The sequence below is a fragment of the Molossus molossus genome, unplaced genomic scaffold (assembly GCF_014108415.1).
Source record: "Molossus molossus isolate mMolMol1 unplaced genomic scaffold, mMolMol1.p scaffold_m16_p_28, whole genome shotgun sequence".
NCBI lineage: Eukaryota > Metazoa > Chordata > Mammalia > Chiroptera > Molossidae > Molossus > Molossus molossus.
This window is the reverse complement of record NW_023425364.1, coordinates 575,223-855,328: the sequence shown is the minus strand read 5'-3', so window position 1 is coordinate 855,328 and position 280,106 is coordinate 575,223. Positions and strand designations below refer to the sequence as shown.

Sequence of the window (280,106 nt, the reverse complement as noted above, 5' to 3'; positions counted from 1 at the left end):
CCATCCACCCATCCATCCTCCCACCCATCCGTATGTCCTCTATCACCACCCATTTGTCCATCCTCTACCCACCCCTCTTCTATCCACCCCCCCACCCCTCTTCTACGCCCCCACCCCTCTTCTACCCACCCCTCTTCTATCCACCCCCCACCCCTCTTCTACCCACCCCCCACCCCTCTTCTACCCACCCATCCATCCATCCATCCGTCCATCCATCCATCATAAAGCACCTGTTTGCCAGGCTCGTGTGAGCAGAACAAACTCATCACCTTTATTTATTGCACTTGTAAGTTCACAGTCATAAAACTATCCTTCTGCTAAGCTCAAAACCTCCTTCCTGGAGCCCTTTCCTCCAACTGCCTTCAGCTTAGAGAGCAGAGGCTGCTTTTCCTTCCCAGGTACCTCCTGGCACCTGGTCCCCTCCAGGCTGCGGGGTCACCACGCACATCATCAGCACCCGCCTCCCCCCCCCCGCCCCGAGCAGGGAAAGGCCTGTGAATGAGTCACAGGACACCAGGCGCAGAAGCCTGCTCAGTGCCCTGTCACACAGAGGCATGTGTCAGGGCACCCCTGGCTGTGGTCATGCCGCCCCACCCCCAGCCCTTCTGCTGCCAGGGCGCGGGGTCACCCTGCAGCTACAGGCTGACGGTGGGACTGGCTCAGTGTCACACACACCCGGTGTTGGAGCAGGTCACCCCGCCCCGCCCCCCCATGCCTGCACCTGACTTCCCAGTAACCTGCAGCCAAGCAGCCCCAGCAGCTGGGCCACAGAGCAGGCAGTTTTGGCACCCAGCCCAACATCTCCCCACCTCTCCTGTCTGCACACGGAGCGGGGCACAGAGAGGCCGCGGGCCCTGGATCCTTGGCTTCCCCGCATAGAGAACCACGCCGGAGAGAGAATGAGAGCGGTACACGCGCCTCCCTGCTCTCGAGGGCTGGGGTGACCTCCCCCACCCCCCACACCTAGTCCTCCTGCCTGGGCAGACTCCCAGCCCAGACCGAGGGCAATGGGCCATCTGCCACGGGCTCTCTGGGGCACGCGGCCACTAGTGAAAGGGCTGCGGGCTCCGGGCAGAGCAGGGCTGGGCTCCAGATGGAGTGGCTGCCATGTGCCCGTGCGGAGCTGCTCGGGGCAGCTGTGCCCATGCTGCTGAGCATGGGCAGTGCCAAGCTTGGCCACGGGACTGTGGACAGTGGAAAGGACAGAGCCACGGTGACGCCAGGGATGCAGAATGGGGGTTCCCGGGGCCACAGTGAGGCCCAAGCTGAGATGTGACGGAAGAAAGTCGCCGGTGGGGGAGGGGTGGGCAGGCAGGGCATTCCAGCGGGGAGGCCTGCAGAGGAGCCCGGCCTGTGGTGAGAAGCTGTGGTGAGAAGCCCGGTGTGTTCTGCTGGGGAGGAGGAGCAGAGTGGGGAGACCGGGCACTGCCCAGAATGGAGCCGATTTGGGGCCCCGGGGGCCTCGGCATCCTGCTCATACGGCCTGCCCAGCTCCCCACCAGGGTTCGAGGCCCATCCAGGCCCTGTCCAGGCTGCAGGCCAAGTCCCAGCCCAGCCGAGCAGCAGGGCCAGATGAAGGGGCCTCGCTCCCACGGCTACACCCAAAGTGGCCCACCTGGGGTGGCTTCACGGGAAAAGCATCTGGCTAGAAGCAGACGGAGATTCCTGACAAAGGGCAGATCTAGGGCCCGTGATGGGGCCTCGGTCCCCCTGCCGCCCCTTCCATCCCTCACCGCGGGGGGAGAGGGTCCTGGGAGCACCTTGGTGTCCGGCTCCCCGCAGAGCGCTCCTGGGGCTCACTGGGGCCTCTCGGAAGAGAAGGGAGGCCAGGCGCACACGCGGCCATGGCCCGTGGCAGGTGCAGGGATGGCGTGGATGGCCAGCCAGGCGACCTGTGCCATTCCAGTCCCCCTCCGCCGGAGGGCACATTCCACTCCACTCGGGAGTCAGCGAGGGAACCAGCAGCTCTGAAGGCATGCGTCCGCGAGAGTGAAGTCAGAACCAGAGGCAATTTCCCTCAGAAACAGTCCACATGCGGTGGGAGAGGGGGGCAGGCCCATTTGTGGGTCAGGGTTCTATTTTTAAAACTTAAATTGAGCTTTTGGTCAGCAGTGTGACTTCAGGCTGTGCGCGGTCCCCTGAAATCCGGGAACCAGGCTGCACCGCCCGGGAGTCCTGGCACACGCGGGCGCCCGGCCCGGCCTCCGTGGCCCCGGCCCGCAGACCCCCGCAGACCCCCGCAGACCTCCGCAGACCCCGCGACCAAGGCCCTTCCTCAAGGCGAACGCCCAGCAGCCCCAGCTGCAGAGGTAAAACGGAGCCGCCCAGCCACCCCTTCGGCACAGCCCTTCCCCGCGCGCACAGCTAAGCCCCGCCCCTGCCCCGCCCCCACTCGGGCGAGCCCAAGCCCGCCCAGCCCCCGCCTTAGGGGTCACCCCGTACACACGTACTGGGGTCCCCAGTCAGCTAACCCAGTTGACTGAGGAGATGGCGGGAGGGGGGGGGGCTTTCACAGGAGGGACTGGAGGTCAGAGAGGGAAGTAAGACCCCCCAACACTTCCATGCTGGGGGGGTGGCGACCAGGGAGCCGCAGGGGCCTGGGAGCCACAGGGACTGCGTCCCCCACCCCTGCCAAGCCTGTGGGGGCCCACCCCACTCTCTGGCCGCGCACTCACCCCTTCACGACGACATCCTGTGGGCAGGTCCCGCCAGGCAGGGGGCAAAGCAGTGGCTGGTCCACAGCCTCGGGAAGAGAGCCCCCAGCTGATGTGGCACCCAGCTGCGGGTACCCAGAGGGCGCGGGAAGTCTGCTCCCCACCCCAGGAACATGCCCACCGCCCGTAGGGCACAGGGGTGGGAGCTGCCTGCCCTCACCCCTCCCCCGCACTCCCCATTCCCCAAGGCCCCGCGGGTCTGACACTGCCCCCACACAGCTCCACCAGGCAACCAGCGGGCACAGGGCTCTGGTGCCCCAGCACTCTGCACCTGCCCCGGGGCTGCTGTCTGGGCACTGAGGGTACAGTGCAGTCCTGCCAAACCCAGGCCCTGCTGGGCTGTCCACCCAGTGCCAGCCCAACAGACTCACAGTGGACAGTGGCTCCAGGCCCCCGGGCTGCAACCAGGCCAGCTGTGCCTAGGACACGCCCCCTATCCTTCACTGGTCTGGGGTAGCGGCCTCCAGGGGACCAGCCAGCTGGCTGCCCGGCCCTGCCCCTCTGTACCCGCCGCAACCTCTATGCCCCAGCCTCATGCCCGGCGGGCCGGATGCCCTGCAGTCTGGACAGGTGTGTCCCCACCTTTACGAGCGAGCGCGGGGCCCACGGAAAGAACAGACATGTTGGATTGTCCTAACAGACGAGTCCACAGGACAGAAAACAGTCTGTTCCAAGGGCTGGGGGAAGGGGCGGGGTGGGGACAGGGTCACCACTTAACGGGTTTGGGGTTATGTGTGAGGTGGAAAGTTCTGGAAGCAGACAAAAGTGGCCGCACACTGTGGGTGCACTGAATGGCACTGAACTGCGAACACACTAGGACCCCAGCGGGGCCCTGCAGCGTCCTGGAGGAGGGGCGAGAAGCTGGGGCAGGAGCCCGTGTCCACAGGACGCACTCGGAGTCCCCAAGGTGTCAGCCGTGAACGCAGCCCAGGCTCAGGCAGGCAGCACAGAGCGGGACCCGGGGCCACCTGCTGATCTGAAGCGGAGAGAGAGCTAGTCCTGCCTGTGAGCGTCCGGGGCAGTGCGGGCCAGGCAGGGGGACCGTGAGCGTCCGGGGCAGTGCGGGCCAGGCAGGGGGACCGCGAGCGTCCGGGGCAGTGCGGGCCAGGCAGGGGGACCGCGAGCGTCCGGGGCAGTGCGGGCCAGGCAGGGGGACCGTGAGCGTCCGGGGGCAGTGCGGGCCAGGCAGGGGGACGGGGGCAGTGCGAGCCAGGCAGGGGGACCGTGAGCGTCCGGGGGCAGTGCGGGCCAGGCAGGGGGACCGTGAGCGTCCGGGGCAGTGCGGGCCAGGCGGGGGGCCCGTGAGCGTCCGGGGCAGTGCGGGCCAGGCAGGGGGACCGTGAGCGTCCGGGGCAGTGCGGGCCAGGCAGGGGGGCCGTGAGCGTCCGGGGCAGTGCGGGCCAGGCAGGGGGACCGTGAGCGTCCGGGGCAGTGCGGGCCAGGCAGGGGGACCGTGAGCGTCCGGGGCAGTGCGGGCCAGGCAGGGGGACCGTGAGCGTCCGGGGCAGTGCGGGCCAGGCAGGGGGACCGTGAGCGTCCGGGGCAGTGCGGGCCAGGCAGGGGGACCGTGAGCGTCCGGGGGCAGTGCGGGCCAGGCAGGGGGACGGGGGCAGTGCGGGCCAGGCAGGGGGACCGTGAGCGTCCGGGGCAGTGCGGGCCAGGCAGGGGGACCGTGAGCGTCCGGGGGCAGTGCGGGCCAGGCAGGGGGACCGTGAGCGTCCGGGGCAGTGCGGGCCAGGCAGGGGGACCGTGAGCGTCCGGGGGCAGTGCGGGCCAGGCAGCGGGAGAGGCGCCCTCAGCACTGGCCCACCGTAGTGACATGGGCCCTGCTCCTGTCAGAAGGAAGGGGGCCGCACACTGGAGCCCGTCTGCTCAGGCACCTTGAGGCTCGACGCCTGCCCTCCAGACCAGGAAGTCGGGGCCACGCCCAGCGCCCACCTCACCAGCCCTGTCAGGACAGGCTTCTCCCGCTGGTCAGCTGCAGGGGGCAGGGTGGATGCAGCCTGTCCAGGGCAGGGCCCTCCCTTCCTTCAGGAGAGAGCTGTAGGCTGGCACCGTGGGCACAGACGGCAGGGCGGGGGGAGGCGGGGTGAGCAGTGAGTAGGTGTTGACACACTGAGCACTCCCATTCTGAGAGACCGTGATGGGGCCTCCCAGGTTCCCGGCCATCCCGTGATCTCTCTAAAGGTCGGTAGTCAGTTGGGCTCCGTGCGGGCCCAGGCCTCTCTGCCTGTATCCTTCATGGGCACTGCTCCCCGCTGGGCAGAGCCAGCGGTCACCTCCGGGGATGGTGTGGCTCACGGGACACACACCACCTTGACCCTCCTGGAGCCTGCTGTCAGCCACACAAGGACTTTAAGGCTGATGCGGCAGGAGGGGAGTGGGGCAGAGGCCCTGCCATGGGGGTGCAGGGAGGTGACCAGGATGAGCCGGGCCAGGTGAGGAGTCTGGTGTCCTCACTGCAGGGGAAGCTGGGGCCAGGCAGGGTCGGCTGCTTTGACCCCCAACAGCACAGCTACAGGCCATGCAGAGAAAGGACCTGGATGGAGGGAGAGGGGGAGGGTCCCGGTGTAGGCCGGACTGAGCAGGGAGAGTCAGGACACGAACAAAAATGCCTCCTAGGCCCGGTGTGGCTCAGTGGTCGAGTGTTGACCATGCACCAAGAGGTCACCAGTTCAATTCTTGGTCAGGGCACATGCCCAGGTTGTGGGCCTGATCCCCAGGGGGGGGCATGCAGGAGGCGGCCAGTCAGTGTTCTCTCTCATCGATGTTTCTATCTCTCTCTCTCCCTCTCCCTTCCTCTCTCTCTAAAATCAATGAAGGAAAACCAAAACCAAAAAAAGGCACTGAGCCAGAGAAGCCCCTGGGAAGGGCCAACACGATGGGTCAGGACAGCGGGGTCAGCTGGGTTTCCTCCGGCTCCCGCATGGGCTCCAACACCACCCCAAAGGGCTGCAGTGACTCTGGGTGCTGCAGGCAGGAGGCTGCCCAGGCCCGTGCTCGTGGTGGTGACTCAGGGAGCAGACGGGAAGCTCTGCACAGCCCCAGGCCAGACTGCTCACGGGCTGGGAGCCCGTTCCCAGCGGTGCGTGGTCCTGTGGTGGTCCCCGTGCCCAGGAGGCCTCCCCAGCTCAGTGCCCTTCCCTAGCCTCACCACTCCTGTCCGTCTCCCCCAGCCCTGGGAGGGGTGCCTGGGTTCAGAGGGTGGCCCTGAGGCTCCCAGCCGGGGGGTCAGCCCGAGGGTCCCCTCCCCATGGCGGGGGTGGGCAGAGGGCCCCATCCTCCCCCTCTAGATGTCCTCCCCTGTGAGCTGTAAAACCGGAACACACCTCTTCTCTCTGCACAGTGGGACCCTGCTCTTCCTGAACACTACAGCCGTGAGACGCTCCCTGGGGCAGAGAGCCAAGGCCCGGCCCCTGTGCAGGGAGTCAAACCTCTGGGGTACATCTCCATGTCATTCACCCAGAGCAGGCCCCACAGGCCCTGCCGAGACCCCTGAGATACGCACCCCTCGCCAGAAGACAGGCAGCCTGATGGCCACGGGGCACAGGCCTGTCTACACACTGCGCCACTCAGGCCTTGTCCTCCGTGCAGGAGTCCCAGGCAGGCGGCGCTGTCCCCTCCCAAGGACCCTTTTACAGGAGTCTAATGGCCCAGAAGGGGGGGTGATGCTGTGGCACCAGGCCTCAGAGAGCTGCGTCCCCAGTGCATCCCGAAACCACACTCCCATGTCCTGATGGACCCAACCCCCCAGCAGCAGCCACGCCACACTCAGAGGTCCTGATGCCCGCAGGGCAGCCAGCTGGGCGGGGGGCAGTCTTACCAGTGGGAGCGCAAGACATTCAGCAGCAGGATGACCCCACCCAGCGCATAGCAGCCCAGGTAGGGGGAGCCCAAGGCTCGGCTCAGCTTCCGGGTTTTGTGTTCCCATCTTGCAACCTGAACAGGGAGAGAAAAAAGCATTGTGAGAGGCGTGCTGGGGGAGACCGAGGTGAGGGTGGGGTGGTCACAGGCCTCTCTGCCCCAAGGCCCCGAGGCTCCGATTCCAAGGGAGACAACGGGGCAGCTCCTCAGGGGTGTCCACACATCCTGAGTCGTCTGGGTGGACCACAAGTCCTGCTGGAGGCGACCTCTGCCCAAACACCTCGAAACCTCAGGACGCAGAGAGAGACTCCCTAAGCAGCCATTCCTGCAGGCCTAGGCCCATCACATGGCTCCATCACATGGCTCCATCACACAGCTTTATCACATGACTCCATCACACGACTCTGTCACACACAGCTCTGTTATACACAGCTCCATCACACATGGCTCCATCACACATGGCTCCATCACACACGGCTCCGTCGCACAGCTCCATCACACAGCTTCATTACACACAGCTTTATCACATGGCTTTGTCACATACGGCTCCATCACACAGCTTCATCACACACAGCTTCATCACACACGGCTCCATCACACACGGCTCCGTCGCACAGCTCCATCACACACGGCTCCGTCGCACAGCTCCATCACACAGCTTCATTACACACAGCTTTATCACATGGCTTTGTCATACACGGCTCCATCACACACAGCTTCATCACACACAGCTCTGTCGCACATGGCTGTTGCACACGGCTCTATCACACACGGCTCCATCACACGCCTGTCCTCAGATTTTCTGTAAGTAACAGGCCGGGCTGGGGTGAAATGTATAAAAAGCAGAAGTGAGCCAGGTGCCTCCTGGGCCTCCCCTCAACTGGCTTGTGCTTGGCCCTGTGGCCCATCCTCCCAGAAGGTGAACAGGCCCTGTGCTTGGCCCCAGGCAGGTGGCCCTGCTGGCCCTGCGGGTAGTTGGCATCAGAAAGAGGGAGGGTGAGGGCTCGAGAGGCCCAGTGGCATACACATGGCCCTGTGGGGCCCAGGGTCACAGACCTCATACTCTGGCCTTTTTAAAAAAAAATTGAAATAAAATTTCAAAGTGGTTTAGCTGTACAACCATCACTGTGGTCTAATTCCAGAACATTCCCACCAGCCTACACAGAAACCCCATGACCATCACTATCACTCTCCACCCCCCGCCAGCCCCTGACCTACTTTCTGCCTGTTCTGGAAGTTTCATAAAACAGAACCACACAATATGTAACTTTTGACTCTGGTTTCTTTTACTTATTTGGGTCAACATGTTTTCACATCTCTTGGAAGTAGAATTGTTGGGTCATATGGTAAGTCTGTGCTTATTTATGTTTAACTATTTATGATAAAATCTCAAGGAAGCAGGTGTAGAGAAAAGTACCTCAACATAACAAAGACCATATATGACAAACCCACAGCTAATATCACACTCAATGGTGAAAAGCTGAACGCTTTTCCTGTGAGACCAGGAACAAGATAGGGATGCCCACTCTCTTCACTTTTATTCAAAATAACATTGGAAGTCCTAGCCAAAGCAATTAGGCAAGAAAAAGAAATAAAGGGCCTCCAAATCAGAAAGGAAGAAGTAGAACTCTCACTATTTGTAGATGACAAGATATTATATATAGAAAACCCTCAAGACTCCACCAAAAAAAAAAAAAGTTAGAATTAATAAAAAATCAGTAAACTTGCAGGATATAATATCAATATACAAAAACCTGGTGCACTTCCATACGCTAATAGTGAACTATCAGAAAGAGAAATGAAGAAAACAATCCCATTTACAATTGTATCACAACATAAAATACCTAGGAATAAATTTAACCTCGATGAAAGACCCTTGCATGGAAACTGTAAGACCCTGTTGAAAGAAATTGAGGAAGACACAAATATTCCATGCTCATGTATTAGAAGAATATTGTTAAAATGTCCATACTACACCAAGCAATCTATAGATTCAATGCAATTCTGATAAAAATTCCAACGGCATTTTCTTTTTTTTTTATCCTCACCCGAGGACATTTTTCCATTTTTTGTTCAGATAGAGTAGGAGGGAGAAAGAAACATCAATGTGAAAGGGACACATCGAGTGGCTGCCACCCGCACAACCAACCAGGGCCGGGGACAAACTGCAACCGAGGTACGTGCCCTTAGCGGGAACCGAACCCGGGTCTCTCTGGACCGAAGGCCGACCCTCTAACCGCTGAGCCAAACTGGCCAGGGCTCCAACGGCATTTTCACAGAAACAGAACAAACAGTCCTACAATTCATATGGAACCATGAAACCATCACACTCCCTGGCTTCAAACTAAATTACAGAGCTATAATAATCCAAACAGTTTGGTAGTGGTATAAAATCAGACACAGATAATGGACCAGAAGAGAGCCCAGAAATAAGCCCACACATATATGGGTCAATTAATTTATGATACAGGAACCAAGAATATACAATCTTCAATTAATGGTACTGGGAAAATTGGTCAGCCACATGCAAAAGAATAAAACTGGGCCCCTTTCTTACACCACACACAAAAAGCAAGTCAAACGGATCAAAGATGAGAACCTGAGACCTGAAACCATAAAACTCCTAGAAGAAAACATAGGCAGTAGACTCCTTGACATCCACCTTGGTGATGAGTTTTTTGGATTTGACACCAAAAGCAAAGGCAACCAAAAATAAACAAGTGGCACCCCATCAAACTAAAAAGCTCCTGCACAGCAAAGGAAACATCAACAGACCCAAGGGCAGGAGCAGACAGGCGAGGGAGCTCTGGGGAAGAGCGGGTCAGCCTCAGTCTAAGAGCCCAAGATGCTAACAGTAAGAATGACAGCAGCCATTGATTCAGCACCTAACAGTTCAAAGTCCTTTCACTTGAGCTCAACGAACCCTCAAACAGGTCTGGGGGAGAATGGTATTAGCTTTGTCTACATGGGAGGACGAGCCCTCGGGCTCCTACCCCAGCAGGGCTCCTTCTCTGCAGGCTCTGCCCGGAGGCCCCTCTTCTTCCCTTGTCCTTGGCCCACCTTATTCCTACTGTCATTTTAAGTTACAGCTTCAAAGTCCATTGATTTTCCCTGCCAGTTGGTGGGGTAATGCTTTTCAAAGGGACAGTGAAGCCTGCCAGGAATTACATGAGGTGTCATGACCTTACACCTGAGAGGCCTGAGACCCTCCTGCAGCCCGGCGTCCAAGGAGCGCAAGATGGGGACTCTGACGCCCGGCTGACAGACCCAGCCAGACCTGCCCACTGTCCTCCTTGCGTGGGGAAGCCAAGGCTGCTGTCTGGAGCAGTCTGTCCAGCTGTGACAGGAGCTGAAGTGGGAGAAGGCAGTGCTCTGTGCTTCTGCTGATGGCTCTGCCTCTCCGAGACCAGCCACCTGCTCACAGAGGGGGCAGTGCGGCCCATCCGCACGGTGGAATTCCATCAGCAGTACAAAGGCACAGTCGTCATCAACATTATGCTGAGCCAAAGGATGCAGATGCAGTCTGTCTAAGTCCATTTACATGAAGTTCCAAAGAGGCAGGAGCCCCACACTGACAGCAATCAGAGAGCAGTGGCTGGGGCAAGGGCTGCAGGCTGGTGGGAGGCTGACTGGGGAGGGCCATGAGAGAATCTTGCAGAAGGAAACGTTCTTTGTCTTGATCAGGGTGGTGGTCGCAATATAGGAGAGGGCATGAGAACCACACAGATCAACTACAGTCAAATAAAGTGAAGCTGCTCCGGCCACTTGAGACAACACTCATTTTCTGTCATTATTTTTTCAAACAGGTTTTCCATTTCTTGCTCTCTCTTTTCCTTCTGGCACCCTCATGATGTGGATGTGGGTACGCATGAAGTTGTCCCAGAGGCTCTTTCCACTATGCTCATTTTTTTTTATTCTTTTTTCTTTTTGCTGTTCTGATTGGGTGTTTTTTGCTTCCTTGTATTCCAAATCGATGGTTTGCTTCTCAGCTTCACCTACTCTACTGTTGATTCCCTGTAAATTATTCTTTTTTTTTTTTTTATCCTCACCCAGGGACATTTTTGCATTTATCTTCAGATAGAATGAGAGGGAGAGAGGAAGAGAGAGAGAAACATCAAGTGGCTGTCACCCACACGACCCCAACCGGGGGCCGGGGACAAACTGCAACTGAGGTATGTGCCCTTAGTGGGAACTGAACCCGGGGCTCTCTGGTCCGAAGGCTGATGCTCTAACCACTGAGCAAAACCAGACAGAGCCCTGTAAATTATTCTTTATTTCAGTTGGTGCCTCCTTCATTTCTGACTGGCCCTTTTTAATGCTCTTGAGGCCCTCACTAAATTCATTGAGCATCCTTATAACCAATGTTTTGAACTCTGCATCTGTTAGATTGCTTATCTCCATTTCATTTAGTTCTTTTCCTGGAGTTTTATTCTGTTTCATTTGGGACATGTTTCTTTGTCTCCTCATTTTGGCTGCTTCCCTGTTTGTTTCTATGTATTAGATAGGGTTGCTATGTCTCGTAGGCTTCGTAGGGTGGCCTATTGTTGTAGATGTCCTGCAGGGTCCAGTGGCACAGCCTCCCTGGTCACCCAACAGGCCCTCAAGGTGCACCCTCGTATGGACTGTACACCCTTCTGTTGTAATTGAGTCTTGATTGCTATTGGCTCATCAATGGGAGGGATTTACTCAGGCTGATCAGCTGCAAGGACTGGCTGTGCCCACTGACCACTGGCCTCTGACTACCTTGGAGGATCAGCTGTCCTGAGCCCAGCACACAGAGCAAAACTTACTTCAGCAGGGCTCTGGCACCCACTGAGTCCATTCTTTGAGTGTGTCACTTGTGGAGGTGGTTGGGTGGTGGTTCTTTGACATGGTCTAAAGCTGTCTACTGGGGGTGTGTTGGCTCTGGGGCAAAGTCAGCCACTGCCTGTGTTCTACCGGGGCCACCCGGCATAAGCTACAAAGTGATCCGCAGGTGGCTGCTTCTTGTGCTGGGCTTGGAGGTGCCCAGGCAAAGCCAAGTTGTGAACCAAGTCCTGCTGCTTCTAGTGCCAGGCCTGGGACCACTTAGTGAGAGGTATGGGGCTGGCTGAGGCCAGATGCTGCTTGTTTGAGAGAATTTAGGAAAATTCGAAGCACGCGCCCAGACAGGCCAATCTTATGGTAAAGCCACTGGAAACAGCTTGGGTGGGGCAGGGCCTCAGGGAATCACCAGGGTGAGGCAAACAGTGTGAGCCAGGTTGCTGGAGTCCCAGATATGGTGCCCGTCTGCCTGCCCTGTGGGGGAAGGGCTCACCAAAGGGACAACGGCCTCTGCCAGCACGTCTTTCCTTTCCGGGAGAAAGCTGCCTCTCCAGCCCTCGCTCCAGTGCCAAACAGCTCAGTTCTTCCCCATATGTCTCTGGTGCCTTTCAAGCTGCATCCCTTCCACGCTGGAGCCTGGAGGGAGTGAGTCTGAGTAAGTCCATGCAAGGGCCCTTTAAGAGGAGCTGCCTGGGGCTTCAGCAGCCTCAGCCTCAGTTCCTGCTGATTTTACAGCCAGAAGTGATGGGGATTCTCTTCCTGGCCCTGGAACCCTGAGCGGGGCGCCTGGTGTGAGACGGGGACCCCTCACTCCTCAGGGAGGACCTTCAGAGCTGAGGTATTTTTTTTTATACTCAACCAAGGATATTTTTTCCATTGATTTTTTGATACAATGAAGGGAGAGAGGGAGGCAGAGAGAGAGAAACATCAACGTGAGAGAGACACATGAACTGGTTGCCTCCCACATGACCCTTACCGGGGCCAGAGATCAAACCCACAACCCAGGTACGTGCCCTTGACCAGGAATCAAACCACAACCATTGGGTCCGAGGACCAATGCTCTAACTGCAAGCAACACAGCCAGGGCTCCCTCCTGATTTTTTTTTGTTTAATCCTCACTTGAGGGCATTTTTCCATTTTTTGTTCAGATAGAGTAGGAGGGAGAGAGAGAAAGAGAGACAAACATCGACGTGAAAGGGACACATTGACTGGTTGCCACCCACACACACAACCCAACTAGGGCCGGAGACAAACTGCAACTGAGGTACATGCCCTTAATGGGAACCGAATCCAGGTCTCTCTGGACCACAGGCTGACGCTCTAACCGCTGAGCCACACCAGCCAGGGCTCCCTCCTGATTTTTATCCGCCACACGTGGGTGTGGGACCAGCCTGTCCGCCTCCGCCCCTCCTTCCAGTCTCCCTGTGGCTCCTTCTTCAATCTTGCAGTTGTAGGGCTTCCGTTCAGCGGGGAGTCAAGCGGTTCTGAAGGATGTTGGTTCTGTAGCTTAGCTGTCATTTTGATGTGGTTGTGGGCGGAGGCGATACCGTGTTTACCTGCCGGCCACTGACCAGAAGTCCTCATACCAGCAATTTTCCATGGAAACAACCAACAGATAGAAGCTCAGCCTCTAGAGACGGTGGGGGTCTCTCTTCCTGCTCTGTGAGGAGTCGGCCACTGCCTGCGGGCGGCTTTTCCTGCTCAGCACACACGCCTCCCCTGGAGCCTCGTATCTGGCTCACGGCAAGAACCTCGTGGCTGCCTGAGTCCCCCTTGGGGACGCTCCCCTCCGGCATCAGTGACACAGCACAGACATTCGTCAAGACTCATCAAACTGAGAACCTACAATGTGTGCCTTCTACTGCACGCTGAGTTTTACGGCTGGAGGGACAGAGGGGACAGCTGCCAGTGGTTGTGCCCTGACGGACTCCGTGCTCTGGACCACAGGTGCCCCACCGGTGCCCTGAAGAGGGTCTTTCTTGTTCCAATGAGGTCTACCAGATGTGTCCAAGGAGCACGCCTGTGAACGGCCGTACCCAGCCCCAGAACACTCTGGGCACAGCCTCTCCGGGCGCGGCACAGCCCGAGGGTAGCCTGTTCTGCAGCCACGCAAAACTCGGAGCAGCCAAGCAAGCCCGGGCCCTAAGCAGCTTTCCTCCAAGGCTCTTAGGGGCCACTCAGCCTCCCAGCAGGGCCCCCGCCCCACCCCCGGAAAGGGTGGGTGATAAATGCACTTTCAGAGCAATATAACAAAGATGGGGGCTGGCCCAGGCTGCGGGGAGGGGAGGGCAGGGCCCCTGTGAAGGGCCCGGGCTTCGGGGAGGAGAGGGCAGGGCCCCTGTGAAGGGCCCGGGCTGCGGGGAGGGGAGGGCAGGGCCCTGTGAAGGCCCGGGCTGCGGGGAGGAGGGCAGGGCCCCTGTGAAGGGCCCGGGCTGCGGGGAGGGGAGGGCAGGGCCCCTGTGAAGGGCCCGGGCTGCGGGGAGGAGGGCAGGGCCCCTGTGAAGGGCCCGGGCTGCGGGGAGGAGGGCAGGGCCCCTGTGAAGGGCCCGGGCTGCGGGGAGGAGGGCAGGGCCCCTGTGAAGGGCCCGGGCTGCGGGGAGGAGGGCAGGGCCCCTGTGAAGGGCCCGGGCTGCGGGGAGGGGAGGGCAGGGCCCCTGTGAAGGGCCCGGGCTGCGGGGAGGGGAGGGCAGGGCCCCTGTGAAGGGCCCGGGCTGCGGGGAGGGGAGGGCAGGGCCCCTGTGAAGGGCCCGGGCCTGCGGGGAGGGGAGGGCAGGGCCCCTGTGAAGGGCCCGGGCTGCGGGGAGGGGAGGGCAGGGCCCCTGTGAAGGGCCCGGGCTGCGGGGAGGGGAGGGCAGGGCCCCTGTGAAGGACCCGGGCTGCGGGGAAGAGAGGGCAGGGCCCCTGTGAAGGGCCCGGGCTGCGGGGAGGGGAGGGCAGGGCCCCTGTGAAGGGCCCGGGCTGCAGGTGCAGGCTCACCGGGCTCACCGGGTGCTTCGAGGCCGGCGCTCAGTCCCTCAGATTCGGTGAAGAGAGGTTTACTGACAGAGAATATGGGGTAACGGATGCTCAAGTCCATCTTATGAGAGCCTGGAAACCAGGGGTCTCTATTTTCGAGGGAGGGGGAGGGCGGGGCACGGGGTGGGCACTGTCTGGGACAGGCAGGCCAGCAGAGGGGTCCGAGGAGGGGCTCAGACTCTCTCAGTCCCTTTGCCCCTGGGGGACCAGCGGGTCTGCGTCCAGTTCTGGAGCCGTGACTCTGGGCACACTGCCCCAGCTCCTCCCGGACAAGGGTGCTCGCCGCCCGCAGACACCCGCGGAGTTCCTAGTCCCTCAGCTCATTAGCCCAGGTCCTGGCGGGAGCTGTGAGCCCGAAGGCCGCCTGGGAGGGGGGCATTTCACCGTTACTCCCCCTTTTCTGCGGACCCCTCCATCTGGGGGGATAGAGGGCAGCTGGGTTCAGGTTCAACCAAGGGGTTTCCCTCCCCTGGGACAAAGCCACCTGCACTGGGGGGCCTCCCTGGGCCAGGACGCTGGACTCCACCCACTTGTGTGGGGTCTCCCTGTGAGCCAAGGCTCCAGTCAGAAGTAGGCTAAGTCAGCCAGTGTGTACCTCACAGTAACTTCGTTCCCCTCGCATTTGTTTGGGGTACCCTGCTGGAGAGAGCCATCCTTGTAGGGCTTGTGCCTGGTTTGCGAACCGATGTCTCTGCATTTCCTCATTTTGCCGTTTGAATGTGAAACGTGTCCCCTGCCGTGTCCCTTGCTGAGTGTGTCTGAAGTGTGTGTCTCAGTGTGGCCCTGAGGTCTCCTCTCCCCTTGCTGGCGGAGGTGAGCTGCAGTGTGTGTCTGGGCTTCCTCTCACTCCCCCACCGCCCTACAGGTACCAGACCCGGCCTTGTGCTCAGGCTACCTGAAGCCATTTGTTTTTTCACCCTGAGCTCCCCAACTTTCCTGGTCCTCATCCTTCCACAAGGGTTTCAGAGGAGTTCCTGCATGGGAATTTGCCAGCTGAGCCAAGCCCCTCTGGGTTTTAAATTGCATTTTGAAATGAAAGGTCTGAGATCTCGGTCTGTGTTCCTAGTTCTGGACAGGGTGTGATCCGACCGAAAGGTCTGAGATCTGGTCAATGTTTAGTTCTGGACAGGGTGTGTTCCCACCGAAAGGTGTGAGATCTGGTCTATGTTTAGTTCTGGACAGGGTGTGATCCCACCGAAAGGTCTGAGATCTGGTCTATGTTTAGTTCTGGACAGGGTGTGATCCCACCGAAAGGTCTGAGATCTGGTCTATGTTTAGTTCTGGACAGGGTGTGATCCCACCGAAAGGTCTGAGATCTGGTCTATGTTTAGTTCTGGACAGGGTGTGATCCCACCGAAAGGTCTGAGATCTGGTCTATGTTTAGTTCTGGACAGGGTGTGATCCCACCGAAAGGTCTGAGATCTGGTCTATGTTTAGTTCTGGACAGGGTGTGATCCCACCGAAAGGTCTGAGATCTGGTCTATGTTTAGTTCTGGACAGGGTGTGATCCCACCGAAAGGTGTGAGATCTGGTCTATGTTTAGTTCTGGACAGGGTGTGATCCCACCGAAAGGTGTGAGATCTGATCTATGTTTAGTTCTGGACAGGGTGTGATCCCACCGAAAGGTGTGAGATCTGGTCAATGTTTAGTTCTGGACAGGATGTGATCCCACCGAAAGGTGTGAGATCTGGTCTATGTTTAGTTCTGGACAGGGTGTGATCCCACCATAAGGTCTGAGATCTGGTCTATGTTTAGTTCTGGACAGAGTGTGATCCCACCGAAAGGTCTGAGATCTGGTCTATGTCCTAGTTCTGGACAGGGTGTGATCCCACCGAAAGGTCTGAGATCTGGTCTATGTTTAGTTCTGGATAGGGTGTGATCCCACCGCAAGGTCTGAGATCTGGTCTATGTCCTAGTTCTGGACAGGGTGTGATCCCACCGCAAGGTCTGAGATCTGGGTATGTTTAGTTCTGGACAGGGTGTGATCCCACCGCAAGGTCTGAGATCTGGTCTATGTTTAGTTCTGGACAGGGTGTGTTCCCACCGAAAGGTGTGAGATCTGGTCTATGTTTAGTTCTGGACAGGGTGTGATCCCACCGAAAGGTGTGAGATCTGGTCTATGTTTAGTTCTGGACAGGGTGTGATCCCACCGCAAGGTGTGAGATCTGGTCTATGTTTAGTTCTGGACAGGGTGTGATCCCACCGAAAGGTGTGAGATCTGGTCTATGTTTAGTTCTGGACAGGGTGTGATCCCACCGAAAGGTGTGAGATCTGGTCAATGTTTAGTTCTGGACAGGGTGTGATCCCACCGAAAGGTGTGAGATCTGGTCTATGTTTAGTTCTGGACAGGGTGTGATCCCACCATAAGGTCTGAGATCTGGTCTATGTCCTAGTTCTGGACAGAGTGTGATCCCACCGAAAGGTCTGAGATCTGGTCTATGTCCTAGTTCTGGACAGGGTGTGATCCCACCGCAAGGTCTGAGATCTGGTCTATGTTTAGTTCTGGACAGGGTGTGATCCCACCGCAAGGTCTGAGATCTGGTCTATGTTTAGTTCTGGACAGGGTGTGATCCCACCGGAAGGTCTGAGATCTGGTCTATGTTTAGTTCTGGACAGGGTGTGATCCCACCGAAAGGTCTGAGATCTGGTCTATGTCCTAGTTCTGGACAGGGTGTGATCCCACCGAAAGGTCTGAGATCTGGTCTATGTTTAGTTCTGGACAGGGTGTGATCCCACCGAAAGGTCTGAGATCTGGTCTATGTCCTAGTTCTGGACAGGGTGTGATCCCACCGCAAGGTCTGAGATCTGGTCTATGTTTAGTTCTGGACAGGGTGTGATCCCACCGCAAGGTCTGAGATCTGGTCTATGTTTAGTTCTGGACAGGGTGTGATCCCACCGAAAGGTCTGAGATCTGGTCTATGTTTAGTTCTGGACAGGGTGTGATCCCACCGAAAGGTCTGAGATCTGGTCTATGTTTAGTTCTGGACAGGGTGTGATCCCACCGAAAGGTCTGAGATCTGGTCTATGTTTAGTTCTGGACAGGGTGTGTTCCCACCGAAAGGTCTGAGATCTGGTCTATGTCCTAGTTCTGGACAGGGTGTGTTCCCACCGAAAGGTCTGAGATCTGGTCTATGTTTAGTTCTGGACAGGGTGTGATCCCACCAAAAGGTCTGAGATCTGGTCTATGTCCTAGTTCTGGACAGGGTGTGATCCCACCCCCAATGGTGTTGCTGGTTGGCAGCACTGAGCTGGCTTAAGACAGACAACGGCTTACGTGAGAATTCTCAAACATGTGACTAGTCCGAAACCTTTTGAATTTGCTACTTGGCTCCTTGGGTCTTGCAGGTGCTGATAAGGACAGACATTCGGTTAATTAACAAGAGAACTGAAAAAGGCAGAGAGAAAGCGAGAGATTTCCCAACAAGGTGGACGTTTTCATAAGTTTATGAGGACTGCAACATTTGAACAGGTTTCAAAGGATTTGATAGCGGATCAGAAATTTAGCAAAATTGGAAGTCGGTCTTTCTAACCTGATGGTTACAAAACAGGTCTCAGCACCCCCCAGGCCTTCCTACCAGGCGGGTCTGGGGAGTGGGCCAGGCCCACAGCGTGAGGCCGAGACGAAACCACGGCGCTGGAAACCGGAGCGGGGAAATGCCCCTCTCTCCTCGCCGTCCTCCTCCAGCTCCCTTCGTCCTGTCGAGGGCCAGTGGAAAACGTGGGGTCTTTCCTGCAATGCTTAGCGATTTGGCGTAGGTTTTGACCTGTTTGTGATGTGTGCGGTGTTTTCCAGACGATGTTACTAGGTTGTAATATTTATTGGCTTAAGACAGTGGTTCTCAACCTTCGTGATACTGCGACCCTCTAATACAGCTCCTCATGTTGTGGGGACCCCCAACCAGAAAATTATTTTCGTTGCTACTTCATAACTGTAATCTTGCTACTGTTATGTCTTAGGCGACCCCTGTGAAAGGGTCATTCGACCCCCAAAGGGGTCGCGACCTACAGGTTGAGAACTGCTGGCTTAAAAGACTCACGTGCTTACATAAATTAAGAAATATAATAGAAGCTAACCCAAATACTTTTCGGAATCGTACAACCTAGGAAAATATTGATACTAAAGCTGGATTTAAGTTTGGTTAAATAGAGGTGTCTTTTAGAGTTATTAACATTAAATACATTTTTCCCTGGGTTCACGGAAATCAGTCCTTATCTCTGTTACAAACTTGTCAATAAAACAGCCTGGGTAATAATCCACTTTGAAATCTCACAGAGTTATTAAGAACTGGTAAACAGATATAAAATAAAATGTTGCTGATAAAACTTTTCGGTACTAATTCTGTTATATGATTATATGTGCTTAAGAGTTTTCCAAAATCTGGTAACTCAAAGCTTCCAAGTTTTACTATGTTAAATGGAGTGGTTAAAAAAATTACTGAATATGTGATATCCAAAATAACATGAAATGCTGAAACATTAGTAGAGTCATCTAAGTTCACCTACTTTTGGCTTCTTAGTACAGGAAAACTAAAAGATAAATTGAGATCTGCTGATGAATACGCCTTGTATTTTACTAAAAGTGTCTCTTGAAAGCGGGAGTGTATTTGCCAATGAAGGAGCCTGTGTTTCTAAAGGTCGTGACACCTATTCAGAAAATTGGCAATCCAAAAAGTTCTAATTGCTTACTTTTTAGTTGCCAATAGTAATTAAGGTTTCTAAGAGTTAAGAATCCTAATTAAGAAGGAAAGAAACTGCCCTGGCCGGTTTTGCTCAATGGTTAGAGCATCAGCCCGCAGACCAGAGTGGCGAGTTTAATTCCGACCAAGGGCACATACCTCGGTTGCGGTTCCTCCCCGGCCCTGGTTGGGTCGTGCGGGAGGCAACCAGTCGATGTGTCCCTCTCACCTCGATGTTTCTCTCTCTCTCTCCCTCCCTCTCTCACACTATCTAAAGATAAATGGAAAGATATCCTCAGGTCAGGGAAAAAAAAAAAAAAGATGGAAAGAAATTATGTTTTTTGTGGCAGGAGACAGGAGGTATGGAGAAGCATTTCTGAGGAAATCAGAAGACGGGTTTGTTCTGAAGCTGCTGATTTCTGAATAAGGAGGGAACCACGAGGGACTAGCGAGCTGCAGGACGTGTGTGAAAGGAACTGAGAGGAAGTCTTAGGTACAGTTAACCTAAATAACATAAGTAAGCAAATTTAAATATCAAAAGTGAGCTGAGGCAGAATCAGAGTTTGGTTCTTTTTTACTCTGTTAAAAAGTTGTTTCCGCCCTGGCCAGTTTGGCTCAGCAGTTAGAGCGTCAGCCCGCAGACCAGAGAGTCCCGGGTTCGGTTCCCGCTAAGGGCATGCACCTCGGTTGCAGTTTGTCCCCGGCCCCAGTTGGGGTTGTGCGGGTGGCAGCCACTTGATGTGTCTCTCTCACGTTGATGTTTCTCTCTCTTTCTCCCTCCCGCTCTATCTGAAGATAAATGCAAAAATGTCCTTAGGTGAGGATAAAAAAAAAAGTTGTTTCCATCATGTACTCGGCTCCAGATACGATGTTATTTACGTCTCTGCCCAGGAAGACACGGGAGTCGGCGTGTCAGGACCAGGCCCTCGGCACCTGGGAAGCCAGCTCTCGTCCCGAGAACACAAGTGTCACCAACATGTACACATGGTCGACACCTTTCGCTACCGCTTCGGGTAGGTGAATAATTTAATATGATTTCATAATGATGTATGATTTTTTGGAGCAAGTATGTTTGACAACCTTCCCAGGGTTCAACTTTTTTAAAAGACAATTTCGTAAGCGGGAGATGGCTTTGGGCTGTCCCCAGGGCCCCCGGAACGCCGCAGGGCCCGTTCTCTTCTCCTTACACAGGAGAAATGTGAAACTGATCAGACCTACCTGATACACCTCAGTTAGCGACGGAAATAATTACGCTGTGTGTGCACCCTCTCATTCACGGAGTTCTAGACGTACACAGAAATCTCCGCGTCCCATACTCTGCATTCCTGTTCTCGCCAAGGTGTTCCATCTCCAGAGAAGACCCCTGGAGAGGGCCCTGGCTGACCTGAAGACCGGTCTCGGAGACTTTCCCGGGACTGCTTTACACGGCACAAGGATTTGAGGGATAACTGATGCCCAGCTGTGAACTTCACAGAAACCGTCACAACAGCTCGAGCTTGGGCTGTTCACAGCTGTGTGAATCCCTGATGACATCATCGGGGACGCTGGGACCAGGGACCCCGGGAGTCTGAGCCTGTCACCCAGCCTTGACAGGCAGCCGTACCGGCCCGGACGGGTCATTACTTGGGGTGCAGGTACCCTGGCTGCTGCTGCTTCTACCATCACCGTGGTCTCTGCTTGTGAACTGAACACCCAAAATGCCCCCAGGGCTCCGCGACTGTCGGGGAGAGGCAGACATGTGAGACTGTAAGAACCAGGTAAGAGGGCCACAATGGGGAGACGAACCCCCCCTTGGCTGAACCAGAACGCAGCTGCCCTCTTCCCCCCAGATGGAGGGGTCTGCAGAAAAGGGGGAGTAACGGTGAAATGCCCCCCTCCCAGGCGGCCTTCGGGCTCACAGCTCCCGCCAGGACCTGGGCTAATGAGCTGAGGGACTAGGAACTCCGCGGGTGTCTGCGGGCGGCGAGCACCCTTGTCCGGGAGGAGCTGGGGCAGTGTGCCCAGAGTCACGGCTCCAGAACTGGACGCAGACCCGCTGGTCCCCCAGGGGCAAAGGGACTGAGAGAGTCTGAGCCCCTCCTCGGACCCCTCTGCTGGCCTGCCTGTCCCAGACAGTGCCCACCCCGTGCCCCACCCTCCCCTTCCCCTTCCCTGGAAAACAGGCTCTCATGAGATGGACTTGAGCATCCGCTTCCGCAGGCTCTCCATCAGTAAGCCTCTCCTCACGGGATCCACGGGGCTGAGCGCCGGCCTCACCTGGGCAGCTGGGCTCGGGAGCGCGTACCTGCAGCGCTGTCTGCCGGGGCTGGGGCTCCAAGGCCAATTTCCTCCCCCCACTGTCCCGCAGGCGAAGGATCCCTGCCCCCGGCTCCCTGGAGACTTCCATTTCCAGTCTCCAGGGAGGGGAACTTGCCTGACCCTCGCCTACCCAGGCCCAAGTCCCTTCCTGTTAGGTTGCAGATAAATGCGACTCCCCCAGGGGAGTATGAATTTCAGATCAACAACAAACGCCATCTCAATGAAAGCTGAACCTGAGAGCCCATGGCCGCCTGCAGCCCGCCCGGCCCGCCCAGGCGGCTCTTCCTCCAGCCGCCTCTGCCTCTGCCTGTGTCTGAGACAGGGAAACTGGAATGGAAGGGATGGTGCCATGGGGGCGCGGCTGCCACCAATCAGCTGCGTGTCTGCTGCCTCACCGAGTCCCTCAACATACAGCTGAGGAGTACCCCTCGCTGGCCTCCCGTGGTGGGCAGCCCGCCCCCGCCGGCCGGGGCAGAGGAGACCGGCACTCCGCAGTCCTTGGCTCCGCAGCCTGCGCTGGGTGCTTCACTTCAGACCCACTCAACACGCGGGGAGGCCTCGGAAGCCTCTGGCCGCCGCCCTGGGCCGGCCCGGCCCTGGAGGAGGCAGCTCCAGTGCCCCAGAGGTGGGTGCCTGCAGCCCGCGCCGGGCACACACTCCGCCCTGGCACTCTCCAGGGCTCTGCTCCTGGCACCCTTGGGACAGCATCCTGGGTTCAGACAGAGGTCACAACTGGTAGCCCGTGTGTGTGTCAAACTCACAGCATTTTAAAAATGAAATGCACAGCACAGCCCACCCGAGGGGCGGGTGTCCCTGGGGGGGGGTCAGAGCTGGCTGTGGGGGTACACAGCAGTACCCGCAACGGAGCGGCTGTAAGGGTACACGGCAGTGCCCAGGACGGAGCGGCTGTGGGGGTACACGGCAGTGCCCGCGACGGAGCGGCTGTGGGAGTACACGACAGTGCCCGCGACGGAGCGGCTGTGCGTCCCCCTCTGTCCGTGCGTCCCCATCTGTGCATCCCCCTCTGTGCGTCCCCGTCTGTGCGTACCCCCCTCTGCTTATGCCCGTCTGTGCATCCCCCTCTGCCTGTGTGCCTCCCCTTCTGCTTTGCGTCCCCCTCTGCCTGTACAGCCCCCTCTCCCCCCACCCCGTACGTCCCCCTCTGTCGGTACATAGGTTGCATCCAGCATGGGGCGCTATGAGGAGGAGCCCAGCCGTCTTCTCTGCGTGAACACGCGAACAGTGATACACAGCAGCTCAGCGGCCTCCCATGAACCACGCCTGGTAACTCTCTGACCTCTGCTCTGGCCACCACCCTGCAGGCAGTTCCATTTAAACATGAGGCCCTGGCCGGTTGCTCAGAGGTTAGAGTGGCGGCCCGAAGCCCAATGAGCCGCAGGTTCGATTCAGGTCAAGGGCATGTACCCCGGTTGTGGTCAGGTCGTGCAGGAGGCAGCCAGTCAATGTCTCTCGCCCCCCCTCCATCTGAAGATAAATGGGAAAATATCCTTGGGTGAGGATAAAAAAAAAAAAAGTGAGCAAGGGCTCAGGGGGCCAGGAGAGGGGAGCTCCGACAACAGGGAGGGGCCCGAAGGCCTGGGAAGGCACCGTGTGAGCAGAGCAGGGCTGCCCAGACCCGGGCTGGGGCCAGAGAGCAAGGGAGAGAGCGCGGGCCAGCTGCGCCTGCCCGGCCGACACCCAGCTCTGCCCTGCGCCCCCAGGCCCTTCCTGAGGCCAGCCCCAGCCTGGCCAGTGCGCTCGTCCTCAGAGCCCGCATGGCGCGCCTCCAAGCACGCAGGGCGGCAGCCAGGGCAGTGGGCAGCCCTCTCAGTGCTGCCCAGGACTCCCCGTCGGTGTGGCGGCTCGACACCCTCCCCCAACTTGTTGGGTAGATAATCAGTGTCGAGGTACACCCAACACTTCTCCTTGCAGTGAGCTCGCATCTGGACTCGACTGCCTGGGAGAGGGTCCCCAAAGAGAAGCCAGGGCCCCGAAGCCTCTTGTAACCGAGCACGCGACCAGGGAGGTCCCAGCACAGGCCCTGTGGCCTCGGCACGCCCGAGCCAAGGGAATGGAAATGCCGAGAGCGCGCCGAAGTCCGCCCCGAGCGCTGCCGCCTCAGAGGGGAAGAAGCTCCCACCTGAGACCAAAGGAGACAATGAAACCCAAGCGATGCAGCGTTTGGGGTGGAATCGGTGAAATAGAAAACAGAACAACAGTGGGAATAAAGTCAACAGCTGGTTCTCAGGACCACAGGCCGACGCTCTAACCGCTGAGCCAAACCGGCCAGGGCAACAGCTGGTTCTGAGAAGACGAATGAAGTCTCTAAAAATACTGACCAAGAAAAAATACACCAATCCCCAGTGTGAGGAATAAGAGCTGTCACACAAAGGCAGTGGGGGAGCACCGCACACCCCAACAGCAACAGATCTGACTCTTAGCCGGTCAGCACCACTGGTCAGTTCCACCCACCACTTCAGGAAGAAATAGTGCCAATTACATACAAATTCTTCCAAAAAACTGAAAAGGAGGGAACACTTCCCACTCACTGACATACCAAAATCAAAGGCCCAGAATGGCCGCCATCAACAAATCATCAAACAACAAGTGTTGGGGAGGGTGTGGAGGAAAGGAGACTCTAGTACACTGCTGGTGGGAATGCAGACTGGTGCAGCCACTGTGGAAAACAATATGGTGCTACCTCAAAAAATTAAAAATTGAACTGCCATTTGACCCAGTGATCCCACTTCTAGAAATACACCCTAAGAAGCCTGAAACACCAATCTGAAAGAATATATGTTCATAGCAGCACTATTTACAATAGCTAAGATCTGGAAACAGCCCAAGTGCCCATCAATAGACGAATGGATAAAAAAGCTGTGGTACATATACACAATGGAGTACTATGCAGCTGTAAGAAAGAAAGATCTCTTATCCTTTGAGACAACCTGGAAGGACCTGGAGAGTGTTATGCTAAGCAAAACAAACCAAGCAGAAAAAGACAAGTATCACATGATCTCACTTATTTGTGGAATATAATGAACAAAAGAAGCTGATGAACAAAACAGACCCAGAGACATGGAAGTGGGGTAGAGACTGACAAACCTCAGAGGAGGGGGGTGTTGGGGGTAGGAGATAAACGACAGAACTTAAACATGCATGTATGTGTAACCATGGACATAGACAACAATGCTGGGGATGGGGCGGGGGGCGGGGATGGGGAGAAGAATGTCATTGGGGGACAAAGGAGAAACATCTGTAACAAAAGTTTTGAAAAATAAAAAAAGGCACTACAAGAAAACTAGAGACAAATATCCCTTCTGAACATAGAAGTCAAATTCTAGACAAAATGTCAGCAAACTGGACAATGAACTGCAATAGCATGGTGGAAGGAGAGCACAGCACGTCATGACCAAGTGCACCTCACCCCAGAGCGCGAAGGCCACTGATGTAATTCCCACAAAAACAAAACCGAGTAAGAAAAACATACGGCCACCTTAACAGACACCAGAGAGTACCTGACAAAATCCTATACACATTCTTGAAAAACACTCCACCCCAGGAGCACAAGGGAGCCCATCCTAACAGAGCATCTGTGAGAACCACCGCTCCCGGCTCCCGGACGCACCTCCTGGATCACACCCCCTGGGGACGCACCCCCTGGGATGCATCCCCTGGATTGCACGCCCTGGGGACACACCCCCTGGGAACGCACCCCCTGGATTGCACCCCCTGGGGACGCAACCCCTGGGAATGCACCCCCCAGGATCACACTCCCTGGGAATGTTCCTCCGGGATCACATGCCCTGGGGACACACCCCTGGGATCACACCCCCTGGGACTGCACACCCTAGGGATACACCCCTGGGGTCACACCCCCTGGGACTGCACAGCCTGGGGACACACCCCCGGGATCACACCCCCTGGGACTGCACACCCTAGGGACACACCCCCTGGGACTGCACACCCTAGGGATACACCCCTGGGATCACACCCCCTGGGACTGCACAGCCTGGGGACACACCCCCGGGATCACACCCCCTGGGACTACACACCCTAGGGATACACCCCCGGGATCACACCCCCTGGGACTGCACAGCCTGGGGACACACCCCCGGGATCACACCCCCTGGGACTGCACACCCTAGGGATACACCCCCGGGGTCACACCCCCTGGGACTGCACAGCCTGGGGACACACCCCCGGGATCACACCCCCTGGGACTGCACACCCTGGGACTCACACCCCTGGGATGCACACCCTGGGATCACCCCCTGGGATCACCCCTAGGGATGCAACCCCTGTGACCACACCCTGGGACGCACACCCTAGGGACACACCCCCTGGGACTGCACACCCTAGGGATACACCCCTGGGATCACACCCCCTGGGACTGCACACCCTAGGGACACACCCCCTGGGACTGCACACCCTAGGGACACACCCCCGGGATCACACCCCCTGGAGCAGCACTGCACCCCTAGGGAGCACCCCTAGGACACACCCCCTGGGACCTGCACACCCTAGGACACACACCCTGGATCTCACACCCCCTGGGACTGCACACCCTGGGACACACCCCCGGGATCACACCCCCTGGACTGCACACCCTAGGGATACACCCCCGGGGTCACACCCCCTGGGACTGCACAGCCTGGGGACACACCCCCTGGGACTGCACACCTAGGGATACACCCCGGGATCACACCCCCTGGGACTGTACACCCTAGGGACACACCCCGGGATCACACCCCCTGGGACTGCACACCCTAGGGATACACCCCCTGGGACTGCACACCCTAGGGATACACCCCCGGGGTCACACCCCCTGGGACTGCACACCCTAGGGATACACCCCCTGGGACTGCACACCCTAGGGACACACCCCGGGATCACACCCCCTGGGATCATGCAGCAGCTGCCCCCTCCCCACTCACTACCCAGCCGGGGGTCCCGGGCCCAGTAGGTGAGGATGGAGGTGGGCAGGTCACAGCGGGGAAGTGAATGGCTTTCATCACAGACACATGATCTCCTCGGTGGGAATCTGAAGGCGCCCACAGCGTGCAAGGCCGGGCACTACAAACAGAGCATCGCTGAGAAACTGAGCCCTAAAGAGACGAACAGGACAAGTGTCCAGTCCCCAGCGAGCAGCAGCTCGGTCTAAGGGTTTTTGACTTGACAGTGGCGCGGATCCATGGAAACTACTGAGGCTTGAATTTTGGTCTGTTTCCGGGCTGGTGACGGGCCCGTGATGCTGGGCGGCAGCCGTGGCCTCATTGGACACACCACACTCTGAGTGCAGCATCAGAGCCACTTAGGGCTGACAGCAGTCTCAACTTACGACGCGTCCGCTGAGACGCAGCCCAGCCGTATGTCCAGGAGCATCTGTGTCACCAAGAGGTCAGTTCTCCCCTGGCCAGTCTACAGATGTAATCCAGTCAAAATTAAAATCCCAGCAGGCTCTTTGTTGCAAGCTGACAGCCTGTTACTAAAATTCACACGGAAACGCCAGAGTTAGACTAAAAGGAGCTGAGAACAGACCTGGCTGCCGTGTTACAGAGCAGCCATGTGAAGGCAGCTGGAACGGAACAGCGAGTCCAGAAACACACCGGCGCACGCAAGGGCAGTTGATGTTTGATGAGCGGCAGGGCCGTCAGTGGAGAAAAGACGGATTTTCAATACATGTCCCTGGATGTCACATGCCACGAGAGTGTACTTCCATCCATAATTCAGACCAGACACAAAAAGGAGCTCAAATGGATTGCAAATTCAACCATGAAACCTACAGCTGTAAAACTGTGAGAGGAAAATGTACTAGAAAATCTTCATGACCTTGAGTCACACAATGACTTCCTAGAGATAGCACAAAAGGCATGAGTCATAAAAAAACATCGGGTTGGCCCTGGCCGGTTTGGCTCAGCCGTTAGAGCGTCGGCCTCGGTCCAGAGAGACCCGGGTTTGGTTCCCGCTAAGGGCATGTACTCGGGTTTGTCCCCGGCCCGGGTTGGGTGGTGGGAGTGGCAGCCACTCGATGTGTCCCTTTCACGTCGATGTTTCTCTCTCTCTCTCTCTCTCTCTCCCTCCCACTCTGTCTGAACAAAAAAATGGAAAAATGTCCTCAGGTGAGGATAAAAAAACAAAAAAAGAAAAAAAAAAATCGGGTTGGCTCCTGGTCCAGGCATCAGGCCCTCCCCGGGGTCCGAGGGACAAGGGTCCCGAGGGACCTGGGAATCTGGAGTGCCAGGGGCCCTGCAGTCTCTCCCCCGGGACGGTGGCCTCAGGACACAACCTCCCGACCGGAGGGATAAGGACAAGCTCAGGTCACACAGTGGCCGCTGACGTGTGTGTTCAGTCAGTACCCACGAGGGGTGCCCAGGGGGCCTGCTGCAGAGACCACGTGCCGGGGCAGCGAGGGCACCGTGCTCACCCAGCACGGGGGACAAAGGCTGTGCACCGGCCCCTCCCCACAGCCCTCACCCATCAGTCCGTCAGCCATCAGCACCTTCTTAACCTCTCCTCACCCACAAGGATCCCTGACAAGGGCCAGGCAGCGGTCACCTTCGGGGAGCTCCCATCATCAGCATCTGGCCACGGCCCAGTTGGCCAGTGTCGTCCTGCTCAGGGGCTGTGAGGCTGAATGAGGGGAACAAACCCAGACTCACCCTCCCCCGGCACCCTCGACCCTCACCCCTGCCCCCACCCCTGCCCTCACCTCCCCCACCCACCTGGGGTTACCTGGAGACAACCAGTGTCTCTGGCCCCAAAGCCCACCAAGCAGCTTTTGGACCTTGCCCCCCGAGGAGGTTGGCCTGGGGATGCCTGTCACCCTCAATCAAGGACTTGTATCCATCAGCACCTCTGCTCAGGGCTGGGGGCGTGGGGGAGAGCAGGCGGCTTAGGCAGGACCACCGTGGCACAGAGACCCCCAACCAGGGCCTCACTCTGGCTGGCCCGGCCAGGGAGACAGGGCTTCCTCAGGCGGGCTCAGCCCTTCTCCCCAGCTGCTCTCACCCGGTGCTGACGGCCTGGCTGAGCCCACACCCCACACCCGAGGGAACCCGCCCTCAGCTAGTCAGGAGCGGGCGGTCCGGCTGCAGAGACCTCCTGGTGGCCCTCAGGTCAGGGAGCAGACCAGAGCGACTGGGGCTGCTTCTCCCGTACCCACCCGTGATTCCCACCAGAGTCTCCAGTCCCCGTTCACAAGATGCCCCGTCCCGGAGGCCGGCCCCGAGTTGCCTGGGATGAAGGAAGAAACAACAGCAAAGCCAGCACCCAATTCGAAACGCCAAGGACCTGAGGACATGTCTCCAAAGAGTGACGGCCGGCGAGGAATGAGAAGGTGCTCATCTTCAGTCATCAGGGAAATACAAATCGAACCCATAACAAGCTACCACCTCACACCCACCAGGATGGTCACTGTCAGAAACCAGGAAAGGGCTGGTGAGGACGCGGAGTGATGGGAGCCCTGGACACTGACGGAGGGAGGATACTCGGTGCAGCCTCAGTGGGCCACAGTAGGACGTTCCACAGAAAATCAAAAACACAACTACCATATCATCCAACAATCCCATTGCTGGGTGTGTATCCAACAGGATTAAAAACTGGGTCTCAACGTGATGTCTGTACGCCCACAGCGGCATTATTCATAGTGGCTAAACCGTGGACAACACCCAGTGTCCCCTAGTGAAAGCCGAGAAGCATCGTGTGGTGCACACACACAGCGGAGTGTCACTCAGCCTTAGAAAAGGAAATTCTGACGCACGCCCCAGTGTGGGTGAGCCCGGACGACACGGTGCCGAGTGGAATTAGCCAGGCGCAGAGGACAAACAGTGTGATCCCACTTACAGGAGGCACCCAGAGTATCAAATTCACAGGCAGAGGTAGCTGGTGTTGGCGAGGGCAGAGGGCAGAGGGCAGAGGGCACAAGACGAAAGCCCCAGAGATGGCAGCACTCGGGGTGGGTGTTCTTACCACCCCTGAACCGCACATTTAAAGAATTAAAACAGTGTTTTAACAAAGTGAAGCCCTGGCCAATTTGGCTCAGTGGCTAGAGCATTGGCCCTCAGACCAAAGGGTCGTGGGTTTGATTCCAGTCAAGAACATGTACCTGGGTTGCAGGTTGATCCCCAGCCCAAGTTGGGGACATGCGGGAGGCAACCAGTTGATGCGTCTCTCTCACGTCAATGTTTCTCTCTTTCTCCCTCCCTCCCACTATATCTTAAAAAAAAAAAAAAAAAAAAAAATCAATGGAAAAGTACCCTTGGGTGAGGATTAACCAAACAATGAAGAAAGCCCGTGGAGGCCGGCTCCAGGCAGAACCTCACGGCCCGACCACGGCCCTGCTCCCACAAGAACCCCATCTGCCAACACCAGACCCCGTCCCACAGGACTCCAGGCCCCACTCCCCACAGGGAGACCGTGGGCTCATCAGAGGACACAGCCCACCGGACATGCCTGCCCCACCCCCCTCCGACCCCCTCTGGGAGCCCCAAGCCCAGCAGCCCAGGGCCGCCTCCCTGCGCTGGCCCCGAACAGAAGCGCTGTACGCACAGCGGGCTGCCAGTGAACCGTGCTCTGCCCCTGGCACCTCTCCTGGCCCTGGTACCTGTCTCCTGGGTTAAGAAGGAAAGATAAGATGGGGCAGGAGAAGGGAAGGCAAGCCCGGACCCTCCTGGCCCAGGGCCAGAGGTGCTGCCCCACAGGGAGGCCAGCACACCCTCGGCAGGCACCAGGGAGGACAGCCCAGGCCCACGTCTGGGCGCTGCCAGACCCTGCAGGAGGCCCTCACCCCGCTAAGTCTCAAGGGCGTTTGGGATGCGGTGGAGCCTGGTGCAGGGAACCTCCTCGGGGGTGTTCCTGGTGTCCAGACGGCTGCCTTGGGAGGTCCAGGCAGAGGCCAGGGAGCTCCCAGCTGCAGATGCTCTCCAGAGGGGAAGCGGGGCTGCAAGGACCCAAAGTGTGACCCACCCTGTCTGCCCTGGTCTCCCTGCCCCTACAGCAGAGATCTGAGGGCCTGGGTGCCTGAGGGCACAGGGAGGGTGCTGAGGGAGGCACTGGTCCCCACCTTGATGGGGGCACAGCCACCCAGTTCATGCTGAGAAAGCCCTGGGACACCTGTCCCTCAGCACACCTGCGGCTGCTCCAGGAGGAGATGCCACTTCCGGAGAGTGGGGTCTGGGGAGCCCCAGGTGGTGAGCAGAACATACACCTATTTTTAAGTTTTGTATTTGTCAATTACAGCTGACACTCAATACTATTTTGTGTCACTTTCACATGTGCAGCTTACTGGTTGGACAACCATATACTTTACAAAGTGTCCCCCGATATTGCCCGTTCCCACCTGGATCATACAGCTACTGGGACGTCACTCACTGTACTCCCTGCGCTGTGCACTCCAGGGACTGTCCTGGAGCTGCCCACGTGCACCTCTCACCCCCGCCGCAGCAGGCCGCTCTGAGTCTGCTCCTTCTGTTCTGTTCTGTAGAGCCCACACCTAAGTGAGGTCACACGGTCGTTGTCATTCTCCACCCTAGTTCACTTGGCCAATGGTAGGATGTCAGTTTTCAGCGACTGGCTCATATTCCACTGTGCATTCGTACCACGAGGACGTGGAGAAAGGGAGACCTTTGTGCACTTTGTGGGACCACACACGGGTGCAGCCACTGTGGAAAACAACGGGGAGTTCCTCGAAAAATTAAAAATAGAACTGCCTATGATCCAGTGATCCCACTTCTGGGAATTGATCCAAAGAAACCCAAAACACCAATTCGAAAGACGGGCTCCCGCAGGTCCCTGGCGATGGCCCTGCTGCAGACGCAGCCGGTGCCGCCCACAGCTGCGGGCAGGGAGAGGCGGTGAGAGGGGCTCTGCGCCGCACCCCACCGTGCTCCGGCGTCCATCCACGCACCGCTGTCCCTGCGCTTTGCTTCCATCCTCACCGAGGACATTTCTCCACTGACTTTTTTCAGGTAGGAGGAGAGAAACATCGACGTGAAAGAGACACATAGCCTGGTTGCCTCCCCCACAACACCGACAGGGTCGGGGATCGAACCCACAACCGAAGCACGCGCCCCTGACGAGGAATCAAACCCACGACTCCTCGGTCCGTGGGTCCCACTGCTGAGCCAACCAGCCAGGGCCCACCTGTCCAAGCCACTGGGCAAACAGCGAGCGGCTCTCCCGCCGGGACGAAATCTAGCCCGAAATCGGGTCTGCCTCCTTCGGTCAATATTGACATGGACACTGGGAAGTACTGGGGCTGGCAGGTGGCTACATGAGAGGGGTTTCCATGGGCAACTGCACGGAGAGGCGGGGCCGGGCGTGACCGGGACATCAAGGTCAACATCAGCATCATACCGCCAGCCAGCCCTCTCCCTTTCTTTTTTCTGCTGTTTTAATCCTCGCTGATATTTTTAGATAGAGTGGAAGTGAGGAAGGGAAAGAGAAACACTAATGGGAGAGGCACGGCGACTGGTTGCCTCCCACACAACCCGGAAAGGGGCTGCGGCTGAACCCGAAACCGAGGTACATGCCCTCGACCGTGAATCAAACCCAGACTCTAGTCCGCAGGCTCTATCCACTTAACCAAAAAAAAAAGGTTTATTTTAGAAGGGGAGACTTAAAAGGTCTTGATCAGACTTATAGAGGTAAAAACAAAATTCACATAAAATAGAAACATACCCTTTTCAGGGCAGACGTTCGAACGGGTTGTCGCCGCCGGGGGAGGGGGGGCGTGGCGTGCCATTGGCCCGAAAGTGACACAGTGGCCGAAACATACCCTTTTAATGCAGAGGTCTGTGACTTCTGACAAACACAGGTGGTCTGGTAGCCGCCGCCACTTCCCTGAGGAACACCACCGCCCTTGGAGCCAAGCCTGCGCACCCCAGCACCCCGACCTGTGCCCTGCGCCCTCGGTGAGCTTGCCCTGGCACGTCCCACAGGGGGAACCGTCCCACAGGGGGAATCCCGCCGTCTGCGGCCCGTCCCTCCACAGGGACCTGTCACCCTGTCCAGGCTGCTGTGTGCACGGGCGGTTTGGTTCGCTCTCCTGCAGGGGGGGGGGTGGACCCTGGTCACCCTCCCAGCAGAGGCCGGCTCTCCTCACGACAGTTTGTAAAGAAGGCCACTGCAGACACAGCCTGTAGCCTCTGCCCTGCCTCCCAACCCTGCGCTGTCCTGCAGGGGGGTGGGTGGCCCCTGGTCACCCTCCCAGCAGAGGCCGGCTCTCCTCACGACAGTTTGTAAAGAAGGCCACTGCAGACACAGCTTATAGCCTCTGCATGCCGAGCCTCTGCCCTGTCTCCCAACCCTGCGCTGTCCTGCAGATGGGGTGGGTGGCCCCTGGTCACCCTCCCAGCAGAGGCCGGCTCTCCTCACGACAGTTTGTAAAGAAGGCCACTGCAGACACAGCTTATAGCCTCTGCATGCCGAGCCTCTGCCCTGTCTCCCAACCCTGCGCTGTAGGGGCTGACATTTCTGTGGGGCCCTCGGACACTGGCCTGTTGCCCCCTGATGCTGCCCTGGTGACACTTTCTGCCAGAGCCCCCCGCCCCCTGTCACTGCTGTGTGAGCCCCCAGAATGGTAGGCAGGAGAGGCTGACCCGGCGGACAGGGCCCCCATGGCCAACACCTGCCACCACCCAGCATTTCCCACACTCCAGAGCCCAGGACGGGTGCAGGACAGCACCTGAACAGTTGGCCACCAGCAGGAGGAGGAGCGGAGTGCTGGGGCCTGAGGGGCAGACACACCCCTTTCCGGGAAAGAGAATCTGAGCTGAGACTCCAAAGCAACACAAAGGGGCCAGTGCAGGGCCCAGGCAGCGGCAGCGGGCAAAGAGGGTGCCCGTGGGAGGCCTGCAGCGGGGGGCAGGGGCCTGGGAGGCTCACAGGGGTGGGGAAGCTGGGCCTGAACCCTCGGCCCAAGCCCTCCTTCTGCCCCAGCTCCACGCCCACCTGGGCCCAGGCTGTACACCATCGGGAAGCACACCCGGCACAGTGTGTGGCTGTCTGCCTGCAGCGGGGTGCCCCTGAGACGGCAGGTGCAGCGGGGTGCCCCTGGGCCGGCGTGCAGGGGGGTGCCCCTGGGCCGGCGGGTGCAGCGGGGTGCCCCTGGGCCGGCGGGTGCAGTGGGGTGCCCCTGGCCGGCGGGTTCAGCGGGGTGCCCCGGGCCGGCAGGTGCAGCAGGGTGCCCCTGGGCTGGCATGCAGCAGTGTGCCCCTGGGCCGGCGGGTGCAGGGGGGTGTCCCTGGGCCGGCGGGTACAGCGGGGTGCCCCTGGGCCGGCGTGCAGCGGGATGTGCGGCTTCCCTCCCAGGGACTGGCCCCAGCTCCAGTGGGCAGCAGGGGTGGCATCTGCCAGAGGCCCGTCAGCAGACTTGAAAGCAGACGCCAGCCCATGTGTCTGAAGGGACCTGGCAGTAAGGTTCCCGGGCGCCGCCCAGCCCAAGCGCACAGGAGCAGGTGGGGCTGTGCCCAGGCTTCCGGCTCAGTCTTCAGCGGCAGGAGGTCCCTCATGGACCCCTGCCCAGAGGAGAACTGCCTGCCAGCCCCGGAAAATGGCCGCTTGGCACCGGCACTCAGCACCCCAGTGCTGGCCCATCCGAGGGGTCTTGGGGCCAGTGAACCCCTGGTGCCTGGGCCAGAAGGGCAGAGCCAATCACGTTACTCGTTAAGACACGCGCTGTGCTGAGTTGCTGAGCCCCCTCACGGCGCACCCCGGAAGGGAGAACCATCTCTGGACAGTGCGACAGCCGGCAGGATCTTGGCTGGGACAGGGATCTGCCAGGTGACCCCAGGTGAGCACACTCACCTCACCTCAGCCCCGATGACCTCAGCCTCCCCACAATGGCACCTCCAGCTACCCACTCAGGGTGCCTGCGGGAGGGCAGCCTGTCTCCCAGGTGACCGCTGGCCTCTGGGGAGCAGGCTGAAGCGGGGCACAGCGGAGCTTAGCGGACTGTGCTTCCGGGACGGACAGAGCCCGGCCTGACCCTCTGAGCCACGACCCAGTTCCAGCCTCTGTATCGTCTCCTGGGTTTCTGAGGCTCTTTCGCATCCACCACCTGTCCAGTCCTCTGTCCAGACCCGTGAGCTGGCAGGGATGGCAGAAGCCAAGGCTGAGCCAGGGCCAGGCCTGTGGGCTCTCCTCGCTGCCCTGGGAGCCATGGATGGGGTGCAGGGCCCAAGCACCAGGGCCACTCTGTACGATGACAGGCCGTGGTCCACCCTCAGAGATGCTGCCCTGTCCTGTGCACCGGATGCCAGGAGCTTTGGGGGCACAGCTCTGCTCTCCTCCTGCTGTGTGTCCCTCAGACCAGCAGCAGGCGCATCCCTGGAGCCTGGCGGAAAGGCGGACCCTCTGGCCCCGCCCAGACCCGACAGGTCAGAGTTATGTTTTAACCAGTGTAGGGTTGGGGGTTCAGTGTGTGAACAAGATGTAACCTGAGGTCTGCATGCTCGTGGCCTAGCCAGCCAAAGACCAAAGTATGTATGAGAACAGATGAGGTCTGCATGATGGGCTGGAACACGCCCTGAATGTGCAGTACACATGTGAAAGGACGAGGTCTGCATGCTGGGTGGGAACACGCCCTGAATGTGCAGTACACGTGTGAACAGACGAGGTCTGCATGCTGGGCGGGAACACGTCCTGAATGTGCAGTACACGTGTGAACAGACGAGGTCTGCATGCTGGGCGGGAACACGTCCTGAATGTGCAGTACACGTGTGAACAGACGAGGTCTGCATGCTGGGCGGGAACCCGCCCTGAATGTGCAGTACACGTGTGAACAGACGAGGTCTGCATGCTGGGCGGGAACACGTCCTGAATGTGCAGTACACGTGTGAACAGACGAGGTCTGCATGCTGGGCGGGAACCCGCCCTGAATGTGCAGTACACGTGTGAACAGACGAGGTCTGCGTGCTGGGCTGGAACCCGCCCTGAATGTGCAGTACACGTGTGAACAGACGAGGTCTGCATGCTGGGCTGGACCCGCCCTGATTGGCAGTACACGTGTGAACAAGACGGTCTGCATGCTGGGCGGGAACCGCCCTGAATGTGCAGTACACGGGTGAACAGACGAGGTCTGCATGCTGGGCTGGAACCCGCCCTGAATGTGCAGTACACGTGTGAACAGACGAGGTCTGCATGCTGGGCTGGAACCCGCCCTGAATGTGCAGTACACGTGTGAAAGGACGAGGTCTGCGTGCTGGGCTGGAACCCGCCCTGAATGTGCAGTACACGTGTGAACAGACGAGGTCTGCATGCTGGGTGGGAACACGCCCTGAATGTGCAGTACACGTGTGAACAGACGAGGTCTGCGTGCTGGGCTGGAACCCGCCCTGAATGTGCAGTACACGTGTGAACAGACGAGGTCTGCGTGCTGGGCTGGAACCCGCCCTGAATGTGCAGTACACGTGTGAACAGACGAGGTCTGCATGCTGGGCGGGAACCCGCCCTGAATGTGCAGTACACGTGTGAACAGACGAGGTCTGCGTGCTGGGCTGGAACCCGCCCTGAATGTGCAGTACACGTGTGAACAGACGAGGTCTGCATGCTGGGCTGGAACCCGCCCTGAATGTGCAGTACACGTGTGAACAGACGAGGTCTGCATGCTGGGCTGGAACCCGCCCTGAAAGCGCCAATGGGCTTACGGCCCAAGTGTGATGTATTTGTTATGCATCTCCGTTGAAAACATCCAGAGACAGCTGGAACAGGAAGAACGCTGAGCGCTGAGCTTGGCTGTAAGGTCAGCAGAGATACATCTCAAGGACTTAATTAACTACAACACCATGTAACCTAGGGAACCACTTTGCAGATAAATTGGGCTGCATCCAGAGATCTGGAGCATTGCTCCCTTGCCATGCTCGCCTCACTCTAAGCCGCGTCTGCCTGCAGTGCACTGTGTTGTGACGACCCCCAGCAAGCCGAGAGCTGGCAAACCAGATCCCCGGGATTCCTGAGAAAGGCCCTGCTCACACCCCCTCAGTCCCTGACTCAGTCCTGGAGGAAACCCACCTGAGGGTCACCAGTGTGGCTCTTGTTCTGTGTGCCCCATCATTACTCCACGAGCCACTCCCCCTCTGATCTCCTGGGGCATATGTGGGGGATAGAAGCATTGTTTCCACGGTGCAGACGAGCTCCAGGGCGAGCCGTGTGGGTCAGGACCAGGGTGCCTGGGCTCCACCAGGCCACCCCCAGGCACTCCGCCTCTGGGCATGGCCGCCCTGTGAAGCAGCAGTGAGGGCAGCGCCCCCTGGGGTCCTCGGGGCCCGCTGGGAGCTCAGCTGCAGCGCCCCCTGGGGTCCTCCGAGCCCCGCTCGCTGGGAGCTCAGCTGCAGCGCCCCCTGGGGTCCCCGGGGCGGCTCGGAGCTCAGCTGCAGCGCCCCCTGGGGTCCTCGGGGCCCGCTGGGAGCTCAGCTGCAGCGCCCCCTGGGGTCCTCGGGGCCCGCTGGGAGCTCAGCTGCAGCGCCCCCTGGGTCCTCGGGGCCCGCTGGGAGCTCAGCTGCAGCGCCCCCTGGGGTCCTCGGGGCTCGCTCGGAGCTCAGCTGCAGCGCCCCCTGGGGTCCTCGGGGCCCCGCTCGGAGCTCAGCTGCAGCGCCCCCTGGGGTCCTCGGTGCCCCGCTCGGAGCTCAGCTGCAGCGCCCCCTGGGGTCCTCGGGGCCCGCTGGGAGCTCAGCTGCAGCGCCCCCTGGGGTCCTCGGGGCCCCGCTCGCTCGGAGCTCAGCTGCAGCGCCCCCTGGGGTCCTCGGGGCCCCGCTCGGAGCTCAGCTGCAGCGCCCCCTGGGGTCCTCGGGGCCCGCGGCTCTTGGGGTAGTTGGTGAAACCCGGCCATACCTTTTCCCAAAAAGCTTGACCGTGCACATAATTTGCCTAAAAGCGACCCTAGTGACTGTCAGTTACTTATAACATGAAGCTTTGCCGCCCTGGAGGAGGAGAAAGCTCCAAGCTCGAGCTCCCGCCCTGAGGAATCTCAGTAAGGCAACCTTGCTAGGAGAGGCCTCAGCACCTCTGTGGGAACGGCCTAGAGGCCCGCATGGCTGGGGGGAGGGGGGCACTGGAACGCCGAGCACCTACCGGGAAGCCCACTACCACCCACGGGGAACGCACTTGTTCCACACGCGAGGCCACAGAGAGGTTAAGTGGCTTTCCCAAAGACAGCTGAGAAGTAGGGAAGTCCAGCCTGTGTTTCTATCCTCTGGGCTCAGGCCCACCCTCCATCGGGCGATTGGCTCTTGGACTCTTCATGCTATTCCCACCTTCTGTCTATCAACACCACCCCCTGCTGGCCAGCCCTGCTGAAGCCCCTCCCCCTGCAAGCCCGTGGCCAGGGGTCCTGCAGCCTCACTGGTCCCGCTCCCTAGGTCTGGGCCTCATTGACCTTGACAACAGGACACAGGCGTCTCCCCGCCCCCCAGGCTGCGCACCTGCAGTGAAGGAATGCGTGCCCTCCCCGCCTCCACACTTCTGCCGAAATGTTCTCTCCGAGGAACAGAGGGGCAAGGTGACACTGTGACCCGTGCAGATGCGGGAGACGTTCTGGAGTCTCCTCGACAGTGTGGCCGCATGAAATTCGTCCATTGAAAAAGGCCCCTCGCCCTGCCTGGGTGGCTCAGAGGTTGGAGCATCGGTCCGTAGACCAGAGTCCCGGCTTCGGTTCCAGCTAAGGGCACGTTCCTCGGGTGCGGCTTGTCCCCGGTCCCGGTTGGGGTTGTGTGGGTGGCAGCCACTCAGTGTGTCTCTTTCACATCGATGTCTCTCTCTCTCTCCCTCCCTCCCTCTCTCGTCCTCCCTCCCACTCTGTCTGAAGATAAATGCAGAGATGTCCTTGGGTGAGGATTTAAAAAAGAAGAAAAGGCTCCTCTCCTGAGGAACACACTCCTCTCCGGCCAGTCTCCTGCCTGAGCCTGTCTGCGGTGGGGAGTCTGCTCCGGCCCCTCCCTGCACCCTGGGCCGCCTTGCCTGTGCCCTGCTCACAGCCAGGCCTGTGCTGAGCCCACCTGCCTCCTCAAACAGCCTGTGAGCACCCAGGGGAGGGGGCGCCTTGCCCCTGCACCCTCGCCGGGCCCTCCGCTCAGGACACGGGCTGAGCCATCCCACGCCAAGTGGGCAGGCCCAGGACAACTCTGCACTCGCAGGGGCCCAGGCACAGCATGGGAAGAAGGGAAATGACAGCGTCCAGGACAGCGTGTGCCGCAGCCCGGGCCCGGGCCTGAACCTGCACCACCACCACCCTGCCTGACCACGCCCCCTAGGGTCGGGCACACCGGGCCCCTTGAGGAGGCAGCCGGCTCTCTCCAGGGCCCCCGCAGAACCAGGCCCCACTAGCGCTGCCCTCGTGTGGCCCAGCCAGGGGGTGGCACGACAGGATTCAAACATTTCTGACATTTGCTGAATCTGCCAAGGGCCCAGAAAGAAGGTAAGACAAGGAGGCGGTGTCTGCGGGGCTGTGAGCAGCGGCACGGAGGCCTGGCCTCTCCCACACTCCTGCAACCGAGCCACCCTCCAGGCCTCCGCCGAAGATGCTCCCAGCCGACCTGCATCCCGCCCAGCGGGGCCTCCCTGTCCATCCCGGGCCCACGACTGTCTGCCACTGAGGGGCTTCCACTCCAGGGGGCTGAGGGAGGACCTGGCCCGCGGCCGAGGGCACACATGGGCTCGTGGTGGCCCTGTGGGGCTCACACCCCAGAGGCAGGCCACGAACCCCAGTGGCTCCTGATGATCACCGAGCTGATATGCTGGCGAAGCCCCGTTATCTTCACAGCGACACTGGGACCATCTCATCTCACGTGCTCCAAGTGTGCTCCCAGCGGCTCCTCCGCCCGCCCCCCCCCCCCCGCTCCCTCGAGGACACCTAATGTTCCCTGTCAGCAGCAGCATTTGCGGACACTTGGAGATAATTGAGTCAATGGGAAATAGTCCCACAGGCGGCCGCGCCTCAATGCAGTTTCACACCTGCAGAGGCCCAGCGCAGGGTGTGCAAACCGGTGACCTCGGTGGCAAAGGCCAGGTGCGGGCCTCAGAGGCTACAGGGCTGTTCTCTGGGCAGCTCGGGGCACCCGCCAAGTTCCGGGCACTGGACGCCGAAGACAAGGCTTCTGCTATCTGGAGACCGCCAGTGAGGGTACACGTGCCAGACACGAGATGGACAGAACCAGTGCTGCAGAGAGAAGGCCTGGGGGTCTCAGGGACGCCCCACAAGGCCTGAGGATGGAAGGAGACACCACGCCACGCCAGGGCACAGAAATAAGGGTCCTCTGGGCAGGAAAACGGCCTGCAGAAGTCCCCCGGTCCTGCCCAGACCACCTGCTGCCCACGTGGCCCCGGCCTGCTGGTGCCCTGTGCTGGGCGAGGCTCTGCCTGAAGGCCTGGTGCCCACTTCTCATGAGATGCTGGGCAGCCAGAGTGCCGGGCCATCGGCACCCCCAATGCCAGGGCTTCAGAAAGGGAGGGGAACCGAGCAGGCACAAGGGTTGTGTTTTTATTTTGTTTTGTATTTTTAAAAATATGTTTTTATTGACTTTTTAAAGAGGAAGGGAGGGAGAGATAGAAACACCCATGTGAAGGAGAAACATGGACTGGCTGCCTCCTGCATGCCCCCCACTGGGAATCGAGCCCCCAACCGGGGCATGTGCCCTGACCGGGAATTGAACCGGGACCTCTCAGTCTGGGACAACATTCAATCCACTGAGCGGCACGGGCTGGGCTCAAGGGCTGTTTCAATCTCAGATTTGGCATTTTACATGATGGAGGCGAGAGGCAGCGGGGACAGGAAGGTCTGAACCAGCTACGATGGCACCTGAGCGCTGAGGGAATAACCCCGCGCACCGTGGCGGGACACGGACGTGGGGTGGAGAAGGCAGGGCAGAGGAGCTCAGAGGAGGAGCAGGGAATCTGGGACTCAGAGCTGTCAGCTCGGAAGCACCAACACCCAGGCCCAACCCAAGGAAACCCCGGGGAGGGGAGCGCAGTGACTCCCTGATGCCCACAGCACCCACTGCCCCAAGGGGGGGAGCGACTCCCCATCCTCACGAGAACCCTTGAGGCAGGTCAGGCAGCTCAGAGTCTAAGCGCAGCACACAGCAGACCCTCCGCAGGGCTGCCCCCGTCGGGGTGGCAGCGAGGAAGGTCAGGGGCAGGGAGGAGGGGAGCCCCACAGGCCGGGGTAGACGGAAGGAGGCCGGTTCTGAGAGATGTTGAGCAGGACTGGGGATTCTCTCCCCGAGCACTCGAGGGACCCAGAGGGTCTGTGGTCTGTGGTCAGCCTGGCCGGAGTCTGCAAGGGCTCCATGGCAGCCCCGCCTTGGGGCGGGGGTGCAGGCCAGCTCGGGCCATGCGCCCACCTCGGCCAGAGGCCGTGGGGCCAGGCCCTGGGCAGACCCTCTGCAGGGACAAGCAGCCCTGGCCTTTTGCACACAAACCTTTACTTGGCCTACTTTTCGATTCCCAGAAACGCCGAGAGACAGCACAGGAGCCCTGTGCCTCCAGCCACCTGTGCTGAGGCCTCCGCCCTGGACCACAGTCCCTCAGCACGACAGCTGAGACCCCTGTTCCCCGCAGATGGGGGCAGGGAGGGAGCCACCCTGCCCAGCAACAGGCAGGAACAGAGAAGCGGGTGTCCTGAGGAAACCGGATCCCCTCACGGGGGTAGGCTGTCCTGAAACAGGCCCCCACAGCGCGGGGCCCCGGCACGCTCCGCACCGGGCACAGCCTGGGTTAAAAATACCATGTTCTGTGCTAATCCGCCCCCCTGCTGGAACATTTCCCATGACCTCTGGGACAGGGACATTCATGGTTCCGTCACCCAAGGAAGGGACAAAGCAGAACAGCACAGCCTCTGCCGGCGCAGCTGCCCGGGCGGGGAGCCTGCACGGTTTCCTGTGCCGCCCACCGGGCTGGCATGCACAGGGGCCTGCTGGCTTGCAGATGCGAGGCTGGGACCAGGTGGGTCCCCTGGGGCCCTCTGGGATCGGAAGTCACATGTCCCGTTTGGGGGGTTCTCGGGCCTTCACACACACTCGCCCCGCCCGTTCCCATCGGTCACACGGAGGCTCTCCAGTTGGCACTGCCAGGCCTGGAGGCAGACCGTCCGTGTCTGCCCCTGGGCGCACAGCAGGCGCACACGGGCTGGTCTGCAGGGCGGTGGGCAGTCTGCCCAGCATGGCTCAGTGGTTGAGCACTGACCCTGCACCCAGAGGTCGCTGGTTCGATTCCCGGTCAGGGCACATGCCCAGGGTGTGGGCCGGATCCCCAGTGGGGGGCAGGCAGGAGGCGGCCAGTTGATGTTCTCTCTCTCTCCCTCTCACTTCCTCTCTCTCTAAAAATAAATAAGAAAAAAATTAAAAAATAAAAATAAATACATAAATAAATTTCTGAAAAAGCAGAACTAAGCCAGCGGCTCTCACACCTGACCTTCCAAGCTCCCAGGGAGGAGGCGTCTGGGCCCAACAGGGAAGGTGTCAAGTCCTTGTCCAGGGAACAGTGCCTTCGGAACAAGCTGCCCCTACAGCCCGCGGGAGGCCGGCCCGCCACCCGTGGGCCTGGGGAACGCTCACCCAGAACCACGTCCAGAAACCACTCTCGACCCACCCTGTTCTTTGTAGAAACCGTGAGGTTTCCATCCAGGTGTGAGGACACCTGATGGGCTGAGGGTTCCCACACTGTTCTGGGGATCAAGTCCTCAGGGTCCCAATAGCACAGGTCATGCCTGGGGCCAGACAACTTGGGGGCAGGGTGCCAGCAGCCCCCAGAGAAGGTACCCTAGAGCTCCCTTCGGCCCACCTCCTGGTCGCAGCCTGAGCTCCCAGTGGGTCCAGGCCTCCGGGTGAGGGTGCTCGGACCTGTCTGCTCACCTGCCCGTGACCTGTTCCCCAGGGCGGCTGCAAGTGAGCACAGGCTGATGCGCCCCACACACTGGGGCATCTCTCTGACTGCGCCAAGGTTTTGTTTCAGAGCCCCCTGAAATCATGTGCCTGGCTTCCCCACCCTCTGGGGCACCCTTCATTCTGCCTCCTTCCAGCCCACAGATGCCCAGGCCCAGGAGAAGCCCTTCCCCTGCCTCTCGTCATCCGGGGCCCTGCTCCTGGGAGGCCGCGGCTACTCCCTTCGCAGCCCGCGCTCAGCGGAGTGCGGCTCACGGCCTTCCCACTCCGCACCTCTGCTTGGGACGTCAGAGCAAGTCCAGAAACTTCCCGTACGGTTCCCTCATTTGCTCTGCCTGTGTTGAGAGATGCCATGTCCCGGCCACAGCAGGCTGCACAGGGAGAGCTAATCTCCCTCTGTCCCGCCACCCGATACGCGCCCTGCCGGGCAGGCTGCTCCCCACCAGTCGGGTCTTCTGGGGTGGGGGCGCCTGCCTGTGCCGAGCAGGCCGAGGCCAAGCAGGGGGCCTTGCAGTGGACCCTGCCAGCCTGGGGCGGCCCAGGTGCCCCCATGTCCCCTCATCTGTTCCTCTGGCAGACAGGCCTGTGCAGACAACCTCCGCAGACCTGGCCCCAGTGAGCGGTGGCGAGCCCGACAGTCAGGAGACGCAAACGTCTAATCCATGCTGGGACCTGTCCGGGCTCCAGCAGGCGTGAGGACAGGCTGGAGCCGCCCGTGTTCAGAAGCAGGTGGGCAGGCACAGGGCTCTGCGGCAGGATGGGGAGCTCGACCGGGCCGAGCCCATGGCCCCTTCCCAGGCAGCTCCCCATCAGCATCAGCGTGCGAGACGTCAGCAGAGTGCTCTAAAGGAGCTCACAGCACAGAAGCGAGAGCAGGGGCCAACTATCATTCACCCATCTGTTCAACCAGCATCTGCAGCCTGGGCGCAGCCTCTGTGCTGTCCGGACGGGGCCCAGCGCACATCTCCACGCGCAGGGTGGGCACTGTCCCGAACCCAGTGCAGGGCCAGGCAGAGTGCTCGAGAGGCCCTGTGGCTCCTTCGCCGGCCCCTGCGACGTGGCAGCGGGCACCAACTCCTCCGCATCTCGCCCACCGTGCCCCAGCCTCCGGAACTGCCCAGGAACCAGTCATTTCCACTCCTCGGGGCCATGCCCCTGGGTCCAGCCTGGCACATGCCGGGGCCCAGTGGCCAGCTGCCCTCTCCTGTCTCCTTGCTCTCCAAAGCCTTCCCGGCCCCTTCCTCCAGACCACGTCACGCGGTCAGCGAGACCCACAGGCAGCCACTGGACATCTCCTGGGCACGGCCTCTTCCGGGCCCCACTTCTCCAGCTCTGGCACCGCCCCTGGCACCGCCCCGCTGCGCACGTGCGTCACTTCACCAGTGTCACCACGACCCTGGACGGACCTCACAGGGACCTGCCTCGCCACTGAGGACACTGAGGCATGGCGCGTAGGGGAGGAGCCTGCCTGAGCGCACAGCCTGGACCCCAGCTGGGAGGAAAGGCCCTGCCGCCCTGCCTGAGCCCACAGCGAAGGGCTAAAGCCACAGGACAGGCCCACAGCGGCAGCCCGAAGGCAGCGAGGCCGCAGGACCTCCAGGGGTACAGCTGACAGTGGTGCTGGGGGGCAAGAAGACGAAAAGAAGGAGCGGGCCCACGCTGAGCTGGTTCGGCCAGTTCCGCCAGGTGGAGGCCCTCCAATCCGCCTCGGGGCGGCCCGGCTGCTGGGCTCGGGCTACAGATGAGAACACTGAGGCTCAGAAGTCAGTGGCCTCCACCAGGGCCCTCGGCAGGAGGTGCCACGGACAGGACGAGCCGGGTGGGTGCCCGTGGCAGTGCCACGTGAGGCCACACCCAGAGTCCACGTGCCGTCACAATATTGACACAGGCAGGCAAACACCAGCGGGAGCCAAGCTGTCAAGAGTCAGTTCAGGGCGCACACGTGCACACCCCGCTCCGGGGGGGCCGCAGGGCCTCCTCTGCCCATAGGCCCCTGCCTTCTGTGCCATCTGCGCCGGGCCGTGGTGCCCAGCAGGGCTGCATCTGCGCCAGGCAAGTCCCCCAGGAGGTGGGCTGGGGGTGGTTAACGCACAAGAGTGGGACCCCAGCTGCCAGGCACACCGACATGCTCCAGGCTGTGGGGCCTGAGCAGGTCAAGCAACCTCTCTGGTCCTCAGCTGCTGCTTCTGAAAACCCTGGGCTCAGCTCCAGCCCCTGGGCAGTGGTGACACGATGTCCACTCTCAGGGCAGTCGGCACCGAGTGCCTCCCGTGGGGGTCCCTGCTCCACCCGGGGCTCTTCTGGCCTTTCGTACAGTGAAGCCCCCAGACCCCCGTCGAAGGCTGGCGGGGAGGCCGACTGAGAACGGAGCCCTGCCACCCCTTCCCCGGCCTGTGCCTACGCGTGAGGGACAGGGTGCCGCCCAGAGGACCGCAGAGGACAGCTCCCAACGCCCGGGAGAGACCCCGGATGAGCACCTCTGACACCTGTGGAAGGACAGCTAGTTTCTCAGCAACAGGGGACAAGCTGGGCATTGAAGACAGGAGGCCTCAGCCCCCATCCTGGGGGCGCACCAGCAGGCGAGGTGGGGCTCCGGGCCCCACACAGGGAGGGCGCCCCCGCAGGCGGGCAGGCGCGGAGCAGCTGGAGGACCTAGCCAGGGAGGTCGGTGGGATCCAGCCCTCCTGCTCCAGGGGCAGTGAACCGGCAGGCTCCGGCTGCCTTCCCCCGGGCCTCTAGAGCAGCCCTCGGCACCAATGCTGACACCTCCCAAGGGACCGAACTCCTTCCCCAGCCTCAGGTGAAGTTAAGGCAGGACCCTGCCCCGCAGAGCTGGGGACTGGCACCGGGCGGCCAGCCTTCTGAGGGAAGAGTGGGTACAGACAGGAGAGCAGGGACTGCCCTGGACAGCAGGGCTTCTGGGCAGACACCCAGTCCCTGTGGGCGTTACCAGGAGTGTCAGCAGGTGGGGGGCAGAGGAAGTCCCCCTGCCACACTGGGCAAGCCCTCCAGAGGCTCATCCCCGTCGACGCGACCACCTCGCGAGCTGTGGGGCCGCTGAGCTCGCCCCCAGAGCTGGACGGGAAAGAAGTCCAGGCTGCTGCAGTGAGGCCCGGGGTGCCCAGGAGAAGGGCCAGCTTGGGCCCAAACAGAGGCCACACAGGCCACTCCAATTCCCCGAGGAAACACAGCTCACAGTGACAGTAGCTTCCGCCGTGTGTCTTCCCAGCACCACCGTGTGGTTAACCTAACCCTGGTTCCACCTGCCGGGCGAGGCCATCAGATCCCACAGCGAAGGGCTCAGGCCTCCACAGCCCAGGGCGATGCCCATCTCGAACTCAGGCTGGCACTGTGCCCCTCACCGACAGGTGTGTGCTAGAGGTCCCAGCTGGGAGGGGGGCCTACCCTCCAACCGCACAGCAGGCTCCATGGACACAGAAGGCACTTGGATCCCTCTCGTCACTCAGGAAACCCCAGGACCGTAGGGACTCTGGGCCAGGAGCAGGGAGGAAGACTAGACACACATATTATAAACCACCACCTCCCTCCACATGACCTGAGTTTGTCCCCTTTGCCCGTTCTTCCTGGTGCCGGGACAACTCCACCTGCGGGCTGAGGGGCGAGGAAACTGCCGCCCGTCATGTGCCCAGAGCGTGCCCACTGCCGTCCACTCTATCCCTTTCCTGAGCCCAAAGGCACCCCGAGGAGGGCAACCACCAGGCAGCCCCCCACCATACCGCAGCCCGGAAGGACCGGGAACCTCACACCCGTGTGCCCTGTGTGGCCAGCTCAGGGTGTGGGCTCCTCTCCTCCCGGCCCTGCACCCGGCGTGGGCCCTCCTGGGACATTTCCAGCAGGGCAGGTGGGACCAAGCACAGTGTGTGGGCCGACACAGCCGTGTCCTGCTGTCCAGGGCCTGGCCTCTGCGGCCGGGCCAGAGCCTCCGACAGGCGCCTGGTTCTGGGAACTGCAGCTGGGAATTCTGCGGGCTGCCTGTTCCCTCTGCTAATCCCATTTCCTTCCGGTGGCCCGACCCTCCACCCCTGTCTGCCCAGGACCCTGCTCGGCTTTGTGCTGGTCCCTCCTCATGACCTCTGCTCCTCGTCCAGGGCACCCCTGGCGCCCCAGCCGAACTCCCTGGCCTGCCCGGCAGCCCCACTGTGGCATAAAATGTTACCTCAGGGCTGGCACCCTGCCGTGCAGTGGGACGGCGCCCAGGCCCAGCTCGGCCCCACGGAGGACGGCAGGGACAAAGGTGGTGAGGTCGGGTGTCTGTGGGGCAGCTGCCAGCACCGCAGCACTGCAGGCCCCACGCCAGCGGAGACGAGTGCCCACGGCGGTGGCCACAGTGCACAGCTGCCCATCGCCTGAGTCTCCAAGCCCCCCACCCCGCTCACTCCTGACGCCTGGCTCAGAAGGAGGGCCACGGCCGCAGAGCCTCGCCCAGCACACTGCCAGGGCCACAGACGCTGTGTGAGACTCGGGGGCGGGGGGCGCTGGCCCCAAGCTGGGAGGGCAGCTGGCCGTCCACGGTGCAAGGGCTCCCTGGGCGCATCTGCCACAGCCGCTCCTCGGCCAGCTGTGACACCGGCACCTCCTGCAGCCGGACCCTTTGCACCCCCGCCCCGCTCTGCCATGCCGTGAGGACAGCCGGGCGAAGGCCGCCCCGCAGACCGAATGAGGTGACGGGGGCCAGGGAGGGAAGGGCTGGCCCGGTCACAGAGCAGGTTAGCAGTGAGCTGAGATGACAGACTGGGAAACGTTCGCAGACTCTCCCCTGGACCCAGCAGATGTGGGAAGGGGCAGATCCCAAAGCACAGCCGGCCGGCGCCCAGGCACAGCCCACGAACTCCCGAGGGTACCTTCATGGGCCAGCGGAGGACCTACCGCCCCTTATGGACGGAGACAGGGAGGCACGACCTCGCCTGGCCCAGTGCTCTGCAGGCCACCCAGGCTCACCCTCAAAGACAGAGGGACCCCTTTCCATCGTCCCTCCCAACACTGGCCAGCACCTGTCCTTCCTGCAGCTTCGGGCTAAGGCAGGGCGGGGCAGGCCCCGGAGCACAGCGGGCTCCGCCACCACTGCTCGGGGAAGGCTGGCGAGGGCACAGGCCTGGGGAGGGCGTGGGGGGCAGCAGGTGGAGGCGCAAAGGCAGGGGCACAGCGCAGCCAGTGTCTGCAGAACGAGGACGGCAGGACGGCACAGGAGATGCTCCCTACGGAGGCCAGGTCACGGATGCCGTCCAAGCCACGCATCTAACCGGACGGCACAGGCGCTACGGAGCCCTCTAAGTAGGAGGGCCCAGCAGTGGGAACACCCAAGGACAATGAGGGCATCCAAATCTGCCCGGCCCCTCTGTGGGGAAGGGTCTCCAGACCACCTACCAGCACCTCGTACCACGCACGCTCACCACTGACGGCCTCCGCGCTGCGCACGAGGACCAGGCCACTGCTCGCAGGGGGCTGGGCTTGGACCACCCCACACAGCAAGGATTTCCTGAGAAGGCTACCCCCCTCTCGGACACGCCACACTGCTCGCAGGGGGCTGGGCTTGGACCACCCGCACAGCAAGGATTTCCTGAGAAGGCTGCCCCCCCCTCGGACACGCCACACTGCTCGCAGGGGGCTGGGCTTGGACCACCCCACAGCAAGGATTTCCTGAGAAGGCTGCCCCCCTCTCGGACACGCCACACTGCTCGCAGGGGGCTGGGCTTGGACCACCCCACAGCAAGGATTTCCTGAGAAGGCTACCCCCCTCTCGGACACGCCACACTGCTCGCAGGGGGCTGGGCTTGGACCACCCGCACAGCAAGGATTTCCTGAGAAGGCTACCCCCCCCTCGGACACGCCACACTGCTCGCAGGGGGCTGGGCTTGGACCACCCGCACAGCAAGGATTTCCTGAGAAGGCTACCCCCCTCTCGGACACGCCACACTGCTCGCAGGGGGCTGGGCTTGGACCACCCCACAGCAAGGATTTCCTGAGAAGGCTACCCCCCTCTCGGACACGCCACACTGAGGAAGGAGCAGCTCCGTCAGGGCTTCACCTGGGCCTGGGCCTGGGTGGGCAAGGGGCCTCCCCGCCTCCTTCCCTTCTGTCCGCGCTGTCACTCTACGACCGGGCAGAGACCGAGAGCGGACCCAGCGAGGCGCCACAGACGCCCTAGCACCACCGTGCCGGACACTGGGATTCTGGAGTCAGCCCTGGCTGATGGCAGGAGGCTCTGCCAGGCCACCACCAGCAGCCCTACAAAGTGACGCTGCTGTGCAGTATGGCTGCCCACTCAGGGAGGGACAGGCCCCTGGGGCTGCCCACTCAGGGATGCAGGGCCCCCGGGGCTGCCCACTCAGGGATGCAGGGCCCCCGGGGCTGCCCACTCAGGGAGGGACAGGCCCCCGGGGCTGCCCACTCAGGGATGCAGGGCCCCCGGGGCTGCCCACTCAGGGAGGGACGGGCCCCCGCCAAACCACTCGTCTGCAACCTGGCTCAGAAAAGAACACACACAGATGTCAAAGAACCTCTTGTACCTGAGCCAGCCTCGAGGCCGGGGGAGTGAGCATGGGTCCCTGGTGACAAGGAGCAGACTGTCCCCAGCCTTGAAGCCAGGCCAGACACCTATTCGTTCTGTAGGAACCCAGCTCTGAACACAGCTGCGGGGGGGAGGTCCAGGGGCGCCACAGTGTCCTAGGGGATTCCCAGCCAGAAGGGACAAGTGGCCAACCGGCTGCGAGAGCCCTGTGCCCTCAGCCCAGCTACCCGTCCGCCAGCCCTGCTCAGAGAGCACGCTCAGGGTTATGCCAGGAGGCCCAGGCGGCACGCCCACCAACGCCAGCCTCGCCTGGCAGAGGGAGGCGTTTCCTTGATCCAGGCAGCAGCCCAGAACCCAGAGGGTGTGGCCAGGCCTGAGCCAGAGGAGAGCAAGGGTCTCAGACAGCCTGCTTCACACCCCATCCCGTCCCTGCCTGAAGGAGATGCACGCCCACGTGCCCTGCACACTCACACCCACAGCACAGCCACACTCACACACTCAGCCCACACACCCACAGCACAGCCACACTCACACACTCAACCCACACACCCACAGCACAGCCACACTCACACACTCACACACTCAGCCCACACACCCACAGCACAGCCACACTCACACACACACTCAGCCCACACACCCACAGCACAGCCACACTCACACACTCAACCCACACACCCACAGCACAGCCACACTCACACACTCACACACTCAGCCCACACACCCACAGCACAGCCACACTCACACACACACTCAGCCCACACACCCACAGCACAGCCACACTCACACACACACTCAGCCCACACACCCACAGCACAGCCACACTCACACACACACTCAGCCCACACACCCACAGCACAGCCACACTCACACACTCAACCCACACACCCACAGCACAGCCACACTCACACACACACTCAGCCCACACACCCACAGCACAGCCACACTCACACACTTACCACTCAGCCCACACACCCACAGCACAGCCACACTCACACACACACTCAGCCCACACACCCACAGCACAGCCACACTCACACACTCAACCCACACACCCACAGCACAGCCACACTCACACACTCACACACTCAGCCCACACACCCACAGCACAGCCACACTCACACACACACTCAGCCCACACACCCACAGCACAGCCACACTCACACACACACTCAGCCCACACACCCACAGCACAGCCACACTCACACACACACTCAGCCCACACACCCACAGCACAGCCACACTCACACACTCAACCCACACACCCACAGCACAGCCACACTCACACACACACTCAGCCCACACACCCACAGCACAGCCACACTCACACACACACTCAGCCCACACACCCACAGCACAGCCACACTCACACACTCAACCCACACACCCACAGCACAGCCACACTCACACACTCAGCCCACACACCCACAGCACAGCCACACTCACACACTTACCACTCAGCCCACACACCCACAGCACAGCCACACTCACACACACACTCAGCCCACACACCCACAGCACAGCCACACTCACACACTTACCACTCAGCCCACACACCCACAGCACAGCCACACTCACACACTCAACCCACACACCCACAGCACAGCCACACTCACACACACACTCAGCCCACACACCCACAGCACAGCCACACTCACACACACACTCAGCCCACACACCCACAGCACAGCCACACTCACACACACACTCAGCCCACACACCCACAGCACAGCCACACTCACACACACACACTCAGCCCACACACCCACAGCACAGCCACACTCACACACACACTCAGCCCACACACCCACAGCACAGCCACACTCACACACTTACCACTCAGCCCACACATCCACAGCACAGCCACACTCACACACTCAGCCCACACACCCACAGCACAGCCACACTCACACACTCAGCCCACACATCCACAGCACAGCCACACTCACACACTCAGCCCACACATCCACAGCACAGCCACACTCACACACTCAGCCCACACATCCACAGCACAGCCACACTCACACACTCAGCCCACACATCCACAGCACAGCCACACTCACACACTCAGCCCACACATCCACAGCACAGCCACACTCACACACTCAGCCCACACACCCACAGCACAGCCACACTCACACACTCAGCCCACACACCCACAGCACAGCCACACTCACACACTCAGCCCACACATCCACAGCACAGCCACACTCACACACACACTCAGCCCACACACCCACAGCACAGCCACACTCACACACTTACCACTCAGCCCACACATCCACAGCACAGCCACACTCACACACTCAGCCCACACATCCACAGCACAGCCACACTCACACACTCAGCCCACACATCCACAGCACAGCCACACTCACACACTCAGCCCACACATCCACAGCACAGCCACACTCACACACTCAGCCCACACATCCACAGCACAGCCACACTCACACACTCAGCCCACACACCCACAGCACAGCCACACTCACACACTCAGCCCACACACCCACAGCACAGCCACACTCACACACTTACCACTCAGCCCACACACCCACAGCACAGCCACACTCACACACTCAGCCCAGACTCCAGCACTGGGACCCTCCCTCAGGGCACCTGGGCCTCTGTCCACCTTCTCTCCAAACACATGCCCTTTCTTTGCTCTGCTCAGCTCTTGCCCCCACCCTACCTCACGGCGCCCCGGAGGGCCCAGCCAGCCCTCCTGCCACCCTGCAGCCCCTGAGCCAGGAGCAGCCTGCCCCTCGCTGCTTGCATTCTGGGGTGCTCTCGAACCCAGGACTTCATCACCGATCAAACCCCGACTTTCAGAACGTGCTTCCAACTTCTAATCTCACCTGCGGGCCCGAATGCCCGTTCAAGGAGAGTAGGTGCCGTGTTCTTCCCTGGGCCCAGCACAGGGCCACCCCAGAGTGGCACCAGGTAAAGTGAGTGGGTCCCAGCATTTCAGAACTTGGGACCTCAGCTGATACCCTTACTCCTGGACCAAGAAACCCAGGCCACAGGGCGACGTGAACACAGGGCCTGGACCTAAACCTCGACCTCCCTCCTGGTACCAGGCTGGTTCCCTCGCTTCAGCTTGAAGCATCTGCAGAGGCGGCGTCCTGGCACCTAGGCCACCCCAAATGAGCCAGTGTATTGCTGGCTGGGCACCGCCAATGCCTAGCCAAGGAGTCAGGCAGGGCAGAAGGCCTTAGGGCTGGCAGGCTGTGGAGCTCACCTACAGGCCTCCCTCCTGTCGCCTCCCGTATCCTCCCTTGTCCACAGCGCCACCTACTGTCCTGCTGCCTGGGCTCCCTCCGCAGCTCACAGCTGGAGCTCAGACCACCAGTACTGGCGGGATAATGGTGGCTCCGCCACGGACCCCTCCCCCACCAGGCAGGGGGTGCCCTACTTCCTGGAGAGGAGGAGCTGCCTCCTCCCAACCTCAACCCCGGGGTAGCCTCCTCTCCCCTGTCACTCTCAGGGATAACCAGCAGGGACCAGGGACTCCAGGGCTGCACCCAGGAAAGCCCTGCAGGACCGTCACACATCAGCAGGGCCCCGCAGGGGCTCTGGCCGCAGTCCGCTTGGGAAGGCCAGTCATGACATGTCAAATACATTCACCCCATGAGTACAGGGAAGGGCTGCCCTGGACCCCAGCTGCAGATCCCGCCCTCAGAGGGACGGAGGTTTGGCGCAGGTGGGGACGGGCGGCCATGTCGTGCCCCTCGAAGGACGGGGGGGGGGGGGGGGGGTACGTCCCAGGAGGAAGAAACAGTGAGCAGAGGTGTGAGTGAGTGGCATGCTGAGGTGCTGAGGGCGGGACACAGTGGTGCTGCGGCTGGGGCTTGGAGAACGGACCCCAGAGGCACAACCTCCACACTGGAGAAACCCACCTGCCTGGCCAGTCCCCGTTCACAGCGCTGCCCTGGCAGGGTTACTGAACCCTTCCATCTCCCACGGGTCCCCATGTGGAAGATTCATGCTATGGCCACTGCCTATAAACCCCAGAGTTTAAGCCTGGTGTCCAAACTTGCTGACACACCTCAACCAGCTTTGATGCCCATGACAAGCAATCTGCCTTGGACAATAGTTAAGACACCAAAGCTCAGGAACGATTTCCTTTCGTAAACAATAGGAGCAGCTTAAGGGTACATTGTAACAACACAGCTTGCTCTCCTGTGTTCTGACACCAGGGCGCTCCAGGGAGCTGGGCCAGCACAGGGCTGTGGTGTCTCAGCCCACGAAGCCTCCCTCGGCATCAGGAGGGCAGTCAGGAGTGCGTGAGGAACATCACAGAGGGAGAGGGACCTCACCAAGGGCCACCGCAAACCCGGCACACCGCCTGCGGGCGTGCTGGGTGGGAGCCGCCCTCCTCCGTGAACACCGCCTGCGGGCGTGCCGGGTGGGAGCCGCCCTCCTCCCTGAACACCGCCTGCGGGCGTGCCGGGTGGGAGCCCGCCCTCCTCCGTGAACACCGCCTGTGGGCGTGCCGGGTGGGAGCCGCCCTCCTCCCTGAACACCGCCTGCAGAGCGTGCCGGGTGGGAGCAGGAGGAAGCTCTGCCCTCCACCCAGCGCCCGGGCCTCCATGCTGCTGCAGCCTCAGAACTGGGCCGAGGGGACCCCAGGGCCCAGCACAGTGGGGAGGGCCCGCAGGGCTGCCTCACTCACCAAAGGGGTGACCGAGCCCCTTGGGGTCCCTGGAACGTCTGGAGACGTCTGAGCCTGTCAGGACTCGGGGTATGACGGACACCTAGCAGGCAGAGCCCCGGCTCAACACCCTCCAGGGCCCAGGACAGCCTGAAATGTCAACAGCACCCATGTGGGCACCCTGACCCAGAGGGTGTGGGTTGGAGGGGTTGTGGGGAGCGGGAGGACGGCCTGGAAGAGGCAGCACGGGTGTTCGAGGAGCCCTGGGTGAGAGGGTGGATCGCCGAGACGGGCAGGAACCCAGTGATAGGACGTGGGGAGGGGACGCCCGCCAGAGGCCCCGGGGGCAAAGAGCTTCCACCCTCTCGACAGCATGGGCCTTGAGCATTGCAGTGTTTCGGTTCCCGTGGGATCCATGTGGCCCTGTGTGTGAGGGGGGGCAGGTGGCACCAGGGATGGCGGTGCCCCATGCTGAGCAGGTGGACACGTGAGGGCTGACCTGGGGGCGGGCATGAGACAAGAGGGAAATGTCCTGGCGCTCTGCCCTGGGCCCGGGACAGGGCTGCCTCCTTGGAGACAGCAAAGGAGAGCCGGGCAAGGAGGTCTCGGCTGGGGGCCAAGGAGCGAGCTCCTCTGTGGGCCTGACATGCCCGGGGGCCGGCACTCAGGCTGAGACACAGCTGACAAAGGGCAAAGCCCCGTCAGTCTGTCTGCAGCACCTTCTCCTTCACTGTTTTCCTCTAGACCCACGTGTGGCCTCAGAGCCCTGGCTCCCGAGCGCCCGCACGGCCTAGGTCAGCGGTTCGCGTGGACATCTGCTGAGTGGATGAATGACAGGAGGGGAGGCATTCCACGAGGGGCAGCAGACAACGTGCAAGGAAAGCAGGCGGGGCGCAGGGGGCAGGGTTTCAACGAGAGCAAGGGTCGGCCATGGCCACGTTCCCAGAGACGCTGCCTTTGGACAGAGCAACAACGGCCTAGGGCCTTGGGAACAGGCTCTGACCGCTGCTGGGTGGGTGAGGGGGAGGAGAGGCCGGCTGGTCGCTGGGGGCAGTGTGTGCCAACGCCGGGCAGACCACTCCAGCTAACATCCCAGAACACCTCCAGGAGCTAAGTCCCCGGGAGGCAGACACGGGCCCTGAGCAGTGGGTCGGGTCCAAGGCCAGAGTCAGTGCAGGGCAGCGCTTCAGACACCGTCTCCGAACACCACTGATTCCAGACCCACGCGGGCTCCTCTCCACGCGGGCTCCTCTCCACCTGGACCCACGGACACCCTAAATCCGACTGGCAGAAACAGCTCCTCCTCCACAGCCCATCTCTCACGGACTCATCTCAGCAAGTGGCCACGTGCTCTACGACTCTGCACCCAGTTTTCATTTTTATCCTCACCCGAGGATACGTTTATTGATTTTAGAGAGAGAGGAAGGGAGAGAGCAAGAAACAGCGACGTGAGAGAGAGACACTGATCAGTTGCCTCCTGTCCATGCCCTACCGGGAATCAAACCCACAACCTTTCGGTGTACGGGAGGATGCTCCACCCAACTGGGCCATCCAGCCAGGGCTGCACCCAGTTTTTTCCACACACTCAAGCAATTCTGCGACACCAGCTGGGTGTCCCACAATTCAACTCAATCCCGTCACCATCACCAGCTCAGAGTTCAGAGTATTCATTAACCTATCTGTTTCTTACAAAGAACATGACAGAAGACGAATCGACCGGCAGATGGAGGGGATGCGCAGGTCAAGGCACGGGGGGCAGGAGCACCCTCTCTCCATCTCTCCACGTGACCCCGAAGCTCCCCGAAGCCAGGCCTTCCAGATTTTTTCTTTTTAATCCTCACTCGAGGACATTTTTCCATTTTTTGTTCAGATAGAGTGGGAGGGAGAGAGAGGAAGAGAGAGAAACATCAACGTCAAAGGGACACATCAAGTGGCTGCCACCCACACGACCAACCAGGGCCGGGACAAACTGCAACCGAGGTACATGCCCTTAGCGGGAACCGAACCCGGGGTCTCTCTGGACTGCAGGCTGACGCTCTAACCGCTGAGCCAAACCAGCCAGGGCGGCCATCCAGGTTTTGATGGTACTCAACACAGGAGACCCCATGGGTATTTCTTACCAGAGAGCACTGGCCCCGACCACGCCTCCGCTTACACCCACCGGCCAGACCATGCGAGTTCAGGACGCTTCCTCACACTGTGCCCAGGGTCTGCTTGTCCCGCCCCCGCTGTGCTGCTCTGGCCCATAGCTGGGCCTCAGCTGCCGTGACAGCCTCCCAGCCCCGCCCTGCCCCTCATCTGTTCTCACAGACCCCACATCAGCCTTAAAAACCTGAGTCAGGTTGGACTACTCATCCCCGGCTGCCAGCTCGGAACCCCAAGTCCTCCAGGCACCTCTCGGACCTGCCCCATACCCCCTGTTGGGACAATGATGCTGTTCATGGAAACCCCCAGGACTTCTGCACTTGCTGGTCCAGTCTTCCCCAGATGCCAAGGGAGCCCGCCCTCCAGGGGTAGGTTTCTGCTCTAAGGTCACCTCTGCATCCCTCCGGGTCTCCCCTCCCCTCACCCTGCTCATGTTTATTCACATAGGGCCCCCCTCGATTTCAGGGTCTCTTCTCCCCTCCCCCTGCTCTTGTTTATTCACGTATGACAGCGGCCCCCGCAACCCCCCCCCACCTAGATTTCAGCCCCAGGGCCAGAGAAAGAGCGAAGTTCTTCAAGCCCTGGTTTCCCAAGTTAGGGGAGCCTGTCCCGAGACCAGGACTGAAGTTAGGAGGGAGCCTGTCCCGAGACCAGGACTGAAGTTAGGGGGGAGCCTGTCCCGAGACCAGGACTGAAGTTAGGGGGGAGCCTGTCCCGAGACCAGGACTGAAGTTAGGGGGGAGCCTGTCCCGAGACCAGGACTGAAGTTAGGGGGGAGCCTGTCCCGAGACCAGGACTGAAGTTAGGGGGGAGCCTGTCCCGAGACCAGGACTGAAGCTCCATGTGGACCCCCAGCACGAGCACCGCGACCCGCCAGGTCCCGAACAGCTGTGGGAGGGGCCGTGTGCCCATCGTTGCTGTCAGAGGTGCGGCCTCTCGCTGCTCAAGGCCAGGACTCTGTCCCACAGCAGCAGAGCTGGTCCAGCCTCACTCGGACCCGAGTCTCCTGCCTCTTGTGCCGTCCACTGCTCCCCAGGCGGTAGCTCACTAACAGTTTCCATAACTTGTCAATAAAATGACTCCGAAGAGCTGTTTCCGACTCTCTCCCACTAACGACCACACGCTACTCCAGTGAACCCTTTTCCAAAAACAAGGCAAAACAAAAGCTCATGACGAGAAGCCTTGACAACGCAGACACGAGCTGCCTCCTTCCGCGCTCACGCACCTAACCCACGGCCACGGCGAGTGTCGGGCCACAGCTCGGCCTCAGAGTGAACCCACGGACACGCCGAGGGCAGCAGGAATGTCTGCAGGCGGCGCGTAATGAAGTGTCCCCGGACCCGAGGTGTACTTTCTGTCAGGCCCAGCCCGGCGCTGGCTGAAGCAGCACGGCTCCCGGTCCAGCCCGGCGCCGGGAGGCGTGGACGAGCGATGACCCATATTCCCAACAGAGCACGGTGTCTGCCGGCAGAAGCAGCAGCCTTTTACCACCCGCGTTCGTTTTCTGTGGCTGCGGAACAATTCCCACGAACCGAGGGCTTCCAACAGCGGGAAAGGTCCCCCGAGGTCCAGAGGCCAGTCGCCCGGGACAGTGTCACTGGCCGAATGGAAGCCTGCAGGGCTCACCCTTCCACAGGCTCAGGGGAATCCGCTCCTCCCCTCTCCCAGCTTCTGCGGCTACGGCCTCCTCGGCTCGCAGCCCCATCACCCCAGGCTTCAAGGCCAGCACCTCCACCCCCTCTGCCTCCCTCTCACAGGGATACACCGACTGCAGTCAGGACCCCCGAAAACCCAGGGCAACCGCCCATCTCAAGACCTTTACTCAGTCCCGTGTGCAAGCCCCGCCCCCTTTCTGTCACACACAGTAGCCTTCAAGGTGTCAAGGACGAGGCGTGAACATGGCTTGGGGCCACTTTTCGGCACGACACACCCTCTTACCCTCTGCTGCCTGGGCTGCGGGTGCCGAGGTGCACAGGCAGAGGGCCAGGGAGCGCAGACCCAGCAGGGCGGGGCGGTGCTCCGAAGGCACCGTGCAGCCTCAGCCCTGTGCAGAAGCCTGGTCAGGCCAGGGCCAGTGCGGCACGGTGGGGGAGGGACCACAGCCTCCGGGAGAGGGCAGGGTCCCAGGAGGCCGGCCTGTCCCTCAGTGATAGGGGAAGGGCGGTGAGAACAGGACCACAGTTGTCTAGTGGTCACCCGCCCCCCTGACTGCAGATAAGAGGTGTCTCACAGGCCCTGGGAACGGGAGGGGGGACCGGAGGTCAGCCGCGAGGAGAACAGGCTGGAAAGATAAGCTGCCTGGAGCCAGAGGGTCCATTCCTCAGGAAGGAAAATACATTTGAGAACAAAGGACAGGACAGGCTTTGACTCGGACGCTGTGCCTGGACCCCGACACCCCACTCCGGGAGCAGCTCAGGAATGCTGCCTTCTCTGGTCCGGGGGACGGTGGGGTTTCCACATGATAAAAAGTCAACTACCTTGTAATGGACTTCAGGGTCCTGGGAGGAGACAGGAGCATGGGCCGCGCCCCTTCCCCTGCACACAGCCCCTTTCCTACTCATCCCCACACAACCAGTTAACCCACAGGTGTTGGGGCAGAACCTACAGGATGGCCCGCGGCCCCGCCCAAACTGCCAGCAGTATTGGAGTAAACGCTCATATACGATTCTCTGTCTCTGCACAATTGGGCTCAAGTAGTGAGAGGGGCCCGACCCGCTTCCTGTCCCGTTTCAATGGCTCCCGACCCCCCAGGCTGCCCCCCCACCCCCCCGCGGGAAGCTGCTGGCCACAGCAGGTCAGGGCAGCGTGCTCAGAGCAGCAGGGACAGGGCCTTCCTCTCAGGGTCTCAGGGTGAGCAGCCTGCCCCACCCCCACCTCCCCAGACATATGAAAGATCTAAGTCATAAACCAGATAGAAAACATGTCCTGTTCTGCCCCTGGGACCAAGTGGGCCCCCGAAATGAAGACAGTCTGGAACAGGGTGTTGCTAGCACTGAGCTTGGCCTTATTCTTCAGGCTGCACTCGAGGGCACACACAGGCCCTGCACCTGCAAACCCTGGCTCTCGGGGCCTGCACCCGCGAATCCGGGCGCTCGGGCCCTGCACCATAGAACCCAGGCCCAAAGCCCAGAACAGCATAGCGCCCAGGGCACCAGGGCCGCCCTTCTCCCCCCTCTACAGATGGTGCCCCCGAGGGCCTGGCCAGAAACCCCAACAGCTGCCCCACACTCGAGGAGGGGGCTCCCAGGGAAAGGACATAGCAGGCCCCTCCTCTGCACCAGGCCCCTCCTGTCCGCCAGGCCCCTCCTCTCTGCCAGGCCCCTCCTCTCCGCCAGGCCCCTCCTCTCCGCCATCCTCTCCACCAGGCCCCTCCTCTCTGCCAGGCCCCTCCTCTGCACCAGGCCCCTCCTCTCCGCCATCCTCTCCACCAGGCCCCTCCTCTCCGCCAGGCCCCTCCTCTCCACCATCCTCTCCGCCAGGCCCCTCCTCTCCACCATCCTCTCCACCAGGCCCCTCCTCTCCGCCATCCTCTCCACCAAGCCCCTCCTCTCCGCCATCCTCTCCGCCAGGCCCCTCCTCTCTGCCAGGCCCCTCCTCTGCACCAGGCCCCTCCTGTCTGCCAGGCCCCTCCTGTCTGCCAGGCCCCTCCTCTCCACCAGGCCCCTCCTGTCCGCCAGGCCCCTCCTCTCCACCAGGCCCCTCCTCTCTGCCAGGCCCCTCCTCTGCACCAGGCCCCTCCTCTCCGCCAGACCCCTCCTCTCCACCATCCTCTCCGCCAGGCCCCTCCTCTCCACCATCCTCTCCACCAGACCCCTCCTCTCCACCATCCTCTCCGCCAGGCCCCTCCTCTCCGCCATCCTCTCCACCAAGCCCCTCCTCTCTGCCAGGCCCCTCCTGTCTGCCAGGCCCCTCCTCTGCACCAGGCCCCTCCTGTCCGCCAGGCCCCTCCTGTCCGCCAGGCCCTTCCTGTCCGCCAGGCCCCTCCTCTCCACCATCCTCTCCGCCAGGCCCCTCCTCTGCACCAGGCCCCTCCTGTCCGCCAGGCCCCTCCTCTCCGCCAGGCCCCTCCTCTCCACCATCCTCTCCGCCAGGCCCCTCCTGTCCGCCAGGCCCCTCCTCTCCACCATCCTCTCCGCCAGGCCCCTCCTCTGCACCATGCCCCTCCTGTCCACCAGGCCCCTCATCTCTACCAGGCCTCCCCCAGAGGCCCAGGGCCATTGCCCACGCAGTCACTGCCCCAGCCCCGCACTCACCCTCCCAGTGTCCTCTGCCCCCCCCACAGAAAAGCAGGGTGCACTGGCTCCTTCTCACAGTCTTGGTCTTGCTACCCAGCACACCTCAAGCCAGTCGTGTGCAAACCACTTTGCAGGAAGCCCCTCCTCTCAGATTATTTTGGGAAAAATAATCACATCTATGGAGCCCGGGTGGGAAAGGTGTGTTGCTGTGCGGCAGGGCAGAGGGAGGACAGCCCGACACTGAGGCAGTCCACTCCACCAAAGGAAGGCGAGAGACCCTCCAGGCACAGGTGGGCCCCCATCAAGACAGCCCTGCTGCCCGGCCCAGCGCGGACCAGGGCCATCCGGCAATGCCAAGACATTGTGGGATGCCCGAGGTGAGGGCTCCCCTGGTCAGCACCCCCTGACTGGGTGCCAAACCTCAATGGGAAGCAGAGAGAACAGCCCCCCACTGGTCACAAAGGGCAGGAGGAGTGGGCGCCCCATCTGCGGAGCCCGCCCCGGACCGTGCGGATGAGGGCACTTACCACGTTCCAGAAGAGCGGATTGAAGATGATGGTGAGGACGGCGGCCACAAAGCAGGGTTCGGCGGGGTCCACAGAGCCCAGCAGCCGGGTCATAATGCAGAAGTCTGCCTGCGGGGACAGCGCCCGTGTCACAGGAGGCCCCCCGGCCCCTCCCGGCCTGACCCGGCCCACACGGGGAAGCCTGAGGGGCGAGGAGCCCGCAGAGCTCAGGAGTTACCCTCTGGAAGCACACGGGGAGGCTCGGCAAGTCCGAGTCCAGCAAAGGTTACTCCGGTGCAGCCTCAACGCCGAGATAAAGAGCCGAAACCCAATCAGCTGTGTCGTGCCCTGTCGGGCCAGCGAGCCACAGCGCAGGGCAACGGGGGTGCTGGGCTCGCAGGAGGAGTGTCCGCACCCCAGGGGGACGTGACCCCAGGGGGACTGACGTGGGCGTCAGGAGTGTGTTGTGACGGGGACCCTGCCAGCTGTGCAGAGGTCCCAGAGCTCACGGGAGGGGCAACGTGAGAGGAGATAGATGCAGAGTCCCAGCTGCAGCCAGGCAAAGCAAGCTGAAGGACGGGGCGTGCCTCTCTCAACAGCCTGAGTGACACAGTCCCGAGTGCTCCCAAGGCTGTGGACTGAAAGGATGAGCTCGCACGTGGCCACGGAGAAACTCACACGCGTGTGCCCAGCGTGCGTGCCAGAATCTTCCTGTCTGCACACTTGCAATGAAAACGTGTTGGTCTGTGGAAGAGTGGATAGATAAAACTGCGCCCGGCCGTTCCTAAGGTGCAGCTACAGAATGTAACCAGCTAGATATGTATCAACATGCGATACTCTGCAAGCACCCGGACTGCAAGCTGCAGGCCTCCCAGAGCACACGCGCCCATTTCAGAGGCAACAGCCAAGCTCATAGACTGAATTCTCTCTGTGTTACCTACGGACCGGCTGCAGCATGAACCCACACTGCCCGCTGTATCCCATCCTCCACACGGGACCCTCGGCCAGGGGGGATCCCCGGCAAAGTGGATGTTCAGCAGCAACCCTGGCCTTCACCCACTCAACGCCGGCAGCTCTCCCCAGCTGTGACAACCAAAAATGTCTCCAGACGTGCCCAAAGGTCCCCCAGGGACAGAACTGCCCACGGTTGAGAACCCAAGAGGAGAGAACAGTGGAACTCTTTCAACATTGATTTCTATCTTTAAAGAAGATGAGACACACCTCCAACATTGCGAGTGGTATTTCCTGAGTCCCTGCATTGTTTTCTGTACTTTTCTTCTCAGAAGGGAGTCAGGGGCCCAGAGCGCTGACTTACTGTTGTGACTCTCCCAGGCAAGTCCCAATAGAAACAGGTCTAAATGTAAAATAAGTCTGTCTATCAGAGTTCTGACCTTTCCTGTAATGTCTGTTTTCATGGTGTTCTGTTGTTCGGTTTTGTTGCTTGAGGATGTGGAATATTCTTTTTTTTTAATCCTCACCCGAGGACATTTTCCATTTTTTGTTCAGATAGAGTGGGAGGGAGAGAGAGGTAGAGAGAGAGAGAGAGAAACATCGACGTGAAAGGGGCACATCGAGTGGCTGCCACCCACACAACCCAACCGGGGCTGGGGACAAACTGCAACCGAGGTACGTGCCTTTAGCGGGAACCGAACCCGGGTCTCTCTGGACCGCAGGCCGACACTCTAACTGCTGAGCCAAACCGGCCAGGGCTGGAACGTTCTTTTAAGAAGCATTTGTCCTGCACTTCTGGGGGTTGGGGACAGAGATGTTCCCAAGCCCCCAAGCCCTGGAGGGCAGGCCCCAGCCTCTGCTTCACCTTTTTAAAATCCTGACCCGAGGATATGCTTATTGATTTTAGAGAGAGGGGAAGGGAGAGAGAGAAAGATACAAACACTGATGTGATACAGACACATCAACTGGTTGCCTCCCACACACACCCTGATCAGGGATTGAATCTGCAACCCAAGTATGTGCTTTTGACAGGAATCAAACCCATGACCCCTCAGTGTGCTGGCCGAGGCTCTAATTGCTGAGCGACCGGCCAGGGCTCCACGCTCGGCTTCGCCGAGACCTCCTGGCAGAACTCAGCCTGTCACCCAGACAACGCTGCCTGACCACGGGTGTGACGTGGGGAGGTCCCGGAAGGTCACTGAGCGTGCAGGATGTAGCCCGGCACGTCCCTCACATGTGTGGCCCTCGTCTCCCGGTCAGCTGTCTTTCTCCAGGGCAAACCTTCGCCTCTGCATGGCCAAGGGCAGACTATGCAGACACTCCAACTCAGACCAACCTGGGGGGTGGAGGGTGAACGGGCCCACGAAGGGATGGAGGGTGCGCTGGCCCCTGGCCGTGTGCGTGAAACCTCTGCGAGAAGTGACCCCGTGAATGACAACAGCAGCAGCTCAGCGAACAGGGAGAAGAGCCCACTGGGGCATAGCCTCTGGGCACCCTGTGGGCAGTGCCGACACCACCTGGCAGGCATGCACACCGCACCCGGCCTTCCAGCTTCCTCTGTGTCGCCCCAGGCTGTGCCCAGCCTCAGAGCCGCCAGGTATCTCACAAAGCCCAGGACTATAACCGGAGTGTCCAGCCCCTGGAGAACACACCACGCGAGGTGAAGCCTCGTGACGGATGAACAATGGGACAGGCCTCCGAACAGGCTGCACTGACCCACAGAGACGCCATGCCTCAGTCCGAAGCCCCAGAGCCTCTCGGGCTTCTGTCGGATGCGAATCCTTGGTCACAGCGCCTGACTGCAGGCCCTGTCCAGAGGGGCGGTGGAGGGCTCCAGGTGGGTCAGGAGCCGCAGGGAGGGACAGGAAAGGGAAAGGGGCCGGGAAGCACCAGCCCTGCTCGGTCAGCTGCCATGTCAGTGGGCGCAGGCACCTGGTCACTGTGAACAGACCGTGCCCTCTCCTTTGCCCCATCCACAAGCTCCATCTGTTTGGTGATCCCATTGCTCCCTGCTCAAAACTCCTCCAACACAGCCGCCGCCCTGAGAGGGTGCACTTGGACCCCAGCTGGCTCCCCGGGCTCCTCACCTGCACAGGGCTCTCATCGTGGCACCCACTGACCGGGACAGGGTCACCTCCACTTACCTCACCTGCCATCCTTCCTGCCCCGCCCCACACCCACACCGAACAGCCAATCCAGACCCTTCCACGAGGACGTGTGCACACCTGAACCGTCTCTGCAACTTCCTCCTCCAGCAAATTCCGTTCACCCCTCAACACTCGCAGGGAACAGCTGCTCTGCCCTCACATGGCACCCTCTGGCTCCTTAGAGCCCACCCCATCACACACATCTGGCGACCTGTCCCTAGCTCGCCTCTGTTCTTCTAGGCTGGAGCCTTTCCTTCTCCCTCTTCTGCACCTTCTGCGTAACACAAAGACTAAATGTTTGCTGGGTGGACAGTGACCTTCATCCAGTCGTCAGTAAAAGGCAGAAGCTAAAGGTACATCTCTGAGGGGCCCTCCAGCCTGCTGCTGGTGCTCCTGGGACTCGGATCCCCTCCCTGCGGGCTTCTGACTGGAGGCAGGGAAGCGCCCGAGGGGCCACACGGGATTGTGCAGGTGAGCACATCCCCCAGCCATGGAGGCCAGGTGCTGTCCAGACGCTGCGCTAAACATATATTTATTTCTATGGCATCTCTGAAACTAAGAAATCCAGCCACGTTCACCAGCAATGGCAGGAGGTGGGACGGTCAGACCCTCGGGTTCTCAGAAATCCCAGGGGTGGGATCTATTGAAGACCGTCTCCCTGGCCGAGACCGTGCCCGTCCCCGGGTGTGCGTCTGGGTGCAAGGTGCTCAGGGAGGACCCCCTCCATCCTGACTCCATGACCCATCCAGGCACCACTATGCCTTCATCGACTCCATGAGCCAGGCGTCCCACCAGCCAGCTGCTTGGCCGCCCGCAGCTCCCATCCGAGGCCCCGAGGCCCAGCCTTGCGCTGAGCGGTCGGAGAGGAGCCCGCGGCGCACCTGGGGCAGGAGCTGTCGACCGTCGCACTGAAAGCCGGCCCCGCTCTGGGTTCACAGGCGACTGGACGGGCGAGGGTACGCTGTCAGCCAGCCCCCTTCAAGGGAGCCCGCCTGGTGCCGTGGTCAGGCAGCGCGGTGATGACGGAGACCCCGTCGGGCGCACAGCTGGCTGCAGCCCAGTTCTCAGGGAGCAGAGAGCAGGACAGTCTCTCCGCCCCCGACCCTGCGAGCTGCAGGTCACCCTCAGCGCCCCGAGGCCCTGCCTCCCCGGCCCCACTGTGTCCACAGCCTGCCCTGTCGGGGCTCTCCGGCCTTCACCCCGGCACTGTGCTGGCGGGGAGGCAGGTGCTGGCTGAGGGCACGCACACCTTCCAAGGACGGGACACCGCGGTCCAGGCATAGCTGGTGTGCTCCCAGCTCCGCGTCCGAGCAAGAAGAGAGTGTGAGTGTGAGGTGCAGGGCAGAGCCTGTCCCGCTGGGGGCCCAGCCCTGGGGAGGCAGCAGGAAGGGGAGAGGAGGGCAAGTGGGTCAGGGGAGCCTGAGAAGGCTCGGTACCCAGACGGCGCTGCCCGGGGAGCGAGGCTGGGCGCAGTGGAGGGCACGGGACTCTCCAGGAGGGAGCCTGAGTGGCCGGGAGCGTCTACAGGTCCAACTCGAAGCGGCCGAGTCGCGTGCCTTCCCAGGGTGCACGCACACTCTGGGGGAGCATTAGCACCCAGCAGCACTGGTCGAACTCCAAGTGGCCGAGGCGCATGCCTTCCCGGGGTGCACGTACACCTCTGGGGGAGCGTTAGCACCCAGCAGCACTGGTTGAACTCCAAGTGGCCGAGGTGCATGCCTTCCCGGGGTGCACGTACACCTCTGGGGGAGCGTTAGCACCCAGCAGCACTGGTTGAACTCCAAGTGGCCGAGGTGCGTGCCTTCCCGGGGTGCACGTACACCTCTGGGGGAGCGTTAGCACCCGGCAGCACTGGTTGGACTCCAAGTGGCCGAGGCGCGTGCCTTCCCGGGGTGCACTTTGGGGGAGCATTAGCACCTGGCAGCACTGGCAGCCGGGAATGGTGTTCCCCGTTTTGCCACCAGGACCTTGGGGTAGACACTGTCCTCTCAAAATGCATAAGATGGTTCTGAGAATTCAGTTCAGCATCAGTCCGCAGACACGGAGCGTGCCCTGGGGAGGGTTCACTGTAGCGGGTCAGAGACAGTGACGTCGGAGCCAGGGCTGGAGCCCTGGAGAACCGGCACCATGCCAGGTGGCAAGCAGCCCTGGAGTCCGAGGCTCACATGCCTCATCTCAGGCAGCCCTTTCCACCCTGGTCCCACCCACTCCACCGATAAGAAAGCGGCGGCAGGGAGAAGCCCTAGCCCCCAGGTAAAAGCACCTGATTCCCGAGACTGTGGCTCCTGTACAGACCAGGGCCCCCGCTGCCGGAGGGGCCAGGATAAACGTCCCGAGAGACCAGGCACAGGAGAAAGAAGAAATGTGCTTCTTTCCTCTTTTGTGGGAGCAGAGGTGGAGGAGGGAAACTGAGGCCCTGAACGGCCGCCAGCAAGCCTGGCTGAAGCTGGCAGCGAGTGGCGTCCTGGCAGGTCTCCCACTCAGGGCCGAATGGGTCAAAACCACAAACTCAACCCCTGTGGGTCGGGTCGACCTGTCCCGGGCAGGGCAGGATTGGGTGCCTCCGGTCACCTTGGAGAGGGGCCGGGATTTGCGTTGCCTGGAGAAGGCCACTGGCAGGAAGGATGAGTTGGAGCTACAGCAGCATTGCAGGCAGAGAGAGAGCGGACCGGGCGGAACAGAACCCACAGCAGGGTCAGACGTGACCCAGGAGCTCCCTCAGCTGCCCTTGCACACCTGCGACCGGCCTTGACTAAGGGGAGTGCCCCCCTCCACCTTATTAAAGTAGCGGAAATCCTGGTGTTCTTCCACCGGGCAGTTCTAGAAGGGAACCCCCCTACGGTCGCAAACGGCAGAGCCCCCCATGCCTGCACGGGCCGGGGCCACCACCTACCGCACTACCGCAGCAGAACCTTCCCCTCGTCCAATGGCCTCAGGACCGCAGCCCGTGGGCAGCCAGCACGCGTCTCGTCAGGTCCGCTGTACCACGGGGTTTGAGAACAGTTCGGGATGACTCGCCACAGGTCAACAGCACCCAGGGCCACATTGTGACATCCAAACAAACAGCTGGCCCGAGTCAAAGTCACATCGATCCCCAGTGAGCTCCACACACCAGACCCCGAAGGGCAGGAGGAATGGGGTAGGGGGAGGAGCCCGAGGGGACGGGGGGCCCCCAGCAGGACCCTGCATCACTGCGAAGCGTGTCTTTGCGGACACGGCCCCCCTGCCTCTCCTTGGGGGGCCCACACGCTCCCAGCACTCTCAGTTGATCTGGGCAAAGGGTACTGACCAACTTTGGGTTAGAAGCCCTATGCCTGGAACAGGCTAAGAATAAATGTGCCGAAGTCTTTTTTCCTTGAAAAAGTTTTATACTAAGACAACTCCCCCAACCTCATTTTCCTGCTCTGCATTGGGGGGGGCCTGACTCAAAGCTCCCCCTGGTCAGCCCACAACACGGCTGGAATCAGGGTACGCCCACCCTGCAGGAAAGGGCAAGCAGGCCTCCATGTCCAGTCTCAGCCTGGGGCTCCCTGTGGCGAGTTGGGGCAACGAGACCGCTCAGGGGAGAAGACCTGCGGGAGCACCGTGTTCAGAGGTGCTTCCAGGGCCCGGGCTGCTCTGTCCCCGCCCTCCGTCTGCCTCATGCCAACGAACACAGGCCTCCCACCTGTCTTCTGGAAGGGCCCACAGGAACATGCAACTACGGAGAAACCGGCGCCAGGGCGGACGGACCCAAGGGATGTGGCCCCCACTCTGGGACTGAAGGTCAGGCACCCCGAAACCTCAAAGGGCAGGAAGCTTGCTGAAAGGTCACAGTGTGGCACTTTCTGCAAAACCACTGCCTTGGAGCGCCCCCAAACCACAATAAGAAGCAACGCCGGCCGCTGCTCCTGTGCACTAAGTCCGCAGCTGCCTCAGGACAGAACGGCGCCCTTCCTTCCTTCTTCATTCAGCAGCCCTGTCTGGGGCGGTGGACACCAGGCCCGGGCCCGGGCCTCCTTCCGGGCAGTGGGGTCTGTGTCCCCGGGCTCCCTCTCTCTTCTCCTCCACGTGGGTGACACTGCTGACCCCTCTCCTCCACAGTCACCAAGAGCACATTCTGGGCCAGAAAACAGGTATTACATGTAAATGGTAAGAAAGCACGAAAATGTTACTAAACCATCACAGAACTATACTAGAAATCAGTAACAGAAAGATATGCCCAGACAGTATGACTCAGTGGTTGAGCGTCAACCCAGGCACCAAGAGGTCGCCAGTTGGATTCCCGGTCAGGGCTCATGCCCAGGTTGTGGGCCCAATCCCCAGTGGGGGGCATGCAGGAGGCGGCCAGTCGATGTTCTCTCTCATCAGTGTTTCCATCTCTCCCTCTCCCTTCCTCTCTAAAACCAATTAAAAATATATTTTTAAAAAAAAGAAATAAATAACAGAAAGATACTTGTTAAAATAGAATAACCCATGGATCAAGAGGAAGTCTGAAAGAAAATTTTAAAGTGTTTTCAACTGAAAGAAAATACATCTCAGAAATGGTGGGAAACGGGTTTAAGGTGGAAACCTACAGCTTCTATTAATAAAGAAGGAAAGTCTCGAATCAGTAACACGAGCTTTGACCTTAGAGAGTTAGAGCTAGGGGAGTCAGCTGAACTCAGAGCTGGCAGAAGGAAAAAGTAAGAGACCCAAAGCAATCAAACTGAAAACAGAAATACAGAGGGGGAACAAGCCAAACCCAGAACTTGTTCTTTGGGGAAAACTAAAATCAGTAAACCTCCAGCCATAATGGGTAAGGGGAAAAGACACAACGGACTACACCAGGAGTAACGGGGGGCCTTCCCAGGACCAACACATTGCAGGGGTACAGGGAACATAGAACTCAGACGAAAGGGTCCAACCCTGGACAGACACAGCTACAGAAATTCATTTGGGAAGATACAGTCCTGTACCTATTAAAGGAATGGAACTCACAGTTTAAAACCTTCCAAAAAACAAAGCTACAGACCCTAACGGTTTGTTGGATGACCTCTACCCAACACTTAAGAAAGAAATAACATCGATCCCACAAAAGCTCCCTTAGAATACAGAAGAGGAGGCGCCCCTTCCCAGCATCATCTTAATACTGAAACCAAAGACACTACAAGAACCTGCACAGCATCCACATTCCCTGGGAACACGGCCACCAAAACCTCAACACGATGAACAGTAAGTCATCCCCAGCGGTGTCCACTCAGGCCAGCGTGTCAGGACCAAGTGGCCGTCACCCCAGGAACGCAGAGCCGGTCTAACAATCGGTTCATCACTGTAATTCACCATCTCCACAGACGGGTGAGGAAAAGCCACGATCATCTCAACAGAGGCACAGGAAACAGTGTTCCACGAGTTTACGTGTCTTCCCCAAGACCAGGCAGAGGGAAGCCCAACCCTGCTGTTTTGATTCCAATCCAGAAAATACTGAAGACAAAAATGACGGACTTGAGAACCTCACAAAAAAAGTCTTGCAATAAAATGGCCTGATGTCCATTCTAACGAAAGTGGTGACACCAGAAGATTTTTGAAAACATCAGTAGACGAATGGATAAAAAGCTGTGGTACATATACACAATGGAGTACTATGCAGCTGTAATAAAGAAAGATCTCTTATCCTTTGAGACTACATGGATGGACCTGGAGAGTATCATCCTAAGTGAAACAAGCCAAGCAGAGAAAGACAAATATCATATGATCTCACTTATCTGTGGAATATAATGAACATAACAGTCTGATGAATGGGGTAGTCCCAGAAACGTGAAGTAGGGTACAGACTGACAATCCCAAGAAGAGGGGGTGGTGGGAGAGAGATAAACCACAGAACTTATATGCATGTATGCATGAACAATGGACACGGACAACAAAGCTGGGGACAGGGCGGGGAGGGAGGGGGAGAGGGAAATCGGTGGGGGGGGAGGAGAAACATCTGTAAAAAAATAAATTAATTAAAATAAATAAAACACTTTGTGGAGCAGGCAAAGCTCTGCCCAGAGGGTCAATCAGGGTGCCCCCATCTGCCCCCTCCATTTTGCCCCCCATGCTTTGCTCAGCCTCCCACATCACACGTGGCCTCAAAGATTCCAGAACACGCAGCCTTTGCCTTCCTTCTGAGGACCACCTCAGGTGAGATACACTTTACAACGTGTACAGCTCCTCTGCCAGAGCTCCATTATTATGCCCATTTTACAGATTAAGAAACTGAGGTACACCTCGCGACACCTACATGGAGTGCCAGCACCCATCCACCCAGTTAGCTTGCTTCATGCTGCCGCCAGCTGCGGAGCAGGGTTCTGGAATCCATGGCAAGAATCCCACGGTAGGAGGGAAAGAAGGGCCTTGGCCAGTGAGGCTACAGCAGGTACATGCCATACCCCAACAAGTGATTTTTAAAAAACAAAATCAAGATTCTGCACCAAATAGAACAAGTCCCTATCAGGGCACATGCCCAGGTTGTGGGCCTGATCCCCAGTGGGGGGCATGCAGGAGGCGGCCAATCGATGTTCTCTCTCATCGATGTTTCTATCTCTCTCTCCCTCTCCCTTTCTCTCTCTAAAAAAAATCAGTAAAGAAAAAAAAAATGTTTTTTTAAAGAAAAGTAATCTCATCGACTTCTTTTTACTTGTTCACACGTGGCTCCTGGAGAAGTGTGCGTGCTGATTGGACACACGACATCCCTGGCACGGGGCCAGCGCTCCGAGACCCTGCAGCTCAGAGGCCCACGAGGCGTACAGGCACCTGCAGCTCACCTGGGCCTGGGACTGAGCTTTAGAACCAGAGATCTGGACTGAGGATGGAGGACAGCTACCACATAAAACAAATACATAATGTTGTATGTTGTTGTTTTATTTTTTGAAGGGAAATCTCTTGGCCACAGGAAGCTTAACTGTACCAACAAGGGCCGCAGTGAAAACAACTGAACAATGGTCAACTAGGGTCACTGTGGCCTGGCCCGGTTCTCTCCACCGGCACGGGCCATCGGGCTCTGGAGAGTGGGGAGCAAGAGCACCCAGCCAGTGAACCCTCCCCACCCAGGGCGGACCCTCACCTCCTGCTTCTAAGTCCAGAGCACAGGCCTGGCTTAGATCCCCGAGGGCAGACCCTGCCCCTCCAGCTAGGCCTGCACTGGGCCCATTGCCCCTGGCATTCTGCCCTATGGCTCAAAGGCTTCCCCCACCTCTAGCTAATGATGAGCCAGTCACTCGTCCATGAGGCATCCATCCCTAGCCAGGCAATGCTGAGGGTCCCTCTATGGCATTCCATGTGCCCTTCTCATCTGAGATTTGTTGTGGTAGAAAACATGGATCACAGCTCCACCACTGATCCTGTGTGTCCAGAGATTCTCTAATGGCCATTTACAATGTAAGATTCAAGCCTGCCCATGTGGCTTAGTGGTTGAGTGTCAACCCACGCACCAAGAGGTCACCAGTTCAATTCTCGGTCAGGGAACATGCCCAGGTTGTGGGCCGGATACCCAGTGGGGGGCATGCAGAAGGTGGACAATCGATGTTCTCTCTCATCGTTGTTTCTTTTTTTTTTATCCTCACCCAAGGACATTTTTCCATTTTTTTATTCAGACAGAGCAGGAGGGAGAGACAGGAAGAGAGAGAAACATCGACGTGAAAGGGGCACATCGAGTGGCTGCCGCCCGCACAACCCAACCAGGGCCGGGGACAAACTGCAACTGAAGTACATGACCTTAGCAGGAACCGAACCTGGGTCTCTCTGGACTGCAGGCTGACGCTCTAACCGCTGAGCCAAACTGGCCAGGGCTCTCTCATCGATGTTGCTATCTCTCTCTCCTTCCTTCCTCTCTCTCTAAAATCAATGAAGAAAAAAAATTTTTTTAACAATGCTAAGAATTCCACCAGTACCATCATCCTCCAGGGAGCGGCTCCCTGGGGGTGGTGATGATCTTCCTTGATCTGGGCGCTCATTACATGGGAAAGTTTACTTTGTGAAGATGCCTGAGCTGTACCCATTTGATATATCAGTCATTTAACTGTATGTTATTAAAAAAATAACAGACATCTTCCTCTCCTCTGCCTCCTACCCATCCACTTCCACTCATCCTGACTACCTCCAGGCCACACGCTAGCCTCTTGTGCCTTGAACAGTACTTCCTCCAGAGGCCTCTGCCCTGCTGTCCCTCCATGGAGAGCATCTGGTCCCACTGGTTATCACTTGGGTCTCAGATAACCTCCTTGCAGATAGAAAACCAGCTATATCTGGGGATTTCACTCCCCCCTTCCCACCAGCTGCTCCCTGAAACATGACCTGTTTTATGTCTGTCAGAACATTTTTCTGTTTCCAGGCTCACTGCCCCCCCGCCCCAAAACGAACGGTGAGAGCAGGCTTGAACTGCCCCCCTGACAGTTCTCAACCATCAGCTGAATCAATGACTGGGGAAAGGGAACCAATGAACCAGATTAAAGGCTGCTTCGGCCGAGACATATCTTACTCTGGCTCCACGTAGCGTGGTGGATGGAGATGAAAAAGGTAAGTGAAAATCCAGGAGGAAGGGCGATGCAGGAGGGAGGACGAGCCCCTAGAAGTGGGAGCCTGGCGAAGATGCCAGGAACAAACTCTCCGGCCTGGGACTTTGCAAAGGGGCCACCACCAGCCAGGTGCCAGCGTCGGGGGGCCCACCCCGCAAGATGCTTCCCAGGTGGTACAGCGCTGCCCCATCCCCACTGTGCAGCTGGCTCGGGCCTGGGGCAGGCTGGTCTCCTGCCCGGGGCGCAGGGGCGCAGGGCCTCTCACGGCCCCCACACATTACATGCCCCACCATCCACACCCCCAAACACACCTGCCTCGCACACGCTCCGTCCACGGGTATGCGGGTCACACACACTCACACCAGATTCCGGACACTCGGGCACCTCTGCCCGCCCACCCCGGCCCCTGCCAGCCCGTCACATCGCGCCCCAGACACACGCGACCCCGGGAGCGCCCCCACACGCACCCTCCGCGGTGCACACACGCACACAAGCCTCGCCCGGCAGCCACGCCTCCGCGCTACGCCCCGCCCCCGTTGCCTGGCGACGGTGGGCCCGCCCCCCGGGCGTTGGAGGCGGCGCCGCAGGCCCGCAGACTCCCGACCCTCCCGGCGGCCGCGGCGGCCTTGCGCTCAGTACCTGCCTCCAGTCGATGCTGCCGAGGCCTCCGCAGCAGTCGGGCCCAGCCGCCGCACTGCTCATAGGCGCCGCTCCGGGCCCCAGAGCCTCTCAGCCAGGGGACCGCCTCTGGCTGGATCACGCGGGGGCCTCGCGCCAGCCAGCTGCCCCCAGGCCCGGCCCCATCGCGCCCGGAAAGCGCAGCCTGTCGGGGCGCTTTCCCGGTGACCCCAGCGTCTGCGGCCTTCTGGGAAATGTAGTTTCGTGCCCGCGACGCGCCCCTTCGCTGGCGCTCGCCCGCCGGCCTTTCAAGGAACCGGGAACTACAAGTCCCAGGACGGCGCTGCAGGGGCTGCAGTTCCGAGGTGGATCGCAGCGGGGTCCGCTCGGCTTCGGCCTCCCACCGGTCCCGGGTCCCCGCTCCCGCCCTCGGCCCGCCGACTGACCTGCGTTCTGTCCGAGGCTGGCGGCGGCGGCGCTGCAGGCCGGCGGCGGCAGGTCGGAGCTTTAAGTAGCTGCCTGCGCAGCCCCCCGCGGACTTGGCCTTTGGCCCGGGCCTCCCGCCCCCTCCTGCGCCTCGCCTTTGCCCGGAGGCGGCGCAGGCCGAGCTCACCCTGCGGCCTGCAGCCTGGGCGGCTCCTGGCGACCCTCGGCGTCCGCGGTCGGGCCCCGCCGGCGGCGCCTGCTCCAGCCCCGCGCTCCTTCCCGCATCCCCTCGTCCGCTCACCGGGCGTCTGGGGCCGGCTGGGTCCTGCCCCGTGTCCTAAAGGAAGTGAGACCCAACACGAACAAAGGGTTACACCTTGGCTAAGTGCTGTGATGGAAAAACAGGGGGCTGAGTTGGATGGTACCGAGGGGTTGGTGCCAGACCTGCCGAGTGCGGGGTAGGGCGGACCGGGAAGGGGCTGGTGCAAGGCCAGGGCGGGATTCGGGGCGCTGCAGGAGCCCAGAGAGGCTGGTGAGCTGTGCAGGGGGGACAGGGAAGGGCTGAGAGGAGTGCGTGGTTGAATCCCAGCAGAGCCTCTCCTGGAGCCGGAGTTCCAGGCGAATATGGGGAAGTAGACTGAGGTTCCCATGTTCTGCGCAGTCACCCAGCCTACGGGGAACCCGCACTCGTGCATGGCAGCTGCTTCCTGCTGCAGGCTGTTCGCTGCTCTCCCCCTTGGCCCTAAGCACCTGTAACCTTGAAAGCATGTGCTGAGCAACCCACTGGATGCCCCCGTGCTGACTGCTTTGCGGATAGGCCCAGCCTTCACAGCATCGTCAGGTGGGGCAAGCTTTGGAGCATGCACCAGCTCTGGCTTTCAGTTCTTTCTAAAGTAAAAGGCCCTGGCCAGTGTAGCTCACAGGTTAGAGCGTCGGCCTGCACACCGAAGAGTCGTGGGTTCGATTGCCGGTCAAGAGCGGTACCTGGGTTGCAGTTTCAATTCCCTGGCCCCAGTTGGGGTGCATGCGGGAGGCAGCCAATCGATGTGTCTCTCTCTCACATCCATGTTTCTTTCTCCCTCCTTCCCATGATCTCAAAATCAATGGGGAAGCCCTGACCAGTTTGGCTCAGGGGTTAGAGTATTGGCCCGCGGACCAGAGAGTCCTGGGTTCGTTCCCCATTAGGGGCACTTAGCCTCGGTTGCAGTTTGTCCCCGGCCCAGTTGGGGTCGTGCAGGTGGCGGCTGCTCAATGTGTCTCACGTCGATGTTTCTCTCTCTTCCTCCCTTTCTCTCTCCTGCTCTATCTGAAGATAAATGCAAAAATGTCCTCAGGTGAGGATAAGAAAAAAAAAACAATGGGGAAAAAATACCCTCTGATGAGGATTAACAACAACTACAATGAAGTAAAAGGAAATACATATGGTAAAACTCAACACACAGGACCTGAACTCCCCACACAGTGCTGTGGGAACTGCTTCAGTAACCACAGGCCACAACAGGGCTGGGTACACAGTAGGTGCTCAAGGGCCAGTTTGCCTACTGACCATTGTTATAAGGGTCAGGAGGGCCCTTCAGGGTGTCCAGTCAGGGCCTGCTAGAACCAGAGCCAATTCTGAGGAACCCGCCAATGGGGAGGGTTTTCACTGAGCATTCCCCCTGCCCCCCACTCCACAGCTACTTCATAGAAGCCCCAGTTTTCTCCTGACCTACTTGGCCGCCCATTGTTGTATCAAGCCAGGAAAATGATTTTTTGTGTGTGTGTTTGGTTTATCTGAGAACAAAGAAGGTAAATAGCAGAGGTCACACCAGAGCTGATGCAACCAGAGGCATCTACTCCTCCACCCCAGCCCTCCCCCGCTGCTCTCCCTCTGCAAAGGAAATACCCAGCCGTGCAGAAGCCAAGCTACAGCTTCAAATGTGATTGGGGTTGTTCAGATCAAAAGCCTCCTGCTGAAGATATTTGGGGGCAGAAGTCTTTGGCCTTTTGAAAACTCCCTGGCCTGAGAGCTTGCAGGGACATCCCCTCTGCTTACCTACCTCAAGTGATGGAATGTGCACCACCTGGTAAGGTAGCCGCCACTGTATATTTGTGATACAGACCCTGACACCTTAACAAATAGAGCTGCTTCCCCCCTCAAGGTTCTCTCTCTCTGCCTCTTGATAGCTCTTCAAATAAGGAAAGCCATTTATCACATCTCGAAGTCTGCCCCAGGACAAACATCTCCAGGTGACCAGGAGTTTGACCCTTGCTAAAAGCCATTTCTACATTTCTTCTTGCCTTCTCCTCCCCTCCTTCCCCCAGGGGCACTGGACCTGGCCACGTGGCTGCCAGCCATCACTAAAATGGGCTTTTATTACTAAAATTCACATTTGCTTATTGGGTGGCTTTGGGTAAAACCTAAATCTTCCCTGACTATGAATCTATTTTCTGTCCATAAAATAGGTGTAACAAGAGCTCTTGAGCATAGCTGTGGTAAGGAGTCGAGCTGATACTATGTACAAAAGTGCTCAGAACACAGTTCTGATAAGTGTGTCTCCCTGCTTTCTGTATAGCTGAGATCACATGCATGACACTCCTGGACACACTGGAGGTTAGGAGCAGCCCAGCACTGGGGCCCAGGAGAGCTGGGTGGCAGTGCTACCATTGTAATGAGCTAGGTATTAATCATAGGAAAGGAGCAAATGGGGAAGCCAGGCATTATAGGCATGCATTTGGGCAGCTTCACCAGGAAGCTGCAACTTCACACTCCCCAGGAAAACACCAGCCCCTTCCCTGCAAATCACTGGGGGAATGGACCCACCAAAGGGGAAATAAATGCATGTGCAGTGACGTTGGGGTGACCAGGGAAAGTGCCTGTCAGTCACATCTGGGCACAGAGATCATTGGCCAGAATGGGCATGGCCACTGCAAGCCAACTAAAATGTGGGGGTACACAATCCCCTAAACAAAGGAGCTTGTTCTCTTGTGACTCCTGGCTCTCTTGCATTTGCCTGGATGGCCCATGGCCACGTGGACCCCACAGGCAGTGGACTAATGGACTCCACTGGAAACAGGCCAAGCCAGCCTGATGCTGGGCTGGTCTCGGCTCCAATGGGGAAGCGAAACTGGACACTGGCTCTGACTTTAGCTCTGCCAAAGGCCCAGCTACACGCCTTCCTCGGGGAGACCGAGGGAAATGAGACCTTGGGAACTCAGGGGTTTCATTCCACAGAAATAAAGCTTTCTACGATATCCCATCCTCCCGGGAAGTGTCAGAAAATTCCTTTTCTCTGGATATCACAAGAACTCCACTCCCACGAGCAGAAGGTGGGTAGAGGACCTCTCCTCACTGGTACCCAGAAGGATGTGGGGTGGGGAGCCAGGACGGGCAGCCAGAGCTGCTCTCCACACAGCCTCCCTGACTCACCGGAAACCATGTCATCGGGAGTTCTTTAAAGCAATAGGTGTCCAGGATGCCCAGCGGCCCACTCCTAGATGTAGCCGATTGTCCCCAGCCTGCTTGTGGAGAGTCCAGGAACCGGAGAGTGGCAGGTTCAGCAGGAGCCCCAGGGGGACCTGGGGCAGGACAACACCATTGTGATGAGTGCACCCTCCCTTCCACCTGTGCTCAGGAAGGAGCCCCAGTGACCTCCTATTGGTGGGAAGAGGGCTCAGGAGTGGACTCACCTGGATCCAGTAGTCCAAGGCCCAGGAAACACCAGCAAGGACATTGGTGCCGGTGGGGCCTCCCTGTCCCCCAGTATCCACAATGCAGACCACCCCTGCCTTCCTGCTGGCCTCTGCTATCCCTGAAACTCCCAGGCACCTCGGGGCCTTTTCGAAAGTGGTGCCTTCTGCATGGAATGCTGTCCCTCAGATGTCCTGACAGCTCCCTCCCTCACCGCCTTCAGGTCGAGAATCCCTTTCCAGGGCACTGAACATGTCGGATCCCCCTACACTCTCCATTTCTCCCCAGCTTTATTTCTCTGCAGCCTTATTACCATCTAACAAATGTACTCAGTTCACTTATTTTGTGTGGTGTGTCTCCCCCAGTAGTATAAAGCTTCATGAGGGCAGGGACTTTTATCTATTTATAGTTAACTCTCACCCTGCACCTGGATCATGCCTGGCACAAATCAAGTGCTCAAGAATGAATGGAATGAATGAATGAGTGAAGAATGAATGAATGAATGAATGAATGAATACTTCTGTCATTCCCATAGTTTGGGATTCCTTGGGCAAAACACTTCTCTGGGCCTCAGCGGCCTGTCTATGGAATGAGGAGGGTGAAAAGATCTGTGAATAAGAAATCAAACTAACCAGTGAGACTTTAAGTCCCCACCACTTCCTGGCTGTGTGGCCCGAGGCAGGTGGCTTACACTCTCTGACTCTTGTTAGAGGAGGACATCCTAAGTGTAAAGCATTGGCTAGGATGTTTGAGCTCTCACAAAGCTGCAGGCTGAACACTCGGCACTGTTTTCTTTAAGCCTTGCCACAGCCCGGTGAGGTAAGGCAGTTTTCTGACTTTCCAGACCAGGGAACCTACTCGGGCGGCAGGGCGTGGCCCAGAGTCCCGAAGCCTCCTGCCAGCCCTCAGCCCTGCCTCCCTGGGAAGGAAGGCACGGGGCGGCAAGAGCCGAGCTCAGGGCTGCTGCGGGATCCAGCAGCTCGCAGGCATTCGGTTCTGAAAACACGTCACATTTCTGCAGCTCCTCTGTGTCTTTCCTTCCCATTCGCCCTTCCAAGTTCATCTGAAGTCTCCTCTCTGAGAAGCTGGCTGCTCCCGCGAGGACCAAGGCAAAGCTTGTTCCTCACCATGGCCCCGGGTAGCCTGGTGCGGCCACCCTCCAGGTCGTGTTCTGAGCTGCCACCACGCTGGCCTCTTCTCGGTTGCTTCCAGCCACAGGGCCTTTGCATCTCCTGGTCCCGCTGCCAGGCACACTCTTCCCTCTCTTCTCGGACAGCAAGGACCTTCCCTGCATGGCCACCGCGTCTCCTGCACCCGGCGCATTCAGCATCTGCCAGGCACTCCCGGAACTTCTACCAAACAAAGGCATACGTGAATCAACGAGGGCAGAAATGAATCTTAGAACAGTGAAAGGACCCCTCAAAACTGGAGACAAAGTAAAGCTATTTTCAGACAAACAAAGGCTAAGAGAATTTGTCCCCAGCAGCAGGAGGAAGAGGGGCCAGAGCCCAGGACCACAGAAAGGAGGAAGGTCACTGAGGCAGGTAAGTCTAAGTGAACATCAGATGTTCGTGACAATACAAATGGCTTGCGGCCGTTAAAACATTAATCTTGGTAACGAGAGAAAGGCAGGATCTCCACAGGGCTGTCCTCCCAACACCTGCAGAACCTACATTCTTTTCAAGGTCACATCTGATTTGCCCAAATTGGATGCGAAGGCATGAAGCAACTCTCAGTAGATTTCAAAGGATCAACGTCCCACAGCTTGTCCTGCTAACACAGTGAAGTTAAAAAACATCGCCTGACAATACATTTCTGTTCAAACCCGAGACAGCCCTGGCTGGTTGGGCTCAGCAGTAGAGCACCGGCCCACAAACCAAAGATTCCAGCCAAGGGCACATACCTCGGGTGCAGTTCATCCCCAGCCCCGGTTGGGGTCATGCGGGAAGCAGCCAGTGTGTCTCTCTCACATTGATGTTTCTCTCTCTCTCTCTCTCTCCCCCTCCCACTCTGTCTGAAGATAAATGTAAAAATATCCTCGGGTGACAATAAAAAAAAAAAAAAGACAAATCCTAGCGACAAGGTCTAGTTGGTTCCACCTGGACGGGTCTATCCACGAACCAAGAGGGGTGGCTGAAGGTGTAGGGGCCAGACCTGGCTGGTGGGTTGGGTGACCAGTCCTAGTCAAGCAGCGGCGCCCAGGGGCAGGGAGAGTGGTCAGACTCCAGGAGAAGACAGCATGTCCCACTTAGTGGTTCGAGGGCGGGGAAGTGGGGGTGGAGGATGGAGACTAAGCGACCGAGTGCTCGGGCGGACAGGGCTGCGATAACAACTCGGACTTGCCCCGCAGCTCCAAGGTGACTAGAGTGTGCGCAGGTCTTACAGGGATGTGAGAAGGCTCGAGGGCCGTGCACAGGATGAAGGCAGGTGAGCCAGAGCTGAAAGCAGTTGCGGTTGGAGCTGAGGGTTGGGTTGGACCTCAGCAGAAACACTCCCTCCATGGCACATCTGTCGACTTAATCATGGAATTCCCCTTGGACCATCTGCACAGCTGGTCCTCCAGCCTCCATTCTTTGTCCAAAGCATCCTCCGCCCACTGGCAGGCAACACCCTTGCTCAAAACCTGCAGTGGCTCCCTGTTGCCTAGGCCAAAGTCCAGTCTGCTCAAGCTGACCTGGAAGACCCTCCCTTCCTTCAGATTCATTCACTCTGTTTCCTATTGCAGGGGACACAATAGGACAGGAGGACAAAAGGCAGGGCTTTGGGGGAAGCAGCCATTACAGGGTGACCAGTGTGGTACAATGGGCCTTATAAGGGGACATGGGGACAGAGAGGAGGGGACCAGACCTAGTGTGAAGGGGGACTCCTGGAGGTGGCTACTCAGTACACACTCACCCCAGCCACATCGAATCACCGCCAATCCCCAGAATGTTGTCCTTGCAAACCCGCTGGAGACCCCTCCTTCCTCACCCTTGGCCAGTTCCTCCAGCCTTCACGACCTGGCTGGAGCGTCCCTTGCAGAGCTGACCCCGTGTCCTGCCTTTGAGAGACCCCCAGCCACTCAGAAACCTCGTTACCATGTTGATCTCATCCTGCTATCGTTTTAAGTCTGATTTTCTGGGGAACGAAGGGCTCTTGGTCTCATCTCCCTCTGCTGTAGAAACGCCAGGACACCGTGAGTGCCGCCCCCCACCCCGCACCAGGGCCTCCACCAGGAGAGCAGCCTCTCCTGCGTAAACCCCTGGCGTCTGGCCATCCAGTGTCCTCAACCGGGGGGATTCTGCCACATCCAGGCCCACCAGGGACTGGGCAATGTCTGTTGGCATTTTGGTTGTCATAAGGGGGGTGCTGTTGACACCTATGGGCAGAGGCCAGGGACCCGACAATGTGCAGGACAGCCCCACGGGTAAGAATACCCAGCCTGAAACAGAACAGTGCTGAGGCTGAGCAGGCCGGTTGTAACCCTGAGTGGGAATGCAGGGGTGTGTGTGTGTGTGTGTGTGTGTGTGTGTGTGTGTTTCAGGGCAGAGGGTGCTGCCTGAGTTAAACAGGCTTCCTGGACACGGCCCAGCTCCGGTTTCTGTGCTGAGGCCAGTGGCTGGTCTGTGAGGAGGAGCAGCTGAGGTGGAGCTTGATGAGGAAGGGAGCCTGCTGTCCAGCGCCCCTGAGGGCCAGCTGGTGTCCGCAGACGCTGTGCTCTCTCTTCCGTCCGGGCACACAGGGAGACCCCACCTCCAGCCGAGCTCCAAGTCAGGTGTGGCTGACGGAACAGGCAGGAAGTAATGTCGCCACATTCCGGGCTGGCCCACGAGACCCACCCTTCTCTGTCCTCATGTCTCCACTGACCAAGAGGACCCTGAAGACCCAGAGTAGGGCAGAGCCACAGGATTGAAGGGCCGAGGCCCCTGCAGACCCAGCTGCTGCTACCACAGCCCACATCGAACCGTGACGTGGACAAGGAATGAAACTTCATTGCGCCTGGAGATTTCGGGGTATACCTATGATAGCAGTTATTCTCATTTAACTAAAACAGACCAGATCAGCAGACACCTCAAAGGGGAGACAAACCCCCTTGAGTTTTCCAGGGCTGACCAAGCCCTTCCATCCGGGTTGATCCAGAGCAATGTCACCTTCGCCCCGTTACACTCCTTTGTGGGTTTTGCCAACCTTGGCACATGAACCCTCAATTAGGGTTCAATCCATTTTTTTAAATTCTTTTTCTTTATTGAATTGAGAGAGAGAGGAAGGGAGAGGGAAAGAGAGATAGAACCATCGATGAGGGAGAACATCGACTGGCCGCCTCCTGCATGCCCCCCACTGGGTATCGGGCCCACAACCTGGGCATGTGCCCTGACCGGAAATTGAACCAGCGACCTCTTGGTGCAGGGTGGATGCTCAACCACTGAGTCACACCGGCCCGCCTTAATCCAATTTTAAAAGGAAAGGGATTTTTTGCACCCTGAGAGCTGTGAAACATTTCCTTCTGGTTACACAGTTTGTCATCTTTCCTGGTGGACAGTGACCTCCCCACTCCTTGAGTCAGGGCCTGGGCCTGCCGTACTGGACGTCACAAGGTCCAGATGAGGCTTCAGCATGCAGCAGTCTGAGGAGCTGTTCAGAGGTGTCTCTGAGCTCCTCCCCGGTCACCCAGCCCACCCTCCGCCTTCACATTGTGTCAGGAACACATTCACCTGCAGGGAAGCAAAATCCAACCAACAGAGGCCTAGACAAATAGAAGGATCTTTTTCACATAACTCAACTAGAGGCAGGCGGTTGCTGGCCACGGGCCCCTGAGTCCACCATCCCTAATATAACTGACCGTTGATCCCCATGCTTTGGCCTCACAGTCACAAGATGGCTGCCATAGCTCTAGTCATCACACTTGAGTTGGAGAAAGGCCAAAGGTAAGGGAAAGGTCAAGGGCCACGCTAGCTTCGTGGGCCTGCTGTCTCTTCATCAGGAGAGCAAAGCTTTCCCAGAAACGCCCCTGCCAGACTTCCGCCATAGGACTCATTGGCCGGATGGGGCCACATCACCAGCATGGGCGGTTGCAAAATCATGTAACAGAATGGTCACAACTGCCTTAGAACATCGATCCAAAAACGCATCGATGTGGCCCTGGCCAGTCCAGCTCCACGGTTCAAGCGTTGACCCACGAATCGAAGGGTCTCGGGTTCAATTCCCAGTCAAGGACATGCACCTGGGTTGCAGGTTTGACTTCTGCCCCATTTGGGGTCATGCAGGAGGCAACCAATCAATGTGCCTCTCACATCAATGTTTCTTTCTCCCCCTCCCTCACTCCCACTCTATCTGAAAATCAATGGAAAGATATCCTCGGGTGAGGATTAACAAAACAAACAAAAACCAAAAAAAAGTAATCAATGTGTTAGCACAGAGCAAACAGGTATTAGAACATAGGTCTCTGGTGTCTGTCCCCATTTTCAGTCCTCATTTCTAGGGCTATTGCCTGGGGGTCCCCTTCTCCTAATGTCGGAGGACAATGGAAAGCTAGGAAAATTCTCAGACATGTGGAACAGGGAAACCGAGGCAGGAACATTAAACAAAGCCAAAAAGCTTTGCATGCGCTTGTAACAGGGTCTCGTCTTGAGAACGAAGGGTTACAACCTCTTGTCCTGGAAGAATGTAGGAGGGGAGGGAGGGGCGGAGAGGAGGAGCCCAGCCGGCTCAGCCAGTCGGCTGAGGTTGTTAGGGCAGCAGGGAAGAGAAGAGCACAATCAGAATGCCAGTCAGGAGCTAACTGCCAGGTACAGCCCATAGATGATGGGAAAGCCCAGACGAAGACACGGGAGACTTCCCGAGTGGGTCTGCGCCGGGACGTCTGACAGGAACTGCTTTCACCGCAGACAGGAGGGCGCATGTGCAGAAACCTCCCAGCCGCCCTCCCTCAGCCCGCCTGCATCCCCACCTGCATCCCCACCTGCATCGCCACCTGCATCCCCACCTGCATGGGTTTGTTCGCTAATTCAAGCGTAGGCGTCACTGTTTTAACAACTTCACTAAACATAATGCAAATATCATCTAGAGTCTCTCATTTGAAGTCATTTCTATGAGAAGACAAGGGTCGCAGTGGGGGCAGCCGGCTCCTTCTGGCCCAGGGGGCTCCGGTACCACCTCTCTGGGTCTGTGAGGGGGCCTGTCACACCAGGACCGAGAGGGCCATCAGGCCAGGTCTTCCCCAGCCACCTGGCAAGGCTGCACTCTGTCGCCGGAGATGAACACGGGCCGCTCTCCCAGCACAGCTGGCTCGGGGTTCTGAAGAGCACGCAGCACTCACAGTTACTCCGGCTGAGAAGCAGCCCATCTCCCCAGAGCCCTGGTCTTCTCCTGTGAGCTGCAGGTAACCTCTGAGGCTCACCGTGAATCCAGAATCCCCAGGCTGTGGAACTGAAGCCAGCCAGAGGGGGCGTGGTGCTTCCAGGCGACATCCGGCACCTGTGGAACAAACGAGAAGTCTGGGGAACTGAGGACAGGGCGATATAGGCGCCAGGCGCTGAGCACATCACAGGCCTCAGGTCGCCCCAGGAAGTACTGTCATCACCCCCATTCCACAGATGGTAAAGCTGAGGCTCACAAAGGTGATACCCAGATTAGTGTCCAGGTTGTGGGCTCTGTGGTCAGATCAGTCCTGTCCCCAGCGTGGTCGTCCCCTAGCTGTAGTTAAACATCTCGTGCCTTCATGTCCTCAACCCAATCCTTAGTACCTACCTCAAAGACTCTGGGAAAACTCAACCTGGCGACACGTGTCAAGTGCTCAGAACAGGACAAGCACAAAATGAGCCCTAATGTATGTGTGCAGGGATCCTGATGCCCGTTTTATAGATGAGGGGAGGAATGCATGAATAACATGCATTTGCTCGTGGTCATGCAACCAGTAGATGGTGGAGCCAGGGCTCAGGACCAGGTCTCTCCAACCCCAGCACCCACAGTTAAACCACTAGTCAGTCAGCCTGATGCCAAAGAGCACAAGCCACTGGCATAACAGCCGGGAAAACAGGTTATAAACATGTCAGTCCCATGGGTCCGTGTAGGAGACCACAGGCAAAGCCTATGATGGGTAGTAGGACCATCACAGCTTGTTTTGTAGCACCTGTCCCACACTATGGCTCTCTGAGCCTGTGTCTCCAGCAAAGCAATCCAGAAAACAGTGGCTTAGTGACATCCAAAGCTTCAAGTTACCTCCATCAGTGGCCCTGTGACATAACCCTCTTCTGTAGTTGGGGTGGCCAGTGATCTGGAAGCTGGGAGTCTTTGAGCAGGACCAATAAAAACCTTCTTTAAAGAGGCAACTAACCTAGGAGTCAAGCCTTTTGCTCATCTTTTCTTCTTACCTGTAGATGAGATGACTGGAGTCCCAGCAGCCACTTTGGCCCGTGAGGCACCGTTGAGGATGGATGCCATACACTGGAGATGGTCGAGACTGGGGCTCCGATGGCTTTGTGGAGCCACCAAGCCAGCCTGAGACCCTGCCTCTAGTCATCTTGTGAAAATAAATCCCTCATTTGTTCAAGGAGCTATGGTCAACTCTCTCTCACTAATTGCTGGTTACAGTTTCTGTGTTGTGAGCATCACCTTTGGAATCACCCAGAGCTGGGTGTGAATTATGCCCCTTCCACTTACGACCTTTGACTGCGGCAAATCACTCATCACCCGAAACCTCAGTTTCCTCACGTTAGGTGGTGGTGATGCTTCTGCCCCACAGGTGGGTGCAATAAGATAAGCCGTGTGAAGTGTTGGGCACAGCACCCACTGGCGGTGTCAGGAGACCCGCCTTGCTGGTTCCCACCCTCTTCCACACCTTTGCATAGGCTGTCACCCTCTCTCGCGGGGCCTCCCTCTCCCCTCGGATCCTCCAATCCAGTCCCATAACGTAAAGTGCCAACCCAGGCTGACCTCCTTGGAGAACACGTCTCTCCTCCTGGCTCCGATGCCTATGATCATGCGTCCCAGGAGGGTTGTCCTTCAGGGACAGGTGGATATCTCTCCCTCTGAGAGGCCCTCCCCGCGGACCCAGCCTGCAGCCCACTCCCCTCTTCCGTGGTCTCACAGCACACAGGCCACCCCTCTTCTGTGCAGTCCCGCCTAGCAGGGAGCGCAAACCCACAAGGGTTTTGGTGTCTCGGGACCAGCGGAGTGGTGTGGGCGCGGCTGAGAGAACGCGCAGGCCCACTGAGGGCAGTCCACTTCCCCACGAAACACATGGGGTGGTGGGCTCCAGACCCCTGTGCTGCAGGCTGCGATAGACCCCTTGCAAGCGAAATTTGTTTTTCTTTTCTTTTTTTTTTTTTTTTATCCTCACGCGAGGACATTTTTCGATATTTTGTTCAGATAGAGTGAGAGGGAGAGAGAGAGAGAAACATCGACGTGAAAGTGACACATCGAGTGGTTGCCACCCACACGACCAACCAGGGCTGGGGACAAACTGCAACCAAGGTACATGCCCTTAGCGGGAACCGAACCCGGGTCTCTCTGGACCGCAGGCTGACGCTCTAACCGCTGAGCCAAACCGGCCAGGGTGAAATTTGTTTTTCAAATTTGTGTATGTTCAGGGCTGTCCCAACACCTGCACGTTAAATGGAAAGGAGGTAAGTTTCTTTCTTTTTTAAATTACTTATATGAATTTGTTTTTGTTATAGATGTTTCTCCTTTTCCCCCCATTGATGCCCTCCTCCCATCCTCCCATCCCATCTCCAGCTTTGTTGTCTATGTCCACTGGTCATGCATACATGCATGTAAGTTCTGTGGTCCATCTCTTTCCCCCCAACACCTCCTCTTCTGAGGCTTGTCAGTCTGTACCCCACCTCTATGTCTCTAGGTCAATTTTGTTCATTAGTTTGTTTAGTTCATTATATTCCACACATAAGTGAGATCATGTGATATTTGTCTTTCTCTGTTTGGCTTGTTTCACTTAGCATAATACTCTCCAGGTCCCTCCATGTCGTCTCAAAGGATAAGAGATCTTTCTTTCTTAGAGCTGCATAGTACTCCATTGTGTACATGTACCAAAGCTTTTTTATCCACTCATCTACAAGTTTCCACAGGGCTGCTTCTCCTGGGTCCGCTGTGTACTCCAGTCTGTGGCCCCGTGTGCCCTGTGTGTCCCCATACCCTCCTCTGACTCTCTACCCAGCTGTTCCTCCCACCCCTGTCAGGCCAGCACCCCTCCTCAGGGCTGGGGAAGTCCTACCTCCGACTTCTGGGAGACAGAGTCCGGGCCACAGCAGTTTCCAAGGCACGTACCCTGCTGGGGGAGCAGGTACAACCTTGAGAGCCTCATACCCCCCACCCCGAGCCCAGATCATCGCACAGGCCAGCGGTGGCCCGCAGGGGGCGCCCAGGCAGGCCCAAGCACCCGGCTGCAGCCCGCCATGAATGAAGCCTCCTGGGCAGGCTCGGGTCAGCTCCAGCAGGTCCATGAGAGCACTGAGCCAGCTGCTGGAAACTGCCCGTGGGAGCAGCCCACTCAGGCGTCTGTACACTCAGGAATTGTAGCAAAGATGGTGAAGACAGCCCCGGACGCTTGTCCAAGGCCTTCTGGCTGGAGAAAGGGTTAGTACGTAAAATGATAGATAAACAGCATCAGTTCAAGCAGTGTAGCTCGGAGTGAAACAGAGCCTAGGCGTGGACAGTGGGCAGGGCGCTGTTGGCTAGAAGGGGTGCAGGCTCCAGGGGGGCAGAGGCCGCCCCAGATGTTCTGGGGAGGGGCAGGAACAGACCTTGCACAGGCCTGGAGGAGGGACCTGGGGATGGACATGAGGACGGAGCCCACCGGGGCAGGTGGTGCTAGTGTCCCGGGGCCCTGCTCAAAAATTTGAGGTCATAGTGAGGACATCTGGGGAGCCAGTAGAGGGTTATAATTTTTTTTCTTTATTTATTTTAGAGCAAGAGGAAGGGAGAGGGAGAGAGAGAGAAACATCAATGAGAGAGAACATCGATTGGTTGCCTCCTGCATGCCCCACACTGGGGATTGAGCCCACAACCTGGGCATGTGCCCTGACCTGGAATCGAACCGACGACCTCTTGGTGCATGGGTCGACCTCAACCACTGAACCACAGTGGACGGCCAGTAGAGCGTTTTAATCAGATGTGATCTGATTTAACCGTATTTGTTGTTATTGTGGTAAAATAGGCATAACATAAAATTCACCATCGTAACCATTTGAAAGTGTTTAACACCTTGACAGCGCGGAGCAGCCTAATTCCAGACCACGGCAGCACCCCGGACGGGAACCCGAACCCAGGACACACTCACTCTCCGCGCCCCTCCCCCAGCCCTTGGACTCAACGGCCCCTCTGGCTGCTGCAGGGAGGAGGCGGCCCACAGTGGGGTGGGTTGAGGCAGAGGCCCGAGGAGGCTGGGGCCACGTCAGGTGAGGGATGCTGGTGGCCAGGACAGCAGGAGGTGGGAGAGACAGGATGGTCCGGGAAGGCGGTGGCACCAGGACTGGCCGTGCCTGGGCTATGGCAGGTGCGGGAGGACTCGGGGGTCATGGAGGTGATCCCAAAGGGAGACGCTGGGGACCGGCAGGGAGGAAAGGCCGCAATGGCAGGTAGATCGAAGTCCCTTCAGGAAGTGGGGAGCCAAGCACGGCGGCGGCAGAAACTCCTAACACGGGCCAGGCCTGGGCAGTGGGGGTTGGGAGGAGGCCTTCCCTCTGCATCCTTTTAGTGGGAACAAGTAATCCATTTCTCATTCCCCCAAAGCTTCAGGGGACCCACACATCTGTCCACCTCGTGGAGGTGTTCCTGGGCCACCCTGCACAGGCACACCGGGGACATTTACACAGACCTGGGCTGGCCCGGCGTCCCCCTGGATGGCGGTCACTGTCACCGGAACGGCTGTGTCTGTCAGGCTCCCTGGAGAAGAGACGGGTGTTTGTGAGGAACATGACGATTTTCTCTGCTTCTGAAGGTCAAACTTCCTGGCATTTGAACAGCTGCCGGGAAGAAAGGCTTGTCCAGGGAAATGTCAGCCCCGGGGTGCGTCTCTCTGGCCCCTGCACCGGCCCCTGGTGAGTGCTGTCCTGCTTCGTCTCCTGCTCCAGGCAGCGGGGCTCCCGACATACAGCACCCCTTCCTCTTAGGTCCGCAGCCCCCCCCCCCCCCCAGCCTCCCTCGGCCTTGGTCCAGAGGACAAACGCCCCGGGGCTGGGCTGGGACCAGCACCCGTTCTCAGGGAGATGAGGGAGACACGCGCTGACTAACATGTTGACACACGAGATCCCAGCCCAGCCTCACGGCCCTTCTCTAAGCACCACCCTGAGCCAGCAAGTCTTGCCAAAGCTTTTTGTTCTTCCTTTTAAGTAAAACATCTGAGCCCTGGCCGGTTTGGCTCAGCAGTTAGAGCGTCAGCCTGCGGTCCAGAGAGTCCCGGGTTCGGTTCCCGCTAAGGGCATGTACCTTGGTCAGTTTGTCCCCGGCACTCAGTGTGTCCCTTTCACATCGATGTTTCTCTCTCTCTCTCTCTCTCTCTCTCTCTCTCTCTCTCTCTTCCTTTCTCTCTCTCCCACTCTATCTGAACAAAAAATGGAAAAATGTCCTCGAGTGAGGATAAAAAAAAAAAGAAGAAAAACATCTGAAACACAGAGAAATGGAAAGAACAGTAAACAACCACATTTCCATCCCGAGATGTCCAGCAGCCCTTGGGACAGGAAGGCAGAGCGCCCCCCGCCCCCCCAGCTTCTCCAGGGATCCCTCCAGCCCACGTGAGGCTTCGGGCCTGTGGGTACAGGAGGCGGGAGGAGCAGCAGGCCTGAGCACCCCCCAAAGGCAGGACTGGGACACAGCCTTACAGGGGCGCCAAGAGGGGCTCATGCCCCCGAGTCCTCACACCACCACCACCACCACCACTCCCTTTGCCAAGCCCCCACCGCCATGGCTGGAAGGCTGCCCAGCCGATAAGCCCTGCAGGGGCCTGGACTGTGCCCGAGCGCCCACATTAGAGCCCCCCTTCCTCCTCCAGACTCACCAGAAGTCTTGTTTCACTGCGGCAGCAGCAGCGTGGCCAGCGGCCTCGGGGTGCACCTGTCCTCTGGGAGTGAGGTGGCGTGTGGGTCCTCGTCAACATGCTGTACTCCTGAGGGGCACTGTGGGGTGGGACTGGGGACCCAGAGGTGAGCTATCTACTGGATATTAGGGTATAAAGGGTCCCTAAGCCCTGGCTGGTTTGGCTCAGTGGTTGGAGCAGAGTCCTGGGTTTGGTTCCCGCTAGGGGCACGTACCAAAAAAAAAAGGGGGGTCCCTGAACAGCCAAGTCAGATCATGGCTCTGAACATCACGCCCGGGGTGCCCCTCTGGGCCTTGGTCTCCCCATCTGTGAAATGGGACCGTTGCTGAGGAGGCCTCTGAGGAGTCTTCTCCAGCACCAACTACAAAGGGTCTTCTTGGTCAGTCTGAAGCTTAGACCTGGGTTGGCGTCGGGGAGCCGGGAGGGTGGGGGGAAGTTCTGGGGTCAGTGCCACTCAAGAGGACAGCGTCCTATTGGCTTCTGCTTCTCTTCCTTGGGACACTCCACCTGTCACAAGTAATTGCCACCTCCACCAATGTCTCTTACACACTGTCATGTAGGAAAACATTTTCCACCATCGGTCACTTGTTACTTTGTGTTGTGGTGTCTTCCCTGAAGCAGACGCCTTCCTTTCTGGGTGACTGGATCCAGGCTCTCTCCTCGCGTGTGTGGATGTCTGACTGTCTGACTGTCTGTCTCTGTCTGTCTCTGTCTGCATCTCTCTGTCTCTCTGTGTCTCTCTCTCTGTCTCTGTCTTTCTGTGTCTCTCTGTATCTGTCTCTGTCTGTCTCTCTGTCTCTCTCTGTTTCTGTCTGTCTCTCTCTCTTTGTCTCTCTATTTGTCTCTCTGAGACATTCGAAGTTTCTTTATGTTTGCTCCGTACCCTGGACCAGTGTTTACTTTTACTAGTGTTACGTCTTTGATACAGTTTTACCTGATTTTAGAGTTAGACCTTGGATTCCCTGGGACTGGGGTCCGCTGCGGTGTGAGGTGGGGTCCACCTTTGGTTCCACAGAGCGAACCGTCACAGACCATTAACCACAGCCTCCCTGCCGGCTGTGATCCCGCTGAGATGCCCCTTCTGCAGGGTGTGGGCCACGTGGCTGTGGAGAGAACCGCATGGGGATGCGCAGAGCGCCGGCTGGATCGGACGCTGCCAGGGCACGGGAACAGCGCCAGGGGCTCTGTGCCACTAGCTGGCAGCCACGCCGCGTCTGTGTACAAGTAAGGTGGGAACACAGCTAAGGGCCAGATACTTCTGTGAGTGGGAGCCTTGGGTAGGGGATGGGAGTGGGGCTGGAGGTCCAGGGAGCACATCCACAATGAAGTGAGACGAGAGGCATTTCCCGTGGCCCCGTGATGGCAATGTGCCAAGGGGTGACTCTTGCCCAGCACCCCAGGAGACCAAGGATGGGACAGTGCCATCAGTGTGGTGCTCTGGAGGGACCAGGGACTGAATCCGAAGGTCCTGCATGCAGTGGGCCAGGGCCAGGAGGCAGATGAGGGCTCTTACACCGCAACCTGAGCCCTCATGGGGCAGAGGTGCAAACTGCCTCTGAGAAATCACACCAGGGAAACTTTTTATAGCACCGGAAGGACCCTCAAAGAACCGACTATCTCAGCCGGCCTGTGTAGCTCAGTGGATGAGCGTCGTCCCAGGGACTGAGAGGTCCCGGTTGGATTCCCGGTGAGGGCACATGCTGGGGTTGCGGGCTCCATCCCCAGTGGGGGGGGGGGGTTTGCAGCTGGTTAATGTTCCTCTCTCACATCCATGTTTCTATCTCTCTCTTCCTTCCTCTCTCTAAAAAAATCGATAAAAACATATTTAAAAGAGAGCCAACTATCTCACAGACATTGGAATTGAGGCAGAGAAAGGTGACTGACCTGGAACCTCACGTCCCTTTCCAGCCCAGGGTCCCTCCCTGCAGACTGCCCAGACCCGAGCCCTCGGCCTGGCCCCGACGCCCAGTCTCAGCCCCGAGATGGGTCCAGTGACCGAACAGCTGAGCGCCGCCGCATTTCTCGACCCCTCTCTCCCGTCTCCGCCCGTGCGCTGTAGAGCCTCCTCTCTCCGGCTCTCACTCCCTCACTCACTCTGCACACTTGATGTTCAGTGTATATTTTCCTAACACACGCAGATGAAGAGAAACATCCAGCTACGCAGGGCTCCCCTTGTAGCCCGCAGCCACCAGCAGAACCGTGGTTCCCCTCCGTGGCTGGCGCTGGCTCTCCCTCTCTGTGGCCCACGCACCTCCTGCCCCAGAGCTCTGATTACAGGTCATGTAGGCAGGCGGCTGGCACAGTGGAGAGGGTGGGGGCCCCACCAGAGGGGTCTGGCCTCCAAGCTCTGTCCAGAGTGGCAGCAGGCAGAGGTGCCCCAAAGACCCCATTTTCACTGCTACGCCAGCTGAACCAGTAGGCTGGCACTCTCCATGGGACGGGCATCGTTGGGCAGAAGAGGCAGCGGTGTCTCGGCAGGCCCTAAGAGAGGCCTCTGGGGTGGGAGACCTGGCCTCCTGAGTAGCCCTGGCTCCCGGCACCTATCTGTCCAGAGAGACCGCTTCTGGGGAGAGAGTGGGCCATGGGTCCCCCGGCCCAGACAACGGGCAGCTCCCTCTCCCCCCTGGAGGGGCCTCAACCACTCCGCTCCCCAGCCCGGCCCACCCAGGTGCGTGTCCCACTGAGCCCACACTCCTGGTGCACTTGGAGCCGCCCAGTTCGAGGCCTGCCGGTACAGCCGGGAGACACACGAGCTGCCCAGCGGCCTAGGAGGTCTGTGAGGCCTGAGCAGTGTGAGCAGCCCCCGCACGCCCACTGGAAGGCCGCTGGGAGTATAGGAGACAACAATTTGCATGGCCGGCACTGCACCTGGCCTGCCACGAGGCTCGCTAATGTCTCGGGTTGGGTCCCCTAAGAAGACCTGAGACAAGACTGTCAGGGAGGTGACCCCCTGCTCCCCACCCCCGCCAGAAACTATGGGAAGGGAACGGCCAAGGAAGGGAGAGTTAGCCCCTCAACACTGGGGGCCCCCAGTCCCCATCCTCCAGGCCTGTTCCCCAGGGTTGTGAAGCCACACACACACCCCCCCCCCCACTCCTGAGCCTGCCCTCTCATAGGCTGAGCCCCAGGACCGTGAAGGACGGGCAGGCGTGAGCAGGGTGGGGCTCTGGATCAGGCCAGCCTGGCCCAGGGGCTGACTCTGCTGCTTCCACCGTGGCGTGTCCTCGACCCTCAGCGTTTCCTCCCCTCGAAGACGCCTTCCCAGAGCTGCTGGGGCTGAGGGAACCCAGCCTCGTGCTCCGGACAGCGCAGGCCCACGGGAAGTGCTCAGTGAATGTTCCTCATCGTCAATGAACCAGGTTGGCGCACCCCCGGAAAACCCGGTGGGACTCAGCTGTGGTCCCCAGAGCCCTGACCTGCCAGGCGGGGCTGCAGGGGGCAGGGAAATGCATCCGAGCAAGGCCCAACCCTGCTGCTTGTCAGGACTAGGCTCTGGGGAAATGGGCTGGAGATGCTGGTCAGAGGTGGGCCTGGCCCACGGTCCCTGAGCTGGGCATCTCCCGGCAGGGCCTGTGCCTGCTTCTACTGGTCTCCGGAAGGCAGGCGGCCTCGCGCAGCAGCGGGTCCAGGAGAGCGTCGGGGAACCAGGCCCCAGGGCTGCGGGGAGTCTGGACTGCAGAGCAGAGGGAGAAGGGTTCCCTCGCAGAGGCGCTGAGACCTGGCCTGGGAGGGGCTGGCAATCAGTGGCCGGAGAAGAAAGGGCCTCACTGTGCCACCGGAGGGGACAGACGCCAGGCCCTGCTGGCACCAGGTCCCCGTTTCCACCCTGGCCACCACCCCCTCACCCGGGGACCTTGCAGGACTAAGGCAGGGGTGCTGGCGGTCCCGCTCGGGGAAGGCTGTCAGCATCACCGTTTCTTCATGCCTGAGCAGTTGATGGTCCTGGTCGTGCTCAGCTTCGGCCAGAAAGACATGACCCGCAGCCAGTCCTTGCTGTTCACACCTCGTGTTCGGACACTGGCCAGCATTCATCACCGGGTGGCACACGGCTGTGTTCTCAGACACTTGTCCGCTCACCTGTTAAACGGAACAGTGACCCGGTGGACTGCCCACCCGCCACGTGTCCGGCTGAGGTCTGCATGTCCGCCGCTGTGTCCACCGAAACCCGCCTTTGCCGCCTGAACACCGCCAGGCTGGAGAATGGTCCCGAAGGGGTCCACCCCCCAACCTCTGGAACTGTGACTGTCCCCTTTTATGGGAAAAGGCTGGCGGGGGCTTTGCAGAGGTGACTAAGATCTTGAGATGGGGAGACTGTGGGTTTTGGGGGGTCCTAACTGCAGTCAGGTGTGTCCTTGAGAGAGGGAGGCAGAGGGGGAGGGGAGAGGCTGGCTTTGGAGGTTGGGGTGATGTGGCCACCAGCCGAGGAAGGACAGCCACCAGCACCTGGGACTTGTGTGTCCTGGGACGGGTTCTCCCCTAGAGCCTCCGCAGGGAGCGTTGCCGACACCTTGATCTGGGCCCAACAATGCTGATTCCGGGCGACCTCCAGGGCGGCGAGACCACATGTCTGCTGTGCGTGGCAATGCGGCAGCCGGAGCGGGCACACGCTCTGCCTCACTCTGCTCTGCCAGCGCCGACCCATCCATTCGCCACCTGGGTCCGACTGGAGTGGGCGCCAAGGCCGGCGGATGCCTTGCTCCTCGCCGCGGGAGCAGCGGGGCCGGTGCCTCCGCCAGGCGGGGGGGGGGGGGGGGGGGGGGGGGGCCGGGGGCCTCCGCGGGGGGGGGGGTGGACGGGGAGGAGGGGGGCCTCTGGGGCGGAGTAGAATAGGTCACATAAATGCAGGCTCGGTGCACGCTTGGGAACCGTCCCGAGGGAATCCACACCAAACTCCCGACAGCTTCCCTGGGCGAGCTGCAGGCTCCCGTCTCCAGGGAGCACTTGGGAGGACTGAAAAACCTCTATTTATTTTATCAACAAAACAAGTAAGAAACGCAAACCGTGAGAAGGAGGGAGCGCTGTTTTCTCCAAAAGACTGCTTTCCTAGGGCGGTGGGGCCCCCGCAGCACCTGCCTGAGCGGGATGAGCCCTGCGGGTGGCCCCTGGCTGCGCAGGCGCGGCGGGCCTGGAAGCTGGCTTTCGGGGTGAGACTTGGATAACGGGGCTATTCCCAGGGAATGTTTGTGAGTTCATAAAAGTACCCCAATTTTAAAATAGAGAGTTTGGCCCTGGCCAGTTTGGTCAGGTTAGAGTGTCGGCCTGTGGTCCAGACAGACCCAGGTTCGGTTCCTGCTAAGGGCAGGTACCTTGGTTGCAGTTTGTCCCCGGCCCTGGTTGGGTCCTGCGGGAGGCAACCACTCAATGTGTCCCTTTCACATCCATGTTTCTCTCTCTCTCTCTTTCCCTCCCGCTCTATCTGAGCAAAAAATGAAAAAATGTCCTCCAGTGAGGATAAAAATAAAGTATTGGTAAAATAGAGAGTTTGCTGCAGTTTGGCGAATGGAAGAAGGTCACACTAAATCGTATGTAGCCTGTTTGGTGTCCAGGTTAACAAACAGCCCTGGCCGGTGTGGCTCAGTGGTTCAAGGGCCAGCCCACGCACCTACCCGGTCTGCAGGTTCAATTGCCCCGGTCCGGCTGCATGCAGGAGGCAGCCAACAATGTGCCTCCCCCCACCCCCTTCCTTTCACTCTCTAAAAGTCAATGGAAAAAATTTCCCTGGGTGGGGATCACCAACAACAAAACAGTTAACAAATAGCTTATGTACCATGAGACTGCAGGGATAATGATTGCCTGACTACCTTCCCATTCATTTTTGTCAAGGAGAATTCCATCTGAAAGGCTCTAGGGATGTTTTCTAGGCACCATAAAGGAAAGAGGTAATTTAACTTTAGCTAACTCACCGTAATTAATACTCCACGAACAACTGTCCATAACAGCTAGGTATGGGAAACGTCATTTCGGGAAGGGTACTTTCTCAAAAAGAAGATCTTATAAGAGACATAGTAGTTAGAAGGTTAAACTACTTTGAAAGAATAAGGGTTGGTTCTAAATCAATAATGCAGATGAGATTTATCTCTTCTCTGGTTGATCTCACTATATAGTTCATTCATTTCGCTAACAGAATTGAAGTGTCTGACAAAGCGAGCTGGGTGTGGTAATTTCAAAGTAAATTGGGAAACCTCTGCCTCATAGGATCCTTTTTAAAAATAATTACTCTTAAGAAACACAGAAAAGTAAGTTAAAACCTCAAACCCAAAATTTCTGGACCTATTCTCTATCACCATATCTCGTCCTTATAACTTACAAGATTTTTCTTACAACCATTCAATTGAAAAAGGGGTTAAAAATCTATGGAGTTAGCCCGGGCCAGTTTGGCTCAGCGGTTAGAGCATTGGCCTGCGGTCCTGAGAAACCTGGGTTCGGTTCCCGCTAAGGGCACATGCCTCGGTTGCAGTTTGTCGCCGGCCCTGGTTGGTTGTGCGGGTGGCAGCCACTCGATGTGTCCCTTTCACATCGATGTTTCTCTCTCTCCCCCTCTCTCTCTCCCTCCCACTCTATCTGAACAAAAAATGGAAAAAATGTCCTCGGGTGAGGGAAAAAAAAAAAAAAAAATCTATGGAGTTAGAAGCATTTGTTTTATTTTTTTTATAAAATATATATTCAGTATGTAAATTTTAAAAAGCCACCAGAAATAGAAAATGTGCTTTAATATCACCTGAAATCCAATTTTTTCTTACTTTGTGGTGATTGTAAAATAAAAGAATAAAAGAAAGTGTTGTCTATGACTAAACATATCATACTCATTTATGTTAAATACATATTAAAATGAGCACAATAGAAAATTTACTTTTAGAGGGGCGGAGGTGGACAGGCTGGTCCCACACCCACGTGTGGCGGATAAAAATCAGGACACCTCGGCTGGGAAGGTCCTCCCTAAGGATTGAGGGGTCCCCATCCCACACCAGGCGTCCAGCTCAGGGTTCCAGCCAGGAAGAGAAGTCCCCATAGCTTCTGGCTGAAAAAACTGAGGCTCAGGGAGGCTGAGGCGGCTGGAGCCCCAGGCAGCTCCTCTTAAAGGGCCCACACACAGACTTATCGGACTTGCTCCCTCTAAGCTTGGAGGGGAGGCAGCTCGAAGGGCACAGGAGACATACAGGGAAGAACTGAGCTGTTTGGCATTGGAGCGAGGGCTGGAGAGGGGGCTTTCTCCTGGACAAATGTGCTCTCAGAGGCCTTTGTTCCTTTGGTGAGCCCTTCCCTGGGGCAGCAGACAGCCTCCATTACCTGGGACTCCAGCAAGCTGGCTCACACTGGTTGCCCCACCCTGGTGATTCCCTGAGGCCTCGCCCCACCCAACTTTCAGGCCCACCCAAGCTGTTGCCAGTTGCTTAACCATAGGATTGGCCTGTCTTGGATCCTGCTTCAGGTTTTCCTAAATTCTTTCAAACAAGCAGCATCTCATCTCAGCTGGCCCCATACCTCTCATTAAGTAATACACAGAAACAAACACAGAGAGGCAGCCAAAATGAGGAGACAAAGAAACAGGTCCCAAATGAAAGAACAGAACAAAACTCCAGAAAAAGAACTAAGCGAAATGGAGATAAGCAACCTAACAGATGCTGAGTTCAAAATACTTCTTATAGAATGCTCAGTGAACTTAGGGAGGGCCTCAAGAACATCAAAAAGGACCAGTCAGAAATGAAGGATGAACTAACTGAAATAAAGAATAATTTACACAGATTCAATAGCAGGGTAGGTAAAGCCAAGGAGCAAACCATCGATTGGAATACAAGGAAGCAAAAAACACCCAATCAGAAGAGCGAAAAGAAAAAAGAATCCAAAAAAATGAGGACAGTGTAAGGAGCCTCTGGGACAACTTCAAGCGTGCCAACATTAACATCTTGGGGGTGCCAGAAGGAGAAGAGGGAGAACAAGAAATCGAAAACCTATTTGAAACAATAATGGCAGAAAACTTCCCTAACTTGGTGAAGGAAACAGACATACAAGTCCAGGAAGCACAGAGAGTCCCAAACAAGATGAACCCCAAGAGGCCCACACCAAGACACATCATCATCAAAATGCAAAAGGTTCAAGACAAAGAGAGAATCTTAAAAGCAGCAAGAGAAAGGCAGCTAGTTACCTACAAGGGAGTTCCCATTAGGCTGCAGGCCAGAAGGGAGTGGCAAGAAATATTCAGAGTGATGAAAAGCAAGAAGCTACAACCAAGATTACTCTATCCTGCAAAGCTGTCATTTAGAATCGATGGCCATATAAAGAGTTTCCCAGACAAGAAAAAGCTAAAGGAGTTCATCACCACCAAACCGTTATTATATGAAATGTTGAAGGGTCTTTTTGAAGAAAAAGCTAAAATATATGAACAAACAAAATGGCAACAAATACATATCTATCGACAATGGAATCTACAAACAAAATGAACAGGCAGAAAAGAAACATTCTCATAGGTACAGAGAACATTTTGTTGGTTGCCAGATGAGAGGGGGGTTGGGGGAATGGGTGAAAAAGGTGAAGGGATTAAGAAGTACAAATTGGTTGCTACACTGACAAACCTCAAAGGGAAGGGGGCTAGGGGGTGGAAAGAAATAAACCAAAGAACTTATATGCATAACCAATGGACACACAACAGTGTGGGAAAAGGAGGGGGGGGGGAGTGGGAAGGAAGAGGTCAATGGGGGGAAAATGAGGAACATCTGTAATACATTCAACAATAAAGATAAAAAATAAAATAAAAAAAAGAAAATTTACTTTTAAGTAAATAGTTTGATAAATATTCACATTGCAAGTGTTATGTATTATTTCATATATTGGTAGAATTTAGAACTACTTTTCTAAGGTTTCTGCCTTAAGTTTGGGGTAATTGGGGCTGACGGGCTGATTGAAGAAAAGGGTTTTAAATTGGAGCTTTTTCCCCCCTCATTTAGAGGCCCTAATATCTTAAAAATAAATGGCAGTTTTTATTTTATATTTTAATCGTTCTATTGGTTTTTAGGAAAGCATCCCTTAATTTGGTGGCACATTCATTCATACAGTTTTGGGTTTTTTTATCCTCACCCAAGGACATTTTTGCATTCATCTTCAGATAGAGCAGAGGGAGGAAGAGAGAGAGAAACTTCGATGTGAGAGAGACATATTGACTAGTTGCCACCCACACGACCCCAATTGGGGCCGGGGACAAACTGCAACCCAGGTTCGTGCCCTTAGCAGGAACTGAACCCGGGACTCTGGTCCGCGGGCCCACGCTCTAACCGCTGAGCCAAACTGGCCAGGGTTCATTCATATAGTTTTTTCCCAAGTTGGAATGAAAGAAAATAAGCTACACAGTTGAGATTAGGTCTGAGGCAGTTCACTGAGGCTGCTCTATTATAAAACATTACTTGATAAACATATGTTTATAAACAAGTCAATTGAGTTCATTTATCCTTAGTCTTTTTACTGGATGTGTTTAAAGGCATTGACTTTGTTAAACGGCAAGTTTCCCACCCATGCTCTTAAATTTATTTTTATTTGTTTGTACATGCCCCTAGCAGGGGCTGAACCCGGGACTCTTTGGTCCGCAGGTCAACGCTCCAACCGCTGAGCCAAACCGGCCAGGGCCACCCATACTTTTTTAAAAAGCAGAACCTTAAGTGCACATGGAAGGTATATACTGCATAGGAGTCTGTTTTATGAATGAAGACGATGATTAAACATTTTTTTCAAGACGGCACCAGTTCCTGATTTATGGGGGAGGAAACAGCCCGGGAAGGTGGCTAGTTCAGTGTCTCAGGGCCAGTAGGCTGAGACCGGCCTTCCAGGCTGCGGCCACCCATCTCCCGAGGCCACACCATGCCCACTCACATCGAAGTTCACTGCTGGAGTCCTGCAAGGATTTTCCAGGCGAACAGCTCATCTGGCCATTTTTGTTGTTGCCGATGCTTTTTAAAAATGTGCGGGATTGCAAACCTGCCCCAACACCGGGTGAACAGTGCCCCCTGGTGTAAGACGGCGGCACTACAGGCAATATGGGAAATGGTCCTAGGAGCCCAGGAGTCAAGGCCACAAGCAAAGCAGTTCTCTCCATAGGAGAAAAGGCCCATCACAGCTGAAACTCAGAGGGCTGGGGCCACCGGGGTGCTTCTAACAGGGAACCCAGACTTTGGGGGTGCCCAAGCATCCATTGCAACGCTTGCGTTCCTCCACAGTATACCATCAAGAGATCATCCAGCTGGGATCAAACCTCCAGGGAGGGGTACTCACTTTCTGAATGACTTCTTCGTAAGTGCTTCTCATCTCTCCTTGTAACATCCTCCTCTATAAAACGCTCGTCTAGCCCTGGCCGGTGTTGCTCAGTGGTTAGAGTGTCGGCCTGCAGACCGGAGAGCCCCAGGTTCGGTTCCCACTAAGGGCACGTACCTCGGTTGCGGTTTGTCCCCAGCCCTGGTTGGAGTCGTGTGGGTGGCAACCAGTCGATGTGTCTCTCTCACATAGATGTTTCTCTCTCTCTCCCTCCCACTCTATCTAAAGATAAATGCAAAAATGTCCTCCGGTGAGGATAAAATAAAATTTTAAAAGGCTTATCTAGGCCCGGCCAGTGTGGCTTAGTGGTTGAGCCTCGACCCATCCACCAAGAGGTTGCCAGTTCGATTCCCGGTCAGGACACATGCCCTGTTGTGGGCCTGATCTCCAGTGGGGAGCATGCAGGAGGTGGCCAGTTAATGTTCTCTCTCATCGATGTTTCTTTCTCTCTCTCCCCCTTCCTGTCTCTCTAAAATCAATAAAGAAAAAAATTGTTTTTAATAGTAATAAATAAATAAAAGGAGCCCTGGCCAGTTTGGTTCAGCAATTAGAGTGTTGGCCCATGGACCAGAGAGGCCCAGGTTCAGTTCCCATTAAGGGCACGTACCTTAGTTGCAGTTTGTCCCCAGCCCCCTGGTTTGGGTCATGTGGGTGGTGACCACTCAGTGTGTCTCTCTCACATCAATGTTTCTCTCTCTCCCTTACCCCCTCTCTTCCTCCTGCTCTACTTGAAGATAAATGCAAAAACGTCCTCAGGTGAGGATTTAAAAAAAAAAAAAGAATAAATAAAAGGAGAAAATTTGGCCCTGGCCAGTTTGGCTCAGCGGTTAGAGCATCGGCCTGCAAACCCAGAGATTCCTGGGTTCGGCTCCTGCTAAGGGCATGTACCTTGATTGCAGTTTGTCCCCGGTCCCGGTTGGGGTCGTGTGGGTGGCGACCAGTCAATGTGTCTCTCTCACATCGATATTTCTCTCTCTCTCCCCCTCTCTCCCTCTGCTCTATCTAAAGATAAATGCAAAAAAGAAAAAGAAAAAAAAGGAGGAAATTTGGACATAGAGGCAGACACCCACAGAGGGATGAAATATAAAGGACGCAGGGAGAAGACAGCCATCACGAGCCGGGGAGAGGCCTGGGCAGACCCTCCCTCACGGCCTCAGAAGGAACCAGCCCTGCTGACACCTTGATGTGGACTTTGGGCCTCCAGAGCCAGGAGAGAGTTTCTGCTGTTTAATCCACTGAGTCCGTGGTTCTGGCAGGCCCAGGAAGCAAATCCGACATGTACAGAACCCGCCGGGGCAGGAGTGTGGGTCCCCGTGGACAGGTGAGAAAGCCATGCCTGGAGGCGGGAGTGACTCAGCCGTGGTCACCCGGAACCAGGCCACAAACCCACATCTCTGAACCCAAGACCAGGAGAACAAGTCCCCAGTCCCCAGCTCCCCGTCACGGCAGCCTGAGTGGCACATTTAACGTGACAGCCCTTCTGTTCTGGGTATATGCTCCAGAGAACTGAAGCGCCGGCCCAAACGCTTGTCCCCGATTCCCTGCTCCGTTTACAACGGCCGCAAGGACAAAAGCCAAGTGTCCATGCCGGCCGGCCGGACAAGCACAGGGTTCGCCCCTGCACAGGAATAGTATTTGCCATAAAAAGGAATCAAGGACTGACACAGGCTACACGTGGAAACATTTCCGTAACCCAAAGAAGCAGACACAAGAGGTTATGTGCTGAGTGATCCCCTCTGCACGAACTGTCTGGAAAAGGCAAATCCGTAGGCGCCGAAAGTGGGCTCGTGGCTGCCAGGACAGGAGGGAGGGGTACAGGGTTTCTTTAGGGGGTGATGAAATGTTCTGGGTCTAGATAACAGTAGTTGCACAATGTTATGAATACACGGTGAGCCGAAAATAGGCTTATAGTTGTTCCCATGAGAAATGATACAATAATAAATAACGAAACAAGACCAGACTGTTTCACAGTCTCCCAACTGTAAAACTACTTTTGCCCACCCTATCTGATAAAAACCACTGAATTGTACACTTTTATTTATTTACTTATTTTGTTAATCCTCACCCGAGGATATTTTTCCATTGATTCTTTTTTTTTTTTTTCAGTTTAATTTTGCAAATTTATTTGATTCAACTTGGAAAATGAATACAAATCTCTGGGTATTTTTTGTTGGGGGTGAGGCGAGGCATGAGTATCACAGTGGCTATCTCCTGTCCACCTCCCTGCCCTGGGGAGGGGGAGGCTAAGCGGGGGGCTCAGGTCTGGAGGAAGATAAGGGTGAGGAGGCCCGAGACTTCGGCCACAACCACCTTTGTCCCAGCGAGACGTGCAGGATGGGGGCAGCTGGCTGCCGAGCTCGTCAGGGGTGGAGCGGCAGGAAGGCTACGAGACCATGCCCGTCAGGAAACTCCGAGGAAGGGGCTGGTGGCCAGTTGTGGGTGGGATTTCTCACGGATCTGGCCCTGGGTGGTGCTGTCCAGGAAGGAGGCCCTGGATGGGGTGTTGGGTCAGGCTGTCCCTGAAGTTCAGGGCTTAGGCTGGGGCCCTCAAAACCGAGGCGACGTCTTTGCGCCCCAACACTCGGCCCTCAGCCCCCTCCTCAGATGGCTCAATTCGGAAGTGGTCCTGGACATCACAGTGGCTGGCAACCGGGCCACGCGGCGAGTCACCACGTCAGAGCGGGACTGGGCTTGACTCCCCTTCGGTGTCTAACACGGTGTGTTTGGCAGGTACACCAGGCTCAGAAGCGCACCGGGGTACCCGTGGGGTTATAGAGGGTCAGCAGCTGCCTGGGTCTGCGTCATTGGTCCACCCTGGACACTAGATTCGGGGGAAAGATGAGGACCGGGCAACAGGTCCTGCAGGAGGAGGGGCACTCCGGGATCCTAGGCATCCCACCAGCTCCTGGTCCTGGGGCTCCCCGCAGCACATGCAGGCTCTGGGCAGTGGGACATCCGAGGGCTGAGCTCGGGGGACAGGGCCTGGAGTCTGAAGATGGGGGACGAGAGGAGCGAAAGGGAAGGGATGAGATCCAGGGGGCCAGCCTGGACAGACACTGATGCCGATGCCGCCGCCATCACCTCGGAACTCGACTCTAATTTTTTTTTCTTTATTTTTAGAGACAGGAAGGGAGAGGAAGAGAGAGAGAAACACTGATGTGAGAGGACGCATTGATTGGCTGCCTCCCTCACGACCCCGGCTGGGGCTGCAGATCGAACCTGCAACCCAGATAAGTGCTGCCGACGGGAATCAAACTCGAGACCCTCCGGTCTGCAGGCTGACGCTCTGACTGCTGAGCCAGGCTGGCCGGGGCTGCGCTGTACCCTTTAAATGGTTAGAGTAAGAGTAATGTTATTTGAATTTTATCTCAGTTTTGTTTAAAATGTTTAGAACAGGAAGGGCGCGCCAGGCGGTGGAGACAGCCAGCTCGGAGGCCCCGGGGCGAAGCTGGGCATCCTCGGGGTCACAGAGCCTCCAGGGCGACCCGCAGGGGAGGGGCTGATGTGTGGCCTTGAGTCAGGAGAAGCCCGAGGACTCAGAGGCCAGCGCCAGCACGGGGCCCTAAAGCAGGGAGTGGCTGGGTTTGGGAGAGGGCAGAGGTCGGCGACTGGGAGGGGGAAGGGAAAATGAGTCTGGGGGGTGGGCAGCAGGGCTGGGCAGGAGAGGGGAGGGCTGAGGCCAAGCAGGACAGAGGGGCAGGTCAGGGAGCGAGGACTCGGCCGCCAGCCCGGTGTAGGTGGCTGGTTGAGGGTGCAGGGCTCCAGGTGTGGACACACCGGCAGCAGCCTCTGGAAGGCAGGGAAGACTGTGTTGCAGAACGGGTAGGCTGGGCTCTGCCGAAGGACTCCAGGTGGACGCGGCCCTGGCCCAGGCTGAGGAAGGGCTGAGAAGCGGCCGGAGCGCGCCCGCTCGGAGGACAGAGCGGCAGGTGGGTCAGACTGCCTGAGCCGGTGACACCTCGGTGACAGCCGAGGGTGGCTGGGCTCCTGGGCTCTGGGACCAGAGGCCTGGACTGAGCCACGTGGCCTGGGAGCTGCCTCCCCGCCGAGCCTGCCGCTCCTGAAGCAGAGGCAGCGCTCCTGTCTGGCGGGAGAGGGCTGCGAGTTCCCACCCGCAGGGCGCGTCCGCGGTGCCGGACGCTCAGGAAGTGTCGGCCACGAGGCGGGTGCCTGACGATGAAGGACGAGGGTTCCCGACCCCCCGCAGGCCCTGGTTTAACCAGCTTCCGATGAGGCTGATGAGGCCTGGCAATCTGGCTTTTTATTTATTTATCTTCACCTGAGGACATTTTTTCCATTTTTTGTTCAGATAGAGGGGGGGGGGGGGAGAGAAACATCGACATGAAAGGGACACATCAAGTGGCTGCCACCCACATGACCCAACTGGGGCCGGGGACAAACTGCAACCGAGGTATGTGCCCTTAGCGGGAACCGAACCCGGGTCTCTCTGGACTGCAGGCCGAGGCTCTAACCGCTGAGCCAAACCAGCCAGGGTGGCAATCTGGCTTTTTAATCAGCGTTTCCCCCACCTGCCCAGTGTCCCCCTGGTGCAGGTGGTCACTGACCCCACCGCCCTGGGGAGCAGAAGTGGGAGACAAAGGCACTGGGGATGCTCGAAATGTGAGATCCAAACTGAGGGTGAAAAACCAGGGACCCCGGACAGTGCAGGCAGAGATAGGAGAGGGGAGTTGGCGAGAAACGGAGACAAAGCGCGAAGGGAGGCGGGTGAGACACAGGTCACGTGCAGGCAAGGCCAGCCGTCTCTGCAGTGGACACACACCAAGAGGACGGCTCGCGACTCTGGGGGAGCTGTTTCCACGAAGTGGTGGGAACTGGGCCAGAGAGATGGGGGTTCAGGAGCACAGTAGGTGCTACGGGCTGAGTTGCACTCTCCCCGACCCAGATCCTTATTTTAAAGTCCTAACGGTCAGTACTTTAGAATATGACTATGCTTGGAGGTTGGGTCTTTACAGAGGTGATTAAGGTCAGATGAGGCGTTTAGAATCCAATTCAATCTGACTGGTGTCCCTAGAAGAGAAGATGATGACACAGATATTTACAAATGGAAGACCACGTGAAAACACAGGGAGAAGACTGTCGGATAGCCTGGGAACTGGCGCCAGGCAAACTGCTCAGCCGTTACCTCGCTTACCCAACCTAGACTCCCACCTGTTTCAGGAACTGTTTGCCCCGAACTCATAGATCAACTCCTGTCCCATTCTCCTGTCCTAGTCCAGGAACTGTTTGCTCCGGGACAATAGACTCACATTCCAGGGGCCCCCATGCGTAGCCCCTCAGGACCTAACCCTAACAACAAGTTCCCGCTGCCACAGGCGCAGACATAAAAATCACAAACCCCAGCATCGGGCGCGGCTTCTCGGACTCGACCCCCGAGTCTGTGAACCCGCCCGGAGTGTACCCAATAAAGCCCAATTTCTGCTTATTCGGCTGTTTGGCTCTTCGGTTTCTTCCCACCTCCCACCGGCGGTGCCTGGCTGCCTTACATCTGGTGCCGAAACCCCGGGGAGGGGTTTTGCGACCCGCCTTGGTCCCTGCAGGCTGAGGCGAGAGTCCCCCCCTCTCTCTCCCTGCCTCGTGCCCCCCTCCACCGCTTTGAATTCGGAGCTCCCTGCAGATACGGCTTGCAACCGTAAGTAATTCGATCCCTTTCCCTTCCTGCCGGACCCCTGTGTCCTCGCTGGGGTCTCTCATCCGAGACGAGAGCCCTCCCCTCACGACTCCTGGAGTCTATATAGGGGGACTGATTGAAAGGGACGCCTTTCGCTCACCCCTCTATCTCTGTCCGGAGACGGGTATCTGGAAGGGACGCCTCCCTCATACCCTTTCTCCTCCGACACTTAGGGGTCCGGAAGGCCACTAAATTATGGGGAACTCTGAATCCAAAATAGACCCTAAGACTCCTTTGGGATGTCTTCTTATAAATTTCTCCAAATTGGGATACTCTCAGACCCTCCACAAGAAGAAACTCATCTTCTTGTCCCAGGTCGCTTGGCCTCAATACACCCTAGACAACCAGTCTCGCTGGCCGCCTATGGGTACTTTCGACTTCAACGTCCTCCGGGACCTGGCCAATTTTTGCCCGCGGACCAGAAAGGACTCTGAGATCCCAGACATTCAGGCTTTTTGGGACCTCCGCTCCCGCCCTGACCTTTGCTCACACTGCTCTACTCTCCAGATTCTCCTAGCCCAGACTTCCCCTCCCCCAAAGGCACCTCCTATAGACCCCCCTCCTTACTCTCTGCCCGATGACCTCCCTGATCACCTATCGCCTCCCCCAACCCTCCTCAGAGAAGACCCCCCTGGTCCTGACCCGGCTCCGGCTGCCCCACCTCCCGCTGACCCCCTGGGCTCTCCCGAAGCAGCCCATACCCGATCTCGCACTCCCCAACCCCCGCCTGCCGTCCTGGCCCCTCTCCGCGAGGTGGCTGGGGCAGAAGGACTGGTGCGAGTGCATGTCCCCTTCTCCCTCCAGGACCTCTCTCAGATCGAAAAGCGGTTAGGACCCTTCTCAGCTGACCCCTCAACCTACATCAGAGAGTTCCGATACCTGTCCCAGACTTATGACCTGACATGGCATGACATCAAAGTAATCTGCACCTCCACTCTCACCCCTGAGGAACATGAGCGTATCCTCTCTGCCGCCAGGCAGCAGGCAGACAGAGCCCACCTGGTAGACAATACAGTCCCCCTCAGCAATGAAGCAGTTCCCCAGGACGATCCTGCATGGAACTATCAGGCCGGCCCTGGATCTAATATTCCGCGCCGGAACCTCATGCTCCAATACCTCCTTCGGGGCATGGACGCAGTCTCCAATAAGGTAGTTAACTATGACAAATTGAGAGAAATTACCCAGCTCCCCGAAGAGAACCCGGCCCTTTTTCTCAACCGCCTGCAGGAGGCCCTGGTTTGCTACACCCGCCTAGACCCGGGGTCCCGCAATGGGCCCACAATCCTAGCATCTCACTTTAACTCTCAGTCCACTCCAGATATCAGGAAAAAACTAAAAAAGGCTGAAGAGGGCCCTGAGACTCCCATCCAAGACCTGGTAAAAATGGCTTTTAAAGTTTTTAACGCCCGGCAGGCGCGGCTGCAGCAGAAGGTCAGCCTCCAGACCCAAGCCTTGGTAGCGGCCCTCCGGCCGGCAGGGGCACCGGCAAAAAGGCTGACCTCCAAAGGAGGACAGCGCACGCCCCCGGGCGCCTGTTTCAAATGCGGGAAGGAAGGCCACTGGGCGAAGGCCTGTCCGCAGCCTCGGCCCCCACCAAGCCTCGCCCTCAATGCAAACAAATGGGCCACTGGAAGTCGGACTGCCCGACCCTGGCTCAGCCCTCGGCACCTCAATGCGGGGGGACTGAGAACCAGACGTTCCCGGCCCTAGAACTGCTGGGGCTAATGGACGACTGAGGGGGCCCTGGCTCTTCGACTCCGGTTACCCTCGCTGAGCCCAGGGTCACGCTCCAGGTAGCGGGTAAGTCTGTCTCCTTTTTGGTAGACACGGGGCTACCTACTCTGTCCTTCCCTCTCATTCGGGCCTTACGGTTCCTTCCCAGGTCTCGGTCATGGGAATTGACGGATCACCCTCGACCCCCCAGCGGACGACCCTCCTTAACTGCCTACTTGAGGGTCACCCGTTCTCCCACTCCTTCCTAGTCATGCCCTCATGTCCAGTCCCCCTCCTGGGGAGAGACATTCTGTCCAAACTCCAGGCAAGCATCTCATTCTCCCCGAAACAGACCTTCTTGCTGGCACTGGTGCCAGGCCCCGACCTTGAGCCTGACCCAGACCCCAACGTCCAGCTCCTACCTGGAGTCCACCCCGAGGTCTGGGACACGGATACCCCCACCATTGCTTCCCACCACACTCCTGTTTTAATTAAACTCAAAGACCCATCTTCTTTTCCTAATCGCCCGCAATTCCCCATCTCACACGCTCGTAGGATGGGACTCCTGCCCATCATCACCAGGCTTAAGACACAAGGCCTCCTGATCCCCACCAATTCACCTTGTAATACTCCCATTCTCCCCGTTAAAAAGGCCTCAGGACAGTACCCCTTGTTCAGGACCTCCGCATCATCAACGCGGCGGTCGTCCCCATTTCCCCAGTAGTCCCTAATCCCTGCACCCTTCTCTCTCACATTCCCCCTACCACCACCCATTTTTCGGTCCTTGACCTCAAGGATGCCTTCTTCACTATACCCCTCCACCCGGATTCCCACTTCCTATTTGCCTTTACCTGGGAGGACCCTGTTTCCAATACCGCTCAACAACTGACCTGGACGGTCCTCCCCCAAGGATTCCGGGACAGTCCTCACCTATTTGGACAAGCATTAGCTGCAGACCTACTCGCCTGCGATTTAACTCCCTCCACCCTTTTACAATATGTAGATGATCTTCTGATCTGCTCACCAACCAAGGCCGATTGCCTCACGGCCACCACCCTCCTACTGAATTTCCTTTGCAGCAAGGGATATCGGGTGTCCGCCAAGAAGGCACAGATAGCCACCTCGTCTGTCACTTACCTTGGCCTCCTAGTCACCCCGACCCATCGAGCCATTACCACCGACAGGCTACGGGCTCTTCGGGGCCTGCAGCCCCCTAACTCGGCGGCTGAAATCCAGTCATTTCTGGGACTGGTAGGCTTCTTTCGCCACTGGGTCCCAGGCTTTGCCCTCCTTTCTACACCCTTCTATCTGGCGGCCAAAGAAACGCCCGAGGGGCCCCCGATGTCCCCCGAAGGTGTTCGCCAGGCCTTCTCGGCCCTCCTGAAGGCCCTCTGCTCAGCCTCGGCCCTGGCCTTACCTCATCCCTCACGACCCTTCGTCCTATATACTGAGGAGAGACACCACTTAGCTCTCGGAGTCGTAGCCCAACCGACGGGTCCAACTCTGGTCCCGGTAGCCTATCTCTCCAGACAGCTGGACCCCACGGTTTGCGGATGGCAGCCCCGTCTCCGAGCTCCTGCAGCTGCAGCCGATCTCACCACCGAGGCTCTGAAAATCAACCTCCAACAACCGTTACAGGTCTTCTCTCCCCATCGCCTTACAGACCTTCTCTCACACCAGGCTCTGGCCCATCTTGGGCCCTCCCGACTCCAGCTGTACCACCTCCTCTTTACAGAAAACCCCTCTATCACCCTCTCCAACTGTAGCCCTCTCAATGCAGCTACCCTCCTTCCCGTCTCTGACCTGCCCGTCTCTACACACTCCTGCCTCGAAATCTTAGAGGAATCTAAATCTCCCCGACCCGACCTAATGGCCCATCCCCTGCCAGAAGCCCAACATACCCTTTACATAGATGGCAGCTCAATCTCCGAACCGCCGGGGCCCCGGCGGGCCGCCTATGCCCTCATCTCTGACACCCAGGTCATAGAGGCTAACAGCCTCCCCTTAGGGACCACCTCACAACAGGCCGAACTAGTCGCCCTGACCCGGGCCCTCATCTGGGCCAAAAATAAGACAGTCAACATATACACAGACTCCAAATATGCCTTTCTCATCGCACACTCCCACTGTATGATTCGGAAGGAACGAGGCTTCCTCACGACCAAGGGAATGCCTGTTCTCAATGGCACACTCATTTCTAGGCTCATTCAGGCCATTCAACTCCCTTCGCGGGTGGCCATTATGCATCGCAAGGGCCACCAGACCTCCAATTCCCCTATTGCTAAGGGAAACGCCTTCGCCGATGAGACAGCTCGCTCCATAGCGTGTACACACCCCACCTCTGCTATATGCTTTCTCTCAAAAACATACAGACCACAATATTCCTCCACAGAACAAGACCTTTTTCAATCTTCCCCGGAGATCCAGCTCAAGGATAGATGGGCATTCAAGGACAACCTCCTCATCCTCCCAGATTCTCAGAGATACCAGATAATCTCTGACATCCACAAGTCCCTACATATTGGACCTAAGGCTCTTTACCATTTCCTCTCTCCCCTCTTCCACCCCAACCGCCTCCAGCAAACCATTCAAGCTGTCCATTCCTCCTGCTCTACCTGTTCCAGGACAAACAGCCAGGGGGCCTGCCACATCCGCCGCCCACTTCACCAGATGCGGGGCCATCTCCCCGGACAGGACTGGCAGGTCGATTTTACCCACATGCCCAGACACAAAAATCTTAAATATCTTTTAACTATGGTTGATACCTTTTCAGGATGGATTGAGGCCTTTCCCACCACCTCAGAAACTGCGGGGACTGTAAACCACCTGGTCCGGGACATCATCCCTCGCTCTGGCCTGCCTACCTCCATCCAGTCAGACCACGGGCCCGCCTTCATCTCCAAGGTCACAGAAGCTGTCTCCACCTCCCTCGACATACAGTGGAGGCTGCATGCGGCCTACCACCCTCAGTCGTCTGGTAAAGTTGAAAGGGCCAACGGGCTCATCAAAGAACATCTGACCAAGCTCAGCCTAGAGCTCCGTCAGTCCTGGCCCACACTTCTCCCCTGGCTCTGACCCGCCTAAGGGCTGCCCCGAGGGGGCCTTCCCAACTGAGCCCCTTCGAACTCCTCAACGGCCGACCTTTCCTCCTGTTGGCCCCATCCCCATCGCACCCGCCTCCTCTGGCTTCATACCTTCCCTACCTCTCCCTTCTCCGCTCCCTCCTTCGGGAACACGCTAACTCCACCCTTCCTGAGCCCAGCCCGGGGGCAGGAATGACGGAGCGGGTCGCCCCAGGGGACCAGGTTTTTATAAAGACCCTTTCCCCAAAGCCCCTTGCTCCTAAGTGGGAAGGACCCTATACGATCGTCCTAACCACCCCATCAGCAGTAAAGGTCCTGGGCATCTCCATGTGGGTTCCCCTCTCCAGGATAAAGAAGGCCATCCCTCAGGATGACCCCCCTTGGACCACTACTCCTATTGGTCCTCTGTCTCTCAGACTCAAACGCAGGACCCCAGACTAAGACCTTTGTCTGGAGATTTTATCTCACAGAAAATTCCACGACTGGATTTGTTAAAATCTGTCGAAATCCTGAGGGACACTATACCCAGGGATGGCTACTCACTACCGCCGACTGCCCATCCACGGGATGCAAAAGCCCTCTCTTCCTAAATTTCACTGACTTCAAAAACCCTTTCACACAGAACCAATGGGCTCCCGCAGTCTGCTTCCTTCAGGATCAGCCTACTCACTGCCAGTCCCCCTCCAGCCCCTGGCATCCCTGCATGGGATGTCAATGGAGCAGCTGCAACATTCATGCAGCCCGAGGCCCAATACCCCCCGATCCCCATCAGGAATCTCCCTCTATCGCCGCACCATGAACCGCACACAGTCCTTCTCCCTCATTATTTCTGATCCGACTGACTCCAAATGGATGACCCTTCAGAGGGGGGCCGTGTACTCCTCCAGGTACTCCCATATGCCATCTTCCCACATTTATGTCTGGCGAGCCCTGGTCCAACTTACTGGCGGAGTCCACGACAACATCCAGACCCAGGAATCCCTACTCAACAGACAATTAGCTGCCCAAACCTCCCCCTTTCCATGACTCACTCTCCTCCAGGAGGGTCTAATACTAGCCAATCTCACTGGGGCAGGCAACCTCTCATCTTGTTTAGTGTGTGCAGCCTTAGGAAAACCTCCTCTGACTGCGGTCCCTTATCCCCCCGCTCTCAACTGCTCCGGGACGTCCACCGCACAAAACTTATGACTCCTCTTGCCGATGTAGCCCTATATATGCCTCCCGATCTCTCTCAAATTCCCTTTTTGTTACAGTAACAGTTCTTCCAACCTTTGCAATGTCACACAATCTCCCACTTTCAATTTGACTGCCCCTAAAAGCTATTTCTTCTGGTGTAATCATACCTTATCGAAAACCCTCTCGACCCCCTTGGATCCCACTCTTCTCTGCCTGCCTGTCACCCTAACCCCCCAACTCATGGTCTATACACCTGCTGAATTCCAACAAAAATACATATATTACAACCCGAAACAAAAGCGGGCAATCTTTTTACCCCTTTTACTAGGACTCTCCCTCTCAGCCTCGGCTGTTGCCGCTGGGCTGGGAGGGGGTGCCCTGGCACACTCCTTAGTCACCTCAGAACGCTTAGAATCTCAATTTCAGATTGCTATTGACAGCTCGGCTGAGTCCCTAGCTTCTCTCCAGAGGCAGATCACCTCCCTGGCCCAGCTGTCGATGCAGAATCGAAGGGCCCTGGACCTCCTCACAGCGGAACACGGAGGAACCTGTCTCTTTCTTGGGGAAGAATGTTGCAATTATATCAACGAATCAGGTTTGGTAGAAACCCGCATTGAAACTCTCCACCAGCTAAGTTCAGAACTAAAAAAACAAAAGTTCTCAGTAGACGCCTCCTCCTGGTGGAATTCCTCCATGTACTCCTTACTCCTCCCCCTCCTCGGCCCAACCATCATCATAATAATTATACTGCTAATTGCCCCCTGTTTTCTCCGCTTCATCCAGGACCGATTCGCACAGCTCACACGGACAATAGAGGTCCACCAAATGATGCTACAACATTACCAGCCTTTGATCAGTCCCCCGAACTCGGACCACACCGACTTGGCACCCCTCCCCTGACGCCGCCCCCGTCCAGCAGGAAGTAGTCAGAAAGATGACCTGGCCCCTGTTCCTATATCACAGAGTCGGGAATGTCCGAGAGCCTGGGAACTGGCGCCAGGCAAACCATTCAGCCGTTACCTCACTTACCCAACCTAGACTCCCACCTGTTTCAGGAACTGTTTGCCCCGAACTCATAGATCAACTCCTGTCCCATTCTCCTGTCCTAGTCCAGGAACTGTTTGCTCCGGGACAATAGACTCACATTCCAGGGGCCCCCATGCGTAGCCCCTCAGGACCTAACCCTAACAACAAGTTCCCGCTGCCACAGGCGCAGACATAAAAATCACAAACCCCAGCATCGGGCGCGGCTTCTCGGACTCGACCCCCGAGTCTGTGAACCCGCCCGGAGTGTACCCAATAAAGCCCAATTTCTGCTTATTCGGCTGTTTGGCTCTTCGGTTTCTTCCCACCTCCCACCGGCGGCGCCTGGCTACCTTACAAAGACAGCCATCTGAAAGACAAAAAGCGGGGCTCAGAGGAAACCAACCCTGCGGGCACCTCTGTCTCCGGCCTTAGCCTCCAGACTGTGAGACACTTCACTGCTGTCGCTTGGCCACCCAGCTGGTGATACCTCTTCTGGCAGCCCTAGAACACGGACACGGCAGGTGCTTCCGCTCGGAAAGATTCCAGAGATCACCTGAAGTCTGGGGGGAGCCTCTGAGGAAGAAGAAAGAAATCAAAGTCAATAAACACAAAAAAGCAACTTGGGCCCTGGCCGGTTTGGCTCAACGGCTAGAGCATCAGCCTGCAGACCAGAGAGCCCCGGGTTCGGTTCCTGCTAAGGGCACGTACCTCGGTTGCAGTTTGTCCCTGGTCCCGGCTAGAGTTGTGTGGGTGGCAGCCAGTCAATGTGTCTCCCTCACATTGATGTTTCTCTCTCTTCCTCCTGCTCTCTCTCCTCTATCTAAGGATGAATGTAAAAATGTCCTCAGGTGAGGATTTAAAAAAAAAAAAAAAAGCAACTTGGAAGAAACGAGAACTGTACAAAAAGAAAACTTCAAAAATTAGTAACAACCTGCCCTGGTTGGTTTGGCTCAGCAGTTAGAGCATCGGCGTGCAGTCCAGAGAGATCCCAGTTTGGTTCCCGCTAAGGGCATGTACCTTGGTTGCAGTTTGTCCCCGGCCCTGGTTGGGTCGTGCAGGTGGCAGCCACTTGATGTGTCCCTTTCACGTCGATGTTTCTCTCTCTTTCTCTCTTCCTCTCTCCCTCCCACTCTATCTGAAAAAAAAAAAAAGGAAAAATGTCCTCGGGTGAGGATATAAAAAAAAATTAGTAACAACCTCATTAATATCCTCAGAGAGATGAGAGAACTGCAACCATTGAACAAGAACAGGATGCAATAAAAAAGAACATTCATGCCCTGGCTGGTTTGGCTCAGTGGTTGGAGCATTGGCCTGCGGACCAGAGAGTCCTGGGTTCAGTTTCTGCTAGGGGCACACACCAAAAAAAAAGAAAAAAAGAAAAAGAACATTCACAGAACACAAAAGAGCCCAACCCTGGCTGGTGTGGCTCCATTGGTTGGAGCATCATCCCATACAATATAAGGTTGTGAGTTCAATTTCCAGTCAGGGCACATACCTAGGTTTTGGGTTCAATCCCCATCAGGGCACATACGAAAGGCAACAGATCGATGTATCTCTCACATCAATATTTTTCTCTCTCTCTCCCACCTCCCTTCCTCCCTCTCTAAAAAAAAAATCAATAAAATTTGTAACGTTTAGCCCCACCATGTGGCTCAGTGGATTGAGCATTGTCCCATGGACTGAGAGGTCCTGGTTGGATTCCCAGTCAGGGCACAGGCCCAGGTTGTGGGCTTGATCCCCAGTAGGGGGCATGCAGGAGGCAGCCAGTCGATGTTCTCTCTCATCAGTGTTTCTATCTCTCTGTCTCCCTTCCTCTCTCTCTAAAAAACCAATAAAAATGTATTTTAAATAAATATAGTTTAAAATTTTTTTAACCTTCAAAAAAGAAAAAAGCCTCAACTTCCGGTCAAGATGGCGGGTAGGTAAACACGGTATCTGTCCTCCCACAACCACATCAAAGTTACAACTAAACTACAGAACAACCATCATTCCAAACTGCCTGGAATCGAGCTGAATGGAAGTCCTACAACTACGGAATTAAAGCAGCAGCCACGTCCAGACTGGTAGGAGGGCGGAGGCGGACAGGCTGGTCCCACACCCACGTGTGGCGGATAAAAATCAGGAGGACACCTCGGCTGGGAAGATTCTCCCTGAGGACTGAGGGGTCCCCGTCCCACACCGCTCAGGGTTCCAGTGCCAGGAAGAGAATCCCCATCACTTCTGGCTATAAAACCAGCAAGAACTGAGGCTCGGGAAAGCTGAAGCGGCTGGAGCCCCAGGCAGCTCCTCTTAAAAGGCCCGCGCACAGACTTACTCGAACTCTCTCCCTCTGAGCTTGGAGGGGAGGCAGCTCGAGAGGCGCCAGAGACATACAGGGAAGAACTGAGCTGTTTGGCACTGGAGCAAGGGCTGGAGAGGGGGCTTTCTCGGGGACAAACGTGCTATCAGAGGCCTTTGTTCCTTTGGTGAGCCCTTCCCTGGGGCAGCAGACAGCCGCCATATCTGGGACTCCAGCAACCTGGCTCACACTGGTAGCCCCGCCCTGGTGATTCCCTGAGGCCCCGCCCCACCCAACTTTCATGCCCACCCAAGCTGTTGCCAGTTACTTAACCATAGGATTGGCCTGTCTTGGATCTTGCTTCAGGTTTTCCTAAATTCTTTCAAACGAGCAGCATCTAGTCTCAGCTAGCCCCATACCTCTCGTAAGTAATACATAGAAACAAACACAGGGAGGCAGCCAAAATGAGGAGACAAAAAAACAGATCCAAAATGAAAGAACAGAACAAAACCCCAGGAAAAGAACTAAGCGAAATGGAGATAAGCAACCTAACAGATGCTGAGTTCAAAACACTGCTTATAAGAATGCTCAGTGAACTTAGTGAGGGCCTCAAGAGCATCAAAAAGGACCAGTCAGAAATGAAGGATGCACAGTCAGAAATGAAGGAGGCACTAACTGAAATAAAGAATAATTTACACAGATTCAATAGCAGGGTAGGTAAAGCCAAGAAGCAAATTGTTGATTTGGAATACAAGGAAGCAAAAAACACCCAATCAGAACAGCAAAAAAGAAAAAAAAAATTTTTAAATGAGGATAGTGTAAGGAGCCTCTGGGACAACTTCAAGCGTGCCAACATTCACATCTTGGGGGTGCCAGAAGAAGAAGAGAAAGAACAAGAAATGGAAGACCTATTTGAAACAATAATGGCAGAAAACTTCCCTAACTTGGTGAAGGAAACAGACATACAAATCCAGGAAGCACAGAGAGTCCCAAACAAGATGAACCCCAAGAGGCCCACACCAAGACACATCATCATCAAAATGCAAAAGGTTCAAGACAAAGAGAGAATCTTAAAAGCAACAAGGGAAAAGCAGTTAGTTACCTACAAGGGAGTTCCCATAAGACTGTCAGCTGATTTCTCAAAAGAAACTTTGCAGGCCAGAAGGGAGTGGCAAGAAATATTCAGAGTGATGAACAGCAAGAACCTACAACCAAGATTATTCTATCCTGCAAAGCTGTCATTTAGAATCGATGGCCATATAAAGAGTTTCCCAGACAAGAAAAAGTTAAAGGAGTTCATCACCACCAAACCGTTATTATATGAAATGCTGAAGGGTCTTTTTAAAGAAAAAGATAAAATATATGAACAAACAAAATGGCTGTGAATACATATCTATTGACAATTGAATCTACAAAGAAAATGAACAGGCAGAACAGAAACATTCTCATAGATACAGATAACATTTTGTTGGTTGCCAGATGGGAAGGGAGTTGGGGGAATGGGTGGAAAAGGTGAAGGGATTAAGAAGTACAAATTGGTTGCTACACTGACAAACCTCAAAGGGAAGGGGGTGGAGGGTGGGAAGAAATAAACCAAAGAACTTATATGCATAACCAATGGACACAAACAACAGTGTGAGAAAAGGCAGGAGGGGGCGGAAGTGGGGAGGAGGGGGTCAATGGGGAAAAAAATAAGCAACATCTGTAATACATTCAACAATAAAGATAAAAATAAATAAATAAATAAATAAATAAATAAGAAAAGAGCTCATAAAAATAATATTTATATCTATATATTATATTAATATACAGGGTGGGGCAAAAGTGAGTTCACAGTTGGAATACAAATAATACAGTAATAAATAATAACATAAGAATAAACTCTGTGTTTCTCATACTCACAACTGTAAACCTACTTTTGCCCCACCCTGTACTATATTATTGATGTAATATACATATATATATTTTTTTTTCTTTTTTTAAATTCCTCACCCAAGGATATTTTCCACCTATTATCAGATAGAGTGGGAGGGAGTGAGAGAGAGACATGGAAACATCGATGTGATAGAGCCATGATGTAATATATTTTATAACATATCACATGTTACATTTATAGGCATCATATGTGTCTCAATAGACACATACACACATACTTACAGAAATCAAAACCTCAGTGCATGGGTTAGAAGACGAATTTGAAATTTCTCAGAGCACTGAGATAATGAAACAAAAAATAGAAGAGAAAAGATAAGAAAATGTAGCATATCCATGCAGTATGGTAACATCCAAGCTCTAGGAATTCCAGAAAGTGAGAACAGAAAAAATGGAGGGGAGAAAAACATCAATAATATAATTAAAGAAATGTTCCAGAACTGAGGGATTGAAAGAGTTGGCAGCTTGACAGGGCTCACCAGGAACCCAGACAATGGATGAACATAGATTTACACCAAAGCTTATCATTGTGAAGATTTGGGTCAAAGAGGAGCTCCTACGACTTTCAAAAAGAAGGAAAAGAGGAAGGAGTCTCATTCAAAGGCTCAGAAACCAGACTAGCTTCTGACTTCTCCACAGCAGCCCTGGAAAACAGCTGGGACAGTGCCCTGGGAATAGTTGAAGATAAACGTCCAACCTTCACTTTTATACCCAGCCAAACTAAAAACCAATGGACACAAACAACAGTGTGGGAAAAGGCAGGAGTGGGGCGGGAGTGGGGAGCCAAACAAGTTGAAAAGCAGATTAAAGGCATTTCAGACACGCACCAAAACCTCAATAAATTTACTTCCTCATACTCTTTCTCAGGAAGGATGGAAGATGTAGTCTACCAAAATAAGAAAGAAAAACAAGGAAGAGGAAATCACAAACACAGAAAACAGGAAGTCCGCATTGGGAGGGATAAAGAACAATCCAAAGGTGATCTATGCTGCATATCAGACAAAAGAGCAGCTAAACCAGGTTAGGGCAGGGCAGACGGCCCCTGGAGAGACTTCTCCAAGAAGGTAAAATTGATAGAACTCATTCCCTGGCCAGTTTGGCTCAGCAGTTAGAGCATCAGCCTGCGGACCAGAGAGACCCGGGTTTGGTTCCTGCTAAGGGCACATAACTCGGTTGCAGTTTGTCCCCGGCCCTGGTTGGGGTCGTGTGGGTGGCAACCAGTCAATGTGTCTCTCTCACTCTGATGTTTCTCTCTCTCTCTTCCTCCCTCTCTCCCTCCCGCTATATATGAAGATAAATGAAGTCAAACTGGGCCAGAAGAGTGTGGAGTCCTGGTCAACCCCGTTGGGAGCTCCAGAGCAAAGCTTCCATTTCAGGGGCCTCATATAGGACAGGACCAGCCCCAGAGCCCCCACTATGCTCAGGCACTGGCTGGGGCTTCTCTGGGAGAGCATTGCCTCAGCTCAGATGCTGCCCCAAATCCCAAAGTCACCACAGCGAGAGCCCTCGCCTCCACACTTCCTGCACTGACCGTGTTCTTTGTGTGTGTGTGTGTGTGTGTGTGTGTGTGTGTATCTTTGCTTGTTTTTACATAGTGGTATATATTTTTTTATTAATTTATTTTTGTTACAGATGTTTCTCCTTTTTCTCCCCATTGACTCCCTCCTCCCCATTCCTACCCCTCCCCATCCCCAGGTTTGTTGTCTATGTCCATTAGTTATGCATACATGCATATAAGTTCTGTGGTTTATCCCTCCCCCCTTCTTCTGAGGATTGTCAGTCTGTACCCCACGTCTATGACTCTGGGTCTATTTTGTTCATCAGTTTGTTTTGTTCATTATATTCCAGAAATAAGTGAGATGATGTGATATTTGTCTTTCTCTGTTTGGCTTGTTTCGCTTAGGATAATACTTTCCAGGTCCCGCCATGTCGTCTCAAAGGATAAGAGATCTTTCTTACAGCTGCATAGTACTCCATTGTGTATATATACCACAGCTTTTTTATCCATTCGTCTACTGATGGACACTTGGACTGTTTCGAGATTTTAGCTATTGTAAATAGTGCTACTATGAACATAGGGGTACATATATTCTTTCTGATTGGTGTTTCAGGCTTCTTAGGGTGTATTGCTAGACTGACTGTGTTCTTCAGGGCAGTCTGAGTGGTGTACCTCCATGGCCAATGCTTTGCCCTAGTTCAGACGATGACATAAGTCTGCTGGAGGCTGGGGGCTCAGGACGGCACATATGGGCACAAGGGGGAATGCAGTAGCTTTATCTGCTAGAGTGGAAAGTCCATAGATGATACTGGCTGAAAAACAAGAAGGAGCGAGATGAGTTCATTATTTAGAGATGTGGAAATACATAAGGAAAGAACAAACATTAAATAGCTAAAATGTTTCAGGAGAAGAGACTGTCATTATTCCTAATGAACCTTTAGAACTATGGAACGCCTCCAACTACAGGCATGTATAATTTTGAAATAAAAAGTAAATCACAGCCCGGCCAGTGTGGCTCCGTGGTTGAGCATCGACCCATGCACCAGGAGGTCGCCGGTTCAATTCCCGGTCAGGGCACATGCCCAGGTTGTGGGCCTGATCCCCAGTGGGGGGCATGCAGGAGTCTATGTTCTCTCTCATTGACGTTTCTATCTCTCTCCCTCTTCCTTCCTCTCTAAAAATCAATAAAGAAAAGAAATTTAAATGCTGACTCTGGCTGCTGTGGGGACTTTCAGGGAAAGATGGAGGCACAGTGGTGATGGGCCCGGGATGGTGGCGGCAGAGGGGTGGAGGACAGTGGCAGGTCAGGGGTCTGTCTGCAGATCGAGTCGGCAGACCTTGAAGGGTTGCACATGGCACCAGGGGTCTGTGAGATCACAGAGACACCCTAGCCCAGGAGCTGCCCACTCAGGCCCACAGACACCAATGGGCTCTGTTTCCACGTTCCCTTCCTCTCTGGGGCTCTCCCCAGATGTAGCCACCACCCAGAGTCCCAGCCTCTGTTCCAGTCTGGACCAGCCGTGAGAGCCCGGTGGTGCCTTTGACATGGCGGCATCTATGCCCACCTCAGGACTGACAACCTGAACCACAACTGTCACCTCCAGAGACAGAGGCCAGAGTGGCCCAGAGCAGCGACACCCCTCGCTGTTCCTGGGACGGCCTGGGGTATGCTCAAGGCTCGACCTCCTTTCACTGGTGTCCTGACGTGGACGGTCAGCCACATCAGGGGTCAGCACACTTCTGCAAAAGGCCAGAGAGCAAGTGTTTCGGGCTCTGCTGGCCACGCCAACCCTGCCGTGACCACTGGGCCTGCCATCAAAGCGCTAAGGCCTCTGCAGGGGGCACATAACCGAGGGGGCGTGGCTGGTGCCAACAAAACGCATTCACAGAAACAGGTGGCGGGATGATTTTGGATCCTGAACCACAGCTGCATGACCCCTGAATTAAATGGTCACCCTACGCAGCCCTTGACTGGGACAGGAGAAGGAAACATTCTGCTCCCTTACAGAAATTCCCAGGGCCCAGCCAGTGTGGCTCAGTGGTTGAGCGGTGACCCATGCACCAAGAGGTCGCCAGTTCGATTCCTGGTCAGGGTACATGCCCAGGTTGTGGGCCTCATTCCCAGTGGGGGGCGTACAGGAGGAGGCCAGTCGATGTTCTTTCTCATCAATGTTTCTATCTCTCTCTCCCTCTCCCTTCCTCTCTAAAATCAATAAAGAAAAAAAATTTTTTTCAAAAATTCCCAGGCCTTGAAAGCCAGGATTCTGGATGACTTCCTCAGTTTCCCCTAAATTCTCACCAGCTGGCAGGTGGCCCCTGCTCACGTGGGTCCCTGCCCAGCTGTGTTCCTCCATCCTTCCCATAATGGTGACCACAGTCCCTCGCCCCTGACACACACCCAAGACTTCAAGGACCTGTGCAGCCTCATCTGACCAGGTCCTCCCAGCAGCCTGAGGAGGCCATCACTTGTCCACAGTCACAAAGCAAGCTGGGAAATGCCACAGATGTTGAGAGGTGGAATCCCAGACAGGGGCCAAGACTGGCCCAGCGGTCAGACCCTGCCTCCCCTTGAGCTGCCCCCCTGCACCAGCAGCAAAATGACCCAGCCCACACTCAAACCCAATCCTCAGGCTCCATGGGTCCTGAGACGGGACATTCTCGGGCTCTCATGAGCCGCATGATCTCCCCTGGGGTGCTCTTCACACCCTTCTTCCCCCTCCCAGACCAACCTGCCCTGCTCCAGCATGACGTCCCTGTACGCCAGCCTCTGAGGCATGAAAGCAGTTGCTGGGCTGGTATATTCATTCCCTGTGTTGCTGTAATGAAGTAACACAAATTGGCTGCCTTAAAGCAAGCCACGGACGTTCTCTCACTATTCTGGAGGCCAGACCTCTGAAGTCGGGAGGCCGGCAGGGCTGTGCTGCCGCTGGAGACTGGAGGAGAGGGTCCCTCCTGGCTCCTTCCAGTTCCTGGAGGCTCCCGGCACTCTGTGGCCGGGGGCAATCACCCCTTCAGTGCATCCCCTCTGACTTCACAGGGCCTTTTTCCATGCGTCTCTGTGTCCTCTCTCCTTCTTATACGGACACCAGACATTGGAGTTAGGACCCACCCTAAATCCAGAACGATGTCACCTTGAGACCCTTAACTGACTATATCTGCAAAGACCCTATTTCTGAGGGGCCAGGTGGACATGAATTTTGGGAAACACTATTAAGCCCCCTATAGCACAACCATTTCCCCTCTTTTTCTCACCCCATCCCCAACTTTGCTCCCTCTCCACTGCCAACACCTGCCCTGACCTTCCCTCAGCATCATTTCCTTCTGCCTCTCTGCCACTCTGAGCTTCCTCGTCTCTCCCAGCCTCATTCTCTACCTAGTCTTGTTCCTTCCCCACCCCCGCTGTACTGACCATGGTCGAGTGTCCTCAGCACCCACTCCCAACTCCTTCTCCTATGCCCCCCTGGATGGTGAAGCTGGAAAGTTGAAACCATATTCCTGGATCCCTTGCAGCTAGGTTCCGAATGGGAAATGGGCTCCGGCCATTTGACGCGCTGACTGGTGAAACCAGAAAGAAGGAAGTGAGAAGAAGGGGCTCTTCCTGCTGGGAAGGCACTTGCTGTGGCCTTTACCCAAGCTCCAGACCCCAGCTTTGTGAATGTTGAGATGTTGCTATGGTGACAAGGGTGTCTGCATCCATCTACTGAGAGAGTTCCTGATTCTCACTGTCCCGATTGTAACAGATTTAACAGTTATCCAGACAGTCAGTTCTGGAGGCTGGTTCTACAGGCCAAGCTACATTTCTGCATTAGTCCGAACAGGCAAGGTTATGCTGTGGTAACAAGCAGCTCCTAAATCTCAGTGGCTGTTAAAAGAACAAAGGTTGATTGATACTTTTTAGGTACAGCACCAAAGGCACAATCCATCAAAGAAAGAATAGATAAGGCAGACTTCATTAAAATTTAAAACTCCTGCTTTACAAAAGATACTGTCGAGAGAATGAGAAGACAAGCCACAGATTAGGAGACAATGTTTGCATCAAAAATATCTGACAAAGGACTGTAATTTAAAAAAATAATACAGCCCTGGCTGATTTGGCTTAGTGGTTAGAGCATTGGGCCTCGGACCAAAGAGTCCTGGGTTCGATTCCGGTCAGGGGCACATACCTCAGTTGCGGTTCATTCCTGGCCCCGGTTGGGGTCGTGTGGGTGGCAACCAATCGATGTGTCTCTCTCACATCGATGTTCCTCTCTCTCTCTCTTCCTTCTTCCTTCCCACTTTATCTGAAGATAAATGGAAAAATATCCTCGGGTAAGAATTAAAAAAAAAAAAAGAGCCCTGGCCAGTTTGGCTCAGCAGTTAGAGCGTCAACCTGTGGACCAGAGAGACCGAGGTTCAGTTCCCACTAAGGGCATGTACCTCAGTTGCAGTTTGTCCCCAGCCCCAGTTGGGGTCGTGTGGGTGGCAAATAGTTGATGTGTCTCTCTCATATCGATGCTTCTCCCTCTCTCTTCCCCCCTCTCCCTCCTGCTCTATCTGAAGATAAATGCAAAAATGTCCTTGATTGAGGATTAAAAAATAAAGAACCCTGGCCGGTTTTTCTCAGTGGTTAGAGCATTGGCCTGTGGACCAGAGAGACCCAGGTTCGGTTCCTGCTAAGGGCATGTACCTTGGTTGCAGTTTGTCGCCAGCCCTGATTGGGGTCATGCAGGAGGCAACCAGTCAATGTGTTCCTCTCATGTCGATGTTTCTCTCTCCCTTTCTCTCACTCCCACTCTATCTGAAGATAAATAGAAACATATCCTTGGGTGAGGATTAAAAAAAAACAACAATGACCCAAATAAAAAATGGACAAAAGATCTGAACAGACACCTCACCAAAGATATACAGATGGAAAACAAGCATCTGAGAAGGTGCCCAACGTCATATATCAGTAGGGGACTACAAATGGAAGCAACAGTGAGACCTCACCACACACCCTTTCGAATGGCTAAAATCCCTGGAGCCGGTGACGCACGGTGATGGTGAGGGTGTGGAGTAACCAGAACTCCTCCATCGCTGGTGGGAATGCACAGTGGTACAATCACCCTGGAAAACAGTTCAGCAACATTATGGATTGAATATTTGGGTCCCTTCTAACATTCACACTCTCTCTCTCGTGTTCGCATCTCTGCTCATCTTCTCTGCCTCCCCCTTCCCCCACTCCACACCACGTGAAGTCACAGTGCGAAGGTGTGTCTCCAGAACAGTGAGAGGTGAACTTCTGTCATTTAAGCCACCTGGCCTGCAGGGTTTGTTTATGACAGGCGTACCTAACTAAAACAGGCAGCTGATCGCAAAAGAAAACACAGTCTTACAGTATACTCCAGCAACCACACTGCTTGGCAGTTACCCGAAGGAGTTGGAAGTGTATGTCCACACATTTGCACATGGTTGTGATGGCAGTGTTATTCACAGCCGCACCACTGTGGGAGCAACCCAGCTGTCCTTCAGCTGGTCAATGGATAAACACACCGGTACAACCAGACAAGAACCCCCAAAACAAATGAGCAATCACGGCATAAAAGACATGGAGGAAATGTCACTGCAGATTAGAAGCGATCTGAAGAGTCTGTACGTTGTATGATTCCAGCCACACAACATTCCGGAAAAGGCAAAACTGTGGAGACAGTAAAAAGATCAGTGGTTTCCAGGGATGGACAAGGGGAGATTAATAGAGCACAGAGGAGTTTTAGGGGAGAAAATATATGCTGTATGATATTATAATGACAGATAAATGTCATTATATATTCACCCAAACCCATAGAAAGTACAACACACAGAGTGAGCCCTAAGGTGAGCTGTGGCCTTTGGACAATTATGACGCGTTAGTGCAGGTTCATGACTGTAGCCAACGCACCAGTCTGGTGGGGATATTGATCATCGGGGGAGGGGCGGCTGAGCATGTGGGAGCAGGGTATACGGGAAATCTCTGAACATTCCTCTCAATTTCGTTATAAACCTAAAACTGCTCTTTAAAAAGTCCTGAGAGAGAGAGAGAGAGAGAGAGAGAGAGAGAAGAAAGAAAAGAGAACTATCAAGCCATGAAAAAACATGGAGGAGACGCAAATGCATGTTACTAAGTGAAAGCAGCCGATCTGGAGAATCTGCATACTTCATGGTTCCGCCTGTGACACTCCGGGAAGGGAAAGGTATGGGGACAGTGAAGACACCAGTGGATGCTGGGGCTTTGAGGGGAAGCAATCAATAGGCAGAGCGTAGAGGATTTTCAGGGCAGTAAAACATGGATCGCACTATAATGACCGATACATGTCAGTATACCCCGTCCAAATCCATAGAACGTACAATACCAACCATGAACACTGATGTGAGCTGTGGACTGTGGGTGATGGTATGTCCATGTGGGTTCACAGGGGTAACAAATGCACCACTCTGGTGGGGTGTTGGTGCTGGGGGACCCAAGGGGGAGGGGTATATGGGAAATCTCTCTTCTTTACACTCAATTATACTGTGAATCTAACTAAAACTGCTCTAAAAAACGGTCTCCCAGACCCTGGTAACCACTGATTGGTTTCCTTTCCCTATAATTTTGACACTCCCAGAATTTTAATCTGGCCTCTTTCACTCAGCATAATGCATTTGATTTTTTTTTTCTTTATTGATTTTAGAGAGAGAGAGAGAAACACTGATGATTGGCCACCTCCTGCATGTCCCCCACTGGGAATTTGACCCACAACCTGGGCATGTGCCTGACCCAGAATGGAACTGGCGACCTCTTGGTGCACGGGTTGATGCTCAGTCACTGAGACACACTGGTCAGGCTCAGCATAATGCATTTGAGATTCACTGATGTTTTTGCATACACTGGTAGTTCATCCCTTTTAAAAAATAGATATCCCCTATATACACATTTTTTGCTACAAAAATTTGAAATGGCACATCAAAATGTTTGTTTCCATTCAAATTTCTGAAAACCAGAGAATCTAGTTAATGCACCCCAGCCAAACCACCCAGCGGATTCTTTTTTGCACATAAGTTACTGGCCTCTAATTCTTGATAATGGGTTTCATCTTACTGCCTTCGGGCTTCTGAAACACACCAGCAACACTCAAGACTTATTGTGCTTCTTTGGGTCAAATAAAAAAGTGAAACTGAAGTATATTGAAGTCATTCAAATATAAACCACACAGATTCCGGGGAGGGAGTGCGGGGAGAAGACACGTACTAAGAAGGGCTCCTGGTGGCCAACTGGGCTCACGTTTTTAAGAACTGAGCCTAGTAGCCATTCGTGCAGAGGCCTCTCATGAGAACTGCATTCACAGAGAAGCCCCCACTTTCTGTGCACTGAGCCAGCCCTTACAGAAGTTTCCTGGAATCCTATTTCACCAGGAGGACTGAGGCTTTTCCCATCCAATCAGAGTGGCTCTATTTTGACCAATCAGGAGAGTGCCTTTTGGGCCAATCTAATTTTGAGAATTCAGAGACTTTATTTGCATGAGGATGGACCAATCAGGGACCAGGGGCAGGAACTTCTGTCCTTATAAGCCAACTGCCCTTGGGCCCTGGAAGCACACCTTCCTTCCTTGCTTTCCTTCCCTCCCTCCTTCCCTCCCTCCCTCCCTCCCTCCCTCCCTCCCTCCCTCCCTCCCTCCCTCCCTTTCTTCCTTTTCTTCCCTCTCTCTCTTTCTTTTTTTCTGACATTTAACAGTTTATTTATTTATTTATTTACTTTTATTTTTTGACATTTTGTTCAGATAGAGTAGGAGGGAGAGAGAGAGAGAGAAACATCAACGTGAAAGGGACACATCGAGTGGCTGCCACCCTCATGACCCAACCAGGGCTGGGGACAAACCGCAACCGAGGTACGCGCCCCTAGCGGGAACCGAACCCGAGTCTCTCCAGACCGCAGGCCAGTGCTCCAACCGCTGAGCCAAACTGGCCAGGGCTAACAGTTTATTTTGAAGATCGTTTTAAAAACGAAGTTAGTCCAGCCGTGTGGTTCAGTGGTTAAGCATTGACCCATGTACCAAGAGGCCAACGGTTCGATTCCCGGTCAGGGCACATGCCCAGGCTGTGGGCCCCCCAGTGGGGGGCATGCAGGAGGCGGCCATTCGATGTCCTCTCTCACCGATGTTTCTAGCTCTCTCTCCTCCCTTCCTCTCTCTAAAAAAAATAAAAGGGGAAACAAATAATAAAGTTAAAGAAAACCTGAGAAAAAATTGCACATAAGCCCTGGTCAGTTTGGCTCGGCCATTAGAGTGTTGGACCGCAGACCAGAGAGTCCCGGGTTCGATTCCCACTCAGGGCACGAACCTCAGTTGCAGTTTGTCCCTGGCCCTGGTTGGGGTTGCTAGTCAATGTGTCTCTCTCACATCGATGTTTCTCTCTCTCTCTTCCTCCCTCTCTCCCTCCCACTCTATCTGACAATAAATGCAAAAATGTCCTCGGATGAGGATTTTTTAAAAAATTGCACATAATACACTCATTAAATAAGTATGGTGATTAAATCAAAATAAGGGAAATAAGTTTTCTTCTGCAACTCCAATAACAAATTGTTGTCCTGAAGGTTCTTATACTTCCATAAAGGGATGGGGGAGGGGAATCATAGCAATTAAAGCTGCCTCTTAATTATGTAAATCTATAGTAGAAACCAAGTTTTTCTGTTCTGCCCAATAAGTCAGTTTCGATCTTCAAACTTTGCCTTGTATTTTGTTTTTGTTTTTTAGAGGGAGAGAGAGCTAGAAACATCAATGAGAGAGGACATTGATTGGCCGCCCCAACTGGGGATCCTGCATGCCCCCACTGGGGATCAGGCCCACAGCCTGGGCATGCGCCCTGACCAGGAATCCAACTGGCAACCTCTTGGTGCAGGGTCGATGCTCAACCATTGCGCCACACTGGCCGGGCTGTGCCTTGTTTTTTAAAAGCTACAATGCTAGAAATGCAATGGGATTTGGTGGTGTTTCCTTGGCAAGCAAGCAAGTCCTGTGGTAAGCCGGGCACAACTGTCTGGTCCAGGTAGGCACAAGATGGCAAAGACTGTAGATTGCTTTCTGTGTCGATGACTTTTCTGCATAAATCTTCTCATTGTCAACTATGCTCTCATCATTATCTGAGACGGTACTCAGAGCAAGGATTTTCTGCAACCCTAACCCTCTGGTATCTGCTCTGGCTCCATGGCGGACCCTGCAAGTCACAGTCCCTGGATATCAATCTGTGCCAGAGCCGTCCGATCCTACAGCCCTGAGCGCCCCACCAACTCCATGCACACTTTCCTTTTCCACCGAAGGCTAAAGACTGCCTCACCCTGGCAGAGCTGAGACAAGTAGACCAGCCCAGCACAGCCCAGCACAGCCCAGGACAGCACAGCCAAACCCAGCCCAGCGCAGCCCAGCGCAGCCCAGCACAGCCCAGCCCAGCACAGCCAAACCCAGCCCAGCACAGCACAGCCCAGCCCAGCACAGCACAGCACAGCCCAGAGCAGCCCAGCCCAGCGCAGCCCAGCACAGCCCAGCACAGCACAGCACAGCACAGCACAGCACAGCCCAGCACAGACCAGCACAGCCCAGCACAGCCCGCACAGCCCAGCCCAGCACAGCCCAGCACAGCCCGCACAGCCCAGCACAGCCCAGCAGAGTCCAGCCCAGCCCAGCCCAGCCCAGAGCAGCCCAGCCCAGCCCAGCGCAATGCAGCCCAGCACAATGCAGCCCAGAGCAGCCCAGCCCAGCACAGCACAGCACAGCACAGCACAGCACAGCACAGCCCAGCACAGCCCAGCACAGCCCAGTACAGCACAGCCCAGCACAGCCCAGCACAGCACAGCACAGCCCAGCAGAGTCCAGCCCAGCCCAGCACAGCACAGCCCAGCACAGCACAGCCCAGTACAGCACAGCCCAGCACAGCCCAGCACAGCACAGCACAGCCCAGCACAGCACAGCACAGCCCAGCAGAGTCCAGCCCAGCACAGCACAGCACAGCCCAGCACAGCACAGCACAGCCCAGCAGAGTCCAGCCCAGCACAGCACAGCCCAGCCCAGCACAGCACAGCACAGCCCAGCACAGCACAGCACAGCCCAGCAGAGTCCAGCACAGCACAGCCCAGCACAGCCCAGCACAGCACAGCCCAGCAGAGTCCAGCCCAGCCCAGCACAGCACAGCAGAGTCCAGCCCAGCACAGCACAGCCCAGCCCAGCACAGCCCAGCACAGCACAGCCCAGCACAGCCCAGCACAGCCCAGCACAGCACAGCACAGCCCAGCAGAGTCCAGCCCAGCACAGCCCAGCACAGCCCAGCAGAGTCCAGCCCAGCCCAGCACAGCACAGCACAGCACAGCCCAGCACAGCCCAGCACAGCACAGCCCAGCACAGCCCAGCCCAGCACAGCCCAGTAGAGCCCAGCCCAGCACAGCCCAGCCCAGCCCAGCACAGCCCAGCCCAGCACAGCACAGCCCAGCACAGCCCAGCACAGCACAGCAAAGCACAGCCCAGCACAGCACAGCACAGCCCAGTACAGCCCAGCACAGCCCAGCCCAGCACAGCACAGCACAGCACAGCACAGCACAGCACAGCGGAGCCCAGCCCAGCCCAGCACAGCCCAGCACAGCACAGCACAGCACAGCCAAACCCAGCACAGCACAGCACAGCCCAGCAGAGTCCAGCACAGCACAGCGGAGCCCAGCACAGCCCAGCACAGCACAGCCCAGCACAGCACAGCACAGCACAGCGGAGCCCAGCACAGCCCAGCACAGCACAGCCCAGCACAGCACAGCACAGCGGAGCCCAGCACAGCACAGCAAAGCACAGCACAGTGGAGCCCAGCACAGCCCAGTACAGCCCAGCCCAGCACAGCACAGCTCAGCACAGCACAGCGGAGCCCAGCACAGCCCAGTAGAGCACAGCACAGCACAGCACAGCACAGCACAGCACAGCACAGCCCAGCCCAGCACAGCACAGCACAGTACAGCCCAGCACAACCCAGCACAGCCCAGCCCAGCACAGCACAGCACAGCCCAGCCCAGCACAGCGGAGCCCAGCACAGCACAGCACAGCACAGCACAGCACAGCACAGCCCAGCCCAGCACAGCCCAGCACAGCCCAGTACAGCCCAGCCCAGCACAGCCCAGCACAGCACAGCGGAGCCCAGCACAGCACAGCCCAGCACAGCACAGCCCAGCACAGCCCAGTACAGCCCAGCCCAGCCCAGCACAGCCCAGCACAGCCCAGCACAGCACAGCGGAGCCCAGCACAGCACAGCACAAGCACAGCGGAGCCCAGCCCAGCCCAGCACAGCCCAGCACAGCACAGCACAGCACAGCACAGCGGAGCCCAGCACAGCCCAGCACAGCACAGCACAGCAGAGTCCAGCCCAGCCCAGCCCAGCACAGCACAGCACAGGAGTCCAGCAGAGTCCAGCACAGCCCAGACAGCCCAGACAGCCCAGCAGAGTCCAGCACAGCACAGCAGAGCACAGCCAAGCCCAGCACAGCCCAGCACAGCAGAGTGGACCAAACCACTGAGGAACAAAGCGGTGCTGTCTCCCCAGAGAGGGACCCGCCTCGGCCGCGTGGTCTCAGGGCTTTCTGTAGACGTGCTGTTTGTGCAGCCCTCCTGTGTCACAGTTGAGCTATTTTGCTCTGAATAGTTTTCTGTTTCTTTTTTTTTAATCTTCACCTGAGGATATTTTCTATTGATTTTTTTCTTTAGATAGAGTGGAAGGGAGGAAGGGGGAGAGAGAGAAAGAAACATTGATGTGAGAGTGATACATCGATGTGTTGCCTCCTGAATCTACCCCAACTGGGATGGGGATCGAACCTGCAACCCAGGTACATGCCCTTGACTGGGACTCGAACCCTCGACCCTTTGGTCTGCAGGCTGATGCTCTAGTTGCTGAGCCAGACCAGCTAGGGCATCAGTTTCCTTCTTCACTGCACCCCAAATCAGGGGTTCCTGCTAGTCTTGAAATGATGACAACGACCTCCAGTGGACAGTCCTTAATCGTTACTAGCGTCAAGGTAGGTAAGAAAGAAACGCAGGAGAAAAGAGCTTCCACCGTAGGTTATCAAAATATCGGTACACAGTCTTCCTAGCATAGAGGAGCCTTCCCAGGCCGCTGCCTTATGACCCTTTTAAAAGTACAAGAAAAAAGGTGTAAGATTGGGCTCATGGCTAAACTGACTTCATGTCTTAATTATTCTCCATGCTGATATTATTGGAAGGGTCTCCGTGAAACAGGCAATAATGAGGCTAGATCTGAATCCTCTGAGTTTGCGGTCCGTTGCCTCTCCTGCAACTCTTCTCGGAGTAGACGGGATGCGGTATCTAACAACCTGTAACATCCTCCGCCGCCTTTCTTTCCGAGCGGCGGGCCGCAGTCCATGCTCTGCGTCTCCCGTAGAACACGCCTGCACCCGCCCAGTCCAAGCCTCTGTGAGCGCTCTGTCCTGCTGGGGCGAACACCCTGGGGGCGAACACCCTGGCGGAAGGGAAGGGAATTTGGTACCGGGGCTGAGTCGTGACCAAGGTTCTTTGCTAGGACTGCTGAGGCAGTTTGAGAGTCAGCCCAATCTTCACTCAGCTTCTGAGAAGACTCGGGTTGAGGTTGGGTTACACCTCGTCAGTGCGTCCATTGCAAGTTGTCACAGCTCGAAGCTCCTCCTAGACACCCCCTCCAAAGGGTTCCAGGGAAAGGGGATGCTCAAAGTTCTCAAATAGCTACAAAGTAGCCCAGGAGAACCATGTAGCCCAGAAACTGTAAGAGAGTCCAAAATTCCAACAAAAGAAAGAAAGAGCTAACCTCGGTAGTTCATTCCTTTTTATTCCTGAGCAATATCCGGTGGCATGGCTGTATCACGCGTAGGCGTAGCTTATCCAGGGCTATCATGATTACGAATAGAACCACCACGAGAATGTCTCATTTCTCTTGGGCAAACACCTAGGCGCGGAACGGATGCATCTAAGTGTATATTCACTGTATAAGATATACATTTTTCATTCTCAGCAACGCATGAGTGGTCCCGTCGTTCAGATCCTCACCGGTACGTGGGGATACCCACTTTCTACATCCTGGCGGGGGTGCAGGGGTACCTCACTGGTTTCCCTGATGAGTAACGACATTGGGCACCTTTTCCTGTGCTGACTGACCCTCTGTACGTCTTTGGGGAGGTGTCTATTCAGGTCTTCTGCTCACTTTCGCTGGGTCTTGTCTTCTCATCGTGCAGTTGTGAGCGTTCTGGGTTTGTTTTGCTAACATAGTGTGCAGAGTGGACTCGGCAGGATGACCGGGGAGAGGTAGAGCTGCCACCAACCCTTTGTCCCCCACCTCTCCGGCCCCCGTGTATCTTCCACACAAGTCCCCAGGCTTATTGGGCCTTTTTAACATGAAAAGTTGTTCGGCCTTTCTCAGCCTTCATTAACCCCTTTCCCCTTCTTCTTTTCTTTTTTAAATTTTTTTCTTTAGCCTTGGCCAGTTTGGCTCAGCGGTTAGAGCATCAGCCTGTGGACCAAGGAGTCCAGGGTTTGATTCTGGCCAAGGGAACATACCTTGGTTGCTGTTAGTCCCCGGTCCCGGTTGGGGTCATGCAGGTGGCAACCAATTGATGTGTCCCTCTCACATCAATGTTTCTCGCTCTCTCTCTCTCCCTCACTCTGTCTGAAGGTAAATGTGAAAATGTCTTTGGGTGAGGATTTAAAATAATAATAATAATAATAATAACATTTTTTCTTTCTTGATTTTAGAGAAAGAGGGAGAGATAGAAACATTGATGAGAGAACATCAACTGGCCGCCTCCTGCATGCCCCCCACTGGGGATCGGGCCCACAACCTGGGCATGCGCCCTGACCTGGAATTGAACCAGCGACCTTGGTGCAGGGTCAATACTCAGCCACTGAGCCACACCGGCCGGGCCCCTTTTCCCTTCTTAGCACTCAAGTCCCCTCACCTGCTTGGCACCTGGGGCAGCTATGGTCTCTCTTCCCCCATCCCCCTCTCCCTCCCGGCACCACCGCACGGCCATGGAGCCACACCACGCCAGCAACCCGCTGTCTTGTGAACACCTGACCCTCGGCCTGCCTTGGGGCTTTCGCATGTGCTCTTACCGTGATTCGTCCCTCCTTCCTCAGGCTTCTGCTCAAGGTCACCTCCCTGACCACCCCGTGCCCTCAGCTTGCTCGTCCACAGCGCACACCTGACGTCACTGTGGTTTCATTTCCTTCCTTGTGGGCTGTCCGCCTCCCACCAGAACGAAGATGCCTGAGGAGGGAGCTCAGACCATGCTGCCTCCCCAGGGCAGGGCTCGTCAGCCCTCTGCAGACATGTGCTGAATGGACAACTGCGCTGCATTGGTCTTGGAGGAGGACTCCATGAAATAGCAAGTGGTGTTGGCTTTTGCAACCTGCTGTGTTTACAGAAGGGGATACTGAGGCTCAGAAAGGTGCCGTGACCCACCCAGGGCCACACAGTCAGAGCAATGGACACTGAGCTCACACCCTCCTCCCCGCAGCACCCCCACACCTGCCTCACTCAGCCTCACAGAGACGCTTCACACCCCCGACAGACAGACCATGCCCAGCTGGAGTGTTGCCTGCTTACAGAGTCACGCACGCACACTCGGCCTCCCACAGGCCCTCAGCTTTGCACTTTCAGGAATTCCTGTGCACACAGGCCTAGGGCCTCATGCACTCGGGAATCTCACGCATGAACCATGCACACCCCATGTCCCACACCCGCAAGCCAGAGCACCCACAGCAGCAGGCTGAGGTGACTGATGGGCCTGGGACTCCAGTGGGCCTCTGTCTCCATGACAACAGACAGCTCCTGCATCTCCGGCTGTGCACGGCAGCCAGGGGAGAGATTTGCGTCCGGTGTGCACCACAGCTGTGCACGATGCTTCCCGGAGCAGAGGCAGCCTGGGCTCCTCACAGACCCCAGGGCTGTCCTCTCATGGCTCAGATACATAGGCCACGCACTGTCATCCGCCACGAGGGGATACAGCTCCCGCTCTTGCCAGGCACGAGCACGCACCCAGAACTTTCATCATGCTTTCTCCCCTGATCCTTACAATGCCCCTCACCAGATGAATACTGCCAGGGAACCCATTCGCAGCAGGCAAAACGGAGGCTCAGAGAGGGTGAGCTGTTGGTCAGGGTCACACAGCGAGTCACCAGCAGGGCTGATATTTGAACCCAGGTCTGCTGGACAGGCAGGGTCTTCTGTCCACTGCTCTGAACTGCACCTGAACCAGAGGCTTCTTTAGGCGCAGCCTGGCCATCCGCTCATCTTGTCTTTCTGCACACACCCTCTCTAGACAGAAGCCATCAGTTATCAGCTCTGGCTAATGCCTGTGGTGGTTCTGCCCTTGTAGAGTTCCCTTGCGAGGTAGTGAGATCCCCGTCCTGAGTGGCATTCAAGCAGAGACTGTCAGCTGCTATGAAGAAAGATCATAAGAGGATCAGGGGGCAAGGGATTGGATGAGATGGCCTCACATTAGTCTTGGAGTTGCAAATGGCAAAGAAAATTATTCGTCAACGTAACTGGAAAACAACTAGCTTCGGAAGCAGTGGGACTTGGCTCTCAGATATTAAGAACCTTCCTGAGGTTTTCTCTTTCCTCTGTGTTCACACTGTGCTCAGCTCAACTTTACCTGACCCGGGGTGGCCCTCACAGCCCTAGATAACATAGACATTCTGCAGCAGTGCTCTGAGGCTGTTAAAATTTCCATCTCATGAGTGGGGAAACTGAGTCACAAAGAAGTGAGGTATTGAGGCTGAGGCAGGGCTGGAGGCACACAGCCCCTGGACAAGCCTCTAAGCGAGGGCAGGACTCTTCCCCCAGAGCTGTTTTCCCCTAAGGATGCAGGGAATGGCCCAGGTGGTCACTCAGCAACCACCACTGGCCGGTACCTGCCCTGCCTGGCAGCCTGGAGTTACTATGGCAACTGAGGCAGCCACAGCCACAGCACTGCCTCGTGGAGCCCAGAGGTTGCCGCTGCTCTGAGTGGCCTTCAGCAGTCAGTCCCTGCTTCTGGTCCTGGCATTCCCACCAACGAAATGGGCAGGTTGCTCCATTCCGACGTGTCTGGTCACGGAGACCGCCTGTGATGTCCCACGCGTTCTGAAAACTCGAGATGTGGCTAGTGTGACTGAGGAACATCTTTTATTTCATTCCATTTGAAATTCCAATAGCCACACGTAGCTCACGACACCTACCTTGGGCAGCACAACTCGGGGGTTCCAGATGGATGCCAGATATTAGTGTGGGTTCTGTTCTACCTCTCACCTGCCCTGCCACACACTCCAGTTCTGAACAGGCGGGCCCTGGCTGCTCCGTGCTAAGGGAGCCTTCTGGCACTTCCCTGAGCTGGGAAGAGATGGTCCCCTATCCGGACTCAAAATGGTCCCAGGATGTTGGCATCACTTTGGAGGGAAAGGGAGCCCCAGTAATGGCTGAGATCCAATTTCCCACCAGCCAGCAAGATGGGGGCTTAGATAGGATTTATGTTCATTTATTTATTTTATTATTGTTTTTATCCTCACCCGAGGACACTTTTGCATGTACTTTCAGATAGAGCGGGAGGGAGGAAGAGAGAGAGAGAAACATCCATGTGAGAGAGACACATCGACTGGCTGCCACCCACACGACCCCGACCGGGGCCGGGGCAAACTGCAGCGAGGTACGTGCCCTTAGTGGGAACCAAACCCAACACACACACACAAGTGTGTGTAGACACATAGGCAGTCGCACATGGATGGTCTGAGGTCCAGGGGGAACCCTCCGCCTTCTCCAGGGAAGCTCTCAGCTCCTGTCTGACACTCAGAGGAGCCCTGGGGAAGCCAGACAAAGCCAGGCCAGGGCAGTCCGGCCCGGCCACTACTCCTGGGCCCAGGGCGCCTGCCTGCAAGGAAGCTCCATCAGCTCACAGACCGTGTCCACCTTCCGGACCCTGACACCTCCCTCCCCTCTACCCGCCTCATCACCCACCATCCTCGGGCCCTGCTGCGCTGCGGGAGTGAATGAGCAGCCCGCCCGAGCCGCTCATGTCCCGGTTCTGGGTGAGCTCTGGGTGGGTGGCGAGCAGGGCGGGGGCTCGGGAACAGCTGAAGGACCCTGCCGTGTAAGTGCAGTTATTTGCCGCCGGATCAAATGGGGGGCTGGAAACAACGGACATTTATTCTCTCGCGGCTCCGGGATGGGAAGTCTGACATCCGGATCACTGGGTACCACTCCTGGGGCTCCGGGGAGAGTCTGTCCCTCCTGGTGGCCGTGGCTACACGGCTCCATCTCTGCCTCTGGTCACGTGTGTTGAGTCACACCTGTGGTGGCATGTAGAGCCCACCTGGATATTCCAGGACACCCTCCCCATCTCAAGACCCTTAACTCCATCACACCTGCAAGGACTCCTCTGCCGTCTAAGGGACATCCACAAGTCGCAGGGGTTGGGACATATCTGTCTTCGGGGGGCTGTTTTCGTCAGCCACAGGGAGCCCCACGGGATCTGAGCTGGAGCCCGTAGCCTGCTGCCAACGCCGGCTCTGGCCCTGGAGCCGACCGGCTGGGGCTTGATGGGCGCAGGTGCGGCGACAGACCTGGGGCCTGGTCTGGTGCCCAAGCTGTGGGCTGCCTGAACCGGTGGTCAGGAACATGAGCGCCCCCCAGAGGAGAGTCTCAGAGACGCAGGGTGGGAGCCTGGGGAGACGCTGCGCTCAGCGAGGAGAAAGAAGTGCACTTGGAGGAAGGTGTCCAAGGCCCGGCACCGAGTGGTGGCGGAACAGGCACGTCTCACGTTGGCTTCCCACAGCCCCTTGGCAGACCAGAAAGCAGAGGCTCAGGGCGGTAACCGCTGGGCGAGGGCACAGGACAGGTGCCATTGGCTCCGTGTCACAGAGGGAGCAAGTGCCAGCTCAGAGAGGCAAAGCGACTTGCCCGGATTGCACAGCACAGGGGGCAGCAGGGCCCTCTGGCCGGGGCAGGTGCTCACGGGGGTGCCACAGGTTTGGGGAAGTGGAGAAGCTGGGAGCTGAAAGGACCAGCGGGGTTCTTCCTGACTCCAGGAGGTGACCCAGGGAGTGGGGGTCAGTGTCTATGTCGGCCAGCTTCCTCCTCTCAAGGGCTCCAGATGAACCCCAACAACAGGCGGTCCCCAGGGAGGGTTGGTTCTAAAGTGCTCATATTCAGGGATCTGCTTGGCTAAGTGCCCTCACGCCTGGCACCTCGAACAAATGGCTGGGAGCTGGGCACTGTGAGAAGGGCAGGGCTCAGCCTGTGCGCCTGAGACGCTGGCCTTGCAGGCTGAGGGCACGCAGGGATCCGGACACACCCATCTGTGCGAAGGTACACACCTGCCCTCCTGTACCTGGGCCTGCGGACAACCAGACACCCCTCTTCCTCACCCCAGGCCAGCAAGTTCTGTCCATTTACCTTCACATTTTATTTGGGATTGGAAACTTTTCACATCCCACCTGACTCAAGCAGTGGCAGCCTCTCCGGTCAGGGGTGCTGGGAGGGCCTCCAGGAGAGCACCCCTCCTCATACACCCCTCACTCAGAATCAAAGCCAGAGGTCTAGCTGTGGCCACCCAAGCTCTTCCTCTCTGCCCCACTCACCCATTGCAACCCCACAGGCCTCCTCACTGTCCCAGCACACCCCTGCCTCAGGGCCTTTGCACTGGCTGTTCCCAGGGCCAACCACCTTTTCTCCAGCTCTCCATGACTTCCTCACATAACTGAGAGGCCACAACCCTGCTCTCCTGCCCATAGCCTGTCTGTCTATCTGCCTTGTCTGTCTCTCTCAACCCCCAAGTGTGACCCGGTGGTGATGTGGGTTTGTGTCAGTTCGGTCGCCGTGGCACCCCTGCCCAGCCCAGCCCTGGCACCCTGCAGGCTCTAACACCTGTGGGGCGAAGGAAGCAGTAGATGCAGACACCGGTGGACACTCGTGGAGACTGGCAGAGACAGTGACCGCACACCTGCACCCACGGGACCGAGAGGCCTGGCAACCCACAGGCACCGCTGCACATGGTCATACACGCGTGCAGGTTGCCCCTGAGCTGGAGCTGTCCTGGTCCAGTGAGGCCAGGACCGTGGCCTGGCCCTGCCAGCCTTGGGAGTAGGGCCACCAAGCCTTGCCCCAGCCATGGCTGCCAATGCCAGGTGGGCTCCTGGCTAACGTCACCGATTCTCTGGAACAGAAAGGACAAGTTCCTGTGGCCGAACCTCCAGGAACAGAGGACAGCGTCGCAATCTCCGAACTCCAGCCAGATCCCAGCCCCTGCCCCCTCTGCCTTCCCGTCCCTGACTCATCACAGCTCCAGAGGTGAGGGAGGCGGCCCAGGTGCGGCTGCCCACCGAGCAGGAGGGGAGACTGAGGCCACGCCGGTGGGCGTGCCTCACTGCCCAGCCCAGCCCTGGTGGGTGGCCACCCCTGCCTGCCTGCCGTGTGCAGCTGCCAGGCACACGCCCACTGCAGCCCCTCTGGCATTGTTTTGGCTGGAGGAGCTTATCACCAATGACTTTCCCGACAGAGATCGATAGAAAACATTTTATCTCCTTCCCCAGGGGCAGCTCAACCTCAGAGCTCCTGTTACTATGGCGACTCTCCTGGACCTCCCTGCCTCCCTGTCTCCTGTCCCCCACTTCCTAACTCCCCTACCTCTGTCCCTCCACTCCCTACATCTCCCCTCGGTTTCCCTGTCCCCCCACTGCCCACTACCCCCTCTCCACATCCCTCATCCTGCCTCCAGAGCCCGGTCGCCCCACAGCCCCAGGACCGGCACTCCCTTCGCCCTGCTGCCTGGTGCCGGACGGAGGCTGCCGGTCCCCCGCCCACGTCCAGCTGCAGTCCCGAAGCTCAGCCCGGGGCCTTGTACCAGGCTTGTCCTCACTGCTCTGTGAGTTCCTGGATCTTAAATCCCACTTCCCTGGATAGTCAGCGAGATCGGCACCCCCTGCGGGGCTGCCAGCAGCCGTGTTACCCTGTGAAGAAGGAGCGCAGGGCTCCGGCACTTGGTCGAGGCTCAGGAACACAGGCACTGTCGATGTGCCCGTCCTCTGTGGAGGCGCCCTGGCCACGGCTCCCAGCATGATGGGCTGTGGACAGAGGCGCCTCGTCAGGGCCCAGTGCCCTGTGCCCTCCCTACCCCCTCCCACACTGCCTCTGCTCCCTGCCCACGTGCCCGGCCACCCTCTCCCTTCTGCCTGCAGTGCTGGCCCATGCGGCCAGCCAGCCAGCACACCTGCGGGACAGGGGCCACCGTGGCACTGACCTTGGAGCCAGACCTCTAGGTCGGAGTCTCAGCTCTCCCACTCGGGGGCACTTCTGTGTCAGCTGGAAACAGCCCCACAGGTCCCCACTTCCCAGTCCCCAGAACCCGTGAATGGGACCACAGTAAGCAAAGGGACTTTGCAGATGTGACTAAGGCAAGGATCTCGAGATGGTCCTGGCTTATCCAGGGGGACGCTAAACGTCATCGCAAGCATCCTCACAAGGAGGCAGAGAGAGGTGACGTGGGAGACGGACATGCGGTGACGGAAGCAGGGGGCTGCAGTGCTGAGAAAGGGGCTGAGCCGAAGGTGCAGGCAGTCCCCGAGCCCGAACGAGCCGAGCACACGGATTCTCCCCTGGGAGAAGGAACCACCCTGCCGGCGCCCAGAGCCCCGCCCAGGGAAACGGACTATAAACTCCTCACCTCCAGAACTGCCAAACCCTGAAGAAGACAGAACTCCTGCCTTCAAGAAACTCGTCAATGGGTGCAAGACTCATAAAGAATCATGAGTCCAAGAATGTCCTAGGACAGCAGTGTCTGGCTGCACGGCTGACTGGACAGCGGGCGTCTGGGACAGCCTCCTGGAGAAGCCCACTCTTCAGCTGAGCCTAGAAGGGTGGAGGGAACAGCCAGACGGAGCTCAAAGGGAACGGTGTCTCACACAGATGGAACAGCATGTGTGGATGCTCAGAGGGATAAGACAACTGAGGAGCCTGCAAGCATTCTGCAGAGACGGAGCAGAGGGGGTGTGTGGACCCGGCCCACCTTGGGTGTGTGCTGTCTGGGGGTCGCCAGCCAGGGAGCAACACACTGGAAAGTGCTTGGGTCACTGCCAGGAGGCTGGCTGAGGGGTATGAAAATGAAGACAAGGAGACCAGTTATACAGGCTGTGACCGGGGATGACCGGAAGGTAAAACTGAGAGGATTTCACAGATGAGATGAGTGAACAGGGACAGGCTGGATGGTGGGGCGATTCCCTGAGGAACAAGAATAACAAGAATGAGTGCAATAATTGAGCACTTACTACATGCCGGGGAATGTGCAGAGTCCTGAATCTGCCTCGTCTCAGCCGCAGCCCCCGCAGCTCCGAAACTGATTCTCTGCACCATCAGAGGGGGCTCGGAGCTCGGACACCCTGAGCAGGGAAGGCGGAGGAGGTGAGGATGCTGGGGAGTGGTGGTCTTGCTTTATAGAAACAAAATGAAACACTGTTTGGGGACTCCTTTGGTAACACTTTCCTATTATTAAAAATAGAGAAAGCACATGTTTTATTAGTGGCCAAGCGCTTTTGTTTCTACCACAGGTAATAAAAAATTCTGTGGGGTCTGGAAGTATTGGCAATTCTAACCCCTCGATTTGAGAGAGACCTGTGAACCACACATCTCCTAGGATGGTGATGTGTAGTAAAAGCTTAAAGACCAGCAAGGGGGACGGTGGGGACAGGGTGGAAAGGTCTGTGGTCAGGAACTTGACCATATCGGTGAGGTTTTATTTCTTGAGCCAGTAATGATGGATTTAAGGACAATCGCTGAAGTATTTTTTGTATCTTCTTAAGTATCTTTACTAGTTTAAAATTAAAAATTAAGCCCTGGCTGGTTTGGCTCAGCGGTTGGAGCGTCGGCCTGCGGTCCGGAGAGACCCGGGTTCGGTTCCCGCTAAGGGCATGTACCTCGGTTGCAGTTTGTCCCCGGCCCTGGTTGGTCGTGCGGGTGGCAGCCACTCGATGTGTCCCTTCACGTCGATGTTTCTCTCTCTCTCTCTCTTCCTCTCTCTCCCTCCCGCTCTATCTGAACAAAAAATGGAAAAATGTCCTCAGGTGAGGATAAAAATAAATAAATAAATAAAAAATAAATAAAATTAAAAATTAAAAATTGGGAATGCCCCATGGGTGGCTCAGTTGGCTGGAGTGTCGTCTCATATACCAGAAGGTTTCAGGTCCCATCCTGTCGGGGCGCATCCAGGAGGCAGCCGATTAATGTTTCTCTCTCACATGGATGTTTCTCTCTCTCCCTCTCCCTCTAAACATCTCCTCAGTTGAAGATGTAAAAGAAAAACTGGAAGTGGCTGAGACTTCCAGTGTCCTCTAAAGCTGGTCTACGGTACCCAGTCTCTGCCGTCCATGACAGGATTGCTGTCCCAGCCGGCCTGGGTCCGCCCTTCATTTCTTGCTTCCGCCTGCACACTCCCAGACACGGGAAGTTTCTTCCCTCTCCACGTGGTGCGCGGCCCTCGGGAGCAGGTCTAACCGTGGGGAGGGGCTTCCTCGTGAAGAGTCAACATCGTCCGCAGGTCCTGGCACCCACTCCGCATGTTAGGGCCCAGGCTGGGGCAGTCGTTCGGGTCTTCGAGAGGGTGGTCGGTACCCCTGCTCTCCCCACCCTTCTTTTTCTTCTCCAGGTCGAGTCAGCCTCGGTTCTCTTTGAGACGAGTGACAGAAAACCAGCTCGAACTGGCTCAAGCAAATAAGTGAATTGACTAATTTGTGTAACTGATGGTCCAGACGTTCCGGAACTTCAGCCACAGCCGGATCCGGGTGCCCAGAAGATGTCTGTGTGTCTCTACACCACCTTCTTTCTTTTCTTTTCTTTTTTAAATCCTCACCCAAGGACATTTTTGCATTTATCTTCTGACAGAGCATGAGGGACAGAGGGAGGAGAGGGGAGAAGAGAGAGAGAAACATCCATGTGAGAGAGAGAGAGGGAGGAAGAGAGAAAGAGACACATCGAGTGGCTGCCACCCACACGACCCCAACCGGGGCTGGGAACAAACTGCAACCGAGGTACGGGCCCTTAGCGGGAACCGAACCCGGGTCTCTCTGGTCCGTAGGCCGACGCTCTAACCGCTGAGCCAAACCGGCCAGGGCTGCACTGTCTTCCTCCCTACAGCCTTGTTCTCAGGCCCACAACTCCTCAGCCAACTGGGGCTCCAGCAAAACTCCCAGAAAGCCTGGGTCACATGGTCTCCCTGAGCCCATCACCGCCGCCAGGCAAACGGGGCGCTCTGTTTGGCTGAACCTGGGCATGACCTCTGCATTTCAGAGGGAGGGTCGGCCCCGCTGAACCACGGGGCCGAGAGTGAAAAGGGCTGTTCCCTTCGTTCTTCCGAGGAGCTGTTAGCACCAAAGACAACGTGTACGGGGTGGACGGAGTTCTGCAACAGCAATCCACCGTGACTGAAACGAGAGGGGCTTTCTCCCTAGTGTGACCCTGAAAGCAAGCAGTCCCGGCGGAGCTGGAGAGTCTTGCTGGGGGTCCCTGGCCGCTGAACGTTTCTTATCTGCATTGGAAGGGAAAGCTGTTAAAACATGGCCAGTCTGGCCCTGGCTGGTTTGGCTCAGCGGTCAGAACATCGGCCTGCGGTCCAGAGAAACCGGGGTTCGTTCCCGCTAAGGGCGTGTACCTCGGCTGCAGTTTGTCCCCGGCCCTGGCTGGGTCAGGGCCGTGAGAGAGGCAGCCACTCAATGTGTCCCTTTCACGTCGATGTTTCTCTCTCTCTCACTCTTCCTCTCTCTCCCTCCCGCTCTATCTGAACAAAAAATGGAAAAATATCCTGGAAAAATGTCCTCAGATAAGGAAAAAAACATGACCAGTCCGGCCGGTGTGACTCAGTGGTTGAGCGTCTACCCTGCATCAAGAGGTCGCCGGTTTGATTCCCAGTCAGGGCACATGCCCAGGTTGTGGGCCCGATCCCTAGTGAGGGGCATGCAGGAGGCAGCCAATTGATGTTCTCTCTCATAGATGTTTCTATCTCTCTCTCCCTCTCCCTTCCTCTCTCTCTAAAATCAATAAAGGACAACAAATTAAAAAAACAAATAAATACATGACCATACTTGCTACCGTTCACGCAAGGTGACAGCAAAGGAAATCTCCGGATCCTGCCGAAGCTGCGGGATTTCTTGAGGTTGATGAGAGTGCTGTCGGGGGACCCTGAGGTCCCGCGGCTGGCACATCAGAGCTCTGTCCGGCGGGATCAGCTCTGTGTACATAGCAGAAACCCCAATGTGAAAGATGACAGTGCTTCGGAAGAGAGCGACTCGAACGTCGCGACCTCAGTGGCGAACAGCGGTGAGACGATGCCTTGGACAGTTACTGCCCAGCCTCGTGGAGGCCGCCAGCAGTTTTGGGGGGAAAACCATGCGTCCTCAAATGAACTTCTCTGCACTCCAAGTATTAGCATATTCATCTAAGAATTAGCATAGGAAACTAAATTGTGTTGAATGGAAGATAAACTCTAAGTCTTTTCATAGCTTTAATTTTACTTTATTTATTTATTTGCTTTTTATCCTCACCCGAGGACATTTTTGCATTTATCTTCATCTTCAGACAGAGCGGGAAGGAAAGAGGGAGGAAGAGAGAGAGAGACATCAATGTGAGAGAGACACATGGACTGGTTGCCACCCACACGACCCAACCAGGGCTGGGGACAAACTGCAACCAAGGTACTTGCCCCCAGTGGAAACCGAACCCGGGTCTCTCCGGACCGCGGGCCAATGCTCTAACAGCTGAGCCAAACCGGCCAGAGCTAATTTTATTTTTTTAAACGTACAATTCTGCCCTGGCCGGTTTGACTCAGCGGAAGAGCATCGGCCCACGAACCAATGAGTCCCAGGTTCGATTCCAGCCGAGGACACGTGCCTCCATTGTGGTTCATCCCTGGCACTGGTTGGGGTCGTGCGGGAGGCAACCAGTCGATGTGTCCCTCTCATGTCGATGTTTCTCTGTCTCTCCCTCTCTCTCTACCTGAAGATAAATGGAAAAATATCCTCGGGTGAGGATTCAAAAATAAAAAAGCAATTCCAATCACACTTCTTTTCTCCAGTTAATAAAACGTCATTTCCCAGTTGCAGGAGGGTTTCTAATCAAAGTGGCCTTTTTCTTGGCATAAGAAGGCCTCCAGGATGGGTCCGACGTCTGCCTGACTCACCAGACCCTCGGGTGCTGTGTGGGTGGGGCCTGCATCATCTTATTTCCGAGATGGAGTCTAGAACAGGGCTCTGCTCAATAAATGTGCACTGAATGAACAAATGAGTGAGGGAGTGAATGTAAAGGTCCCTGTCGTGCCTGTTGGCCCTGGGTCCGCTGGTCTGGGGCCCCTGGAACTGGAGCTAAGCTGGGCTGTCACCTCCTCTGCTGGGACCAGAGGCACTGCAGAGGGCCCAGGGTCCCTCCTGCTCTGCCTCACCCTTCCCCTGGCCTGCCTTCCTGCAGCAGGGCTCTGAGAACCGGCAAGACCTTTACAAGAAATGGCTCCTTCGCATCTCCTTGGGGTGGAGCTGGATGGGCCCAATTCATAGAGGCCCAGAGGGGGAAAGCAGTGGCCATACAGAGCTCTGTGGCACCGAAGGGTTCTAACTCCTCCCAACACGCCTGGGAGGTGGGCAACCTCCATACCCCTGTGGAAACGAGAGGCTCAGAGTGGGCACGAAGCTGCCCGAGGTCACACCGCTGGCACAGGGCAGAGCTGGGAAGATCACCCTCTGCTTTTCCAGCTCGCTCCTTTGGGTATCGACTAAATGTGTTCTCCTGTCTCCAGGCCCCTATTTTCTCTTCTGCAAAATGGAGATAAGAGACCCCAGTGCCATGGGGCCTAGCACAATAGCAAATGTTCAGTAAGTGCTCGGTGCTCCCTACTGGGAGGCCTGCCGCACACCCACTCTGCCTGGGCTGGAAAACAGGGTGCACGAGAGCGCCCGGAGCCTCGTGATCGTCCAGCCTCGAGGAGGCAGGGTGGCAACCTGGACACCAGGGCACACCGCGTCCTGCTCTGCACTCCCCGCTCTCGCCACTTCACCTCCTGCACCTGCTTCCTGGCGTTGAGTGAGGGGTGTCTCACTCTGAAATGGGGTGCCTACCTAATGAGGTGGGCTGCTCGGTGCAGTGCTCCCTTGCAGTGTATTGAATGAGCCAATGGTAAGTCTGTTCCTCCAGAGCACAGGATTCTATCCTGAGATAGGTCCCTCCCTCCCTTTCCGGTCTTCCAGCCCACAGGGGTCTCTCTCCCCCAAGGCAGGAGTCATTGTCTCCTTTGGGCCTAAGAGAACACAAAGCTGGAGCTCAAGGCCAAGGCCTTGGCCACTCAGACGCAGAACTGGGTCCTAACCCTGGGGAGGGGGAGACTATCGCCAACTCAGTGCCTTCGAGGGTCAGTTAAGTGATTCCAAAGTGAGTAGGAACAATGGGTCACAGTGGTAGGGCCCCAAGTATTCGGAGTCCTCAAAGTATTTCAACTCCAAAATTTCAAACACTTTGTTTGCTCTTCCAAATCCAGCAGCCTGGACTCCACCTTCAGGCTGCAAGTTTGAGATCTTCGCACCAACACTGTCTTCATGGGGCATCTGTGTCTCACGGGGAACCCACTCGTACCTGCATCCGGCTAAGGATGCCCAACAGTTCTCACAGGATCTCCTGGATGCTGGTGATGCTGGCTCTGACCCCTGACCAGGTCCTGATTCTGCCCTGAGAAGTCCCCTGCCCTCCCAGCAAGCACCACTCAGAGCAGTCTTAGGATGGTTGACCCCACAGATAAGTGGCTCTTGCCCACGAGTCTGCCTGTGTTAGTTAAGGGAAAATCAATCTTCAGATTGCAGCTCATGGGCCACTTCCTCCCGGAAGCCTTCCCTGAATTCCTCAACAGGATCAGGTCATTATATTCCATGCTCTGCTTCACAGCTTGCTTTTCATTGGTACCTTTTACGTAGCAACCCAGAGCCTAATCTGATGTCTGACCCACAGTGAGCGCTCAATAATATGCATGGAAGAGGTGAATAAACTCACCGGCTGTGTGACCTGGGTGGAGTGACTTCACCTCTCTGAGCCTAAATTCTCTTGTCCATAACATAAGTTGTGATGAGAAAGCATTCAGAGAATTCATAGAAAGTGAGGCTTAAAAATGGCTCACAGGCCCTGGCTGGTTTGTCGCAGTGGTAGAGCATCGCCCCACAGACCAGTGAGTCTCGGGTTTGATTCCGGTCAAGAGCACGTACCTTGTTTGTGGTTCGTCCCAGGCCCTGGTCGGGGTCCTGTGGGAGGCAACCAGCCGATGTGTCCCTCTCACGTCAATGTTTTTTTCTCTCTCCCTCCCTCTCTGAAGATAAATAGAAAAATATCCTCAGGTGGGGATTCAAAAATAAAATAAAATAAAAATGCTCACGGCCTGGTTGGTGTGGCTCAGTGGTTGAGTGTCCACTCATGCACCAAGAGGTTGCCAATTCGATTCCCAGTCAGGGCACATGCCCAGGTTGGGGACCAAATCCCCAGTGAGGGGTATGCAGGAGGCAGCCAGTCTATGTTCTCTCTCATCAATGTTTCTCTCTCTCCCTCTCCCTTCCTTTCTCAAATCAATAAAAACAAAAAAATGGCTTCAAAGCTCTCCAGGTCCCAATCCTTGGAACCTAGGAATAGTTCCTTATATGGCAAGAGGGTGAGGGAGGGGTCCTTGCAGGTGTGATTAAATTAAGGGTCCTGAGATGGAGAAATTCTCCTGGATCATCCAGGTGGGCCTAACGTAATCACAAGGGTCCTTATGAGGGGAGGCAAGACAGTCAAAAGAAGTAGGAGACAGGGCAACAGAAGCAAGGATTACCTTCACTTTCCCAGCTTCTGGAGGTCAACAGGTGATCATGAGCCATGCAATGCAGGTAGCTTCCAAAGCAAGCGAGGTCAAGGACAGATTCTCCCCTAGAGCAGCCAGAAGGAGCCAGCCTTATCAGCATCTCGACCTTAGCCCAGTGAAACTGATCTCAGACTTCTGACCTTCAGACTATAAAGAATAAATTTGTCTTGTTTTAAGCCACTAGATTCGTGGTCAATGGTTACAGCAGCCCTAGGAAACCAACACACATGGAAGGCATTGGCACACAGTAGGTGCACCCCCACGTTCTCCTTCCCCCAGGGGGCCCCCTCTCCTTGCTGTCCACTGCTGTTCCTTGCACCTGGCCTTTCCTAGCTCTCCCCTGGAGCAGGCTAAGGCAGCGAAACATGCTGGGCGAGGAACCCTCTGGATGGATGGAAGGGACCATCGCCACCCATCTAGCATTTGACTTAGAATGTTAACAGCATCGTCCTGGCCCGTTTGGCTAAGTGGTAGAGCGTTGGCCCACAGACCAATGCGTCTCAGGTTTGATTCCGGTCAAGGGAACGTACCTCGGTTGCGGTTCATCCTGCACCCTGGCCGGGGTCGTGGAGGAGGTAACCAGTCGATGTGTCCCTCTCAGGTCGAAGTTCCCCCCCCCTCCCTCCCACTCTATCTGAAGATAAATAGAAAAACATCCTCCCTCCCACTCTATCTGAAGATAAATAGAAAGATATCCTATATATATTAAAATGCTAACAGCATTCACCGCATGGCTGGCTCTGGGCTAAATGCTTCACACACCCCACCTCATTTAATCCCTCAACAACCCCAGAAGGTGGGAACCACCATCATTCCCATTTTACGGATGGGGAAACTGAGACTTAGCAAGGTATATGGTTTGCCCAAAGCCACCCAGCTGGGCACAGAGGAGCCAGATTTAGAAACCAAGTCTGTCTCTCCCAGAACCGGTGCTTAAAACTGATAGCATCTGTCCTGCTCTTCCCATTCACCCCGAGAAATAGGTGGCTGAGCTTGGTGGGCAGGGCACCTACCAAGATAAAAGGGCACTGTACCTCGCAACCCTAGTGCCTTATTTTACAGATGAGGAAACTGAGGTTCAATACAGGAACTCACCAGTCCCCCAGTCACCTGGGAGCTCTGATGCCTTGACCCCCTCCATAAGCCCAACAGACCTCAGAGGCTGGGGGGGGGGGGGTTTCCTGAGCAGGTGGTGCTGGCTTTCAGCCTGAGCTGTGGTGAGTGGAAGCCTTGGAGGGGCAGTTATCAAGGAGTCTATGTTAATAGGTCCATTCACTCATTCCCTCGACATTCCTCCACTGAAAATCACCCGCCAGTGGCTTCCTTCCCCATAGCACTAGTATCGCATCTAAGTTTCTCCCCAGACCCTCTGTAGCCCTGTAGATCCTGTCCTCCCTCCGTGGCTTTGCCTTCAGCATGCCCACTATGTATCCCCTCGCTGCTACCCAGCAAGCTCTCTTCCTGCGTCGGGGCCTTTGCACTTGCTCTGCCCTCCGCCAGAGATGCTCTTCCTGCCGCCCTACCCAGCCAGGTGCCTTCCTGCGAGGCAGTTCTCTGCCCAGAGGCCTCCCCTCACACTGCCGGCTACGCGTTCCGCGCCTGTCACTTCACCTGCTAATTTTGCTCCTAGCACTTCCCGCTTCCCGCAATTATCTTCTTTTCAGAGGTAAGCATTTGTTTTCTGTCTGTCTCTTGCCACCGAACACCAGCTCCATGACAGCAGGAACCACTTACCTCGGTTGATTCCTCAGCACCCAGCAAGGTGCCAGGCGCCCAGAAAGTGAAGACATTTATGTCCAGCCCGTTAAGTTTGGAAGTAAGAAATGTTTCAAGAGATGGTCACAGTGAGGGCCAATGGTGGGTGATGATGGGAGCCTGACCTAGAGAACAGGCTAGAGATTGGAAGCACTTGAGAGCAGGATGTTGGTCCAAATCCTCTGCTCGAGGTTCCAGTCGTCAGCCCAGCCTCGTCCCCCCCCCCCCCCCCCAGCCCCAGGTGGGGCATAAGCGTCCTTGAGGGCTCCAAGGGGACCCCACAACCGAGCCTCCCTCCCCCAAGGCGCGCGGGCGGGCGGGCGCGCAGTGGGGCCTGCGCGCCGCCAGGGGGTGCTGTCGGGGCGCGCACGGCCCATCTGGCGCCCGGGGCCGCGAGCGAGCGCAGCCAGGCCGCCCGGGAACTTTTTCCTCCCGCTCTCGCTCTCCTTCTCCCCCACGCGTCGACCGCCGGCTCGCTCTTGCTGTGCACAGGGGAGAGCATTTCCCCGCGGCCACCAGGCAGGCAGTTCGGGTGCGCGGCCAGGCCGGGTCCCGCGCCGCCGGACCCCGGGCCCGGGTGCGCCCCCGCCCGCGGCTGGGCTGGGAGAGGCGACCTGGAGAGCGCGGCGGCGGCGAGGACGAGCGGCGAACGGAGCAGGCCGCCCTGCCTGCGGCCCGAGCGCCGGCGCAAGGGGGGGCGCCGCGGCCCACCCTCCTGCCCGCCTGGCCGGGGCTGCCGGGCCCACGCTCCCTGACCCCCAATGGCCGACCGGGCCTCGGGGCCGCGAAGTCGCAGCGCCAGACCCAGGGCCCCCGAGTGAGCCGGGGCGCCGAGGTGAGCAGAGCGCCGGGCGCGGGGGGCGCGGGGCGTGGGATCCGAGGCCGGGTGAAGACTGGACGCGCGATGGGCCAGCACGTAGGAGTCCGCGGGGTCACTGCTTTGTGTGGCGTGGGGGGTGCGCGAGGTCACCGGATGGCCGTCTGGGGAGCCGCAGGGTGGGGGCGCCCTGCGCCGCGGACGAGGGTCTTGAGGAATATGTGTGCGGCCGACTGGGGGCGGTTCGTGTCGTGGGGGCGCCAGAAGCGCGGGTGGAGCGCGGCCGGAGGCTCTGCGCGCTCGGGGGAGCGAAGTGTTTGCCGAGCGTGGGGTGGGGACGTGGGGGGCAGTCGCCCGGCGCCGGGAGCGGACCTTTGTGAGTGCGTCCGGTGGGTGGGGGGCGGGAGGCGACGTCTCCGTGTGGGACTCGGGGTCCGGCGTGGGCCACAGCTGGGGAGGCAGGGACGCGAGGGGCGGGGAGGCCCGTGTGGCGAGATGGAGCTCGAGGGGCTCACCGCGGTGCCCCAGCCCGGGCAGCGGCGCGGGCCTGTGCGCAGGCCGCGCGACCCGGCAGGAAGCTGCCCGAGGCCCGGGAGCTCCGACGCGGCCAGGCCCGGGGCGCGCGGGCCCTTCGGAGGGTGGCATGACGGCCCGGGGCGCCGGGCACGCGAGCCCCGTGTCCCCAGACAGCCGCGCGCCGGCCAGGTCCCTGGCCCCCGCGCCTGAGGAGCAGGGGATCAGGGAGACCGACGTGGGGGCCGGGCGGCGTCCCGGAGCGAGGCGGGGGCGAGGGAGTGGCAGGACACGGGGGTGACATTTGGAGCCTTGGTCGCGCCGGAGGCCGCCGAGGAGGGGCGGAGGGGAAGCGAAACATCCACCAGGCCCCAGGCCGTGCGGCCCCAGCTTCCTGGGGCGCCCGTTTTCCCAGCGAGCGGTTTCCTTCCTGGGGCTCCTGGTCCTCCTTAAATCCGAGCCAAGGCCGGGGCCGTGCCCTCCTCTCGGGAGCCCCGGGTGGTGGGGAGCCCCGGGTTTCGGCTCGGAATGGAGAGACCCAGGGTAACAATGCGCAGTTGGGGGCTTGGGGGAAGGGAGGCAGCGGCTTGAATGGCGGACCCGGGCCCTGAGCTTCCCCCTCGCCGCGCTCCCTCCCGTAGCTCCTTTCCCTTGGTTCAGAGGGCTCTGATTCGAGGACCCACGCGGGACCGCACGCTCCCCTCCCACCCAGGGTGCACCCCCGCCTGGTTTCTCTTCCAACGCAGCGGTGTGCTGGGGATTCAAGGGCGTTACATCTGGTTGCAGTCCAGTCTCCTGCCTCTGCTGGGCTGTTAAGACCTCGCGCTGACGTCAGAGCAGGGGAATTACTTCTTTTTATTTTATCTTTTTAGTTGTCTGCTGCCCTGGGAGGGGAGGGAGGTGGGCTGGGCGAGCTCTGAGGTGGAGGCGCCAGTGCTCTGGGAGCCCCAGGCTGGGGCTCAGCTTCTCTCCCCCACCCCCAAAGGCAGGCCCACCCTGGGTAGGGGCCGCCTTCACGGCAGACTGACCACACAGCTGTGTTCCCAGGGGCTTCCCTGGGACGTGGCCTTCCTCATCTGGAAGGTGGAAAGGAATCTTCCAGTTTCCCACCCCTGGACAGCAAGGGGTGTATGGGCCCCAGGAGCATCCAGGAGGAAACCCTTAGGGACAAAGAGAAGTGGCCTTTTGGGTGACCAGTGGAGTGGCGTAGACATTCTGGTCTGGGGGAAGCTGAACTGCAAAATTCTGGCAAAGGCTCTCAGGAGCAGAAGCCTGGGAGGGAAGGAGGCTATTCCAGGGGTGACCCAGGCCCCAGAAGCTGACTGTGGGGTGGGCAAATGGGACATTTCTCAACAGTGGCTTTCAAATGATTGCTTGTGACCTGTGGTAAGAAATACATTTTAAGCCACAATCTTGTTCACCCTCACTGTACACAACTGAAATGAAGGTTTAGTGAAATAACTCTTTCTTTTACTTCCTCCGTTGATCTGCTGCTTTCTATTCTAGTCTATTTAAATTTTTTTTAATTGCTGGTTGCAACTCACTAAATTGATTTTACAGCCCACTAATGAGTCCTACCCAGAGGTTTGGAAAACAGGCTAGAAAATGAATCTGGCTTCTGTTCATTCAGCAAACATTAAGAGGCCCTAACAAGTTCTCTCTTTTAAAAAAATTATTAATTTTATTGGGGTGACATTGGTTAGTAAGATTATGTAGGTTTCAAGTGTACAGTTCTATGGTGTATCATCTGTATATTGCATTGTGTGCCCACCACCCAAAGTCAGATCTGCTGCCACCATCTGTTTGACGCCCTTTACCCTTTACTGCCCTTCACCTCCCCCCAAGTTCTCGCTTTTTAAATTACTCACATAACACATGGATTTTTCTTCTCATTGTAAAAAATGTAAAAAAAAAAAAAAAAAAATGCAGAAGAATATAGACTGAAAGTGCCCGCCACACCCCGCCTCACAGGTGACGCCGGTTAACAGTTGGAGCACATCCTTCCAGACACGTTGCTGCTCACGCAAGCATCTGTCATACGCACAGACACCTAGTTTTCTTTGACCCCAAATGAGCACATACTTCAGGCTCTGATTCTGCAACTTCCTTTTCTCTTCGCTTGTCCCTTCGAGGCCATAGGGTGAGGTGCTTCAGGTCAAGGGTGGGTTGGCTCCTGGCTCCACCACACACTGAATGGAGTTATTTACCTCTCTGTGCCTCAGTGTCCCTATCTGTACAATGGGAATAACTGTCCTGGCCTCTCAGGACTATAGTGAAGATTTTTTAGAATATGTTTTTATTGATTTTTTAGAGAGAGAGAGAGAGAAATGGAAACATCCATGAAGAGAACATCGATTGGCTGCCTCCTGCATGCCCCGCACTGGGGATTGAGCCTGAAACCCAGGCATGTGCCCTGACCGGTAATCGAACAGGGACCTCTCAGTCCATGGGACGACGCTCCATCCACTGAGCCACACCGGCCAGGCTCTAGTGAAGATTTAATGAGTTGACTCATATAAACATATATGGAGTAGTACTTGTCCCTATAAATGCCTTGCCATCACCATCATCGTTATTATCACTATTCTATTTCCATGGCAGCCTATTGCTTTTAATAGCTGCCTGTGGCTGGGGCCTGGATGCCCCACCCCTTCTGATGGCAGGCGGGTGGAGGGGGAGGCCCAAGCACAGCCTGAGCACTGAGCAGGGTTCTGTGGGGAGGCACCTGGGCTTGCTGGCCCCCAGGGAACACATACTTTCCAGGGACCCACTGTTTTGAAGTTCTTTGCTCAATGCAGCTGCTTCTAAAAGGTTGCACAGTGCAGTAGGTGAGACGTGAGACCCAGAAGACACCCAAGGGGACCGGCACTGCCATGGGAGCTCATGCAAGGGCTCATGCCAGAAGTAGGCCCCCTGTGACAGCACAATGCAGATGTTAGAGGGGTGGCGAGGGAGACTGTAGGGCAGCATCTTGGTAAGACTTGCCCGAGAAGAGCAGAGGAAGAAGGCGTGTGGTCCCTTTCCAACGTGGTGGGACAGACGGCCTGAGCTTTCAGATTCAGGAGCAAATGTGCCAGTGTTGGCCAGAGTTGGGGCTTCGGGGAAGAGGGGTGTTGGAACAGGGGCTTCAGGCACAGGTAGGTCACGAGAGAGTTCCTGGCAGAGGGAACACACAGCATATCTGAACAGGCGTGCCGCTCGCGTGGCTGAGGGGTGGAATTGACTCAGCAGGAATGATGGCGAAGAGGCCTGCTGGTGCTGGGCCTCCTCCTGGCCTCCCTGCCTCCAGACGGCCCCTCCCAGTGTGGGTCACCCTGCCAGAGTGACCTTTCTCAACTACAGCAGATACTTGCAGCGGCTCATGCTACCTCCTGTATAAAAGGCCAGTCCTTGGTCCTTCCCAGGCTGCGGGGGCCCTTTCTGGTATCGTGTACCTGCTCTGCTGTGTCCTTCAGCCTCTTCCCCTCCAGCCACAGCACTGTCCTCCGTCCCAGCGTCAGCTAGGTGCAGCCCTGGCCTGGTTCTTCCACCTGAGATGCCCCTCACCTTCCTCCTTACCTCCCAAGGCCGAAACAGACACCTTGTCTCCCCCTTCTCTGCGGTTGAGCCAGGAGGAGAGGGAGGCAGAGGGGGAGAGGAGAAGGGACAGAGAGACAGAGATGGGGTTGGGGGACAGAGAGACAGAGATGGGGTTGGGGGACAGAGAGACATGAGAAGGAGTGAGGAACATGAGAAAGGGTTCTTGTTGCTGAATGGTATGCTTAGAATCAGGAAAGAAACATCCAGGAGCACTGTGGGTTCCCACCACACTGGACCTACATTCATTCATTCATTCGTCCATCCGTCCGTCCATCCCTTCATTTGGCAGACATGCCCTCAGCGTTTTCTCCACCCAGCCCTGTGCGCACAGTGGCCCCAGAGAGGAGCGTGTGTGGCCTGGCCTTCCAGGTCCTCCAAGTCTGTGGGCCCGGTGGACAGGGAACACCTAGTTTATGCTCAGAGTCCTGCTCAGGAGAGAAGGTGCCCAGGACGCTGGGGAGGGGCAGAGGGAGGCCCGTGGAGGGAGAACAGATGTGGCAGGGCCCAGGGTGTGTGTGGGGCAGAGGGCCAGTGGTAAGGAGTTGTGGGTGGAAAGCCCAGGCAGGTTGGCACCCCCCTCCCCTCTCAGGCCTGAGTCGTGCCTGTACATTGGAGAGGGTGGACTGCTGGGCTGAGGAAGGAGGGGACCCAGGGGAGAGGGCTGACCGAACAGGGGCGGGGGGCTTGCTCCGAGTGTGGCCAGGCCCCAGCCGTGGTCTGGAGGGAAGGTGTGCAGACGGGCGGAGCTCCCTCCTTGGAGGTGCTGCCTGTCCGTGCAGCACAGTGGGGGAAGGCTCCATCTGGGATCAGGAAGAGGTTCAGTTCCAACTGCTGCTTCGGGCAGGTCATTTCCCTTTCTCAGCATCAATTTCCTCTCGAGGCCCTGAGCTCGGGGTCATCAGCACAGACCTAGGGAGGGGTTGGGCCAGCCTCAAGTCAAACAGGTGCCTGCTGTCCTCTCTGATGCTCCATAACTCTCCTTTAAAACAGGCAGAATCACAGGCCACGTGGCTCTTACACTTACGGCTAGAGGACTTGGCAGGAGGACGAGATCGCAGTTCTTACCCCTTTCCATCCATGTCAGGTTGCACCTAAATCTTCTGTGAGGTGACACCACCCCAAAGTGTCTTTTCTGGTCAAGTGAGGCTGGTAGATTGAGTGGGTCTGTGTTACACAGTAGGGCAGGCAAGAATTGTTTTCTGGCCAGAGTTTGTTTCCAAAGGGGGCTTTGCCCCAGGTATGGGTGGATCCTGAGAAAGCATCCAGCAACTTGTGACTTCCAGGCAGTGAATCCTGGCCATATAACCACAAGCTCATTCATTTGTTCATTCGTTCATTCATTCATTTATAAATTGCATTGCACACCAGGGTGCTGGGAGCTCAGCCATGAACTTGAAACATTTCTGTTACAGCACAGTGGGTAAGCTCCTGTGTTTTGAGTTCAGCTGCCGGGGTTCAAATCCTGACTTTGCCACTCACTAACTTGGGCATGAGATTTCCTTGAGGACAATGAGAGCACCTACCTTATTGGGTCGTTGGGAAAATTAGTGAGTTAATGCAGATAAAATATTTAAAACAGGGCCTGACAAGGAAAGTGCTGGAGAATGGCTCCTTCTCCTCCTCCTCATTTTTGTCCCTGCCCTGCAGAGTCTCACAGACCAGCTTGATGCTGAGGGAGGTCAGTCCCAGCCAGGACTTCCTGGGAGGGATGACACCTGGGGAGGGGGTGGCGGTGCTCCGAGCCAGGCACCTGCCCAGGCAGGCCAGCTTCTTGAGTCAGCACTCCTAGCGCCTCCCGGCCTGGCGAGACCTTTGCAGGGGCCCCGGGAGCCTGCTCTGTGGAGTTCAGTGGGTGAGGGTGAGGCCTGTCCTGGGGAGGCCCTGTGAGGGTCTCATTCACTTGGAAATGTCTAAATCTGCCTGGTACCAGGTGGGCTTTGGCTTTTAAGAAAGAATTTCAGTGTCAAATATGGAAGCTGGAAGTGTTTCTGACGGACATCCTCCATTGCTGGAGGCCTCCAGACCGTATCTGGGTGTCCTCAAGCGGCTGGTGCCTCTGGCTCTCCGAGCTCCTGCGCCCTCGTTAATCAAACAGCACAATTAATAGTACCGGCTTCATAGTTTTGTTTTTAAGAGGATAAAATAAGATGGTGCCTCTAATGCACTTAGCTGTGCTTGACACATAGCAAAGTGCCTATTAAATATTGCCTATTAGTAGTAATAGTTCTCTGAAAACATAAGTGTAAATTAAAAATCACCTGAAAGATTTCTTGGGGGCTACAGCTCCTTAGAGGTGGGAAGTTGTAAACCTTCACTAACCCTGTAGGACAAAGAATGATTACAATGACTGGAAATACACTGAGGCCCAGAGAAGTTTAGCTACTGTAGCAAGGTCACACCATAATCCAGGGTGGAGTAGGGGACGGGGAAACACACTGGATTGCAATCCTGTGCTTTCGGATGCTTTGATAGTTATTCCTTCAGCAAACAGTTATGGATGATTGGCATGGATATACACCTGGGGACACATGGGCCTGTCTCTGGTCTGATGAGAAAATGAAATTTATACGTGATTATAGTAAGAGGTAAAATAAAAATCACCTGTTCTATTGAGGGGATAAGGGGGAAGAGCCATGCCTTCATTCATTGGGGGAGGAGGGCACTGGGCCAGGCCTTACAGCTGTTGTCCAAAAGTAGTGGTTCTCATGGTCCGAATGTCCTCTGACTGACAGAATCCTCAGGGGACGTATGGACCCTGTCTGGAGACATTTTGGTTGTCTCAGCAGGGAGGGTGCTGGCACGAGTGGGTAGAGGCCAGGGATGCTGCTAAAGGTGCACAGGACAGCCCCACAACAAAGTGTCTGGTCCAAAATGTCAACAGTGCCACGGGGGTTGGGAAACCTTACCCTGGAGAAGCAGTAGTGACCGAGTGGATGCCACCTTGGCCCTTTTGAAGTTTCCAGTCTGGTAGGTGAGCAACCGTTAAAGAAATAATTGCACTTATGTGGATTTCATTATAAGTGTGTTGCGAGCTAAGAGGGTCACGTGCAGAGTGAGGGAAGAAGAGTGGAGGGGATACCTTTCAGGAGGTCTTTCCAGGCAGGAGGTACAGCCCAAGCGAAGGTTCGGAGGCAGAAAGTGAAAAGATGTCTGGTGGGAAGGGTGGACACCTGGTGTGTGTCTGAGGAGACAGAAGAAAATGACCCAGCCTCAGGGGCTTCCAGAGGCAGAAGATAAAGGCCAGAGGACCTTTCACTTTTGCCTGGTTTGAGGGAACTACAACTCCCAGCATGCTGTGTTCTGGGGGACTGAGCCAAGGGGACCGGCAGAGGTCTTGTGGGTGGGAGTGCTGCTTTCCTGTGGGGGCCCAGCCTCCGCCCCTTCTGTCATTTGTATCCCTCTGATAGGTGGGGAAGAGAAGCAGGAAAAAAAGAGAAGAGGAAGAACACTGTTTATTTCAAACAGATAGGGGTGGGGGAGGGGGGAAGGAATAGCTTTTAGTATACCTTTGAGATGAGCACAGAAAATCACCACCGTTACCCAAAATAGCACTAAAAGCAGACGTTTTGCCAAATCAGACTTAATCGAGTAGCTCTCTCTTCTTGAGTCCAGCAGGATGTGGATGGAGCTGGCTTTGTTCCCTTGGGGTGACATTGTCCCTGGGAGGGGGGCTAAGTAAACATAAAGGCTCTGGTCTCCCCGGCAGGACAGGAGCCTGGGGAGCTCAGCTTGGCAGCCCTTGGCCTCACCCTGAGGGTTCCAGAGGGCCAGAGATGGTGTGTGTGTGGTGGTGGTGGGGGAGGTATGCCTGGCAGCAGGGCCAGATGGGTGCAAGCAGAGGTGGAAGAGGCCTGGTCCTGTAATAAGCGCATGAATGCCTGTCTCTTTGGATGCTGAAAGGGATCATGGAGAAAAGCCATCATTTAATAAGTGCCTGCTGTTGTGCTGGGCATTGGGTGGTTCTCTCTCGGCCATATTAACTGCCCTGTAGAGAGTGTCAAGGAAATTGAAACTCAGAGAGGTTCAGTGACCTGCTTGAGGTCACATAGCAACCAAGTGGCGGAGCTCAGATTGAAGACTAGATCTGTTGGGCTCCCAAGCCAAGCCCTGCCTGCTGGTCATTCATTCATTTGGCAGGTAATCACTGGCTGTAAGTTTCTAGGGCTTGGAGGCAGACAAAAGTGAGCTTGAATTCCGATTGAGGCAGTTTCAGTGCTGTGGCTTTCTCTGGGAGCATCCTGTCGTCTGTCAAGTGAGCATAGCCATTCCTTTATCCTAAAGTGACCGTAAGGGTTAAACTGCATGGAAGGGGAGAGGGAGGCCCAGGGAGGCCAACCTGCCCCTGGCCACCCAGGTGGCAGGGTGCAGTAAAAGCACCCTGGGCAGAGCCAGTGAGATTGTGGTATCTTTGTGCAGTATCAGTGTTAGGTTTCTTTATTTGAAAGGAGAGAAAGGTAGAGAAGGTGGTGTGGAATGCGGGTGTTTATTTTTCTTTGCCCTGTTTCACCTCTGGCTGATAGGGCTTCCCACGAACTACAGAGAGATCTGTTCAGGGCGGGTACTGACACCGCCCCTCCTCAAGTGGGGCCCCCAGTGGAGCCTGTGAGCCCTCATCCCAGAGCGTGGGATACCTACGAACCCCCAAAAAGTAAGGGATGGGTGAGGGGCATGAAACCAGGGCATCCCTCAGTGCCCTCCAATTCAGTCCCATTTCTTTTCTTATCTCCTGGCAGCCGGTGGGTTGCTGGGAAATCAGGGGCAACCTTCCTGATGGACAAACAAAACAAGCTTTGCTCACAAAAGGAGAGGGGAGGTTGGCTGGGCCTCTCCGGCTCCCCTCCCCCTGCCCGAGCCCCTGGCGGAGGCTTGGCTCCCGCTCCGCCCAGCTGGCACCCGCGTACTGAGAGGCAGCGAGCGGGCTGCAGAGCCGGGTAGTCAGGCCACCCTGGCCCAGCGCCCCTTGCACGGGGGTGGTTCGAGGAACGATGGGCCTGTGGGGTGGCTGAGTCGGGCTCTGCTGGAATGGCTGCTTCCTCCTCCCTTTCAGCTGGCAAGGCGGCTCAGAGCGAGCCGGGCCCGCAGGTAGCGGAGAACGACGGCAGACCCAGGGGAAGACACACACAAGGCTTTGTGCGCGGCGGCGGGAGGCCCGGCGGCGGCGGAGGGCCGGGCGCAGGGAGTGCCCGTGTGCGGACGGCCCGGAGCGAGGCCTGGCCCGGGCCCAGCGCGGCACTGCCCTCCCGGCAGATCCGGGCTTGTTCGCCCGCCGAGCCCGGCCGAGTCGGGGAGGCGTCCCCTGGCTCGCAGCGCGCCCCTCTACCCTCGTCCCCCGCGGCTCCGGGGGCGCGGCGTAAGAGGGAGCGGGTGTCCCCGGGAGCGGCCGGCTGGCCGGGGCGAGACGCGCGGTGCTGCCCGGGGACACCCGCGGGCGCGGGGCGGCGCGGCCCAGGCCGGGAGCCAGGGGGCCCCTCGAGGGGCGGGGCGGGGCGGGGCGCAGGGCCGGGACCGGGGGCGGCCGCGCGGCCATCTTGGGGGCGGGGCGTCGTCTCGGCGCCGCCTCGAGGGCGCGCGGGCGGCGGGGCCGGACGGCGGGGCAGCTGCCAGGCCAGGCCCACGGGCGCTGGCTGCCGCCTCCGGCCGGCCCCTCCTCTCCCGGCGACGCACCGGGGGAGCGGCGAGGGCCCACCCGGCTGCCCCGCGCCCCGCGCCCACCATCCCGGCCGCGGCGGCGCCTCCGCAGGTCGGCCCCGCCCCTCCGGCCGCCCGCAGCGCTGGGGGCGGGGCGCTTTCGTCGCCATGGCAGCGGCGGGTCCCGGCGTGCTTTGCGGGGCTGCCGAGGCCCCGCCCCTTCGCTGAACCCGGACTCCCCGGGGCCCCGCGTGCGGCCGGCGGGAGGCAGCGTGGGTGCTGCGGGCCCTGCTCGTGAGCTCCGGGCCGCGCTCCCCAGAGCCCGCTGGTGCCCGGGTGTCCACCGGCCGGTCAGGCCTACCGCCCACGGGCCCGAGAGGGGGGCCCGAGTGCACCCCATCCGCCAGGCCCGGCCCCCCGGCCCCGGAGCACGGGCAGCGGCCTGTTCCAGTTGGCTGCCGTCCTTGGCCCGTGTGGCCGGGAGGCACTCCTGCCCCTGAGCTCGGGCACCCCGCTGCCAGCCCAGCCCTGCCCGCGGCCCGCCTTGTGTCTGAAGGCCCCTGCCGTCCACGCCGGGCCGCCTTTCCCGGGGCTCCGCCGAGGCCCCTGCTCCGCGAGCTCGGGGTTGGGCCTTGTGCCCCCCGGCCGTGTGCCCCCCGGCCGTGTGCCCTCTGCCGTGTGCCCCCCGGCCGTGTGCCCCTCCGCCGTGTGCTCTCGGCCGTGTGCCCCCCCCCGCTGTGTGCCCTCTGCCATGTGCCCCCCGGCCGTGTGCCCCCCGGCCGTGTGCCCTCTGCCATGTGCCCTCTGCCGTGTGCCCCTCGGCCGTGTGCCCTCTGCCGTGTGCTCCCCGGCCGTGTGCCCTCGGCCGTGTGCCCCTCGGCCGTGTGCCCTCGGCCGTGTGCCCCTCGGCCGTGTGCCCTCGGCCGTGTGCCCCTCGGCCGTGTGCCCCTCGCCTGTGTGCCCTCTGCTGTGTGCCCCTCGGCCCTCCTTGAACCTCACTAGCGTGCACCGCGGAGCGGGGACCAGCCTCACGTGCAGCGGGAGGGATTCGAGCTTGAAATCAAAAAGAATTCCTGAGTCCTGAGCATTTCATTAAAATTTTGTTGTTCTGTTAATCCTCATCTGAGGGTATTTTTTCCATTGATTTTTAGAGAGTGGGAGGGAGGAAGGGGGGGTGTCACTGGCTGCCTCTCCGTACCTGCCTGGGGGTGGAACCTGCGACCCAGTGTGCCCTTGACTGGGAGTCCGAACTGCAGCCCTTTGTTCTGCCGGCCGGGCTGGGGCTCTAACCCTGAGCACCCCAGCCAGGGCAGCACTTCATTTTAAATTTATTTATCAGATTATTAATATGTCTATTTTAGAAAAACGTAAAAACGCAGGGAAACAAGTAAAAATTCTGTGATTGCACCCTTGGGACATAACCCTTGTTGACACTTTTTTTTCTGTAGACATACAATGAACATGATCAATATAATACATAGAAAATATGGAGTCATGTGATATATTTGGTTTTGTAAGGCATTTGGTGGTTTCATCGCCTTTTTTCTCACTGTAAATGGAGGACAGGTTTATTATAGACCTGGAAACTGACAAGTGAAAAGAAAAACAATTCACTCATGCTCCCCGTCTCCAGAGGTAGGCACCTTGGACTTCTCGTTGCCTCCTGTTCATGGTGCTTTGATTTGGTGTTTTTGTTTCAGTATGCTATCGCTTCTCTTGTAAATGCCATCTGATATCCTGCTTCCTCACTCAGCTCCGTGTAGAATGCTTTCCTGTGCAAGTCGGAGAGCTTCGGAAAGAGCTAGACTGCGTGGTCGCTTCACCGTGCTCATCTCCCCATCTGCGGACCCCAGGAGCACTTCCCCGCCCAGCCTGGACAGGGACATTGAAGACTTATGGGCCCAGTTGAGGTTCAGACTCCAGTAGCAAGGGCTCTAACTGGCCCCAGATGGCCAGGGCTGCAGAAGGTCTCAGATCACAGCCTCATCTGGGTCTCCCTTTCCCGGCTGTGTTCAGACTCAAAGACCTCTTGTTGGTCCTGTAACCCACCTTCTACTCCCTTGCTGTGTCCTAGAAACCAGTTTCTGCTGCTCTGGGCTCCTTGGCTTCTCTCCCGGGGCATGTGGGCCTGGCACCAGGCGTAACCCCTCTCAGCTGCCCCTCAGGCCCAGCTACCAGCTGCCCTTACCCCTGCACCCCTACATGTCCCTGCTGTCAGCCCCTCCCCTCCATTCCTAAACAGTTCAGTTATAACACATACAAGGCCTGTGTAGGCCTTGGAAAAAGCAGTTCCCAGGGATGGATCAGCATTTAAAAGGCTTGGGGGGAAAAGCCAAAAAGACAAGAGAATGTAGAGCCCTGTTCCCAGCAGAGACTGGATTCAGGGATGGAACATCGAAGGATGCCCCTGTCCTCGGGAATAGTGTCCTTGGCAGGGGAGTGGCTGCTGGAACACCAGACACCACGCCCCATCGGCCGTCATCTGCTACCACCACCGTGTGCTCTCCAACATGACAAGAGGCGGAGGGAGGTTGTGAGCCTGCAGCCAGCGGCCCTGTAAATTATATTCTCTGAACAGGTTTATTCATTTATAAAATATTTAAGGCCCATTCCGCTTTACCTGTAGCAAGGAGGCAGTCAGGTTGGGGCTGAGATTGATGATCAGAACATGAGTTATTTATCTGGATTTGCTCTTCCGGACTGGGTGCCACCTGCTCTGTGGATTGGAACCATGTGGCATGTCGGGTGTGTTCTGGGCTGTGTGTGTCTGTTTTGGGGGTTCTGTATGTGGAAGGGGTGATGGTGCTGGCATGGTTGCATCCAGACGTGTGTATGAGTCTGTGTTGGATCGCTGAGTATGTGTCTGTGTGTGTGACTGGGACCGTGTGTGGTTGTAGGTGTGTGTCGGGAGATGCGCTGGGGCGTGGGTTTGCCTGAGCATGTCTTGGGTGCTTGTGTGGTGGTGTCCGCAGTTTGGGTGGGAGCTGCACTCCGCTGTGTGTCTCATTTCTGGGCAGGGAGCCTGGGTGCCTCCTGGGTGCTGTCCGGGTGTCCTGTGGAAGGAGGCCTGCTCCTGTGTGGGTGGAGTGTGGTGGAGGCCTCTTCCCACCCACCCTGTCAGTGGTGGAGGCGGTGGTCGCTGGCTGGGTTGCACCTGCTTCTCCCCGGCCCTGAGCACGTGGAGGAACTCAGTGCCTGGCAAACCTGAGTTCTGTGACTGGGCCTCAGGCTCTAGAAAGAACTGGCTTCGGGGGCTGAAGGAACACTGAGTCTCTGACCCCCTCCCAGCAGCACTGGGCCTCCCCTGGCCTGTGGCTCAAAGACCAGAGCGAACTTGGGGGGCGGGGTGGTTCAGGCCCACATTTCACAAGTGGGGAAACTGAGGTCCAGAAGGCATACAGTCTGTTGGTGGCCAAGCTGGAACTGTAATGTGGAGCACGGCTCTCTCGTGCTCTGCTCTGGGCCCCTCCTTGGGCCTCGGTTTCCTCTCCTGTTCCTCAGTGCTGGGTTCCCAGGCCCCTGTGCTCTTGTGTAGAACACCAGGCCTGGGATGGCCAAGGCACAGAGGAGGCAGAAGCCGGCTTGCCAAGGATCCCTGAGTGCAGTCCAGCCAGGAGGCAGACAGCAAGAATGCGGAATGACTGGAAGATCCCTACTGTGGGCCCTGAGTTCTGGGAGAGTGTCCCAACTCGGGGGGCCACTCTGCACTTGAGGTGTTGTCTCCGTCCCTTCCCCAACTGCAGCCCCTGGCCCAGATGGGGCCCAGTGACCTGGAAAGTGGCCGGCATTTGGTTTTCCTCAGCTCCCCTCCCCCACCAAGCAGCTAATGTATCTGTCACGACTTCCTAATGAGGCTGCTGAGGGCCCCTCTGGGACAGGGACCTTTGCAGGCCAGTCAGCAACTGAGGGGCTGGGCCGGGCTCAGGGTCAGGTTGGGAAGAGGGGGGATGAGCCTCCGGCCCCCGCCAACTCAGCTCTTGGGGCATCGAGGCCCATCCAGGCCCCAGAGCCAGCTGCGTGAGGGTAAGGGTGCTGCAGGGAGGTGAGGATGCCCACACTCCCTGGCACTGGTGCTGTGTGTGGTAATAATGCTTCCTCTGGTCCCCGGCTGAGTTTGCAGGCCTGCAGTGCCAGGACAGATCAGCTGTGATCTGGGTGTTCGCAGTCCCTGCCCTCGGGAAGGTGCGGGGAGGGGGGCAGTAACCAATTCTCCAAGTTATTTGTGTCATCACGCATTCCTAAGTGGGAATGCACGTTTATCACAAGCCAAGGCATGCAGAAGGCATACAGGGCTCCTCTGGTGGAGAGAGGGGCCTGTGCTGGGGCGGCTCCCGGGCACCCAAACTGCTCAGCTAGGACCCGAGGGAGTCGAGGCCCCGGAGTCTCGCTCTGTGGCCCCAGGCCCCTGCCCACCGCGTCTGGGCTCCTCAGGGGCTAGGAGTTTCCCGCTAGTCTGTCATCGCGGAGTGGGACTCGGGCAGCCTGTGCCTCCTTCCAGTGCTCCTTGCCCTCCCTGCCAGGGCCCTCGAGACATGTGCCGGCGGCAGCCTAGACCCTGGAGCGCCGGAGGCGCTGCCCCAGGGGACCCCGGGAGCCGCGGCACAGCGGCTGCCTCAGCCCGCCTGCCACGCTGTCTCAGGCCCTTTGCTCTCAGAGCACCTGGGCGGAAGGAAGGAAGCCGGGAAGAGAGGAAATCGGAAAACCGGGCCCGTTGCCCCACGATCCTACAGCCAGGCATTTGTTCACTCGAGCCCCCTGCCAGCTGCCGGTTCACTGGGTACCCGTTCACCGCCCCGCTCCGAGCTGCGAGACCTTCCGCGTCCTGCCCACCCAGGGTTTGGGGGGAAAAGTCAAATGAGTTGGCAGTGAGCAGTCCTTGGTGATCTCACCTGTTTACAGCTCATCCTCCCTCAAGGCCACGCTCGGTGGCCCTGACTGCAGTCCGACCCAGTCCGGTGGCACGGCCTCACCAGCCACAGCCCCTCCCGGTGGCCCCTCCCCGCCATCTCCTGTGGTGGACTGGTTGTGAGCCCAGCTTCAGGAGCCAGGCTGCCCAGGTGCAAACCCTCCCCTGGGCGTGTGCCAGCCGCAAGGCTCTGGTAGTCAGTGCCCCTCTCCAAGCCTCTGCAGAGGGGAAGCGCGTAGTGAGGGCCCGGCTCCTGGGGCTGCCGAGGGAGGCCCTGCGTAAGTGCTTATAAACGCCTAAGTGTTGGCTGCTGCTGCTGTTGCTGAACGAATGAACCACCTGCGGGCAGCGACCTGGGTTGTTGGGGGACCCAGAGGGAGTCCCATGGCTCCTCCAGGTCTCAGTTTCCCTGGCAGTCTCTTCGGGACAAAGACACACCTGCCTCTCTCTGTCGGACCTCCTCTCTCATCCGCCAGAGACCTATTCTTGGGACCTGGGCTGGGCTCCTGAGGTGGGGTCCAGGCCCACACCCCCATCCCAGGCTGGCCTGCCCCAGTGGACAGCGAGCTAGAGGCCAAGTCCTGCTCTTGGGAAGGCACCCCCGACCCCTCCTGTGTTTGCCCCTTGCCCCTGGGGGGTGCGCCCTCCAAGGGTCTTCTCTTAGGCTCATGAACTGTGATCATGCTTTGTGGTGGGAGCAGGTGGGTCTCATTGCCCCTGCGTAGATCTGGCGGGTCGCTGGAGGGGCAGCAGAGCCTCGGAAGGGCCGAGTCTCCCTCTTGGCCACCACCTGGCCCCTCATCTTCTGAGCGAAGTGCTCGATGGGGAGTGGCTGCTGGGTCAGGGTCCTGTATTTAACTCCTCACCCCCTTGGGGGACTTCAGCCACGCCACTGCCGCTGCCGCCCTCTGGCCTCTTGGTGCTGGGAGGTCTCTGGCTTGGCGTTCAAGGCCCTCTGGACCGGCTGCTGAACACGTCCCCCGCGCCACCCCGCTCTGCACCAAGAGTAGTCGTGATGGTCACTCAGTATGTGCCAGGAGTCTTGGAGGGCGTCCGCTGTGACCTCTGAGAGGCCCCCGGATGCCTGTCTGTGCCTTACCCCCCTTACCATTCAGAAGCTGTTCCCACCGCCTGGAACGGGGCCCCTCTCTCCCTGGGATCTGTCTGGGCCCAGGGTGAGGGCTGTGTCCTGTCTCCTGGCCCCACAGTTCCTTGAGGACAGTCCGGTCTGACCGCTGCCTCTCTGCATCCCACCTGGGGCGGGCACAGGGGTTGGCAGTGGGGCCCCGGGGCCTGAGACTTCGTGCTTCCCTGTGGGACCTCCCTGCGCGCCCCTCCCGTCAGGTGGGCCTCAGCCTTCTCTCTCCCTTGATTCCCCCCCCCCCCCCCGCCTCATTCTGCAGAGGGAAGGTGAAAGGGGCGAGGGAGGAGGTGAGCCTGCCCCGGAGTTTCTCCAAGATGACTCCCCCCCTCCCCTCCCGTCTTCCCTTCCCTTTGCCATTCAGCCCTCCTGCCCTCTGGTCTGCATCAGCCACATCCCTCTCCAGATGTGCCCCCTAACGGCCCCTCTGCGCCAGCTCAGGGACGGGCCATAGAGCGCAGCGCAGCGCAGCGCCCGTCGGAGAGCCGGCCCTGCGGCAGACAGCGCTGGCCTGCAGGAGGAGTTGGTGTGGGCTGCCCCCAGGACTCCTGCCTGGACAAGGTGGTCTTAGAAAGGAAGGCTTGCACACCCATGTGAAACGGTCCCACTTGGAGGAAGCAGAGAGCTGTCTTTGGTCCCAGACGGGGAAGGTCGGCAGAGGCTTCCGAGCTGAGCCTGGGAGAAGATAAGCGTGAGCTAGTCCAGGAGCTGGGGACAGCAGTCCAGGAGGGGACAGTGGGCCTGGGCACCGCATTGCCTGGTCTAGTGGGGGTGGGAGGAAGGGACCAGAAGGTGGTGAGGCATGGAGCTGGAGAGGTGGGCACAGGACCTTCACTGCTTGACAACCAGGTCTCCCTACTGCCAAGGGTCCCGCATCAGGCCCTCTGACCGAGCGGGCTTGGACCACCTGCCTCCCCTCAGGACACAGCCTAGCCTCCGCCTGGTTCCTCAGCACCGGTCCAGCCCTCAGGTGTGGATTGTGGGCTGACTGTGTGTGCACAGGTGGGGGGTTCACAGTGACCTGTGTGGGCTTGGTGTCATTGGGGCCTGCCGGGTGGGCTCTTCTGGTCTGCCAGGTGCCCAGCCTGTTTGACCTTCAGCCAGGACTTGGCAAACCCCGTCCCATCCCGGTGTCCTTGCCAACAAGGTGGTGGTGCACGGAGACGGTCAGCCCTCCCTGATTAAGAAGGTGGTGGAAGCCTGGAGGGAGGTACCTTGGCTCTCCTCGGGCTCTGCCCTCCCTGGCCGGGGCTCTGCCCTCCCTGGCCGGGGCTCTGCCCTCCCTGGCCGGGGCTCTGCCCTCACCTGGCCGGGGCTCTGCCCTCCCTGGCCGGGGCTCTGCCCTCCCTGGTCGGGGCTCTGCCCTCCCTGGCTGAGGCAAGGATCAGGCTCACACGAGCTGAGCAGCAATCCTGTCAGACTCCGTGGGAAGCTTGGTACTGGGGGGCTTGTCGCCACTTAGGAGGTGAGTTCGGCATTCTCTTACTCCGCAGATGGCCGCCCTGAGGCTTGTGGGGATACTGCCCTGCACTCAGAGGCGCCGGGCTGGGAGGTGGCCGCGAATGCAGGTGTGTGCAATCGCAGAGCCATTTGTGACCGGGGCGGGGCTGCACGGTCACGTCTGCTGTTTCTAGGCTGTGGCTCAGGGTGGGGCGGCCGTGCCCGCTTCGGTTGTGTCTCCTGGTGGTTGGCATGGTGCTTCCATGTAGCAGGTGCTCGGTAGATGCTGGGACTGGATGGCTGGGGTGGTGAGCTGTTCATAGTTCCTTGCTCTGCCACTCCGCCTCCATCCGGGAGCCGTGGGGTAGGGGGTGAGCAGGCAGGAGACCTGGAGCTTCCGAGCTTCCGGACAGAGTGGGCTCACAGGAGGCTGGGGAGGACAGCTGCCTGGAGGTGGGCTGATGGTTGCCACGCTGTAGGTCAGGGCGCTGCTTGGGGATGGACTTAGTGATGGCTGGATGCATTATGGGAGCTCGTTCCACCAAGCACTAGGCATGGGACCTTGGGGAGAGAAGTGCATCTTTCTGGCAGCCGGAACCAGGGTCCTTTCTGGTGTGCGTGCCCCCCAGTAGCTCTAGAAAGAAGTTAACCATGGCCCTGGCCGGTTTGGCTCAGCGGTTAGAGTGTCGGCCCATGGACCAGAGAGACCCATGTTCAATTCCTACTAAGGGCATGTACCTCGGTTGCGGTTTGTCCCCAGCCCTGGTTGGGGTCATGTAGGTGGCAGCCACTCAATGTGTCTCTCTCACATGGATGTTTCTTTCTCTCTCTTCCCCCTTCTCTTCCTCCTGCTCGATCTGAAGATAAATGCAAAAATGTCCTCGGGTGAGTATTAAAAAAAAAAGAAGTTAATCATGGTCTGGTGCTCAGGTTGATGGGAAGGGAGGGAATGGTGGGAAAAAAAAAAAATCAGTACCAAAGGCCACAGTGTTAGTTGAGCACCTAATATGTGTCAGGTGTTGGGTATGCCGTGTGTACTCTTCATTATAACTCCATTTTACAGATGAGAAGGCTCAGAGAAGTTAAGGTCACAGAGCAGAGCTGGGATCCCACGTTAGGCAGGTCTGTTTTCAGCTCTGCTGACCTTTCTCCTTCTGTGCCCTGACAATCTCCACAGGCCCCATGTGGCTTCTCTGAAGGCCCCCGGCCTTGTCTTCAGACGTCCTAGGCGTCGAATCTGGAGCAGGGAATACCTCCCTCCGCTGCTCTGGGGGGAGCATTGCGGTGCCGGGGGCCGCTCAGGCCAGCTCCTCAGAGGGTCTCCAGGCAGCCAGGACCACAGGTTTGCTGGGCCAGGACCTGGGGACGCGTCTTCCTTGGCCCCGTCTGCCTGGAAGGGGGTGCCATGACCGCCGCTGCCAATGGCCCTGGCTGGCGGGGCGTGCCCCAGGTGCCCGTGCTGTCCAGGCAGTTGGGGACACTCAGGCCACAGTGGGCAGACGTCTGATCCCGTCTCAGTCCTGCGTCGCCGCACCGTGTGACCTCGGCTGGCACCGCTCCGCGTCAGTTTCTCTCAGTAACACTGGGACTGGCCTCATGGTCATCAGGTCTGAGTGTTGGAGTCTGGAAGGGAAGGTGGCAGCACGAGGAGACGCTCGTTCGGGGAGCGGGGGAGGGGCCGTCAGTGGGGCCCCACGCGGGGCTTTGTCTGCCAGGCGGTCCTTGACCCCCACAGCCTGGCGGAGGGCCTGAGGGCTGGGATCGAGGACTGGGGTCCGGCCTCCGTGGCACTCACAAGGTGTGTGAGCCTGCCGAGGGCTGCACTGTGTGGGCTGCACTGTCCCGTCTGGGAAATGGGCGCGTTCGCCGCGCTGGCCTCGGGATAACACCGGGAACATTGAGACGCCACTTCAAGTCCAGAGCGCGGGCGCTCCGCACACCGCCGCTGCTGTCGTGTTGGTGGTGGTGGTACAGGTGTCCTAGGACTTTGGGCTAAAACTGTCAGTTCCGTGTCCTCCTGAACCCATGGTGGGGCTTCCTGGAGGGCTTGTGGCAGGCGGGTCACGTGACTGGCGCTGGCCAACGGGATTCCTGTCTCCCAGGTGCAGCGTTTCCCGGAGATGCAGGTCTCTCCCTGGGCAGCCGGGTGTGTGTGTGTGTGTGTGTGTGTGTGTGAGTGTGACGGCAGGGTGTCAGCTCCTGAGCGGAGCCTCTCTGCCAACTCTGCATGTGTGGTGTGACCAGGAAACAAACCTTTATTGTTTTCAGCCCTTGAGATTCGAGGGTCTTATTACAGCAACAAAATCCCTTCTGAAGGATACATCGTGGCTGTCAGGTGTCGCCCTTTTGTCTGAGGGTGAGCCCATGGGGGCCGCCCAGGAGAGCGGGCCGCAGAGGGGACCCAGCGACAGAGCTGGGGGCCGACCGCTCCCAGAGCCGGTCCACGCAGGCTCACCGTTTCTTCTCTTCTCACCGCTTGCTGACATCCTTCATTCCGTCAGCGTCTCTCAGGCCCGAGAGAGCCCATGGGACGGTGGGTGTCCGGCAGCGGGGCAGGACAGGCCCAGAGGGTAGAGCTGGCCTCCCTTGGGGAGCTCAGAGCGGGGGACGCTGAGAAGTCGGGTGGGCATCAGACTTGTGAGCCTGGCAGAGGGAAGGGACATCATCAGGGCAGTGGGCTCTGCTTGAGTGAAGGCCGAGAAGCCGTGGAGACCTGGACAGTGGCGTCTGGCCAGCAGAGATGGGCCAGTAAGCGGCCAGGCTACAGGGAGACTTAGGCCTTTGGCCCCGTGCTCTGGGCCAAAGGATGAGGATGGATCATGGATGAGATGGAAGACCTGCAGTCGGTGGGAGGGAGACCAGGTTGCAGGCTGGGCCAAGGATCCAGGTGGGCAGAAACCTAGCGGAGTCTCAAAGGGGCACAGGCGCAGGGAGAGCTCAGGGCTGGGTGGGCTGCACCCACAGCCTGGGGCAGCTGTCGGCTGGACACCCTGCACAGGACCAGGGAAGGTGCCCGAGTGACACCCAGGGCAGATGTCCAGGATACAGGCTGGTTCGTGGACTGAACATGGAAGGAAAATGAGAACCACCCTTCCCGCCCAGGAGCAGACCATTGGGGGGAGCGGTCTGCTGGGCAGTGGTGGCACGTGTTTCTTCCTTGGGCTGTCTCACGGAAAAACAAAGAATTGAAACTCCGGCAGGGGGAACCGTTTTCCAGATTTCGCCGTTCGCAGGAGGCGTACCCGTCTGGAATGAGTGTTTGCTCACCCTGCACACGTCAGTGAGCCCTGTCGGGTGCCAGGCACTGTTTTGGAGCTTCTGCTCTGGTGGGAGCCGGTGGGATAAAGGGTGTGAGAAGGTGGTAAAGGCAATGAGAGAGAAAATACAGCAAGGAGAAGGCTCCGGAGTCGGGGAGGTATTCGCTGTATGGACAGGGGAGTCAGGAGGGCTTTACTGAGCCGGTGACCTGTGAGCCCAAGACCTGAGAGGTCAGGAGCCTCGTGGATGTCTGGGGGAAGGGCACTGCAGGCCCAGGAAATGACTCTGCAAAGGCCCTGAGGCAGACATTTGCTTGCTTGTTGCAAAAATAGCAAATGGGCTGTCGTGACTGGAGCCCAGCAAGAGAGGGCCCGGGAGAGGCCTCAGGCGTGGCCAGGACTGCGGCTCTCATTCCAAGTGAGGTGTGCTCTGAGCTGGTTTCTGAGCCCCCATGCTCTCTGGGGACTTGAAGGGCCAGAGTGTGGAGACCTGGAGAACGTTCCTAGGGTCCTCAGGCCCTACCACTAGACCCAGGCCTCAGGCTGCGGCTGTCTGGGCCACATTGACCCCATCCCCCAGAAGTGCAGAGGTTGTGCCCTGACCTCATGGGCCTTGCTCCTGCCGTCCTTGTCTCCCTCCTTCCAGCTGCTGCCCTCCTGGTCCCTCCTCTCTGTTCCCTTTGCGCCTGCCTGCCCCCTCAGGGCTCCTGGCCTGGTTCCTGCCCCATGGATGTCGGGTGGGCGCTGCCCTTCCTGGTGAGCTCCGGGCAGCTCTGCAAGCCTCCTGGTTCTCGAACAGCTCGAGTACCACCAGCCCAGGTGGCGTGAACAAGGAATTGGCTGCTCGGGCTGCTCTCAAAGGTGAGACTGGGGAGCCAGGGCAAAGGCCGCCCGGCAGAGAATGGTGGGATCTCAGGGTTCCGAGGCAGGGTCTGCCCTCAAGGGGGATGGGTCGCCGTCTCCCACACCTCGCACAGCTGCTGTGCCATCCCCAGGCAGCTTGTGGTTTTCACATCGAGACTCAGGAACCCTCTGTGTCCCCCGTGCCCCACCCCCACTGGTGACCATCTCGTACTCACATTCCCCTTCCAGTGGCCGAGGGGTTCCAGACAGGGTGAGGGGCGCAGACGGTGGCCCAGAGTCTAGAGACCAGGTCCCTGCCCCGGGCTGTGTTCCAGCCCACTGACGGGAGCCATTCTCTCTCTGCACTTAAACTTCAGCCCACGTGGAAGCACCCAGCACCTTCCCGTTATATAACTGTTGGGGTGGAGCGGAACCCTGTGCCGGGGACCCTGCTGTCTTCACTCCAGGTACAAGGGAGCCTTTGTCTGAGTTAGCTATGGGCCTTCCTACCCTCGGGCAGAGTGGGCCAGAGCGCTCCATTGTACAGGTGGGAAGACTGAGTCCCCATGAGCATGAGGGTCTGACATCAAAAGAGGAGCCAGCCTGGGTTTCCCCACACGCACCAGTGAGCGCTCCGGAGAGCCTGCTGTGTGCTGGCCCCTTGCTGGGCTGACGGGCTCTGAGCCGCACCGCCCTGTCCGCCGTGTCCTGGGTGGCAGTTTGGGCAGGCTCCTCTCCATCTCTCCCACACACTCGGAACCTCCCTTCCTGCCCCCAGGGGCCCACTGCCCTGACTTCCTTCTCATCACCCACCCCTCCAGAGGCCCTGCCCGCCTTCTGGCCTTCAGCTCCGGTTACCACTGTTCCATCGCACCTGTAAGCTGACCCTCCCTGTGGCTACCCCAGCACGCAGGCCACCATGCACCCCCAGCTGCCCCCCAAGGTCTCCTTCCTTCACAGCCCTGGGTCTCCCCAGCAACCCCCATGCCCTTCCAGGCCTGCTCTGGAGCCTGCAGGGCCCCTGCCTGGGCTCCGTGACCCCAACAGCAGGTTGGTTTTAAGTGGTGTGTGTGAGGGCATTTGTATGGGCAGAGGGCCTGGAGTCCTCCATGCCTGGGGCATGCACCCGTGTGGGTGCAGCCACCAGCGCTGAGAAACCTTCTCGTCGTGGAGCCAGAGAATGACAGAGCCTGGGGCGGGCAGTGCCAAGAGCTGGCATTTCAGGAGGAAGTACGTACACTCTTCCTAGATGCCAGCCCACTGTAGCAGAGTAGAAATGCACATACACACTCAGGCACAACCACACGGACACACCCACATACCCCTGCCACTTGCAGTCACTCATTGACATGCACACCCCTTTCTCATGCTCTCCACTGCCAGCCGCCCTCGGCCACCTGGTCATGCACACGCTCACTTCAGGGCCGTAAGGGCACGAGCACACAGACACAGGTGCACACACACACACATTAGCACACAGATATGTGTGCACACACAGACACACGAGTGCACACAGACATGAGCCCACACAGATGCACGCACACACAGACACGCGTGCGCACAGATGCGCGTGCACACAGACACGCACACACACAGACATGCGTACAGACACGAACCCACGCAGACGCACACGCACCGACGCACATGCATACAGACGCGCACACAGACATGCATACACACAGACACGGGCACAGGCACTGGGCTATTGGTACACCCACTGGTCAGAGGTGGTGGTCACAACAACCATGACCCAAAAGCCAGCTTCACGTGGAAAGCAGCCACTAACTCCTGCGGAACCTATCCTGTGATGAAACACATACATGCACACACACACACGTGCGCACACACACGGCCAGAAGCTCACTCCCAACTGCTGGTGTGGGGATTTCTCCTCTTTTTTCAGTGGTCTCTCATCCTCCACCCCCAGGGCTGGGTCTGGGACCCGGGCTCAGAGTAGAGGCCCCTGGTGCTCCCTGCCCTTGGGACAAGCTGGCCCAGGCGGCGTCAGTGCAGGCCTCGGGGTCCTGGTGTCAGGCTGGCAGCCACCTGGGCCCTGTGATTGGCGTAAGGTGTTCTGCCTGTGCACTGGCCCCCGGCCTAGCTACACCTGGCAGATGTGCCCCCTGTGCCTACCAAGGGTTTGCCCTCTGTGCATTTCAGAGGTAGGGAAACTAAGACAAGAATGTGGGCAGAGGTTGCTTCAAGGGCACCAGGGTACACCTCCCCCCACCCCCTGCCTCATCGAGACTGACAGTCCCATCAGATGCTCATGCATCCTGTAGGTGGGGACCTTCAAGGTTATTTTCTCCAGAAGCCCAGAGAGGCCAAGGGTCTTTCCCAAGGTCACACAGCAAGTCCATGACACAGGCTGACGAGACACTCCAGAACTCTGCTGTTGAGGCCCCATGTGTGTGTGGTGGGGGTGCTGAGGGAGAGCCCGCAGAAGAGGGGGCAGGGCCAGGTTTTCAGGCGCCTCCCCTGGGTTTGTTCGGAGAATGACTCACAGGAATGCAGCAGAACCGTGCCGATGGAAGGCAGGGCCCGGGTAGAGCCAGAGAACCTCCAGAGTGGATGGCAGGACTGGGCTGTGGGGCCAGGGAGGCTGGTGACTCGGGACCCTTGTGTGCATCTGGGGAGACGGGTTCTAGGGAAACACACTCCTGTCAGTGTGTCCCCAGCTTTTCCGTCACTGTGCCCTGTGCACTGATGCACTGCAGGTGATGCACAGGTGCGCTGGTGCTGGTGACTTGGAGGGGCCCCTCCAGGTGCATGTGTTACCCCTTGATTCCTCCCGGCCCCTAGGGTGGGCTCTGTTCATTCAGTCCTTCAGCAAAACCTCCCAAGGGCCTCCTGTGGCCAGGGTGGGGTGGGGTCTGGGGGTCAGTCCCCTCTGCCCCCAGCTGACAGGGTATGTGCAGGAGCCTGGGTGGGCCCTGGTAGGCAGTGAGGCGGAGCCTCTTAGAAGACACAGGTTGGAGTTGGGAGCCTAGGAAGGTGGGTAGAAGATGAGGCCGGGGTCAGTCATGGAACGGCGCAGAGGAGGACACCTCTCTTTCGGAGGGAAGCCACCTCGAGGGCACCTCTGAGGAGCCACAAAGTTGTCACCTCCTAGTCCTCAGCCCCAGGCCCGCAGAGGGTCCGTGCTGGGACCCCAGCGCCCCTGCCCAGCCTCTCCGCACCTGTTGGTGGCCGTCCACACTGCAGCCTGAGGACCAGGTCTGTGTCCTCAGGAGCAACAGGGACCTGGGCTTCTGCGTGCCCTCTCCCGGTCCCGCTGACAAAAGGCACCGCGGTCTCCACAGCACGTGTCCGCGGGTGGAGGGCCGCCTGTCGCAGATGTCCGCTCTGTGGGCGCTCGGGTTCTGCGGCTGCTCCTCGTGTGGTGTTTGTTATCGGAAGCTGCAAGTAGTCCCGGAGGGGTGACTGCTAGGGCGAAGGAGACCTGGAGGGACGGAGCTGCACCTTGGGGGCGTCAGTGGACAGGAAGGGACTCAGGTGGTCAGTGTGAAGGAGAGCGAGCAGGGCTGCAGGAGCAGCGGCAGGGAAGCGAGCAGACCGGCAGTGTGCCCGGGCAGCAGGGCCCAGACTGCGGGGCATCGGAGGGCCTGGTCTAAGTGTGGTTTAGCTCTCGTGGGAAGTGGAGCCATGGAGAGTTCTGAGGGAGGAACGTGATCTCACTTGGGTTTGTGCAAGCTCTCCCTGGCTGCCGGGAGGGCTGAAGGGGGGCAGTTTGGGCACAGGGAGGCTGGGAAGAGGTGACTGGTCCCCAAAGACCAGTAGTGAGGGGTTGATGGGGCTCGTGTGGAGGAGAGTGGAGCGTGCCTGCGTGGTGTTTTTGGGGGGATGAACATGTTCTGAAATTAGATCATTGCACAAGTTTGAAAGACCAAGACCACTCGAAAAGAGTGAATTGTACCTCGGTTAAAAAATTTTAGAGCACACCAGGATTTCTAACCAAAACCGATACGCACAGATGATGGGAGGAAATTGTAACGGTCACAGGGAGGAGGGACCCCGAGTCCTTTTCCCTTTTACGTTTATGTACTTCCCACCTGTAGAAATTCACCTAGGGAATAAAGGCTGTGCGACCCGGGGGTGGACGGGGAGCTGGTTTGCGGGCTGCCCACCTGCTGCAGCCTGAGGCCCAGGCCAGGGGCAGGGCTGTCGGTGCTCGGAGTCTCGGAGTCGGGGCCCTGGCGCTGGCCCCGCTGACCTTCCGGAATTCCATCCCGCTCACGTGGTCAGGTGACAGCCAGGCCCTCGGTCCTCTCCATCCAGTGTCTGAGCTGTCTGCATGCCGCTCCACCCGGAGACCACCTTCTGTCTGCGCCCCTTCGCCGGGTCACCCGCCGCCTCCCGGGCAGCCCACTCCTTCCATTTCTGGGCAGCCTGTCCTCATGCTCTTCCTTATATGGAAATCTGTCTTCCTTTGCTTCTGCCCTTCCTGAGCTCCTTCTCTGAGCTCGGTTTCTGGGGCTGAGGTGTGGGGCCCCAGACTCCCCCCTGCCCAACCCTGCTTGGCCTTCGGGGGGCTGGAAAGGGACTAAGAAAACAGTCGTTGGAGGGAGGCGGCAGTCACTGGGCATGGGTGGGGTGGGGTGGGCCTTCCCCTTGCGGGGCTGCCAAGGAGGATTTCCAAATGAAATATTCAGACTTCACCGTGGAGTGGGCATTTGATACGTATCCAGAGCCCCAAACCTCAGATCGCTCCACTGGTCAGGAAGGACAGTCGTCGTCTGAGCTCACGGTTATCCGAGCTCACAGCGTGACCGACCCAGGGCCTCGCATGTACTAGTTCCCACCCATCCTCAGCATCACCCCGTTGGGCTCCCCTTCCAAAGGAAAGACGCGGAGACTCAGAAACCTGCGGTGAACAGCTGGATCCAGCTCTCGTCACACAGCCGGGAGGGGGTGGGCCTAACCCTCCACCCCGGGGTGCGTGGGGGCAAGACTGGAAGGACACTTAATTGCAGCTGGTTGCACTTGGCTTTGGCCCTGGCCGTGTCCGTGAAGGGTCCTCGTGTCTGCTCTTACAGCTGCCCGTCTCGGGTGCTGGGTTTGGAGAGTTCTGGTCTCAGACTGTGAGCCCTCTGCTAAGTTTAGGGAGAGATGTTTTACGTGGCATGGAAGTCAGCTAGCCAGCCTAAGTCATGCCCCTCCCCCTCTTCCCGTGAGGTAAGCAGGAGTGGAAGCGTTATCCCTCTGCTGGGCTGTGGAAACTGGGCCCAGAGAGGGTACAGAGCTGCCCAGGGACACACAGCCAGAAAGCCGCAGGTCTAGACTTGCAGCGGGGCCGGCAGGAGCAGCACCTTTCCTGGGTTAGGGTGTGGGGGGGGCATGGGAGCCATGACTTCACCCCCTGTCACTCCTGGAAAGCCCGGGTGGGTGTCTGAAGCCGGAGTCCTTTCCTCCATACACGTGCCAGGCTGGACTGCCCTGAGCTGGGCCCTGGGCACAGCAGGCGAGGAAGAATAGCTCCAGGAGAAGCTCAGGGGCAGGGCAGGGCAGGGCTCAGGCTCAGCCCCAAGTCACTCAGGCCTTGAGCCTCTCTCCTGTGCTCTTTGAGCCTCAGTTTCCACATCTCTAAAATGGGCACAGGACACCTACTTCAAAGGACTGCTGGGAGGATCCCCGGCAGAGTGCTTGGCAGAGTTAGCGCCATCTCTGTCTGCCACCCCCATGACCCGTGGCACAGTCACCTGGGTTCCATAAGGGAATTGGGATAAAGCCAAACTGGGAAGAAGGTACAAGGACAAGCGTCTCCTCTTCTCCCTTCCTCCCTTCTCCCCCTCCTCCTCCCTCCTTCCCTCTCCCCTTCTCCTATACTCAAGCCGTATGAATTCACACAGCACAGTGAATGTCTCTCCCACACCAACCCTCCTTTTTGGTCAGCAGTTTCTTCTCTGCTCTCCCAGAGGTGACCCCTGCAGACTCAGGCACCCTTAAAGAAAGCCTCCCGTGAGAATACTCCTGGAGACTCAGGGGCGCCCCTGTCCCAGGGGAAGCTGAGTCCCAGGTCTCTCTCAGCCCAGCATGGGGTCTCCCTGGGCAGGCCAGCCCACCCGGTCCAGGTGCGAGCTGCAGCTGTCGGGGGACGCAGGGGCCTCAGTTCTAGGGCGAGGGCTGGGGCCAGGAGAAGCCAGAGACTGACCGGCATCCTGGATACCACCAGGTCCAGGGAGGGATGAGGCTGTGGGGCTCTGACTGGGCTGAGAGGGGCTGGAGGGTCTTTTGAGGAGAGATTGAGCCACCCAGACATTCCCAGGAGCTCTGAGGCCCTTGTCCCGGGGAGCCTGGGGTCAGGGGACAAGTGCTGTGTGGAGTCAGGTGGCTGCCATCCAGGTGTGTACACAGGTGTGCTCCTACACGAAGGAGCCTGTGCATGTCCTTGCATGTGCATCTCTGTCCGTGTGCACGCATCCCTGTGGACATCTCCCATGTGCACATTGGCACATACGTGTGTCTCATCCCGTGAGTGTGCGAACATACAGATGGTGTGCCGCGTCGTTCCAACTGGGGTGTGTGCTCACGCCTGTCCTGATGGCCCTGTCCCTGTGTGCCGAGGCCTCTCTGTGAAGCTGGGGGCCCTGCATCTGGGGAGGGAGTAGGCTTGCCCTCTCCCTCTCGTAGTCCCGTGGGGTTCCCTTCAGGCAAGCAGAGGAGACCTCAGGGCCTGGGGAGGGGCCGAAGGGTTCCTCAGCCTCTCAGAAGGAGAGGAAGAGGAGGGAGTGTCATCGTTCCCATTGTCAGCCAGCTGGGGGCCACTGGGCCTGGCTGGAGGGCTGTGTGGCCCGGTGAGGGCAGGGGTGGGGACACGTCGAGTTGGGTGTCTGGCTGGTGTCTGTGTGTGTGTGAGGGTCTCGGCTGGGCCTGTGGGTCTGTGTGTGTGAGGGTCTCGGCTGGGCCTGTGGGCCTGTGGGTCTGTGGGGGTGTGTGTCTCGGCTGGGCCTGTGGGTCTGTGTGTGTGTGTGAGGGTCTCGGCTGGGCCTGTGGGTCTGTGGGTCTGTGTGTGTGAGGGTCTCGGCTGGGCCTGTGGGTCTGTGGGTCTGTGGGTCTGTGTGTGTGAGGGTCTCGGCTGGGCCTGTGGGTCTGTGTGTGTGAGGGTCTCGGCTGGGCCTGTGGGCCTGTGGGTCTGTGGGTCTGTGTGTGTGAGGGTCTCGGCTGGGCCTGTGGGTCTGTGGGTCTGTGTGTGTGAGGGTCTCGGCTGGGCCTGTGGGTCTGTGGGTCTGTGGGTCTGTGTGTGTGAGGGTCTCGGCTGGGCCTGTGGGTCTGTGTGTGTGAGGGTCTCGGCTGGGCCTGTGGGCCTGTGGGTCTGTGGGTCTGTGTGTGTGTGTGTCTCGGCTGGGCCTGTGGGTCTGTGGGTCTGTGTGTGTGAGGGTCGCGGCTGGGCCTGTGGTCTGTGGGTCTGTGTGTGTGAGGGTCTCGGCTGGGCCTGTGGGTCTGTGGGTCTGTGTGTGTGAGGGTCTCGGCTGGGCCTGTGGGTCTGTGGGTCTGTGTGTGTGAGGGTCTCGGCTGGGCCTGTGGGTCTGTGGGTCTGTGTGTGTGAGGGTCTCGGCTGGGCCTGTGGGTCTGTGGGTCTGTGTGTGTGAGGGTCTCGGCTGGGCCTGTGGGTCTGACTGTAGGTGTAGGTCTTTGCCTCAGGCCCTGGCCTCTGCTCTGGGAACGTGCCCGTGGCCTGGGCATCTTGGTCAGCCCAGGGCTCCAAGGTCTCAGTGTGGACCATGTGCAGGGTCCACAGTGCTTTCACCTCGGGGCGGGCTGGCTGGGCTCGCCACACGGCCCTGTGCCTGGCGGAGTGTGTCCATCGGATGGTCACCACAGGGCGCCTCTGCCAGCAGCAGGGTCCAGGCTCAGACAAGCTGGGGTCAGAGATCAGTCTGCAGCAGGGGCCAGACGGTGGTGTGTGGCTGGGGACCACGGCTGGGGTCAGGAGTCCATCCATGGCAGAGGGCAGGGGTCAGCAGTCTGTCTGTGTTGGCAGGCCTTAGCCACACCACTGCTCTCAGCCTCTTGGTGGCTTCCTGGCCAAGAGTGTGGATTTGAGCCCTGGGGTGGACCTGGGAAGGCAGGCATGGGCGGAGAAGGCCCTGTGGGACACAGGGCTCTGGGAACCACTCTGTGTCTGTGACAGGGTCCCAGCCAGGTCAGGTGTGCCGGGCGTGGGTGACCTTGGTCATACCCAGAGCCAAGGGGGCCCTCTGGACCCAGGGCTGAGGCCGAGGATGTGGAGTGGGGCTGCGAGGTCCCTGTGTGTCCCTCCTGGTTTCTCTGGTGCCCCCCTACCCATTTCTTCTTTCTCATTTGCTCCTTTTCTTCTCCACTGTTCTCTCATCTCTCATCCTCCCCTCTGTCCTTTCTCTGTCTGCCTTTCTAGCTGCCCAACCCTTCTTTCTCCTTCACTCCAGCCGCCCTCTCCCCAGCCCTGCCGGCAGCCACAGCTCAGAATCCAGGGCCGCGCCTCCTCAGAGCTCAGGGTCACAAGCTCAGCATCTTCCAGTGAACTCAGATGCAGACAGACAGGTGAATGCCAGAGGGGCGAGCTGGGGCCTCCAGGCTGCCTGGCAGGGGTGAGGGAGGCCGCAGGGGCTGGGCTGAGAGGTTACAGAGGGGTCGAGGTTTCTCTGCCCAGAGAAGAGGGCCCCGGTGGGTGGGTCTGCCCTATGGACTCTGAAGTTGTATGACCTCATCTGGTGGTCTCCCACAGTCTAGTAAAGAAGGATGGACAGACAGATGGCAGAGAAAGCCACAGACAGCGGAGATCAAAGGCAGGCAGAAAAAGCCCTGGCCTCAGTCTTTGGCATTGGTGGGCAGAGCCCAGCCCAGCCCTTATAGGGCGAGGGCCCAGCCAGGCAGACGCTGACGTCCCCCCCTCCCCCAGCTGCTGCAGGAGAGGTGGATGCCAAGCAGCCTTTCTCCTGAATGGACTTTGGCCAGAAACTAAATAGGGAGATCCCAGATTTTCCTCTGACCTCGGCTGCCATCCCCTGGAATCGGGGAGCGGGGGACAAGCTCACCAGCTGTTTGGAAAGACTGTAAAACGTAAGGGAACGTGGACATTCATGACCCTGACGCCCACCACCATGCCCAGCTGCAACACCAAGGTCTTTGCTTTCAGAGGGGAACCTTCTCCATGTTCACTCGGTCTCACGTGCTGGGGTAGGCGGTGTTGGTGGGGAGGAAGAGGAGCAGCCTGGGATTGCTACAGCAGCCAGCCATGAGGGCAGGGAGGTGCCTGTCCACTGCTGCCTCCCGGGTGCCGCGATCATGCCTGACACTGGGTGAGTGCTCCAAAAACATCCCCAAAGGAGAGGCTTGTGGAGTGGAGATTTGTAGAGGGATCTGCTCGGCTGGTCTGGGAACAGGAGCCATGAGGGAGAGAAGGCAGACAGAACCCTTGGCCTCTGACCGGGCCCAACATGTCCTAAGAAGGGGAAACTGAGGCTTGGAGAGGGAAAATAACTTGGCAGGTTACTTGGTGCCGACCCAGGCAGGACACTGCTCCCAGTACCTCCATGAAAAATGGGGCCTCTTCGGCAGATTGGCCTGAAGGTCATGAACCTGTCAGAAGGGGGAGAGGCTCCTTCCTGAGCACTTGCCCTCCCACCAGCCCAGGGAACCCGCCCCAGACCACTTACCATGGAATGACCGACTGGCTGAGTGCAGCAGCTCCGTCCTTCAGCTCGAGACAGATGTGGGACAGATGTGTCGGCTAATCCTGTTAGCCCTGCCTCCCAGAGAAGCCCAGAATCCATGCCTTCTCAGCTCTCCGTGGCCCCCACCCTGGCCAGGCCGTCATTCCTGCTGGGATTGTGCAGGGGCCGCCTCAGTGGTCTCCCGCTCCTGCCCTAGCCCCACACCTGTTCTCTCTGCAGCAGCCAGGAGGACACCATGAGGACCTCAAGGGAGATCATGTCCCTCTTATGCTCAAAACACCACAGAGACCTCATCTGACTCCAGAGTCCTTACAGAGATCTGCCCTCGTCTCTCCCACTTGCCCCTTGCTCTCTCCGCTCCAGCAACACTGCCTCTGCCATTCCTTGAAAATTCCACCGTCCCTGCCTCAGGGCCTTTGCACATGCTATTCCCTCTATCTGCACAGCTTTCCCCTCACCTCAGATAGCAGTCTGTTCTCAAATGATTTCAAGTGTGAGTTTCCTAAGCCCCCAATATGAAACCAAAGCCCTCCCCCGTTGCTCCCAGCCCCCTTCTCTGGCTTTATTTCTTTACAGCTCTGCTCCCCCTACAGGTAACATAACTACATAATTTACTCGTTCATTCTATTTCTTGTCTGGATCACAGCTAGAAAGACTGGCAACATTGTCTCATTCCGAGCTCTGAAGCCTCAACCCTTAGAACAGTGCCTAGTACCTAGTAGGTGCTCAGTAAATATTTGCCAAGCAAATGGATGAATATTTCTGCTACACTCAAGTTGTGTGACCTTGGGCAAGTTGATTGGACCTCAGTGACCCAATCTCTGAACTAGGGAAGGAGACTGATTTGAATGAAAGGTAGAGATTTGAGATCACTGGCTGACTACTCCATCAATGTGCAGAATCGATGTTAAACTTGCCCGGCCCACCTCTGCCCCAGGGCTTCATATTTGCAGGTCAGGTGCCTGGTGCTCTGTCTTCTCCTTGGAAAGGCACAGAACCCCAAGGCGAGGAGGGCCCGAGGGTTACCAGACCAGGGCTGACCTTGAATGCAACTTCCGGATCTCAGTGGCACCTGCCTGGCCTGGTGGGTGGAGTCCAGACTTCTCTGCTGCTTGTGCCCGCCTGGGTGGCCCCTGGCTAACCCCTGCCCCTGGTAGCCTCCCAGTGAGCCTGACATCTGGCAGCCCTGCTGTCTCCGTTGCCTGCGTTCCCCAAGTCCATGCCTGGCGTCTCCTCCCTGGCTCCTGTTTGCTGTTTAACCCTGGAATAGCACTGGGACACAGACTTTGCAGGAACGCAGCTCTTTAGATAGTGCTAGGCCAGCAAAAAGGCGACATGTCCTGGTCCAGACTCTCCTGAACACAGCCACACCTCACCGGAAAAGGTGGGGCCCTTGGAGGCCTGTGAATATCCCACGGTGGCCCACCAGGCACGCAGCAGAGTGGGTCCCCTCTCCCCACTAAGCCTGGTTAGGACCATTGGTGGGTGGTGGAGTCAGAACCCTGGCCAGAGCAGGGATCGTGCCAGCCAGGCAGCCTCCCTGCGGGGCATTCCCCCAGCATTTACGGAGTGCCCGCCGGGGGCTGGGCGCTGCCGTCATGAGCCCATGGAATCCTGCTCATAGAGGCCAAGAGAACAAGCGGGACTTGGGGGCTATGCAGACCGATATTTGAATCTTGACATTGTCACTTGATTCATTCGCTTGCTAAATGCATATTGAACACCTACTCAGTGCCAGACAGAGGTGAGCAAGGTCTCTCTGGAAACCTATAGTCAAGTAGGAATCAGATCGTCTTGCTGTATGTTCTTGCCAAGTCCTCTGATGTCTGAGCCTGGGCTTCTCTCAGAGATGAGCAGATCCCTGTTTGGGGGGCTGTCCTAGTGACCTTCCATCTTAGCACTTCAAGAAGGGCCCTGGCCAGGTAGGTGGTTTCTGTTCCCCTTTGGACCCCTACACCAGACTGTCCCCGGGAACAACACAGAGGGCTCTGCTCTCCTTGGGGTGTGCCATCTCCCACCACCATCTCATCCCTTCAGACCCCCTAGGGCATTTGATCCTAATCCAGAATCCGTGAAGGGTGCTCACGGAGTGGACTCTGCTGAGTCACGTGGTCTTGCCCTGGTGGTCTCCATCCCTACCCCACCCATATTGTTCTCCAAAGAGCTGTCGGTCAAAGAAAAGAAAACTCTGGACTGGGTCATGTTGGTAGGAGGAAGGCTGGGGTCAGCCTCATTCATTCATTCATTCATTCATTTATTCACTCACTCACTCATTGATTCATTCAACAAATACTTATTGAATGTGTGCTGGGCACCATTCCAGGTACAGAGGATACACCAATGAGCAAACAGACAAAAACAAATACAAAATACACAAGTAAATATATGGCACATGAGAAGCTGGGGGGAGAGCATTCCAGGTAGCAGGACCAGCAGACACGAAGGCCCTGAAATGAAAGGGCCTGTAAATCCAAGGGGCAGTGGGACCAGACGGAGGGGACTGAGGTCAGAGAGGCCTGATTCTGTGGGATCTCATCAACAGATGTCGGGGCTTTCTTCTGATCACTCTGAAGCCAGGGGGAGCCTGTCCCTTACCCCAGGGGAAGAGGGCAAACCCTGCCCTCCTCATAGTCCCACCTGCCCATCTTGACCTTTTGTGGGCAGCTACATGGAGGAGGTGACTGAGGCAGGATGTGACAGGGACAGTCTGAGGCTCAGGGTCAGGGGACACTGGGACAGGTTATGGGTCAGTTTATGGCTGGGTTGGTGGTCACTAGCAGAGATTTGGGCATGTTTTGTCCAATGGTGCACACACTGGGCCTCTCCTGGCTCACCCAGCGGCCGTAGGACTGAGGGACCCTGGTTCCCAGGCCGGGTCACTGCATTTTAAAGATGGGGAGCCCAGGGCCTGCTGGCTGGGAGAAGGTACCTGCACTGAGCCCCTTGTTTTCACTCCATCCTTGACAGGTGAGTCAGGGTCAGTCAGCCCAGAGGGCTGTTTGGGGTCCCTTTCTGGGAGAGAGGCCTGCTCTTTGTCCCTGGGCAGCCACACTCAGGAGTCCGGATGCTGCAGGCCTGGCAGTAAGGTATTGATTCCTTGGCAGAGGGAACAGCAAGACTCTGGGCACTTGGATTGATTAGGCTGGGCTGGAGCCCAGGAATCTGGGTTTTGTTTCCCAGGTGAACTGTTTGGGATTGAATGCAGGCCACCGGGTACTAGTGGTCTCTGCCACCAGCCCCTGCACAGCCCTCAGCCAAGGACCTGGAGGCACCCCGCACCCCAGGCCAGAGGGGGCTGGGCTGAGGGAAGCCCTGGAGCAGTGCCCCGGAGGGGGTGGGGAAAGCCCCTACCCGGGGAGTATGGAGACGTCAGGGGTGGGAGGATTAGGAGTTGGGGAGAGAGCGTTGGCCCATCACTGACCCACGGAACCCGAGCCCCTCGTCTCTTACCAGGACAGAGAGGGGTCTGAATGGTGACGCATAGGTGAGGATTGAGGAGAGGGAACCAGACTGGTGTGCATCAGAAAGTGGAGAGAGCCAGGTCTAACAAGTATGTGTGGTCCGTGGCTCAATAATCGATAATGATGATCGATAATAGAGTAGACGAATCCCGATAGGTCGGACACGTGTCTGGAAGGAAGGGTGAGTGGGTGGATGGAGAGGCGGTTGGATGGATGAATGAATGAGTGAATGGCTGCGTGGGCGGTGAGCAGCCCAGCAAGGCGGTGGCCAGCTCAGCGCTCAATCACGGCGGCTTGGCACCACGCCCTCCGGAACGCTCCGAACCCCACCTACCGCAGCCGCCTGGGGCGCATAATTCCATGCCCCCCGGGCTCTAGCTGCTGCCCGCGGCTCTGGGACTGAGGCGAGGAGGGGCCACACCACTGGCGTGGGGCTCTAAGCTCCAGCCTTTAGCAGGCTGGCTGGGCCACCCCCTCAGTCCTGGTTGGGGGGGGCGGGGCGGGGTGGGAGGAAACCTGGAGGTGTGGTCCGCCTTGAAGTCCCCGACCCGGCTCTTCTTTGTCTCCGGCTAGTCCTTCACCGTCTCCCCACCATGACCTGCTGCTTCAGGCTACCCTGGCTGCCTGTGCTTCCCGGCTGCGGTCTGCTCCTGGATCTCCCGAGCGTCAGCTCCCGCTGTCCCCAGCCCTTAGGCAGCTTCCGCGGCCTTGCAGGGTTCTCCAAACCCAATGCCTCTAGGACCGTGGGGCTCGAAAGTGCCAGGATCTCCAAGCTGCGTCTCCAGTGCAGAGAGAGGGGGCACAGAATGAAGTCCCCCTCTTCTCTGCCTTCTCTCTCCCGCCCCTCCTCTGCCACTACTCGGCGGCGCTTTGCGCCCTGACCAGCCTGTTCGAGACTTAAGTAGCTCTTCTGCGGTCGTGGGATCCCCGAAGCCACTCAGACCCCCTTCCACCTCGCTCGCCAGGCCTCTGACCCACACTCAGAACACAGCCCCACGCAAGGCTGCCCGCAGACACACACCACAGCCTTTCGCGGACCCACAGTCCTGCACAGGCGCACTGCCCCCTGCGTGCACAGCCTCACAGCCCCAACAACTGCAATCCCACTCGCAAACAAGCCCATACATACACACAACACCCCTCAGACCCACGCAGACACAACCCCCCCACAACCTCAGACAGCTCCGCACAGGCGCAGTGACACCCACGCAGTCACACCCCCCCATAAACAATCGCATACAAACATGACCCACGCAGGCACCGCATCACTCAGTCCCTCCGAGACCTAGAGACACATTCACAGCTCGCAGCCATTCACAGCTCGCAGCCAGACCCCTACACCCCGTGACATTCACACGTAGGACAGACCAGAAATATACAGCCTCATTGATACACGCACGGACCTAAACGCGCAGCCAAGAGCTCACCCACCGGCTCGTAAGTCCCCGGAAAAATATTAAAGCGTTCCCTCCCTCCCCTTTTATCTCTGACAAGCGGGGGCGCGCGCGGGCGCGCTCTCTCTCACACACACACACACACACACACACACACACACACACACGGAGACATTCACCCCCACCCGCAGTCCCTGAGCGCCACCGAGCCTCCTAGCCGGTGACCCGGAGCCCCCGCAGTGAACCGCGGGAGCGTCTCCCCGGCGGCCCCCCCTTCCTCCCTCCCCCTCCTTCGCTTCCCCTCCCCCTCGTCTGGGGCGCAGGCTGCGCGCAGTCAAGCCCCCTTGTCGAGCGCCCCTCCCCGCGTGCGTGTGCGCGCCCCCCGCGCGCCCCCTGCGCCTGCATCGCGCTTTCCGAGTGGATGCGGCCACGGGGCGGTCTCTAATTACCTCCTGTCCCCTGGCGACCCGTGAATAATGGCTACTGAGGGCGCTCGCAGGGGCTGCTGAGAAGGAAACGCGGGGCGCGAGAGGCGCGGCGCGCGCGGGAGCGCGAGGGAGAAAGGAGCGAGCCCGGGGCTGCCGCGAGCGGCAGGAGGAGAGAAAGGAATCGTGCGAGCGCTCACATTTTTTTCTCCCAAGGATCTCATCTGGTCGCCGAGTTCTGGAAGAAGCGAGGGGGAGAGCAGGCGCGCGAGGAGGAGGAGACTGCCTGGGGAAAGGGAGACGGCAAGACGCGCAGCGCCGGCGCTTGGGAGACCCAGGAGGAGCCCGCAGGTATTGTTGGCGGCAGAGCTTTGTGCCTTTGGGGAGCCGTTCTGGGGTGCGAGGGCTCCCGGATCCCCCAGCCGCCGCGGCGCTCAGCCCTGCTCCAAACCCGGCACCCCTCCCGCACGCCGCAATCCTGGCTGGAGTTGCGGATTTGCCTGTTCGGGGGTTTTCCATGCCGGTTGAGGGAATTGGTCTCAGGAGAAGGAATTTCTTTCTTTTTTTTTTTTGCCGCAGTTTGGTTGTGCTGGGGATTCCCTCCTCCCCTTTTCTCCACGGTCTTGGCGACAGTGGTACTGGCAGAAGGCAAGGGGACGAGATGGAGGGGCTGGTGGCAGCGGATGGGGAGTGAGGGACGCCAGAGAAGGAAGGAGTTTTTCTGCTCAAGTTCTCAGTCTGTGCCCCGGAGCTGGTCAGGCCGGCGAGGGCCGTCTGCGCGCCCTGACCTGCTCCTGGCAACCGGTGGGAAACTTCCCGAGAGCGCAGCCTCCCGGGGAACTTGGCGCCCGGGTTGCCTCCGGGTGCTTCCTCCGGCCGCCGGCCACGGCCCCTCCTTGCCGCCCGCGAGCGCTTAAGGTCGTGCTCTCCCACCCCCGCCTTCCTCCCACCCCCAGCAGCTTCCGGATCTGGACAGAGCTGGAGCAGCAGCTTCAAATACTTCCCCTGGAGACCCCTCCCCACTGCTCGCACCAGCGCCTGCTGGATCTTGTGCCCGAGTGGCTAGGCTGACAATGAAATCTTGCGCTTCTGCTGTCGGGGTGGGGGTTGGTGGTAGCTTGATCTCTCCTGGGGCTACTGACCCTGTGCAGCGGGAGGAGGAGGGGGAGGGGACTTAGTAGAGGGAGGGGCTTGTTGGGGTTAGAGACATTGACGTCGGATGGCGCCTTGAGGGGACGGGGCGGGGGCAAGGTGAGCTGCGGGGAAGGCCAGAGGCCTGGGTTCTCCGCCCCGGGTGGTGGATTCTAGCCCTTCTTGGGCTTGGTGATTGGTTGGTGACTTCAGGATCATCGGATGGCCCCCCCAACCTCAGCCTCCTCCCTCCAACTCGGCCTCCTCCCCTCGCGTACAATGCAGGCTTCAGAGGTGATCCCGAGGGTGATGTGTGTATGTGTGACGACGTGTTTGTCTCTCGCGGTCCACAGCAGATGATGCTCTGGTGACCGGGTGATTTGGACACCTCGTCCCCTCCCTTAGAGGCGGGGGTGGGGGTGGGAGGGGAGTGGTGGGAACTTCTTTTCCCACTGGGGCCATGGGAAGGGAGCGCTAGCCCAGAGGATTTCTGGGGATCGCAACCCTGAGAGGGGCTCAACTCAAAGTGGGGGCTTGAGGTCACAGGTTTCTGGGCACTCAAAGCTCCCCAATCCTTTTGCTCCTTTGGGGGTTGTGGAAGGGGTGAAGGGCTAGTTGGAACCAAGTGGAGGTGGAGGAGAGACCATGGAAATCCGCTTTAATTGTATTGCCAGGTGTGCCTGGGGCAGGGCTCCCCAGGGACCCTCCTGCTGGACACCAGGCAGGTGAAGGAAATCCTCCCTACTTAGACAGAGGATGCCTGAGGGAGTGGGGAGGCACCTCGGAGGGGTGGCAGCAGTTTTCCGGCCAGTCTGTGGCTTGGTCCAGGAACAGAAAGGGTTGCCCATCTCTCTGTCAGCCCCCCACACAGCAGGAGCGGGGGCTTTGCCTCCAGGGAGGGGAGCTGGCAGATTCCCTGGTCTTTGCTCCTTTCCAGCAGCTGCAGCTGAACAGGACCTGGTAAGGGTTCAGGACCTTCGGGAAGGCTGGAACCCGAGCCCAGAGAGGGTGTTGCAGTCAGGTGTCAGGCTGTGGCCCTGAGGCTTTGAAAGGGTTACTTGCCAGGACCATGGGAACTGGAAGTAGAACGGCCATGGGGACTGGGGGGCACCCAGCACTTGCCTCATCACCCCATCCATCCTCACCACCCACAGCTGGAGGCTTGGTGATTAAGGGTGAGTTTCTGACACTTAGGCTAGACTGTGAGACCCTAGGTGCTGAGGGCAGAGCTGGGTGAGGTCCTGGGTGGGCAGGCCCAGGAGGGAGGCAGGGCCCACCGGCAGAATTGAAGTCTCCTCACTCAGGAGAAAGGGCCCCATTACTGCACAAGCTCCTTGCTGTGTAGTTATTCGAGGGGCTGCCTTCTCTCTTCTCCACCCACCCTGAATTCCGTTTCCTGCAGGTGAGAACCGTTCTCTGCGGACCTCGGAGCCCTGGGGCCTGGCATGTGATGGGCTCTGGGCTTTGGCTGGACAGACTTGGGAGTGAACAATTAGTGATGAATGAATGAATAAGTGAATGAAAGGGGAAGGTTTCTCCATTGGAGGCATTCAGCCTTCTTTCTTTTTTTCTTTTTAAAGGAAAAGACCTATTTGATGTATACATTTCAAAATATGGTTCATAGGAAATCTGAAAAAGAAACAAAGACGGTTCCTGACCGTCTGGGGGGGGCTGTGACACGTTGATATTTGGGTGCCGTCCTTGGCCGTCTTTGTGGACGTGGTGGCTAGTTTGTTTGTAAAGGCTTTGTCGTCATCCTGTGTCCGCGGTGGAGCCTGCTCTCTGCTGGCTCTCAGGAGTCTTCCTGTTTTGTAACCGGCTCTTCATCAACACTGTGTTTCAGGCTCTTCGTGGTGGTGCCATCGCTCACTTGATATTCCCCCTTTTGTTCGGCGTTCTGGATGCTCCCGGTGGGTGAGGGAGTGGGTATATTTTTGTATAGAAAGCCTTTTTTTTTTTTTTTTTGATGTTTAAGATGATTTCCTGGAAATGATTCTGCTGATGCCAGAGGCTCCAGCGTGCCTGCAGCAGAAGAAATGGGTTTCTCGTTTCTCCCGGAGAAGGGGCACGTTACTCTTTCCTTCCGCGCAATCTAGAGCCTTCTATCAGGACCCAAACGAGCCCTGGTGATGAATCACCTGCCTGACCCTCCTCTGACAGAGGAAGAAACGGGGCCCAGAGAAGGGAAGTGAGCCCCAAGGTCACACAGCAGTTGCCAGATCTTGACGGAAGCCAAGAATGGGCTGCTGATCTGCCGTGTTGGTCTCTGCCACCTGAAAGATCCCGGGGGCTCCTTGAGCCTGACCTTGCCCATTTCACAGATGGGAACACTGAGACCCGGGAGAGGACGAGGACCCAGCATGCCCACCAGTTGGAGAACCAGACAGGCTCCTAAGCCCCCTGTCACACTCACTGGCTGTGTGCACTGGATCCGGGGTCACCCAGGTTGCCAGCTCGCGGTCAGCCAGCCATGCGATCCCCGTTGCCACCCCCCCCACACACACATCTAGCCCTTTCTCTTTGCCATCCTGTTTTTCAGAAAGAAAAGCTGAGGATCCAGAGCAGGTGCAATGAGAAGGGTGGGACAGCAGATGTCCGAGGACCCCAGTGGCTATGCCCCTCCCTTCGTGCCTCAGCTTACTTGTCTAAAGAGCAAACTGGACAGGAGCTGGGGCAGGTGTTGGCATAGATACCCACTGTGGGGAGTGGCAAAGGACCTGCTGCATCTTAAACTCTCCCTCAGATCTCAGACTGATCCCAGGGGCTCCCTGGGGAGGCAGGGTAAGAGAGGAAGAGACAAAGGAGAGAGAAGAATGGAAGGGGAGACAATGGGAGAAAGAGGAAGGGATTAGATAAGAGGGAGGGGAGGTCGGAAGGGACGAAAATGGGGGAGGAAGGGACCTATTTAAAATGAAGAAGGAAGAGACAACATCGCCCCTCCCAGCCTCAGTGGGCACCAGAGGAGAAGTGGGGAACATCACTCCCAGTGTGGGTATTGGGGATGGCCAAGGCTGGATGGCCAAGAAAGGTTACATGTCTGCGGGCTCTGCCAGGGCTGTTTGCGGGCTCTGGGGCTCAGAAGGATCCAGGCCGGGTGCCACCCAGGCGACAGGGAGGTAAGACCCTGGTGGCTCCTCTGTTCATTGGTCCCCCAGTGGGACAGGTGGCCGGGCACCCAACATTGGATGCTGGGCCTAGGTGTCTGCGAGGTGTTTTTGGCTCTGACTTTCATCCACCCCAAGGAAGGGGCCTTTTGTTTATCTCCTGCCAGCCTGCTCACTGGCCACAGAGGTCCAGAGCAGCCCTCCCACGAGCGTGGGTATTTGGGCATTGCCGTGGTGCGACTTCGTGCTTGGATGTGTCCCTGTGGGCGCATGCACACATCCGTGTGCGCCTTTGCGTGTGTCTGCGTCGGGTCCTGTTTGTGTATTCTTGGGGGTTGGTGTGCCTGCCAGCCTGGGCATGTGTGTACCCACATTTGTGTGCCTTGGATTCTGTCGGCATATTTCTTAAGGAGTCTCTGTGCCTTCCAGCGCGTGCGTGCCTGCATGCCCGTGTGTGCGGATCTGTGTGTCCCTGCCTGTGCCCTGTCTGCGTCTGGAGAGCGTGCCCCCGAGCCCAGGCACACTCACATGTGACTGTGTGTGAGCACACACTTCCCTGCTGATGGCCCGAGAGGCACCTGGGCAGCGGCTTCCTCATGCCGCTCCAGGCTTGCAGCTGGGTGGGGGGCAGCCTTCCACTTGGAGGGGCGCATGGAAGGAGGCAAAAGAAAATCTTAAAAGACCATCTTTCCTCCAGTCTCCAAGGAGATCAGCCTGTGAAGTGATCTGCACGTTAATTAAAAATGATTATATCCTGATTGAGCCATTGCTGCTCCCATCCCCCAGCAAGGGAGAGGCTGGGGCTGAGCCGGATGCCACCCTGGGCAGGTCCCACCGCAGGGCACCGCGGGGAGAAGACCCTGGTGGGGCTGAGTGGCCAGGTGCTGGGGGGTATGTGTTGATTTGAGCTACTCCATTGAATTTTTAAAATGCCCCTCCTGTAGGTGGTGCTCTCTGAGGTCCCAGGAGCTGGGTGGCGGCCACCAGGCCTCATGGATCCCCACTCGTGTGCTGGCATCGAGCCTCATTGTTTTCACAGATCCTGCGAGTCAGCATTTGTGACTGGTTTTACAGGGAAGTGACAGGCTTGAGGTCACAGAGTCAGAAGTTGGGGACCCCAGGCTGACTCTTCCTAGTTCCCAGCTATCCCCAGACTCACTCCCTCTGCATGGCCCCTGCAGACCTGAGGCTTCGAGGACAGGCCCTCTCCTGCTCCATGGCACCCCGAGATTTTTCCTGTCTGAGGTATAGGCTGGATATCTGTTCACATGGGAGTTGGTAACTCGCTGGCCGCAGCAGCCCTGGTTCGCTCATGCCACCTTGGCCAGCCTGGGTAGGGGCTTCTCCCACCCCCCACTGTCCCCTGGGGTGCTGGTGATTCTGCAGCTGACCAGCCACTGCGTCCCCACACCCCTAGGTCTTTCTGGGGAAAGTCTGCGCCTTGTCATCTCTGTCTCGCCGGGTTATCTCACCCCCAGTCAGCCCTGGAAGGATGGCAGTGGTAGAAAAAAGTCGTCACAAAAATAAGACTGGGTGGTCCCCAGTCTGTACCCTGGTTCCTAGGAGGACAGGTGCCGAGGGAGCGGGTTCCCCTGGGCGTTCGGGCTCGGCTGAGGGGCGGCGCCTCCAGAAGCACTTGAGAGCTCTGGCCAGAACAAGGGCTTTTCCTGCCTCTTTGAGCCTCAGTTTCCCCTTTGTTCAACGGGAATCTTAGCTTTTTGCTGGTAGGACTGTCAGGAAAGTAAGGAAAATCAGGTCAAGTTTGTCCAAGTGCCTAGCAGCAGCAGCACACAGAGGGGCTCCTAGGGGTCACGTGTGCCTCTGCCCATTCAGGGTGGCTGTGGGCACGGCGGCCTTGAGTCCATGCGTCTGTGGAGGGAGACACGGCGTTACTCCCTTTGTGCTTCCTGGGAGACAGCCTGGGGTTGAGGTGACTGTCATCTCAGTAGGAGCCTCCAGAGGCCTAAGAAGTTCATTGGATGCCCCCCCCCCACGTCCCCCGAAGCTGCATTCGAATGGGAAGGTCGAATGGGAAGAGGGAGGGGTTGTTTCTATTGGACCAGGTTTCTCAGGGGACACGTGGCCAAAGGTAGGGTTTGGGTCCAACAGTGTTAGGACGAATCAGAGGGGCAGACGGGACCAGAGAAGTGGGCATCCCCACATTCCCAAGGGCAGAAGTGGGAGGGAGACTGGCACGTTGGCTCATTCCACAGAAAAGCCCTTGGCACTGAGGCAGACAGAGAGACCCTGCCTGCCCATATCACCCCTGCAAGGTGCCATCTCGAGCTGTGGGTGTCTGCCTTTCCCGGGTCCTGGAACGCTCCTGTCCTTATAGCCAGGGGTCAGCGCATCAGAGGCACTGCTTACGATGAGGACGTGCACCGGCAGGGTGACCCGATGAACTCGTGCACGTGATGCCGGGAGCACCACCCTGTAGACCCGCAGGGCCAGCGGGCAGTGCTCACGGGCAGGGGGTGCACCTGCTCTCCTGGGGTGTGGCAGCTCAGCTTTGCCAGGGTGGTATATGGGATGTCCATCCACATTCTCAGGAACAAGAACTCAGTGTTTACATGACATCTGGTTTGTGTGTGTTGTAATCTGACCCAGCAATCCACCTGTGGCTAGGTTTGGACCCACCCCACCCGGCCACCAGTTTGCAGCCCCCAGGGTCACTGTTACCACCCCGTGCCTGGCTTTGAACCGCAGCCTGCAGGCCCTGAGGCCTGTGCATGGTGCTAGCCTTGTGCACATCCCCCTCGCTCCCTGGCCTCATCGGGGTGTGGCAGCAGAGGGCTCCCCGGGGATGCCAGCACCCTGCTAGAACTGGTCGGCCTGACCCAGTCCTCCTGCATGATGACCAGGTTCCGACGGCTGTTCCCGTTGACGGGATCCGCAGAGAGGAGTGTCGGGGGGCATCTGACGGGCGCCTGGTTCACAGGTCGTTTCACTTCCTTCAGACTTGGTCAGCTCTCGGCCTCGTGGTCTGACCCAGAGGAGGCACATCGGGAGGCAGTGTGGATCTCCCGGAGGAGGATGGCCCGAGGCTGCAAGGGGAAGCAGTGGACTGCAGGAGGCAGCATGCTGGGAGGCCCGGAGGTGTGAAGGGCCGGAGAGGTCTAGGTCAGATGGTAGGTGGGAGCAGGGCGTCCGTCACAGCAGGAGCGGAGGCTGCCAGTGCTCTGAGGCCCTGCCAGCTGAGAAGGGGTTGGTGTAACGGCAGTGGGAAGAGGAGGGTTCCCCGTGGAAGGTCCGTGGCCAGCGTGGAGGTGGGAATGGTGGAGGGGATCCAGGAGCACGAGAGGAGCCCTCGGTGTGGCGGTGACCTGCGGCTCCTCCCTCTCAGCTCCCTTTCCTCCCTCGGAATGGCTGATCTTCCTGAGTCCAGAGACTCCGTGTTCCCGACCTCAGACTCCTTGGTTCTCCATTCTGCTCACAGGGCCAGACGGACACAGCTCTCTCCGGCACTCGTCCCTGGACCCGCCGGAGCTGCTGTGTGCCCTGCGTGCCGCTCCAGAGGGAAGTGGGGACCGCCCGCCTGCCCTGTGGCTTGTCACCTGGCCCGGAGGAATTACTGAGACTCCACTGTAGACCAGGTGGTGGTCCTTTGGGACCAGTAATTAAACACAGCAGATTGTAATTCCCTGAAAGAAGGCTCCGCGCAGACAGGGAGAAATGTACCTGAGCCCAGGAAAAAGCAGGAGAACTGGGGGGGAGAGCATGAGGAGGAGCAGGGGTGCAGGCAGGAGGAGGGGGAGCAGGGGTGCAGGCAGGAGGAGGGGGAGCAGGGGTGAGAGAAGAGGAGGGGGAGCAGGGGTGAGGGAGGAGGTGGGGGAGCAGGGGGAGGGAAGAGGTGGGGGAGCAGGGGGGAGGCAGGAGGAGGGGGAGCAGGGGGGAGGCAGGAGGAGGGGGAGTAGGGGGGAGGCAGGAGGAGGGGGAGCAGGGGGGAGGCAGGAGGAGGGGGAGCAGGGGGGAGGCAGGAGGAGGGGGAGCAGGGGGAGGCAGGAGGGGAGACTGGTGGTGTGGCTGTGTCCTTTCCTGTGGAACATGTTCCGCTCCCTGCCTTGCTCTGTGCTCGTGTCTGGCCTGCACCTCCCTCCCAGCTGCCCTCTGTGTGACCTCAGCTCTCAGGAAAGGTGAGGCCTGGGTTGAGGCCTCAGGCTCTGTGTGGCCTGCCCACTGCTGGCATTGCGCCTTCGGGCTGTGTGTGGGGTGCCCGCTCTGTGGGGGGTGCCCCGGCTTCTGCTCATGGTGGGCAGCTACATCTTTGAAGCTCCCCTATGAAATTTCAGAACGGAGGAACTGGGGAAGGTGTTTCCCACAAAGTCTCCAGGGGGGAGCACTGCCCCCGGGACAGGGAGGCTGGAGGGGCCGAGTGCATGGGCGGGGCACCCGCTCTCCTCCTGTCACACGGTGACCACGTGCTCGGTAAGGCCAGGCCACCCTGATGGACACCACTGTGGGCTTTGCCCACCCTGAGTGGGAAGCGGGGGAAGTGGTGTGCCTCTGGCAGGGAGGCGGGGGGCTGACAGGAGCCCTCTTCCTGACTCTCCGATCGTGCTCATCTGACCCGAGCTACGTGAACACCCTCTCGGGCAAGCTGCCCCCGTGCGTGTTGGAAACCGGTTTTGGTCAGTGTGTGGGAGTTCAGCGTTCTCCAGCATAACGTTTGCGGAAGTGACACGTGTGTTGAGAGGGTCCCAGGAGCCAGTGCGATCTGGGATGTGAGGGACAGGGGTACCCACGCCGAAGTCTTGCAGAAGCCCAGCCGAGGGGGCTCTTGCTGCTCTGCGCTCTGACCGGCCGTCTCCCCCATCCTGCACCCCATGGCCAGGCGTTCGTTCTGATTCACATGTGACCACTTGGCTTTCTCTCCTCACGTTTTTGAGAGTGTCTTAGCTCCTAGAGGAGGAGGGAGGTCTAGGTAGAGAAAACAGGGGTTTCCAGGACTGAGAAGGATTCAGGGTGGCGGGGAGTGAGGGACAGGTGTGGACACCCCATTTCTAGGCAAGAGCCGGCCAATTGTGTGGCAGCAGACAAAGGGGTCCACACTGCGGGCAACTTGAAGGGCGCATTCAAGGTCTGTTCACATCTGCCCTTGGCCCCAAAGGATCCGAAAAGGGGCCCTAAGAGGTTCCCATTAATTCAGGCTGATTCTAAATTGGGAACATTAATAAATGGTAATTGTCCTCCCATAGGAGCAGACCGCAGCTAACCAATGCCTCTGGGAACCAGGATGAGGAGTTTAGGGCGTTCCCTCTCCCACCTGTCTGGAGGCGCTGAGATTCCCTGGTACCACCGAGGCATCGGGGCCCCCTCTTTCCTTCCTGGGTGTGAGTCCAGGGCATTGAGGTGTGTCACCTGCCTGCCCATGCATGTGTCTGCACCTGAGGTCCTCAGACACAAACGAGCACGTCTGTGTGTGTGTGTGTGAGCAGCTGGTACCACTCACCCTCCATCAGCCACCGACAGGCCTCCTTCTGGAAGAACCTTGTCCCCTTACCTCCCCCACCTGTCAGAGGACAAGGAGAAGAGGCTCTCCATGGGAAATCTCAGCGGCACGTGGTCTTGGCGACTTCCTTGGTGAGCAGTGCCTGGCTCTTTGCACAGAGATGACATCACAAGGCTTCATTTCCACCCCACGAGGAACGTTGTGGCCTTTAGAAGTGTCCCAGAAGCGGCCTGTGCTGTTCCAGGTGGGAGGGAACACCCCCTCTCGGTAGGTGTGCAATCAGAGGCCAAATGTGCACCCTCCTCTCTTTTTTGGTCCTTTCCAAGGCCAAAGACCGGGAGCCCTGACTTTCCCCAGCTGACCCGCAGCCGTTACTGAGGTTGCCCTGACTTGCTGATTTAGACTGGTTGGAGAGACTGTCACAGGGCTTACGCCCCTCAGTGTCCCCAGAACTTGACCCAGAGAGACCTGGGGTGTGTAGATGAGGGTGGTAGTGTGTCGCATTTGTGTATGTTCTGTGCATTTGTGTGGATGAGGCTGCAGGTGTTGCCTGGATTTTTACGTTGTGAGTGTGTGTGAGAGTGAGGGGTGGGGATGGGTGTGCCTGTGCACTGTGCAGGTATTGACCAGACTGGTGTACGTGCACTTGGACAGGTGGACATGTTAGTGGTGAGGGTGTGTCTGGGGGGCGCTGTGCCGAGGCCCCACACAGTCTTTTTCTTGCCTATTTCTTTTTTTTAATTATCGGAGGGTTCAGCTACCTTTATTTTTTTTAATTTATTTTTAAATTCTCACCCAAGGACATTTTTTCATTTATCTTCAGATAGAGCCTGAGGGAGGAAGAGAGAGAGAGAGAGAAACATCAATGTGAGAGAGACACATTGATTGATTGCCTCCCACACGACCCCAACCAGGTCCAGGAAAGAACCAGAACCAAGGTATATGCCCTTGGCCGGAATCGAACCCGGGACTCTTTGGTCCGTGGGCCAGTGCTCTAACCACTGAGCAAACTGGCCAGGGCTCTGGCCCATTGGTTCACATCCCAGGTCCCTCTCTCTGCCCCTGCCGCCAGGTCAGGCAGGCCCCCAGTTGCCCTAAACCTTGGCCGTCCATGCCCCTCCTTCCAGAGACAGACACCTGTGAGCCCAGCGCCTGCTCCTGTGAGCCCATCAGGCAGCCCAGAGCCACAGGGACCGGGAGGGAGAGCCCGAAGGAAGTGGGTTTCTGCGATTCTGCAGCGCCGGGCCGCCTGGGAGGCCTTCCTGGACACTGTGGCCTTTCGGACGCGAGCTGGAGCATTGCCAGGCACGGGCTGCTTTCAGAAGTGAGACGTGGTGTTTCTGGAGCCGGGTTAGCACATCCCTGGAGACGGTGTGAAAGCATTTCTGGAGGAGAGGTGTTTCTGAGGGTGAAAGCCGGGCCTGCTTAGAGATGAAAGGAGAACCTTTCTGCACACCGGAGAGGGCGTGTTCTGGGGACAGGGGGCGGCCTTTCTGGATTCCGATATCCAGCGTTATGAGAGGTGAACTGTTTCTGGAGCCGGACCGTTTCTGAAGATAATGTACATCTGGAAATGCCGCGGTTCTGAGGGGATGCAGAAGTATTTCTGGCAATGAGATAGGGCGCGTCTGGGCTGGCGGTCTGGGGGATGGACCCTCGGAGAGGCCTGTGCTGTTCGGGGCGTGGGGCGTTCTGGGGGCTGCGGTGGGGCCTCTCAGAGCTTTCGGAGACGGGTTACAGCAGAAGGCGAAAGGGGTATTTCTGGAGGCTCAGCGGAACATTTCGGGAGAGCCAGCATTCTGGAGCTGAGAATCTGGATGCAGTTGGAAATGTCTGGAGAGAAAATGGATCACTTTCAGAGAAGGGACGTTGTGGATGGAAGGTGGGACGGTCTGGAGATGAAATTGTTCAGAGATGAGGGGGCATGGCTAAGGGTGGCTGTTTGATGACCTCTTGAGTAGATGGGGGAGGGTCTCCCAGGGCCCAGGAAGGCCCCCCAACCTGTGTCAGTTGTTCTGCAGCAGATGGGCCCGAGTCCCTGAGGGGAGGCCCCTGCCCAGGCCCCACCCCTGTGTGGTAGGGCAGGCCTTCCCGGGACCTTCCCAGAGCTGCCCCTCCCCCAGGCCCTGCTGGAATCCGTTCCCAGGGGGCCAGAGCCCTCTCAGCCCTGCTCTTGGAGCCCACACCCCTCTCCTTGTGGGGCCCAGGCCTGCCTTGGGCTCACCGCGCAGGAGACAGTGAGAGAATGGTTACATTTGACTTAATTCCACTTTCTTGAGCCACTGGAGCTCACCCCCCAGCTCCCCTGCCGGAAGCCTCCACCCTTCCTCAGGGCCCCCAGTATCCACCCCCTACCTTAGGCAGCACCGAGGTTGGTCTTGCTTCAGCAGGGTGGTGGGGGTCCAAGACTGAGTGTGAGTGAAGGCCCCAGTCCCTGCCCGGGTCCCTGCTGCCCGAGGGGTCCCGGTACCTCCCCACGGCCCGGGTCCCTGCTGCCCGAGGGGTCCCGGCACCTCCCCCCTGCCCGGGTCCCTGCTGCCCGAGGGGTCCCGCCACCTCCCCACGGCCCGGGTCCCTGCTGCCCGAGGGGTCCCGGCCACCTCCCCACGGCCCGGGTCCCTGCTGCCCGAGGGGTCCCGGCCACCTCCCCACGGCCCGGGTCCCTGCTGCCCGAGGGGTCCCGCCACCTCCCCACGGCCGGGTCCCTGCTGCCCAAGGGGTCCCGGCCACCTCCCCACGGCCCGGGTCCCTGCTGCCCGAGGGGTCCCGGCCACCTCCCCCCTGCCCGGGTCCCTGCTGCCCGAGGGGTCCCGGCACCTCCCCCCTGCCCGGGTCCCTGCTGCCCGAGGGGTCCCGGCACCGCCCCCCTGCCCGGGTCCCTGCTGCCCGAGGGGTCCCGGCACCTCCCCACTCCAGGGAAGCGGATATTGAGGCCTGTCATCTCTGGAGCGGCCTGGAGCCCTGGTGTAATTCTTTCTCTTCCTTAATTGAAAGTTCAGCCTCAGGAATCCCGCCCTGGAAGTGTGAGACAGGGGCAGAGACCAGGCTGGGGGAGGATGGGAGCCCCCTCTTCTGTCCCCAGAAGGAGCAAGGCAGTGGCAGCCTGTGTCCCCCGGGCCAGGGGACTCCCCAGCCCCAGCACTGCTGCTCAGGAGATGGGGGGGCTGTGTTTGGCGGTTGTGCCGACTGCAGCCAAAAGGCTGCCATCCAACCCTGGGAACTCGGGGAAAGGTTGAGAGGAGACCGCGGCTGGCCTGAGGCAGGCTTGAGATTGGGGGCCGCCTGTGTTGGGAGCGTCAGCTCCGGCAGAGAGGGTGCAGGGATCAGAGGGGTGGGCTGGGGCCGTGAGTCAGGCAGAGCAGGTGGTGGCTGCAGGCCCAGTTCCTGGTTCAGGGCTGGGTGAGATGGCTGGTGGGGTGGGGGGATGGGCAGCTGAGGAGCCTGTTTTCCCAGCTGCGGTCAGGCTGGGCGGAGCATCCAGACTGGACTGGGCGCTGGGTCACACCTCTGTCTGCTGTCTGTCTCACTCTCTTCTCCTGGGTGGTCCCTGCCACCCCTCAGGGCCTGGGGCCTGTCGGCTGGCGGGGAGGACTCCCGGGGCCAGGCGGAAACGGAGAGCCATGGACTCCAGATGGCCAAGGGCCCACCCCTCCTTGAGCTCCTGGGGGTGACTGTGGGGTGCCAGCTTCCGCCGCACTTGTCCAGACTCAGTGAGTCTCTGGGCCCTGGGGGCTCAGTCTCCCCACCTGGGAAATGGGATCTGGGGTCACTTGGGAGTTTTCAGGGCTGAAATACCAGCTGAGGGCTCAGCTCTGCCGGGGCTGGCTGTCCTCATCATCGTTGTTGTCGTCAATAGATGTGCACGGCCTGGGCGGACCCAGCCCAGCACCCCAGTTCAGAATGATAGCCATCTGTAGTGCTTCCCCGACACCCGGAAACGGAGGGACTAGCTCCCAGCCCAGGGACACTGAGGCCATTTGGACCCAGGAAGGGGTGGGGGCTCGGGGAGGCGGCTGCCCCCTTCTGGCACACACTGGACACCCACATGCTCATTAGGGGCTTTTCGGAAACCTGTGAAGGGGAGACCGTGCGCCCAAGGCCTTGGGAGCTGGGCTGGCCCCTGGCTCCTGGGAGCTCATTGCTGGTCTTTGGGGCGGGGGCTGCTGCACCTCCAGGAGGGAGGGGAACAGAGGTGGCGGGGTGAGAGGGACTCCTTGGCCCCAGGAAACAGGGAGCCAATGAAAATGCACCCTGTCATCTGCAGTTGTTTTCCTTAGAATGTGAGGAGGGCCGACACAGGGAGAGGGAGAGGGATGAGATGCAGAGACAATCTGGCAGAGAGGAGTGAGGACCTGTGACCACGGAGACCTGAGCCCGGAGCCCGAGCCTGACCTAGTGGGGAGTGCCTGCCTGCGGAGCTGGGCCCCTCCTGCCTGCGGAGCTGGGGCCCTCCTGCCTGCGGAGCTGGGCCCCTCCTGCCTGCGGAGCTGGGCCCCTCCTGCCTGCGGAGCTGGGCCCCTCCTGCCTGCTGAGCTGGGCCCCTCCTGCCTGCTGAGCTGGGCCCCTCCTGCCTGCGGAGCTGGGGCCCTCCTGCCTGTGGAGCAGCCCCAGCTCTGCTCTGTCTTAGGTCCAGACACATCCAACACTGGCTCCTCCCCTGGCATCAGCCCCCCCCCACCCCCTGCTTGGGTATTTTGAGGCTTTAAGCCACCACCTGCCCTGAGCTGAGCTTGGTCCTCCCTCTAGGGGGGGCCAGTGTTCTGGAGCCACAGAGGCCTCCCGGTGCTGAGTTGAGCTTGTGGCCTTGGGCCCAGACCTACACAGAGCTGAACTGACGTGACTCATCTCCCTGGTGCAGACAGCTCCCTCCCCCCGCTGTGAGGGGTCGCAGCACCTCCTGGTGCTGCCACCCCTCACCCCAGGAACCAGACCAGGTGGAACCCCTTCCAGAGGGGACAGCCAGGGGGTCCAGACCTCAGCACCCAGAGGATATGGGGTGCCTGTGGCACGGGCTTGGTGTGCACCTGGAGCCTGGGAGACCTCTCAGGACCTGCACGTTGGGGAGAGGTGCAGACCCCTCAGGGCCAGGCCGGGCTTCTGCCTGCCCCAGGCTACTTCGTGGCCTCCTTTGGGGAGGACCGTGGCCAGGGGTCTCCAGCTCTTTCTCCAGTCGGAGAAGCAGTAGGTTCCAGGGGTAATGACGTGCCCTGTTCCCCCGAAACACCTCCCTGAGGCTCTGAGCCCTGGGCAGCTGCCTTTGGAGAATTGGGATCCCTGTCCCTGGCTGTGCCTTCCCACCCACCCTCATGGCAAAGCTCATTCCCTCGGGGCCCTGCCGACGGCCAGGTGGAGCGTCCTGACTGCTGGGGACACCCTGCGGGTTGTGGTTGTCCTGGAGCCAGGCCGTGTGGCCGGCAGTGGCCCCTCTGGGACTTGACCTGGCCTCCTCACACTGGCCCTTTGGCTATGCCACCCGGGACCTTGGCTCCAGTACGGGTGTTGTACTTATTTCTGACCCCGGCGCCTGCAGGCCTCAGGACAGACCCCCATCCGGCTGTTCCCCAGAACAAAGCTGCTGCTTCTAGACACACCAAAGCCAGAGCGGGGCTTCAAGGAGAGCAGGTGACAGGGGACCCCTCTCACCTTCTGTCGCTCAGGGGGTGCAGGGAATGGATGTGCCCTAGGACAGGGAGACATGCAGGAGAGCAGGTGTGTGGGGGCTTCTGGGGAGAGGGCCGGGCAGACACACCTGTGGTGAGACACCCACCCCCATCAGAGCAGCAATAGCCTGAGCACCATTTTAGCATTCAGCGTGCGCACACGCACACACACACACACACGTCACTCCCCTCTCTCCACCCTCTCTGAGGTCCCCTCTAAACCAGGAAGGTAGCGTCTGACCAGCAGAGAAAAAAGGAAAGAGGAAAAGAGATTAGTGGGAAGAACATCTGATGGAGTTCCCTCAGCTGCTGGCTCGCCCACCTCCCGGCACAGGAGGACCCCCCCCCCCCATGGGCCTCTCCGTCACCCCCTCAGTGAGACATGGCCCTTGTTCTGCGTTCTGCAGCAGGAAGGGAAGAATCAGGGCTTTTCAATGAGCAAGAACTCCCTGGGTGGTTTCAAACAGTTGTTTTCCGTGTCAGCGAGTGACATCCTGTCCTGGTGCTCTGCCCTGCTCGACACCCTGGGCCCCCTGCAGCCTCCTGCTGCGGGGTCTCTGGATGGGTCCGGCGGTTTCGTGGGAGGGTCAGTCCCGTGTTGTTCTTGCCTGTCCCTCCTGGCACCCTGGGCTGAGCAGAAGCCTTGCACCCCAGGAGAGCAGAGCCCCTGGGGAGTGGGGCTCAGTGCAGAGGTCACTGTGCAGGGAAGCCAAAGCATGGTCCCTGCCATCGGCCAGGCTCACAGGGCGGTGGCCTTGGTGCCATTGGAAGGGGTGTGGAAGGAGGAAAGGCTGGTGGAGGAGAGATGATGCTGGAAAAGGAGGGAGACTGGCAAATCTGTTTTATCAGAAGCTGCATATCTTAGAGCACATTTCAGCTCTTTTGGCAAGCTGTTCCTATCCTTTAATTTTCTAATAAAAAGGAATTATGTTTGCTGAAGAGGCAGTAGTAGTCACCAGCTTGTAGAGATCATAATTCCTGTCTTGGGTGCCTGCTGGCTCAGAGCTGGGGGGTAGTCTCCCGTGACCACAGGGGATACTGTACACAGGCCAAGGGGCAGGAACATTGGGGCGCTCAGGCTGCAGGCAGTGCCGTGTGGCTTTGCTCTGCCCACCTGCCCTGGGCTGTCCACCCCAAGCCCAGCCTCAAGGTATGGTTCCAAGGTTACTGCCCAGGCCCCTGGACTCACAGCGACACCTAATACATGTCTGTGGCAGGAATGAATGAACTCTTACTGCTGAGCCCGGGGTGGCTGGAGGCTGATTCGAGGTGGGGTCTTTGTTGAACACAAGCCCGGCTGCCCTGGAGAACCCGCAGTCACCTCTCCGGAAGGGCTTACCAACCCTGCACACCCTCCCTCAAGCCTCTCTCTGGCCCTGGATTGACCGGAAACTTTGCCAAAAGTCATATCCTTAGAAAAAATAATAACATGTGTTCATTGTTTTTCAAGAGAGAGAAAACAGCCTGGCCAGTGTGGCTCTGTGGGTTGAGTGTTGTCCCATGGACTGAGAGGTCACCGGTTCGATTCCCGGTCAGGGCACATGCCCGGGTTGCTAACTTGATTCCCAGTAGGGGGAGTGCAGGAGGCAGCCTGTCGATGTTTCTCTCTCCCTTTCTCTCTGTCTAGATAACCAATAAAAACCTATTTTAAAAAAAGAGAGCAAGAAAACAGAAGTGTGTGAAGTCAGAAGTCTCCATCCTCACAGCCCGAGTCCCTTGGAGTCACCGGAAGGGTCCCATCCTTAGCTCTTCCTTCCGTCACAGGAATTCTGTGTTCCTCATGAGTGTGGAGTTTCGCTCCGCGAGCCGCCTCTGCTGTCCCCCTGCCCACTGCAGCCTGGGCCCAGGAGGCAGGTGGCGTGGTGCGTGCCCGGTCTCTGCAGCCTTTTGCCCTTATAATTACTTTTATCCCAGTCCCAGTTGCAGAACACTTACCACGGGTGGGCACTTAATAGATGGGAGTCTGTGATTGGGAAGGAGTCTTTACTTCGTTCCAGCCCCCAAACATTTCTTGTACCCCTTCTGTGCACCAACCCCCCAGGCAGAGGAACTCTGGTTCCCAAGGGGCAGGGAGCACATCCCAGAGCCCACCACGCCCTCACCCAGGCACCATCAGACTCGACTGTGCTACTGCACATGCCCGCTGAACATGGGGCCCCAGATCCCACTCCCAGCATGCTCTGGAGATGCCTCTGACCCCGGCGTGGAGCCCCCTGCCTGCCCCTTATCCAGCTACCGGGCACTAGGGAGCAGCCTGGGGCTCCTCTGGCCAGGCGTTGGGGAGGACACACAAGGAAATGTCCAGCACACCAGTCCTGTGCGTGGGCCTGCCTGAGTCAGAGTCCCAGGGGATGGCCCAGGAATGCGAACTGTAACCGGCCCCTTGGGTGCTGCTGATGCCTGCCGGGGCCCAGAAGCAGCAGGAGTGTCGCAGGATCCGGGTGTCCGTTAGGCCGCAGTGAGAGCGCCGTGCTGGGAGGGGAGGGCCCGCGGAGGTGGTGTTTCCTGCTGGTTTGGGCCATTCTTGGCGCACGCTGGATGCTGAAGAGACCTGGCTTCCAGACACGAGTGGTAGTGCATATGCTGACTCGGGGTACCCGTGGGGTGCCCGTGGGACGGCCAGGACCAGCGCCCACGCCGCTGCCCTGCGCTCGGCCTCCGTGGGCGCCTGCTCGGTGGGACGCGCTCCCGGCAGGCCTCAGGTGGCTCTGCGGGTTCGCCGGCGGGAAGGCAGAGGCCCTTGCCCAGACCAGGGCCCGTAACAGGTGCTGTTCCCTGAGCCTCTTGGGGTAGTTTTCATTCAAAGTCATTTCTTAGTTGTAAAAGGAAAGAGATGATGATTGTGAATAGAAAGGAAAAAATGGCCCCGGCCCGTTTGCTCAGCGGTCAGAGCATCAGCCCGCAGACCAATGAGTCACGGGTTCAATTCCGGTCAAGGGCAGGTACCTCAGCAGTGGTTCTGCCCCGGCCCTGGTCGGGTCATGCGGGAGGTGGCCAGTTGATGTGTCCCTCTCCCATTGATGTTTCTCTCTCTCCCACTGACATTTCTCTCTCTCCCTCCCTCCCACTCTATCTGATGATAAACAAAAATATCCTTGGGTGAGGATTTTTTTTAAAAAGGAAAAAATGACGGAGGGACATAAAATAATAGGTCATAGCCTTCTCCAGGCGTCCCTGAAGGTCACTGCTTTTACTAGTTGAATGTGGGGCTTCAGGTTCTCTTTCTGGTGCATTCTGGGTGTAGGGGGTGCTCTCAGACCCGTTCGGGAGACTGAGTCACTGATAAACTACTTTTGATGGGGAGCTGGCTGTGAGGTGGGAAGGTAAGAGGGGTGAGCTAAGGAAGGGGGTTTCTGGGGTGGCAGGATTGGATGAGAAGTCAGAAAGGGCTTGGTTGGGCCGAGAAGAGGAGGGGGCACGGAACAGCACTCGGAAAGGGAGGGCTTGGGACTGCCAGGTCAGCCCCTCCATGCGAGGCCACCGTGTGTGCGCCTGCGCGCTGGAGGGCAGGCTGGGGAGGCGCGGCCCAGAGGCCTGGCCCGGAGACTCCTGTAAGTGGTTGGATCCAGTGACCTGATCAGTGTTTGAAACTCTCTCTCCTGCAGAGTTTGCAGGATGGTGAGGGTGTCAGGACCCCCCAGGCTAAGGCCAGTACCTGGTGGGAGGGTCAGGACCCCCCAGGCTAGGACCAGTACCTGGTGGGAGGGTCAGGACCCCCCAGGCTAAGGCCAGTACCTGGTGGGAGGGTCAGGACCCCCCAGGCTAAGGCCAGTACCTGGTGAGAGGGTCAGGACCCCCCAGGCTAAGGCCAGTACCTGGTGGGAGGGTCAGGACCCCCCAGGCTAGGGCCAGTACCTGGTGGGAGGGTCAGGACCCCCCAGGCTAGGGCCAGTACCTGGTGGGAGGGTCAGGACCCCCCAGGCTAGGGCCAGCAGGCTGGTGGGATGGGCAGGGTCAGGGACCACAGAGGGACCATGTGGGACTCCTGATATGGACGCCAGATGCAAGGGACCTGCCTGCAGGGCCTTCTTCCCAGGCTCAGGGAGCCCCCTGCCCATCAGGCCTCCCTACCCCTCCTGGAAAGACTGCCCCACCCCAGTCAGCCGTGGGTGGAAGCCTTTGTACCTCCCCAGGCCTCCTCCAGGGCCGCTGGGGCCACTGCCACCACCCACCACCTCTGACACTCAGCTGCTCCCCAGAAAGAAGGACCTTGTCATGGAGGGGGGAGGGGGGAGGGGGGAGGAGAGGATTGCTTCTGTGACGCAGCCCATCTGGGAGCCAACGCTATTCCCTGATCCAAGGAAACATCTGTTCGTGCCCCTCCTAGAGGCAGGCCAGCCACAGACCCAGGACAAGGGCGCTAGACGGTGAGCCAAGCCCCCGGCTTCTCTGCCAGGTCTCCACCCACCACTGCCTGGTTCCTCTGCAGACCCCGGCCAGGTGCCCCTGCCTCCTCAGGTCCTAGGACTCTTACTGCCTCTCCCCGAGTAGCACGTGATTATTGAGGGACCCGTCATTATTTCTCTCCCTCCCTCTCACACATGCACACGAGCCATGTTTTTGAAAGCTAAGGCTGCCCAGCAAACTGCATTTATTACATAATGATTAATTCATCGCCCCCATTTCTTATTAATCAAAGACATCCAGAACTGCTTATCTGAGCTCCGGGTGAGGTGTGCAGGCGGGCGGGGGGGGGGGGGCGGTCTGCAGCGTCTGGCCCAGAGCAGGGACACACTGCATTGGCCTCCTTTGGGTAAGTGGACCCCCACACATCGCCTCCCAAATCCCTGGGACTACCTGAGATGTTTGACCAGCCCCTCTAGCCAGCCCTGAGCTCAGGCTGGCCACAGGGCGCCCGGCCACTGGCTGATGGGCAGCTTGGCAGAGGACCGGCCCCATAAGCTGGCCCTAAGTCCAGAGGCTGAGCACTGGGTTCTGGGGCATTTGAGATGCTCATCCTCTTACCCTCCCCCCCCCCCCCCGGGGACATGGCAAGCTGGTATTTAGCCCTTGGGACACATGAGAGGCTGAAGTTGGGCCTATGCAATCCACCTCTTCTTTACTCATCTGACTGTGTTGCCTGGCATCCCCAGGAATATCCCTGCCCTCGAGGTATTCACATTCCTGTGGAGAGAGGGGAAGAAGCTCAGATAAGTCATTGCTGTCCCCTGTGTCATGCCAAGGCTAGTGACCAACAAGAAGGCACCTAACCCAAACTGGGGGGTGTGGTCAGGGAAGGCTTCCTGGAGGAGGTGTTGCAAGAAGATTGGTTGATTGGGGGTGATTACTATTAAAATAAGTACTTCATGCCACATGCTGTTATATGCTCTTCACATAAGCTGTCATGTATAATTTGTACCAGCAACTTGGAGGCAGGAAGTAGCTTGTTCTCCGTGAGAAAGCTAAGATCAGAAGGGAGGTGGCTGGGCCAGCTTGCTCAGCCAGGATTAGAACTCCAGGTAATTCTTCAAAGAGGACAGAGAAGATGTAAAGATATGGGAGGTGAATTTGGCGAAACAGTGATGCTAAAGCGTGGCCGTGGGAGCAGCTGTGGCGTGATGGTCTGTAGTGCCGGAGTCAGTGGAGGTGGGCTTGGGCCACGGAGGGCCGTGGATGGTGGCAGCAGAGAGCCGGGGAGCCACAGCAGGTGTGAGCTGAGGGAGTGACGTGGTGCCCCTCCCCGTCACTGGCAGCTCCTAGGCAGACCTCCCCTGCCAAGCGCCCTCCTGCCTGCCCTTTCAGGTGCCCGACAGTAAGCACAACTCCTAGGCCTGGTGCCTGCTTTGGGCCCCTGACTCAGAGGACAGCACACAGGCTGGCATCGAGCATGAGGAAACGCCCCACACAGCCCCGGGGGCCTCGGCAGTGCCCATCTCACCGTCCCTGTCTGGAAAGAGGATGAATGGCAGCCCAGTGTCTGCTCATCAACAGTTCCAGCTCTTAGCACCAGCTCACTGAGCTGCCTCCAGGGACCGCGCTGCCGCCTCCCCAGAGCCCGCGTTTCTGCTGACTGAGCTGGCGACGGCATGGCATGCAGCCTGCGTGGCAGGAGCCTTGGCGTCGGCTTTCCCTCTCTGCTCCTGCCTGCTGAGCCTGAGCCGGCCCTGCTCACCTTCCCCATCACCTCCCCACACCTCACAGGCATCAGGCGGGGGCCTCTCTGCCCATCTAGGTAACAGCGGGAATGGACAGGCATCCTGAGCTCTTCTCGTGTGGTTTTTCCTCCTAAGATCCAGAGATTTCCTGTGAGTGTTATTCGCATCACCTCCATTTTACAGATGAGAAAACTGAGGCTTAGGAAAGGGACCTGGTGAAGACAGACCGTGTGGCCTCATCTTTCCCTCTGGGTTCCTGGAAGTGGAGCCGGTCCCTGCCCACCAAGGACCTTCACCTGCTCCCTGGGACTCGACTCTCACTTCTTCCTGTTCTGTCTTAGATCCTGTCCCAGGGAGGCACGCCTGCCTTCAGGATTTACTACAGATGTGCTTCTCCGCAGCCTGACCTCCCCGAGGGCAGGGCCCGCCTGCTGCGTCCCTAGCACCCGCAGGAGGCCTGCAGAGCCCACAGCCCTCAGGGGTTACTGAAGGAGTCAGTGGTTGAAGGGGCATTTGCTCATGAGGAAAAGGCAAGTTGCAGGAACAAATGCTAACACTTTCAGATGTTCCTTCTTCACATGGGACAGCAGCGAGAGATTTCTGTTGGTGGATGGTTCCCTCCATGTGGTGTCATGGCTCTGCCGTCCGGTACCCTCAGCACCGCCCTCGTGCCAGGGAGGGCGCACCACTCCACACATGCTTGCTCCAGTGGCTGCCACTCAGTCATGTGACCACGCTCGGCTGCATGGGAGGCTGGGAAATGTAGTCCAGTGGTGACCCCAGGGACTGTTGACTCTGCAGCCTCTGTCCAGGTTACTGTGTTGGTGCCCTTACATTGGCCCATTAGTTTCACAACAATCCTGGGTACTATTGTATGAACCCCGTTTACAGATGAGGTTGAGGCTCCAGTGACCCGTTCAGCTGACTGAAAGGCCCATGTTGCTGAGTGCAGCCTGAGACACACCACCGACCTTGGTCCAGGTGCGATTCTCCCCAAGTCTCTGCACCAGACCCCTTGGTATTTAATAGGCCAGTGTCCAGAAGAAGTGACCGAGTGCGGGCCAAGCTGCAACTGTGGCTCATTTCCTCCTGCTCTTGACGAAGGCTTTGCCTCTGCCCTGGCCCGGGGTCCCTGGGTCTGGGGGCCCCGCACTCTCGTTTCCGCTCTCCATTTTTGGAAGGCTTCTGCTCCTTCCCGCGGCACCAGCTCTGGGCCTGTGCTGGGCACCCAAGGGTGACAGGGTGAGGCAGGAGCCCCTCTCCCATGCAGGAGTGAGGTGCACGGGGGCTACTGACCATTGGCCATTTTCTCCAGCTTTGTCTTCCTGGCCCCTTATGCTTGACAAGTGCTCCCTGCAGGCCCTTCTGCCACTTAGCAGCCTCCCGGTCCTCGACCCCACGCCGGAAAGGACAGCTGCCCCCGTGCAAAGCTGCTGGGGTACTGGTCAGTGCTGTATGGGGGCCGCTCCTTACCGGGGGGTGGTGCCTCACTCTGCCAGGTCGCCCAGGCTTCCTGGAGAAGGTGCCACTGATTGACCCCTGAAGGGGAAGGCGGGTTTTGTTAGGCGAAGAGATGGGAAGGGCATTGCAGGCAGAGGGAACAGCTTGTGCGGAGGCGGAGAGCTGCCTCCTTGGCTCCTGTCTGCCTTCGTCCCTGGAGCCGGGTGTGTGGCTCAGGCCACCGATCCAGGTCCTTCTGACCTACACCAAAGACAGAAGGTCCCTTAGCCTGGAGGAGGGGAGGGGGCAGGGGAAGAGAAGAGGGAGGAGGGAAAGCCGGAAGAAGGAAGAAGGTGAGGAGGGGAAGGAGCAGATACTGCCTGGGCGGAGTACCCGCTGAGGCCCAAAGGGCCTGGCTCTTTTTGCCGTCACCTCTCGGGCCTTGTCTCTCGTCTCCCCTGTGTCCTCAGCTGTGGCCGCAGCCACCTTGGTCTCCTTCCTGCACACAGATGCCTTAGGACCTTGGCACTGGCTCTGCCCTGTGCCGTGCCGTTCCTGCTGGCGGCCATCTCGATGAGGCTACCAGGTCACCGGATCTGAAGACACCGGCCACCTCCCTCAGCCCCTGCTCTCCTCGGGCCAGTCTGTTTTCTGCAGAGTGCGTAGTGCCGTCTAACGTCGAGTACAGCTCACGTCTGTCTCTGCTGCTGCCGCCTCCCTCCTGAAGCCCCTCCTCCAGTGTGAACCACACCAGGGCAAGACTTGGTTCTGTCTGTCTTTAGTGGTGGACCTCTGGCCCCAGGGCACAGTAGTCACTCAGTAAGTGTTGAAATAGAGGAGCGAACTCAGCCCTAGGCAAAGTGTGAGCCATTCCACAGACAGCGGAACGGGGCCTGGGTCCCTGGCCACGCGGTGGGGCCGCAGCATGGCCCTGCTGAGGGGCATCGCCAGGCTCCAGCCTCCTGCGGGGCGGAGGGCGCTCTGGGCTGGCACAGGCCGGGCGAGGGCGCAGGTAGTCATGGTTACATTGTGGGAGGCTCCTTGTACTTCCTGCCTTTTGTGCTCTCACCCGTCCTGAACCCCACCCGCCCAGGAAACGGCTGTGCCAAGCCGTGTGGGAGGGGCAGAAGTGAGGTGTGTCGCCTCCCTGGGTGGTTGGCCTATGATTAAGAAGTGGGGGGCTGGAAAGCGGTGGGGCTTCTGGGACAGCCGCCACCTGAGTGTGTTGGGGGGTGCACACTGATGGTCCCCAAACAAAAGGGGGTGCCTCACATCACGGGCTCAGTCTCCTATAGTTTTTCCTGGTCGCCCAACTGGGCCAGTTCTCCCTAATCCTAATGTCAGCTCTTGGTGCCCTGCTGACCTGTCCATAGGGCCAACCACCCTACTTACCATGCTGGCCTCTTCCACCACAGGGCCTTTGCACATCATGCTGTGTTCCTGGGCACTCTGATTCCCTACTCTCGGTCGATGCCTCACCCCTGCTGAGGGTCTTTCCACAGAAGACCTCTTATCCTGCCCCGCTCAGCACTTGTCCCCCTTGTAGTTGTACCTCTATCTGTACATCTTCTTTCCACGCCAGACTGAGCACCATCGGGGAGGGGCCCTGCCCGGGATATTGTTGAATGAACCCATTCACCCAGCTGCCCTATAGGCTCCTTGGCAGGCCCGGTGCTGGATGTGGGGACTTGGGAGAAAGGGAGACAGATGCTCCTTCACTCCCAGACACAGAAGAGCTTGTGCCCAGGGCCAGGCCATGGGGTGAGTGTCTGGCCTGGACCCCAGGCCAGAAGAGGCTCGTTTGGTGTGTACCCTTGGTGAATGGTCCACTGTTCTGTCCAGATGGGGAACCCTGGGGCTGGCCCTGCCTTGAGAAGCAGGCACGATGCATACATGGGCTGGGGAGAGCTGCTTAGCACACTCGGGGCCTGGGACCCCAGGGAGGCCCAGCCGCGGACTCCTTGTCTGTGGAACACTTCCTGTGCCTGTCCTGAGGCCCCTGCATACACCCACCCGCACGCACCTGGCGACAGAAAGGGAGCTAGTCATGAAACAGTTACAGCGCCCTAGCTCTACACCAGTGATCTGGGGATTCCATGGGCTTTGGGACACTGATTCCCCACCAAGACCGGTATATACATTGTTCTGCGAAGCCAGTAACAATGTATCAAGTCAGAGGAACCTCGGCACATTTTATAAACCACCCTGTGTTTGTGCCAGGGGAAATCCTTGGACACTGGCCACCCCCACAGCACAGATTTTAAGGTATATGGCCCAGAAATTGCTTTTTCATGTCTGATGGTTTTGATGATCACAATGTTCAGTCCAGTTTTTGAGAAATGAAGGACAAATGTTTGTGTCCCCAAACACACGTGAACCCCTTCCCAAGCTCTAGCACGGCCTCTCTGCCACTTCCCGCCCCAGACTCGGGGCTCAGATTCAAGCCCAGATTGCCGGGACGGCGGACCCTTTGGGTATTGGGGGACGAGCCCTGCATCCTCTGGAGAGAAAATGTGCTTGTACACACACAGACACACAGACTTGCATTTGATTTCAGGAAGCCCTCACACCTGGGTGAGGGAGACTCGTCGGGGAAAGGCCCCCATGCCGACACCTCGGGCCAGAGTGCCGTTGTATCGGTCGTCCACCGCACGGGGTCCTGGCGGGAACCCGGCCTGCACACCACTGGCCAGGTGGTGCAGCCCGGCACCTGGGGCGTCTTCTCCTTTTGTGCAAACATCACATAACAGCCCTGACCCCTGCCTTCCTTACCCCTGCCTCGACCCCTGCCTTCCTTGCCCCTACCCGCCATGACAGCTCTCCTTAATATTCATGAAGGTGCAGAAGCCATGTACAGTAGCCCTGATGGACTGACCTTCTGTGAACTCCATTGTCAAAGCCCTTATGAATGACCTGGCAGTCCTCTCCTACTACTGCTTGGTTCCTGCTATTCCAGAGTCCTGGGCTTTTACTGGGCAGTGGTCGGGGGGCTGCCCACAGGCCGCAGGTGGGATAGGAAGGTGGTCAAGGCAGCGCGGCCTGGCTCTCAGCAGAGAGGGGGAAGAGTGGGGAGGGTAGCTACTATGTAAGTACGTATCTAATCAACCTGAGTGATTCATTGGGTCCATTTTATGGATCGGGAAAACTGAGGTGTATCTGGAGTGTGGGTGGGTATTCTAAGGGCTGCTGAGTCTGTGTGTCCCCAGCTCACCTCGGGACGAGAGCTCCAGGGCTGCCCTCTGGGGGTACTCGAGCCTGGGAGCAGGGGCCTGGCACTGAGGGGCCTGGGGTGCGAGTGAGTGATGAACGGATGTTGCCAGGAGGGGGGGGGGAAAGAGCAGTGATTGTACCCAGACACCCCCCCAGCTGCTGGCCTTCGGCCCTGTTTATGGGAGGGGGGCTGGATGAACACCCACAAAGCACAGTTTACTCATTATGTGTTCACCCGCCTTCACCAGGCACCCACTGAGCGCCTACCACGTCCCAGGCTGTCACAGGGTCTAAGGGCACCACGGTGACCAGAGACAGACCAGAACCTTGTATGTGAAGCTGATGCTTGAGTTGGGGGCACTGAGCAAAGCAGACTGGCCGGTGGGTGATGAGGGGGCGGCTGGGGAGGAACCGTGCACAGGTGGTCAGAGCAGCACTGAGGAGGCGGTTGTCCCCCAGGCCTCAGGCTCCCCACCTGTTGAAAGGGTGGTCGGCTCACGCAGGAAGAACGTTGCTCTGTCTTAACTGTGGGCACCGCTGTGAGCAGCATGTTCACGGTCCCTTGGAGTTGGTGGGCCCTCACGGGCAGCTCCGGAGGTGTGGGCGGGCGGGGTGCGGGTTCTTGGTAGTCACTGTCTCCCTGTAGGCCTCATGACTGCTCGTGGGTCCACGCTGGGCCTGTGCTGAACACTGGGCACCAAGGCCCTGTGAAAACTTCTCCTTATCCCTATAGGGGCAGATGGGGGCGGGGAGGGGGCAGGGTTCTCCCACCTGCCCGGAGACAGGTCCACCAGGGCTCCTGGATGTGTTCAGGGCCTGAGGGATGAAGCAGGAGGACCCTGAGCCCGGACACACCCCCATTTGTAAGATGTGGCTTTGGGGACAGGGCTGTGGAGGTCCAGGTGAAGATTTTGGTCTGGGCATTGGGGTGCCCAGCCCTGGGCCCCCGGTGTCTCTGGTGCAGAGACTGGAATCGGGGGTCCAGGGAGGCTTGGGACAGGCAGAAGAGAGCTCCAGGTGCAAAGACCAGCATGGGCGAAGGCTTGGAGGTGGCAGAGGGTGGGAAAATCCAAGGGAAGGTCCCCACCCCCCAAGACCCGACCAGTCTGGAGTCACCGCAGAGCGTGGGGGTGGCCTGTGCCTGCTCAGTGGGCCCACGTGGCACGTCTGGTCGTGTGGACGGGGATGTGGTGCGGCCTGGCCCTGGGGGACACTCTCCCATTGGCCCCCCACACCTAGGGCAGCCCTGGCGTCCTCGCCCCAGCCCTGCCTCCCTCCATCGGCCGGTTGGCAGCCCCACTTCCTGCCCAGCTGCAGGCATGCTCTCCACCCCGACTCCACAGCAGCCCCCACTTGTGCGCGGCAGAGGGAGGACTGGCGTTGCCTCTGAGGGGCCTGTCATCTGCCCCACATGCCCTGCTGGAGGTGCCCACGAGGGCCACTTCCGGAGACTGCTCGAGATACACCTGCTCGAGCTCCAAGGAGAAGCAGTAATCCATCAAAACAGTCCGGGGCGTAGTGTCTCCTGCGGACCCGGGCAGGGTCGGGCGGCGGAAGCCCAGGGCCTTGACATCCTGGAGCCACGCGGCTGCAGTGCTACCCCTCGGCCTCCGTGTCCCGGCTGTCACGGGTGCCAGGGTGCACAGCTGCCGGTTCATGCCTCGGCCTCCTCCTCGCCCCACCCTCGTCTCTCCCTTTCCAGAGACATTATAAATCAAACAGCTTAGAACGTAAGGCATCAAAAATTCTGAAACCTTCATCTATTATTAACGCTGACAGTAAATTCCCCCTCTGAGCGTTTTACATAGCAACTGTTACCAAGACTTGCTGGGGGAGCTGCCACTCCAGCCCACCGCAGCCCACAGCTCTGGGCGGGATGCGGCCGTCACCACGCCTGCACTGGCTGGCCGCCACCTGGGCACCCACCAGGCTGTGCCTGAGGTGGGTGGCAGAGGGCCCTTGGTGGGGAATTGGTTGCCTTCTGCTCAAAGGGGACAAACTGCTCCTGTGAGCCCTGCTGAGGTGCCCGGCAAACCTCAGCCCCTGCAGATGTGGAGGGAAGGCCCCCTTGCTCTTGGGAGCTCCAGTGGTCAGGGATGGACCTGGAGGGCCCCCCCGCCCCCTCCCCCACTGCCCTGAGGAGAGGAGCCCAGTACGATGGAGAACGGGAAAAGGCTTCATAAACTGTAAAGGGCTGTGCAGATGTTGTTTACTGACTTTCCCACCTGTCAGCTAGACGTTCCTGAGAGCCTGTTTGTTTGCTGGCAGTATCTGGGCACCAGGGATTTAAAACAAAGACAAAAGGCCCTGTCCCTGTCGAATCCGGTCTGGTAGGAGACAGACACATCAGCTCCTAATTGCATTGAGTGTGATAATCGATGTGTGTACAAGGAACAGGCTCAGGAAGGGGAAGGAGCTTAAAGGGACTAGGGGAGGGGGAGGGATCAGGAAGGGTTCTTCACAGAGGCAGGCGCCCAGCAGGGATGAATGTGGGTGGGTCTGCCTGTTCTGGACCCCGGCACTAGCATGTGCAAAGGCCCTGGGGCACAAAGCAGCCATGTTGGCAGGTGGATCATAGAGTGACCTGTGTTGGTGGAGAAGGGGACCTAGAGGAGGAGAAGGTATCAGAAGATGTAAGAGCTTGGATGCAAAGCTTGGGTGGATTTATCTGGGGATATCGGGGAGCTGTAGGAGATTTTCAAATGGAAAGAGAATCATACTTGGGTTCGTAGGTGAGCCATAAATGTTACCTCTCTTTTTGCAGTGTTTAGGGGTCCTGGGGTGGCGGGGGTAGCTGATATCTCAGGGCTGTTATTAGCATCTCATTGGCCTGGAGAGGGGAGAACACCAGCCCAGGCGGGCCTCGCTGCCAGCTGCCATTATGCACTTGCTGTATGCCCAGCCCATGCTGGTCCTGTGGTCCCTGCCCTGGGGACCTTGCCATTGCAATGGGGGCCAGGCCAGTCCAGGGCCCACGAGGGAACAGCAGCCTGGGCCGGGCGTGAGGCTCTGCTCCTGGGACCCGTGGGGCTGGGTGGTCACTGGAGACGCGTCAGGTCAGTCGGTTACCCTGTGAGGAGTCAGCCAGTCCCCAGAGGACACAGACTGGGACACGGGCTTCAGCCCAGCTCAGTGGGGGCTCTGTTGGCAGACATTCCCCCAGTGACTAATTTCCCCCAGTTGTGGAAAACTCAGCGAATGCACAGACGTCCCAGGAACATTAGGGTCCTAGGGGATCTCACCCCACCAAGGACCCTGCGGCTTTCGGGCCCTGGCTGCTCTGCAATCTGGCTGGTTCTGTCTTTCACAAACAGCCCCCTGCGTCCCTTCAATGAGCTGCTTTCCTCACCTCGGTTGGGAGTAGTCCCTGTGCCTTCACACGTCCAGGGCTGCCTGCAGCCAAGGGCCGAGCTACCCGGAGCGGCCCAGCTGACCTAGTATCTGGAGCTTGTTTGGGCAGAGGCTGTGGCCGTCCTAATGCTTTATGTGGTCCCCAGCACCGAGGCTGGCCCCCAGCAAGTGCTGAGTGAAGGGCTGTAGAAAGAGGTGAGCGCTTGTCCCTGAAGGGAGTGAGAAGGTGGGTCAAGCCCATGGCAGTGCCGCAGTTTGGATCCGAGGCTGAATCTTTGGCTGAGATTGTTTACTGAAGGCTCTAGATGATTAGGGTAGAGACGTAGAGTGTTCAGGGAGGGCTTCCTGGAGGAGGCAGGCCATGGGTCATTATAGACGGGAAGTAGTGCGTAGGTCCAGTTAGTCCTCCAACAGACACCTGCTGAGGGTTCCCTCCTGGTCAGAGCCCCACGTGGCAGGGTTGGGGACCCAGACAGGGTTCTTTTGCCACAGCGCTGCCAGGACATGTGGGTGTATGTTCAGCGCTTCGAAGGTAGAAAGGTAGCAGTGAGGGCCCGGTGACCCTGAGGAAAGCCTTAGAGGCCAGAGAGCCAGAGTGGATCTGCATCAGGGTCAAAGGCACCTGGACTTTTCCCAAAGTTAGGCTCAGTCCAGTGTCCCTTGCCGTCCTGAGAGCTGGGTGCCGGGAGTTGGTGGCAGGCAGCTCAATTGGTACCCTGGCTTCCTTCTCTGCCTGGGAGAGAGACCCCCGTGCCCAGTGCGCACTACCAGGGTCCCACGTCAAGGTGGGCCCACACCCTCCACCCAGAAGCTGCACAGCTTCTCAGAGCCAGAGTTGGAACCCAGCTGTGTGACCTGGGGCAAGTCCCTTCCCCTCTGAGTCCTGGTTTCCTCAGCGGTCAGATGGCCTGCCTTGCATGGCCCAGGCCCTGGGAGCCCGCCCTGGTGAGAACATCTCCAGGGGAAGCCCCACCTCCAACCACAGGAGGTGGGCCCTGACTTCTGGGAGGAGCTTCGGCAGCCTGGTGTGGCCGCAGATGGGCGTGAGGAGGCGGACTGGGAGGGGGCCGGACACCAGCCCCTTAGAGCCTTCAAACACTGCACGTCCTGGTGCCGGCAGCTTGTCACAGCTGAAGGGCGTTGTTCTGGAGTCACACAGCTGGGTTCAAGTTTCACTTTGGTCTGCGTGATCTTGGGCTCGTTCCTTGTCTTCTCTGTGCCCAGCATCCTCACTTCTGCACCAGGATACGTCGGTGTTGTCCTGAGGGTTGGAGGAGGTGACCCTCGGCCAAACAGCCTCAGCGCAGCGCCTGCTGTCACTTCTGTGAGTGCCCCGGGGCCGGGGTTGCAGCTTCCTCATCCACCTCTCCAACCTCTGGCTCATGTCCAGCCACCAGCTTCAGCCTCTGGAGTCCAGGCACCTGTTTATTCACCAGCCGTGCGACCCACTTTCTCACACCTACTGTGTGTCCCTGCCGGGGGCACCACGATGGAACCAGGCACTGCAGGCTCACCAGGGAGCGGGCAGCTGCAGATCCCGACGGCCGAGTGACCGGTGCCACGGGCGGCGGCAGCAGGGAGCACAGCAGGCAGGGACCTGTTCAGAGGGCATGGAGAGAACTGGGAGGCGGCCTGAGCTGAACCTGGAAGGCCTGTGGGCACTTTGCCCAGCACACACAGAAGGGAAGGTGCACCCAGGGTGTGCCTGGCCGTGCAGCGGTGGGGGCACAGGAGAGCTGGTGGGGGGGCAGGCTCCTGGTGCTTCCGTGTTGCAGGGACATGCGGTTTGGGAGCGGGAGAGGCGTCAGGGTCAGGCCTGCCGTCCAGTTGGGGAGGCAGAGACGGCATCTCCGTGATGGGGCCGGGGTGTGCTGAGGGCAGGGCTGGATAAGCAGTGTGGGGGACTCAGAGGAGGGGCGGGAGAGGTGGAGAGTGCTGGGGAGGTGGGCCAACAGGTGCCCAGCGAGGAGAGCGAGGGCTCCTGGCGTCCAAGCGCGCCTGCGGGCTGAACCAGGAATTCCCGAGTGGGGGTGCCCTGGAGCCTGGGGACGCTGTGGGCCTCTTCCTGGCCTGAGCCCGTGCCTGGCTCAGGGCTGGGAGTGCACCCCTACCAACCACTCAGTAAGCACGTGCCTGTCTGTGTCTTGATCAGACAGGACCCTGCCCTCACTGAGGTCACCATCCATAGGGCAGGCAGACAAGAAGCCGGTCAACAGATCCATGAGGGAGGTGATCTCAGAGCGTGGCAGGTGCGGTGGGGCAGGGCCCCTGAGCAGGAGGCCTGTGGGCGGAGGTGGCTTTGAGGCAGTGAGAAGACCCAGGGGGATGGTGGCCAGGCGGAGAGCGAAGGTCTGGCGCACCTGAGGAACCCGTGTGGCTGCAGCGTGCACAGCGGGAAAGGCAGATCCACGCTGGAGGCGGGTGCCCCTCACATGGAACAGGCTGGCAGTGCGGGTGCCCCTCAAGGCAGGGGAAGAAGGGGGTACTTCTCTGAACCCTCTTTGGGGGGCGCCTTTTGTGGAGGGGTAAGTGGCGGTGACTGAGTGGGACTCAGAGCCCTCTGGCCGATTGACTCCTCCATGCACCCCCAGAACCCTGCCCACACCATCCCCATTCAGCCCCTTCCTCCTGTGAGGCTGGAAGCAGTCATGCCAAGGCCCCCTGGGCTGTTGGTGATTGGCACCTGAAACCCTGCTGCTCCAGCAGAGCCCTTGCAGTATGTGTGGCCGGGAGTCCAAGCCCAGCACTGGGCTGGGTCATTCATTTATCACACACCCTCAAACCGAAGCCGTTCTGGAATAAACGTCTTTCCCTGGGGTTCCCATCACTGCTGTTTAAAATAGATTCATTGGGACACCATTTCCCCTGAGTTCATCCTTCCTTGACCCCCGACTTTCCCCGGTCAGCAGGAGACCGGCAGGAGTGGCAGCCCTTGGAGATGCAGGGAGGGAGGGCAGGTCCCAGACGGTCGTGCTCTGCGAGCCGGCCACGCTGGGCGCTGCGGGAGGCCATGCTGGTTCCTGGGACGGCCGGGCTGTGCTCAGCCTCCTCGGCTGCACCTGCTTTGTGGTCCAGGGAGAAGCTGGAGGTCACATGGTGAGCCTTGCTCCCCTCCTGGCTGGTTCCTGTGGGAATGGCTGCCCCTGCAGGTGCCCGCCCGCCAGGGGCGCTGACGGCTCAAGGGAGGGGTGCCAGCCGGGGCTGTGGCAGCAGGAGCCCTGCCTGAGTGCTCAGGGAACAAGTGGCAGCCTGCCCAGGAGGCAGGGCAGGAAGGGGTGCTGGTGGCGGCCTGAGGCCCCGGACGTGAAGGAACAGGGCTTGCTGAGACAGCTGGCATCCCCGCCTGCCTGGAGCATGGGATCCACGGAGCTCACAGCCAGGGTGCACTTTTTTGCAACGCCAGAGAGGTGGTCAGGGACCAGGCCACAAAGAGCCTTGAATGCCTGGTGTCCTCGTCAGGGTGGACATGCTGCATAACAAGCATCCCCCAAAGCAGGGTGTATCCCCCACCGCTCTGAGCCCTGACAGCGGAGGACTGCTCGTTGCCATTTCCCAGGACCCAGGCGGATGCAGCAGCAGCCTTCTGGAGGCCTGCAGGGCGCAGCAGGGGAGAGGGACACGTGGGCTGTGGAGCAGCTTCCCTACAGGGGCACTTGTCAGTTTCACTCAAATTTCATGGAGCAGAGCGTGTGCAGCCACCCTGACTTTGTTGGGGTGCAGACGGGCGCTGCCCTCGGCGGAGGAGAGCAGGTGATATCCGCACAAGCCCAGGCGGGTTCTAGACTTCCGTGTGAGGCAAGTGGAGAGCCTCGGCAGGCGGAGTGGGAGGCCGAGATCTTTGTTTTCCGTGTGAACTTGTATTGACTTTGAGCCGCTGCAAGCCGACCGCGGGCCGAGTCGTGGAGGCAACGCAGGTGCCTGCGCCCCAGAGGCCCCGCCTGCCCACATCCGGGATCCGCCAGGCGGCTTTGGAATCCCATCCGCGTCTGGTTCTCCGTGGTCCTTGGTTCTCTTCCATTGCTGTGTGACTCCATTGCATGCGTGTGCTGTGGGCTGCTTATCCCTTCCACCACTGACAGACACCTCGGTGGTTTACCGTGTGGGGATCTCAGGACAAGCCTGCTACGAACACTCTGGAACACGGTGTGGTGTTGGCTGGCGTTCCCGCAGGCTGTGCGCCTGGAGGTGCAGTTCCCCTGGACTGGGTGTTTCAGACGGCTCCCCTGGGCGGGAGAGACCCAGGAGAGGGGAGAGAGGGTGGGCCAGGCCCTGGCCCTTCACCTCAGGTCCGGAAACACCCTCTGCGCAGTGGTGTCTTCCTTGGGCTTTGGAAGATGCAGTCACCTCCAGTCAGTGCCGCTGAAGCCCTGGAAGCGAGGCCCAGACGCACGGGGCTGTGTGTTTGGTCCGCCTGTGACATGTGGGCCTTCCTGTATGAGTCGTGCTGTGACATAGCATGTCAGCACCCAGGGCGAGGGGCCACATCATATGGGTCATACATGATGCACAGACCTCACAGCGGCTGGGTGCTGTGTGAGGACCACCCCTGTCGGCCAGTCCACTGTGCCCACTGACACAGGAGGGTGGACTCGGCCAGGGAAGGGACCCCACTCTGTTCTCTGCTCGGGGCCACTTTCTCTGTTACGTCCCTGGGGGGGATGTCTTAATAGAGGGGCCAAGAGAAGGTAATTCCTTGCCTAGAACGAAGCCAGGAGAACAGTGGGGTTTTCGGCTTCAGCCTTGGGAAGACAGGACTGTGGGAGCGTCACCTGGAGCCCGGCCAGGCCTTCGCATGGTCAGCCCCTCACCAAGCAGCAGAGGCCGTGGGGACCGCAGCTGACGCCTGCCACGAGCCTTGCCACGGGCTGCAGGGTCCGCCACGCGGCAAACGAACCGTGAGGCTGCCATGCGGCCCCCTCCTGTGAGGAGGCCAGGGGAGGCTGAGATCCTCAGCCGGTGGTCGGCGCACAGCCCAGTCCCCGAGCCGTTAGAGTTGGTCTGTTCGGGCTCCTGTTCTTATAAAGAAACAGGTGGCTGTTCCTTGAGCTGGCCTCCCGGCCCCAGAAGTGACCCGGGCACCGCGTGGTCTGCAGACACCCCCTCGCCCCGGGGAAGTGGACCAGGCACTCCACGTGGGGAGATTCCGACGGCCGTGAGAAAATGCATCTTTGTCTCAGACCCATGTGGGGCCTTTTATTTTATTTATTTATTTATTCATTTATTTATTTATTTATTTTTGTCCTCACTCAAGGACATTTTTCGATATTTTGTTCAGATAGAGAGAGAAACATCCACGTGAAAGGGACACATCGAGTGGCTGCCACCCGCACACCCAACCAGGGCCGGGGACAAACTGCAACCAAGGTACCTGCCCTTAGCGGGAACCGAACCCGGGTCTCTCTGGACTGCAGGCCGACGCTCCAACCGCTGAGCCAAACCAGCCAGGGCATTTTTATGTAAATAGTCTCCGTGTCTAACAGGAAGAGGAAGGAGGCTTTGATGCCAGCCACCACCTCTCTGCCGGCGCGATGTCACTCTGGCTTCTGTGGCCCTGCCGGCAGCTCTTCTCAGAGACCCCAGGGGCTCTGGGGGCAGGAGGTGGCTCAGAGCCGGCTGCAGAGGCCCAGCACCAGCAGGGGGCATGTCAGGGCCACCCCAAGGAGCCGAGGCTGAGGTGACAGATGCCCACAGCTCTCCTAGGCCCCAGGGATGACCCCAGGCCCTTAGGTCCCAAGGAGCCTTTGAACCCTTGACAGTGAAGGAAGAGCCTTCCAGACAACACAGGCCCCAAATCAGTTTGCTGTGCGCTGGTGTTTCCGGGGCCTGTGAGTCCCCACTTGGCGTCTCTGGCAGCTCTGTTGGCCGGAACTTGGTTCCACAAACTCCTGGTCCCTGTTCCTTTTGAAAATCTCCCGCTGGAGAAAACACTGTGAAGAAGTCACTCTAGCTCCTCCGACGGGAAGACACGGATGTTAGCGTTTCTCCGTTTTACCTGGTTGTTTAACAAAGTTGGGATTGTGCTGAACGCCTGCTGGCTGTCCGCCTTTCTCCTTCTGCGTCGCCTGAGGACAGCTGGGTGGGGGTCCTTCTGTGCGGTTGATCCTGTCTCTGAGCCTGTTTCTGTGCTCTGCCGCCTGGCGCGTGGTTCTGGGAGCCAGCCCCTGACCTGGGCAGCCTGCTTCTAGCCGTCCTATCACCCCCGGGAACCCCTTCTCCTGGGCAGCTGTGGTCACTTGCTGACTTACTATGTGTAAAGCACTCAGCTAGCACCCAGTAGTGCTCAGTACATAGGGACCCGTGTTACTCTCGTGGTTCCTGTGACCCCTGACCTTGCAGGTAGGCCTGTGCATAGAATCAGGATCTCCCTGCAGGGCTCCGCCGAGTGCCTGGGAACCGCTGCAGGCATGCCGCTGGCCGCTGACCTTCCCCAGTAAGGTCTGTGTACAGCTGTGCCCTGAGCTGGGTCTAATGCCCTGTCACTGTCCTGAGAGTTATACTTTCTGAGCAAGGGCCCTACATTTTCTTTCTACATTTGCACCCGTCCGTGGGGTCCGGCAAGGACTTGAGGTGTCCGGAAGGCCTGTGACAGTGCCAGGAGCAGTGTGGGGGCCAGAGCGGCATCCTAGGACAGGTGGGATGTGGGAAGGGTGTCCAGGACATGGGCAGACGGGCCAGCAGGGCCTTCTTATTGACTTAGAGGGAGCGCGAGAGAGAAGCATTGACGTGAGAGCAGAGCATGGCTAGACTCCTTCCACACGCCCCTGCCAGGGACTGCCCTGCAACCCGGGCGTGTGCCCTGACCGGGAATCAAACCAGCGCACAGCGGTGCACTGGACGATGCCCAGCCAATGGAGCCACACCGGCCCGGCCTGCTGTTGTCTGGCGCTGAGCCCACGGGTCTGCAGCTTCTCCCCCAGCTCTGCAGTGGGACTCCTGGCAGTAACCCCTCGGGCGCCTTGTTCGGCTGCTGCGTGTGCCGTGCTCAGGACCTGTTTGTGGGGTCAGGGCAGGGCCAGGGAGGCTTCCACATTGAGGACACTGCCTGGGGGGTCCGGGCCATGCCCGAGGCAGGTGCCAAGCAGCGCTCCGATGGTCACTCTAGGAGCTGCCCATGTGGCAGCGAAGCCTGCCAAGGGCAGGAGGTCGTCTGGTGGAATGCCAGCCAGGGCGGGCAGGGCAGAGCGGAGGGCCTGCTGAGCTATGGCCAGACGTACCGGGAAGACGCAGGACAGCTCAGGTTGGCACCAATGGAAACTGAGCTACCTGCTTGGGCCCCGAGTGCCTGTGCCGGGGGCGGGGGGCAGCGTGGACATCGGGACTGCTTACCCCGCTGTGCTCAGGGAGGCAGGCCTGGGCATCCCTAGCACCCGCCCGCGGGCAGGCAAGGACTTGAGTGTCCGAAGGCCTGCGGCGGTGCCAGGAGCAGTGTGGGGGCCAGAGCGGCATCACGGGACAGGTGGGATGCAGGGAAGGGTGTCCAGGACATGGGCAGATGGGCCAGCAGGGCCTTGGGCCTCTGGCTGACAAGGTCACCCCAGCAGAGAAGAAGAGAGGTTTGGGAAAGAGAGAGAGGCAGTGACCCCTGGGCCTTCACCAAGTGTCGTCTGTCCGGGAGGAGCCAGGGTATCTCTGAAGGGGGAATCCGTGCCTCCCTGCTGAGTCACCCCCAGGGGAGTAGCGGGGGGCATCTCTGGAAAGAAAAGGGAGCTCCAGGCCAGGCTGTTCCTTTCAACATTCCGTGCCGGCCTTTGTGGGTGATTCTGACGCAGGAAGCCAGGCCTCGTCTGGGGAGCCCCAGGCTGTAGGAGCCACAGAGGGACCGCATGGATCCAGAACAGGAAGAATTGCTTCCAACCGAGGTAGTCAGGAAAGGCCCTCAGAACCCTGCTTCCTTGGACGTACACCCGCAGAGATAGGGAAGAGTACCCCAGGGGGGTGAACTGGCCAGGAAATGGGAGCGCCTCCTGGGGACAGCTCAAGTCGGATGTCGGGAAGTTCAGGGGCAGCAGGAGCCAGTCCTCAAAGTGCTGGAACTAGGGAGGGCTGAGCACCGCCCTGAGGATGGGAACTCAAAGTAATGGGGAGCCATGGAAGGCTTTAGAGCAAGAGAGCACCCTGAGCAGAGCTTGTGAGAAGCCACATGGGCCAAAGGCTAGGAACCAGAAAACCCAGCTCGGAGGTGGTCATGGAATCCCTGTGGGAGGTGAAGAGGCCGGATCATGGGCTGTGGCTATGAGGATGGGAAGGAGGGGTCTGATGAGGAGACCGTGGGTGGGGCAGGCTGTGGGGAGGACTTGGGGGCCTCCTCAGAGGCAGGCAGGAGGACTGGGGCAGAGGGGAGGTTTGTGGAGTGTAGGGGGACTCAGGACCCTGGACACGTTGGCTCTGGGAATCTGGAGCTGCAGAAGGGCAGTCTGTGTAGGGCAAGGTCGCTGGGCTTTGCCCTCAGGAGGTGGCCAGGGCTCTGGGGAGAGAGGCAAAGGCATAACCACTCTGGGGAGGGGCGTCAAGACCCTGATGCTGACCATCTAGATGAGACCTGTTATGGGAAGATGAGGGGGGGGGTGTCAGGAGGTCCTGGCCACCAGCAGTCCCCCCCAAAGGGCTGTCTGTGCTGTGCCCAGCCTCCTGCTGAGGTCCTTGTCCACCTGCGGGGTGAAGACAGCCTGTCTCCCAAAGGGCAATGGGGCCGATGGGCCTCAAGGACAAAGGCGGGCGGGGGCAGGGGAAGGAGCCTGTGGCTGGGAGCTTAATGGCCCCGAAAAAAAAAAAAACATAAAATTGGAGAATTATGGGGAGACATAAACAGAGTGTCAGGCATTAGCTGCAGGAGACTGCTCAGCCCGGGAGAGACGCCGTTGGCTGAGCCGGATCCTTGCGTGCATAAAAAGACAGAAGTTATAAAAGGAGGGAGATTAGGAAGATATTGCCTCCACGCTTGGGCTCCCTGGGCTCCCTGGCTGTTCTCTTCTCACGCCCTGGCGGAGGCCTCGCCGCACTGACCTGGGCCTGGCCCGCCTGGCCTGGCTGCACGGACGAGTGGGGGCAGGGCGGAGGGTCTCAGGGCCCCGGCTGGTGGAGGGGCTGGGGAGCCGGGCCCCAGAACGAGAATTTATGGGTGCTCACACACCCTGCCATCATCGTTTTCGCTGTCGCCGCTGATGTCATTAGTCAAGCACTAATGGGCTTAAATTTCACCTTAAACTATACCCACTGTCCTCAGCAGATGACAGATGCCTGGTTGCCGCTGCCGCTGCTGCTGCAGAGCTGCTGGGTGGGCTCTGGGAGGCAGTGCTCCGCCCTCCTCCGACCCTTCTGGCCCCCAGGCTTGGGGACACTCACTGGTCAGGGGGACTCCTGGGGGTCTCTGGGAGCCCCCAGCAGGGTAAGGCGCAGGAAAGGGAACTTCTAGTCGGGGTTTGGAGGATCTGGAATGACCGGCATGGGGAGGGGAGCCCAGGAGCCGCCCGGGCATCATGCAGGCAGCCGGAGAGCGGACCGAGAACCACCTGTACTGTTCTGAAAAGCCTGGGAGAAATCGCAGCTCTCCTCAGGCCAACAAAGATAGCAGTGGCTTTGCCTGGGGATGGAGTTCCTTCCACCCACCCATTCATCCGCCCGCCCACGGTTCATGTGACAAGCCTGGCCCACCAACCCCTGGTTTGCTCTTGTCCATCAAAGGCTCAAGTGGCTGTTGGAGCCCCACAAGGGAAAACACGTCTCAGCGCAGTCTGTTTGGGAGACAGAGCCCTCCCAGTGCTGCTCCTGGGGGAGGGGGGCAGCGGAGCCCTGGGGACCGTGGGCGCGTGGACCTGCGCCCGGCTGGTCCGGGAGGGCTGTGTTTGCCCGAAAAGGAGGAGACAGGAATAGAGACAGGAGCTACAGCAGAAGAAATACAAGGCCAGCTTGCTCGGGGGTGTCCCTGCTGTCTGCACATGCCCGTGGCCCCCCACAGCCTCTGTTCCCGTGGAGGGACAAGCGGCCCGGGATCTTGCTGGGGCCTATCTGCCATCAAAGTGGGCCTGTAGGGGGCTGGCGCTCGGAGCGGCCCTTTCCCATGGGAACCTCCCACCCTGCCCAGTCTGCGCCTGAACTGTGTCCCACCCACACCCAGCAGCATGCCAGGCCACCCGGGCCACAGGGAGTCCTCGGTCACTGTCCCCGAGGTCAGGGAGAGAGGAGAGGCTGGTCCTGGGTGGGAGAGGGGAGGCCGCGGCCGAAGGCCAGAAGGAGGGGGCTCTGAGCCACAGCGCTGCCTGGCCTCTGCCCTCCCCGGGCCTCAGACCTGCCATCTGCCACCACAGGGCCTCGGCCCTCCCCAGCTCTGTCATGCTGGGTGGGGAGCTGGCCTCGGCTGGCTTTGTGTGCTAGAGGTACGGGGGACACAGCCCCTCTGGCCCCAGGCTGGGAGCTTGGGCTCTGGAGAAGCCCTGAGTATTTAGAATCGGCTGTTGAGTTCTGAGGTGCTCTATCCTGATGTTCCTCTCCAGCTCTCTGCCACCATGTCTGGCTTCCTTCACTGGTCTCTAGGAAACAGTCCCAGCCTCCCTCAGTGCCCCCCGGCCTCCCTCAGTGCCCCCCGGCCTCCCTCAGTGCCCCCCTGGCTCCCTCAGTGCCCCCTGGGCTCCCTCAGTGCCCCCTGGCCTCCCTCACTCCCCCTGGCCTCCCTCAGTGCCCCCCGGCCTCCCTCAGTGCCCCCTGGGCTGCCTCAGTGCCCCCCGGCCTCCCTCAGTGCCCCCCGGCCTCCCTCAGTGCCCCCTGGGCTCCCTCAGTGCCCCCGGCCTCCCTCACTCCCCCTGGGCTCCCTGCCCTGGCCCCCGGCCTCCCTCACTAACCCCCGGCCTCCCTCACTCCCCCTGGCCTCCCTCACTCCCCCTGGCCTTCCTCACTGCCCCTGGCCTCCCTCACTCCCCTGGCCTCCCTCACTCCCCTGGCCTCCCTCACTGCCCCTGGCCTCCCTCACTCCCCCTGGCCTCCCTCACTCCCCCTGGCCTCCCTCACTGCCCCTGGCCTCCCTCACTCCCCCTGGCCTCCCTCACTGCCCCTGGCCTCCCTGCCCTGGCCCCCGGCCTCCCGCACTGGCCCCCGGGCTCCCGCACTGGCCCCTGGGCTCCCGCACTGGCCCCGGGCTCCCGCACTGGCCCCTGGGCTCCCGCACTGGCCCCTGGGCTCCCGCACTGCCCCTGGCCTCCCTCAGTGCCCCCGGCCTCCCTCACTGTCCCCGGCCTCCCTCACTGCCCCCGGCCTCCCTCACTCCCCCTGGCCTCCCTCACTGCCCCCGGCCTCCCTCACTGCCCCCGGCCTCCCTCACTGCCCCCGGCCTCCCTCACTGCCCCCGGCCGCCCTCACTGCCCCCGGCCTCCCTCACTGCCCCCGGCCTCCCTCACTGCCCCCGGCCTCCCTCACTCCCCCTGGCCTCCCTCACTGCCCCCGGCCTCCCTCACTGCCCCTGGCCTCCCTCACTGCCCCCGGCCTCCCTCACTCCCCCTGGACTCCCTGCCCTGGTCCCTGGGCTCCCTGCACTGGCCCCTGGGCTCCCTGCCCTGGTCCCTGGGCTCCCTGCACTGGCCCCTGGGCTCCCTGCCCTGGTCCCTGGGCTCCCTGCCCTGGTCCCTGGGCTCCCTGCCCTGGCCCCTGGGCTCCCTGCCCTGGTCCCTGGGCTCCCTGCCCTGGACCCTGGCCTTCACTCAGTGCTTCACTGGTCCCTTTGCCATTGCTGCAACGTTTGAAACTCGGTGACCTGTCTGACCGCGTCACTCACTCCCTGGCTGTCTCTCAGGTCTCAGGTGCAGACCCTTGGGAAGTGTCTCCGGCCCTGTTCCCACTTGGGTATGATGGAGCGTCCTTCCTCATGCTCCAGGGAGCTCCAAGCCCACCGCTGTCTCTGGCTGAGTCCCTATCACTTGAGACACACGGTAGGCTCGTAGCCCCTGCTGGTGGACAGACAGATGGACGGTCTCGTGGGAAGGTGCAGGAAGAGGCTGTGTGGTTGTGAGGAGAGCCCCTAGGCACCAGGAAGTGGAGTTGTGAGCCCTGGGCAGATCCTCCCTCTCAGCAAGCCTCCGTTTCCCCATCTAGATGGTCTGCCCAGCTCCTGTGGCTGTAGGAGGCTCCGAGTGAGCAGGGCGAGGCCTGGCCGCAGCGGCCGGGTGCTCAGGGACCGTGCGTGGCCAGAACGAGCTGCCCCGCCGTTCTCCAGGGGCAACACTGATGCCCTCTAGTCTTTTTTTTTTTTTTTTTAATCTTCACCAGAGAATATGTTCTTACTGATTTTGAGAGAGAGAGAGAGAGAGAGAGAGATCAATGTGAGAGAAACAATGATTGGTTGCCTCTGGTGGGTGCCCTGACCGGGGATTGAACCCACAACCCACGTATGTGCCCTGACCAGGAATCGAACCCGCAGCTTTGGGTGCAAGGGAGAATGCTCCAACCACTGCGCCACCGCCAGGGCTGATGCCCACATTCCCGCTTGTGCCCAGGGTCCCCGCCCTGAGAGCAGACTGGAGCCAAATAGGCCACGTTCAACTCCAAATGCTGCTGCTCACCAAGAAGTCCCTCTGCCTCCAGGCCTTACTATGCTGTCCGTAAGGGGGCGTGCTGTGGTCTGTAAAGGGGGGAGCCCTGTGGTCTGTAAAGGGGGGTGCACGGTGGCCTGTAAAAGGGGGTGCACTGTGACCTATAAAGGGGTGTGTGTGTGTAGTGTATACAGGGTGGTCTGTAAAGGGGTGCCCGCGTGGTCCGTAAAGGGGTTGCTCTGTGGTCCTTGCACAGTCACTCTAGGGTTAAATGGTGAGACGGGGAAGAAGGCACGTCTCTGACACTCAGCACGTGGAGGGCACCCAGGAATATGGCCTGAGAGTGACTTGTTCCCTAGTACCCGCCAGGACGGTCCCTCTCAACCACAACACAGTGCCCCCCAGCCCTTCACACTTCGGCCAAAGGGGCCTCCAGAGCCGAGTGTGAAGCCCCGCACCCTGGGCCCGCCCTGCAGCCATGAGGGGTGGCAATGCCAGCACGAGGCCCCCCCGGTGTACCTTGCAGCGCTCTGCCCACCAGTGTGGGCTCTGCCGCCTCCTCCCCAGGCGAGGACCACCTGCGGACTGGAGCATGGCAGGGGCCTCACACAGCCATGGTGGGAGGGCTGCCTGTGAGGTGACGGTGACAGAGGAGGTCTGTGTCCACTTGCTCACTGGCTCTTTGGTCAGCCCCGTGAGGTGGAGACTCACCACTGTCCTCTTTGCCGGGCGGGGAAGTGGAGGTCGGGAGAGGTGGGCTGACTCACCTGAGGTCACACAGCAAGGCGGTGGCAGGGCAGCAGGTACTGGGTGTTCTTTTCAAAGATCCATGAGGCTCTGGTCTGGAAAAGCTGCCGTGGAACTGGATAGAACACTGGTGCCTTTCTGAGCCCTTCCCACGGGCCTGGGGCTGCAGGGGCCTGTGGCCAGCTGGCCAAGTCGGCCCCACCCGGCTGCCAGCCAGGAACACAGACGGCTGAGCCCTGCGCTGGCCACGGCTCACCAGGCCTCTGGGCCAGGACAGCGCTTCGGCCCACTGGGCAGGGATCAGCTGCTCCCGGGGCAGGAGGCCAGAGCCAGGGGCCTGTCACTCAAGGAGCCGCAGGGTCCTGACCACACCCCCCTCCCCTCCAGCCAGGACCAGGAGAGGGATTTTCCTGAACTTTCCCTCTGTTATATAAAATGATACATTTACCTTTTAAAAACAGCAGCTCACTGATTGGTCCCTCCTCTGCCAGGCATTGCTCAGATGACTGTGCATCATCTCATCTAATCCATACACCACCCTCTGAGGGACATGCTCTCTCTCACGCCTGTTTCACAGATGAGGAAACTCAGGCAGGGTGCTGGAGTCACCTGCCCAGGCACTGCAGAGGGGGTGCCCCAGCCAGGATTCAGCCCCAGATATCCCTGCAGTCTATAAGCCATGCCCTTACAGCCCAGTACTGGGACCCCATAGAAGCCCAGAATGGCCTCTGCTTTTTAAAAAATATTTTTTCTTTATTGATTTTTTAGAGGGAGAGGGAGAGAGAGATAGAAACATGATGACAGAGAACGTCGATTGGCCACCTCCTGCATGCCCCCCACTGAAGATCAGGCCCTCATCCTGGGCATGCGCCCTGACCCGGAATCGAACCAGCGACCTCTCGGTGCAGGGGTCGATGCTCAAACACTGAGCCACACTGGTCGGGCTCTGTTTATACATTTTATAACATGTTGCCTTTGTTCTGACGATTAAAGGAGAGTGTGTTGCTGGCAGGAAGAGAGGAAGAACAGTGGTGTGAAAGCAGGAGCGGACCCTGTGAGGCTGACCGGGCCTGTGGTTCCCAGCGAGCCTGGCGGAGGGAGCAGCTTAGGGCCCGAGCCAATGCTGGCTCGTGTGGCCCCAAGACTGTGCATCTGGGAGTGAGGACACAGCCTATGTGGGCATTCACGTTTGGGCCCTCAGTTTCTCATCTATAGAATGGGGGGATGAGTCTTGTCCTGCCCTTGGCCCAGTGCAGGACACAGGTGGGCTGACTCCTCTTGGCAGCTGGGACGCATCCCTTCTGACCAATAAGGACACAGCTCACCCCTGGCCCAGAGGCAAACAGCTGTGAGGTGGCCATGCCAGATGGGAGCCTGGAACCAGGCTCTTTCTTCAACCATTTATCCAGGGAGGTTTTCACATCTTTACCAGGTGTCAGGTGTCCTGATAAAAAAAGAAAATCAAATACCCTCTTCATTTTTGCACACGGGGCCTCTGCACTTTCGACGTTGATGCTGCGCTTTAGTCAGCCAGCCGGAAGGGGGCGCCCATCAGCACACGAGGCTCCTCTTCACCCCTCCAGTGCTTCCCTGAGGAATCCCCGCCGGACTCCCTCCTCCCTCCTCCCTCTCAGGTGGAGTTAGTGGTCCTGTGCAGACAACTCTGCATCTGGCTGCGAGCAGAACGGCTGGGTAGAGGGCACATGTAGTTTTTTGGGGGGTCCATATTGCCAAAAAACTCTCCGAAGAGATTTAGCAACTTCCCCCACATCCCCAGCTGGACTGGCACCTCTTTCCCGACACCGTTGCCAGCCAGGAGATGCTATATCCATACTTGCTCTACACCACGAAAATCAAAGGGCCGTTTCCCCAGGGGAAACCCTCGGAGGCAGGGCCTGTTCCCGGCCAAGCCAGGCAGTGGACGTCAGGGCTCTGGGCTGTTTCTTCATAAATTGAGGGAGGGAATGGCTCCGACCCCACGGGGCTGTCATGAGAGCGGGGTATGTAGATGGCGGAGCACGTGTTAGGGCCGCTCCGGGCAGCGCCTGAGACCTGGCTGCTGTTTATTTAGTCTGGGTGAGACCGGTACCCAAGGACTGCAGCCCCTGGGGTTGGTGCTTTGGTCTCAGACGTGGGGGCCTTTTGAAGAGGTCAGAGAAGGGAAGAGGGAATGGGGAACTGGCGAGGGAAAAAGCAGGATCATCATAGTGGGGTCCTCGTATCCCAGCTCCCTGCTGTCCTGATGGGGACACAGGCCCAGGAGGTCTGGACAGGAAGTGATTGCTTACCAGGCTGGGATGCTGAGCCCAGCCTCCAGGACTCTGAGGGACCAGAGGTCGCAGAGGTGACCACAGGCCAGCGGTGTCGGCCTTACCTGGGAGCCTTGCAGATCGCAGCGTCCCAGCCTGACCACCGCAGAATCTCACTGACATGCACACGAATGGGAGAAAGTTAACCCTCAGCCCTAGCAGCCTTCCCCAGCTCTGCAGGTGTCATTTTCCCTCATAAAGCCTTTTCTGAAGCCCTGCTCTGTCCAGACACCCACAGCTCCCTGGGAGACAGAGAAAGTGCAGCCTTGGTCCCCACCCCACCCCAATGAGGAGCAGAAAGTCACTGCCCCTCATGGAGCCTCCACCAGGTGCCAAGCACAGTGTCTCATTGTCTCCGGAAAACTCTGTCAGTGTGGTATTAATAAGAGCAGGTCTTGGCTGAGGAACATGAAGCTCAGAGAGGTTAAGCAAATTGCTCGGGGCCACACAGCAGACAGTGTGCAGAGCTGGGATGTGAACCCAGAGCTGTCAGGCATCAGGGCCTTCGGCATTTAGTCGGGGTGCAGCGGGGGTAAGTGACGCCTCCCCTCACCCTAAAGCCACACCGCAGCCAGCTACCCGAGTCCTCACAGTTCACTGGCCTGGCTGCTATAATTCTGACGTCTCTAAGGTCCCCCTCCCCGCACCAGGACTGCTCTCTTGCCAGCACCACAGAACCGGCCAGGAGGGAGGACTCTGCAACTTTCCGAAGCAAGCCAGCTGAGGGGCAGGCTGGGTTACCTGTTCCGGCTGGAGGAGGCTCTCCCCCAGATGTTGAGGGACAGGAACCAGGGGGAGGAGCTTCTGGAAGGTTTGGTGCCATTGGAGATGGGCCTAGGCAGGGTGAGCGGCCTTCAGCTGAGGGTGCAGCAGGCTCCTGTTCGCCCTGGAAGAGGACAGTGCTGTTCAAGGCAGCCAGCCCGGCTCAGCAGGGCCCCGCCTCTCTCTGCTCTTCCATACCTCCACATGTGACTGCTCCGAGGACAGTCGGCTAAGAGGAGGCGGCATCCGAAAACCAAAGGCACATGTTTTCCATCTTGAGGAAAGGCTCCCCAGTCTGCCTCTGGAACCCAGCTAGTAGTTTGCTTTCCCTAAAGGTTAGTGCCTCTGGTGACTAGTCTACGTGTCTGGCAGGGCTGGCAGGGTCCACCCGCACCCAGGAGCCTGAGGGCAGCAGGCTGTCCATCCCAGACATGGAAGCTCCTTCCCTTCACAGGGGTGTGAGGGAGCCAGGACAAGGTGGTCTCAGCTGTTTGGGGACAGGGGTCCTCCCCCACTGAACCCAGTCTTGAGATGGAGAACCCCTATCAAAATAGCAGCTGTCTCTTAGTCTGTGTTGGGGGGAGGGGAATACATACCCACCCAAAGCTGCCAGCCCTAAATGGATTTGTAATGTAGTCACCAAAATAGCTACACACATCTGAAAAGTGGTACATTTAGGCTACAGACGAAAAACGAGCCCTGTGGACAGGAGGCTGCACTACCCTAACCCTGCAGCCCCAGGGCCTACCCCTCACCTGGGAACCCTCAACGGGGGATGGAGGGGGCTTAGGATCTGCTGGAGGAAGCCAGTGGGAGAAGTAGTTGGCAGTGTGACTCCTCTCCAGCTTCCACCACACAAAAAAACAGTTTTCTTACATTTCTAAAGGCGCAAACCAGAACCTCATTGTCATCTGTGTCTTATGCCCTCAAGCCTCAGGGCAGCTCCCGATGCCCAGCTGCTGAGCGCAGAGCCAACAAGCTGGAGGCCCTGCCCAGAGGGCCCAGAATGGCCCCTCTCCACCCTGGAACTGTTTCCACGTCTGTGAAAGGAGAGGTGATGTCACCTCAGAGAAGGGCAGTGGAGGGTTACAGGTGCGATCTATCAAGGCACCTTGGCGTGGAGAGGACCAGACAGTATGCTGCTGCTGCTGCTGCTGCTGCTGTTATACCCACAGAACCTGCTAGAGCTGAGGGAGGCCCAAGCCCGGTGTCTATGCTGGCGGGAGGCTGAAGGCCCTGCGAACCCACCAGGCCCTGCCTGTGTGCTCAGGGAGCCTGCTCTCCTTCCTGACCCACCTTGCCTTCAGGGCAGGCCGGGCCCAGAAGCTGGCCCAAGGGTGTCATCAGGCATGCCCAGGGCAGCTGCTGTCCTCACATCTGTATGCCACGTGCCTCTCCTGCCCCCAGCCCACCAGGCTTCTTACCTCTGGTCATCCCGACCAGAGTGGGCCTTGGGGTGGGGGCCCAGCCCTCCCCCACTCTCCGCTGAGCTGGGGAGAGAAGTCTGACCTAGGCCCTGAGAAGGTGGTATTCCTTCCCGCCACCTCGCCAGGCAGCTCCTTGCCGCTGGAATGCCTTTTTCCTTCCTTCTCGGCCACATTTCCGCCCGTGTGCCCCCTCTGCTTTGCAGTGGGTGTCTCACCCACCCCCACCTCACACGGGAGGGGCTGCTCAGGGGCTCTAGGCTGTGGGTCTCCAGGATTGAGCAAGTAACAGTCTGGAAAATGTCAAGTGACTGATTCAGTCACAGCCTGCAGGGGGTTTCTGCTGCCCCCTCCTCCGGGGAGGACAGGCTGGGTTTTGGGTGGGTGGCCTTTTGGCGTGCAGGGTAATGGGAGTGGACATGAACTTCCTGCTGTCTCATTCCCTTGAGGAAGGGGGCGGAGCCTGAGCTGCAGGGCCAGGAGGGGAAGGGGCTGGCAGGGAGGGGCGAAGGTGGGCCTAGAAGGGGGGTGGGGGACCCCCGGTGCACCCTGACTCGGGAGCGGGCGGAGTTTGCCTTGAAGTTGGTGTGCTAGCCCACTGCCGTTTAAAGACTGTTTGTTTGGAGCCGCGTAGGGAGGAGGCTGGAGGTGGGGGAGGCAGCGCCCCACTTGGCGGCGCCGCCTGAGGGTCCTTGTGGTAGGAGCTCCGGCTTCGTCGATGTCTGAAGGGTGGGCGTTGAAGAGAGAAGGCCAAAAGCCAGAGGGTTGCTCAGTGCCAGGGCCGGCAGCCCCCGCGTGCCGAGCGGTAGCCAGAGCCGCCTCTCCAGCCACTCTGCGCGCGGGAAGGGAGGCGAGGGGACCACGGCGCTGTTCTCCCCGCCCCCACCCCACCCGGTTCCAATGTTTCGCAGAAAGGCACGCGGCTCCTAATCGGTCCTTTCCGGGCTGAGATTTAGCCGCGCGATGCCCGCGCAGGGGCGGGGGCCGCGGGCCAGGGGAGGTGCTCAGAGTCCGGAGCCCCCGAGCGAGGTGAGGAGCCCGCGGCCTCGGCTGGCGGAGCGGGCGGGCGGGCGCGCAAACCATAGAGGCAGATATGGAACGGGGGGGGGGGGGGATTAAAAATAATCCTCTCGGCTGGGAAGCTCGCGCGCGCTCTCTCGCCTCGTTCGGTGCCAGAGGACTCCAGGGGAGGTGGCGTTGGGGAGGGCAGAGCGGGATTCCCCCTCCTCGGCGGGGCGGGGTGCCCGCCTGCGCGCCGCGGCGGCACGTGTGCTGGGCCGCGCGCCCGAGCCCCCTTGCACTGGGCTCAGGGCGTCCCCTCCCCAGGACCGGGCGCAGCTGGCAGCGGCCCCTGCCCGCATCCTCGCGCTGTTGGAGGGAAGCGCGCCATTATTTATTATTTACGAGCGTTAATAGGTTTGAGGCCCTGGGGGTGGGGGCCGGGGCACTGCGGGGGACTGAGGCGTTAGGGGAAGGGGTGGAGCGGGAGGGACTGCGGCGCCGCCGCGGTAACCAGGTCTGCGCTTTGGCCCCGCGTTCGGGGCGCACGTCCGCCCAACTCCTCGCCGCCGGGTGCTGGGGAGGCCAGTGCTGTGAACCTTCGGTTTTGCTTCTCCGCCTCTGTCCTGTGCGTCCTCGCCCTTCCCAGGGCGCGGGGAGGGGGCTGCAGGCTGTACGTCCAGCCCTGCGCGCCCCTCGCGGCCGCCGCCGCCGCCGCCGCGTCCCCGATGCAGCCTGGGCCTCATTTATCATCATCTTTGGTCAAGTGGAGTGTGCAAGGAACAGCTGCTTCACTCGGCTGACTTCCGAGGGCGGCTACAGCAGGAATCAGGGAGATGAATGACGGGGGCCGGGGAGGCGGGGTCACGGCTCAGGCTGGAGGGAGGCGCGGAGCGTCCAGCGGCGCCTCCGCCTGGTGGCGAGTGCAGCGCCCCCTTCCTCTCCCGGCGCCTCCAATTACCTTGGCTGGCGGGCGGGGGCGCCCCAGGAGGCAGGCGGGCGCGCTGCTGGCGGAGCCCGAGGTCGCCGTGACCTTGCTGGGGTCAGCGGGTTGGGCTGCGGAGGAGGTGGCGCGGCGACTTTGGTGGCGCTTTCCGGATTGGAGCAGAGGCTGGGAAACGGGAGGGGCGGGCGGGGGTGTGACGGGGGAACACAAATAGAAGGTGAAATTTTACCTGCCCCTGAGGGAGTCCTGCGGACATTCTCCCGGCAGCAGCAGGCACTCTGCCTTTGTTTCACGCGGCTGAAACATCTGTTGCAGAGGGGCGGCGAGGCCGCCAACAGCCCCCACGCGCCCTGCGCGGCTTCCCCATCCCCAGCTCGGCCCTGCCGGGCTTCAGCGCTCGGGCGGCGCGTTAACCCTGTTCGAGCCGGGCGCACGCCTGGGGCCCCGACGCAGCCCACGCCTCGGGGTGGGTCTCCTGCCCCCGACCCTAGAATGGCCTTCGCGGGGGCGCCCGTGGCCCGCCCCCACTCTCCAAGGTCGCCACGGGATCGATGGGGCGGGAGCGGGCGGCGGAAAGGGTTAATGGCCTCGTCGCAGACCCTAAATTGTCAGACCTGGGCCCGCTTCGTTTCAATTACCCTAAGTAGAGACTGAATGCGCAATTAACGAAGTCAGCTTGCCAACTGGAAAGCCGTCCGGGCTCCACATTGAGCAGAACACTCCACCAGCTGACTTGGACTAAGCAGTTTCCTCCCTCAATGCCTTTCTCTCTCTCCTCCGACCTCCTCCCTTTTTCTCTCTCCTTAATAATAAAATTATACCAAGCCGTTTGCGGTGTGGCAGGCGGCCAGAAAAGCGTTTCTTTAAATGCCGCTGTCTCACAATTAGGCAGCAAGAGGATTTGACACGCTGTGGCGGCTGACAGGAGGCTTCCTCCCCTGGGGACTGGGGGAGGGAGGCGACGCCAGTTCCCCCGGCTCCTCCCCCAGGCGGAAGGGTCTGGTGTGCTGCGCCTCCCAGGCTGTCAGGCTGCTGCAGACCGGGGTGTCAAAGGCAGGGAAGAAGGAGTGGTTCCCACCCAGGCTGGGAAGGGGAGGAGGGGGACTTTCCCATTCCTCCGGGAAGCTGGGGTGGCCAGGAGGAGGACTCCCCACCACCCTTCCTGGCCTCCAGCTCTGAGTTCTTTCTGGTTGACAAAGGGCACTCTGGGGCAGAGCGGTGGAGGGATCTCAGCCCTGCTGGACCTCTGGACAAGTCACTGGCTCTCTAGGCTTTCATTAATTCCCCTGCAAAACGAGGGCGAGGTTTGGCTTAGAATCTGCTCCGCAGACTGTGGCTTCTAGTGGGCCCTCTCCCTTCCTGAGGTAATTAAGGTCCCTTTCTCCCGGCTTCCCCTGACTACCCATTCTCCCTGCTCCCATAGCCTCCCGGGTGTCACACCCTGGCAGTTGTCTGTGTGTCTGTCTGCTTTCCCCTGCATCCTCAGCACCCAGCTTGCCCCTCCCCCCGCAGACTGTAAGCTGAGCAGAAATGGACTTGACAGGTGAGTGGAGGCAGGCACAGGAGGGACCATGGTGGGGGGTGGGGGCTGTGGAGTGCAGAGCCTATGGCTGGCCTTTCTTCAGGATTGGCTGTAGTGGTTGTCCTGGCCTCCAGGCCGTCTTAATCAACCCTCTCTCTGGGTGGCACCCTTGAGAGCTGTGATGAGGGGTAAGGAATGCACCCGGCCAGAAGCTGACCCCTCATGCATCCGGTCCATCCATCCATCCAGGCAGCAGGCAGAATTTAAAAGGCACCTGCATGGGCCAATTTCCGGACTTGGAGCTTAGGACCTAATAGACGAAGCCCCTGCCCTCATCAGGCTATATAAAACTAGTCCCGAAACCATTGATTATATCATTACTGCTGTGATGAGGTGCCACCAAGGAGCCCTGCAGGGACCCCGCAAGGCAGTGGGCAGCAGGGCTCCTCCAGGTGCTCTGTGGGCCTCAGGGCCTCCTGGGCTCTGCAGCCTCCACCCTGCACCTCCTTTTCAAAGCCGCTGGGCTCCTCCACCACAGGGCCACAGCTGCCCGGCCAGCCCCGAGTCCTCCCAGAGCCGGTCGGCTTGCCCCTCACTCCACAGCTCCCTGGTTTCCGCTGGTCTCAGGGCCTCTGCCAGGGGTGCCTCTCCTGCTGTCAGTCTCCTCCCGGGAGCCTGCACACTGGGTTCCAGTGTCCACCCACGGCCCTGCCTTTACCCACGAAAAGTTCTCTGTGGTTACATCCAGGCGTGACACCTGGGAGCCTGGGATGGAATCCAGCCTGCAGACAGACGGCTTCTCTTGAAGTCCGGCATGTTCAACTTTTTACTTGGTTGATAACATTTTTTATTTTTTTTAATCCTCACCTGAGAATATTTTACCATTGATCTTCAGATAGAGTGGGAGGGAGGGAGAGATGGAGAGAGAGAGAGAAACATCAATGTGAGAGGGACATTGCCTCCTGCATGGCCCCAACCAGGGCTGGGGACAAACCGTAACCGAGGTCCATGCCCTTGGCCGGAATTGAACCCGAGACTCATCGGTCCGCGGGCCGACGCTCTACCGCTGAGCCACACAAGCCAGGGCGCACTTGATAACATTTTTTAAAATGAGAGATTTTTCTTTTTATAAAATCCTGATTTCTGGCTTTTCAAAGGAAAAAGCAAGCTTTGGCACCCTGGGCTCTCATTCCTATAAGGCAGCAATTCACTGGAGGTGAGTGGGGCTCCCCCATTTTCTCTGTGACCAGGATCACGCTTGTGCCCTTCTCACCTGCCCCCTTGGCTCAGGTGCATCGGCGCCCAGCCCCAATGGAGGGAGAACATTCTTGATTGGATGAATGGGGAGGGGTTGTGGCCACAGCTTCCTGTCGCCACCCAGATGTGCCCTATACCGCTACCCAACTGCTTGTTCTGGATATTTCCATAGGGCTTATATGACATCTGACGCATTTAATAAATATTTATTGTGATGGAACATGGAGATATCACTGAGCAAAACAGGCAAAAAAACCCTTGCCCTCATGGAACTTTTGCTCTAATGAGCACAGACCAATAGCACAGCTTGTCAGCTAGCCACAGTGTATCACAAGGAGACGAGCACTTTGGAGAAGGAGGAGAGCAGGGTGCTGTTTCACACAGCGGTTAGGGAAGGCTGCCCCAGAAGGTAACATTAGTGGAGGTGGTGGGCAGAGCCATGTAGACATCTGAGAATAGTGTTTCAGCAGAGGAAACAGCAGGTGCAAAGGCCCTGAGGCTCAGGGAGGTGAAAATGCCTGCCCAAGGCCAGAAGGTCAGTCATCAGCCAGACATCCATAGGTTTGGTGCTTCCATTTCCCAAGGGAAGTCATGGTCTCTGGGCACATGGGGTGATGAGGAGACCGGTGTGAGAGGTTGGACACGCCTCAAGTTCTTTGCCTCCTCTCAAAGCCAGCAGGCACAGATTCTGTCTCGTCCAGAACTGGGAGTCTGGTGGAGGGAGGAGAAAAGGGGTGGACTGGGACCCCCTCTGTGGAGCCCCTCAGACCCCCAAGCCAGCCTCTGGGCCAGCCTTTTGATCTTACTGGCCTGGGGCTCTGAATGTGTGGGCCGGCCAGACCCCCAGCCTTAGCTGTCTGCCTTCAGGCAGTTGGTCCCACCCCCACTTCTGTTCTTTAGCTCATTTTTTTTTTTCCTCACCTGAGGACGTTTTTGCATTTATCTTCAGATAGAGCGGGATGGAGGAAGAGAGAGAGACACACATCGACTGGCTGCCACCCACACAACTCACAACCGAGGTACATGCCTTTAGCAGGAACCGAACTTGGGTCTCTCCTGGTCTGCAGGTCGGCACTCTAACTGCTGAGCCAAACCAACCAGGGCCTTTAGCTCATTTTGACAGAGATGGGCAGAGGGGTGATGTTTCTGTCGAATAATCTGAAAACAGTTATGTCCACAAGAGCTTGATCTGTCTGGGCTGATAATAGGGGAGCCCCGCCCTCGACCCAGCACTTCATAGCAGGGGGGGCCGGGCACCTCTGGCCTGTGGCTCAGGCCCCCGACTTGTTGATCCCTGCATCCCAGAGGGCCCCATGGGGGTGAGCAAGCTCAGTTCCGTAGAAGTTAGATGTCAGTTCTGCTGCCCAGCCCCTGTGCGGTGGGAACTCGGCACGTTGCTGACCCCTGACACAGCATCACCCAGCAAGCGGTGCCCCGATGAGCCGTGAAGGACCAGGAGGGTCCTCTTGGTGAATTAGACCTGAGGGAGCCCGAGGTCTCTGCTGCCTCCAGGTCTGGAGATGTCATGGGGAGGCCCTGTCATCTGACAACACCAGCAGCCTCTGCTCCTCACTCAGATATCCTCCAAAGAACCCCGAGATGCCAGCTCACCTGGGGTCCCCAACCTGGACATCTGGAGAGAGTGCTGGGGTGGTGGCCCTCCCCCCGCCTGCCTGCTGGCCTTGCAGTGGTTGTTGGACCCGTGAGTGAGCCTGGGTGGGCCCGAGGAGGGGGTGCTCTCCAAGTGTGTTGCTCACGGGGATGGTCTCCAGAAGCCTGGAAGTGGGGCTGCCTTTTCTCTGGGAGTCCTGATGCCCCAGGACGGCTCTTCCTCCACCTCAAGCAGGGCTCCGAGCTCTGGTTCCTGCCCCTTCAGGAGCCTCTGGCCCAAAGACCCCGCCTGTCCCAGAGGCCTGTGGGTCTGGGCTGTGTGTCTTGCAGGCTCCTTGGAAGCTCTCCCTCCCCCACTCAAACCAGGCCTTTAGGGTTCAAAACACTGTACATGTGGCTAAGGATATGCCATCTTAGGGGAGGCCTCGTACTTGGTGCTCATCACCTGTGGGCCCGGCTCAGCGCCTCCTAAGACACCCCCAGCCCCAGCCCCAGCTTCCTGACTCAGGTGACTTCCCCCTTCCTGTTCCCAGGCCTTGAATGGGTTGGGTTTAAAAATATTTTTCCTGCAGCTACAAATCAGGAAGCAGGGAGCAGAAGCCCCCCCCCAATCTTCCTCTCTCTCTGCCTCCTCCTGCCTTTTCCCCTCTTCCTTCTCCCCCTTGCTGTCCTCCCCTCCCTTTGCCCTATCTGGCCCCCACCACTCCCTGTGTCTCAGGAAAGGGCCTGGCCACGGCGCCTGGCTGGGCCCCGACAGCGTCCTCGGTCGGGCTGCGGCTGCTCCAGCTCACACCCAGCTTCCTGACGGGGTCTGGAGAGGCTGTGGGCACAGCCTCCCTGAGGCTGCCATGGTGACCGCAGGTGCCCCCATTGCCCATAGGTGGACCTCCCTACGGTGGGTCTGTTCCTCCAGTCAACGTGGGGCCTGGCCTGGCTGTCGGGCCTTCTGGGTCGCAGGGGGACCTGGGAAATGTCAGCTGCCAGCACCCATTGCCTCTCCTTGCAGCACCCTTGCTGTGGGGCTCGTGAGATGCCGCCCTAAAATGGGAATTCCTGGTGTGGGGTGCAGGTGAGGGCGTCTGTCCTTGGTCTGGTCACTGCTCCTGCTGGAGGCACCCAGTGAAGAGGTCTTCCCCAGGGACTCATGTGCAAGAGGCTAATCTCACGTGTTTTTTTTTTTTTTACAGAGGGAGAGAGGTTAGAAACATCGATCAGCTGCCTCCTGCACACCCCCTCGTGGGGATCGAGCCCGCAACCCGGGCCTGTGCCCTGCCTGGGAGTGGAACCGGGACCTCTCAGTCCATGGGGCACACGGCTGGCTCGCCTTGTTCTGTGAAGGGCAGGACTGTGGCCATTCACTGAGCAGTGTGGCCATTCGCAGCCAAGGGCGCCCCTCACTCTGGGGGGACAGGGAGAGGGCTGGGGTTTGCCTGAGAGAGCGGCTGAGGCCACGTTCAGCTGCCAAAGGCCCTTGGGGACTGCTTGCCTTGCATTGTGGCGGAGTGGGGTCTGACCCCGTCCCAGCTCTCCACTCCCCGCCCAGTTTATGGCTGGGGGGGGGGGGGGTTGCAGTGAGACCCACAGCTGTGCTCAGGGAGCTCCTGGGCCTTGGATGCCAGGCGGGGCCCTGAACCAGCCTCCAGTGCCTGTTCCTGAGCCCGGCTGCTTCCTGGACCAGTGCCTGGGAAGGCCATTCCCAGGAGCTGTCGGGAGTGCACGGCGTCTGCAGGACGGACTTCCTCCTGTCCCTCCTTCCTTCCTCCAGCCCGGGTGCCCAGACCTTCAGAGACAGGCCTTGACCCTGTGTCTGGGAGAAGAGGCAGGTGGGGAAGCTGGGCTGGCAGGAGACCTGTGAGGAGTGTTAGGGTGCCCACCCCGACTCCGACCGTTCTCCCTTCGGCATAACCCGCGGAGGTCAAATCCCCAGTCTGCCCCTCTCCCCTCCCCAAGTTCAAAGGTCACCATTTTTCTGCCAGGGGGACCTCTTTCTGCCCCCTCCCCATGATGCCGCCCCCCCCCCAGCCCCTCTGCCTGCCTCTTTCCTTGTCTTTTCCTGGTGTTCTTGAAAAGTAATCATAATCATAATAATTAATGACGGTGCCCATGGCCGCTCTTAAAGACACAGAGCCCTGTTTTCTGCTGGCAGAGCGGCTGCCCCTGAGTGGGCCTTTGATGGCATGCCTTTGTTCCTCCTCCCTGCCCCTCGGTGGAGGTTGGTGCCGGCGAGGGTTTTGGCTGCTGCTCCATCAGGCGCCGGGCCTTTCGTATTTTAATTGAACTGTCTCTTCTTAGAGATAGATGCTCTCACCACATCCCGCTGCTTGTGTGTGTGTGCTGGGAAACCCGCCTGCCGTCCAGCTCGGCTAAATTAAAAGACACAGCAGCTGGACTGATTAAAGCTGGGGGAGGGGCCGGACACCGGTCCTCGCACTTTCCCTTTTTAAATAATGTTTCTGGGTAATGCGTTTGGAGAATGTGAAAAAAGAGAGCTGCCGAAACGTTAATGATATCCACAGGACGCTCAGCGGGAGCGGAGGGCGACCCGACTGATAGAAGCTGGAACATAATTCGTGCAGCTCCGCGAGGCGCAGCCCTCAGAGTGGGCCCGGGTGTGGCCTTCCTGGCTGTAAACTCGCGTGGGCAGCGGGCCGTGGGTGGCGGAGTCAGCGGCTAGGGGGTGCTCTGTCCTGAGCAGGGGTGCCTCCACCTGCTGGCCCAGGTGTGGGCACGCCTGCTGGGGCGAAGGGGCCCTGCCTGGGCAGCCCTGTGGGGTCTGGTGGGCGGGTCAGGAGGCGCAGGGCTGTCCACCCGCAGCTCCTCTGGGCTGGCGTGTCACACGCACCTCCTGTGGATGATCTGAGCCGGCAGAGCTGGGGTTGAAGTGGGCCAGAGGGCGGGCAGGGCTCCCGTTGCCGGGAATGCTTGAGGAGAATCCGGGAGGGGCGGGAGGGGAGCTGGCCTGGGGGACAGGGAGGTGGACCTTGGGGGCCGTGTGGCTGCCCTGCTAAAGCCCCCCTCTGCTCCCCTCTCCAGCCAGCCCCCAACACGGAGTGTCTGGGTGGGATCCTGGCAAAAAAGAGGGGTGAGCTGGACCTCTTGGGGGCAGTCCCTCCCTCTGTCCTTCCATGTGGCTTTCTGTCTCCTTTCCCTTCTCACATCTGTGTGTCCGTCTGTCTTGCCGGTGTCCCCTGATGTCGTGCGGGTCTGTCCTGCAGCCCTGGAATCTTGTAGCCACGGCCGGCGCCCCAGTGCTGTCCTGGGGGCCTGGGGGTGCAGGCATGGCTGAGTCCTGGTCTCTCTGTCCCCCATCCCCGACCCCAGCCCTGGCTGTGGGTAAATCCTGAGCCTTTTGGGGTGACCAGGCCCTCGGCCAGCTGGGAGAATCTACAGCCTGGATGCTGAGGCGGCCGCTTTGTGAGTCGTCGCTCTGCCCCGGGGTAGGTTAGACCCCAGCCCCTAAAATCACAAACAGATGGGCTCATGACCTGGGCCTGACCCTGTGGAGGCCTTAGGGGCTGCCAGGAGGGCCACCGGGGGTGGGGGCTCCGTCAGCAGGCCCTCCCTCACGGGGCCAGCGGTCTGCTTCAGCACCTACGACATCAAAAACGAGGTGGGGGGTGCCACCCTGCGCTTCTGGGAGTCCGAGGGATGTTCACGCCCCCCGCGTCCCTGCTCGCGTGGGCTGGGAGGAGCAGAGGGGTCCGGGGCAGCAGCGGGCGTGTGCCGCAGGCCAAGAGCAGCCCAGGGCCTGGGCGAGCCCTTTCCGTCCTCAGGCTGGCCTGGGTCGTGCTGCACTGCCGAGCTGGGCCGAGATCACAGGATCCAGCGGCCCCGGGGGACAGGGGAGCGGGAATTGCTGTGCTGAATGGTTTTGAGCTGTCAGGAAAGGGCTTGGGGTGGCCGGATGGGGAGAGCTGGAGAGCCGGCCAGGGGAGGGAGGGTGGTCTCACCGGGTGGCCTGGAGCGTTGGGCATCTGGGTGTCAGGGCTCGGCTGCGGGGTGATGTCGGTGGGAGTCACAGAGCGTCCCTCCCCACCACAGAAGCTGTCAGTGTGCTCAGCTGCGGGGGCGCCCGGGCAGAGGGAGTTATGGGGAGAGGGCAGGGCGGGGTGAGGGGGGCGGCAGGTTTTCTGGGGTAAAAGGAGACGGCCCATCTGAATCACTCTCCCTCTGCCCCTTTCGTACCCGCCCCTGCTCCCTGTCCCCCTCCTCTCTTCACAGATAACCAGCCCGAGTCATGCAGTCTTTTCGAGAAAGGTGTGGTTTCCATGGCAAGCAGCAGAACTACCAGCAGACCTCACAGGACACCTCGCGCCTGGAGAATTACAGGCAGCCGAGCCAGGCCGGGCTGAGCTGTGATCGGCAGAGGCTGCTGGCCAAGGACTACTACAGCCCACAGCCCTACGCGGGCTACGAGGGCAGTGTGGGCGCTCCTGGTGGCACTGCCCGCGGCGGCAAGGGGCTGCCGGCACAGCAGGCCCTGCAGGGGCGGCCGGTGTTCTCCGGCTACGGCGTCCAGGACAGCAGCCCTTACCCAGGCCGCTATGCCAGCGAGGAGAGCCTGCAGGCCTGGGGGGCCCCCCAGCCGCCAACCCCCCAGCCACAGCCCCTGCCAGGGGGGGTGGGCAAATACGAGGAGAACCTGATGAAAAAGACCGCGGTGCCCCCGGGCAGGCAGTACCCCGAGCAGGGTGCCCAGCTGCCCTTCCGGGCTCACCCCCTGCACGCCCAGCCCCAGCCCCCGCAGCCGCTGGCCTATGCCAAGCTGCAGAGGCAGAAGCTGCAGAACGACGTGGCCTCGGCCCTGCCCTTTCCGCAGGCCAGCCACTTCGCCCAGCAGTCGCAGTCCTTCCCCCCATCCTCCACCTACGCAGCCGCTGGCCAGGGTGGCGGGCAGGCCGCCCACCCCTACAAGAGCTGCACAGCGCCGGCTGCCCAGCCCCAGCCCCACGACAGGTCGCTGACGGCCAGCGCCAGCCTGGGCTCCGGGCAGGGCGTGCAGAACCTCCATGCCTACCCGTCTGGCCGCCTCAGCTACACCCAGAAGCAGCAGCAGCAGCAGCAGCAGCAGCAGCAGCAGCAGCAGCAACAAGCCCTTCAGAGCCGACACCACGCCCAGGAAACCCTCCATTACCAAAACCTTGCCAAGTACCAACACTACGGGCAGCAAGGCCCGGGCTACTGCCAGCCAGACACGGCCATCAGGACCCCGGAGCAGTACTACCAGACCTTCAGCCCCAGCTCCAGCCACTCACCCGCCCGCTCCATGGGCCGCTCCCCATCCTACAGCTCCACCCCGTCACCCCTGATGCCGAACCTCGAGAGCTTCCCCTACAACCAGCAGCCGCTCAGCACCGGGGCCTTCCCTGCCGCCGGCATCACCGACCACAGCCACTTCATGCCCCTGCTGAACCCGTCCCCGACGGACGCCACCAGCTCCGTGGACGCCCAGGCCAGCAACTGCAAGACGCTGCCGAAGGACAAGCTGCCCGAGAGCCTGCTGTCTGACCTCAGCCTGCAGAGCCTCACCGCCCTGACCTCGCAGGTGGAGAACATCTCCACCACCGTGCAGCAGCTGCTGCTCTCCAAGGCAGCCATGCCCCAGCGGAAGGGCGTCAAGAACCTGGTGTCCAGGACCCCCGAGCAGCACAAGAGCCAGCGCTGCAGCCCCGAGGGCGGCGGCTACTCGGCCGAGCAGGTGGGCACGCCGCAGTCCAGCCACGAGCCTCCGGAGACCGACTACCTGAGCGGCTCCGAGGACCCACTGGAGCGTGGCTTCCTCTACTGCAGCCAGGCCCGCGGCAGCCCTGCCAGGGTCAACAGCACCTCCAAGGCCAAGCCCGAGTCCGTGTCCACCTGCTCAGTGACCTCGCCGGACGACATGTCCACCAAGTCCGACGACTCCTTCCACAGCCTGCACGGCGGCTTGCCGCTCGACAGCTTCTCCAAGTTCGTGGCGGGCGAGCAGGACTGCCCGCGGCTGCTGCTCAGCGCCCTGGCGCAGGAGGACCTGGCCTCCGAGATCCTGGGCCTGCAGGAGGCCATGGGCGACAAGGCCGACAAGGCCTGGGCCGAGGCGCCCGGCCTCGCCAAGGACGCCGGCAAGCCGCCCTTCGCGCTGGAGAACCACAGCGCCTGCCTGGACTCCATGGCCAAGGGCGCGTGGCCCCGGCCCGGGGCGCCCGAGGCCCTGCCGACATCCTTACAGCTGGACGAGGGAGGCAGCGCCAAGGACGTCAGCCCAGGGCTGTTCGAAGACCCAGCTGTGGGCTTTGTCACCCCGGACCTGAAGAAGACCCCTGGGCCCCTCTCCTTCGGCCCCAGGTCCGCCCTTGGGGCTGCCCCTTCGGACCCCCCCACAGCAGCTTTTGACTGCTTCCCGGATACCACCACCGCCGGCTCTGCAGACAGCGCCAACCCCTTCTCCTGGCCCGAGGAGAACCTGGGGGACGCCTGTCCTCGGTGGGGGCTGCACCCCAGCGAGCTCACCAAAGGTCTGGAGCAGGGTGGGAAGGCCGCGGACGGCATGGGCAAGGACAGCGCCCACGAGGCGTCCGCCTGCCTGGGCTTCCAGGAGGAGGCGCCCCCTGGGGAGAAGGCCCAGGACTCCAAGCAGGAGGAGGTGGGCGGGGTGAAGGAGGAGGCTGGCGGGCTGCTGCAGTGCCCCGAGGTGGGCAAAGCCGACGCCTGGCTGGAGGACGGGAGACACTGCTGCTCGGCTGCGGACTTCGGGGACCTCCCGCTGCTGCCGCCCTCCGGCCGGAAGGAGGACCTGGAGGCCGAGGAGTACTCCTCCCTGTGTGAGCTGCTGGGCAGCCCCGAGCAGAGGCCCAGCTTGGACCCCCTGTCGCCGAAGGCTCCGCTGATGTGCACCAAGGAGGAGGTGGAAGGGGTGCTGGACCCCAAGGCCGGCTGGGGCTCCCCATGCCACCTCTCGGGGGGCTCCGTCCTCTTGCTGGGCCCCACCGTTGGCACCGAGTCCAAGGTCCAGAGCTGGTTTGAGTCCTCCTTGTCCCACATGGACCCCGGGGAAGAAGGGCCCAGTGGGGCATTGGCTCCAGGGGACCCCAGCACCCTGGCCCCGGAGGCCGCCTTGGTGCAGAAGCCAAACAAGCCTGCGGTTCCCGAGGCTCCCATCGCTAAGAAAGAACCTGTACCGCGCGGCAAAAGCTTACGGAGCAGACGGGTACACCGGGGCCTTCCTGAGGCCGAGGACTCCCCATGCCGGGCGCCCGTTCTGCCCAAAGACTTCCTGCTCCCAGAGTCCTGCACAGGGCCCCCCCAGGGACAGATGGAAGGGGCAGGGACCCCAGGCCGGGGCGCCTCAGAAGGGCTCCCCAGGATGTGCACCCGCTCCTTCACAGCCCTGAGTGAGCCCCGAACACCCGGACCCCCAGGACTGACCACCACCCCTGCCCCCCCAGATAAACTGGGGGGCAAGCAGCGGGCTGCCTTCAAGTCTGGCAAGCGGGTGGGAAAGCCCTCCCCCAAGGCGGCATCCAGCCCCAGTAACCCTGCAGCCCTGCCCGTGGCCTCCGACAGCAGCCCCATGGGCTCCAAGACCAAGGAGACAGACTCGCCCAGCACGCCCGGCAGGGACCAGCGCTCTATGATCCTTCGGTCCCGCACCAAAACCCAGGAGGTCTTCCCCTGCAAGCGGCGGCGGCCCTCGGAGAGCCGGGTCCCCAGCTGCCGCACCGCCAAGAAGCCCCTTACCATCAACCACTTGCCTGCCCCGTTCAAGGTCCCTGGCAGTTCCCCGAAGGAGGGCAGGGCCAGCCAGCGGGCCAGGGTCCCGAAGCCCAGTGCAGGCAGCAAGCTTCCTGATCGGCCCCTCCACACACTCAAAAGGAAGTCAGCCTTCATGGCACCGGTCCCCACCAAGAAGCGGAACCTGGTCTTACGGAGCAGCCGAGGGGACGTGAAGGAGGAGCCGGCCGAGGGTTCCCCCACCCTCTTCAAAAGGATGTCTTCTCCCAAGAAAGCCAAGCCTGCCAAGGGCAGTAGCGAGCCCGCCTCGAAGCCCCTCTCCCCAGACACCCCTGACTCCTGTCTCAAGCTGGCCTCACGGGTGGCCTTCCAGGGGGCCATGAAGACCAAGGTGCTGCCGCCTCGGAAGGGCCGGGGCCTGAAGCTGGAGGCCATCGTGCAGAAGATCACCTCGCCCAGCCTGAAGAAGTTCGCGTGCAAAGCGCCGGGGCCCACTCCTGGAAACCCGCTGAGCCCCACCCTCTCAGAGAAGGACCGTGGGCTCAAGAGTGCCAGGGGCAGCCCTGTGGGGGCAGAAGGTCTCCTGAATGTGGGCACCGGGCAGAAGTTCCTGGCCGCTTCAGGGACCGACCCGTTCTGCAGAAGTGCAGCCAACAGATCCTTAAAAGGCAAACTCATAAACAATAAGAAATTGTCCTCGAATGACTGTTTCAAAACTGAGGACTTCATGTCCCCAGAGGCCCTGCCACCTGGGAGGACTGTCCTGGTGCCGAAGAAAAGGAGCCGGAAGGGCAGAGCTGGGGCCCTAGGACTCCCCAAAGGTCCCCTGGAGAAGCAGCCCCATCTAGGCCCTGCTCTGCTCTTGACTCCCCGAGACAGGGCCAACACCATGCAGGGTGGCGGTGAGGACAGCTCTGGTGGAGGAAGTAAGAAGCCAAAGATGGAGGAGCTGGGCCTGACCCCCCAGCCCCCCGAGGGCAGGTCCTGCCAGCCCCAGATGCGGGCACAGAAGCAGCCCGGCCACGCCAACTACAGCAGCTATTCCAAGCGAAAGCGCCTTGCTCGGGGCCGGGCCAAGAATACCAGCTCCTCCCCCTGCAGGGGGCGTGCCAAGCGGAGGAGGCAGCAGCAAGTGCTACCCCTGGATCCCGCAGAGCCTGAAATCCGCCTCAAGTACATTTCCTCGTGCAAGCGGCTCCGAGCAGACAGCCGCACCCCAGCCTTCTCGCCCTTCGTGCGGGTTGAGAAGCGAGATGCGCTCACCACCGTATGCACTGTTGTCAACTCCCCGGGGGAGGAGCCCAAGCCCCACCGGAAACCCGCCTCCTCTGCCTCCTCATCTTCGTCCTCCTCCTCATCCTCCCTAGATGCCGCGGGGGCCTCTCTGGCCACACTCCCTGGAGGTTCTGTCCTGCAGCCCCGGCCCTCTCTGCCCCTCTCCTCCACCATGCACCTGGGGCCCGTGGTTTCCAAGGCCCTGAGTACCTCTTGCCTTGTTTGCTGCCTCTGCCAAAACCCGTCCAACTTCAAGGACCTCGGGGACCTCTGTGGACCTTACTACCCTGAACACTGCCTCCCCAAAAAGAAGCCAAAACTCAAGGAGAAGGCGCGGCCGGAGGGCCCCTGCGAGGAGGCCTCGCTGCCCCCCGAGAGAACACTCAAGGGCCTCGAGTGTGCAGCCGCCGCCACCGGAAAGCCCCCCCGGCCAGAGGGCCCGGCCGACCCGGCCAAGCCGGGCTCGGGCTCTCTGCGCACCAGTGCCCGGGGTCTGTCCCGGCGGCTGCAGAGCTGCTACTGCTGCGACGGCCGAGGGGACGGCGGCGAGGAAGCGGCCCCCGCCGCTGACAAGACCCGCAAGCACGAGTGTGACAAGGGGGCGCCCGCAGAGCCCGGCGGGGACACCCAGGAGCACTGGGTGCACGAGGCCTGCGCGGTGTGGACCGGTGGGGTCTACCTCGTGGCCGGAAAGCTCTTTGGGCTGCAGGAGGCCATGAAAGTGGCCTTGGACATGGTAAGAGGCCAGCCCCGCCGGGGCGGGGGCTCCGGTGCCGCAGGACTGGCGGGTGGGCGGGCGGCTGGGCAGGGAGCCCCTTGCACCTCCAGCACAACGGTTTGGACCCCACATACCATAGTGACAAGTTAATGTCTGAGGATCTTGGGGGCAGTTGAAACACACCCCAGGTTGAGACAGAATATACTCACCCAGCCCTGTCCCAGGCTTCCACTCGGGTCCCCTGGCGCCTCCCAAACCGGTGCCCACCGTACACACCTGGCATCTTCCAGCTCCAGGCCCACCTGGCCCTGTCTGCTCATGTCATCAGCCGAGATCTGAGGCCCAGAGGACGAGAGGCTCCCTAGAACTGAATGTCAGGGTGCCCCACAGAAGCAGGCTACCCTAGCTCGAGTCCCCTGAGATGGAGCTGGGCAGGGACTGGGGACAAGCCCCGGGACGGCAGAGCCCTCAGGCGGGGTGGTCAGGGGCCTCTCCTGGGCGGTCCTGCGGGGCCCCTTGGCGATGTCTTGGTTCAGGTGCCAGCGCCCCCCTGGCCATCTGTCCATCTCCTCGTCTCTGGGGGGCCGGGGAGCTCCAGCTCGCGGGCGGGCTCAGGGCGATGGCTGTGGAAGTCACCGAGACCTGCCTGTGCCGTTGATGTTTCGGGTCCAGAGCTGGTGACAGGACAGGGCATGTCACCCCCCAGTGACTCCACTCGGTCACTGCTGGGCTGTCCTCATTCCCCCCTCTGCGGGGTGCCAGGAGGCACTTGGGCGGGGCACGGGGCAGCGTTCTCTCTGAGGCCCGAGCTCGGCTGCCGGCGGCCCGTGGTCTCACAGAGGGACACGGGCACTGCCCCGCCCCCCATGGCCTGTGCCCTGCTCCTTGGCTACCCCAGCCCCGCCCAGCCACAGACTGGCCGTGGCCGCTGCGGGTGGGTGGCTGCCAGGGCCCCTGTGGCTCCTGTACCCAGCCCGCTGCAGGGGACACGTAGAGACGTCTCCATGCCCAGGGGTCCTGCCCACAGTCTCCGTCCTGACCTAGGGAACCTGGCCCCCACAGGTAGGGCATCTGCCACTTTTCCGGGCCCTGGCGTGCTGCCCTCTTCCCCTCAGTCATTATTCCCTCCTTCCTGCTGTCCCTGGTCATCAATCCTGAAGCAGGTTCAAGTCACTCCTGTCCTTGGAAATGACACCAGCCCGCACATCCTGGCCCCAGTGGGCAGCTGCCCCGCCCCCGCTGCTCAGAGCCGGCTCCTGAGGCCTCGCCCGGTGCTCAGCCAGCCCCCCCCACACCAGCCAACAGCATCTCCCTGCCCCCCTGAAGCTGCTCAGATGGGACCCAAAGGGCGTCCCTGCCAGAGATGGTCCTGGGCCCTGCTGGGGTGGGTTCTGGGACCCCAGGCAAAGAACCACCCTGTGAGCCTCAGATGTCACTCCCGTTAGCAGATTGGGGGTCTGTGTAGATGGCCTGCCCTCCCCAGCTGCACCAGGCTCCCAGCCCACACCCCATCCAACCCAGTGCGTGAACCCCACTTCTCTCTGGAGGAAAGTGGGTCCACGAACACCCTTCTTCTATGTCTCCTCCTGGGAGCCCCACTCAAACCTGCTGTCCCGAGCCCTGCCATGCCCGCCTCCTGGGACCTGTCCGCCCGTCTGCCCGGAGTCCAGCCATGCCCGGGACGGCGGACCAGCCTCCTCCTCTGAGGCCTGGCGGTGGATCCCTGAGCAGGTTCATGAGCCACACCCCTCTTAGCAGGGGGTCAGAGCCCTGCACCCCCATTTCTTTACATCTGCAACTTCTCAGGGTTTTGGGGAACCTCAGTGCAGCGAGAGGGGCTGTCACCCCAAAGAGCCCCTGGTGACTACCCTTCTGCGATCAGGTACCCGAGGGCTTCTCATGGGCTGGACACAGGCCTGGTCTGGGGCCTCCACTCCTGCTCCCTCTCCCCTTTTCGGGCTAGGAATTGGGGTGGGAGACATGGGGCCGCAGAGCCCAGGAGGTCTCAGCCTGACCAGAAGGCAGCTGCCTGTTCAGAGGTACCATGTGAACCCCATGTCCCCGAGTGTACCCTGCCCCCTCCGCCCCTCCCTACCCCCCACTTGCTGCAGAGGAAGCTGCCAGGCATTTCTCAGGCTAGGTCTGTGAAGGATGGGAGAAGACTTCATCTCTGCCTTTCTCCCCGCTGGGGGGGGGTCTCCCCCAGTCCTGGCCCCACCCAGCAGTGTGGGGTGGGGTTCACCAGCACCCAGTTGCAGGGCTCAAAACCCAACCCAGCTGTTCATGGGCTGTGTGCCCTCAGGCCAGTTACTCAGCCTCTCTGAGCTCTCCTTGGTAACCGGGGTGAAAAAACAGTAACACCCACTTCAGAAGGTGGTTAGGAGGTGGCTTCCCAGCATGCCTGGCGCGTCGTGGCTGCGGGTGCTTGTCCCTGGCCTGGCACCTTCGGTGCCTCCGCCCTCTGCCTCTACCTGAGCGTCCTCTAGGCTGCATGGTTTGGGGCCCACCTGCCCTCCCCACCCCAGGGTTTGCGTCCCGTGTCCAAGGGCCACCTGGCCTTGTCATCCTGTCCTGGCTGTTTCGGTCCAGGCTGGAGCAGGTGCGGGTACCCCCGCTCAGCAGACCACGGTCTGAGACCCAGGGTGGGCACCAGGAGGCCTTGTCATCCGCGGGGCACACACTCTCACGTAGTGTCCGTGCCCATCCCTGTGGGAGGCACGAGCGGGCGTGGCTTCAAGTCAGCGCAGACTGCAGAGCTGGGATCCACGCCCTGGTCCACCAGCAGCCACTCCTCCCGCCCAAAGGGCTCCCCGCCAGGGCAGCATGCGGGGGCTGGCATGCCTCATCCTGGGGGCATTTGCACCTCATTCTGAGCCTCCTTCCAGCTGGTTTTCAGGGACCACTTTGTGGGAAGGAGGGGACCGGGCAGGGCCTCTCTGTGAAGCCCCTGCCCAGCCCCTCAGTGGCACACTTACCCGTCTTTTCTTTGCTCACAGACTTGTTCCAGCTGCCAAGAAGCCGGGGCGACCATTGGGTGCTGCCACAAAGGATGCACCCACACCTACCATTACCCGTGTGCCAGTGATGCAGGTAAGAGCCAGCCTAGGGGGAGGGGAAGTCCCTCCAGGGGGACCCTGGCACAGTTCCTTGAACCTGGCCCCCCTTGAACCCTCGGCGTCCCCCCTCTCCTGCTCCAGCAGCCCTTCCTCTCTTCCTCTATATCAGACCTGTGCCAGGCAGAGTTAGGGACACGGAGATGAGTCTGTCCCCAGCCACCAGTCTAAGGGATGCCCAGAGGCATAAACTACAAGATGGAGAGCTGTTTGAAAAACTGTCATTGCCAGGGTTCCGATCTCACAGAGGAAGTGGTCCTGGGGCTGGGGCTTTGAAGGATGAATAGGAGTTTGCTGGGCAGAGAAAAGGGGGAAGGATCTACTTCAATAACAAAAGCCAAAGGAGATGGGACGTGAGGTTGCAAACAGGCTGTTTTCAGAGCAGGAGGTTTTAACCAATACTCAGAGACACCTCGTTTTATATGAGGGACGATATTGTTTATGGCGGGATTTTAGTCACTGCCAAGAGCAACAGTTTAAGGGGCTCAGAGGCCGCTGTGGCCTGGATTCCGACCTTGGTGAGTGCTCAATGTGTGGGCTTGGCAAGTCTGTTGTCTCTGCTCAGTTTCCCCACCTGTGAAATGGAGCCTTTGGAGAAGTGAGAGAATGAACACGTCCACACATGCAGCCTTGGCTCTGCTCTAGAGCCGACCCCATGACCTCGTGTCTGCACCCGCGCTCCCTCACCCTCCCTTCTCTGGCCTGGGAGGGAAGTGATGTTATCATGATCCTGCCCCTTGGACACCCTCCACCACTCGGGGCCCAGCCCCTGCTTCCCACCTGAATGCCTTGGTCTGTGCCCTGGATGGGCCCCTCCCGGGCTGCTGCGGGCACACACAGCCATGACAGTTCTCTGGCTGGGGAGGGTGAGTGCGGGCGCCCGGCAGGGAGGGAGCTGGCTGGAGGGGGACATGGGTGGGGAGCTGGCTGGAGGGGACAGGGGCGGGGAGCCGGCTGGAGGGGGACAGGGGCGGGGAGCCGGCTGGAGGACTGGAGGGGGACATGGGTGGGGAGCCGGCTGGAGGGGGACACGGGGCGGGGAGCCCGCTGGAGGGGACAGGGGCGGGGAACTGGCTGGAGGGGGACACGGGGACACGGGCGGGGAGCTGGCTGGAGGGGACACTTCTCGCTGACTCCCGACTCCCACTCCGAGCAGCATGGGGCAGATTTTAACTGGACTCTGCCTCACAGCAGTAGCTCCTGAGTGTCCCGCCCCTTCTGCCCTGTTTCTATGCCAGGCCCCACGTCCGGCCCTGCCCTGTCCAGCGGCACCGTATAGACACGTCCCCTTACCCATGGCTGCAGAGTGTAGCACAGACGCACAGAGGCGTGACCCTTTGTCTCCACACCTTGCGCTGTCTCCACCCAGGACTGTGCAGCCCACTGGGGAGCTCACACTGAGTGGGACAGACAGGAACCCGGGGCCCTTGCCCGGAATTGCAGAGGCGAGGAGAGTGTGCTGTGGGAAAGATTCTCTCTGAGCTGGGAGGGAATCCAGGAGGACTTCCAAGAGGAGGCAACATTTGAGCCATGCTGGGAAAGGTCAGGGGAGGTGGGCAGCCACTGGTTAGTGATGCTGGTTATGTTCCAGGTGGGCAGCAACTTTGTGTCCAATGAAGTCTTCAGCAGAGTTCAATAAAAGGGGGATCTCTGTGGAACCCTGGGACTGCGACACGAAGGGGCCTGAGGCTGGGAAGCTGAGATCCTGACACGATCAGACTTTGGGAGAGAACTGGTGGACAGTCCATCCTCCAGCAGGAGAGGAGGGTTCGGGGGCCGACCGCCCGTGTCCCAGAGACCAGGGTGGTCAGCCTGGCGTCCCGCGCGAGGGCAGGTCTGAGGCTGTTGCCCAGCTCCTGGCCCTCCCGAGCACTCGTTGCTTCAACGCCAACCCTTCAGCACTTCTCGGGCGGGCGGGAGTCAGCAGGCGGGCTTTTCTGCTGGCTTCACCCCGGTGGCCCTGGTCAGCGGGGGCGCCCCAACCTGGCCCCAGCTGAGCCTCTGCGTGGGACCACACGGTCCCTGTCACTGCGCTCTGCTGGCCGAAGCTGGTCCCAGTCCAGCCCGCACTCACGGGGTGGGGGATGTGCACCCCGACGGGAGGGGCCGCAGAGCCACCCTGAGAGGACAGTACCCCGGAGGTCTTTCAGCTGTTTTGGCAGCCCATCCCCCACACATGGCAGCTTCTTTTGGGCAGGCTGCATCTGAGGTGTCTGCAGACACAGGAGGGGACCGTGTGGAGGGTTAGGCACCACATTTAATAGTTGGCAGAGGAGGGAGAGGTGGAGCCCGGGCACCCATGGGAGAAGTAAGCCTGGTAGCCAGCAGGAGGTAAGGGAAAATGGGCTTCAGGAGCCACGGAAGGTGGAGGGAGTGAGCTGGGCGGGCATGAGCCCCAGGCCTGTGTCAGCACCTGACCCCTCCCCGCCCCCACCCTTGTCTGCCAGGTGGGGGTATATGGGGCTGTCCAGGGTCTGGGTCAGGCTCTCAGAGACAGGGCCCAGGACTGCCTGCCTGTCCTGCCCCCATTGTCTCGAGAGGCACCGCCGCGGAGCTAGGCAGTGATTTCCAGGGACTGGCAGGGATGCACACTGTGGCTGCCTCCCCACACTCAGCTAGGCCCAGGTCTCCTGGACAGACACCACAGTGGGGCCCGGCACCGAGGACTGGGCTCCTCTCCGTGGCTCCCACCCCACCTGTGTGGACTCTGAGCAGCCAGCTCAGGCTTTTGACTGTAGGGCTTTGGCAGGTGGTCTGTGTGTGGTGGTGGGGGTGTCCTGTGTGTGCGGTGGGCCAGCCTGGGGTGTTAGCCTGTGCTCTTTGGAAAGTGTGACTTTAATCCCAGAAGCATGTCCTGCTGGCCTGAGCTCAGGGAAGGGGAGCTGAGAACCTGCCTCTAGTTGCTGGGCCTGCAGTTCAGGAGCTCTGGGGCCTGAGGTCCCGCAGGGTGGTGGAGAAGGGACACCGCCTCAAAGAGGCCTGGGGCTCCCAGCCTGCTCTCAAGGCTGCAGGTGTGGGGTTGGGGGTTGGAAGATGGATATTTTGTAACCTTGTGTTAAGCACTCTCAACCTTGTGTTAATGCATTCTTGGAATCCTAGCCCGGGGCGGGGGGGGGAGGGGGCGCGGACCTGGCCCACTCATGTGCATTGGGTGCTTCATTTGCATGTGAGTAAGGGTTTGTTATCTTTTGGCTTCAAGGTCTCTTTCCATAAAAAGCAAGAGACAAAGCTAGGGTGTATGTTTGCAGTAATGCCATCTCAAAGAAATAATTTACTTAGATCCACTTGTGACCTGGGGGTACCAATCTGCAAATAAATGGGACTGCATCCAGAGATCTGGAGCATTTGCTCCCTTGCAAAGCTCCCCCTCACTCCAAGCAGCGTGTGATCCCAGCAGGCCAAGAGATGGCAGCAGGCTTGCCCCCACGGCCCCACTCTGCCACCATGCTGCCACAGTGCCACAGCCACGGCCCAGAGCCGCCACAGCTGGCCACGCATGGCAGGGGACTCTCACTGGCCAGCTTGGGCCTCTGGTTACCTGTGGGTTTGGGGGGGGTTGTTCTGAACAGTGCCAGGTGGGCATGGCAGGGAGGGGAATGAGCCCAGGACCAGGCTCACCAGGAGTGGTGGGTGGGGATTCCAGGGGAGGGCCAGGTCCCCTGGCCGGCAGCAGGCCGAAGTGGGCTGAGACTGCCGTGGGCGCGCAGGGGCCCGGTCAGGTGGTGGGTCACCAGGCAGTCGTGACAAGCGTGGCCAGGCGCAGTGTGGGGGCTGAGGGCGGGATCTGTACAGCTGGGGGGCCCCGGGAGGCCCTCAGAATAACCCCGAGCCCAGCGGCCAGGTGGGCCAGAGGACGCGTGAGCAGGCGGCCAGGGCCCACGCTCCGAGTTCGGGCTGGGAGGAGTGCGGACAGCATCCGGCTGCCTCTCTGCGAAGAACCCGCAGTGTAGGGCCTTGTGGGCAGCAGGGCCCCTTCCCGGCCCCACAGACACCGCCAGCTGCCCTGACCACACGCACTTGTCTTCACCACAGGTTGCGTATTCACCGAAGATAACTTTTCTTTGAAATGCCCCAAGCATAAGGTAGGTGACACAGGCCTTCCCGGGAAGGGGTCTAGCCTGGAGGGGGCCCCTTCCTTTCCTTGTTCCCTTGGGACCCAGTGGAGAGAGCTCTCCTTCCCCCATTCCCAGGGCACCAGCCCCTCTGCTCAGGGCCACCAGACTGCTCCAGCCTTCCTGACCCTGAGGCAGCGGTGCCTGGGCAGGCTGGCCCCTCTGGTCCTGAGGACTGCTCACAGACCTGGTGGGTCCTGGGAGCCACTCCAGGTGGGATGCGAAGGGAGGACTGGCAGGGGACTGGACACGGCCGGGTGAGGGCTGGAAGGAAGGAAAGCCTGCGTGGGGCCAGCCGCCTGGCGGAGGGACCCAGCCCCGCTCCCCGGGAGCCTGCTGTGGGTGGGTGGGTCTCGGGGGCGCTAGCCCCTTGCCTGGTTCGGGGGCCAGTAACCAGGGGGGCCGTGTACTCTTCCCCTGCAGAGGCAGCCGTTGTAACACACCCCAAGGGCTGGGAGAGCCGGCGCCTGCCCTCCTGCAGAAGGAGGGGCCCCCTGAGCAGCCCCAGGCCTTTCGGATGCTCCCAGAACTGGTCCATGATCTGTCCCCACCTTGGATCTGGCCGCCTGGGCCCGACCGCGCGTCCCTGCTGGGGAAGGAAACGTCCTGGAGCTGCCTGCTCCCGCCGCCACGCCGGGGCCTGCCCACACCCGCGCCAGGCTCGCAGAGGGAGCCTGCCGAGCAGCCCAACTCCTTGGGGCACCGGGTTCCAGCAGGGGTGGCACATGCCTTGAGCCTGGGAACTGGCTTCTCCACTGGAAGTTCCGAGTCAGTGTGGCACACGTTCCCCGTGGGTGCTGCCGGGTGCCCTGGGGGTGGGGGTCCAGAGGGCCCTGGAAGTGACAGGGTGGCTCCTGGAAGGAGGTGGGGGGTGGGGGGCTGGAGCCGAAGCCTTTCTGGAGAGGGCCAGGCTGAGAGGGGAGAGGGCTGAGCCTTTGGAACCCCAGGGCCCTTGCCACCCAGCATCTGCCAACCCCTCATGCAGTCTGGACAGAGCCAGGGATGTAGGATCCCTGGGTATAAGCTGGACTGGGGGGTACCCCTTTTGCTTCTGTTCTTCCCTTTTCCCATCCTGCACCCCACCCTGGAGCTGGCCTGGGAGCGCACGGAGCTGCCCGAGAACAGCACCTGCAGTGACCGTCCCTCCGCACAGCCACCTTCTCCAGGGACCCAGCCCCTCCTCGGCTGGAGCAGAGACCGCACCCGATCTGTGTACAAGCCTGTGTACCCCTCTATATATATGTTGCATAGAATGTATATATGTCGGGAACATGCTCGCTTCTCCCGTGTCGCTGCCGTCCGCCGTGCTCTCCCCAGCACAGGGCCCTCGCCTGAAAGGGGACCACCACCGGACAGCCTTCCCCAGCAGCCACCACCAGCCCAGGCCCGCCCTCCGCCAGCCCCTCCGCCCTCAGCTCTGTCCGCGCTTTGATAGGCCTGAGGCAGCCCCAGACCGGGCGCCCTAGCAACTTCCTGTACATAGGACTGTAAAATGGTAACCGTGTGTATTATATCTGGCCTCGTTATATAGTGTATATATATGTATACATATACATATATATAATATATATGAAGACTGTAAATGTTAAGACTAGTGTTCTTATTAGTATATTGCTTCACACTGAAGATTGTGTGTATCGAGCTGTTTCTAAAAGATGTTTATTTTCCTTAAGAGTAAAAAACAGTCATTGCATTCAGAAAAAAAGTCAATAAAGATACGATTGTTTTGGAAGTCTGCAGCCCGTGCATTCCGACCAGATTCTGCTGGGAAGAGGGGCCAGGCTTTGGGTGTGGGGTGGACGTGGACCGGACAGCGCAGGGCACGTGGTCAGATTCTGGCTGTTTCTGCAGGAACAGGAATCAAGGCCCTGCTGCAAAATGCACGCCCCTCCCCCGTGCAGCCTCGGGGCAGGGGGCGTGGAAGGCTCCCTCAGGTGTGACGGGTGACCAGAGGACGGGGTGGGAAAGGTGGCACGGACACCCCAGACAGTGTAGCTCTCGTCAACAGATCAAGGACATGGAGTTGTCCCCCAGGCCGCCCTGGGAGTGGGCAGGTAGGAGCTGGCAGGTGCGAAGACAGCTGCGATCATAAGGGCCCAAACACCCGGCCCAGAAATCAGTGGGATCCAGGTCAGCTGGAGGTCATCAACCCCCAGGCCTCCCAGGACGTCAAAGGGGGACTCGAGTCCCTCATGGGGAGGGGTGTAGGGCAGCCTTTGCCGGGGTGCTGTGGGGAGACCCAAAGGACCCCTTCTGGTTGGCAAGTACATCAGCTGAAGCACATACCCTCCCCCAAGAAACAAAACCCAGATTATAAATAATTTCATTTTTTATTCTCTGTATAAAACTCTCAACCTATGAAAATAGTTTGCAAATAGCAAAGTAACACTTGAGCCAGGAGGCCGACGCACCCGGTCTACACTGTGCACAGATCTTTCCAGAAGGGAAGAGGAGCCCGGGGGCAGGACCCCTTGCTCGCCAGGAAAGCCAAGTTGGCCCCCCTCCGCTGAGGGGCCCGTACCCCTATCTTCCCTCTAGAAGAGGGAAAAACCTCTGCGTGCCTGCAGGAGCAGACCGATGGGCTCCTGCAATCCCCCAATCGGCCACCAGAGGTCAGCACCACCCTGCCCGCCTTTCGTAGGGTTGGGGAGCTGGGGGGAGGGGGTCGTACCCCCTCGGGCCTCCCAGGTCAAGAGGCAGAAGCCCCAAGGAGCTCTCATTTCCACCCCCAGCCCCTGCCGGTGCAGTGCAGTCCCTGGGTGAGCCGTGGGCACCGGGGTCTCCGGCGCTGCCTTGGTCATGCGAGGCTGGCGGACAGCCGCGGGGCCGGCCTAGCTGGAGGTGACGGTGGTCCCGCCGCCCAGGCGCAGGAGCAGCTGCTGGCAGTCGTGCAGCAGCCGGCGGTCTCCCAGCTTCTCGAGCATGCGCTCCGCCTCGGCCAGCATGCCCAGGCGCTGCCCGGGCACCGGCAGGAAGCACGGCGGCAGGCAGCAGGAGGCCAGCAGCAGGGCCTCGCCGTGCTCCCGCCGCGTGGGGCGCGGCTCCAGCTCCCGCGTGCCTGCCGCCCACACACGCCCGCGTCAGGAGCGCGCCGCGGCCCCGCCGCTGCCCTCCCACTCCGCCCGGGGCGCAGTGCTCCCCGCCGCGCTCAGGCCGGCACAGAACAATCTCCATCCCGCAAAGGAAGGTCGCCTCTGGGTTTCTGGGAACCCCTGCAGGCCCCGTCTGGGTCGGTCACCCCCACGCGTCCCGCCCCGCTCACCTCCTCTGCCGCAGGAGCCTGGCCTCTTCCTCAGGCTGCGGCCCAGGAGCTGCTGCGTGCGCGCGGGGCTGGCCCCGGCCATCAGCCGGGCTGTGGCCTCATGGAGGAACACCTGGGCGGGAGGGGGCCCGGCCGGTCAGGGTTCAGGCCAGGCGCTGTCCCCCCACGCCGGCTGTGAGGCGGGGGCCGTGGGCACTCACCCTCCGCATGGCTGGCGGGAAGCTCTGCGCCAGGCGCCTCAGGCCGCTCAGATCCCGCTGGAAGCCACGCAGCTCCAGGGCAGAGGCCTGGGCCCCGCTGCCCGGACCCTGCGAGGCCTGGGAGGGTGCAGACGGCTGCTGCCTGAGCCACAGGCTGGTGCGTGCCACAAGGAGCAGGTCACACAGGAGCAACTGCATGGCCTGGGGTGGGCAGAGCAGGGGTCACGGGGGCTCCGGCTCTGGGGGCGGGGCCTGCGGCGCCAGGGGCCGGCTCCGGGCTGCACTGCCGAAGCACTGCACCCCTCACACACATGCAATGCAACAGCAATGCACCTCGGGACCGCCCGCCTCTCCAGGCCCCACCCCTGCCAGGGGAGCCTCCTAGGAGGGCCCTGCCCCTCACCGCACCCACCTCAGGGAGGGAATCTGAGGCTAAAGGGGTAACCCCTCACCCCTGCCCCAAGCCTTAGCCAGAGAGCAGAGCCAGCTGCCCCCAGGCCCGTACTGTCGGGCTAATCCCAGAGTCTTCTGCAGCCCAGGGGGGACCTACCAGGGCATGCCAAGGCTGTGACCCCACTGACCTGCTGGACCCCTGGCACCCCTCACCTTGTCAATGGAGCTGCCAGGCGAAGTGGTAGCCAGGCTGTCCTGCAGACACTCACTGGCCTTCTCACAGACGGCCAGGCTGGCTGGGCCGGACCCTGCCTTCCCACGGCCCAGCAGGGCCCGGGCCGCCTTGAAGGAGTGCAGAGCTGCCCTGGGCAACGGTCTCCTGTGGGGCCAGGGCAGAGGAGTGCTGGTCAGGCCCTCGCCGAGCTCCCACTGCCGTGGCGCCAGCTCCCTGGCAGATGGGGGGTCCCAGCACACAGAGCGGGGCCGAGAGTCCCACACTCACTCGGACTCCTGCAGGGCCCGCGGCAGACGCTCCACCAGGGGGTACAGCCGCTCAGCGGCCTCCTCATCCCGCTGCAGCCAGTGGGTCACCACCGCCACCAGCGAGGCCCACCACTTGGCGACCGGGTCTGTGCCTGCAGGGAGCGGGACGGATGGCGTGCTCCCTGAAACAGCCACACTGCACCTGGGCTGGGCTGCTGAGGAGCAGGGGCTGGGCGGGCGGTCACAGGGCAGGGCCAGGGACTTACCGGGGGTGGCCGTGCTGGGACTGTTGGGGAAGCTGCAGGCTGGAGTCCCAGCAGCGTCACAACAGCTGTTCAGCAGCTGGAGGTGCCCGAGGGCATCTGAGAATTCCCTGTGGAAGGAGACGAGCTGTTAGGACAGGTGGCAGGGTTCCTGGCGTCTGGGAGGGCACTGGCCCTTCTCACCCTCCCACCAGAGCACAGCCTGACTTCCTGGCTCTACAGAGGGGCACCACCTCCTCCTGCCAGGCTGAGGGGGAAACAGACCCAGAGAGGAGCTGAGGGCAAGTGGACAGTCACCTGGTTCTGGCCACTTCCACAAGTCGCTGGACACAGCCACTCCCAGATGCCCGGCGGAGGGCTCTGGCCTCACGTGGGCATGGGGACACTCACCGGTCCCTGTCAGCTGACGCAGGGTTGGGGCTGGGCTGGGCCATACAGTTCAGTGCCCGCTCCAAGAGATGTTCTCGGAACAGCTGTGTCACCTGGGCCAAGGGGTCCACTGTGGAGAGGAGGGAGTGAGTGGGGAACTCCTGCCCTCTGCGGTCCCCTCCACACCAGTTCTTTCCTGGGCACATGCACGTCGCTGGATAAAACCCTTGCCCCTGCCCTTGGATGGGACAATCCCTTCGGCCAATGTGACCTGCTCCCTGACGCACCCCCATCAGCTCAGTCGTCCCCCAGTCCGACCTCCTCACTACACAGGATGTTGCCTGGGACCACCTCCCAAATCAACCACCTGCCCCTACTCTGTCCCCATTTGCTTCTGGAGAGGTCTAATTGAGACTAGACCCAGCCCTGAGAGCAACGACAGATGGCCAGGCAACTGGTGGGGGTGGGCAGGGACATCCAGAGATGCAGGGACAGGGACAGGGCAGGAGTGAGGATGAGACACGGGATGGAGCACAGGGAGGACGGGACGGGGGAGGGTGGGCAGGGACAGGGACAGGGCAGGAGTGAGGATGAGACACGGGATGGAGCACAGGGAGGACGGGACAGGGGAGGGTGGGGTGGGCAGCGGGGACAGAGCACCTGGGTCCGTGGCCGAGCTGTACAGGCTCTCCCGTGGGGGACCGCGCACAGCCCAGTCCCCATCCATGAAGAAGCAGTGGCCCGCAGGGTGGCAGAGCCACTGCAGGGCCGGGGGCGCTGAGCCCCTCTGTGACAGGCAGACCTGGCGGGCGCTACTCAGGAAGAAGCGCTGTGGGTGAGGGAGGAGGGCTGTCACACGGGGTAGGGGCTCGGCCCCAGGCCCCAGGCTGAGACACCAGCTGGGCCCGGAGCCCACCCTGTGTGTGGCCCTGTGCCCCGTGCCCTAGGGCGGAGCTGCAGACACGCCTCAGCCGTCCCCACCAGCTTGCCGCCACTCACTGTCAGGAAGTGCAAGGCCCGCGGGAGACTGGTCTTGACGGTCAGCGCGGCCGCCACGTAGATCTCAGCCAGAGTGGCCACAGACATGGTGTCCCCCGCACATTCTGCCAGGTTCAGTGCACTCAGCGCCAGGTTGGCCCCAGCGAGGTGCCCGCCTGTGTACTTCCCTGGAGGAGACGGCACGAGGTCAGGTATGGGGCAGAGGTGGCCGAAATTCCACAGGCCAGCCCCCTGCCCACCATACCCGTGGCGTGAAGCTGGTGCAGCTTGTGGTAGACCAGGGCCGCGTCCCGGGCACTGGTGCGGGCATCTGCTTGCAGGCCCCCAGCCCGGCCTGCCAGCCAACGGCCCACCCAGAGGCGTTGCAGCAGGTGGCGGATGAGGTTCCAGAGCAGGCTGCAGGCCAGGTCCAGGTGGGAGGTGGGCAGGGGCCGGCCCAGTGCCTGAAGGGCCAGCCACAGCTGCTGGGCAGCCTGGGCAAAGGCCCCCTGTGGATGAGGGTTTCCGGGTGAAGCAGGGTCCGAGCATCCTGAGGACATGACGCCCTCCAGCTGGGGCTCCCTGCTACGACCCAGGGCCCCTCAGCGTGAAGCTGGGCCGGGGCTCGGTGGGAGGCTGAGCGCTGCAGGAGTGCAGAGGACAGGTTCCCGGTGCGCCCAGAGGGCGGGGCCAGCACCTTCCCCTGCGCCCAGGGCTCTCCCTGCCCCGCCCCCGGGACAGCCCTCACCCTGGCCAGGTCCAGGTCGGCCTGCTTGCGGTGCCTCCAGAAGCGCACGGCGGGGCCCGAGTGGGGCCGAGTGACCGGCTCCCCGCAGACGAGGAGGAGTGCCAAGGAGGCCAGCACCAGCAGCCCGTTCGCCAGCCAGACCAGTGCGGGCAGCAGCCTCGGGGCCCAGCCAGGGCCATCTGGGGGCAGACAGAAGGCTGGGGACACGGTTCCCGGAAATGCAGAGCCCAAGCCCACAGGCCTAGGGTCTACACCCCCGAGCCCCCTCCTACCTCTCTGCCAAAGAAACCCATGCTGGCCTGTCCTACCTCTGTCCTCAGTGCCCAGCACGGTGCGCCCAGCACCCGGGTGGACACTGGTGGCATCCGAGGGGCCAGGGAGACCGCAGCCGCCCAGCAGGGAGGCCAGAGGGTTGCAGGAGAGACAGAGGAAGAGGAGTGTGCACAGGGCCAGGCGGGAGCGGTCCAGCAGGCCCCGAGTGGGCGGGGAGCACACCTGGAGGACAGGGCGGGGTGGTCCTGAGAGTCCGCTTGGGGAGGGCGGGGCCAGCGCTCTCCCCCCCTTTCTATGGGACCCCACTGGCCCCAGGCCTCAGGTTTTGTCTATAAAACAGGAGGTGGGATACGTTAGGGGCTTCTTCCCGACCCAGGCCTAGGGTTCGGAGGGTATCGCTGGGAGACAGGAAGGGACCATGCTGCAGGCCCAACCTGGCTGTCCTCGAGGGCTGGGCTGTCAGGCTCTGAGTCACTGCTGCTGGTCTTGCTGCCCAGGGACAAGGGGCTGCTCTGTGAGGGCGAGCCTGCGTCCGAGGGGGGGGGGCTCAGCGTGTCCACCTCAGGCTTTATGCCCTCCATGGGCACGTCGGAGTTCCCTCCACTGCCACAAGCTGGCCCCAGGTCCTTCAGAGACTCTACAGGCAGAAAGAAGCAGGGTTGGAGGTTAAGGCTAGAGAGCCCACCCCACCCAAGTCAACTTAGGGCTGGAAGTTGGCCTAGCTTCTGAGAGCTAATTTACGGGGAAAAAAAGTGAAGCTAAGAGCCCTTGTAGGGTCAGAGCTTCAGGTGAGACCAAGGCTGGAGGCGCCGGGGCCGTGGGAGGCCAGAACTCACTGCTTTTGTGGGCAGCAGTGCGCAGACCCAAATTCTCCTGCTTGAGTTTCTGGTTGCTCTGTTGTAGAAAGTGAATGTAGTCAATGGCCTTGCGCAAGACGGCAGATTTATTCAGCTGCAGGGGGTAGGAGGGAGAAGGCACAAGGTGGCCAGTCAGGCCTGGCAAGCAGGCACCTAAGCAAGGGGTTAGGGTGGGGCTGCTTTGAGAGACAGCTGCCTCAGGACCTTTGCACTTGCTGTTCCTTCTACATAGAATGTTTCTCCCCTAGTACATCCTCCCTCACAGGACGGGCATAAAGATTAATATGTTAAGTGCATACAGTAATGTCTGTCTATTATCGTCTTCGTGTCTCACTCTCTCACCTCCTTCAAGTCTTTGCTACATATCACGTCGCTTTACAAGGCCTTTCCCGACCACCTGACCCAGACTGGCCACTCACCATCCCTCTTCCCGCTTTGTTTTCTTCCATCGAATTCAAAACTATCTGGCGTACTCTACCCGTTACTTCTCTGTTTGCCACCCCCACCTGGCACTACAGTTCCTCGACAGGGCTTCTGTCTGGCTGCTCACTTCCTCAGCCCCAGTGCTTAGACAAGTCCCTGGCGCGCCGGGGCCCTCCGTGAAGCTAGCCAGGCCTGAGGCAAACCCTTGTCCTTCCAGTTGCCCTCCCCGTCAGCCCACTCTGAGCCTGCACGGGCCTCTGCTCATACCTTCGCTTCAGTGCCCACCACCAGGTCCTTGAGCTCGATGATCTTGTCATTGATGGAGGAGCGGTAGCGCTTCTCAATGGCATTGTGGGCTGTGCGCTTCTCGCCGCGGCTCTGGGCCGAACCCGGGGCCTTCCCACTGGCCACCAGTCGATTGATGGGCAGCTTGTCAGTGTCCACTACGAGCGGCACTGTCGCCAGGATGGTCCCACCACTCACCAGGGTCTGCAGAGCCAGGCATGGGTTACCAGGCGGGCATGCGTGTGTGCAGACCCAACACCCTTCTGCCCTGCCCATGCCACCCACCTGCAAGGGCCCGGTCTGCACAGCTGTGCCAGGGGCCAGGGAGCCAAGGCCCGCCGCCTTCACAGGGGAGCCCGTGTCTGTTTTCATGGTTGTCAACAGCAAAGAGTCTGCTTTGATGAAGTGGGGCTGCAGCAGGACCTGGGAGGAGGGTGGTCTCAGTCATGAGCTATGTCTGGGCCAGGAGTTGCCAACTCCCCAGGCTTGGCCAACCCCCTTACCGGGACCTGCTGGATCTGCGAGGTCACAGTGGTTGTTCCAGGGGCCATGGTGGCAGTGGCGGTGGCTGTGAACAGTTGCTGGGGGGCTGCACTCTGAACCTGGGTGTGCAAGGAGATGGGCGGGGCCCCTGGCGGGCCAGGCAGTGGCTGTGGGGTGCTCCCTGGAGAGGTGTCTGCAGAGACGAAGTCTGGCTGTGGGCACAAGCTGCCCTAACCCACTTTCAGCCTGCTCTCAGGTTCCTATCACGGTGTGACCTTGGATGAGTCATCACCCTTGCGACCTCAGTTTCCCATCTCGACATTCCCTGCCTGGGGCTCTGCCGTGACTGTCCCAGCTTTCCGGCCAGGGGTGTCTTTGGAAAGGCTGCAGAGTGGGAGGCAGCACTTATCAGCCCAACAAGGACAGAGCGCTGCTCCCAGGACGGACATCTAAAGCCTGCAGATTCCAGTACAAAGCCAACAACAGACCCTCCCGGTGCTGCTGCGGCCCCTCCCTCCACACGCCCCCTTACCTGTGGAAAAGCCCCCGGGAGGGCTGGGATAGCCCAACACAGGGGCAGAGCTGAGCTGGAGTGGGGCTGGGGCTGGACAGCTCTGGGGCAGCAGGGCCCCTGGCAGAGGCTGTGGGGTGGGGGGCTGCAGGATGGTCAGCGGCACTGGCTCCTCCTTGATGTCAGGCGTGGGGGAGAAGGCAGGCACAGATGGGTGCATCTTCAATGTGGGTGCAGGTTGGGGAGGGGGCAACAGTGGTGGTATTGCCTTGTGCCCCTCCAGAAAGACTTCGAGTGGGGAGCTCGCAGTGGCATGAGGTGGAGACAAGCTGCCTGGGGAGCTGGCTTCAGGATTTGTGGGGTCGGCACCCCCTGCCCCACCCCCAGCATAGGGTGGGTCGAACAGGCTTGGAAAGTCACTGTCTTGGTTGTTGATGAGCTGAAGCATGTCTGGGGGAAGGAAAAAGGGCTGTGAGCAACACTGCAGCTGGGCTGGCCCTGCAAAGGGCACCGCACACTATGCCCCTGTCCACATGGCTGAGCATGGGCCACCCCACCCACATGAGCCACTGCTCGGGCACCTGTGACATCAGGAAGCAACACCTGGGCCCTTGCAACACGTGGATGAGGTCAGTGCCATGTGTGGCTAAGGCCCCACAAGGTGGAGGCAGAGCTGGAGCTCGGGCACAAGACCAGACTTCGGAGCTGCTGTCACCAACCATTACTCCGTGGAGCAGACCGAGGCTGGGGGCAGAGTCGGCTGCGGGCCATGTGTGTGCCAAGTATGTCTGCATGCTCTGGGCATGAGCCCAAACTGTCTACACCCAGGCATCTCGGGACCTGGCCATCCAGGGCTTCGGCTCCCCTTCTATAAGGTGAGTGTTGTCTGTCTGGACTCCTGCCTTCTTGCACACACTGGGACACACCCCAGCCAGCCACAGGCCCTCTCCCCCAGCTGGTGACAAGCAGCTTTGCTGGGTCAGCCTAGGGCCCTCTAACCCACTGTGGGCAGCTACCCACTGGGTCAAAGTACCCTGCAGGATCCATGAACACAATCCTGGGAGCTCCAAAATCCGCAGCCTGAGCTCTGGGGCCCTGTCCACACGGAGGGGGGCTGGGGCCAATGGCCCCCTCTCACTGGGTCTCCGTTTCCTCACCCCTCACATGAACCACGGAGATAAAACCCTGGGGCAGGGCTAAGAGGCTTTGCAGGCAGGCAGATGGCACAGACTGGGTGCTTGATACCCCAGCTCCTTCCTACTGATGGGTGCCCTGGCAGGAGTTATACAGGACTCCCTATGGCCCCCAACAGAGCAAGGTGGGGGCGCCAGGCTCAGCCTTCTGGGTCCTCAAACATTTGTGGGCCCCCAGGTGTATCAGGGACACCAGGGACTTCCCCTGGCAGGACCCCCATCCCTCATCCCGGTCCCCACTGAGCCTCAGTGGCAGACGGGCAAACTGAGGTCTGGAGGGAAACAGCGCAGGGCTGGGCTTCCAGATTTGGGCAGTCCAGGGCTCCCCCTCCTCCGGCTTCTCGCCCCTCCGCCCAGCGGGGAGCAGAGCGTGCAAAGCCGCCTTCTCACCCCAGACGCCAGGCGGGGTGGACGACAGGCTGAGGGGGGGTCCGCCGCCCTCTGGAGCCTGCTCGCAGTCTGGCAGCCGCTCTCCCCCCACCAAGGAAGCGGGGTGCGTGGGCCCGCAGCGGAGACGGAGGCTCGGTAATGAAGGGGCGGGGTCCTCCGAAAGTACCTTCGAAAGTGCAATCCATGGCTGCGCGGCCCGCCGCCCCCTCGGGGGTCCCGGCAGCTGGCCCGCGGGTCTCCGGCCGACTGGCCCGCGCGCGCGCCCGGGCCTTTAAAGCCGGGGGCCCCGCGGCCCGCCCCGCCCCGCCCTCCCCCGCCGCGGGCCGGGCATGGGGTGAGCGCGCGCGGCCAATCAGCGGCCGCGCCGCCGCCTCGCTCGGGCCCCGCCCCGGCCCGCCCCGCCCGCGGCGCAGATTCGGGTTTCACCCCGCGACTCGGATGGGGCCGGGGTTACCCTCGGGCACCCGCCTTTAACCTGCTCGGCGCCGACACCCGCCCGGGTTACTGGCGGTCACCCCGGCACCGACTCCGATAGGTGCCCGGGGCGGGCGCGGGCTGGCAGGACCGGGCAGGACGAGCAACCCCCGCGCTCTGCGTTAGAGCCGGGGCGCTGGGCCCCGGGCAGGTGCCCGCCGCCCAGCCTCGGGGGGGCCCTCCGGGAAATGGCCAGGAAGCAGCAAAGGAGCTGTGCCCACAGACGCGCTGAACTAAGGCCCAGGGTGCGGGCCCGCCCCTGCCCGCGGCGGCTGCAGCCCGGGGCCCCCTCCCACCCCAGGAACATGTGATGGCAGGTCACTGCCGAGAAACTGAGGCCCAGAGTGAGAAGAGGAACCCCTACCCCAAATACACCTCCAGATAATACTGGAGCCTCCTGACACCCAGCACAGATGCCCCTTCACAGACGGACCTGGGATTGGGGTGGGGTGTATGTGTGTGAGGTCAGTGACGTCTTCCCTGTCCCCCAGAGTCTCAGCCCCCCAGCAGTCCAGGTAAAGCCTGACTCATTCACTGTAGGGTCCTGGGAAGCCAAGGGGCAGCCTACCCTAGGACAGGAGAGGAAGGCAGGGTGTCAGCCCGAGGCTGACAGGCTCTGGGGGTACCTGGGCCTGACTCCCCTTCTGTGTGAGGTCAGAGTTCAACACACGGATGAACAGAGCCTGGCCAGCCGCCCAGGTTACCAGCTCAGGCTTTGGTGACCAGACCGACCACCAGCAAGGTGGGATGCAGCCTCCAACCACAGCACCAGCGCCCCCTCCTGCCAACTTGGAGGGGTGCCAAATCCAGGGCAGGCAGGCATGGTGACAGCAGATGGTGTCGGGGCTGGAGCCCTCCTGGCCCTGTGTCTCTCCCTCACCAGGAGCCTAAACGAGGCAACTCGACCTCATCTCCTTCACACAGAACCAGTTCCCCCTTTTTCCAGGTCCATGGCCTTGTAGGGGGTGCCAAGGGCAACAGAATTCTCCTCTAGCACCTCCACCTTCCTCGCTCCTCGGCCAGTGGGTGCTCACATCCTCAGTCACCTCAAAACACGCAGCCGAACACAGCTCGGGTAAAGGCCCTGGCCTCACCCCTCATCTTCCCGCCCCATCCTTCTCTTCACATTTTCTTGCCTCTGTTTCCATGTCTCACATCTTTGTGCTCTGCCTCCATCCCACCCAGAACGAGGAGGCAGCAGGAAGAGGGCGTCACACAGAGACCCTGAGGACAGCAGGAGGCAGGAGGCAGCTGAGGGGCGGGCTGGCCTCGGGCGGGCGGAAGACACAGTGGAGCTAGGGTGCAGCACCAGGCAGGCCTGGGGAGAGCCCAGCCCTCCCCTGAACTCACAGCCTGACCAGCCCTGGCTGGTCTCTGCAGCAGCCGGGACCAGGGCTCAGTCTTGGAGGTGGACATTTGAGAGCCAGCCCTTAGTCCCCCACCCCACCCCAGATACAGCCAAGGGGGCACCCCGCCCCCATCCCTCACTTGCTGTGTGATCCTGAGCAGGTCAACCCCCCTCTTGAGCCTCCATCCCTGGTCTCCAGAAGGGCTATTCAAGGAGAACAAGTACCTGAAGCACCCACCACTCAGCATGGTCCCAGCAAAGGCTGGTCCCTCTGCAGCAGCTGGAATGGTCTAGAACTGGGAAGTCAGGAGGTGAGCTGCCCAACACCTGGCATGGTCAAGTTGAAAGTCCATATCCATTTGATGGAGATTGTTTTTACTGAGTTGACAGGGCTGAGACCAGGGTGAGGCAGGAAAGGCACCCAGGGTACACAGTTTAAGGAAGCTCCTTTCCTGCCTCACCTAGTCCCACCTCTGGGAGCCGGGACAGCAGGCCCAAAAGGCTGGCAGGGACTCCCGAACCGAGCATGGGCTCCGGCGGGAAGGCAGAGTCAAAGGCACCCGTGGCTCACTTGAACCTAGGGGAGAAAGGAGCAGACTCTGGCCTCAGTGGGCCCGTCTCCCCCAGCCCCCCACCCTGCCCTGCCTCCAAACCCAGCCTGCACCCCTCCTTCGCACACTCCTTCCTCCTCCTCTGCCCTGACTCTATCAGCACCCAACAGGAAACCTGAACCTCCCCTCCCTCCCTGGCGCTGCCTTCAAACCTCCCTCTGAAGGCAGATTCGGGTCAGCCCTCTCTCCTCTGACCTGTTTATTCTGAGGCCACAGTGGAAATCCTGGGAGGGCTCCATATCACAAATAGGCAGGAGCCCAGCTATGACCATTACAGAAGCCTCCAGCCCATCCAACCTGCACGAGGTCTAGAATCCCAACTCTGCTTGCATGCCTCCCGGAACAGAGAGCTCACCATGTACACGGCATGGCCTGGTTCATGAAGCCCAGATCTGTTTCTCTGATAGGAACTGCTGCCCTACCCTGATGTCTACTGTGTGTCAGGCATGGAAAATACAGGGACACCACACAAGGACCTGCCCTCGTGGGGTTCATGTTCCTGGGAGGGAGACCAGCGGTTTGCACACACATGGAGAAATGTGGGTATAGATGGTGATGAGCACATGAAGAAACTGGGGCACAGCAGAGGGTGTGAGGGGCTGCTGCAGAAGAGGTAGCCAGGGCAGGTCTCTCTGTAGAAGAGACCCTTGAGTAAGACCTGAATGAAATGAGGGAGTGGGCCAGCAGGGAGGGGCAATGCCCTGGGTAGAAGAAAGCCATTGCCAATGCCCCAAGGTGGGAGCATTCTTGATGCCAAATGGAGACAACAGGGGCTGGAGTCGGGAAGGGGTGGGGGGCAGCCCAGGAGCTGGGCTTCCCATCCCACCTGAGCCAGGGACACCAACTCTCCAGGGTATGGGCAGGAAAGGGATGTGCACTGTCCTGTGCAGTGCGGATTACAAAGGCGGCGACTGTGAAGAACACTTTCCAAACATGACAAAGCAGTCCCAACATGAGGCATAGCTCGTGGGACCTGGGGCAGTCCGCCTGTGCCTGCTTGATGGGCTCCCCCAACGCTGCGGGAGCCGGGACTGCGCTCTGCCCACATCCATCCCTGGGCTCCCACCCGGCCTCCTTGATCATCCCAAGGACTCAGGTCAGCGGGTTTGCGTGCCCTCAGCTGGCCATGTATGCAGCACTGGCTGCCCCTTTGTGTGCTCGGGCTGCCCCAGGGGTGCAGGTGTGCGCCGGCTCTTCCTGGAATGGAACGGGCTCTGCGATGAGGAGGAAACGAAGATTCAGAGGGCAGCCGCGTGCGCAAGCTTCCGCCACTGCCAAGTGGAGAGTCTGGGACTCAGACCCAGGACCACCAGCCCCAGAACCCACCCGTCACCCCAGAGCCCCAACTCCAGCCTGGTTCTGCCCGCCTCACCACTCGTCTCAGGCCAGGACGGCAACACAAGCTCTTTAGGCTCAGCTTGGGCGCTGCCTCCTCTCCGAGGCCTCCCGGGCTGCAGCTGGCCCTGGCGGCAGAGCCAAGGCCCACACCAACTCTGTGACCCTGGTGGCTGTGCTGAACAGAGAGGAGCAAAGTCAAGGGCTGCACAGACTCCAGCCACCAAGCTACTGTTGCCGGTCCCCGGCCAGGAGCCCTGCTGCCGCAGCTCCAGGGGGCCTCGCTGCCCTTGTGTTTTCTGAGCACACCGTGCCTTCTGTGCCACCACAACGCGCCCAGGCTAGTTCCCTGCCAGGAATGCCTGCTTCACTCTCCTCTGTCCACCTGCAGCCACCTGATCCTGCTCTAGAACCTGCTCCGTCACCTCTAGCCTTTCCTCTGGGTGCCACTCCCCACCAGCTCCCACACACAGACCCAGGGTCCCTGCACAAGGCCCGTCCGGTGGCCACGATGCTGGTCAGCACCATTCAGAGGGCTTGTCCTCGGAGTGGCATACACTTAGGATGGCAGCTGAGATACAGCCCACGGGCCTGGCAGTTTCGGGGACAGTCCCTACCACGGAGCCATGTCCCCAGTCTCAGTGGGGGCTGGGTCCCTGCAGCCCACTTCACACGTGTGGTTGAAGGACGGCTGCTTTAGGACCACCGGGCCTCTCTTGGAAAGATAAGCCCCTTTACTGCCTTCCCTGCAGTGTGTCCATTTCCTCGTCCATCACCAACTGGGTGCCACTCTTTGCATTGACTTTGTGTTGCTTGGCGTGCCTGAGCTGTGTGACTGTGTGACCGAACCCCCAGACTCGCATTTCCAAGCCTGCCTTGAGGGGTTCTGTGTAGGAGCTGTCACTGTGGCCAGAGGCTCAGCAACACGGCACCTGAGCAGGCTCCTCTGTCTGGGCCGCAGTGCCCACGGGCCAGCCTTCCCCAGGGCGCCTCCGGCTCCAGCGCCCTCACGCCCCTGCTGCCACTGGGCCTGACCGCCGTCCGGGTGGCAGGGGACTGCGGAGAGTCAAGCACCTTGTGGCCTGTTACTCATCCACACAGATTGGGGCAACGACAACGGCGTTTCTGAGGTTCCTTCCCGCCCAATGCTGGATCTTCAACCACAAGGTGGGGGTGGGGCAGGGAGCCCCCCCGCCCCCACTGGCCTTGACCAGCCCCACTTGGTCTCCCAGCCAGACATCCAGAGTCCCCACACGGTGGACACACAGAACTTGGAACCACAGCCCAGAGCACCCTCGAGACGCTCCACACAGGCTCCTGGGGCCGCCACTGCTGACATCTGTTCAGCCAAACACACTGGTGCCGTCCTCGCTAAGTGCTGCAAACGACACTCACAGCTCCGCCAAGGGCCAACTGTGTGCCATGCCCTGCTCAAGCCCTTGACCCGCACAAGTTCATCCGACCGGCCAGCACTCTGAGAAGCTGGTGCTGCGTTACTCCCAGCGCACCGATGAGAACTGAAAGACTAGAGACAGTAGGCTCCTCTGTCCACGGCCACACACAGGCTGACGTGAAGACCCCTGGACCCCGGCCTGTCAGACGCAGGGCGAAGGGGCGCTGGAGCCCCGGGGAGGGCAGGCCTGCAGTGGGACTAAGAGGGGCAGGCTCGCCGAAGATGGCTGGGGGTCAGACGGGAGATGGGGGGCTTGAGCAGGGTTCCAGGTCAGAGTGGGCCTCTCCAGGCCACAAACTCTCCCACGTGGGATGGCCCCCCAGCCGCGTCCACCTCCCACCAACCCAGGGGAGACTCACAAGCCTGGAACCAAACTCAAAGCCCCCCCTTCCCAGGAGCCCCCTTGTGGGGCCGGGCGGGACACAGGTCTCAGGTGTGTGCAGTCCGTCATTCCCAGGGTCAAAGGGCACGTCCACAGGGCCTGTGCTGGCAGGAGACAAGGCCAGAGACACTTCCTCTGGCCAGCACGGCCACCCACACCTGGGCTGCACTTGCAATGGGGAAAAGTCCAGATCCCAGGCCTCTGCCCGGCAGTGACCCTGCCTGGGGCCGACCAGGTCATTCGGATGTTTATGTCCAGCGAGGTGACCATGGAGCAGGAGGTAGCTCCCAGCCACCTGCCTGTCTATTAGACCCACTCCCAGCATGCTTCTCTCTGTCCCCCTGCCCGTCCCCTCAGCGTCATCAGGGCTCAGGGGCAGAACATCTCGCAGGGTCTCCCGTCTGCTCTCCAGGGAAGCCCCTGAAGTTCAGAGAGGGCAGGTACTCTCCCCAGGAGGAACGCAAGGCGCGGCCCTAGGCTGTACCCCCGGGGGCTCTGGACAGGATACAGGAGGGCGGCATACAGAGCAGAGGGGATGGAGGCCTGAAGAAGAGGGTCTGGACGAAGAGGAAATGTCCCAGGAGGGGCAGGTGTGCAGGCCCTCCAGGCCTTGGATGGCGTGCTGAAACGGAACTCTGCTTGGGGGCACTGGGGAGCCATGGGTGGTTTGGGAGCTGGGCAGTAGGCAGTCTCGTCAAGATGCTTAGTGGCACAGACCTCTCAAAAGGTCTGTGCTTAGTGGCACCCGGGAGAGGAGTGGGCACGAGATGTGGCGGGTGAGGCGCTGGAGGGCAGTGTGACCTGTGTCCTCAGCACCAGGGCTGGCCGGGAGCCAGGAAACAGCCTGACACACATGGGCTGGGCCCTGGAGGCAAGCACCCCGTGGTGGCTGAGGCACCGAGAAGGGACCCAGGGCACAGAGTGGTGAAAGCACTGCCGGAGGGTGAGGGAGGCAGGCGCAGGGAACAGGTCCTGGAAGGCCGCACTAGCTCATCCACCCCAGGGAATCCAGGCTGAGAACCAGCGGTGCCACCGACGGCTGCGAGCAAACCAGAGGCTCCGAGACCCCTCAGCCAGGGGCGCCCCACAGCGCATGCTGCACCCGGAAGCATGTGCAAGATCTGATCAGCTCATCAGTGGGAAGGTGAAGGCTTATGACTTAACAATTAGTATTGTTATTTAATAATAATTATTACTTAACAATAAACCCAAACACGCATGAGAGGACTGCCCAGTTTCCTCTGCCCAAGGCTGTGGACTCCCCAAGCACGAAAGGAGGAGGAGGCAGAGCTGGTGGGAGGCCAGCGCAGCTCCGCCCAGGACCTGCCACATGACCAGGGCTTGGCTGGCAGGGTGAGGCTCCAGGACTGTGTGGCTCCCTGGTGCCAGACCTCAGGCTCCTGACTCCAAGGCCACTCTGGGCTGGGAGAAGGAGGTGGCCTTCTGGCCGCTGACCCCTCTATGGCCCACTCCCAAGCCCCAGCATACCCCCACAAAGCAGCCTCTGGGGTTCCCTGCTCTGTTGCCCCCACACCCACCTCTAACCCCACTCTTCGGAGCCCAGAGGTGAAGCCTAAGAGCGTGGGTCTGAATCCTGACTGCCGCGAGCTGGCTGTGTGAACTCAGGCAAGTCACTTACCTCCCTGTGCCTCAGGCGCTCATCTACAGGGCCCTAAGTACCCACTGGGGCTGTGGAGGGCTGGATGGTCAGCACCGTGCCTGGCACCCAGGGAGTGCTCGGTTAGGCCCTGCTTGTGCTGTGGTCCTCCACCCAGCAGCCAGACGGGACTTAAGACAAGTACCCCGAGCACAGCAATGCTCCCCAACCCCTTCCCAAGACTCCCACTGCTCCACACAGGGGTCTGCTCCGGCTCCCTGTGCTGGCACCTCTCAACCCTTGCTCCGCCCGCGGCCCTGGAGGCCCCTGGGCCCTGCCCTCACGCCCGCGAGTCACCGCTCCCTGGACTTATCAAACCTGCCTAGCCCCCAGCAGCCCAGCCCCGGACCAGCAGCTCCTCTCCCAGGGCTTCAGCCCGTGGGACTAAATGAAGGCCCCTCTGCGCAAACCCCCCCCATGGGGCGCCCGCCACAGGGCGCCCACCGCAGCGCAGTCGATGAGAACAAAACCAGCTGGATGTCCGTTATGGGTACAGGTGAGGAAGCCAAGGACCCTGGCTACTGTCTGGCTGCTGTCTGGCTGCTGGCAGGACACAGAGCAGATTACAACAAACTATTCTCATTTATGAAAGTACGGATCAGTGGTTGCCTGGGGCGGGGCGGGCTGGGGAGTAGCTGAGAATCAGCCTGAGTGAGCTGGGGTAATGACAATGCTTTTCAACTGGCTGGTGATTTCACCCAACTTGGGAAATTTAATGAAACTCATTGAATTGTACACTTAAAATGGATAAATCTTATGACAGATGAATTATACCTCAATAAAGCTGTTTCTAAAAGGGGATCAAGAGTGTGCAGGTAGCCCGGCCAGTGTGGCTCAGTGGACTGAGAGGTCCTGGTTCGATTACCGGTCAGGGCACATGTCCGGGTTTCGGGCTCGATCCCCATTGGGGGCATGCAGGAGGTGGCCAATCAATGTTTCTCTCTCACATCGATGTTTCTATCTCTCTCTCCCCTCCTCTCTAGAAAAATTTTTAGGAAAAACATATATGAGGCCCGGCTGGTGTGGCTCAGCAGTCGAGCATCGACTCTGCACCAAGAGGTCACCAGTTCAATTCCCGGTCAGGACACATGCCCAGGTTGTGGGCTCGATCCCCAGTGGGGGGCATGCAGGAGGCGGCCCACTGATGTTCTCCTTCATCGATGTTTCTATCTCTCTCCCTCTCCTTTCCTCTCTCTCTAAAATCAATAAAGAAAAAAAATAAGCCCTGGCCGGTTAGAGTGTCGGCCTGCGGTCCAGAGACCCGGGTTCAGTTCACGCTAAGGGCACATACCTCGGTTGCAGTTTGTCCCCAGCCCTGGTTGGGTCGTGCAGGTGGCAACCACTAGATGTTTCTCTCTCTCTCTCTCCCTCCCACTCTATCTGAACAAAAAATGAAAAAATGTCCTCGGGTGAGGATAAAAAAATATATATATGAGAAAAAAAATATGTACAGGAAATAACCCCCATGTAATTAACAGAGCTTATCTGTGGGAGTGGGTTTAAGGAAGGTTGAATTTTCTTCCTTTTGCTCACCCCTGCTTTCTCATTTTTCTATCATGCAAAGAGATTAGCTGTATAATTGGGGAAAGGAACAGAAAAGTCGGAAAGAAAACAAGAAATCCTCTGCTGCAGTGGGCAAACCTCACGTCCAACCCAGTGAGAGCCCTCCTGCCACGTGTGGCCAGCCGTGGTGGCTGTGTTGTGGCACTGTGGCAGCTCTGTGCTGTGCCACACGTGACCAGCCGTAGTGGCTCTGGGCAGTGGCTCTGTGTTGTGGCATCATGACAGCGTGGTGGCAGAGTGGCAGTGGGGGCAAACCTGCAGCCTCGAGGGGGGCTGGAGGAGCCAGGCCCCTCTGAGGCAGTGTCCCTTCTCCACCCACCCTTGCCGGAAGCCAGGGCCTGAGTCCTGACAGCGGCCCCTGAGCTTCCGCACTCACTGGCCATGATGAGCTGCAGCCCCGGACACCAGAGCAGGTGCAGGGAGGCTCCTCGTGGACTGAACCCCCCTAGCAGCTGGCAGTGGCTCGTCCATTTTTCCCCTCCCTGAGCTCAGGCAAGCCAGACAGGGCTCTGGGGCTGAATTCACCCCGGGGAGAGGTCCAAGTTGTTCCCTTTTCTCAGATTAGAGCTGGGCCCAGTCTGATCTCCAATTGCCCCCACCCCTAATGGCTGCCCAATCCTGGCCTTTGGGTCCTGGGGTTCGGGTCAGGAGAACATTTCTATACAGGTGTTAACAAGAAAGGTCTGTGCCAGACCTGAACCCAGATACACCTACTCTAATATGAAGGGAAGCATTTGAATACAGAGGGCACAACGGAGGATCAGGGCGTGAGGGCTTGTGCAGGATGGCAAACTGAGCAGTGTCCAGATTCAGGTCCTGACCCCAGCGCCCAGGTCTGTACCGCTTGGTCAAAGTGCCTTCCAGGCTCCACCCACTGAGCCCAGTACTTGTTAACTGAGTCAGGTCTGGAGCTTCCAGGACGCGGGCAGCAATCAGGGTCTCCCCTCTCGCCCTGTCCTAGCCTGGCCTCAGAGAAAGCAGGCTGATACGCCCCCAGCTGGGCTGACCTGCAAGGCTGAAGGAGATGCAACTGTAAAGCGAACCCCAGGCCAACAGACTTCACGGACATGTCCACCCAGGTTGTGGGAAGTTGGAGTCCTGAGCTCTTAGACTCAGTTTCCCTATTAACCAAGTGCAACTTAGCCGGTGTTGCTGAACCTAGACAGCAACCATGGGGGGCAAGTCGCTGGAGTTTCAGTGTGCCCGCCTACAGTGAGGCAACGACCTCCTAACGGGTACCTCCTACGCCACAGTCCCCAAACCCCTTCTCTGTGTAACTGGGGCGTGAAGGTTTCAAAGCTGTAAATAATCCAGCATGGCCACTGTCCCGCCCTGGCCGACAAGGCCGGGATCCTCTAGTCTACCGTCGCAACCTCACCTCTTGTGCATCCCTCCAACTCCTCCAGCTCCGCACCTTTGCCCTGGCTGTGCTGTGGCGGGGAAAACATCCTTCTCACCTGGCCCCAGAGGTGACCCTAGGTCTCAGCTGGGCCCTGGTCGGTGTGGCTCAGCGGTTAGAGCATCCGCCCGCAGACCCAACAGTCGCGGTTCGATTCCGGTCAAGGGCAGGTCAAGGGCACGTACCTCGGGTGCGGTCTGATCCCCGGCCCTGGTTCGGGTCCTGCGGGGGGCAACCAGTCCATGTGTTCCTCCCTCCCTCCCACTCTCTCTGAAAATAAACAGGACAATATCCTCAGGTGAGGATTTTAAAAGTCTGCTCGGAAAGGTCTTGCCCATCGCTGTACCCAAAGTAGCCCCACCTCCGCTCCACCCGAGGTGCAACTAAACATCCATATCCGTGTCGCCAGTTTCCCTGGGGAATCTCGGGCTCCCCAGAGGGAGGCAGCCCAGGTCTCCGACCCTCGAGTCCAGGATGGGCCTAGGGTCCCACAGATGCCAAAGTGCTGCGGGCCTTGAACTAGCTGAGCCGACTTGCGGGGAGCGGCGGGGGGACGAGCCGCGCGCACGCGCAAGAGCGCCAGCGCGGGGCTGAACTCTCGGCCCGAGGGAATGACCGTGAGTAACCCGCGGTGACGTCACGGCGGAGCAGGGGCGGGGCCCCGGCCACGCCTGAGTCCCGAGCTCCGGCCGCAGCCGCCACGGGGCTCAGGACTCCCCGGGCGCGCGGCGCAGGGCCCGGGACGCGCAGCCACGCACGTGTCGGGCCGCGAAGCCCAGGCCGGCGCGGCGCAGCCCGAGACGCCCAGCAGGCGCGGGGGCTCCGCGCGGACTGAGCGCAGCGCGCGCGCCGGAGACGCGGGGAGCCCCGCGGAGCCCCGCAGGCGGCACCCCGCGCGCAGCCCGGCGCCCGCCCCGCCCGAGACAAAGGCCGGGCGCCGCCCAGCCGGCCCGACGCACCTTCGATGTCCGTCAGCAGCGCCGCGTCCAGCGCGCACGGCTCGGCCAGCGCCTGCTCCAAGGCCGCCTCGGTGAAGGGCGGCTCGTCCATGGCGCGGTCCGCCTCGGGTCGGGCCCGGCCGGCACGCACTTTCGCCGCGAGCGCGCGTCCGCCGGCCCCGTCCGCACGCTCGCGTCCCGCCCTGGCCTCGGGGACGGCCCGGCCCCCGCGAAAAGTTCCTCGGAAACTGGGTTCCTCGGCCGCGGCTCGGCGAGGGCGGGCAGGGCGGGGGCGGGGCCTCGCCCGCAGGCCCCGCCCCGGAGCCGACGGCCCCGCCCCACCTGGACGGAGCGGTGACCCGGCCTCGGGTCGGCCCGAACCGGCGCTCCGCCTGCGCCCCCGCCCGCGCCCGCTCCACCTTCCGTCGGATCTGGTCTCCTGCGCAGCTGCCTCGGGCTGACTGCTGCGGGGCCCGGGCAGGCTCGCCCCGCTCGGCGCTTATTCCCACGGCGCCACGCAAGGGGCCGGATGGAAGCCCCCGGACTGGGCCCATCCCACAGGTCTCCGGGCTTGGCGGGAGGACGGAGGAGGAGGTGTCCGACAAACTTCACTTCTTAGATCTGGCTCTTTAGAACCGGACAGACCGGTCCAACGTGCACCCCAACAACTGCTGTGTGACGTCAGGCAGTTACATCACCACTCTGTGCCTTAGTTCCTCCGCTCTAACAGGAGCCTGATGATGCCTCTCCAAAGGTTGGCTGGGATGTTGGTGACGACATGGAGGGGGCTAGGCCTGTGAGATCAGCCTGTTCCTCTTTAGTCTCAGATCACATTGGCCTCCCTGCGGAGGTGAGGTGCCCAAGGGGAGCCTGGAAGAGGCTGACATGTTTGGTCCTGACTTAATGGCTTTCCTCCCAGATCCAGCTGTGGGGATGGCCGAAGGGCTAGGGGTCAGCTGGCCCAGTCCCCTAAGGTGGGCTGACCTCAGTACCCAGAAGGACTGGAAGACCCAGAGAGTTCTAAGGGTCCAGCCTACCCAACGTCACACAGCCACTCAGGGACAGCAACAGGGTTGGGCCCCAGAGCCGTCTGGCTCCAAATGGTGCTTATTGTCCTTGGGAACAGCCAGGAGGGGTCATGAGAAAGAGGCAGACTGTGCTTTAGACCTGAGACAGGTTGCTCTGATCATGACAGGCTGGGGCCTGGTCAGTGGGCTGGAGACGAGCCTGGGCCCAGTGGACTGGGACAGAGCTCAGTGGTAGGAGGGGGACTACAATGAGACGGATTGAAATAAACCAGAACATTCATTATCTGAAAACAGAAAGACAGTGAGCCGGCTCCCTATCCCTGGAGGTATGCAAGCAGAGAAAGACACCCTTGGTGGAGGGCAGCCAAGACTTATCAGAGGTCTGGACCCCAGTCCCTCTTTGCCTCTGGCCTCAGTGAGTCATGTCTCACTGCCTTGCTCAGATTCTAGATTTAGCCTGCCTGACCACATCCTCTGAGGGAGTAAAATTAGTGGCGTACTTTAGAAGGGGGGGTGCCCAGAGCCAAGAGAGGCCTTGAAGGCCCAAGTCCCTGAGGCTCAGCCTGGACACCCAGCTCTCTGTTCCCCTCCTGGAAGTAGCTGCTGTGGAAAATTACCCAGAATGGGTGGCCAGGAGCTGTGGGGGACTTCAAGGCACACCTCCCCTCCTGAAGTGGCCCTGCCCAGGAACCCATCCTGGGCCGGGCCCTCCAGAAGGCTTTGGCCATCCGGTGACTTTCCTGAAAAATTCTAGCAACCCTCCCCAGGGAGAGGAGTGGGGAGCAGAGGGGCCGCTGACTGAGCCTCTGCAGAGTCAGGAAGCTGGTGTTTCACCTCCTTGCTGTGTGATTTGGAACCACTTACTTCACCTTTCTGAGTCCCAGCTAGAATGAGAATAACCCTTCCTAGCATCACTCTGCAGGGGCAGGCAGGGTGTGTGGGAGCATGGCTCAGATAACACGCACGCTACCTGCAGGAGTTAGGGGAGAGAGGGTCAGGCCGACAGGAGACGCAGCCCAGACTAGAGAGGCAGTTGAGACTGAAGCCTGGTGGACACCTCTACACAAGAGGCGTGGGCAGGGGGTGGGCAGGGGCCTGTTAAATCTTTGCCACCAAAGATCCAGAACTGTGCTCTACAGCCTGAGCTGACCAGGGCAGTCCTCTAGGTGAGGACAGGGACAGCCAGGCTGGGAACTGCTGCTCTTCGGGGGAACCTGCTTCCCTTGGAAATCCCCAGACCAGCTCCCCAGGCCCCTCTTATAGGAGAGCTGAACTCACACAAGCAACAGTTGCCAGGGCACTGAGTGGCACAAGCCATGGTTGGGGACCCTCCTGGTGTGCCTAGAAGGGGCAGGGGTCCCCGCCTGGCCAACAGGGGAGCTGCAGGCTGCAGTCATAGAGTGTTGACTCATCAGCCCATTTAGCCCTCCCAGCAGCCGTAGGAGGAACTGGGCTGTGATCATTCTCAGTTCACAGATGTGGAAACCGAGGCAGGGGACGGTGGAGACCGCTGCCTGGAATCATGTCAGTGTGGGCAACCTGAGGAACTGGGCTGGCTTGTCATCCAGCAGGCCGAGGCAGGGCGGCCACTGGAGACCCAGGGGGATTTGAGGCACAGAGCCAGACAAGCCTCGCCCGGAAGGCCCCAGTACAGCCAATGGGCTCCCTGCCTGGAGTGGGGTGACATGGCATCAGGGAGAACTCCTGGGAGCCAGGCCCTGGGTCACATGCCTTGGGCCTGTTCAACCTGGGGGGTGGGGAGGGGCCATGGTGCTGGCTGGCAGGGTCTGGGGCCAGTTGGGCCTGCTTTCTCGGCAGGGCCTCCGGGCCCAACACCTGGCTGGGATCGCTGCCAGGTGTGTGCTGGACACTCAGGCAGGGCTGCTCCAGGCAGCCCCACCCTTTGCCCCAAGGCCCCCAGCCCTCAGGACTGTGGTCAAAAATCCTGGCTCCTCCCTGCATGACCTCAGCTTTGCCAACTGAAACAGAGGGTGACATCTTCCCCCTTCCTTCCCGGGCATTCTTGAGCACCTTGGAGACGGAGAGGCATCTTCTGTGAGCTCCAAGCCATTTGGGGCAGGTGTCCAGCACGGACAGGGGCTCTGCCAAGGCCATCAGTGCTGAGCCAGGCCCGCTATGGGCAGAGGGGCAGGCGGTGCCCAAGAAGGCTGGGCTTGGCCACCCTGGACATTGCTTGGGAGGCTACTGAGACCCCTCTCCACTCCTGGAGGCTCCCTGCCCGTGTACACCTCCTCCTGCCGCAGCCAAGTCAGACCTGCCCAGGTTCTGTCTGAGGGCCCCTGCAGCACAGACAGCCTGG

The 280,106-nt window shown here is 59.2% G+C and overlaps 3 protein-coding genes and 1 pseudogene across 4 annotated transcripts in view; 1 reads left to right on the top strand and 3 right to left on the bottom strand.

Annotated features, from left to right (window-relative positions):
- Positions 1 to 72,717, bottom strand: part of PEMT (phosphatidylethanolamine N-methyltransferase) — a 79,472-nt gene extending 6,755 nt beyond the window's left edge. Inside the window, exons 1-3 of the mRNA XM_036278419.1 lie at positions 72,563 to 72,717; positions 60,334 to 60,441; positions 6,538 to 6,653 (exon numbers count right to left, since the gene is read on the bottom strand). Coding sequence (XP_036134312.1) covers positions 6,538 to 6,653; positions 60,334 to 60,441; positions 72,563 to 72,625 — 287 coding nt within the window. The 5' untranslated portion in view covers positions 72,626 to 72,717. The remainder of the gene's footprint in view (positions 1 to 6,537; positions 6,654 to 60,333; positions 60,442 to 72,562) is intronic.
- Positions 72,718 to 101,214: 28,497 nt separating this feature from the next.
- On the bottom strand, positions 101,215 to 101,890 carry LOC118641333 (annotated as a pseudogene).
- Positions 101,891 to 147,753: 45,863 nt separating this feature from the next.
- RAI1 (retinoic acid induced 1) lies at positions 147,754 to 255,285 on the top strand. Its single transcript, XM_036278447.1, has 5 exons — positions 147,754 to 147,805; positions 241,781 to 247,280; positions 250,259 to 250,352; positions 254,408 to 254,457; positions 254,911 to 255,285. The coding sequence occupies exons 2-5, from the start codon at positions 241,797 to 241,799 to the stop codon at positions 254,923 to 254,925; spliced, it is 5,643 nt and encodes a 1,880-aa protein (XP_036134340.1). The 5' UTR covers positions 147,754 to 147,805; positions 241,781 to 241,796; the 3' UTR covers positions 254,926 to 255,285.
- A 1,543-nt stretch (positions 255,286 to 256,828) lies between these two features.
- On the bottom strand, positions 256,829 to 276,870 carry SREBF1 (sterol regulatory element binding transcription factor 1). Of its 2 annotated transcripts, none has more exons than XM_036278441.1 (19): positions 276,780 to 276,870; positions 264,037 to 264,465; positions 263,525 to 263,697; positions 263,307 to 263,444; positions 263,004 to 263,225; positions 262,293 to 262,407; positions 261,891 to 262,093; positions 261,492 to 261,678; positions 261,184 to 261,362; positions 260,701 to 260,944; positions 260,457 to 260,623; positions 260,118 to 260,286; positions 259,479 to 259,587; positions 259,092 to 259,198; positions 258,845 to 258,977; positions 258,556 to 258,721; positions 257,950 to 258,150; positions 257,750 to 257,861; positions 256,829 to 257,545 (listed from the first exon to the last, which is right to left on the bottom strand). In XM_036278441.1, exons 1-19 carry the CDS (start codon positions 276,868 to 276,870, stop codon positions 257,319 to 257,321), a joined length of 3,372 nt encoding a protein of 1,123 aa, XP_036134334.1. In that variant the 3' UTR covers positions 256,829 to 257,318. The 2 variants fall into 2 exon arrangements, with proteins under 2 accessions (XP_036134334.1, XP_036134335.1); XM_036278442.1 differs by having other exon boundaries at positions 263,525 to 263,652.
- Between the last annotated feature and the right edge of the window lie 3,236 nt (positions 276,871 to 280,106).

What these genes read in the sequence shown, in the direction of transcription:
- RAI1 (XM_036278447.1), top strand. Translation starts at nt 241,797, where the DNA reads ATGCAGTCTTTTCGAGAAAGGTGTGGTTTCCATGGCAAGCAGCAGAAC. An exon ending in TGAAAGTGGCCTTGGACATG is followed by an intron (nt 247,281 to 250,258) that starts GTAAGAGGCCAG and finishes CTTTGCTCACAG; the next exon opens with ACTTGTTCCAGCTGCCAAGA. An exon ending in CCCGTGTGCCAGTGATGCAG is followed by an intron (nt 250,353 to 254,407) that starts GTAAGAGCCAGC and finishes TCTTCACCACAG; the next exon opens with GTTGCGTATTCACCGAAGAT.
- SREBF1 (XM_036278441.1), bottom strand. Translation starts at nt 276,870, where the DNA reads ATGGACGAGCCGCCCTTCACCGAGGCGGCCTTGGAGCAGGCGCTGGCC. An exon ending in GCTGGGCACTGAGGACAGAG is followed by an intron (nt 261,363 to 261,491) that starts GTAGGACAGGCC and finishes GTCTGCCCCCAG; the next exon opens with ATGGCCCTGGCTGGGCCCCG. An exon ending in GCACCAGCTTCACGCCACGG is followed by an intron (nt 260,624 to 260,700) that starts GTATGGTGGGCA and finishes CGTCTCCTCCAG; the next exon opens with GGAAGTACACAGGCGGGCAC.